Source organism: Hyperolius riggenbachi, chromosome 3 (assembly GCF_040937935.1).
Source record: "Hyperolius riggenbachi isolate aHypRig1 chromosome 3, aHypRig1.pri, whole genome shotgun sequence".
In the NCBI taxonomy this organism is placed as follows: Eukaryota; Metazoa; Chordata; class Amphibia; order Anura; family Hyperoliidae; genus Hyperolius; species Hyperolius riggenbachi.
Window position 1 is genome coordinate 256344564 of NC_090648.1, and position 288358 is coordinate 256632921.

At 43.0% G+C, this 288358-nt stretch overlaps 1 protein-coding gene across 2 annotated transcripts; it reads left to right on the forward strand.

Moving 5' to 3' along the window:
* The first annotated feature begins 9235 nt into the window (after positions 1–9235).
* On the forward strand, positions 9236–220264 carry SEMA3C (semaphorin 3C). Of its 2 annotated transcripts, XM_068276189.1 has the most exons (18): positions 9236–9661; positions 16865–17015; positions 126680–126840; positions 139056–139118; positions 153992–154111; positions 157099–157189; positions 163566–163685; positions 165078–165220; positions 165678–165792; positions 168123–168192; positions 178296–178440; positions 180855–181077; positions 196563–196651; positions 199081–199122; positions 202480–202637; positions 203977–204044; positions 206703–206833; positions 215871–220264. In XM_068276189.1, exons 2-18 carry the CDS (start codon positions 16913–16915, stop codon positions 216279–216281), a joined length of 2253 nt encoding a protein of 750 aa, XP_068132290.1. In that variant the 5' UTR covers positions 9236–9661; positions 16865–16912; the 3' UTR covers positions 216282–220264. The 2 variants fall into 2 exon arrangements, with proteins under 2 accessions (XP_068132290.1, XP_068132291.1); XM_068276190.1 differs by lacking the exons at positions 9236–9661; positions 16865–17015 and adding an exon at positions 114019–114103.
* The last annotated feature ends 68094 nt before the right edge of the window (positions 220265–288358 follow it).

Below are 288358 nucleotides of genomic sequence, written 5' to 3' on the forward strand. Positions count from 1 at the left end.
AAAGGCTCTGGTCCTTAAAGAGAACCCGAGGTGTGTTTAAAGAATGTTATCTGTATACAGAGGCTGGATCTGCCTATACAGCCCAGCCTCTGTTGCTATCCCAAACCCCACTAAGGTCCCCCTGCACTCTGCAATCCCTCATAAATCACAGCTGTGCTGTGAGGCTGTGTTTACATCTGTAGTGTCAGTCTCAGCTGCTCCCCCGCCTCCTGCATAGCTCCGGTCCCTGCCCCCGTCCCTTCCCTCCAATCAGCAGGGAGGAAAGGGTGCAGGCGGGGACTGGAGTTCTGTAGGAGGCGGGGAGAGCAGCAGACTGACACTATAGAGATAAACACAGCCATCTCTGACAAGCTGTTTGTCAGCAGCGTGGCTGTGATTTATGAGGGATTGCAGAGTGCAGGGGGACCTTAGGGGGGTTTGGGATAGCAACAGAGGCTGGGCTGTATAGGCAGATTCAGCCTCTGTATGCAGATAACATTCTTCAAACCCACCTCGGGTTCTCTTTAAGGAGCGAAAAGACTGTGGTCCTCAAGTGGTTAACAAAATTCCAGGTCCTATACAGGAAATAATAACTATTTAGTGGTCACATCTGGTATACACAAAATTATAAGGATGGATATGAAGCCCGAGGGGTAAAAAAAAGCCTGTTTTATGGTGGCCATACACGGTACAATAAAAACATTCGATTTTCCCGTTTATTCGATCTAAATGATCGAATTGAATGAAAGTTGAATTTTTTTTTTTTCGATCAAGAAATTCGAACGATTATCCCGTTTTTTCGGGAAAAATGATCGGACATGCTGGAAAAATCTTTATATTCGATCTAACGGAATAATCGAACTAAATTAAAATTGTATCATGTATGGTTTGTTTGATTGGGTACAAATGTCTTATAGATTTTTATTTCTATCTTGAGTTCTATTCGTAAGAGTTTCCATAACTTTTTGTTCAGACTAGAGATGGTCAAATTTGCCACAGTTCAACTTTGAATAAATTCATTAAATTAACCCACACAATCTGCCAAAAATTCATTTCATGCTGAATTTCCAACTTTTCCTATAAAGTCTATGGAACCAACTTCCAAGTTATTTGCAAAGTCCCCACACAGGCTTTTGCCATCAAATGAACAGGGATGAGCAGAAACTACGCCAGTGCAAATGTATGCATCGTAGTTCGCATCTATGCATCGTAGTTCGTAGGTGAAATTTCAAAGCTTACGAATTTACGCGTAGCAAAGTACCGCTACGCGTAGCTTACGCCCACTATGCGTAGTTAACATGTGTATTGCATAGTGAACTATGAATGCGTTACTCGCGTCTAATTTTCCGTGTGCGATTGTATGCTTACCAATTTACGCATTGGAAAGGGGAATGTACGCATAGAAGAGTTCCCTGTAAAGCATTTAAAGAGCAATTAATGCGTAAAATTTTCTGCATACGGGCATAAGCATCCGCATACACTACGCTTACCACTATGCGTAATTGCGTATTTTAACGCGTAGTCTACGAAATGCATGCGAAGCGAATATTTGATTTCGAAGGCCGTGAAAACTTTGCGCGCGTTAAGTCCGGTGCGCGCGAAACGTCGCAGATGTGAATGGGCACTTCGCGCGCGATCTTAGTTTAACACGCCCAAACTGAGTTTAGGCGTGATAATGGCCTTTTCAGAAGCGTGCTAACAGTTAGCACTGCTTAAAGGAATAGTATCAAACTTCATCAATTTCTGGCAGTAGCATAAATCAAAATTTAATCAACAGTCTGATGGAACACAGCATATCTTTTTGCTGTGCAGTGTCTTATTTTATTTATTTTACCTTATAGATTGCGTCCCCTGAGAAACTGACTGCGACGGGGAATGGGGCAGCTCATTATATGAGAGGGGATTCCTCTATGACAGTGTAGCAGTGCCTATCCTACTTTCCCCACATCATAGCGCATTATTCAGCGCATGACCCGCCTAAGTAGCCTGCTATGAGGAGCGAGAGACAAGACAACCTCTCTCGCTCCTACTCTGCCCAGCCAATCTGCCCCAGGAGGCTTCTGTGTGTCGGGCTCGGGCTGCCGCCGCCACATCGTCATTGCTGTTTGCTACGGAACGGCTAACACATTAGCTGGAGGAGGGCGTGTGATTGCTCCTGAAAGCATTGGAAGCAGGAGCGGAAGGGGAGGAAGGCTCATGACACGCCCTCCTCCAGCTAATGTGTTAGCCGCTCCGTAGCAAACAGCAATGACGATGCGGCGGCGGCAGCCCGAGCCCGACACACAGAAGCCTCCTGGGGCAGATTGGCTGGGCAGAGTAGGAGCGAGAGAGGTTGTCTTGTCTCTCGCTCCTCATAGCAGGCTACTTAGGCGGGTCATGCGCTGAATAATGCACTATGATGTGTTCCATCAGACTGTTGATTGAATTTTGATTTATGCTACTTCCAGAAATTGATGAAGTTTGATACTATTCCTTTAATCAAGCCCAGTGAATTGAGGCCATTATCATTTGCCTCAGATGAGTTTGATCATGCGTGTGTACGTACTTTTAGGCCCTGTTCATACTGTCAGCGTTTACAGAACACATAGAAATTCAAAGAAATGCAAGTTGAAAAACGCATGCGTTTGTATGCATTTTTCTTGCGTACAAATGCGTTTTCTATTGCGCTTTGCACACACGTCACACAAAAGAATTATGGGAAATGTAGAGGGAAACGTACGCTAAAAACGCAATAGTACCTGTTTTTGATATGCATCTAAAGACTTTCATTGCGTCCGTCTCTATGCGTGACGCACAGAACTGCGTGCAGCAATGCGGATGAGAAACGTATTCTTCTCATACGCATACATGTGAAAGAGGCTATTAGAAAATATTAGTAGCTGTTTCTATGCGCAAAGTCTGCCTGTATGCGTTCTGTAAAAACGGCTAGGAACGCACATAGTCTGAATGGGGCCTTATGCAGCAGTTTACAGAGAACATCAAACTATTCATCAACCCTGATGAAATAGAATCTGTCAGTCTAATGATCCAACCAGTCCAGTACCAAAATGGATTTGCAACAAATAGCATTGGATAGTATTGTTGCCGTGCATACCGACATTTCTAAATAGGAACAAGGCAGATCATGGTCACATGTAAAATTCATCCTTTCATGAACTTCAGCCCTTTTTACCCAGATGAAAGCTTAACAGTTACTTCATTGATACAGACAATTCTTTCTAGTCCCACTTACCTTCCTCCCCCCACAAAAAATAAACTAAACAAAACAAAAACTATTTGCATAGCTATTGAAAAAAAAAACTAAGTCATAATTTCCACAACATGCTCGTCCGGTCTCCTTTCACACACATTATGTAGCAGTTAACACGCAAATGTATTTTCCAGCAGTCTTTGGAAAGAGACACGTGGGAAGTTCATAAGCACCATATGAGTCTGGGCTCCTCCACATTGTTTTTATAGAGGGAGTTCAGCACTTCAATTGCTGCTTGTGTTGTGTATGCAAAGAAAATGCATTTCCCAAAGTGAGAGGCATGTCAGTGCATTTCCTAGTGTGAGAGGGGTGTCAGTGCATCTCCCAGTGTGAGTGTGGTGTCAGTGCATCTCCCAGTGTGATAGGGGTGTCAGTGCATCTTGCAGTGTGAGAGGGGTGTCAGTGCATCTCCCAGTGTGAGAGGGGTGTCAGTAACATTTCTCAGTGTTAGTGGGGTGTCAGTGCATTTCTTAGTGTGAGTGGGGTGTCAGTAACATTTCCCAGTGTGAGTGTGGTGTCAGTGCATCTCCCAGTGTGTGTGGGGGGTGTCAGTGCATCTCCCAGTGTGAGAGGGGTGTCATTGCATCTCCCAGTGTGCGTGTGGTGTCAGTGCATCTCCCAGTGTGCGTGTAGTATCAGTGCATCTCCCAGTGTGCGTGTGGTGTCAGTGCATCTCCCAGTGTGAGTGTGGTGTCAGTGCATCTCCCAGTGTGCGTGTGGTGTCAGTGCATCTCCCAGTGTGAGTGTGGTGTCAGTGCATCTCCCAGTGTGAGTGTGGTGTCAGTGCATCTCCCAGTGTGAGTGTGGTGTCAGTGCATCTCCCAGTGTGAGTGTGGTGTCAGTGCATCTCCCAGTGTGAGAGGGGTGTCAGTGCATCTCCCAGTGTGCGTGTGGTGTCAGTGCATCTCCCAGTGTGCGTGTGGTGTCAGTGCATCTCCCAGTGTGCGTGTGGTGTCAGTGCATCTCCCAGTGTGCGTGTGGTGTCAGTGCATCTCCCAATGTGCGTGTGGTGTCAGTGCATCTCCCAGTGTGAGTGTGGTGTCAGTGCATCTCACAGTGTGAGTGTGGTGTCAGTGCATCTCACAGTGTGAGTGTGGTGTCAGTGCATCTCACAGTGTGAGTGTGGTGTCAGTGCATCTCCCAGTGTGCGTGTAGTGTCAGTGCATCTCCCAGTGTGAGTGTGGTGTCAGTGCATCTCCCAGTGTGAGTGTGGTGTCAGTGCATCTCCCAGTGTGAGTGTGGTGTCAGTGCATCTCCCAGTGTGTGTGTGGTGTCAGTGCATCTCCCAGTGTGAGAGGTGTGTCAGTGCATCTCCCAGTGTGCGTGTGGGGTGTCAGTGCATCTCCCAGTGTGCGTGTGGTGTCAGTGCATCTCCCAGTGTGCGTGTGGGGTGTCAGTGCATCTCCCAGTGTGCGTGTGGGGTGTCAGTGCATCTCCCAGTGTGAATCTGGTGTCAGTGCATCTCCCAGTGTGAATGTGGTGTCAGTGCATCTCCCAGTGTGAGTGTGGTGTCAGTGCATTTTCCCAGTGCCAGTGTCAGTGGGGTGTCAGTACCATTTCCCAGTGTCAGTGGGGTGTCAGTACCATTTCCAGTGTTAGTGGGGTGTCAGTACCATTTCCCAGTGTCAGTGGGGTGTCAGTAACATTTCCCAGTGTTAGTGGGGTGTCAGTACATTTCCCAGTGTCAGTGGGGTGTCAGTACATTTCCCAGTGTCAGTGGGGTGTCAGTAACATTTCCCAGTGTTAGTGGGGTGTCAGTAACATTTCCCAGTGTTAGTGGGGTGTCAGTAACATTTCCCAGTGTCAATGGGGTGTCAGTACCATTTCCCAGTGTCAGTGGGGTGTCAGTACCATTTCCCAGTGTCAATGGGGTGTCAGTACCATTTCCCAGTGTCAATGGGGTGTCAGTAACATTTCCCAGTGTCAGTGGGGTGTGTCAGTAACATTTCCCAGTGTCAGTGGGGTGTGTCAGTAACATTTCCCAGTGTGAGAGTTGTGTCAGCGCATTTCCAAATGTGAATGGGGTTTCAAAACATCTCAGTGTGAGTTTGGTGTCAGTGCATTTTTCATTGTGAGTGGGGTGTCATTTACATTTGCCAGTGTGAGTGGGGTGTCAGTGACATTTGCCAGTGTGAGTGGGGTGTCAGTGACATTTGCCAGAGTAAATGGGGTGTCTGTGCATTCAGGGACGGATCAAGACCAAGTCGCGCCTGGGGCAAGGTCAGGTTTTGGCGCCTAAAGGTCAGGTTTTGGCGCCTAAACTGCTATTCATTTTGCCGCCCTTTTAAGAATTCAACAAACTGCGCCTGGGGCAAGATACCCGCTTGCACCCCCCCCCCCCCCCTAGATCCGTCCCTGTGTGCATCTCCCAGTGTGAGAGGGGTGTCAGTGCATCTCCCAGTGTGAGAGGGGTGTCAGTGCATCTCCCAGTGTGAGAGGGGTGTCAGTGCATCTCCCAGTGTGAGTGTGGTATCAGTGCATCTCCCAGTGTGAGAGGAGTTTTAGTGCATCTCCCAGTGTGAGAGGGGTGTCAGTGCATCTCCCAGTGTGAGAGGGGTGTCAGTGCATCTCCCAGTGTGAGTGGGGTGTCAGTGCATCTCCCAGTGTGAGTGGGGTGTCAGTGCATCTCCCAGTGTGAGTGTGGGGTGTCAATGCATCTCCCAGTGTGAGTGTGGGGTGTCAGTGCATCTCCCAGTGTGAGTGTGGGGTGTCAGTGCATCTCCCAGTGTGAGTGTGGGGTGTCAGTGCATCTCCCAGTGTGAGTGGGGTGTCAGTGCATCTCCCAGTGTGAGTGGGGTGTCAGTGCATCTCCCAGTGTGAGAGGGGTGTCAGCGCATCTCCCAGTGTGAGTGGGGTGTCAGTGCATCTCCCAGTGTGAGTGTGGGGAGTCAGTGCATCTCCCAGTGTGAGAGGGGTGTCAGTGCATCTCCCAGTGTGAGTGTGGGGAGTCAGTGCACCTCCCAGTGTGAGTGTGGGGTGTCAATGCACCTCCCAGTGTGAGTGTGGGGTGTCAATGCACCTCCCAGCGTGAGTGTGGGGTGTCAGTGCATCTCCCAGTGTGTGAGGGTTGTCAGTGCATCTCCCAGTGTGTGAGGATTGTCAGTGCATCTCCCAGTGTGAATGGGTTGTCCAGTGTATTTCCTATCATGAGAGTGGTGCCGGTGCATTTCCCAGTGTGATTGGGGTGTCAGTGCATTATGCAAGTTTGAGTGGTGTGTCAGTAACATTATGTGTGAGAGTTGTATCAGTGCATTTCCCATTGTAAGTGGGGGGTCAGTAAATTTTCCAGTGTTGAGTTAGGGGAAGCCAGTGTATTTATAGTGTGGTATAAGTGTATTTCCCAGTGTGAGAGTTGTGTCACTGCATTTGCCAGTGTGAGTGGGGTGTCAGTGTATTTCCTACCGAGTGTGGGGTGTCAGTGACATTTCCCAGGTAAGTAGGTATCAGTGCATTGTCCAAAGTAAGTGCGGTGTCAGTCTATTTCCCAGTGTGAGTGGGGTGTCAGTGCATTGTCCAGCGTGAGTGGGGTGTCAGTAACATTTCCCAGTATGAGTGTGGGGTGTCAGTGACATTTCCGAGGTAAGTAGGTATCAGTGCATTGTCTAAAGTAAGTGCGGTGTCAGTCTATTTCCCAGTGTGAGTGGGGTGTCAGTGCATTGTCCAGCGTGAGTGGGGTGTCAGTAACATTTCCCAGTATGAGTGTGGGGTGTCAGTGCATTGTCCAGTGTGAGTGGGGTGTCAGTGCATTGTTCAGCGTGAGTGGGGTGTCAGTAACATTTCCCAGTATGAGTGTGGGGTGTCAGTGTATTGTCCAGTGTGAGTGGGGTGTCAGTGCATTGTCCAGTGTGAGTGGGGTGTCAGTGCATTTCCCAGTATGAGTGGGGTGTCAGTGCATTTCCCAGTATGAGTGGGGTGTCAGTGCATTTCCCAGTATAAGTGGGGTGTCAGTGCATTTCCCAGTATGAGTGGGGTGTCAGTGCATTTCCCAGTATGAGTGGGGTGTCAGTGCATTTCCCAGTATGAGTGGGGTGTCAGTGCATTTCCCAGTATGAGTGTGGGGTGTCAGTGCATTTCCCCAGTGTGAGAGGGGTGTCAGTGCATTTCCCCAGTGTGGATGGGGTGTCAGTGCATTTCCCCAGTATGAGAGGGTTGCAGGGGAGGACTGGGACCTTTTGGCCTGGAAGGACAACACAAACTAGAGGCCCGTTTCACGGCATCCCCAGCCCAAAGCCATATCTTTCTTGTGTACAAATCTTCAAATTGTGATGACTAACAGCCCCAGACACACACGCACGCACGCACGCACACACACACACACACACCCTCCCTGATGCCTAACCCCATTTCTCCGCACAATCTACCTGTCTGTGTCTGATGCCTAACCTTAAAGGAGTTATCAGGCTTTTTTTTTTAATTGAAATTAAGTGCTACTTACCCAGGGCTCGTCCAGCCCCAAGCTCCCAGCATGTCCCTCGCCGCAGCTCTGCAGTCAGCTGTTCACTGCCGCTGCCTCCCAGCCCCCGGCGATGACGTCAGGCCGACTGCGCCTGTGCGAGCGGCGCTGTCAATCACCGCCACATGGACCAGAGCGTACTGTGCAGACGCAGAACTACTGCGCCTGCGCAGTACACTCCGGTCCACGTGGCGGTGATTGACAGTGCTGCTCGCACAGGCGCAGTACAGGCCGACATCCAGGTCGGACTGGTGCCATCGCCGGGGACTGGGAGGCAACGGCAGCGAATGGCTGACTGCAGAGCTGCGGCGAGGGACATGCTGGGAGCGTGGGGCTGGAGGAAACCCCGGGTAAGTAGCACTTATTTCATTAAAAATGCCTGATAACTCCTTTAAAACAACCCCCCCCCCCACACACACACACACAAACCTACCTACCTGGTGATGCCTAACCCCACTCCTGCCCGCCCACCATACAAACTACTTGTCTGACACCTACCCCCCCCCCCTTTCCAACTACCTGTTTGACAGTGCCTAACTGCCTGCCTCCCCCCTCCCCTGCCGCCAATCACACCACAAGAAGAAAAAACGTTCCCCCTCAGGCCAGGGTCAGAATGGGGATGATTATCACACACAAAAAAACTCAGAGGGCACTGGCCTGGGCAGAGAATTGAATTTGACAGCAGTAGCAGGCAGGCAGCAAAGTGTGAGTAACTCAGTGACAAGAAGGGAGAAGACGTACAGAAACAAAATTTATAAAAACCACCTTCTCCTCTGGCGACCTGGACCCGACCTCCTCTATCCTCCTGTCTCCTCAGTCCTACACCTCCTCCTCCTCCACAGCAGCAAGCAGCTATAGGTGGCATTTCCGACTCCCAGCCCCCCCGAGTGTCCGACTCCTCCAGCCAGGACAGCCAGCCACTCGTAGCCGCAAGCTCCAAGCCCCCAGCACAGAAAGCTGAAGAGTGAGACAGCTCACTCCGACGACACCTCAGGCACAGCAGCACAGGGGAGGACTGTGTCTGACTCCTCCAGCCAATCCAGCCACCCACTCGTAGCCACAGCTCCAGGCCCCCAGCCCCCCCAGCACAGAAAGCTGAAGAGTGAGACAGCTCACTCCGATGACACCGCAGGCACAGCAGCACGTTGCGGGCGGCAATAGCTCCAGGCAGAGTCAAGCAGGGTCAACCCACCGGGCCGGAGAGGACCTAAGCTATTTGTTTTCTTGTGCCGCTCACATCCGCCGCAGCCACACACAAGGGCACACCACGGCCGGCTGCCTCAGCCCCTTCTCTGATTGGATACTTCAACTTGCCGGGAAATATCGCGCGAGGTTGCGATCCCCACAGCGAACCTGTCACCTGTGGTATGTCTGCGGCTGCTGCGTATAGCAGCAGCTGGCCCTAATTACTTAAGATTCAGGCGGCCCGGGGGGCAATTGCCCCCCGTCCCCCTGGGCCAGTCCTCCCCTGGAGGGTTGCCAGTGCATTTCCCAGTATGAGAGGGTTGCCAGTGCATTTCCCAGTATGAGAGGGTTGCCAGTGCTCCGCGCGTGGCTGAGGGTGTGGTTGATCCATGTGAGCAGAGAAGCTGATCGCTGCTTGGCTCACATCACAGTCTGTGTGAGGCTCATGCTTGCAGGCGGAGGGCAGCAGCTCCAGCACGGCTAGAGCTATGTAATTGGAAACCAAGGTCTCCCTCTCCCTGACTGTCAAAGACTCGGCTACTTTCCATTCACTGTGAGCTTCAGGACGGATTCCGGACTGAAAGGAGAAGCTCCCAGGCGTAATAGGAGTTCAGCAGCCAGGGATTATTATACAAAGTCTTCCTACGGATCAGCAGGCAACCCAGATCAGAGATTTACCAAGAAACTGACAGTTTGGGATTTTAAAAGGCTCTGAAGGAAATATCACAGCACCTTAATCCAGGACATGTGGAGCCGGATTGATGGCTGAGCACTTCTGATTTTTCCAAAGTTGGGTAAGCTATTAAATCCTGTTGTAGAAAGAACAGCCTGTCCATTGAACTTCTCTGAGTAGGCAGCTTGTGTATTGCTGAGTTGCTGCAGCGTGGACTGCTTTGGTTACTGCTGGTAGGACACAGCTGAAATAGATGGAAATGATGTCTGTGGAATCAGACAGGCACCTGCATCTCCCAGCAGACAAAGATAAAACAGCCCAGACTGCTGGGGTAGGATAGGCACATGGTTGACAGAAGGAGAAGAATGCTTAGCTTGCACAAAACTGCACATGGCAATTATCTAGAAGAGATCTTGTGGAAGATAGATCTGCTGATCATTTCTCCAGGCGTGCAAGGCAGCAGAGTAAAAGGAAATAAATATGGCAGCCTCCATATACCTTTAAACAATAACCGGTTGCCTGGCAGTCCTGCTGATCATTCTGGCAACAGTATTGTCTGAATCACACACCTGAAACAAGCATGTGGGTAATGTTGTCAAAAACCTGATCTGCATGCTTGTTTAGGGTCTGTGGGTAAAGGTATATGATTCAGTGGATCAGCAGGACAGCCAGGCAACTGGTATTGTTTAAAATTAAATATGGCAGCCTCCATACGCCTCTCACTTCAGGTTCCCTTTAAGACCATCAGTGTACACCAGTCATACAAACGTTTTCTGATCAAGTAAATAATCAATATTTCCCTTATCCAAAACCAGGGACTCTGGATAGTTTAGTACCTTGCATAGCCTTCAGCAATCATTTTTTTTCGAAAGTTGAGTGAAATGCTGTCAGAGTTCAGTGACCCACAGCTACCATTTGCGCTCGATGGATAACAAACAGGATTGGTAATGCAGAAAAGATTTTCCTCATCAATTTGCAGTCAATATTTTGATCAGATCTATTAAAACATTGCATGATGTACAGAAAATCTGTTTAAAGACATTGCATTGTGTATATCTATCTTCAAGACAGCATGTGGCAAATCATCAAAGTTATCAGTAATATACAAGGTGTAGCGAATCAGCCAACAACTGTGTGTCTTGAGCATGACTGTTGGCAATTGTAGTTGACACATGTCCGGTGTGTATGATCAGGTCGTATTCACTCTTAAAGATAATATCCAGGCAGCCCAAAAAAATGACATTTACTTACCTTGGGCTTCCTCCAGCCCCTAGCAGCCGCAGCTCCGCTCTCTGCCGCTGACTCTCGGTCCCTGCCGGTGCAGAGGCTAACCTGGCCAGGTTGTCCTCTCCTGCGCCCGCACTGATGTCAATCACTCACATGTGGTGTGGAATGGGTACTTATCCGTTAGCCGGGCGCATCCGGCAGGTGGCGACAAAACTCCACCAGAGTTGTACATCTTTCCCTACTATCCATGTCGGCCTGGAGGGGGAATAGTAATTAGCGCCACCTGCCGGATGCGCCCGGCTAACGGATAAGTACCGTGGAATGTACTGCGCAGGTGCAGTAGTTATGCGCACAGGTGCAGTAGAGGATGACCTAGGGAGGTCGGCCTCTGCACCGTCGGGGACTGGGAGCCAGCGGCTGATAGCAGAGCTGCGGCGAAGGAACATTGCAGCTGCTAGGGGCAGGAGGAAGCCCCGGGTAAGTAAATGTCATTTGGCTGCCTGGACATGGTTCATGCAACGAAGCAGGTGGTTACGGCGCACGGCACCAAAACTTAAGCGCCCCACAGCAGCAATGTAATGCTGCACAGGACGCGTAAGGCTAATTCGGGGCTCTGGCGGCTGCCAGACCACGACTTACATCTCCCTCCGAGTTGCGACAACTCGGTGGGGGAATAGTGTAGATTTAGAGATGAACTAATGTAAAGCTTTGATACTTACCCAGGGCTTCCTCCTGTCCCATAAACATGTCTAAGTCACGCCGCCTTCCCGCTGTTTGCCATTCAGCCGTGGTGAGCCCCGATAACAGGCTCAGTCGATGCCAGTCTTGGTCTACTGCGCACGCGCAGACCTCCTGTGTATGCGCAGTAGTCCCGGACTGACGTAACTAAGCCTATTGCCAGGGTTCACCGTGGCTGAACGGCCAACCGCGGGAGGACAGCGTGGGACTTAGACGTGTTTATGGGGTGGGAGGAAGCCCCGGGTAAGTATCAGAGCTTTACTTTAGTTCATCTCTGGGTCACTTTAAGACTGCCAGGGAGTTTTGCGGCAGCAGGGAGAGCTGCCATTTGGCTCTCCTGGCACCCAACTCACTGCGAAGCGTACATACGTTCGCACACACAAGGTGGAGTAAAGTTGGCCATGCGCTTTGCAACACTTTTAATAGATTAAACATTCATACTTTTATTAGAATAAACATTTCATACAAACATTGAATGAAACTAAAATGATTAGAAAGTAGCACACTCTTGATCAATGTGTGATTGATGTATTGACTGAACGTTGATCAAGAATGTCCATTCTTTGTTGTTGTTCCTGTTATGGATCATACATGAAGAGGAGCAGCAGGAAATTGATGGTTGCATAGCTTTGTACTCTGCATAAATTGGTACAAAGTTAGCGGTGGTGCCATTTCAATCAATATTTTACCAGATTTTGAAATCTGTATGACAGCAATTGGTCCAAAGTTGTTAGATTGGCCAATGACAGGCCAATTTTGTCACATCTATGTGCTAGGGCCAACAGATTTTAAGTACTACGAACAGATTGTGTAGGTAAGCTCCCATTGTACGTGGTACAATTGGCCAACCATCGGCCAATAAAAAAAAATTTGATGTGATTGCCCTGGCTGTTGATAGATGAAATCTGATTGGTTATTAGAAACTATGTATATTCGCACATTATAATTACTTTTTATAATGTCTCATTGAATTAGCTTTACTGCTTTTTATATCTACTGTAATTACAAAGTATAGAAGTACACACATACTGCTTTAATAATGTATAGAGCGAGTGTAGTGCACATGTGGCTATTCCTCTTAATCAGTTGCTTTGACGTTTACTGTTAGTGTTTAGTTTTATGATGTTATTAGAGTTCTAAAACGGACTAGTTATTTGAATCCCTCTGTCTGTCTATGTGATTTAAACTGTAGTTGACACTAGTCCATTCACATGCCTTTTTCTACTAAGCTGCAGTGGAGATTACCATGCTGTGATGCTAGGTGAATGTTAATCCCTTTGAGTCAAAATCATAATTGAATAGAGCTCATACTCAGTTTGCTTTAGCTTATCGTGTCTAAAGAGGATGAGCTTATGTGTGTGTTGGGTTTGAAGAAAAGTTCACATGATGTTATCACAGCTGGTAAAATTTCGTACAAGCATTTTGTGTTTGTTTCTCTGAATAAGTTTATTATACAGTAATTGGCCACTCACAGTAGGCATAAGCATCGTAGGCAGGTAGTGTTTTTATATTTGTTTGTTTGGACATCCTGTAATAGTACTTGCTATGAGCTAATGGAACATGGCACATGGAACTTACTCATGAAGTTTAACGTTTTGGCTTGCCGCTGTTTATCTTCCTCTGGATCTAGTTTCCAGCAGGTGGAGTTATTTTCACATAATGCAACTGCTCTGTTATAGTGTTATCTTTACGCTAGGGGTCCTTTTATTTATAAAATCCAAAGAGGAAAAAAATAAACACCTTTTCTCTGCTTCACTTATTAAAATATGCTCATCCTTTCATGTTGGTGTAGATACAGTAGTAAACAAGAAACCAGGCAAAGTTGTTTACAATATCAGATGTTTACTATAACATTGTCATACTCAAGCACATAAAGTATACTATAGTACTGTATCTTAATTCAGGCAATAATTGGGAGATATTTTTTCTTTCAAATGCTTCAGCAAGCGAGCACATACAGCATCTAAGCTACATCAAAATGCACAATGCTCAGTATTTAGGGATTTGCATGCAATAATCACGCAACAGCTTGGTCAGCTTGCTCACCAGTTAACCTCCTTGGCGGTAACCCCGTGTGTGACACGGGGTAAGCCGCCGGAGGGTGCCGCTCAGGCCCTGCTGGGCCGATTTACATAATTTTCTTTTTCAAACGCGCAGCTAGCACTTTGCTAGCTGCGTGTTTGGTCTGATCGCCGCCGCCGATGCGCCGCTACCCGCCGCGGATACAGCCCCCCCTCCCCCCCCCGCATACCCCTTGCGCAGCCTGGCCAATCGCCGCCAGGCTGCACTATGGGGTGGATCGGGACTCCCTGTGACATCACGACGTCGATGACGTCACTCCGTTCGTCGCCATGGCGACGGGGGAAGCCCTCAAGGAAATCCCATTCAGAACAGGATTTCCTTATGGGCAAGCGGCGCCGGCGGCGATCGGAGGGGACGGGCGGACGCCGCGGGGAGGGGGCAAGCATGTAGCTAGCGTTAGGCTAGCTACATGCTAAAAAAAAAAAATGGTAAAAAAAACCCTCCCGCGGCTGCGCAGCCGCGGGAATTATACCGCCAGGGGGGTTAATGGAGGTACAGTACTAATGGTGTGATCCGCTGTCAACCTTTCTGTGCAGCCTGGATGATACTGTAGCATTGCAGTCATGCACAAGCAAGTCACAGTTGACAGACAGTTCCCTCAGTAATCAGGCAGCAGCGTACACAAGACGCATAGGTCTTAATAGTAGTTGCAGCTTGCGGTCTATAGCCCATGCACTGGCTGGTGCTTTTGAGGTAATACTCATGGGCCCAAAGTAGCGTGCAGATAGCGAGCAGGCTGTAAGTGGCTGCCAGCCCACCCACTGACCACGGCTCATGGGTCTCTGACTGATGCATGCGCTCTTCCACTTTTCACTATATACAGAATATCGCAGGGGTCATAAAAGCAGGTTCACTATAACCAAAGTTCTATTATACCCGAGCTTACTGTACCAGGCGTTAATCCCATGTACTTATAATGGTGCGTGGTCTGGACCTGGATACTGTCTATTATACCCAAAGTTATACTATATCAGAGTTTAGTAGAACAAGATTTTGTTGTATCAAGATAATTGTGTATTGATCACTGGTGAGCAGTGCTTGATCTACTGTGTTGCTCTATACTGGTGATCCACAGCTTTATTCATTTGGATGGAGTAATGGATTTTCAGCTGCTATCATTACTTCTCACCAGGAAAAGTACCAGTATGGAACCCATGGTCCAGCACTAAAGTACCATCAAAAGCACTAAAGTGGTGATCAGGCTGGAAAGGTGTGGTGTTCTTATTTTTATTTTATTTTTTTATTTGCTGATTGTCACAAAAAATGAATGATCCGGCAAACCTAGACTGAATTCATTAAATGTTGTCTCCTGCTAGGTGGCAAACATGTTTCACCCTTTACTTGAGTCATATCAGAATGAAATGGTATTTGCTTAAGATTAAAAAACTAATGAGAGAGAACATTTATGCATGCTGGTGACTGCAACACTACAGACTCAAACACACTAATCTTTATCTTTACTATCTTTACTAAGCTCTGATATGACCCAGCTGAGATTTGCAAACAGCAGGCAACTTTTAATAAACCCAGTCCAGGTTTGCTAGGTCAATGATTCGCTCAGCGGATCGTTCAGAAACAGCCTTATCAGTCTGCCGACAGCGCGTACACACGTGCTTCTGTGGGCAGAATGTCCGGCCAGCTGGAGGGTCTGGCGGACCCGTCGTTGGCTGAAGTATGGCGTGTGTATGTGCCTTTAACCTTTAAAAAAATGGTATTTAGGTATTAGGACTATGGATACAGTTGTTTATCTCATTGGCGTTAAGATAATATGTTGCCCAGACAATATGCAGCTTTGATTCTCCCTGTCTGCTGCCTGGCTTTTGTTACAATGAGGTGGAGGGGGCTGTCAGAGCAGGTGGCATTTGAGTGCCTTTACATGCACTAGGTCCTAGGCACCGGCAACTTGCCTAAAAGGTCTTGGCCCAAGTGCAATTCACTTTTTCTCCATAGTTTTCTTCTAGGTGATATTTTTAAACTTGTCAATAAAATGCCTTTTAAGCCACCAGAAAGCAAGAAAATGCTCACAATAATGTTGATAATACTTATTCATCTACTTTTTTGGTACTTTTTTTTTTAGTTGAAACGTGCTGGAAAGTTTGTGTGACATACACAACTATGTATGTAGTCTAATCTTAAGGGCTCATTCACACTGTGCAGGTTGTGTTGCGATCCTAATCTAATGCTGCTGAAATGTCTCGCCACATACCTGGGACCATATGCAATTCACTTTGTCTCCCAAGTTATCTCTAGGTGACATTTTCACAACTTATCATACAATGTCTTTTAAGCCACCAGCAAGCAAGAAAATGCTCAAAATAAATTTGATAGTACTTTTTACCAACTTTTGGGTACGTTTTTTTCATTTGTAAAATGCTGAAAATTTAGTTTAAAGAGAAAATGATCTCCTAGGTGATAAGTCAAGTGAAAAAGTTAATTGCATGTGGGCCCTAGTGTGGTGGGACTATAGAGTGATCAATACAGTACAATGAAAGTATGCTTCACTGCCACTGTAAATGCATGCATCCCTCGGTTAACACACAGTATGCTGTGCATTACTCGGTTGGGACCCTCTGCACCACATGCAATGTGAATGTCCCCTAATGGAATATCATTTGATATTGGGCTTTATTCACTAAGACAAATAGCACGCCATACCAAAGTTAATACGCCCTATCAGAGTAGCATAGCGAGCGCTACAAACCCGCAGGGGCTCAGGGCAGGACGAGTGGAGCTTGTGTCAGAGCCAATTAGCAGGCATAAGTTCGCTATGCTACTCTGTGGAGGCGTGTTAACTTTGATAAGGCATGCTATTTGTCTTAGTGAATCAAGACCATTGTCTATTGCAATGTAACACAACAGACACAGGCCCTTATTCAATTCATTTTTTTCTCTGTAGTTTTGGCCTAGGAGATCATTTTTTATCTTCTGTTTAAAATAACTTTTCAGCACTTTGCAATTGAAAAAGTACCAAGAATTAAATGAAAAAGGATTGTCAAAATGATAGTATTTTCTTGCTTGTTGGCTTAAAAGGTATTTTATTGATACAGTGTGAAAATATCACCTAGGCGAAAAGGTGAATTGAATAAGGGCCACAGTGTGAACGGGCCCTAACCCTGCTAAGAACATTATGCTTACAAGAACACTATTCTGTGATTTGAATGTAGTTATTATGGTTATTGTTGGTAATCAGTGCTTCATTTCTTTTGATGAGACTGGAAGATATAGTTGGTTTAATTTGTAATATTTAACCTTATTGTCTACTATATTTCTTTTACAGTTGCCTTGGCCAGATTATAAACAAAAGGAAACCTAACGTTTACCCGAAATGGCGTCGGTGGGAATCCAGATTTTGATTGGACTAGCTGTTTACACTATTACTGTCATTGGATCTCCACAGCCACAAGCAAGAGTTTTCCTGACATTTGCTGGTAAGATACATACACCTTATCTAGAAAACTTAAAAGCCTTGGTTATCATTCCAGTGTTTTAAAGGGTGTCAGCTTTGACTAATTAGGGCGTTGGTGAAAAATGGTGTGAAGGCAGCCATTATGAAATGAAAGCCATACATTAATGTATAAATCAGAGTCAGGCTAAAAGTGCAGGGCAGATAGTCATGGCAGCGAAACAGGCTTAGTCATTGCATTGTCTGCTCCTAATTGATTTTTCTGCTACTGCTTGCTGGATTCAATTCAAGGTTATAACAAGGCGTATAGTGTATACATCATTAGAGTAGGTAGCCCAGACTTGGCAGTGTTTCACTGCTTTATAGTAAATCCGGTTTTATGCCATGAAAGTATTAGATTCCTAAAAGCTGACTACTCATACATTGGGGAAATCTACATTTTTATAGGAAAGCCCTTGGTCAGCTATGTAGTACAAACACAATGAGATTGAATTCCTCTGCATTGTAAACTATGAAACAGTCATTTCTCCAATATGTAGGTTATGTGTGTATTACTAAAAGGTTTTGGAAGGACTTGGAAGTGATCCAAGCTGATATGAAGAGATTTATGGATAGAAAGGGCTACAGGATATGAAGATCACTCTTTAAAGTGTTTTGGTGTATTTGTACTATGTTTTCATAATGGCTTTTGAAACAGGCTGTTCTCATGAATATAGCATGTATGCATTATATGACAGTGTAGTGACCATGTGGGTATGTTTGTCATTCAACATGCAAATTGTTAGTCATTTTAAACCCCTTAAAGGAAATAGAGCTTTAGCCTTCTATGTCTGTTTAGTTAAAGGGAACCCCCGAGGTGAGAGGGATATGGAGGCTGCCATACTTATTTCCTTGTAAATAATGGCAGTTTCCTGGCTGCCCTGTTAATCTTCTGGCATAAGTAGTGTCTGAGACCTAACCCCGGAACAAGCATATGGCTAATCCAGTAAAACCTAAGTCAGCTGAGTCAGAGTACCTGATCCACTGCATGCTTGTTCAGGGTCTATGGTTAAAAGACACAGGATCAGGATGATTGCCAGGCAACTGGTATTGTTTAAAAGGAAATAAATATGTCAGCCTCCATATCGCTCTCACCTTGGGTTCCCTTTAAAGAGAGTGAAGAGGAAGCAGGCAGGGACATAACTACAAATCATGGGGCCCCCAGCAAAACTTTTAATGTTCACAACTCTCCCCTTGCCTCTCCTTGGCGACTCACTGCCTGGAAGACCACCTTACAAGGGTCATAAAACTAGTGTGAGTGACCATCAGGATATTCATACCCGTAACATGTACCTATGAAACCACCTGGCCTGGAATATTGGAGGGAGAGGATAACCAAGTTTATGTTTAATATCCTGGTTTCAACGTCAGAAGCACTTCCTCTATCTATATATTGCTGTATATTGGTATGTATACCCTCCCTCCCAGTGATGCTTGGCCTAGGCTATGATGTCACACAGTATTCTGCCCCAGTGCACTCTGGGAGACCACATATTATTCCTGCTTACTCCACATCAATCATCACCCGCAGTGATGCACCTTGACAGCAGTGAATATGCTGCCATCTGTGAGAAATTCTAAGAATGTACATCAGCGAGAGAAAAGATTTTGCAATGGGCTAATACTGACTGACTGAAATCATTTATAAAGCTGTATTCAGTTAAGTTCCTCTATAATGGGGGAACTGACACAAAGAAGCAGACCAGCAGCAGAGCAAGAGGCGAGGTGGATGAGCTAAGCAGCAGAATTCAGAATAATTTGAAGTGACGGGGTCAGTTGGCTAATTTGTAGGCCACATTGAAGGGTGTTACTATAGTGAAGTCAGGAAATTATAAGGGTATGCACCGGCATTTTAATTGTCTTCAGTGGTGAAGGGGCACAGGCACATTATGTCTTTCAGTTTGGAGATGACAGGAGGTAATTGTGTGGATATAAGTTTCCAATGAAATAGCTGAGTCATATATGAATTCTAAGCTTGGGAGCTGCAGTTGCTGGGGTTGATATTGGCGGTATTGTTGTAGCAAGCAGGGGTCCTTTTCAGAGGGTTAAAAAAGGCAAATTTAGTTGTATCCATATAACATATGTAAGCTAGAAGACCTTTACACAGGGCAATTAGGCAGCCCAGGACCATGAAATAGTAATACAGTGAGTTCAAAAGCCGAGGGATAACTATTATTCGCATACAAGATATATTGGAACTGAATGTGCTTACAAGCTGGCCAAAATCATGCTTGCAGACATTAAAGAGAAGGGGCTTGAGCCAATTCACTTTTCTCCTAAGTTTCCTTTTTGGAGATATTTTTTTTTTATCTTCTGTTTAAAATAACAATCTGCAATTGAAAAAGTACCAAAAAGTAGGGTAAAAAGTACAGTAAACCTTCGAACATTGGGTGAGAGCAGGATAAGGAAGTTTAAGACACTGAGATCGTTGGTCTTTTCAGTGGAGATATTCTGAAAGGAATAGCTAAAAGTTATGAATAGTGGTGGAGAATAAGAACCGGTCAAGAGGAATTAAAATTGTACATTGAACTATAAAATCATTGTTTTATCTGTTGCAAAGAATCTGATTGTTGGAATAGAAGGACTTTGTTTACCCTAAAATGACTCTTTTGCCTTCATTTAGATTAAAATAGTTAAAGGTTGTAACAGGATGAACTTGATAATTAGGTTTCTTATTTTAACTTGGTTAACGTTCATCTAAGCTATCCAGATGGTTCAGGTTTCAAGGTTGCAAGGTGGAAATTAAGACATTTTTTAGAGACAAAAGCTGCATAGTGAATCTGTTCCTGAAAGTCTTAATTTAATTATTAAAGAATCTGGCAGATTTGATTTGTTCAGATATTCAAAAGGAAAACAGGTAGTGACTGGAATAGGAAGGCGAAGTTACAAAAGTTTGAAAAAGGTATTTTGGGTTTGGGCACCACAATGAATATGACAACAGAAACAAGCTGCTTAGTCAGTGAAAGCATTTCTGAGCCTATACAGAGCTAAGGAACACAGGAAGAGAAATTGCTGTACCATTACTAGTCAGGCACAGGGACAAAGAAAGCAGTATCGGGGTACTAAATGAGAACTTTAAGTGACTTCAAATGAATAAAAATTCTCCTGAATAAACAACAAGTGATTGAACTTCCCAATACTACTAATATCACTCAAACTAGTAAGAATTATTTCTAGAGGTTTTTATCCAAGGCAACTCAAGGTTCTGTATACATGTAAAAATAGAACTAGAAAGACATTGAGCTAATGGACATGGAGGCGTTCAATATATTTCCTTATTAGTTGAGCCTCTTGGGGTCCACCTGTAAAGGCTGATGGAGATAACTGTGCTTTGCTGAGCCACTCACAGTAACCACTCCATAGCCTCCGCTTTACAAAACGTGTGTGAGCTAAATGGCTCCACCTCCCCAAACCTCTGTCCAATCACTCAAGAATAGACAAGGCTGAGATTGTAACATTCTTGGAGAAGTGGCTTTGCTGAGAAGCCACTACATGGAAGTGATGGCCATGTAAGAGGAATAATGCAGAGTGTGCTGGCAATCTTTTTCACCAGTTCCAAATTGTCCTCCAGTCTGCTAGCCCTCAAATGTGGTTTAAAATTTGTACACTACTTAAAAACTATCCAAATTTGTGGTTTGATAGTCTCAGCCAGCTGTCACAAGCAGTCATCTAATCTTCTAGTAGTTACAGGTGACTCTCCAAACTTGGCTAGGACTCACAGGTTGCCTCTCAATCTCCCAGCACTCACAGATTGATGAATGTTTAGTTGCATTAAGGCTGCTTTCACAGTGGGACGTTAAAGTCCCACGTTACAGCAGCCTGTAACGCAGCCTAACTCACAGCAATGATAAATCAATGGGCTGTTCACAGTGCCCACGTTGCGTTGGAGTATAACGCAGCACGTTAAATGAAAGTGCAGCGTGCTGTGCGTTATACTCGTATTTGGCTTCGTTAGACTGTTTGCATATGCTCAGTAATGTTTGTTTGGTTTTTTTTTTTAAATGTGCCGCATGCGCCGTTTTCGTTCGATCCGTATGCGTTAAAAAGTATGCACCACGTACGCATCAAGAGACGCATAACGCAGTTCAATGTAACATCCAACTTCAAAGCTAACATGCGTTGCGTTAGGGTCACGTTATGCGACCTTAACGTCGCATCAAACGCAACGTCTTAGTGTGAAAGAGCCCTTAAACCACACTTGCCTAGTCTGGTCATCCTCAAAACCTTTGGATCCAGAGCTGCTGTCATTCTGCCTCTACTCTATGGAACTTCATAACAACCTCAGTCAGATCAACTCTTTCCTTCCTGGAGGTATTCAATTACCAATGAACATTTACAGACATGTACTGTAGCTCTTTCCGCTGACAAAATTCATCTTGTCACGAAGCGCTGAAATGAGGTGTTGTGATTTTCAATCTTATGGGAGAAAAGTGTTTTGTAAATGTTTTTGTTATTCGTTCCTCACTATAGCAATTTCTGTAAACAATCCCAGGTGGCTTACCATCCAAACTCAGCACTCCTAGGCAACTCACTTGGTGACACACGCACTTTTACATTATACATGTAGTGTGCATTTATGTCCCTGCCTACCAGACAGAGCTCACAATCAAATGTCTCTACTACACATGAAGTAGTAGCAAGAAATACAGCAATAATTAGCGTTATATTTATTGGTTGTGGCGTGACCTAGGAATACCTGGAGAAAACCTATGCAAACCAAGCGAGAACATTTAGACCCAGTGCTAATAATGCTATGGTGTACACCAAACTCTGGAATCATGTGTTGTAAAGCAAGAATCCTATTCACTTAGCCACCACACTGCCAAATATGTAAAACTCTGTGGACAAAATTTTGCTTGCTTAGGCATTTTTGTATGGTTGGAAACCAAGTATATGGTAACCCGAAAATCTGTTCTGAGGATAACGAATGCTGTGATTGATTTTAAGAAAAACTGTCCGCAATGCATAATTTATATAACACTGGTTAGAAACCATTCTTAGAAATTAACATCTTATGAATGCAATTCTACTACAGTCCAAGAAATACCTTTTTCACAGCTTGCTGCATCTTAATCTGACTTTGCATTACTAATAATTTATGCTTTGAAGCCAGTTTGAAGGCTTGTAATTAAGCAAGTGCGCCATTTATAATAAGCTTTAATATCTGTCAAATCCTATTTTTATTTTTAATGCCTACATTTATCCATTCATCCAATTAGTAACTTAAAGAGCTTCAGAACTGCTTGAAAAATTGCTAGCAAATTGAGTGTGCTTTGCATAAAAATCAGCTCAGTGGTTTCCCTCTGGTAAATATATTTATGAGCTGCTATGTCTGCTGCCACGTAAGGTGAAGTGAGAATAGTAACACTGATTATTATCCAAGTCACTTGATTAATTCCACAATTTAGTCTTTGTCTAACCTGCAACTGCGTTCTATAAAGGCTGATCTTTGGAACAAAGGCATCTAGCTACAAAGACTGTATGTACTTTAAGAGAAAGAAAAAAAAGTTACACAATAATAGTTTGCTTTTTTTTTTTTTTAGTTTTCTTTTAATTCACAACAGATGCACGTACTGTGTTAAGTGTATGCCTGTATGTGGTGTTTGATATTATTTAAAGGGGAATTTGGGCTTCACATCTACTATTATTATTATTTAGTATTTATATAGCACAGAAATCTTCTGCAGCGCTGTACAGAGTACATATTGTGTTGTCACTTAAAGTGAACCAGAGATGAAGCACCCTCATGTATTTTACCATATATATCAGTGGGAACGTGACAGTAAACACCTACTCTGCTCTATGTTTCATTTTTAACTGCTCAGCTTGCTTCTTATCAGCCCTGATAAAATCCCTAACTGAGCATTCAGTCTGGCTTTGCTCAGGAATCATTGTAGCTGAATCATTATACCAGAGCCACAAGGGGGCAGGCTTGGGCTTGAAAAGACATCAGAGAAGACATACTCAGCTATAATGATTCCTGAGCAAAGCCAGACTGAATGCTCAGTCGGGGATTTTATCACGGCTGGTAAGAAGCAAGCTGAACAGTGAAGAATGAAACAGAGAGCAGGGTAGGTGTTTTCTCTAATTTTCCCACTGATATATATGGTAAAATACATGAGGGTGCTTCGTCTCTGGTTCACTTAAACTGTCCCTCAGAGAGGCTCACAATCTAATCCCTTCTACAGTCATCTGTCTATCATGTAGTGTATGTATCATAGTCTAGGGCCAATTTAGGGGGAAACCAATTTACTTATCTGTATGTTTTTGGGATGTAGTAGGAAACTGGAGTGCCTGGAGAAAACCCACACAGATTTGGGTAGAACATACAAATTCTGTGCAGATAGTGCCCTGGCTGGGATTCGAACCAGGGACCCAGCGCTGCAAGGCAAGAGCACTAACCACTATGCCATCGTGCTGTTGCTTTTTTCTGAAATGTTTTTAATGCTTCATAGGGTTCCATTGTTGTATAGATGTGCTGATTACCGGCAATCACCAGTGATTTGCGTTGCTAGTGGGTCCCAATCCTTAGGCTGGATTCACGGTGGTCAGTTGCATAACGCGTGCGTTAAAATATGTGCAAACTGTGATGGAGACTGGATATAGACTTAAATGCAAAGCCTGCATGCAGCGAGTTAGAATAACACAATGCGTTACAATGCAGTACTGTGGCCCATAGAACTGTATGGGCAGTGAGTTGACATACAGAATTATTCTGCAATGCAACTGACCACTGTGAACTAGGCCTTTGTGTTGATTCACAAAAGGCTGGATAATATGGAAAACAATAAAAACCTTAACCACTTTCGGACGACGCTATTTGAAATCTACACCCTTTTATGATGCTGTAGGGCATAGATTTCAACTTGCCACCACTGTGCGCATCCGCTGTGTTTGTCGCTCCCACCGTTCTCGCCGCTGTCTCCACCGTCTCCCATCGTAGCTCACTGGCTCTGCCAGTCTCTGACTGCAGAGCCCTGTGAGCCGGTCAGGAACCAATTTCATTGGCTCCAGGCCGTGTCTATCAATAAAAGCAATTCCCATTGGCTTACATTGATGGACACGGTCAGGAGCTAATGAAAATGATTCCTGACCAGCTCACAGTAACTCTGCTGTCAAGAGATGGCAGAGTGGGTTGCCCAGGTTCCCGACTTGCGGCGGCTATGTGCGGCAGTTCGTTGGTATTCTGCATTTTCTGTCTCTAGTCCTTAAAGAGAGCCTGAACTGAAAATAAAAAGTCAAAATAACCATACACAGGTCATAATTGCCTCCTGTGTAATCTACTCCTCGACCTCTTTCTCCTCTCCTGCGTCCGATTTGTCCAGTGTTATCAATGGAATTCTCCGTCCTCCATTTTAAAAATGGCCATTGCCCTATAACAGCTTCCTGGTCAGCACACTGTTAAACTGTAATATCAGCTGCTGGTATATACGTAACTTACAGCAACTGATATATTTCAGTTCTGACAAAATATTGTCAGAACTGGAAGGGATCACTGTAAGAAGAAAATGGTGAGCTTCTGAGAGGAACTGACAGTGAGGTTAGCATGTAATATTCATTTGCAGCTACGTCGTGTTTATTTTAAATAATTTTAGTCACTTCAGGTTTCCTTTAAGGGGGCAGAGACCGCTGGTACTTAAAGAGACTCCGTAACAAAAATTGCATCCTGTTTTTTATCATCCTACAAGTTCCAAAAGCTATTCTAATGTGTTCTGGCTTACTACAGCACTTTCTACTATAACAGTCTCTGTAATAAATCAATGCATCTTTCCCCTGTCAGACTTGTCGGCCTGTGTCTGGAAGGCTGCCAAGTTCTTCAGTGTTGTGGTTCTGTGATGAATCTCCCCCCTCCAGGCACCTCTCTGCACACTGCCTGTGTGTTATTTAGATTATGGCAGATTCTCTCTTCTCACTTATCTTTTACAAGCTGGATAAATCGTCCTCTGAGCTAGCTGGGCTTTCACATACTGAGGATTACAGTCAAGGGCAAAGCTGTTTGCAAGAAGAAAAGAGCAGCCTGAAACCTCAGTGCATGAGAGCAGAAGGGGGAAAGAAACACACAATGATCTCTTGAGATACAAAAGGAAGGGTGTATACAGCCTGCTTGTGTATGGATGTATTTTCTATGTATTTTCTATAACCTACTTCCTGTTTTGGTGGCCATTTTGTTTGTTTATAAACAAACTTTTTAAAACTGTTTTTAACCACTTTTAATGCGGCGGGGAGCGGCGAAATTGTGAGGGTAATAGGAGATGTCCCCTAACGCACTGGTATGTTTACTTTTGTGCGATTTTAACAATACAGATTCTCTTTAAGTTGTTAAATAGTGCAGCAAACCTGAATTTGTTTTTTATTAAACCTGTTGCAATTGGGTGGCAAAAAGTTATTAAAGTCCATTTCCAGATAGATAAAAAAAATACAATTTAATAGCTTTGAAGTCAGTGCTGCTTTGTGCATAAAGTAGGATTTCTGCAGCTAAATGTCATGTGACTGATCATATGACAAGAATCAGCTGAGTTGAGGAAGGGAATTTCAGAATCTGATCTGTAGGAGGGGCTTCTGCATAGATGGCATCCTCCCTTTGTTCATACTGCAGCAGGCAGGTATAGAATGAATCCCTCTGAGAAGACTGTAGTCTGTAGTGAAGACAGTCTGCGGTGCAGAAAGTGGCCAGTGACTGCATCTTATCGGGTGGATTAAAATTGATTTATTTGAGAACTAATCAAATGGCCTATGCAGAGACAAAAGGGGTCTAGTCCTGGGAAAAGAAGTGAGTGGACTCACTTGGAGAACCTCTGCGTGCCAAAAAATGGGCGTGGCCAAGCAAACCGTGGGCGTGGTCATGGGTGGGGCCAAATATACATGACCTTAGCAGTGATGTAAAAGGTCTGCCGAGGAAGTTTGAGCTCTGCCGTGTATCCCCCAAAAATAGATGTAATCTGACAGCATTTCACCAAAAAGACACATAATCTGGTAGAAATTCCTCCAAAATACAGATAATATGGAAGTGGTTCCCCCAAAATAGACAATGTGGCAGCAGCAGTTCCACCAACATACACATAATTTGAAAGCAGTTCCCCAAAATACGCGAAACATGGCCCAAAATACATGTAACACCCAAAGGACATATAATCTGGCAGTAGTGGTCCCCCAAACATACACAATCTGGCAGCAGTTCCCCAAAATACACGTAATCTGGCAGCAGCCGTTCCCCTAACATACACATAATTTGGCAGCTGTTCCCCAAAATACATAACAGCGGTTCCACAAAAATGCAGATAATCTGACAGCAGTTCCCCCAAAATAGGTACCCCCAGGTAGCCAGGTCTATAGGTGTCCCCAGTATAAGTAGCCATGAGTATAGTAGTCCCCAGTATATGTAGCCAGAGGTATAGTTGCCCAGTATATGTAGCCAGAGGTATAGTTACTTAGTATATGTAGCCAGGGGTATATGTGCCCAGTATATATAGCCAGGGGTATATGTGCCCAGTATATATAGCCAGGGGTATATGTGCCCAGTATATATAGCCAGGGGTATATGTGCCCAGTTTATATAGCATGGGGTATATGTGCCCAGTATATATAGCCAGGGGTATATGTGCCCAGTATATATAGCCAGGGGTATATGTGCCCAGTATATGTAGGCAGGGGTATATGTGCCCAGTATATGTAGCCAGGGGTATATATGCCCAGTATATGTAGCCAGGGGTATATGTGACCAGTATATGTAGGCAGGGGAATATGTCCCCAGTATATGTAGCCAGGGGTGTATGTCCCCAGTATATGTAGTCAGGGGTATATAAGCCCAGTATATGTAGTCAGGGGTATATATGCCCAGTATATGTAGGCAGAGGTTTATATGCCCAGTATATGTAGCCAGGGGTATATATGCCCAGTATATGTAGGCAGAGGTATATATGCCCAGTATATGTAGGCAGAGGTTTATATGCCCAGTATATGTAGCCAGGGGTATATATGCCTAGTATATGAAGGCAGAGGTATATATGCCCAATATATGTAGCCAGCGATATATATGCCCAGTATATGTAGCCAGCGGTATATATGCCCAGTATATGTAGTCAGGGGTATATATGCCCAGTATATGTAGTCAGGGGTATATATGCCCAGTATATGTAGTCAGGGGTATATATGCCCAGTATATGTAGTCAGGGGCATATATGCCCAGTATATGTAGCCAGGGGTATATATGCCCAGTATATGTAGGCAGGGGTATATGTGCCCAGTATATGTAGGCAGAGGTATATGTGCCCAGTATATGTAGTCAGGGCTATAGTAGTCCCCAGTATATGTAGCCAGGTGTATATGTGCCCAGTATATGTAGCCAGGTGTATATGTCCCCAGTATATGTAGCCAGGTGTATATGTCCCCAGTATATATAGCCAGGGGTATATGTGCCCAGTATATGTAGGCAGGGGGATATGTGCCCAGGTAGCCAGCAGGAGGGGAGCAGCGCAGAGAAGGAGAGCTATGGGGACAGCGGGGATGGGCGGACATCCCCCCCCCCTCCCCCCGCCATTCCTCACCTTCGTGCTCCCCTTCCTGCCTCTCCCCTCCGGTGTTTTGAAGTGTCGGGCCCGGTGGCGAAAGTGGGCGGAGACTTGCCTCGTTCCAGCAGCAAGGGACGCTCCGCTCCGTGTGCGGCTAGTCTGGTCTTCTAGCCGCACACAGAGCGGAGCGTCCCTTGCGACTGGAACGCGGAAAGTCTCCGCCCACTTTCGCCGCCGGGCCCGACATTTCACAACACTGGAGGGGAGAGGCAGGAAGGGGAGCACGAAGGTGAGGGATGGGGGGGGGGGGGAGATGTCTGCCCATCCCTGCTGTCCCCATAGCTCGCCTTCTCTGCTCTGCTCCCCTCCACACATGCCAGGGTGAACGGCGTTAACTCTGAAGAATAAGTGGGTGGATGCCGTTCACCCGCGTCCACACAGGACTCAACCCCTGCCCTGCCCCCTCTCTGTGTTCTTGTTTCCTCTGTGTCACACTGCCCCCTTGAGCTCCCGGAAGGCTTCTGGAGCACTTGTGTCCTCAGGTGCTCCCAGAGACAAGCATGTCAATACTGCGCATGCGCGCGTGCTCTCATATGTAATATGGAGCCGCCCATTTCTGGGAGCACTCGGGGCGCAAAAGTGCTTTGGAAACCTATCCAGGGCTCATAGAGGTGTGTATTCAATCAGTTAAATAGCTGTAACTGAGACCAAGAGGGGACAGGGAAGGCTCAAAGAGAGCCTTTCCTCTCCAAAAGTACCATTAAGTTTCTGACTCTGAGCTGAGTGGGCATTAGAAAGATCTCATAGACTATGCTGGTAGCATCACACCATGATTTGGAGTACGTTTTTATGTTACTATCTTTGATTTCTTCTGTTGAATGTTATTGTGTTGGACACAGATGGTTTTTGGTAACTTGAATGTGTATACAATACCAATCATAAATTAGTGAGGACAAGTACACTTGTAAAAATAAACAGAAATGGCAGTGTGGAAAGATTAAGAATTTTGGGAAGTGAAACCTAAACTACCAGACAGCCTCAAGAAATCTTCTACAAATTGGATTATGGGCTTCAACAGTTCCCTGGCTTTCCCTCTGTTGAGAATGATTGAAAAGAAGATCCGGATGAAACGCCTTTTAAAACGAGAGGTGTTAGATATGAAAGGGAGCTGAAGGGCTTTGAGATGGGAAGAATTTGTAGCCTCAAAATGGTAGCATTAATTATATTTTAGTGAGACAAGAAGCATCTTTATTCTATTTTTTTATGGTTATCAGCTTTCACAGCCCTTAACACGTTGTACATTAAATATCTTCAGTGGGAATGGATGCAACAGTATAAATTATGTTGACAGCAGAAACTGATTGTTTACAATAGGAGTTAAAAGCCCTCATAAATGACCTGCATGTTCAATAGCTTTAGAGAACAAGAGAGAAGACAAAGGTCAGCTATATCTGACACAGCTTATTATGCCGGATAAGTTGGGCAGCACTAATTCGGCCATGGACGGTCTTTCTTGCACCAAGACAGTGTTTTTGTGAACAGAGGGCTGTCTAAAGGCCCATTCATCTTTGTTATCTGTGCTTAACATTGCTTATAAGTGTTCTGGAAGGATGTGGTTAACTGCTTTTGTTTAATTAGTACACAAGATATCGTCTGTTGACCACTCATTTTCTAATCCAAGATAAACCTGGTAGTTTGGGTTTTTTTTTTCTGAATATCCTGTAAAATATCAGACCTTCATATAGTTCTCAACTGTATTTTATATATACTTTTATGAATGTAGACTTTTAAAGACATCAAATCAAATAATTTGATCTGATGTCAACAGAACAAGATTTACCACAATGTTTATTCAAGGCATTATTCAATGTTTATTCAAGAGTGCACTGATCTGATCTGTTCATGATTCGTTTCGGACTTTACAGACTTTTTTTTAGTATTTTTCTCTTCAAGCATCTCTGAAGCGTGATAACACTGATAAACTAAGTGCGGGCTCATTCATGCTGTCACATTTTTCAAGTGGGACTTCCGTGTTGTACACAAAGCAGTGTGGAAGAGCACCACAATAAGAGGATGAATATGGTATGCCAAGACCTCACCTCTGTGTCTTAAGGGGTATGCGAACTTTAAATGCTGAAGATGGTGGGCAACACTTAACTTAGTAAATAATGCCACTTGCAGTTTGTCAGCCCGAAACAGCAGTCTGTCACTGCTGCCTCTCTACTTCATGTAATACAAGAGCTTTATATACTAAGTTGAGTGGTGTCAACCATCTTCAGTGTTTTGACTTCAGTTTTGTGACAAGGTCTTGTAGGACACAAGTTCCTGTATTTGTCCTTTTCAAGGCAAACACAAACTGTGGTACATAGGAGTGCAAATCTCAGCAGTAAAGCCTAGAGGGTGTATTCACAAAAGGTTGGTAACATTTACATGTGCAGACCACACACAAAAATGTGCCAGGTGTTCTAGTTTGCAGAAATTGCGATATACACACAAGGCATATGTTGCTTGTATAGCAGGTTATGCTAATAGCATAATTACATTATATACTGTATGCAATGTGCACATTGAGTGTAACATGGACACAAAATGCATAATGCAAAGTGTATGTAACGCCTTTTCTACACACGTCAAGTTTACCAACCTTTTGTGAATTCACCCCAAAGTGTGAACATTGGTACTGCCACTTCATAGGTTGGGGCTTGTGAATATGCAAATTGCAGTATTGCATAGCGTGCACGCTTTGCCATGCCACAATTTGTATATCAGCCAGCCTCAGTGCCAGTTATTCTGGCACTTATTATCAGGCGACTCCATGTGCTAAAATTTAGCTTGTTTGCTGCTAATCGCAGCTTTTCGGCAGCACCTTGGGGTTAGGGTCTTGGGGTTAGGCGCCATGAGGGGGATCTTAGAGTTGGACATCGGTAGAGGGAGGGTTCTATGTGAGAGTAGGGCTAGGTTTAGCCATAGTAAAATATCGGTTAACATTACTGATATTTTACTATTGGAAAAAAAAATTTCATGTATGCCTGTTGCACTTCCTGATATTGGTATCCAGCCATGATGCAAAATCTCATCGAAGAGTACCAATGGTATGAAGTTTGATTATTCATCTCTTTAGTTTATTGCTGTTATAACATATAGCAGCTACACAAGAGTCCTACTAACACTCACAAAGTCCCATGTCACACCAGAGTGAGCTTTCAAAGGTCTCCATTTGGACGGTGTACAAGGTGTTATTAATATGAGAAAAACCTGTGCTTTGGGGTATGAGCTCACTCATATGAAAGGAGGCACATTCATTTCATTTATGCAAAAAGTCATCTATTAGGGGTATATCAGCAGAACAAAGCCTGAATTATTTGTTCATTTTAAAGATGGGTAAACAAATTTTGTTTTTGGTTTTTTTACTATTCCTGTAGAGGGAAAAAAAAAGATTAATTAAATCAATACTGAGAATTAAAATAGATTCATACTGTGTTGATTTTTCCCACATCAACATAATTAAAGGAATTAGTTGCTTGCATATTTTCACACTGCAAAATTTCATTAAAACCTGGTGTACAAAGGCAGAATACACTTAACCTGTGGCCTCTTCTTAGCTTGGGTGTGAGCGGTGTGCGTAATCAGCAATGCCATGGCTTTTCAGGCACAGGAGTCTCTCAGTGGTATTTGCTTTCTATATTAACTGTCATGAATTTGGCTATGTGCCATAACGTTCCTGCATTTATACATATCTATGAGGTCACACGCTATAGAGCAGAGCTGCCATACAAAGCTGTTGTCACTTGTAAATCCTTTGCAGTGCCTTGATAAAGTTATACTAATGCTAAGAAATAATCATTTACTTCATAGGCCATTGCTGCAGTACAGTGAGAAACAAATTAGACAAATGGAACAGTTTTATTGATGAATCTGGGAGGTGGAAAATGTATGGCATACTAACATACATGTAGAATGAAAACTGCCTTTTGCCATTATGTTATGTCAAGTGTTTTGATGTGAGTGTATGTATGTATGTATGTATGTATGTTAGCTTTGCACAACAGACTTCAAGAAGTCAACCTATCGTATCACCTGATCTTCCTTCGCTTGCCTCATATAAATTTTGTTATAGTAACATTGTATAGTTCAGTCATTCAGCTACAGCCTGCAACACACAGATACTACCCTTCTTATTCAATTTCCAGAAATTCTTGCTGATTGTGTAACAGACTGGGAAGTAATAAATGTTTTGTCTCTTGAGGCCGGTAGCCACAAAACAGTTTTCACATTTTGTGGTCACTATTACTCTGGGGAGGAGTTATACTTTCTTTTGATTTGTTTCCCTGCTAATTCATCAGAATGTTATGTAGCATGAATGGAATTTTAGTTTGGTGGTAGAGCGTTTTTAAGATTAAACTTTCTCTAAAGGGGCCAATACACCTAACAATTTTCCCGCCGATATACAGCAGATTCAATCACTGTAATCAAATCTGCTGTGAAATCGGTGTGCAAACGCTGACAGTTCCGTCCCAAATCAATCGTTCCCATCGATCCATCCATGCGTGAGATGTTGCTTGATCGCCGGCGGTTCGGGAGTGCGTCGATAGCGGCGTTCGAATGCCCGACAACCGACGCTAGCGGCAATACATTACCTGCTCCGGCCGGCGCAACTCCCCCGGTCTCTGCTGTCTTCTTCTCCGCGCTGGGCTCCTGGTTCGGCTGGCTTAGCTTCACTGAACTTTCTGTCACAGCAGGAAGTTTAAACAGTAGAGCGCCCTCCACTGTTTAAACTTCCCCCGGCAGGAAGTTCAGTGAAGCCAGCCGGACCCGGAGTCCACCGCGGGGAAGAAGACAGCAGAGACCGGGGGAGTCGCGCCGGCCGGATCAGGTAATGTATGGGGGGGGGGGGGCAGCAGCTTCACAGATCGTGATCGGATTCATGCTGAAATCGATTCACAATCTAGTTGCAGTAAACGCAGCCATACGATCCCTCTCTGATCAGATTCGATCAGAGAGGGATCTATCTGTTGGTCGATCTGATGGCAAATCGACCAGTGTATGGCTACCTTAACTTTATTAATCTGCAAACATATAAATAAGATCAGTGTGTAATTATATGAAAGATATCTCAAATCAAAGGAATCATAAGGCAAAACCTAAAATAGTCCTTACTTTACAGCTAGTATTCTTTGGAACTATGTTCTCACAGTATTGGTTTATTTCCTTTCTTTGTACCAGTTTCTGTGAAAAATGCATTATGGGTGTTAAACCTACAACTAGCATTCAAAGGAAACCTGAAGTATTCTGAGAGATATGGAGGGTGACATATTGATTTCCTTTGAAACACCACTAGTTACCTGGCAGTCCTGCTGATCATTGCAGCATCAGTAGTGTCTGAATCACACACCTGAAACAAGCATGCAGCTAATCCAGTCAGAAACATCTGATCTCTGTTTTTGGCAGGGTTAATGGCTAAATATATTATGCCTGGTACACACCATGCAATTTCCCATCAGATCGACGGGTCGATTCAATAATTGCCGACAGGTCCGATCTGATTCCCGATTGATTTTTCTGTTTTCTAGAAGTGATTAGAAAAATGATCAGAAATCAGACCTGATGGAAATTATCGATTAGACCCATCAGCGTGGTGAGAAATTGCATGGTGTGTACCAGGCATTAGAGGCAGGAGATCAGAAGGCAACTGGTGTTGTTTAATATTAAATAAATGTCTGCCTCCATATTCATGTCAGTTTAGGAGTGCTTTAAAACATGTTTTCTAAAACTTCACAGTGGGACTGCTTGTTAATGCCATATTTAATTATCGATGTTGCTCATCCAGACTTCATAAACGCTCAAGAATTGATCTACTACAAGTCCATAGATTGTATAGAAAGGAGAAAAGCATGGATTTGGAGTAGAAAAGATAATTTTCACCTTCAAGTCCATACATTGAATGAGTACAGTGTGATCAATATTCCCCAATTGGAATATTAATAGGGGAATATCCATATGCTGTAGCAGGCATCATTGTGGGTCCTGCCATTACTTTGGCAATGTACTGCCTGATGAAATATGAAATCTCTACCATGCCACTCATCTCTCCTGACAATGTATTGCAGGTTCTGCTCCATCAGATCGCTTCTCCAATCATTTCTCCTTGCATTTGATTGAACATTGTACATTGTTTTCACGGCTTGGGCAGACTTTTATTAGATAATGCAATAAGAATTCTTACTATTTGGAAGTGTCATGCACTATTTGCCCTTCATAAAGTATCTGTACATTGGAGGGATCAAAATTGGTCCTGCTAGCGTGATTGGTGTCATGTTGGACCACTACGAGATTTGCTGAAAAAAAATTACCGGTTCTGCAATGTTAAGTACATTGTCCAGAAATAGAACATTTTATTTTCCTGGCTTTATGAAAAACAAATTCTTCCTTTTGGGTATGTGCACAATCATTGCTATGACCAATTTGAGGGTTTGCCTGTTGGAAGCTGACATTTATTTAATAAATCCAGACCTCATTATGACCTCATATGGTCTTTGACAATCTCTGGACTGGAGATGTGTTAGTAAATCAAAACGTCTAAGTGTCCCAGTCTGCTTTTACAAGGAAATGTCAAAAGTATTACAATGTTTGCACTGTAAAACCACATTTGTGCTAATTTATTTAGGTTAACTCTCTGGCTGTCATTATCAAGATGGATCTCCTCAAAACTGTACCTGTCATTGGTTTTTGTTAATGATACATTTTGTCAAGGTGGTGAAAGGGTTAAAAAAAACAAAAAAAAAAACCCTTATGAGCACTCCCTCTGCCGCTCACCTTTTTTTCACTTTCTCTTCTGGCAGCTTATGTGTCAGGATAGTGGAAGACCAGAGTTGGTGGAAATGAGTGTGTGCTCTTATGTTTGTTCATCTCAGTGATCTGCAGACATGTAACCTCTGAAGTCCTCCTTTTCAGCACTTCCTGTTTTGCATCAGTGGCCTAGCAGCTGTAGCATGTAATGGTAGTCAGTTGTGCTCTGCTCCTGATCCCTATTACTGAGATGAGGCACTGGACTGATCAGACTCTCTGGGAGCTCTAAAGATGACTTGTAATCCCCTTTTCCCCATACACCTCTACCATACATGCATTTCTATATGCTGATGCTGGCAGGCAACAAGGGAGCCTTCCTGCTGTACAGCAGGATGGAGTGACAGCAAGGGAGCCCTCAAAGTACAATGGGACAGAGAGGCAGCCTGTGTTCTCTCTCCCAGAGCAGGCCAACCCAGGCTGAGCTGATTAGGCTTTTATATTCTTGCTCATCAGTCCTCTCAGGGTAAGCGGAAATCCTTGTGTGGATCTCTTTCCTCACCTGTTCACCTGAGCACATACCTGTAATAGATAGCGGAGATGCCGCCGCAGCGGTGAGCGGCATGGTGGCTGTCTCCGCGTCTCAGCCTACATGTTGGAGTTTTGCCTAGTCCCTCTGTTGCACATAGACTGAGGGCTACGCGTGCGTGCGCGCGCCAGGCGACAGGACCTTTATGCGAGTAGAAGGGGAGTCAGCTGATCAGCCGGTCAGCTGACTCCAGCAGTGCTCCGGATTGGCTGAGTGACTGGGACGGCGCTGTGGAGCGCTCTTATTATATATAGGACCTGCCTGTCAGTTGCTCTTCATCTGCTGTTGCAAATGCTACGTATTAGCACTCAGACCTTAGTCAGATCCCAAAGTGTGCTAGAACCAGCAGGAGCTGGGGATCCACACTTAGCCAGATTCTGTTGATAGCTTAAAGTACTAATTTAATTGTATTATTTGTTATGACCCTCTGCTAGCCTCGACTACTCTTCTGCCTACTGATTCTGTGCCTATGCCTATCTGATCTTGTTGCTGACTCAGCTTGTACCTTACTCTGATTCAGTCTTCTGTCTTTGTACCGTATCTGTCCGTGTGATGCCGAATCTGCTTGTCTGACTCTCCTGCCCTCACCAGTGAGCTTAGTTCTGGTGAGGGATTCTCAGTATAGTAATCACTTGCTCCTCAGGTTGATAGCTGCAGTACAGTCTTAATCACCTGCTCCTCAGGTTGATAGTTGCAGTACAGTCTTAATCACCTACTCCTCGGGTTAATAGCTACAGAATCACCCGCTCCTCGAGTGATAAGTACCTTCTGTTCTACTGTGCATCACCCGCTCCTCGGGTGAACCGATCACTAATTCATCTGTGTCTCCAGCCTGCTGGAGTACTGATTCCAGTGTTCTATAGAGATACCTCCCTCTACAGCACCTCTGGGAAAGTGGGTATCTCTATCTATATTTACTGTTGCACCAAACACTTATCTTACACCTGGTTATCCTGTGTCTTGCTATACTTGCATTATTGGTGATTCTGCAGATCACCACATAATCAGGTATAGCATCTGTATTATTGGTGATACTGCAGATCACCAATGATCAGAAAATCTGACCTTGCTGACACCAATCGTTACAATATCTCAGGGATGACACAAAATCCTGGCGCGTCCTATGGGACATAAAAACAGTCACCTTTTCCTGACTCTTTCTATGTGGAAAAAAAACTACCATAACTCCCATTAATTCTTCATTGTGAGCCACCTACCATCTCCATTAATTAAATCCAATGAATGTGACTCTAGTAAATATGACCATGCAAATCTGATTGTGTCTGACCAGTCTTTGTGGACTGCTACATTTACTAATACAACCAATCTAAATACAGGAATGTGTATTGGGCCAGCATTAAAAACGTGCTATTGATTTGAGATTAGGAAAATTGGTGTTTCCTCCAGAATATGGAACCAGCTGGTAGCCTGATCAATAGATCCATACATCATTAATAACCTGTATTGGAAGAGCATTCAGCCAAGAGCAGGTACATGTCTTTATTGAATTGAGTAGTTGCAGATGTGCATCCTGTCTTGGAACGGCCAGACTGGAATTAGTCCAATGTAAGATCATTAGTGATCCGGCAGCAGAAATGATAAAACTGCAGTCTCCGTCTTCATGTTAGTGCTGTAATTGTGTATCCAAGCTTGGACTGGCTATTTTTGTATAAAATCAAGAGTAATCTTGTTTGTACCAAACAGTAATGTATAATATCATTTTCCATGAAAAAAAAACCCATCAGACTTGCCACTGCATTGACAGATATGAAGATTCATAAGTATTCCCATTTCCTTGGCTTTTCATATTTCTGTGAATGTTTATTTGGCAATAGAATGGACCTGTAGCTAGTCACATAGCAATATGTTACGGTAAATATATCAGCCTCCAGAGTAAATATTGCCAGTGTAACATGACACATAGAACACTCTTCTTTCTTCTTGAAATCTTAGGAATTCAATGCCAGTTGCGTGACTAATGCTGAGGTATCGGGAATGAATGGGAGGGAGTCTCCCCAGCTGAAACAGACGTGACACTCATTGGACAGAGCTTTCACTACTTCTCTGTAACATTAAACAGACATACTTTATGGCTATCCCTGTCACAGTTGGGAAGGTTTTTATACAGTTTAATTCCCACTGTAGTTTGTCAGGGAGAATTTGGAGGAAAAATTTCCAACTGTGAGTGACACAAAAGTAGAATTATTGTGATCGGTTTCAAAGTTGTTTTCTTTTTTCAAGTTTAAAAAAAGCAAATAAAAACTGGTGCTTTTGCTAGTCCTGGCTAGTTCAGCACTGCCCTATACTACTTAGGGCTTTTTTCCACTGCAAAACGGAAATGTTTGCGTTTGTGATCTATTTTGATGTGTGTTTTTTTGTGCGTTTTTCATGCGTTTTTTTCTGATTGGCACGTGTTGTCTTGATTTTTGAAAATAGATACTAGTGGTTAGATCAAAACTAAACGCAAACACATTTCTATGCGTTTTTCATGCTTTTTTTATGCGTTCCTATACTTTACATTAAAACGCATCATAATTGCACAGACATGCGTTTGCATTTTTTTTTTTTAAATCGGAACACAGCAGGGGAAAAGGCCACCCAAAATTCTTATTTTAAACAGGCTGCACTTAAGAATCAGCAAACACATGTGTTTTGCATTTTTGGCAAAAACGCAGCTAGTGTACCACACTACATATTAATTTCACCTGCTCTGCTTTCCTCACCTTACTCAGCTTCTCATGAACTGTTAGCTCTCCTGAAATCTCTCTCTCCCCCCAGCAGCTCAAAAACCTTACAAACATTTAAATCCCATTCACATTTGCTTACTCTCTCCATCCTACTCTTACTTGCAGCTGGTGATATATCACCTAACCCTGGGCCACAGCTTGCTGCCAGACAAGCATCCCCTGCTCGCCTGCTTCACACACTTTTACAGCCCTCTGTCCACAAATAAAGTAAACATCCATCCTTGCCTCAACCTTATTTCCATCCTTGCCCCAACCTTATTTCCATCCATCCCACCCACAAACACATGCTCCCCCTACCCTGCTGTCTCTTGAATGCCAGATCCGTCCGCAATAAACTTACATCGGTCCACAACCTCATCCTCTCAAAATTCCTCACCATCCTTGCACTCACTGAGACATGGCTCACCCACTCTGACTCTGCCGGGGAGGCTGCCCTCTCCTATGCTGGGCTTCACCTCAGTCACACCCCCAGTCCAGACAACAGGACCGGGGAAGGGGTGGGTCTGCTCATCTCCCCATCCTGCACTTTCCGTGTCCTCACCCCACCTACCTCCCTACAATTCACATCATTCAAGGCCCACACCATACGCCTCTACCACCCTCTCCCTGCCATTGTTGCGGTCTTATACTGCCCTCCGGGCTCCACACCACAATTTCTCGATGACCTTGCCTCCTGGCTCCCTCACATCCTCTCCTCTGACCTCCTCATCATCATCTTCGCGGATTTCAATATTCCCATTGTTGAACCCAAGAACTCCGTTGTTACCCGGCTACTCACCATAGCCAACTCGCTTGCCCTAGTACAACACCCCAACACCCACACTGCATGTCACACTCTCGACCTTATATTCACTAAATCCACCACCATTGCAGACCTTGACATCACACCCTTTCCACCCTCAGACCATCACCTTCTCACCTTCAGCCTCCTCACGGAAGGCACCTCCAAACTACCCGCCCTCCCACCTGATCGATGGCAGCGAGACCTATGCAAGCTCAACCCTAGCGTCCTTGCTGACCCCCTCCATGCCCTATCCTTCACTCTCCCCACCTTAACCTGTCCTAATCTTGCTGCAGCTCATTATCGCCAAACTCTCATCAGCTCATCTTCAATCTTCACCTCCCACCCCCTCCCAACAGCTCCTCCTCTATCCTCACCTCCTTCACTCCTACTACCACTGAGGAAGTCATCCACGTACTGCAGACTTCCCATACCACTACTCCCCCCCCCCCCCCCCACCTTGAACCCATCCCTTCTGATTTACTCCAGCCTCACTTAATGGAATTGGCCCCAGTCCTCACTACCCTGTTTAACCTCTCCCTATCTACAGGCACCTTCCCCTCAGACTTCAAGCAGGCCACTGTACTACTAAAATGTTGAAGAAAACATGAAAAAGTCTGGCACTATAGTTTTAAAGTCGGCAATGATAAAAACAGTGCAAAAAAAGTATCAAAAAAAATGCATGGAAATGGCAACATGCAATAAAATTCAATCATGCAGCGTGATGGTGATACAAAGTATTGCTTTCAGATGCTTTAAAGTGCAAGCAATACTTTGTATCACCATCACGCTGCATGATTGATTTTTATTGCATGTTGCCATTTCCATGCATTTTTTTGATACTTTTTTGCACTGTTTTTATCATTGCTGACATTAAAACTATAGTGCCAGACTTTTTCGTGTTTTCTTCAACATTTTTGCATAGACTTTGCCTTTCAGTCTTGAGCACATAGTGAACCTGGTTGTCTTTCACTTGTCTGCCATTATACAGCATACCCGAGTGCCTGCCAGCTCTTCCATTAACCAGGCCACTGTACTACCCCTGCTCAAGAAACCCTCTCTCAACCCCTCGCTACCCTCCAACTACCGCCCTATCTCCCTCCTCCCCTTTGCCTCAAAACTCCTTGAGCGTCTGGTTCACAAACGCCTGACCCAGTACCTCAATGCCAACTCACTGCTAGACCCACTGCAATCTGGATTTTGGCTTGCCCACTCAACCGAAACTGCTCTCACCAAAGTGGTCAATGACTTTGCCTTAGCTAAAGCTGAATGTAAATACTCCATTCTCCTCCTCCTTGACCTTTCAGCAGCTTTTGACACAGTAGATCATCGCCTACTCCTCCAGCCCTCCAGTCCATGGGCATTCACGATCTCGCCCTGACCTGGCTTTCATCCTACCTCTCCAACCGCTCCTTCACGACCTCCTTCAATGAGTCCTCGTCTCCCAACCACCTCTCAGTTGGAGTCCCCCAAAGCTCGGTCCTTGGCCCCCTACTGTTCTCCCTATACACATCCTCCATTGGCAAGGTTATCTCCTTCATGGGTTTTAACTATCTGTATGCAGATGACACCCAGATCTACCTCCACACCCCTGACATATCCATCAGCCATCTCCACCTGGATGTCCGCTAGGTTCCTGAAACTAAATCTAGACAAAACAGAATTTATGATCTTCCCACCCTGGCCATCTATGAGCCTCCCAGATGTACATGTCGCTGTTTACCACACTAACATTTGCCCTACCTCTCAAGCCCGCTGTCTAGGTGTCACCCTGGACTCCACACTCTCCTTCACTCCTCACATCCAAAACCTCACAATGTCCTGCAACTTCCACCTTTGCAACATCTGTAAGATTCGCCCTTTCCTGTCCTCTGCCACCACCAAACTCTTCATCCATGCCCTCATAATTTTCCGCCTTGACTACTGCAACGCCCTTCTGTCTGGTCTCCCTATGACCCGAATAGCCCCACTGCAGTCCATCATGAATGCAGCAGCCAGAATTATCCACTACTCCCATCACTCCATCACGACGGATCCCCTCCTTGAATCCCTCCAATGGCTTCCTATCCAGTCCAGAATCAGATTTAAGATACTGTATCTGACCTACAAATCTGTCCACAAAACCTGTCCAACCTACATTTCCGATCTAACTCAGAGGTGTACACACCTAGCCGCTCACTTCGCTCTTCCAATGAACTTCGCCTGACCGCCCCCCGCATCACCCAGTCCCATGCACGCCTCCAGGACTTATCAAGAGCTGCTCCAACACTATGGAACTCCCTACCTCCACCCATTAAGGCAGCCCCCTCCTTCAACATCTTCAAAAAGGCCATCAAAACTCACCTTTTCACTCTGGCCTACTACTCGTCACAAGTGCTCTAAACCCACAGCTGAACTCTGGTCCCCTACCTTTCGTGTCCCTACCTCTCCCTCTAGATTTTAAGCCTTTGGGCAGGGTCCTCCTCCCTTTGCGTCCTACCTGATCATGCACCTCCATTACTGTGAACCCATGCTATGCATTTATGTGAACTCAACTTGCCTAATCTCCATGCTCCATCCAGTGACTAAGCATTACCTTGTACCCATACTGTACTGCTTGATCTGTTTTTTCTTGTATTCCTGTATTTTCATATTGCTGTATGTCACCCCTAAATATTGTCTGTAACCTAAACTAATGTCCAGCACTGCATAATATGTTGGCGCTATATAAATACAATAAATAAATAAATAGTGGAAAATGGCCCTGAGGCCCCGTTTCCACTTGTGAGCAGCATGCGTCTTGCGAGACATGATGCCGGCATAGCTGCTCGTGCCTCGCAGCTGAATCCCTCTAGCCGCTCTATGAACGGCTGTGGGATTTGGATAAGTTACGCAATATTATGCTGCAGGGCCTCAGATTTTTCCTTGGCCACGAATTTGAATTCTCTGCATAGACTTCTATAGGCTGCCAAATTCAATCCGAATTCGTGGCCGAGGAATCGGCCCGTTTTCACACAAGCGGAAACTTAGCCTTACTCATAGCACCTCTTCTTTGTAAGAGAACAAAGGTGACACATTTTCATTAATGCACCAAGGACTGTCATCTCTAAGGATTTTGTGGCTTTTCTTTTCCCATTATAATTGGTACCCGAAGGCCCTATCTTCCCCCCCCCCCCCCCCCCCCCCCCGTATCGCCATTGGCATTGGGAGTGTATGTTGCTTCCTGCTATCTCCCCATTTCCAACACACGCAAACCTGCAGATCAGTGGAGAACCAAAGCGAAAAGAGCAGCGCGCACAGTAACTGTGTGGAGACTTCAAATGCGGGAAGTAAGCCATGACCTCACTTCCGCATTTAAAGTGTACTCTGTGGTAACTGCGCCACTCTACCCTCTGTTCACATTGCATATGATCTGAGGTCTGTGTGTGAGTGACGTGGAGGCAATGGCAGCCATACAAGACAATGACAGGACAACTCTGGCAGCATGGGAGACCCCTGTTGTGTATGAGGCCCCAAGTGGCCGCTTGGTTTGCCTAAGCTAAGCAGCACCCCTTTCTCTAGAACCAGGAATGCAACTCCTTTTTCTATTTTTTGTGTTTCTTGCTGTGCTTCGTTGACTAACATGATGTTTCAGTGCTAACACATCCTGGTGCAGTGAAGATGCTTTTCCTACCTCTGGAAGGGAGATGCCATAGGTGGTAAGCAATATAGAACAGTACTGAACTATTCATCAGCAATAGCGCTGTACAGCACTGCTCCGCAAGTAACACTGGACCATACGTCACTCGCTGTACGGGTTTTAGTTATTCTTTTCAGAGATACAGTAATATCATAGGTGCCTCTCCACCCAACATTCTGCAGGTAGTATGCAGACAGAGTTTGGATACTCAAGTATTAGTATATATGTATAGGATTCTGCCTTTAACTTCTGAAGAGAGCAAAGTTGTATGGTGTGGACATTAGGTGGGAAAGCAGATATGAAGGTCATTCTGTAACTTCATAAAATGATTTGTAGTAGTTGTTCTTTTATTCATTTTCAAACAGCTACTTAATGCAGTGAAACAAAGAAAATCATGTTATACATTCAGCACACATCCAGGATTCTGAGGCAGGGCATCTAGAGATTTACAGTAGCAGTGAGCTGTTCCTAGTAAATGCTGCATCAGAGCTGGGGATTTGTCACATCTGAATGCTAATGCCTTTGGCCTACATTTAATATTTCCTTTGGCGTCGTACAGCCAGCTCATTGTTGCTTATCAATCTAGATAAGGGTACAAGCAGTGTTATTGTTCCTCACCCACAAGTAAAATCAGACACAGTAAAAAGTAATGTTTTCCCAAGTCACAATTATTTCTACACAGTGATAAGAGACGGTTAATTATGTCCTTCGGAGCCAATTCCTATATATATCTTTTGTTGAATTAGAATTCCCTTTCCATTTTATGTAAAGTATGTAAGATATCCTAGAACAGATTTTATCTCATTCTTTGATTGATTTCCTTTTTGCGTGTAAATGTATTGAGCTATATTCACACTTCATATTTTCTTTGATTGAAACTGTCAGTGCAGATTGTTTCAGCCAAAATCATATTTTGCACAATGTTGGCTGAGTTTTGACCAGAACTTATGCCTGGAACACACCATACAATTTTACAGGTCAAATCGATAATTTCCAGCAGGTCCAATCAGGTTTTCCATCGATTTTGTGATCACTTCTACAAAAAAAAAAATCTATCAGAAAATCAGTTGGAAATCTGATCGAACCTGTTGGACATCATCGATTCGACCTGTTGATCTGATGGGACATTGCATGGTGTGTACATTATGGTCACATGTCCCATTGCTATTGAGATGTAAGTTATGAGTTTAAATTTTAGCTACACTGACATCGTGGCGCTCAAGTATTCTTAAATGTTTGCTTTTGGAGCTCCAAAGTATACAGCTAGTAAGCCATTTAACAAAGGTTTACTTGCGACAACTGCACAACTGCAAGAACTTGTGTAGAGAACCTTGAAGGACAACTAAAGTGAGGAGAATATGGAGGTGGCCATATTTATTTCCTTTTTACATAATCCCAGGTGCCTGGCAGCCCTGCTGGTCTATTTGGCTGCAGTAGTGTCTGAAGCACACCAGAAACAAGCATGCAGCTAATCTTGCCAGATTAGACAGTAATGTCAGAAACACCTGGGCTGATGCATGCTTGCTCAGGGTCTATAGCTAAAGGTATTAGAGACAGAGGATCAGCAGGATAGCCAGGCAACTGGTATTACTTTAAGCAGTAGGGTCAGCCATACTATGCCAGGGAAAAAACACATATATAAGTAGATAGATACTTGATCTACTTACGTAACACATGTATTGTACTGTCCACGTTTTGATTTCAGCGAATTTTATATAGTAAATGAAGAGAATTCTGTTCCTGGTGGGGGCCATGTCTTTTGCCCACAGCTGAGGCTAAATACTGATGTCATTCTTCCCTTAACTTTTTTTCTTTTCTCCTCCAATCGCTGAGTCACCTCAGCCTTGCTTGTAAACACAAGTGAGCAGGGGATCAGATTTCAGCTAGTCAGCTAGGTAGGGAAATAAAGGGAAGAGGAGGAATATATTATAGATTAAAAAAAAAAAACAGCATGCAACTGTTTGGCACTGACTACTAAAGGGCCAGTGCTCCTAAAGTATGTGATAACTCCAAATCATAACAGCAGAAAAAGTTTTGAATGCTGGATTAGCATCTTTATCACTTAACACTCAGACCAGTTGTTGTTGAAATTTGATTTTTATGGTGACAATCCCGCTTTAAATAAAAGGAAATGAATATGGCAGCCTCCTCCTCTTGCTTCAGATGTCCGTTAAAACCTGGCAATCTCTTGTTTTCCTGCTGTGCATGCAAACATTTGTCTAACAAGCAGAATTGTTGCTATACTGTGGGGCCTGCAGTCCTTGTGCTGTTGGACCGGTCCTACAAATTTGCCACTTTGCATTCTGTGAATGAGTGTCTAAGCCTGGATAACTTCTTCTTGTTTAGTCATCTACCACCTGTGGGTTTCAAGTAGCACTGGAAGAATTGTTTTGAAAGTCTTCAGTTACTGTCTACAGTAATTTGTCAGCACTCCCTGCTGTTTGACTGGCTCCATGTCAGTTACTTTGGTGGCCAATCACTCATGGAGAGAGATTTTTAAATAACTGCCAGAACAAACTCTGAACTTGTTCCATGATCTTTACTATCTCAGCTCTTGCTGTTCAGTAAGCCAACACCTATTCAGTAAGAAGACCTTGGGCTAGACTTCCTAACCCTGCTACTGCCTATAGAGCGTGCCCCAGTGGCTGCAGCTTTGGCGCTTTGAGCCTGCCAGGAGAAAAGCACAAAATAATGTTATTTGACTTGTCTTGTACAGTTGGCTAACCTTTACTGCATGGAAATACCAGCAGGAAGATTAACCCTAAAGCAGGGCTGCCCCACCTATGACGCCAAGTAAGGCATCTTCCTCAGGCGGCAGAAGTCTGGGGGCTGTGCTAGACAGGACCGGAAAGGTGTGCCTGCCCTGCCGCCACCCAGCTTACAGCCATCCACTTGGCCGTGGGGGGGCCTGCCGTGAAGTGAGCTGGAGGGGGTAGCCGCCAGGAAGGGGGGGGGGAAGGGCACAGAGGTGGGGAAGGGGGTTGGATCCCCCCTTCCTCACCTGGGTCCTTCTTGTCTGCTTTCCACCTCCAGCTGTGAGCTCAGCGTGTGTGTCCGCAGCAGGTGGGGAAATAATTACTCATGTCTTCCTTCTGCGTCCCAAGCGATGCGTACCACAGCTCGTCTATTCTTTAGTGTCGCCTGCTGCACCTGTGCAAGTACAGTGGGCGGCCTTGAGGAGGAGACAAGCTGTGGTACGCATCGCTTGGAACGCAGAAGGAAGACGTGAATAATTATTTCCCCGCCCGCTGCTGACACGCTGCACTTATAGCGGGAGGGGAGAATGGATGGGGGGACCCAGCCGCTGTGCCAGCTGCCCCCCCCTTCCTGGCTGCTACCCCCTCCAGATTAACTATACTGGGGCAATTATACTACCTATACGGGGAGAAATTATACAACCTATATGGGGGCAACTATACTAGCTTCCTATACAGGGGTGCAATTATACTACCTACATGGGGACAATTATACTAACTCTATGGCAGTGCTTTTCAACCCTGTCCTCAAGTACCACCAACAGTGCATGTTTTGTGGAAATCAACACAGGCAGTTAAAGAGGAACTCCAAGAATTTAACTTTATCCCAATCAGTAGCTGATACCCCTTTTACATGAGAAATATATTGCTTTTCACAAACAGACCATCAGGGGACACTGTATGACTGATATTGTGGTGAAACCCCTCCCACAACAAGCTCTGAGGACCGCGGTGCTCCTGGCAAAGTGCCACAATGTACCAATGTTAAGAGACAGGAAATGGCTGCTTACAGCTGTCTCTTAAGGTGGCCACTAATGATCCAATTTCTAGCGAAAAATCGTTAGAGCGATCAGAAATTCTGATCGGAAGTGAAATATTGTAATACATCGTTCACTACACCATCAACAAACCAATCTTTGCTTCCTATCTATCACAACCAACAAGAAAATCCAAATTTTGGTTCGACGAAAATTCATTCGGACGACATTTTTTTCACTCGTTCATAATCGATTGTGTCCATCAATGGAGGTTATTTACAACCAATCCGATCAGAATTTCTGATCGCTCAAACGATTTTTCGCTAGAAATTGGACAGTTAGTGGCCACCTTAACGGCGAAAACAGCTAGCAGCAGCTACATAACATACCTACAGTAAAAATGTCACCATGTGATACATGTCAGAATGTAAATCGGGGAGAGGAAATATTTTACAATGGGCAAACACTAAATCATTTAAACATAATTATTGTAAAAAAGAAGCACTTTTTGATTACATTATGTTCACTGGAGTTCCTCTTTAATCAGCTCTGCTGAGACACTAATTACCCCACCTGTGCATGTTTGTGGTTTTCTGCAAAACATGTACTGTTGGTGGTACTTGAGGACAGGGTTGAAAAGCCTTGCTCTATGGGGTCAACTATACTACCTGTACTGGGGCAACTATACTTGCTACCTATATGGGGGATGGGCAATTATACTACATATCTGTAAAGGTAGTATAATTGCCCTCCCACGTGCTGTACTGGGGCAACTATACTAGCTACCTATACGGGGGCAATTATACTACCTATACTGGGGCAACTATACTGGAGGCAAATACTCTGGGGGCAACTGAACTAGCTACCTATAATGGGGCAACTATACCTGGCTACCCTATACAGGTGGTACCTATACCTGGCTACCGGCATTAGTGAGGGCGAAACATTTTGGGTGCTGTGCAATCGTTCCAAATTGGGGGGGAGGGGGAGGGTTGCATATCCTTAAAAGTTTGCCTCAGGCAGCAAAAAGTCTAGAACCAGCCCTGCCCTAAAGCACTTCCTTTCTGCTCACCAGAACCAGGCACCTTCTTGCATTCTCAAGCAAAACTTTTAGGCCTGGAACCCACTGAAATCAGCAAACGCAAAACGCTACCGCTAGCGTTTTGTCTGAGCGGTTTGCAACATTGTATTTTTTTGCTCAGCGGTTGCATAGCGTTTTGCGTTTCGCCTTTTTATCCTGATTGGTCCTGTGAATTATTTTTCATTTTGTTACAGTGTGCTGAACCGCAAAACGCTAGCAAAACCGTTCAGTTTAGGTTTTGCTGAGCGTTTCCGCTAGCGTTTCAATACTTTACATTGAAGCGCTAACGCTCCCAAAATGCTGCAGGTCCTGCGTTTGCGTTTCTGGGAAACGCAAACGCTCCTGTGGAAGTTGCCCCATCTATTAACATTAGCCCAGCGTTTTGGCAAAGTGCTAGCGTATCGCAGCGCTGCCAAAAGCGCTCCTGTGGGTTCCAGCCCTTTACCATTGCCCTTTCTACCCTTTAACTCAGTCAGACAAAAAGTGTAAGCATGCAGCGTTGTGACTTGGCTACACAGGATAACTTCCAGGTTTGGCTTTAGGTCTGCTATCTGTTTCATAAAGGTATTTTGTGACTCACTTTAGCAACAGTGAATTGAGAAATGTTTTTCCAGCAAACATCTAAATACAAGTGTTCAGCAGAGTAGATTTACTGATTTAAAGGAGAAACCCTACATGTATGGTCTTGTAACTTGCAGGTCATTCCATTAGAAGGGACTTTAGCTGCTACAAGTCTTATTTTTTGATTACAACTATTAGCTGGTGAAATAGCTGGTAGTGTAGTTATTTGTAGAAAGAAATATGGAGCTAAAGTGCTGAAAACTGTCAGTCACTCAGTAGCTCTGTTTAGCTGTGTGGTTGCCTCAGTGACAAATTACTGCGGCAAACATGTTGCTGTGATAAAGTAGCCTATGTGGCATGGGCCTTTGTATTCACAGTACGTCTGACTATATTGTTTTTATGTCCATGCTTATTATTCTGACAGTTTTATCTTTGCAATTCATTATAATGTTATGGGAAATGTTTACAGGAAGATGTCAGGAACAGTGTCAAGAATGTAGCATATTTACTTTTAAATCTGTTTAAATCTGCCTAAACATTTACTATATATTCAGATGTGATTTACAAGGTGTTGTTCTAGTGTTTGTGTTTTCTTTTTAGCAAAACAAATTGTTACATTCCTAATGATGCACATTCCATGGTTTTGGATCCCATGTAACTCGTCCTCACAACTGGCGTCCCTCTGTTCTTTCCAAACAGTTTATTGTGTTTCATGGGGTGTTTGGCTGTTTTTAGAGAGGAGCACATCCAGCTTAACAGATAATGACATCTGTGCAGATCCATAGCTCAGCTGCAAAGAAATTAAACACATCACTAGAGGTCAAAGGTGAACAGCTATGGTCCTTGTATCCATAGAAACGCCAAATATAATTTATACCTGTTTGATTATGTGTATGAGTAATAGCCTTTTCTGTCTTTATGGTAATGAGGCACTTAAAGGACATCATAAATGTCTGTGAGCAAAATACAATCCTGTGGCAGCAAATATGTTATGAGAAGAGCTAATTTGACTGTCTTGGATTTTGTATGGAACTTCCGGAATAAAAAAGTTCAATAAAGTTTTGGGCTTCTAGAAGGAAATAATGCCTGGTCCAGACAGTGTACAGACAATTCTGTAACTTCTAGAGTGTATGTTGTAACTGGTAATGTGCCCATTAAAGATACAATCTTGATTGTGTAATCTTACTGCTTCTATGTAATGCTAGGTAAACACCATACAATTTTCTGGCAGATTTACCTGCCAGATCGATTTATTTCCAACATGTCCGACAATTGAAAGACTATTAACCTCCTGCGGCGCAGCACTTTTTTTTTTTTTAATCATGTAGCTAGCCTAGCGCTAGCTACATGATAGCCGCTGTGCAGCGGCATCCCCCCACCCCCTCCGATCACCTCCAGCGATCAGAGCAAACAGGAAATCCCGTTCAGAACGGGATTTCCTGTTTTGCTTCCCCCGTCGCCATGGCGACGATCGGGATGACGTCAATGACGTCGGGACATCAGAGGGAGTCCCGATCCACCCCTTAGCGCTGCCTGGCACTGATTGGCCAGGCTGCGCACGGGGTCTGGGGGGGGGGCGGCACGGCGGGTAGTGGCGAATCAGCGCAGAGCGGCGGCGATCGGTATATACACGCAGTTAGCAAAGTGCTAGCTGCGTGTAACAAAAAGAAATTATGCAAATCGGCCCACCAGGGCCTGAGAAATCCTCTGCGGCGGCTTACCCCGAGCTCAGCTCGTGATTTTCACCCAGAGGGTTAAAAAAAATTAGGAGATCGAATTCAAATTAATTGAAATTCAGATCCGACATGTTGGAAATAATCAGTCTGGCAGGTAAATCTGCCAGAAAATTGTATGGTGTGTACCTAGCAGAATATGAGGGACTACAATGTCAACATACAAATACTCATCAAAGGACCCTTTCTCTGCCTGCCCTCCAAAGAATCAATTACAAATTAACACCTCACTAGCTCTCCTATTAAAATCCTTTGGGATACTCAGGAAAAGCAGAAGGGGGCGGAGAGGTAGTGGATCCAAAAATAAACACCAGGGAAGCAAAACCAGGTAAAGGATAAGAAGTTTGACAGTGAAGCCTAAAAAACATCCCCAGCAAAGCTCAATCACAGCCACACTCTGCAACGCCAGATCGATAAATAATAAGACTGCAACTATACATGACCTAATAGAGCTCTCTGATTTGACCTTTTTGACAGAGACCTGGCTTGGGAAGCATGCAGGCCCAACTCTTGAAGCAACCGTGCCGACCAATTATTCAGTTTTGCACTGTGAGAGACAAGTCTGCAAGGGTGGGGGGGTTGCCATATGCTTCAGATCCTCTTTGAACATAAGGCCCCTGCCCATAGGCCCCACTGAAACCTTTGAATGTATTGCAGCCCAACTGTCAGCAGAAGTAAACATCAACATATTGCTCATATACCGCCCCCCAAAAAATGGTCCAGCCTTTCTTAAGGAAATATCTGAACTCTTATCCTGCCTAACAGTGGAACACCCTAGATGGATCATCCTGGGAGACTTCAATGCATGGGTGGATGATCACGACTCCCACCTAGGAAGTGAACTACTTCTCATAATGAATGAACTGGTTCTCTCTCAGGCTGTCAACCTCCCCACCCACAAGAAAGGGCACACCCTGGATCTTATATTTCATTCCGGACTTTTAATATCACACATGGATATAAACCCAGTGGTATGGTCAGACCACCACACCATCCACTTCTCTCTGACAGCACCAGCGATAAAACACAGAGGGAAAGAACTCATAAAATACCGTTCACTGAAAGATGTCTCACCCCAGCACGTTCAGAATATCCTCAACTTCGACGCATTAACCAATCATTGCGCAGACCCAGACTCCATGGCCCTGATGTACAACCATGCAGTGTCATCTGCCTATGACGCCCTTGCTCCAGTTCGCATTAAACGGTCTACACCACTTCACCTTGCACGGTGGTTTGACAGCTCACTAAAGGACATGAAGAAAGAAGTGCGCAGACTAGAAAGGAAGTGGCGAAAATCCCAGAATTCAAAAGATAAACACACCCTTGTCTCTCACCTGGAAAACTACCAAAATGCGATCACCAAGAAAAAATCCTTCTACCTATCACAGGAGATCGCAAAGGCCGCCAACAGGCCAGCCCAACTATTCCGCACAGTTGATAGACTATGTAATCCATCCTGTCTAAAACCTACTATAACTCCCTCAAAGGAGCTATGTGAGAAATTTGCTTGCTACTTTGCTGACAAAGTATCCTCTATTCGGGCTCTCATTCAATCCACAGCACCCAAGACTCATGCAACTCCTGGAAATAGCTGCAAAAACAACCTAACACCCTGGACTGACTTCAAAAGTATTAGTGAGGAAGAGATCTCAGACATCCTCCGTCGCCTCCGCCAGACAACCTGCGACCTGGACCCTGGACCAACTAAACATATGCTGATATGCCCTGACCTGCTTGGTCCAGCATTTCACAAAATAGTAAATTGCTCTCTGCAAGCAGGGAGGTTTCCTACCTCTCTAAAAGAAGGAATCATCAAGCCCCTTCTTAAAAAACCTCCCATGGATCCAGATGCTATGAGCAGCTACAGACCTGTCTCCAACCTCCCCTTCTTAGGTAAAGTTATTGAAAAGGCTGTCTATCTGCAACTTGAAACCAGGCTGTCAGTAAACAACATCCTGGACCCTCTACAATCTGGCTTTAAGAAACACCACAGCTGTCAAACAGCCCTCATCCAAGTCTGCAACGATCTGCTCATGGCAAGGGACAGAGGGGAATGCTCCATCCTAATCCTGTTGGATCTCTCAGCGGCTTTTGATACAGTTGACCATGAAATCCTGCTTAACAGACTGCAGGAGTACTGTGGCATCAGTGGATCAGTCCTCCAGTGGTTCAGATCATTCCTGACTGACAGAACACAGAGAGTATCCCTAGGACCTATAATGTCCAAACCTGCACCTCTACAATTCGGAGTGGCACAAGGATCAATCCTATCCCCTCTGCTGTTTGCAATCTACATGTTGCCACTCGGCACACTTATCCAACGACATGGCCTGACGTACCACTGCTACGCCGATGACACACAGCTATACCTGTCCTTCAAACCTGGTGGAACAGACCCTACCCCAAAAATAAACTCTTGCTTAGCTGAGCTACAGGCATGGATGAATGATAACTGGTTGAAACTGAATGCTGACAAAACTGAGGTCCTGTTTGTCCAAGGCCAGTGCCCGCCATCAAAACAGCTCTATCCTAAAGCAACACCAATCAGGATTGGGAATTCAGACATAAACAGCTCCAACCTTGTGCGCAGCCTTGGCGTACTAATCGATGGGGAATTGAGTTTCAGAAACCAAATTTCATCTGTAGTTAAATCCTCCTTCTTTCATCTGAAGAACATTGCAAAGATTAAACATCTGATTCCCCCAGAGGATCTTCCAATCCTAGTCCACACCTTCATCACATCACGACTGGACTACTGCAATGCCCTTTATGTTGGCCTCCCCAAAAAGGACCTGCGTCGCCTGCAATTAGTGCAGAAGTCTGCTGCCAGATTGCTAACAAACCAGCCTCGCCACTGTCACATTACACAGATCCTTCGCTCACTGCACTGGCTACCAGTAGAATGGAGAATACTCTTCAAGATTGGACTGCTGACATTCAAATCCCTGCACAGTCTGGGCCCTGGATACATGAAGGACTTGCTAAAGCTGCACCACACCTCTCACAACCTCAGATCAGCAAGTTCTGTAAACTTGGTCACTCCCAGAGTGCACCTCAAAATGTCTGGAGATAGAGCCTTCTGCCATGCTGCCCCTACTCTCTGGAACTCCCTACCACACCCAGTAAAGACAGCACCATCCCTGGAGCTATTCAAATCCAGACTGAAAAGCTACCTGTTTAGCCTGGCATTTCCAGACTTATAAAATTTCTTCCTCTGTACCACGATGGTCTGAGCCATGCTTATGCGCTTTGAGTCCCACGGGAGAAAAGCGCTTTACAAATGTTATTTGTTGTTGTACATTAAAGGATAACAGAGTTGAAGATAAGCCCCTGTAATCTTCTTTCAGCCCCTGTAGTCTTGTAGGTCCCTTGCTGTCCTCCCAGTCGCCTTCTTTGATCCGCTGTGCAGCCTAGTAAAGTGTACTACTTCGTTAAGTCGCGTACAACTGTGCTGGCCTGGCAGCACGCCTCCTTGATTGCGATCTGGTGGCCGGAAGCATTCTGCGCATGCATGTTACAAGCCTTAAGGAACTGCACATGCACCGAACACTCCTGGCCAGCGCATGAGCAGTAGAGTGCTGCTTAGCTAAGTCACGCACTTTACCGGCCCGTACAGCAGATCAAGGAAACAGACCAGGAGGATGGCAAGGAACCTGCTAGACTATGAGGGCTTGAAAAAGTCCCAGGTAAGTATCTTCAGCTTGTGAATACTTTTAAAGAGACTCTGTAACAAATTGTTTATCTTTATTTCTTCTATGCTATAAGTTCCTATGCCTTTTCTAATGTGGTCTGGCTTACTGCAGCTTTTCCTAATTGCACAGTAGCTGTGTTATCTCTGTTATATGATCTAATCTTCTCTCTATAGTCGGCACAGTCAGGCTGAGGCAGTCAGACTGGAATGTGCAGGGCTGCTTGTGATTAGCTAGAAGCTGTACACACCCCCTGCAGGCTCTGTGTGACTAACACACTCTGCTTAGCTGAGCCTATTAGAAGCTGGTTAGTTTGTTTGTAAACACTGCCTAAAACTGGCAATTACAAGCCAGGTTTGCAGCAGAGAATGGCAGAAACAGCACAGAGGGGACCAGGAGCACATAATGAATAGAATGGTATGCTTTTTATTGTAAGAATTTCAGAGTACAGATTCTCTTTAAAGGGCAACTGAAGTGAGAGGGATAGGGAGGCTGCATATTTATTTCCTTTTAAGCAATCCCAGTTGCCTGGCAGTCCTGCTTCGAATACTTTTAGCCATAGACGTGGAACAAGCATGCAGCAGATCAGGTGTTTCTGACATTGTCAGATCTGACAAGATTAGTTGTATGCTTAAGCAGGCCATACACTGGCTCGATTCGCGGCCGTTTCGACAGCAGATTCGATCCTGGGATCGAATCTGCTGCCAATCGTTTGCGGTAAACGCAGCCGCCGATCCGATTTCCTCCCGAAATCGGATCGGTCCGTTGATCGCGCCGTGCGGGAAATTACCCTCTATCGCCCGCGGGTAAAGTGCGCGTCGCTAGCGGCGGCCGATCCAATCAAGTATACATTACCTGAGGCTGGCTCCCGGGCGTCTTCTCCGCGCTGCACGGCTCTGTTCCGGCTCTATCCATCCCGGCGCTTCCTGTGTCACTGCAGTGACCAGGAAGTTCAAATAGAGGGCGCTCTATTTGAACTTCCTGGTCACGGAGTAACACAGGAAGCGCTGGGATGGAGCCGGAACAGAGCCGTGCAATGCGGAGAAGACGCCCGGGAGCCAGCTTCAGGTAATGTATACGGGGGGGGGGGGGGGGGCAGGCGGCAGGAGCAGCTCAGCAGATGGTGAATCGGTTTCAGGCTGAAATCGATTCACAATCTGTTTGCAGTAAAGGCAGCCATACGATCCCTCTCTGATCAGATTCGATCAGATAGGGATCTGTCAGCTGGTCGATCTAATGGCACATCGACCAGTGTATGGCCACCTTTATACTTCTGGTATGATTCAGACAATTCTGCAGCCAAATAAGTCAGCAGGGCTGCCAGGCAACTAGTATTGTTTAAAAGGAAAAAAAATGTCAGCCTCCATAGTCTTCTCACTTCAGTTGTCCTTTAACCACCCTGGCGTTCTGATTAAATCGCCAGGGTGGCTGCGGGTGGGTTTTTTTTAAATAAAAAAAAAACTATTTCATGCAGCCAACTGAAAGTTGGCTGCATGAAAGCCCACTAGAGGGCGCTCCGGAGGCGATCTTCCGATCGCCTCCGGCGCCCAGAATAAACAAGGAAGGCCGCAATGAGCGGCCTTCCTTGTTTTGCTTATATCGTCGCCATAGCGACGAGCGGAGTGACGTCATCGACGTCAGCCGACGTCCTGACGTCAGCCGCCTCCGATCCAGCCCTTAGCGCTGGCCGGAACTTTTTGTTCCGGCTACGCTGGGCTCAGGCGGCTGGAGGGACCCTCTTTCGCCGCTGCTCGCGGCGAATCGCCGCAGAGCGGCGGCGATCAGGCAGCACACGCGGCTGGCAAAGTGCCGGCTGCGTGTGCTGCTTTTTATTTCATTAAAATCGGCCCAGCAGGGCCTGAGCGGCAGCCGCTGGCGGTGTTGGACGAGCTGAGCTCGTCCAGACCGCTCAGCTGGTTAAGTATTCATCCAAATCTAATTCACTCAATTTATCCTTCTACTAGATTTGGTAAAACTGTACAATCATTGATGGGCACCTTTAAGTACTAGAGATCTATATAGTCGTCCTGAATACTACTGATTTGAACCCCAGCGGTTAAAGCAAACCTACACAGGGCAGTCGTGGTGCAGGAGCGTGGCTAGGCATGGGACTGGGATGTATATTGGAGGGATAGCAAAAAATCAAGGCTCTTCTGAGGAAAGTGTCTTCAAATAAGTACTGGAAAAGATTATATCGTGAAATGGGAGAAAGGAGGGTTGAAATGGGCACTGCAGCAAGGTATGTGTCTCTAAAAGAGATCACAAGATACTTGTACTTTTGCATAGTCAGGTTTAAATCATGTACACATAGAAGACATTCATGGATAAACAGCCCCACAGATTTTGGAAAGCAAAATTTTTCTTTCTTCATGTCACTACTTTTGCAGGTATGAGTTGTCAAATTTGAAATATAAAAAATTCTCTGTAAGCTGTAATTGTCTACAAATTAAGGTTTATTAAATTGCCAATAAATACAAAATGGTATGCACACTGCAGTGTAGTGAACTTAAAAGCAAGCAGGTGTAATTTTCTGGATTCACGAGCTATGGTAAGGGGAGAAAATGGCTGACACAGCCAGCTGTAGTCACAACACTCACCACCATGTACACTGATACATCTGTTCATATACTGTAGACATATCTATAGATATAACTGTCCCTATTATAACCCCAACACAGCTGACAAATGTCCTATGGCCAATGATATAGCAAATGTTCCATGTACCAGGGCCAGTTCAATGTTGCGGTCCTGCATGTTTGTTACAGGTATGTTATACAGCCATTGCTGAAGTCTACAGATAAAAATGGCAGCCTTATATTTTCAAAAGGAAATGACAATGGTAGCCCACATATTTCTATTACTATATGTTTCTTTTAAAGGACACCTGAAGTGAGAGGGATATGGAGGCTGCCCTATTACTTTTTAAACAATACCAGTTGCCTGTCATCTTGTTGATCTTTCATGCCTCAATAGTGTCTGAATCACAAACTTGAAACATGCATGCAGGCAATGCAGTCAAATTTATAGTCAAACTGACTGGCATGATTGTTCAGGGTCTATGATCAAAAGTATTAGTGGTAGAGGATCAACAGGACACCCAGGCAAAACAGGACACCCAGGAGAAAAAACATATAGCAGTCTCCATATCTCTCTCAGGTCAGTTGTTCTTTATAGCGCAGCGTTTACTGTTGAAAATACGTTATGCAGGGCTGCTTACATTAGGCACGGACCTTCAGACACATCTGTGTTTTTCTATACTTCTGAATATATCAAAACACCTAAACTCAAAGGTTTAGGGAACCTGCATTCCTAGTTTTCAAAAAATCTAGTTGCCTGGCTTTTATGCTCATCTTTTGAGCTGTAGTATTGTCTGAATGGCCCACCTGCGGCAAGCAAGCAGTCAGAAGGTCACAACATCTGATTCTCATGCACATTCTGGGCAAGGAATTCAGAAAGTTTTATAGGCAGAAAATCAGCACAACAGCCAGACATGAACCTTTTTTTTCACTTTTATAAGGGTGTCAGAAATGGCATCTTTCATGTCGTGCTCACACCAGGGTTCCTTTGATAACTGATTCTCTATGGTTCTCCTTGTTGATCCTGCTCTGCTACTATGTGCCCTATTTTGCCCTTTGCTCAAAGTCTCAGAAGACATGAAGCATTAAATCTAAGTTCATACTGATGGTTTGGCAAACCCCTGGAATACTGCATGAAAAGGTTTTCCAGACAATTCCAAGCCAGCTGTCAGTGCTTATGAGGAAGCTAAACTAGGCATTTAAGTGCCCTCACTCTCCACAGTTCACTGTGGAAAATTATGTACATATGTCCATGTTTGAAGGCAGTTGTTGAAACCCTAAGGCTGCAAGTTGTGGGTTTTGATTGCCCTCAATCAATTGTGCCAACTCTTAACCATGTACGTGTGTATGTACCCTGTGATTGACACACTGGCAGTTTTTGAGAGCAGACAAAAACTTCAGTTTATGGTCCTCAAAAGTGTGAACTTAGTTAGACTCCAGTCTCTTGGGAACTGGCTACAAGACAGAGGAGGTGGTCTGACGTTAGAAACACCAGGATCGAGAACATGAATTAGGCCTAGAACCCACTACAAAATGCTATCACTAATCGCAATCGCTATTGTTTTTAATGAGCGGTTTGTAAGCGATTACATGAGCAATTGCTGGCGATTTTGGTAGCTTTTTTTTTTTTTAAAGTGTCAGCTTTTTGGCAGCGATTGATTAGCGATTAGCATTTTTAATTCTGATTGGTCCTTCCAATTTTTAATTATTTTTTACAGTGTGCAGTAATGTAAAAATGCTAACAAAATCACTTTCTGTAGCTTTTGACGAGCGATTGATTTGAAAGGACATCTAAAAATGACAGGGATATAAAGGCTACCATATTTATTTCCTTTTAACCAATACCAGATGCCTGACATCCGGCTGATCTCTTTGGCTACAATAGTGTCTGAATCGCACACCTTAAAGGAAACCAGAGATCGAGCGGTAGTAAGATTTGATACTTACCAGGCGCTTCCTCACTCCCCATAAACACCTGCGAGTCCCATGCCATCTTCCCGCAGTCTTCCGTTCAGCCGCGATCAGCCCCGGTAACTTGCTCAGTGACATCAGTCCAGGTCTACTGCGTATGCGCAGAAGACCTAGACTGGACGTGTCTGAGCAAGTTACCGGGGCTTATCACGGCTGAACAGCAGACCACGGGAGGATGACGTGGGACTCACATGTTTATGGGGCAGGAGGAAGCCCCGAGTAAGTATCAAATCTTACTACCGCTTGATCTCTGGTACACTTTAAACAAGCATGGGACTAATCCAGTCAGACACCATATCCCCCTTAGTTCAGGTGTTATTTGTTAGAAGTACTAGTGATATGATTTGGAAGCACAAACTAATATTAGTTCAATGGAAAATGTAAAACTTAGTATGAGCTCTGATTTGCATCCCAGTTCAGTCCTAGTACATCCAGTAACATCCTGTTTTCTATGGAAATTATCAATTCATAACACTCTACTGTACTCAGATATGCTTTGTGACTTTACAGATTGGACTGAGATATTTAATGGTGCTCATGTAAAATACATTTTATTGTTGTAATACAGCTCAGAGTTTATACCTGAGGTTTGTGAACATGTGGGTTAGACCTTTGTCTTCAGAATAGTTGCTATAAAAGTGCTCAGTAAAACCGAGGGACTGAGAAGCCTTACATTGCTGGAACAGGGAATTATTTTCACATCCTGCGACGCGTGACAACAAAACCAGCCTTCCACCATAAACAGATAACCAGAACAATAATATCACAGAGCACTGCAAGCACTTTCCCATGGAAAGCTGACTGTGTAGAGACAAGGCTCTGTCAACTGCTTTTCATGACTATGGAGATAACAGATTGCCTGCAGCAGACATTTTATGGAACATAGATTGTTTTATTGTTTCAAACAATGGAATAAAATGTAAGACCAGATCCGTAATCACGAAATATATTATTCAATAATCCGTCTCAATTTTTTTTTTTTTTGTGGTTTTCAAAAGGAACTTAGCAGTTTTCAGTATGAACAATAGCCACTTCCTTGCAGAAAATGTGCACACATGTAACTGTTTATGATATACATGTTTGTACTGGAATGGGCTGGGAACATGTTCAAAAGTGAAGATTGTTTGAAGGTAATCTATGCTTTCTAATGTTGCATTCCAGTCGGATATATCCAATGTGTTCTGCAGATTTCTGCACAACCTAACAAAGAATTAATTTGTACTTGCTGGTTATTATTTGGAGGCATTATGGTATTGATAACCACATTGCTTACTTATAAAGCATACCCAACCTGAAAGCTTCAAAAGAAGCAACGTACCAGACCCTTTTTCTACCTGACTTTCAGGCAGGACTTGAGCAGTTAGTAACCATTTCATCCAGCCAAGGTTTCCACACATTGTGGACAATAATGATTGATGCATGTTAACTTTACCTACTTTAACTGCACCATTGATTTTAAACTTAGGCCAAACTTTTTTAGCTGCTAAAAATGTGATGGGGCCCCCAATAATCACACCCTTCCCTTGCTGCCCTTGGTGCCCTTCACAGCCTTTGGGCCCATCTCACATAGGTCATAAAACAAGTGTGGCCATCTTGATCTTCACCCTCATAACATAAATGTAGCCACAAAACACCTGATCTGAAGTATAGTCCCCTGTATCAGAGGAAGGGAAGGGTAGTGGCTGAATGGAGTAAGGGTTAAGGGCTCTGCCGCTGACACAGGAGACCAGGGTTCGAATTTCGACTCTGCCTGTTCAGTAAGCCAGCACCTATTCAGTAGGAGACCTTTGGCAAGTCTCCCTAATACTGCTACTGCCTATACAGCGCGTCCTAGTGGCTGCAGCTCTGGCGCTTTGAGTCCGCCAGGAGAAAAGCGAGAAAAGTGTTCTGTGTTTGTTTGTGTAGTAGTCAGGGCTCGAAAACCGCTCAGGACCCCCCTTGTGATCGCAGGGGCTGCGCCCCTCTAATTAAGCCCCCTGCTCCTACATATGATTAGGCTTGAAAAACCTCCATATCTGATATGCTAATCTGAAAACCTAGGGCTCCAATATTTGTCTGTCTAGTACCTATCCTATACCTCCATGTAACCATAACCTGTGCTCAATGATTGGTTGCTCAGACAGCATGCATCTTACTTGCTTGGAGAAGCACTCCGTACACAACCAGGTAGCATTCAGAGTCCACAGAGGTTCAATATTGGAGTGGCGAAGGTGAGTATCTTTCAAAACTAGTACTTAATGGTGCAACCACGCCCACACATGTTTCTATCAAATGCACTTTTTTTTTTACTTAAATAGGCAAAGAACTGTTATTTTCATTATAGTTGTTATTATTGATTTATAAAACGTAGTTATAATCTTAAGAAAAATGCAATGCCTTATTTTTAGACAAACCAATAGAAAAACAAATACGGTAATATTTTAGTTTCAAACAAAGAATCCAGAGGCCATGTGATTGCTGACTGTAAGAGAAAATCTTCACCCACATTTGGTAAGCTGGATGGTGCACTATGCCAGTATCCTATCCCCACCTCCGCATCCCTCTTAATGTTTTCTGTGGAAGATTGCAGTGGCATGGACTGTCACTTGCCTTTTTCCTGCAATGACTACAACGCCTTCTGGGGACGCCGAGAGATCGGCAAAACATGTAAAGGCAGTGCGCCCTATGAGTTGCCGTCCCGTCCCGCGGACCATCCACCCTGTCATCGCCACCCTGCATACCGACTGCTTAGTGGAACTTGCTGCTGTATTACCCACGGACGTGCACTGCTTGACCTGTAGGTCATGTACTGGATTGCACCATTGCCACAAGCGTGAGGCATAGGACTATCAGCGACAGCGATCTTCTGGCTATTGGGCAGTGACAGTTGTACACAACACCCAGCTTCTTGCCTTGGATTTATATCACCATGGACTTTCTCAAGCTCCCCTACAGTTGTGGTGTGTATATATATATATATATGTGTGTCTGGCCCAATTGCTTTTCTGGATTTCCTTTTGCTTGTCAGTGATTGAACTTTGCGGATATTCATGCATGCTGATACCCATTACTTGTGATGGACTTACATGCTGCTGCTGCCAATATCCTAGTGAACTAACATCATCCTGCCACACTTGCTCACTTTGCTTATGCTTGTGCTTTCCAGTCCACATGCTATTGCGGATTATCGTGTTTTGGAACAGCAGAACTATCCCACTATCTTTATGGTCTTACCAACTAGTGTGAAGCCACATTTGTGGAAAGGTTTACTGGCCAGTTGTTTGGTTGTGTGGTGTCAGTTTGCGTGAGGGGATGGCCATCTCATAGCATTTTAGTTGTTTGTAGGTATATTTCTAGATTCAATAAATTTTGTATTTTTCGTTATTTACTTTTTTTCTCTAGTTTTCGGTTTTAATTGGGATACCTGTAGTTTGATTACCTCTCCACCCCTTTGTGCATAAGAGAGAATCTTCACCCACATTTGGTAAGCTGGATGGTGTACTATGCCAGTATCCTATCCCCACCTCTGCATCCCTCTTGATGTTTTCTGTGGAAGATTGCAGTGGCATGGACTGTCACTTGCCTTTCTCCTGTAGTGACTCTTGCGTGGGAGCTTGGCTAAGCTCACATACTGTACATTGATTTTCTTTTCAACCATTTTTCTTTTATTTGCAGAAATCTCTGGGTCTCAGAAATCAGCATAAATTTATATAGCATATAGACATCTGCAGATAAGGTATAACTTTTTCTGTTTTGTGTGTGCATTTACACAGAATATAGAAATTATCTGCAGAGAATATCCAAAGTTTTATTTTCTGTACAATCCTGTACATTTCAGCTATGTTAGTGGTGTGGATCAAACTTTCATTTTACTTGTCATTCATTTACCAGTCCCAGAAATCCCATCTGTACTTCATCATGAAACCTGTTTTCTGCATTCTTTGTAGCGTAGACAATCGAGCCAAGAATTTCAAACATTGCTATACTGTTTCTAACATTTCCGATTAGGGGAGAAAAGAAATTTACTGACTGAATCATGTGGTGTCCACTCCACGAGATTTATCCTGTTTTATTTCCCAAAATGATCCAGCTCTGTGTGCTGCTTACTTTAACAAACCAAAGGTGTATTGATATTTTGTAAACCTACACCTTGCCTACCTAACTCATCACTGTCTTACTTTACAAGACTATCTTGGGATTTTTTATTTTTTTTTTACATCAAACTTCATTTTTACTAGAATAATTTTATTTTTTTAAGACCTGTAATCCAAATTTTAATTTTTTTTTTTTTTTATAATTTTTTTTTTTTTAATAAAGAACTTTGCACACTGTTTGGTGTAGATTGCATACTGAAAGACTGCCCATACAATTTAAAAGCTTCATTATAGGACCAGGAAGGCCAGAAAATACCTCATTCAATTATATGCGTCTTAATACATTGGTCTGCATCATTTACGCCTATATTATAAAGTCTTCACCAGATGGGCCTTCTCTTTATAATCCAAAGTATACATTTGCTGATGTTTATAATCAATCCAGCAGGAAACGAGTTAGTTTTTTTTATCTTGTTTCCTGTCTATCTCATCTGCATGCCTTGTGCTATACGTGCTAGACTTTTCTCTGCTAAATACAGGGCAATCGTGTGTGTGTGTGTGTGTGTGTGTGTGTGTGTGTGTGCATGCCCCAGGTCTGCCAAGGTCACTTAAGGTCACTTGTTGGGGCTTGACAATTGCAGCACAAGCTCCAGCCTGCGTTAAGTTATTTTGTTGTGTACTGCTCATTGTACCTCAAGAGCTGCCCTCACCATATGGAACTCCCTTCCGTTCCCCCTCAGACTCGCTCCTTCCTTGAACACCTTCAAGCAAGCCCTCAAAATACATTTCTTTATAATGGCCTACCCCACATCTACCACACTCGAACTCTCTGTCAACCACCTTTTCCACAGTCCTACCTTATGTGTCCCTCCCCCACCCTTTAGATTGTAAGCCTTTGGCAGGGCCTCCCCCCTCCCTTAGTGTGTCCTTCTTAATTTTACTACCCCAGCAATGACACCCTTCTCATGAACTAACTCGGACTTGTTTTGCCAGGTCTCTGTAAAACGCATTTTATACCCTGATTGCATGTATAACCTTGTGCTGTGTTGTATAACCGTTTGCTACCTCTCTGTCTGTGTCACCCCTTGTTGCAATGTATGTATCCCTATTTATTGTCCAGCGCTGCGTAATATGTTGGCGCTTTATAAATACAATTAATAATAGTAATTGTACCTACTTAACCTACCACACAAACAGGCGTGCCACTCTGCTATAGCAGGTTGAGGTGTCTATACAGGACTCAGCCTCTGAACTGTTGCCTGAGGTATCAAGTTCGGATCCCTTTGGGTATTAGCAATTTTTATGTGCGTATTAATGTATACTTTACATTTTCTATAGAAAGACTGTCTGCAAATGAATTACGTTTGCCTAGAAATAGGCTTTAAATAGGTGAGCTATAGCCACTTGGCCAACAAGGTTATTAAACCTTTAAGTTCATGGGTCAGCTTACATTCCTGGACTGGAGAATTATGGTCTTGCTTTTTAAACAAGCTACAATTACCTTTTCTGTAAAACCCAATTTTAAGTATTAAAACAAAAAAAAAAAAAACAGAAAAGTTGGCTACTACGATTGACAACCTGTGCATCAGTAGTATTTTTTTGTTTAAAGGAAACCAGAGACAAACCAAGTTTAAAAATGAAAAAAAGATGTTATACATACCTGAGGCTTCCTCCAGCCCCATAAGCCTGGATCGCTCCCACGCCGCCGTCCTCCGCTGCCTCTATCGCCGGTACCGGGTCCCGTCACTTCGGCCAGACAAGACCAGTTGTACGCATGCACAGGGGCTCCCTTCAGCTCTGTACGCATGCGCCTGCGCAGTGCGGAGGGAGCGCACTGCGCTTGCATCGACTGGCCGAAATGACGGGACACGGTACCGGCGGACAGAGGCAGCAGAGAAAGGCGGTGTGGGAGCGATCCAGGCTGATGGGGCTGGAGGAAGCCCCAGGTATGTATAAATATTATTTTATTCATATCTGGTTCTCTTTAACAATAAGGTTAAAAATGTCTGCTTTGCAATAAACATTGAGTGCTTTGCATGATATCTGTCCAGTAGGACAGTCATGTACTGCTGGTTGAGTAAAGCTTACTAAAGTATGTTTCCACTCAGGGTCGGACTGGGACACTAAGGGCCCACCAAGGAAGTTTCAGCCTGGGGCCCCCCCCCCCCCCGATCCCCTCCTCCTCGCCACCCCCCCCCCCCCCCCATTTTGGGCTCACATACACATGTACTCTAGAAATTTTGCATGAGTTTATGGTAGGGAAAAGATTGTGAGCACTTCTGAGGACAGTCTCCAATAGGGATATGTCCACATGCGGCGCGCACAGCGCGCCGCAGCGAAAGTAAATGGGTGTCACCACGCACTGGAACATCGGCGTGGTCACGATGAGTCATGGGCAGACTTTAAAAAAAAAAAAAAACACAACATAAGTAGCGGTGTTATTCACAGAGATTAGGTCCGACCAGATACATTTTAGATAAAATATTCAAGTAGTTACATGCCTCATGATAATTCATCAAGTAGTCAAATCGCAGCAGATTTTCCGACAAAATGCAATCAGGTTGGCGGCTGATACCCCCACAAAATGCAATCAGATTGGTGGCAGATACCCCCCAAAATGCAATCAGGTTGGTGCCAGATACCCCCCCCAAAAGTGGGCAGCAGTGACCAGAAAATCGTAATGTGGGCAGCAGACACCTGAAAATCGCAATGTGGGCAGCAGTGACCAGAAAATCGTACTGTGGGCAGCAGACACCAGAAAATCGTAATGTGGGCAGCAGACACCTGAAAATCGCAATGTGGGCAGCAGTCACCAGAAAAGCGTAATGTGGGCAGCAGACACCTGAAAATCGTAATGTGGGCAGCAGACACCAGAAAATCGCAATGTAGGCAGCAGTGACCAGAAAATCGTAATGTGGGCAGCAGTCACCAGAAAATCATAATGTGGGCAGCAGACACCTGAAAATCGTAATGTGGGCAGCAGACACCTGAAAATCACAATGTGGGCAGCAGACACCTGAAAATCGTAATGTGGGCAGCAGACACCTGAAAATCGTAATGTGGGCAGCAGACACCTGAAAATCGTAATGTGGGCAGCAGACACCTGAAAATCACAATGTGGGCAGCAGACACCTGAAAATCGTAATGTGGGCAGCAGTCACCAGAAAATCATAATGTGGGCAGCAGACACCTGAAAATCGTAATGTGGGCAGCAGACACCTGAAAATCGTAATGTGGGCAGCAGACACCTGAAAATCGCAATGTGGGCAGCAGACACCTGAAAATCGCAATGTGGGCAGCAGTGACCAGAAAATCGTAATGTGGGGAGCAGACACCTGAAAATCGTAATGTGGGCAGCAGTGACCAGAAAATCGTAATGTGGGCAGCAGACACCTGAAAATCGTAATGTGGGCAGCAGACACCTGAAAATCACAATGTGGGCAGCAGTGACCAGAAAATCGTAATGTGGGGAGCAGACACCTGAAAATCGTAATGTGGGCAGCAGTGACCAGAAAATCGTAATGTGGGGAGCAGACACCTGAAAATCGTAATGTGGGCAGCAGTGACCAGAAAATCGTAATGTGGGGAGCAGACACCTGAAAATCGTAATGTGGGCAGCAGGCACCTGAAAATCGTAATGTGGGCAGCAGGCACCTGAAAATCGTAATGTGGGCAGCAGACACCTGAAAATCGCAATGTGGGCAGCAGACACCTGAAAATCGCAATGTGGGCAGCAGTGACCAGAAAATCGTAATGTGGGGAGCAGGCACCAGAAAATCGTAATGTGGGCAGCAGTGACCAGAAAATCGTAATGTGGGCAGCAGACACCTGAAAATCGTAATGTGGGCAGCAGACACCTGAAAATCGTAATGTGGGCAGCAGACACCTGAAAATCGCAATGTGGGCAGCAGTGACCAGAAAATCGTACTGTGGGCAGCAGACACCAGAAAATCGTAATGTGGGCAGCAGACACCTGAAAATCGCAATGTGGGCAGCAGTCACCAGAAAAGCGTAATGTGGGCAGCAGACACCTGAAAATCGTAATGTGGGCAGCAGACACCAGAAAATCGCAATGTAGGCAGCAGTGACCAGAAAATCGTAATGTGGGCAGCAGTCACCAGAAAATCATAATGTGGGCAGCAGACACCTGAAAATCACAATGTGGGCAGCAGACACCTGAAAATCGTAATGTGGGCAGCAGTCACCAGAAAATCATAATGTGGGCAGCAGACACCTGAAAATCGTAATGTGGGCAGCAGACACCTGAAAATCGTAATGTGGGCAGCAGACACCTGAAAATCGCAATGTGGGCAGCAGACACCTGAAAATCGCAATGTGGGCAGCAGTGACCAGAAAATCGTAATGTGGGGAGCAGACACCTGAAAATCGTAATGTGGGCAGCAGTGACCAGAAAATCGTAATGTGGGCAGCAGACACCTGAAAATCGTAATGTGGGCAGCAGACACCTGAAAATCACAATGTGGGCAGCAGTGACCAGAAAATCGTAATGTGGGGAGCAGACACCTGAAAATCGTAATGTGGGCAGCAGTGACCAGAAAATCGTAATGTGGGGAGCAGACACCTGAAAATCGTAATGTGGGCAGCAGTGACCAGAAAATCGTAATGTGGGGAGCAGACACCTGAAAATCGTAATGTGGGCAGCAGGCACCTGAAAATCGTAATGTGGGCAGCAGACACCTGAAAATCGCAATGTGGGCAGCAGACACCTGAAAATCGCAATGTGGGCAGCAGTGACCAGAAAATCGTAATGTGGGGAGCAGGCACCAGAAAATCGTAATGTGGGCAGCAGTGACCAGAAAATCGTAATGTGGGCAGCAGACACCTGAAAATCGTAATGTGGGCAGCAGACACCTGAAAATCGTAATGTGGGCAGCAGACACCTGAAAATCGTAATGTGGGCAGCAGACACCTGAAAATCGTAATGTGGGCAGCAGACACCTGAAAATCGTAATGTGGGCAGCAGTCACCAGAAAATCATAATGTGGGCAGCAGACACCTGAAAATCGTAATGTGGGCAGCAGACACCTGAAAATCACAATGTGGGCAGCAGACACCTGAAAATCGTAATGTGGGCAGCAGTCACCAGAAAATCATAATGTGGGCAGCAGACACCTGAAAATCGTAATGTGGGCAGCAGACACCTGAAAATCGTAATGTGGGCAGCAGACACCTGAAAATCGCAATGTGGGCAGCAGACACCTGAAAATCGCAATGTGGGCAGCAGTGACCAGAAAATCGTAATGTGGGGAGCAGACACCTGAAAATCGTAATGTGGGCAGCAGTGACCAGAAAATAGTAATGTGGGCAGCAGACACCTGAAAATCGTAATGTGGGCAGCAGACACCTGAAAATCACAATGTGGGCAGCAGTGACCAGAAAATCGTAATGTGGGGAGCAGACACCTGAAAATCGTAATGTGGGCAGCAGTGACCAGAAAATCGTAATGTGGGGAGCAGACACCTGAAAATCGTAATGTGGGCAGCAGTGACCAGAAAATCGTAATGTGGGGAGCAGACACCTGAAAATCGTAATGTGGGCAGCAGGCACCTGAAAATCGTAATGTGGGCAGCAGACACCTGAAAATCGCAATGTGGGCAGCAGACACCTGAAAATCGCAATGTGGGCAGCAGTGACCAGAAAATCGTAATGTGGGGAGCAGACACCTGAAAATCGTAATGTGGGCAGCAGTGACCAGAAAATCGCAATGTGGGCAGCAGACACCAGAAAATCGTAATGTGGGCAGCAGACACCAGAAAATCACAATGTGGGCAGCAGACACCAGAAAATCGTAATGTGGGGAGCAGACACCTGAAAATCGTAATGTGGGCAGCAGTGACCAGAAAATCGTAATGTGGGCAGCAGACACCTGAAAATCGTAATGTGGGCAGCAGACACCTGAAAATCACAATGTGGGCAGCAGTGACCAGAAAATCGTAATGTAGGCAGCAGACACCTGAAAATCGTAATGTGGGCAGCAGTGACCAGAAAATCGTAATGTGGGCAGCAGTGACCAGAAACCCCCCTCCCTCACCTAGGGGCCCCCCCTCCAGAATTGCAGCCAGTGGCAAATAATCACTTACCAGCATGACGGAGATGAGATCCGTAGCTCTGCGTGCCGCTGGCTGGTCTGCTCTCTGCTTCCTGAACTGACTGTCCAATCACGCTCTCGCAGTACTTCCTGCGAGAGCGTGATTGGACAGTCAGTTCAGGAACCAGAGCAGACCAGCCAGCGGCACGCAGAGCTACGGATCTCATCTCCGTAACTCATGCCGTTAAGTGATTCTTCCCCGCTGGCTGCAATTCTGGAGAGGGGGGGGAGCGCGGAAGGGGGGCCCCTAGGTGAGGGAGGGGGGGAGGCTTCCGCCCCTCCCCGCCGATCTGTGCACAATGTCCCCCCTTCCTGCGCTTAGCCCCCCTCCTTTTTAGCACTGGGGCCCCCAGGAGGCGAGACGGCCGGGGCCCACCGATGGGACCATCGGTGGTTCGGTGGGCCTGTCCGAGGCTGTTTCCACTGATAATTCTTCCCCCAAACTGATTTATGCCGCACTTTTGCATTTCTATACAAGAGAACTGCTATCTTGAACAGAAAGAATTCACTGTATTTTTAGCTTGCTCTGCACTGCAGTCACTTCAGCCTGTCAACTGAAAAAGTTAAATGTCAAAATAATCTGTTATCAGTTCTCTGCTTGTATGAGACAAGCTTAAATGTCTTCAGACAATGTTATATAGAAGTTGGCCCAAAAAAAATGTTTGCAGTGTATCCAGAACCTGAGCTAATTTATTTATTTTAAGAAATGTGTTTTTAACCACTTCCGCCAACCCACTAGCAGCAACAAATGGACACACACACACACACACACACACACACACACACACACACACACACACACACACACACACACACACACTCACACACACACACACACACACACACACACACACACACACACACACACACACACACACACACACACACACACACACACACACACACACCTCTCCAGCGTGTGTACTCTGATCACCTACACTACAAAACTGGTTGTTTTAAAATGTCTGTTTGGCATTCAAAAGTGCAAAAAAAAAAGGACTTTTTCAAATGTCCATTTTGCAGCAACTAGATAAAATGAGGATTCCGAACCAAATAAACAAAGGCATACTGGCAGTCAGGATGTTAGCCGATGCTCAGTATCTGCATCTCATGTCGTGGACCATTCAGTGTAATCTAGAGTGGAGTAGTGTCCAGAAATAGAAATTGCAGCCTCAATTTCTGCACTGTTAGCAGCACTGGCTCAGTCAGTGGGTAGAGTGCCAGCAGTCAGGGAAGGTGGTGAACATGCACAATCCTCTCCCTTATTTTTCTTTCCTACCTATTGAGTTACCGTACACATGTTGGTTGGTTACTCCAAACAGGTTTCTCTGAAAATAGTGCAAATACCTGCATATATTTTCTGTAGTTTACAGTACATTAGTGGCCAAATAAGTCTAAGTGATTAAGATTTTTTTTAAATATACTTTATTTTAAAGATAACATTAGAAAGAAAGCAGTTTAACAAAAGGCATCAAGTCTTCATACACGATACAGGACATGAGGGATCAGGGTTACACAGTAAATTATGCAAACTCCCCTTAAATGCAACCATTATAGAGTTCTCAACAAGTGTCATCTGACCTAGAGAAGACACACAGGCCTAAACTGAACAAAAATAATTAAAGGCCTGAAGTTCAAAGAGAAAGGAGGTAAGAAAAGACAAGAGAAAAATGTATTCAGACCGAAGAGCAACCCCAAACCACATACAGCAATAAGAGCAAAGACGTCCAGGGGTTTCCAAGTAAATGCCCAGCGGCGACCGGCATTAGATATTCAAGGGGGGGTCTAGGATGTTAGTGCTTTGTGGTCATCTGATTCTAAGAATTCAAGCCATGGCATCAAAGTATGAGAGCACTGCTCCTCACCCAGGTGCAAAGAGGCTGTCAGGGATTCCATGTCATAGTTGCATTTATGCTTCTCTCTCCATTCCAGAATTGTAGGGGTATGAGTGCCTGGCAATGAGAATGCGAGCTTCCTGAATAAGTTATTCTATAAGAGAGAGAACTTAAATCTTAGTATGATGGAGGAGATAAAATGTCAGATTTGTAACAGGGTCAGGATCTGTAAGGAGTTTAATGTACTTCAGTGTTTCTTCTAAGAAGCCTGCAATCCCAGGGCAACCCCAAAACATGTGTTAGAGAGTGCCCACCTGTTGCTTGCACCTCCAGCACAAGGGATCAGAAGTGGATGGCAAACACCACCTCGAACTAGAGGAAGGCCAAGCAGGGGCTATTCTTCCTCCGCCAACTGAAGAAGTTTGGCATGGCCCAAGAGCTGCTGACCAGTTTTTACATCGCCGTCATTGAGTCTGTCCTCTGCTTTTCCACCAGAGACAAACTCCAGAGAGTCATTAGATAAGCAGAGTGGATTATCAGTAGACCTTTCCCCTCACTCGACCTACTTCACAACTCTAGACTGCGCCACAGAGCACCGAGGATTGCCGGCGACCCTTCACCCCCTGATCACCGCTTTTTCAGTCGGCTCTCTTCAGGCCGTAGGTTTCGGGCCATCTCCACCAAAACTTTGAGGCAAAGAAACTCATTTGTCTCCTGTGCTGTCAACCTCCTGAATTCCCTTCAGACCATTCCACCTCCAGTGCCCAACCCCCCTTCACTACCCCCCCCCCCCCAAACTGCAGCAGTCAAATCAATTGATCTACTCAGCGTATCACTGTGCTGGAAACTGTACCCTGTCTATTGTTCACTAGATTTTCAACTGGCACTCCTACTCATTGCTAACTGACCTATCCAGCGCAACACTGTTCTGGGAACCCTGTTCAATTATTTTATTTTAATTTGCAATCCTGTTTATGTAATTATTGTTTTGCACTCCTGTTTATGCTTATTCTGTTATCTACATTTTCTGTCCCTACTCTGAGCAATTGTATGTGCCATACCCAATTCCGGGCACGACCCAGTCCTGCTTGGTGATTAACATTTTTCTTATTCTGATGACAGGGAGGAACAGGGCATTGTCCAGTACCTGTGGCATGGCACAGAATTTGATAAGTGCTTTTAAAGTGGTGTTAATTGAGACAAAGGGGGAGAAAGGGGCCAAAGCAGACCAGGGTAGAAGATTTAGGTTACCAGAGCAAAGATCACTTTCTACATCAACCTATAGAGAGGTACTCCTGACTCTTTGGCTTGTTTAAAGTAGCACAGTCACTGGCCTGTGGAAGTAAGTACACACGAAAATGCATTGCCTGTGCAAAATAAAAATCTTTGTTTATAAATTTGTTGTTTGTTAGTGCCAGTGGAGATGTAAGCCACCCCCCCCCCTTTTTGTTTGTTTTTTCTCTTCATTTTGTGTTAATAAAGTTGTATTTATCCTGGGCACTTCTTTAAACTTGTTTGAGATGATTAGCAGGATGGGCAGGCAACTTAAAACGAAATAAATATACTAGCCCCCATATCCATCTCAGTTTAGGTGTACTTTAAATTGGGTAGGGAGATATGGGTATTTGTAGGCCACCACCTTGTGCTCAGATGAAATATCCACATTTCTGCAGATAGAGCAGAGGTACGGTTCAACAGGACAAATATCCGAGAGGAAGGGGCCACCCTGCCTTGTGCTATTTGAGAGAGGGCCCGAGACAACAGCATTTGCTTTTACCAGTGTCATGGAATTGGCATACAGGGCAAGAATATGCACAAACATTATACACTTCATAAGCAGTAAGAAGGGCTAACTCGGGTAGCTACGGTACTTTGCAGCCTCATTAGATAAAAAGTATATGTTTCATTAAAGAGGACCATGTACAATTTATGTGCATTACCAGCCCTGTACACTGTATTATACTACACATGTGATATTCCTAAGTAGAGAACTAAATATTGTTTATCAAAAAACAATGAAGACTTTTGTCCTATGCACTAAAATGCTATCTGTGCCTATGAAGAATTAATGCTGATTTTTAACTGTTCTGATTATGCTTACTATTTTAATTGAACTATGTAGCAAATAGTATCTTGGTCACTGCATATAATGTGTATATATAATGAGCTCTCTTGTTGTTTGTGCTGAAGCCATCTGCTAAATTGTCTCAGTGCCAGCAAAAGAGGATGCCAGCAGAGTGGCACAGAAACTAATTGCATCACATACACAAGTCATTATTTGACCAGTCTCTGATATCATCACTAAGGCTTGTTACTAGACATGATCAAAGAATTCCAACTACCGATAAGTTCACCTGAGATGAAATCTGTTAAAAATCTACGTGGAGTGTGTGGAAGGATTCAATCAGATTGATTCCTCTCAGATCAGCTTCTGATCTGCTAGGGTTCTATCTTTTGACCACGAGTGGCCTTTTTTCAGTTGTGTGATTTTTATTATTAGTGATTTATAAAGCACCAACATATTCCATGACGCTGTACAAAGTAAGAAACAAACATGGGGTACATAATAATACAGACAATGGTGTACACCAATATACAAGATACATCATTAGTGACAAAATACAAAAATGATACAAAATACAGAATACAAAATATAGAATTGGTAATGACAGTGATAAAAGTATCATGATGAGTAAAATGTATAATGATTTCCAAGACACAAAAGGGGGAGAGAACCCTGCCCTTGTGAGCTTACAATCTAAAGGGAATGGGGGGGGGGATGAGGAGGGGTTGTATACAACAAACATATAGAGGCAGTGTGTTTTAGGATACCTAGTAGGAGTGCAATTTGGTCTTAGGACAAAGGGAAGTGGCCTAAGGTAGCGCATATGCCTGTCGGAACAAATTCGTTTTTAGAGAGCGTTTAAAGGTGATAAAGGTTGGCGAGTGACGGATGTGTTGTAGGAGGGCATTGCAGAGGAGTGAAGCTCATGCAAAATCTTGTAAACATGAATGTGAGGCGGTAATTCCAGGGCTGTGGAGTCAGGGTCGGAGCAATTTTGGGTGCCTGGAGTCGGGAAAAAATGCACCGACTCCTAATGAATTTGTAACTGTAATTAAAATAGAAAATATGATAAAATGTTCTATTTCTCAGATAATAGTCATTAAAAATAATGTATATATACAGTATATATACAGTAATAGCTGTGCTCAGTCCACAAAAATGAAATAAACCAATCAAAATTAGTTACTTGTGCTGCTTCAATAAAGCAGTCCCCGTATTTTAAAGTCAGATACACATATCTGATTGTGACTGTATATATGATGTGTACACAGGAATCTCTTATATATACTAAATAACGTCTATGCTGTAAGAATAAAGCCTGATGTGTAGCCGTGTCACTAATAGAGATGGTTAATGAGATGAAAATAATTCTGCGTTGATGCTGGTTTATGCAAATGTATGCACTCTTTGCTCATGAAATCAAATAATTTGATATGTTGTTAAAATTTGGTTTGGTGACTACAAATTAAAGGGTACCTGAGACGGATGAAAAGAAAAGTGTTATACCTGGGGCTTCTTCCAGCCCCCTTCAGGATAATCAGTCCCTCGCTGTCCACCTCCACCAACTGGATCTTCTGCTATGAGTCTTGGTAATTCAGCCAGTCAGCACAGTCTGGCTACGTGCCGCTTCCACAGCCAGGAACATTCTGCACCTGTGCAATAGTGCTGTGCAGGTGTAGTACGCTCCCGGCGGCAGAGTGTGTGCATGCACACTACACCAGACTGGCTCAAGTACCTGGACTCATAGCAGAAGATCCAGGTGGCGGAGGAGAACCGCGAGGGACTGATTAGCCTGAAGGGGGCTGGAGGAAGCCCCAGGTATGTATAAAACTTTAATTTCATCTGTCTCAGGTTTACTTTGTTACACAGTAGTACTCTACATATGCACTCCCCACAGAGCTGCAGGGAATCCACTGAGAATGTTGTGCACATTGAACAGAGGTGTTGTCTATCACCCATAAACCTGGTTCAGATTGTGCATGAAGAATGTGTAATAGAGGAAGAATCTCCTCATTCCCCTGCAGAGTACCTGCACATCATTCTTACATGTACCCACGGTTACATTGCCTAGGGCCTGATAGATGTTCTTTGTTCCGGTTTGTACCTTTTACAAGTACTCTTACCAAGAACTAGTTTTAGTCTAAAGGGAATAAATATAGTAGTCTACATATCCTTCTCACTCCAGTTGTCTTGTAAAATTCCTAAGCGTTGGCACTTAAGAGACGAATTTCACGTTACATACTGTTAATCAACAAAATTGTAATATGCAAATTAGAGGAGTCGGAGTCGAGTCGTCGGAGTCTGAGTCGGTGGAATCCTAAACTGAGGAGTCTGAGTCGGTGGAATCCTAAACTGAGGAGTCTGAGTCGGTGGAATCCTAAACTGAGGAGTCTGAGTCGGTGGAATCCTAAACTGAGGAGTCGGAGTCGGTGGATTTTTGGACCGACTCCCTAGCCCTGGGTAATTCTAGAGGAGGACAACAGAAGATAATGTGCAGATCTGAGATTGCGGTTGAGTTGGTATCTGGAAATTAGTTAGGATATGTACTGGGGAGAGAGATTGTGGAGAGCTTTTAAGGGTTAGGGTTAAGAATTTAATGTAATGGAAGGGGGAGTCAGCCGCGGGGAGGGCAGCCCGACCTCTCCCTCCCTTCCTCTCCGCAGGCCGCCCTCCGTGCTCCCCACTCTGAGTCTGACTGCAGAGTTAGCGCAGGGAAGCGTATATAGTCAGTAACTCACCTCCCTGGTTCCAATCGCCGCTCACTCGCTGCTGGTCTCCTCCTCTGCCCAGCCGCTGATACACACGCTGCTTCCTGCTAAACAGGAAGCAGCGTGTGTATCACAGTCTATGCAGAGCAGGAGTCCAGCGGCGAGTGAGCGGCGATTGGAAGTGAGGTGAGTTACTGACTACGCTTCCCTGCGCTAACTCTGCAGTCAGACTCGGAGGGGGGAGAGCGGCCTGCGGAGAGGAAAGGAGGGAGAGGTCGAGCTGCCCTCCCCGCGGCTGACTCCCCCTTCCATTATGGGGGGACCTATCTAACCTATACTGGGGGGCAGCTACCTATCTAACCTATACTGGGGGGCAGCTACCTATCTAACCTATACTGGGGTCAGCTACCTATCTAACCTATACTGGGGGGCAGCTACCTATCTAACCTATACTGGGGGGCGGCCACCTAATCTAACCACACTGGGGGGCAGCTACCTAATCTAACCTATACTGGGGGGCACCTACCTAATCTAACCTATACTGGGGGGCACCTACCTAATCTAACCTATACTGGGGGGCACCTACCTATCTAACCTATACTGGGGGGCAGCTACCTAATCTAACCTATACTGGGGGGGGGGCACCTACCTAATCTAACCTATACTGGGGGACACCTACCTATTCTAACCTATACTGGAGGGCAGCTACCTATCTAACCTACACTGGGGGGCAGCTACCTATCTAACCTACACTGGGGGGCAGCTACCTATCTAACCTATACTGGGGGCACCTACCTAATCTAACCTATACTGGGGGCACCTACCTAATCTAACCTATACTGGGGGGCATCTACCTAATCTAACCTATACTGGGGGGCATCTACCTAATCTAACCTATACTGGGGGGCAGCTACCTATCTAACCTATACTGGGGGGCAGCTAACTAACCTATACTGGGGGGCACCTACCTATCTAACCTATACTGGGGGGCACCTACCTATCTAACCTATACTGGGGGCACCTACCTATCTAACCTATACTGGGGGCAACTATACGGGGCACCTATGCCTGGCTACCTATACTGGGGCACCTATGCCTGGCTACCTTTACTGGGGGGACCTATAGCTGGCTACCTATACTGAGTGCAACTATACCTGGCTAACCTATACTGCAGGCACGTATACCTGGCTCCGCGGAGGGTGCAATTTTTACACCCTCGCCCTGGGTGCATTTTAGCCTAGAAACTGCCCTGAGGTAGTCCACAAAGTAGTATGTTACAGTGGTCCAGACGAGATATTATAAGAGTATTTATTAACATTTTAGCTGTGTCTTGAGTGAGAAAAGGTCGGATGCGAGATATGTTTTTGAGTTGAAGATGGCAGGAGCTGGTTAGGGAGTGAACATGAGGAATAAAAGAGAGAGAGGAGTCGAATATTACCCCCAAGCACTGTGCTTTGGGAACTGAAGTTATGGGAGTGTTATTAACATTTTATGTTATTTCAGGCAAAGTAGTGGACAGAGACGGTGGAAAAATGATTCAGACACTACTGAAGCCAGAATGATCAGTATGACTGCAAGACGACTGGTATTGTTTAAAAGAAATAAATATGGCAGCCTCCATAGCCCACTCACTTCCTGTGTCCTTTAAGAAGTGATTTTAGAATAATAGATACTGAAGTGACCATCCGCTAAAGATCCCAAGCAGCTCTTTTCTATTCTACTGACTCATTTGACTGCTACAGAATCTTTCCAAAATGTTTGCCAATACTTTAAACTACCTTGAGATTCAAAGAAATTAGACTCAGATCATATAGATGCATATAGACATAAAAGGATTGTTAAGTTGATTTGTGTGACCTGACGCCTATTTGAGGTTGAGGAATGACATTTTCAGCATGACCTCTGAACTATCACCTGGCCTTTTTACCAGACTGTATGCAAATTTTGATATGAAATAGATATTTGTCATTCTAACAGACAGATTGGTGTGATTTGACAAGTCATTTAAACAAAGAGAAATCTTTATAAAATTAGAAGACAGAAGGTATGACTTGTATAGTATAACCTTTTTATGGTAGGTTTTATTATATATTGCCTGGTAATCACAGTGAGCAGACTTTAACCATCTGTTTTTATTTTATCTGTGGTGACTGTATTGTGTATAATACACACACCAGTCTGTCCTTGTTTGACCTTAACACGGGTTTAGGTTTATAAAACATTTGATTACTTTTACCAGATCTGCCAGGGATCTTCTGATCCTAACATATACATTCAATAACCATTCACTTAATTTCAATCCTGTTAAGTTTATTTTTCAAAAGACAAGCTGGTAAGAGGGGAGGACATTGATGGCCACATAGGCCTCAATTTACTAAGCTTTATCAAACACTTTATCAAACGTTTGATAATTTACCTCATGGGTAAAATCTAATTTTGAATTCACTAAGGTGTTATAGATTTATCTAATGTTTTATTGATAAAACGTTCAATAAATCTATACCAACTTATTGCATTCAAAATTAGATTTTACCCATGAGGTATATTATCAAACGTTTGATAAAGTGTTTGATAAAGCTTAGTGAATTGAGGCCATAGTGTTGTACTTAATTGAGGGACACAGCTCTAGCTAGTGCAATGCAATTTATTTTCTGGTGAAGGCTGGTTAAGTGAGGTAAGGTGGCATAAGGGCCGGTTCAGGGCTCTCTTCCACTATTGCGGTGCGGAATCACCTGGATTCCACCGCGGACGAAATCGCATGCGGATGCGTTTCTGCATGCAGTTTTCCTTGTGATTTCGCGTGCGATTTCGCATGGCTAAGAAGCAGGGGAATTTAACCATGTCACTGCCTGTGTAAATTTCCATAACATTACGTGCGAAATCGCACGCGAAATCGCGGGGAAAACCGCATGACAAAGCTGCATGCGATTTCCCTATTAAAAGCATTTTGGGCGATTTGCCCGCATTCCAACCGCACGCGAAATCTGACGGCTCTGCCGTGCAGATTTCCCCCGCACACCAAAACGCACCTGCACGACGCACAAGTGGAAACAATCCCATCCACTTGTTATGCCTATGCGAATCCGCATGCGGTGCCCGCATGCAGATTCGCTATAGTGGAAATGAGCCCTCACACTGCAGGATAAAAAAAAACTGATCCCTACAAACGGATCAGCTTTTAAAAGGCAGTTTTTTCATCCGTGACCCTCAGTTCTGTAGGTATGTGTTCAATGTAACGTGTCTGTTGTTCTGGAAAAATTGCTCCCACTTGGCAAAATGGGCTGAAAGATCCGTTCTAATGGAGCAGTGTGAACAGATCGTATTGATTAATATAGGATCCATTCACCTCCGTTTTTTTGTATGCCCATGTGAACCGTGCCTTACTGTAACAACTACCTGATTTCAAATCAGGATGTGACTGATTGCTTGCTGAAGTAGGCCGTTGTGGATCCATGGATATCTAGCTTTATTAACTACTATCGGAAGGAAGTCGGTTTTGAAACCGTTCTTTTTAAATAAATTTTATTTAGGAAGTACCGATAAAATATTGGTTTATGATTTGCCCCGTGTAGTGATGCAAAGCAAAAGGGACATCACTGGAGTGCTTGGCATTGTTTTCTCAGTTTATATTGAAATTTTAAGATTATTAAGAAATGAAGAAACTTTTAAGGGAACATTTTGAATTTATATTATCTAAACTAAGACTAGCCTGCTGCCTGTACTGTTTTTTAAGATTCCATCCAGGGGTTGTGCGCAGCGCATGTGTTAATGTGTCACTGCTGTCACTCCCAGTAGAGCTTGGCTGGTACAGGAGCTCAGCTTGGACCAGCTTGTGCACCCATTCTTCACTTTTTACGCTAATTTAAGTAATAATCCTGTATATTTTAAATTTTGGCCTCTTTTTAGTAGATTCAGTTTTAGTGAAAGTCACTGCACTACAGTACATTTCCTGTGAGGCCTTATTTCATTGGCAGTATAATCACTGCCTGTAAAGGTAGCCATACACTGGTCGATTTGCCATTAGATCGACCAGCTGACAGATCCCTATCTGATCGAATCTGATCAGAGAGGGATCGTATGGCTGCCTTTACTGCAAACAGATTGTGAATCGATTTCAGCCTGAAATCGATCACCATCTGCTGAGCTACTCCTGCCGCCTGTCCCCCCCCCCCCCCCCACACCGTATACATTACCTGAGGCTGGCTCCGGGTCCTCTTCTCCCCGCTGCACGGCTCTGTTCCGGCTCCATCCCGGCGCTTCCTGTGTCACTCCGTGACCAGGAAGTTCAAATAGAGCGCCCTCTATTTGAACTTCCTGGTCACTGCAGTGACACAGGAAGCGCCGGGATGGAGCCGGAACAGAGCCGTGCAGCGCTGAGAAGATGCCCGGGAGCCAGCATCAGGTAATGTATACCTGATCGGATCGGCCGCCGCTAGCGACGCACACTTTACCCGCGGGCGATCGAGGGTAATTTTCCGCACGGCGCGATCGACGGACCGATCCGATTTCGGGAGGAAATTGGATCGGCGGGTGCGTTTACCGCGAACGATTGGCAGCAGATTCGATCCCAGGATCGAATCTGCTGTCGAAACGGCCGCGAATCGGGCCAGTATATGGCCACCTTTATTATTTTTCAGCTTTGCTTGTAAATTTCTCACATTTTTATTACCTCAAGAATCTATTTAAGTGAGATATTGAAGGATAGTTACAATGAGAATAATGCTTCGTTTACCAGCACATGATTTATATAATAGCACATATTAAACGTCAAAGCATGTTGAGTGTATTTAGGTATGTGAAGTGGGTGTCCAGAGAATGGTTGCTCAGATTTTTTTCTCATTGTTTTCTCTAGCTGAGAATCTTGTGAGATCCTGACCTAGAAGCACATATATTATACTTGTGAAGTGAGCAGAACAGTGGGCATTATTGTCTGTGTACACTGGGACATTATTAATGAGCTTGTAAAGAAATTCTATCTGAAGTAGTGTTGTTCTGACACATCTGGAAAAACACAAGCGACAGTCTGACGTTCATTGCATTGTGTAGCGCCAAAGATTTTCTCTTCATATGGCCACCTGCAGACTCGACTTGTGTTCTTTGGGACAGATGGTGGTTTAGCGTTAAAATAATTTTAAAAAGTGTCATGAATGAAGTATTTTATTGCAGCTTTTGATGTCTTTATGCCTGAAACTACTGTTGAACTACTGTGAAACTTAAGAGCAAAGTTTTTTTTCCTTACTGCTGAAAGATTCTTTTGTCAGCCATTTGTGATGAGATGTGTTGCCTTGCAATAGCACTAACCTGGTCTCTGGCTGAGTTCACACTACAATAGCACTAACCTGGTCTCTGGCTGAGTTCACACTACAATAGCACTAACCTGGTCTCTGGCTGAGTTCACACTACAATAGCACTAACCTGGTCTCTGGCTGAGTTCACACTACAATAGCAATAACCAGGTCTCTGGCTGACTTCACACTACAATAGCACTAACCAGGTCTCTGGCTGACTTCACACTATAATGGACACAGCTTTAGCATTACTGTATCCATATTGTATGGATACGTTGTATTGCTTCGTGCATGTGCTGTGCTCTGCTGTGATTCCAGAGTGGAGGTGTGCTATTCAGCTGATGAATAGTAGCATGGACTGCTGTTCATAAATGATCATGCCCATAGAGATTGTCCATTGTAGATGTGCAACAGACAGAAACAGAATTGTGTGAACTGGGACATAGAATATCCTTGCCTGCCCCATCTCATCCATTTTTTGTTTGCTACCCATTGTGTCAAAAATGCATGGCACCAATTGATAGTGTGAACAGTCACAAAGGGGTGTATGCTCTAAACGCCATTAAGCAGAATTGCATGCGTAAGGTCTTACCGCACAATAGGTAGAGCGTTATACGTTGCATGTAATGTATTGCATCCTGCCCTGCTCATCTCCTCTAAGACTTGTGCATGTTGTTCTGCTTAGAGGGAGTGTTAAAGTAAACCAGAGCTGAAATAATACTAAGAATTGATACTTACCTGGGGCTTCCTCCAGCCCCATAAGTACGTCTGACTCCCTCGCCATCCTCCCGCGGTCTGCCGTTTAGTCGCGTCAGTCAATGCCTTCTGCTCATGCACGGACCTCCTGGTGTCCCCCTCTGTAAGCTGGGCTACTCTTGTGATTGGGAGCATCATGCACAGTAGCATTTTTTACCTACTGCCCACAACATTCCTAGCCAATGGAGCACAATGGAGGAGTCACACATGCAGTGAGGACCAGTAGAGTAACGGAGCGAGCAGCGCAGAATGTTGGTGAAAGACCAGCTAAACAAGGGGCCTGGAAGAAACCCAGGGTAAGTAACTGAGGAATCATAACAAGACACAGCAGTGGCAGGTGAAAAGTTTGAGAGTCACATGGGCACACACATAGGTTTGTGTGTATTTTAATTTTTTTGAGTGCTTTTGTTTTCAACCAAAAGCATTGGGTTGGGTCAGTCAACACCTCACCAAAATGGGCATAGTGTCTGTATCAAAAAGTAAAGAGAGGAAGTAACTCACTGCACCAGTCTTTCTTAAGTAATAACAACTTCAAGCAACTTTAAATATTTTAAAGTGTTCTGCTGTCATGATCAGAGCATACTTCAGACACAAATGTTATTTGTTTTAGTTTATGCCAAATTATGATACATGAGACTTGGAACATTTAAAGCAGTATAATCAAGTTTCACTATCTACTAAGGAGTCACCGGATACCTCAGTGAAGAGTTCTGCATGAGATCACTGAATTCTACATGTCTGCAACAAGAGTCAGGGCTGCCGAGTGTGACAGACAGTCTCTGACAACAAAGCAAAGTTTCCAGACAAAGTTATTTAAGACATAAAATCTTCAGGCACGCTGTAGTTGTTAAAGGTGAAGACAAGCCAATATTTAACCTATTTAAGGTGTCCATACACATCCATTTCTCCCATCCATGTACGGCTGATTCAGTCACTCTGATGAAATTGGCTAGAAATTGAAGCAGCAGCTTTTTGACGATCAAATCTGGTGGAAATCTGTGTATGGCCACCTTTAGTCTCTGGGTAGATAAAGAGGTGGAACAGAAATACATTTCTCAGCTGTACTTTACACAGTTGTCACTAAATTGAGTCATCCTAGGAGAAAGGCTATAAAAGGTCTTGCTAAACTTTTTAAAGATGTACATGCTTTCTCATAAGGTGATCTAAGCATCCATGGGAACATGGAGAATTGGTGGGAGAGCTTCACCTCAGGAAGCAGAAACGGATTTGTCATTTTTGGAAAAGGATGTTGACGTACAGATGACATGGAATATAGATTATTCCTTTTTATCCAAGTAAAGTGGAGATAACCCTTTACATTCTGCAGGTGAGGCTACTGGCAGGTGAGCTTACTGTATAGGTGAGCTTACTGTATAGACGACCAGGCATGGGCAAACTCGGCCCTCTAGCTGTTACGAAACTACAAGTCCCACAATGCATTTGCCTTTAAGAGTCATGATTGTGGCTGTCAGACTCCTGCAATGCATTGTGGGACTTGTAGTTCCTTAACAGCTGGAGGGCCAAGTTTGACCATGCCTGGTATAGACTCATTCCTGAGAAGGTTGAGGAGGAAAATGTATCTTAATCTTTTGTGGATACAGTCCCCAAAGAATTGAGTCCATACACCAGGAGGATATTTGATAATAAATAAGAATGCTACGTGCTGGAAGTCTCTGATCGGGCCAGCTTCACTGTAGGAAAATGAAACAGTCATTTACTATTTGTCACTTATCCAGAAGCACATTCGTGACATGACATTCACTTTACATGCCACACAGAAGGATTTGGAAAGGACACTCTTGAGCTCTGGAACATTCTTTTGCCAGAAGTTATTTATCCTTACAGATACATATCTTAGTAGGTTATAGTGCACCGGTCATCTTTTCAGACAAACACAACTCAGCAACACACCTCAAAGGTATAAAAAGGGATTTAGCAATATCCTATTACTTTCAAGGTGGATGCAGAGAGTCCAGCAATAGAAATATTGTTCTGAGGCATAAAGATTTATAGAATACTTTATCTGTATCTAATAAGGATTTAGTCAGGAATTTGGGATAATACTGAAAGCTCATATGCGTTTCAATGTCATAGACAAAAGTGTGGAAATTAAGTAATAAGCTGTCTTTTTTTTAAGATTTGGAAAATTAAATTGGGACAGAGGCCATGATTGGCTTCATTCCGATGTGTAATACACTAATTGTATTTATTCATTTCCGGATCAAAGAGTTCACTTCCTAACTTGCCCTAGGAAGTGAAAAAAGACGAATCGCTCTGCAAAAAAGCGCTTAGAAAGGCGCTTTAAAAAACATTAGCGCCCACCCCGAGCGGCGGGAGGGGGAAAAAAAACGCAAATCAGCAATTTTGATTTTAGATGTGAACAAAGCCTTACTCCCCCCTGCTTCCCCAGCACCTCAAGATGTATGAGCCCATGAAAAAGCACCATAAAATAAGTCAACAGAAAACTATTCACATAGTATACAGTATTTCCATATGTACTGCAATCCTGTGTGAGATTGCAGTCATTCCATTCTATACTACTTGAATAAAGCACTGCAATAAGTCAAAACCCCTTAAACCACTGCATCTGTTTAGCAAGAGATGATTTTTCTATGATTGAATACACATAACTGTGTTTTGTATGCAACAGATAAGCCCAGTTATATATTAGGAGTTCCACCTTTGCACATGCACGTGTTGTACATACTTTTGACTAGGCTTCAATAAATTAGAGAAAAATTACAGAAGTTCTTCTTCTCCAGTGAGTCTTCTGTGATTCATGAGTGAAAACAGGACTGCCAGATGCATGACTATAAATGGGATTTCTTATTAGTCCTTTGTACAGTAGCCAACAACATCGGCACACTAAACCACCACACCACACTCCCAACTGGGAAATAGTTATACTGTTTTGTTTTTTGTAAAGGATGATGCCAAAGTATGCATCAGTTATTATTTTTGACAAGTGCAAAATGCCAACATATTTACAGTTTCGTTAGTCAGAGCTTTGTAAACAGGGAATTGTACTCTTAACTTTGACAAATAAAGTTTGGAAAAAAACTGGGAAATCCATGCAGCACACGCTGTCGTGTGACTGGGTGTAACCTTGGAACTTAGCTAGTAGGAACATTCTTTTGGCCTCTTCAGAGACTCTCAGGACGCGTTGAATAACCCAGTGCTCTGTTTTGTTGGTATTGTAAGGAATTCATCTTCCAACTGCTGTGCTTTCTGAATGTTTTTTCATACATAAAAGAGTGGCATGGAAATAGCTCGGTGTCGCTGCTGCTTTTGTATTACTACAAACTACTTTGAAGCCTTTGTGTGTGAACTAGTTGGGAACTTTTTAATAGAAAATAAACTGCATTGGTGAGCATTGTAAGGACTATAGAGGTCATGTCTAAATGAGCCCTGTGTTCTTGTTGTGCTGTCCAAGAGCCACTTAAGTATCCAGCTGTGAAGGAAATCCTTAACTGTCCACACATTTGTCTTTTCACAGTTTATTTGCAGCTGTCACTAGAACATAACCCCATTCGAGAAGGCAGATTTTCAGCTTAATACATGAGGGTCTTGCACCATGTATGTGAAATTACAGTAATCAAGATATCCCCATGGCCCATAATCAACAGTCACAAAGTATATTTACTTTAGAAAATCCTTTTGTAACTGTCTAATGTAATTTCTATTTGTTGGCAAAACCTTGATAGGGAGTAAGTGTGATAAGCTAAGCCTATTGCACAAGACTTTCACTTTTCAAGCCAGAGTTCAAAGGCTCAACCGAATGCCAAGTGCAATGAGTCTGATGGTATCAAGCTGGCTTTAATTAAATGTTCAGACATCATAGGGCAAAAAGATGGCAAATCTTCACAGAATAGGAAACCGTCACAAGGCAAGTTTATGACCGTAATCTAATCGCCAAGTGTAGTTGTTTTCAAAATGCAATCCTTTCTTGTTTTGCTGTATGTGTCACAATAGCATTAGCTTACAATGATGTGAATGTTCAACAAGTGTTTAAATGACTGATCTACATTTTGATGTGTATCATGTTTGATTATTTCTGGAAAAATGTTATAAACATGTTTGTATTGACATGATAAAATACAAATATTTCATATGCTTAAAGGATACCTGAGGCAAATGTAATGTGTCCCCTTTTACTTACCTAGGACTTCTTTTGGCCGCCGTAGTCTTGTAGGTAGCTTACTGTCCTACCCTTGATATGCTATAGGCACTGGTAAAGTCCGCAGGTTGGCCAAGTCGCCCCCTACTGCTTTGGCATGGTGCGCCCCATAGCCAGGAGCATTCTGCACATGTGCAGTTTATTCATTCATCATGACTTGTAAATGCGCATGCGCAGAACAATCCTGTCCAGGCGAGCACGATCACATGTATGAGCCGTTGGCCCAGCCCAAAAGCAGTAGTGGCTGACCTGTGCTGGTTTATCGGGGCCAACAGCGGATTACATGGGTATCCTGAATAATTTACTACATTCTACTATATGTTTTTACAGTTCTTCTTTAAGGGCCTTTAGGCATTTTATGACTGGTTCATTTTGTACTGGCTCAGATAATACTCTGTCTGTGAGCCCTGCAGGCAACTGCAGGGCAATCACTGTTGGAAAGTACATACCTTTAAACTATGGCAGACTGCAGTTAATCCCACAGATAAATTATGCCATCAGCACATACTCCTAACTTGCTTCTCATCTTCCTTCAAACTACTGCCCATTTACTGCTCATCTCCGTTCCACCTACTCCCTTCTTACCACTCATGTCCATTTCACATTCTTACCACTCATTTCACATCAACCTAAGCACTATTCTATTCATCTCCCTTCCCCCTACTTCCCATGCACAAATCCTATCCCTTCCACCTCCTCACCACTCATCTCCCTTCCATGTACTTATGACCCATCTCCCTTCTGACTACTCTCCAATAATCTCCCTTCACCTCCTCCACACTTGACCACTGTCTCCTTTTTGCGATCTCCTCACTCACCACCCACTTCCTTTACACCTACTCCCCTTCCATCTATTCAATATTCAACACTACTATCCCTTCCACCTACTTACACACCACTCATTCCCCTTCCCCCTACTCATCTCACTTCCACTGCACCCCACTCATCTCCCTTGAGTCCCTTTATCCTGCTCCTTATTCATCTCTCCACACATCTCCCTTCAAATTACTCCTCATTTACCACTCATCTCCTTTCCACTTACTCCTCATTCACCACTCCTCTCCCTTCCACTGACTCCTCATTCACCACTCCAATTGGCTGGTGGTGTAATGGTTAAGGGCTCTGCCTCTGACACAGGAGACCAGGGTTCGAATCTCAGCTCTGCCTGTTCAGTAAGCCAGCACTAATTCAGTAGGAGACCTTTGGCAAGTCTCCCTTACACTGCTACTGCCAATAGAGCGCGCCCTAGTGGCTGCTGCTCTGCTCTGGCGCTTTGAGTCCGCAAGGAGAAAAGCGCAATATAAATGTTATTTGTCTTGTCTTGTCTTGTCACTCCTCTCCCTTCCACTTACTCCCCATTCGTTACTCATCTCCCTTCCACTTACTCCTCATTCACCACTCATCTCTCTTCCACTTACGCCTCATTAACCACTCCTCTTTCTTTCACTTACTCATCATTCACCACTCATCTCAACTCCTATTTTTATAGACCTTAGCAAAAAAAAAATGTTTTTTTTTACGTAGAATCAGCTAGTGGAATGCCCAGAGGGTAGGAAAATTGTGTTTCCACTTTTAACCCCTGATGCATACTTTGTTTGGTGGACTTAACTCTAGATATTTTGCTTGAATTAAATGTAACATGAAGATTGTGCAGCATTGTGTTTTGCTTTCCACTAGCTAACCTTTGTAAGGTCACTTTCAGACCTACATCACTGCTTCCACTGAAAAAATGAAATACTTTCTCTTTCTTGTTTAAAAACAGATTCTGCATTGTTACAAAGCCAATGCTCTACAAATATATTCCCAAGAAACATATGTGTTTTCAGTTTCTCAAAGAGAATTTGTTGTTTTGGCTTTAGATGTCTTAATTAAAATGTGTTGAAAATGATCTCTTTATTAATAAAAAATATCTGATACAGTGCCTGGTGTCTGCCAAAAGTTACATTATGTTGGAAAGCCCTTAACCGGCAAAGAGCACATTTACATTCATTTAGACTGTCTATAATGAAGGACAGATATATGGGATCAAGAAGGACATGAAAATGCTTTACTTTCATCTTGTCACTTAAATAAGGAAAACGGAAAAAACGCATTTAAAATGTACTCAATATTCAGTTAGTGAAGCTGCATATATATGCAGCCTTATCACACTCCATAGCAGTTATTGTAACAAATAAGAAAGCACAGACATGTAACATTTCTATTTGAGCCTGACCACAGTAACCATTAGAGATGGCCCGAACTGTTCACCCACTAACTTATTCACGCAAACTTAGGTGGTTCGCGTTCGCGGGGACCGTGAACTATATGCAAGTTCGACCCGCCCCCTGTACCACATCATTAAGGTCAACTATGACCCTTTACATCACAGTCAGCAGACACAGGGTAGCTAATCAGGCTACACTCCCGCCTGGAGTCCCCCCCCCCCCCCCCCCCCTTATGGGCCTGTTTCCACTACACGCAGATTCTGCATGCAGAAAACGGACTCCAATGAATGCCTATGGGAAATCTGCATCAGAAAAATCGCGTTCAGTGGAAACAGGCCCATAGACATTCATTGGAGTCAGTTTTCTGCATGCAGAATCTGCGTGTAGTGGAAACAGGCCCTATAAAATGCAGGCAGCATCAGCCATTTTACTCACTTGTGTGGCTGAAGTAATTAGAGAAGGGAGAGAACCTTGCTGCTGACATAGGGAAAGCTTAGTTAGGCTCTTGTGTTAGGCTTGTTAGGTTGCTCCTTCATGCTGATCTTATTGCTAAAAAGCACTCCTCATCCTCAACAGCTCTTTTGAGAGCTAATGTTGTTCTTGTAATCTATTTTTTTTGTGTGTGTCCCACAGACACTTGTGTTGCATATGCAGCCCTGTCAGTCAGTTGCAGTGGCTGGTGGGACCTTGGCCCCTTGGTAATTCCTACTGTGCCACTGCCAGGCCCAGCACATTCAGTGACTACCTGTGTGTGTGTGTGTGACAGCTGCACATTTGTAATACCAATCACTGCACACCCACCTGTTCAGTGCACCTACCTACGTGAGTGCACGCAGTGTCACTGCACCTGTTGACGGTACCTGTGTATGTGACAGCTGCACATTTGTAATACCAATCACTGCATATCCACCTGTTCAGTACTCCTACCTACGTGAGCACACTCACTATTTTATACCAGTCAGTCGCTGCACCTGTTCACGGTACCTGTGTGTGTGACAGCTGCACATTGTATTGATACCAGTCATTGCATACCTGTTCACTGCACCTGTGTGACTGCACATTGTATTAGTCAAGTCAGTGCACATACCTTTCACTTCATCCCCCCCAATATGGGCAAAACAGGCAGAGGCAGGCCACCCGGCAGGTCTGTTCGAGGTCATGCTGTTGTGATTTCGTGCGGCCCTGGACCAAAGTACAGTGTTCAAAAGGCGTGTGCCATCAACCCAATATTGTCAGGTCGTAGTTGACTATTTAACACAGAACACCTCATCTTCTTTAGCTTCCACAAGGAAGCGTGACCTATCTTCCTCCTCCTGCTCTGATTCTGGCACCCCACTTAACACTCATTCGGCTGCCACCACCAAAGTGCCATCACCCCAGGGCTACGCGGTGTGGAAATTCTTTTGTGTGTCTGCCTCAGATGAGAGCAATGCCAGCTGTACTCTCTGCCACCAAAAATTGAGCCGTGCAAAGACCAACACCCGTGTAGGGACAACTTCCTTACGAAGGCGCATGATGACAAAGCACAAACTTCAATGGGATGACCACCTGAGGAAAAGCAGCACACAAAAGCAAAGCCACACACCGCAGTGGAAAATACCAGGCCGCAATTATTTCTCAAAAAAGGTGATACCCAAACTGTACCATGATGTTGTAAGGTAAGTGGTCTCCTCTCTGGCACACAGCGTTGGGTCAAGGGTCCATCTGACTGCGTGGTCTGCAAAACACGGTCAGGCCTGCCCGAAGACTAAGTCAGTCCCCACACACAGCATCTCTGCCTGCACGCCTTGTGACTGCCTGCCCCAAGACTAAGTCACTCTCCACACAGCATCTCTGCCTGCTGGCCGCTTGACTGCCTTCTCCGCCACCACCAACAGGGTCTAGGACTCCAGGCAGATTCCTGAATTTTTAAGGCCGCTGGTAGCAGCGGCCTCTATAATAATTTTTCTGGTGCGTGTACATGCCTGCCTCATTTTATTGACTGCACTGCAGCTGCAACAACAAAACAAAAGGCATATACATGTGTCCATTCCCCTTCATGATCGTTACCTTGCCGTGGTGAAGGGGCTTGCGTATCACAATGAAGCAATGACCACCGGCTGTATGAGTGTCTTGGGGTGGGGGCGGGTACACCCAAGATAATAAGGTCCTTGCTTCATTGTGGACAGACTAAATTCGATCAGCTGGACAGTCACTGTTCTGTCATTGAGCTATCTCAGCCCGGCGACCATATGGGCTGGAAAGCCGCCATCACCTGCACTCTCGTTGCAGTGCGCACCAGTACAGCACGGCCGTCACTACACAAACTGCTGTGTGCAGTGCGTTACACAGTGAGTTTGGTCTGTCAGTGTGAAGCAGTACACTAATTACACTACCTGATTGATGTATACACATGCAAGATGTTTTAAAGCACTTTACGCCTCCAATTTAGCATGCAATGTGATTTCTGCCCTTAGAAACGCTGCTGTGCATCAAATCCAGATTTTTCCCCGGGACTTTTGGTGTGTATCTCGCTCCCCCATGCAAAAACTCAGATGTTAGACCCCTTGAAACATCTTTTCCATCACTTTTGTGGCCAGCATAAATGTTTCTAATTTTCGAAGTTCGCCTCCCATTGAAGTCTATTGTGGTTCGAAAAGTTTGCACAAACCGAAATTTTTGCAGAGGTTTGCGTTCAAGGTTTGCGAACCGAAAATCCGAGGTTCAAGCCATCTCTAGTAACTATAGCCTGCAGTCTGACTATGAACTGGCTTATTGGAGGATCTGATTTCAGTAAACAAAAGTCCGTGCTTACCTACAATTATCTAACCCATCTTCTGAGTGAATTGGTGCCAGAAGTGGCCAATGATGTGCCACTTGGCATTGCCCACGATCTCCATGCACCTTGTCCTTTGCATATCTCCAACCCATACATGACAGTGAGTAGATAATGGATGGCAAATGCTCAGTAGCTGGTAATTCCAAGACCTTGTATGTGTTGCACGAATAACAAGCTGGCACATGTAGGGTGCTCCTGAGCAGAGCGGTATCTCAGAGCCTGAGAGTGGGGATGGCAGTAATGCTACTCATCAGGAAAGCTATAGCAAAAGCAAACCTGTACATAATGGGCTTGATTCACTAAGACAAATAGCATGCCTTATCAAAGTTAAAACGCCTTATCAGAGTAGCACAGTGGGCGCTACGAACCCGCATGGGCTCAGGGCAGGGCGAGTGGAGTTGCCAATTAGCAGGCATAAGTTTGTAGCACTCGCTATGCTACTCTGATAAGGCGTGATAACTTTGATAAGGCGGGTTATCTCTTGCTATCATCTCATGCTATTTGTCAACAAATGTGACACAGTCTTTATCTTATCAATATTGACCATGATATATTTTCACTGTCACCTCTATCCTACAGGTTATTTCTGCCTTCCTGTGGTGTAATGTCTGTACTGTGTGCAGTCGTTTGGCCCTGCTCTTTGTTTCTATCGTAAGTGATAATGTCCTTGTTATCTGGAGTAGCTGTTAAGGTGTCCACTAGTGATACAACCTTGATTGTACAATATTATGAGATCTATATAGTAGAAGGGTAAACTGAATGGATACTTTATGTAGTCCCTTTTATTGCATAGTATTGGTAAGACTGTACAATCAAAATGGTATCATTAGTACCTTAAAGTGAACCTCCAGACTAAAAATCTACTCGGCAGCACTGAAAAGGCTTGATGTTTCTTTAATGGTTTCACAGCATCTGAACTTTGTTTTTCTTACCCAAGCCTCATTTTTAGCTTCACAGAAGCTAAGCTTCGCTCATCAAAGAAATCTGCCTGGACATTTTCCCCTTATGCTGTGCAAGGCATGATGGAATTTCTGATGATGTTCTCCTTCTGCTGTTTTGGCACAAATTTGTTTTTGTTTTTTAATTTTTAATTTGAGATTTGAAGCCTAGTGCGCACAGCTGGGAGGGGTGATCAGGACACAGGACACTTGGAACTGTCTCATACTCCCTATCACCTCCTTTCAACCAAAAAGATGGCTTCCCCCATGAAATCACAAGCATTTGCGTGTTCTTTTAAAACAGGATAGGTAAGAGATTATATTACCTACATATTTTAATTAGCATAACTAATGTAACTTAATGACAGTGGTTTTTTAGGCTGAAGTTACCCTTCAAAAAGGGATTTAAACTATTGTCTGTATCTCCATATAGCCAATCCCTTATGCATGGCATTTTCAGCTGTGGTGACCTTGACATCCACACATTTTAGTCTGCTGTCTAAAATGTTATTCTTGAGAAAGGTTTAGTTTAAGTGTTACAAACCTCTTGCCGATCTACTCAAAAGTAAGTAAATGAGACCATACCATTTAATGTAGGTGTAAATTAAAAATGAATCCTACAATAAGAAAGGCCACCCCCCCCCCCCCCCCTTTACAGGTCATGGTTAGAGATGAACAGTTTTGTAAATGTTACCATAAGTTTGGTATACTGTACTCCATATACCGTATGTGTAGCATAGTGTGTAGTTTGGAGTCTATAGAGTAATGCTGGGAATACACGTTAAGTTTTTACTTTAGATAGATGGGTTCGAAAGATAAATTCCAACCTGTCGGATCTGGTCGATTCTACTTTCGTTTCGATTCTCCTCATTCAAGTGAATGTAATTGATAAGAAAAGATAAGTAATCGAGAGGGGAATCGAGCAGTGAATCGAGAGTAGAATCTATCGAAAGCGAAAACGACAGCAAAAACGAACGCAAAAACGCATCGTGTATTCCCGGCATAAGATCCTTACTTTACTGAGTCAGCTTCTTCCTAACATTCCAGCCTTGAACTTTCCCCTGAGCATTGTTTGGTGGTCTCTGGTTGAGTGGACTTAACTTGAATAAGAATACTTTGTTTTAGATTATCCGCACAGTTGCCACACATCAGACAGAACGTAGATGGAGGTCTGGGGCTCTTTCATAGTTTTAGGTACATACTTAATAAGGCTTCTTTTATTGTAAGACTTCCTCTCTCTACATGGGGTAACATGGGAACACTTCAACTGAATTGGTTCCTGCAGCTCATGTCACTGCTTGTCTGACATGCACATGTTTATAGTAACTGTTAATGGTATAGTTTTACTTTAATTCATTGCAAGGCGTGCCGATATTATTTTTCTTTTAAATAACAATAATAAATGTTGCACTGACATGATCCATCATTCATAGATGTGAATATACATTTGTGTATCTTCCTTCCCCTTATATGGAGATCAAGAGGAGCAAAAGTAAGTGCAGAGTAGATTATTACGACAATTCTAACTTACCGTTGCTGCGTGTATGGTGCAGTCAAAATTGGAAGAGGCTTTTATAGTTATTTCCAAATTTAAGACACAGTTTTGTAATTCTGAAAGATAGTTGGGGATTCAAGAATATTTGCCCCCAAAGTTGTATCCATTAATTTAATTGCAGCTTTCCCCTTTGCATGCATCATGCTTTGAAAGATCACAAAAACTGCCTTTTTGGCCATGTTATGGATGTTTATGAATGATTTTGAACAGGGCTAGAACAGGCTTATCCTGCCCCTTTCTGCTGTGTGACAGTCATGCTACCAGTGGGATCTTGCCCATCCATGTTGCCTTGGGACTACTTTTATTGTCTGTGAAGTTGTAAATCAAGTCTTTGTATAAAACTGTAAAACTCATTAGCATTAAGGTTAGTGATAGCTCTTTTTGTTACTTTTGGCTATTCAATAAAACCTCTGTAAAATACCATCTGCTATTGGGTACACTTCTGAGTCATGGCATAAAACCCTGCTTCACGCTCAGGGTTCTGCATCTCCCAGTATCCTTATGTAAAGCACAGTCTAGCTGACAAACATAGTGTCGGCTAGACTGTGCTTTACATAAGGATACTGGGAGATGCAGAACCCCGAGTGTGAAGCAGTGTTTTATGCCATGACTCAGAAATGTACCCAAAGCAATTACAGGGACCCTCTGCTATGGCTTTAGGTCAGTATTATGCTGGGAATACACGTTTCGTTTTTGCCTTCGTTTAAACCTTCGTTTCGATTGTGCCTTTTGTCCTTTTCGATCCCGAAATAATCGACCGTACGGTTAATATCACCACCCACGGTTTCGTTTTTTTTCCGATTCTGATGGTTTCGTTTTTCCAATGATCGAAGGCTGCAAAGAAACGAAACGTAGTACAGGGACGGACGGCATAAACGAATATATAATCGATCTGAACAGCCATCAAGCCTACCAATGGCTCGATTAGATGGATAAAGAGAGATAATATCAAACATGTTCGATCACTAGTCGTTCGTTTTTGGGGTCTATTAATTGAAACTATAATGAGATTATGACTATTTTCACATACGTTTTCAACACTCGATTCGTTTACCGAACGAATCGAAGGCTAAAACGAAGGCTAAAACGAAACATGTATTCCCAGCATTACAATCGGTTTAAGGTTAGGTTAGGATTAGCACTTGGGTTAGGTGAAAGTATCCAGTTAGGTTAGTTTTAATGACTGGGAGAAAAGTAGTTATAAGAAATTAATTTAAGGTTGAACTTTAGGGTAAGACTTTAGCAAAAAAATGAAACATTTTGGGAGGTAGAAAATGATTAGGCCTGTCAAGGGGTGCTGCTAGGGAGGATTCATAGTGATGAGACAGGGATAAGGCTTTGGTTAAACTAAGTGTGGAGAAGCTCATAGTCGGGACAAGTGGGAAGCAGCAGAAATCCATATATATTCACTCTGACAGCTTGCTCTCTCTTTAATGGCTCCAGAATTTAAACACTAAAAATAAATGCAAACCCCTGAGGGTGGTCACATTTTGTCTACAAATCCTAGCACACTGACAGATTCAGTTAAAGTTATTAAACACATAAAAAAATACTTCTGCTTACCCTTGACTCACAAATGTAGAAAAAAAAAGTTAATTTAATCAACAATCTGGTTATTCCATTACATTGCCCTGTCGACCGGCTGCCAAAGGATTTACTTGACTCTTCCAATTACACATACTGGTTTTGTTTTCTGAGAAACCGTAATCGCTTAACATTTACTGTGTTCTGCAAACAATGGTGAAGCCTAATTTAATGCCAGGAAAAATATTTAGCATTAACTAGCATCTTTACAGGATATGTATGGTGGATTGACAGGATTGTGAGTAGCAAACATTTTTGGCACGGACCTGATTAGAAGGGTCTGTGAGCTTACCACAATGAATGCCAGGACATATAACCTACGCCAAAACCGGTTTTCTTTTAACAGAAATATAGCATAGAAAGTTTTATTAATGATATACTGTATTGTAATTTTCCCCAAAATTGTTAATTATGATGGCAGCACATTTATCTAGGTTACTGAATAGAGTATACAGTTTTCAATAAATTCTTAGTTTAATCTACTACCTACCACATTTTACTTATGGCCTCGGTAGACAAATTTTGTATGCATCTCACAGAACATTATTCTAAACTCATTACGCATAATAGTCTTATAAAACATCGTAGTTTTTGCAACAACAAAAAAGGGAAACTACTTATTCCACCAGTTCAGAGTTTCTCAGGATCAGATACTTGCCTGTTATATTAAAAGAACGTAAAAAAAAATCTGAACCAAGAATTTAAGTTCCTTATTATGCAAATACTACATGTATTGTATTTCTGGTATATTTATGTCAACTGATGCAGATCAGCTACAACAGAGAAACCATTGACATGGGGACAGCAATAACACTCAGGGCCCTTTTCCACTAGGGCGTTTGCGACTGCTTAATCGCAAAACCGCAAACCGCTAGTGATTTTAAAATCGCTACGGTTTGCTTTTTAACATAGGAATCGCGGTAGGTAATTTCCACTACCGCGATTCATTTTTTACTTGATCGCGCCGCGGAGCGACTTTTGCCGCGATTTTGCTATGCAGTGCATAGCATAGCAAAATCGCGGCCGCAAACGTCGGGAAATCGCCGGTAAATTTTTAGCTTTTTCGATTCAGCAATCGCTAGCGTTCAGCGTGAACGCTAGCGATTGCTAGTGGAAAAGGGCCCTAAGGACTTTTTTCCTTGGGCGGTTGAACTGCTCGCTTGTCAGGGGAGTTCATTATGCTGGCCATAATGACCTTTTGGCTGCATTTACATGCAGCCCAATGGTAGTATTTGGTAACACCATGCACGTAATGTTTGACACACATTAGGGATACCCAGCAGCCCAAAAAATCTCATGTCGAGTATCAGGATGGCAACCGTTGTGCTCAGATGCTGGTGTATAGGGATTTTGCCTGTCCACCACCTGGGCTGAGTGCTAGCAAGTGCCCGGACGGTGAATGGGTGCAGCTAACAGACGTAGAGCTGCCCATAGAAAAGGACTTTAGAAGTTTCATGAAAACGCAGTAAGGACCATTTTTGTGATTTGTTGTTGCAGGGTAGGTTTATCTTTTTTAAAACATGAAAAACATTGATTATTTCATTACAGTGGCATCTGTCACGGGCTGGGGATATGTAAGTCAGCAAGTAAATAGTTGGTTCACAAAGGTGATATGTTGAAAATAGAAAAAATAGACAAGAGTTAGGGCCTGTTCACACTGCTGCGCTTGTGCTGCGTTTTGAAAATTGCATGCGATTTTTAAATTGCAAAGCTTTCATGAAAACAGAAAAATCGCATTGCACCAGTATGTACAAGTCTTCATGATTTTCACGATTTTTCAAAAAAACCTTGCGATTAAGAAACGCATGCGATTTTAAAGCGCAGCCGTGTGTACAGGCCCCTCATTTGTAATGGCTAAATGACTGGGTCAGAGCATCTTCAAAATATGTCTTGAGAGTTGTTTCTAGCTTTTTTTTGTAGTCGTTAGTACCCACCAAAAGAGGTCCAAGGAAGAACAGCACCTGGCCAGGGTTGCTGGGGAGTGAAGGCCATTCCATCTGGTTCAGGCGCACAGAAGAATTACTGTAGCACAAATTGCTGAAAAATTGAATGGTGGCCATGACAGATAGGTGCCAGATATCACAGTGCCTTGGACCCTGCATATGGTAGTTGCCATAGTCAAAGTGCTGACGTTGACCCCTGTCCGTTTGAAAGAGCCTAAAGTGAGCACATGAGCATTAGAACGCATTGTCCAGAGGATTGGACAAAAGGGTTATGGTTTGATAAATTGTTTTCTGTGGCCTCCAAACTGTCCACATCTGTCTGAGGGATGTGCAGGAAAAACAAGTCCAATCTATGAGGCCTCCGTTTGCAGCTTACAAGAATGAAAGGACTTGCTGGTGGTATCTTGGTCAGGTATTACAGGTCAGCATCAGTCTTAGCCATTATAGTCCTTAGTCAGTAGGGTCCAAACAGGTGGTTTTAAGGTCTTGACTAATCAATAAATTTAGAAGCGGGTAATTGTTCATCTGAAAATTTCTCCTGTATGTGTTAAGCACGCAGAATATTCAAACCTGTTTCACCCAAAAATATATACAATTACGAAGTTCACTGTTAAAGACAGTGATTCCAGATATACAGATTCCAAGTAATTTCAAGTAACTTGAACACTCCTAATGGTTAATGCAGCTACTTTTCATATGAAAAGACCAGGGGGCTGGCAAAAGGAAGGTGTATAGTAAAACTCTATAATGCGAAGAACTCCTCTTTCAGAATTTACTTCTGTTTTGGAATATGTTTTTGCTGACTGCGATTACGGTTCTTTTTTTCTGTCCTAAGTATTCAAATCATGTTCACCAGGCTAACTACAAGTGTAAGTTACAGTTAAATAGACTTCCATTGCTCGCTGGCTGTTTGGCCACACCCAGGAGACACCATTTAGGATAAGCAAATTACCGCTTTTTGCTGCTTATACAGTGTTCAGTGTTTTGAGAACTTCATTTTCTCCTCCCTGATGCCATTTTGGATTTTAGAAGAATTGTGTCTCATCAATACTCGACACCTGATACAGTAGTAGCTGTCTGGCAGCCCTGCTGGTCTATTTCTCTGCAGTAGTATCTGATTAAAACCAGAAACAAGCATGCAGCTAGTCTTGTCAGATCAGACTTATAGGTCTGAACCACTGAAACACCTGATCTGCTGCATGCTTGTTCAGGGGCTATGGCTAATAGGATTAGAGGCAGAGGATCAGCAGGGCTGCCAGGCAACTGGTATTGTCTAAAAGGAAATACACATGACAGTCTCCATATACCTCTCTCTTCAGTTCCCCTTTAAGGTGTATTTGCTACATCAGTCTCTGGCAGATTTGATCATGGTAATTGAATCCGCTATAGATTGATGCCACAACATGGCCACATGATCATAGTTTTTATCCATTTCCGACACTATCAATCTGGCATGCTGGAAAGATCTTACTTGAAAGGGGGTGGTCGGGTGTACGGTGTGGACACCTTTGATAATAGGCAATATACCATTGTATGGGCATTTTTTAGTTTCTTTAATAGTCCAGCATTTTCTAAATGAGTGATCAATACCATAGTGCTAGTATATCCTTCATATGACCAAGATAGTTTTACTGTTAATGCAACCAGTTTAAATGATTATACAAACAGTGATTACAAAAAATGATCTATTATCTACCCATTTGCTGCTCTGGCAGAGCTTCTAACTCTTTCTACAACACTAAAACATCAGAAAGATGTATTCACTTTTTAGCTACTGATGCAAGGGTAATGTTTTTGAAATAGAGGGATTTTTGTTTTCTTTTGACCCTTTAATCCTTCCAGGTCGTTCTGGGTCACAATGACCTATCTGGGTATTCCTTAGTACTGACCCAGGCCCTATCTCATAGAGCCGTATCAATCCATACCATGCACTGATGAGAACCTATAAGTCCGCTAGAGGCTGTATGCATTATAGATTGGTGTAGCTCTGTAAAATATATTAGCTACCGGTTCACTATACACCAGCGGCTCTAGATGTGCAGCGTTGCTTTCAATAAAAGAGAGGGTTTGCATTCTTGGGAGTGATGCATTATGGGAAACTACAGTTACTCACTTACAGCTAGGGATGATCAATGAGATTCAGATTATTCTGAAACTATGCAAATGTATGCAGTTTTAAAATGGACTAATCAATTTAAACCCAGGTTTAAATTGATTGGTCCATTTTCAAGCTGCATATATTTGCATAAGAATTTGCATACATTTGCATCAACTCAGAATAGTTTGCATATCTGTGACCATCCCTACTTACAGCTGAACAAAATTTTAAGAGGACAGAATTACATTTTACACCAAGTAAGCATGTTTGTGTAGCACTTGTAGCACAAACTGAAAGCTGGTATCTTCTGACAGGATTTATCTTTTTACAATCAGAACTTCCAGCATCTTTTATCGTGCAGATGTCCATACAGTATTCTTCAGTTCACCTGTGAAAACTAAGGCCCGGTTCACACTTGCGGTGGCCCTCCGGAATCGCCGTGCCGGAGCCGCACCGCTTGCAGAACGGACGGAACGGACGCACGGCATAGCAATGAAAGCCTATGCGTCCGTTCACATGCGTCCGTTCTGCCGAACCGGAGCCGGACCGGATCCGGACTCCGGCCTCCGTTCCAACATGCGCTATTTTTTCATCCGGCTCCTCCGGCAGCCGTATCCGGGGCGGAGCCGGACTGCACCATCCGGCCAATACAAACCAATGGGAACCGGAGAGCGCACAACACACTGGCTGAGAAATCCGGATGTTCTACCCCACTTCCTATGGGGATTGTTGCGGCGATATTGGATGGGGACACATGGGCAAGCATTTTGGAGTGGAGCAGCACAGCTGGATCCGGATCCGGAGATGTTGGCAGCATGTCGGAGGTGGAGGTGAGTGCTAAACAGCAGAGGGCCTGATTCCACAGGTCCCCCTTCTGCTGACCTCCCAGACCCCAACATTTTTTTTGTTTTTAACGAACTTTTGCCAAACGGATCCGGATCGCATCCTGATGGACACCTGATGCAACCTGACCGGATCCGGATCAGAACCGTACGGTTCCGATCCGGATCAGAACCGTACGGTTCCGATCCGGATCAGAACCGTACGGTTCCGATCCGGATCCGGTCCGGATCCGGTCAGGTCATCCGGTCCGTTTGGCAAACAACCGCTAATGTGAACCAGGCCTTACTTGTACATAACATTCCGTAAAATTAAGCACACACTGAACTATCTTCTTCTAAACACAAGAGAACTTTTATTGGCTCACTTTGTGTTGCTCTGCATCAGATGAATGAGAAACAAGGGCGAGTCTTCAAAGGCTAGCTAGAGTCTTGAACTTAAATGCCTTCGGGACCACAGCTGTTGGGAGGTCTTCTGTATTCACAGAGAAATCTCATTTATTTAAGAGCTTAATTATCTGACAGTGAAAACAAAATATACAAGCAAAGGATAATTTTTGTATTGTTTAAAAGCTTGTTTCTCAATGTGTGTTACGCATACCCCACTGGGCCATTTAGTTGGGCTCAGAGGGTACCTGATCTTGTCTGTCAATCCATATGTTTTTGAGATTAAATAAGATAATCATTTGTAAACAACTTTGAATAGGTATAGCATAAAGGAAAGTTAAAAATCATTTCTATACAAATATGAAGGATTCCTATTATCTATATGTTGTGTATGTGTCAGGGGGTACTTGAGGAAAACACTTCCTACACTTCCCATAGTCTTTTTACAATTATTTCACCAAATAAAAGCCACACAAAACCTCAAAACTGTAAATATTATTGGCATTTGATATGGGTACCAGCCGAGGCGGGCTTTTTAATAAGCTAGTCAAAACTGTTATGTTAATGTTCATCATGCAGAGACCCACAGTAGTCTTCCAAACTTTATGCTGGGCATACATGGTAAGTTTTATATTATCAATCGACCCGCTGATGGCTCGATTGATAATATTCAACCTGTCCAATACCACGCCGGATTAGGGATGAGCGTAATGACCTAATTACGAATTTCCGAAATTTCGCGAAATTACTACAATTACGATTTTAGCAGTAATCGAAATTTCGTAATTTTCGTAATTACGATTTTTAGTATTTTAAAGTTTGCAAAGGTTTCTATCCCTCTAGATGCAACCAACCAACCATCCTCCTCCTCCTCTCTCTCTCTCTCTCTCTCTCTCTCTCTCTCTCTCTCTCTCTCTCTCTCTCTCTCTCTCTCTCTCTCTCTCTCTCTCTCTCTCTCTCTCTCTCTCTCTCTCTCTCTCTCTCCAGAGATTTGTAGTATTTCAAAACCATACTCACATTCATGACATGTCCAGGGATCAAACCCAGGCCAACCACATGGAAGACAGCTATGCTCACCACCATACCACCAAACACACACTAAATAGACTGCTAACCTAAATCTTACTTGTAGACAGTCATATGAGACACATGCTGGGTGCAGGGCTTTGTGATTGGACCATGCGATAGAGTGAGGTGCAAAAATGAAATCATGCCTAGCAGAGGATGGTTTCACAGTGCTAAATGCTAGGCTGGCTGTGGTGCAATTGGTTAGTGTGTCTGGCTGGTAACAGCAAGGTTACAGGTTCAATTCCATCCAGGCATGTCTTTTCCTTTTGCGTTCAACAGTTGTCCAAACAGAGCCAACAGAGCCCCAGATAGCCATGTAGAGTTAGGTCACAGCTAGCCTGGCTGTGGTGCAATTGGTTAGTGTGTCTGGCTGGTAACAGCAAGGTTACAGGTTTGATTCCATCCAGGCATGTCTTTTCCTTTTGCGTGCGCGCGCTGCGCCATTGAACCCCATGGGGTATTTTGCGTGCGTAAAACTTTACGCATGCAAAACTTTGTGCTCGGTGTTTGGACAACTGTTGAACTCAAAAGGAAAAGACATGCCTGGATGGAATCGAACCTGTAACCTTGCTGTTACCAGCCAGACACACTAACCAATTGCACCACAGCCAGGCTAGCTGTGACCTAACTCTACATGGCTATCTGGGGCTCTGTTTGGACAACTGTTGAACGCAAAAGGAAAAGACATGCCTGGATGGAATCGAACCTGTAACCTTGCTGTTACCAGCCAGACGCACTAACCAATTGCACCACAGCCAGCCTAGCATTTAGCATTGTGAAACCATCCTCTGCTAGGCATGATTTCATTTTTGCACCTCACTCTATCGCATGGTCCATGGTCCAATCACAAAGCCCTGCACCCAGCATGTGTCTCATATGACTGTCTACAAGTAAGATTTAGGTTAGCAGTCTATTTAGTGTGTGTTTGGTGGTATGGTGGTGAGCATAGCTGTCTTCCATGTGGTTGGCCTGGGTTTGATCCCTGGACATGTCATGAATGTGAGTATGGTTTTGAAATACTACAGATCTCGAGAGAGAGAGAGAGAGAGAGAGAGAGAGAGAGAGAGAGAGAGAGAGAGAGAGAGAGAGAGAGAGAGAGAGAGAGAGAGCGCTGGCTGTGCTATTCATTTTAGGCATCTAGAGGGATAGAAACCCTTACAAACCTGAAAAAGTAAAATTTCGGTTGGAGACACGAAATTCGTCATTACGGGAGTGAAATTTCGATTACGAAATTGTAAATTACGATTTGAAAATTAATTACGAAATTACGAATTTGGGTCGTAATGTTAAATTTCGCATTCGTAATAAAAGCAGTTCGAAATTTCGAAAATTTCGGCTCATCTCTACGCCGGATCGATACTGCGCACGATACCGGCAGGGAGAACAATGGGAAGAAACGAGCGGCTGATTAGCAGCGCTTGCGGGGACGTGCGGGAATCGATCCGTGCCGGCATCGAGCCACTGGCTCGATGCCGGCACAAAAACTTACCGTGTATGCCCAGCAATTACGATTGACTGTTGTTGATTACCTCTCACTAGAGTTGGGCCGAACGGTTCGCCGGCGAACCTGGTTCGCGCGAACCTAGGTGGTTCGCGTGCGGGTACCGCACGCGAACTTTATTGCGGAAAAGTTCGCCCCATTGCGGTTCGCCCCATAATGCACTGAGGGTCAACTTTGACCCTCTACATCACAGTCAGCAGGCCCAGTGTAGCCAATTAGGCTACACTAGCCCCTGGAGCCCCACCCCCCCTTATATAGGCAGGCAGCGGCGGCCGTGGCCACTCGTGTGCCTGCATTAGTTAGAGTAGGGCGAGCTACTGCAGTCTCTCATAGGGAAAGATTAGTTAGCCTTAGCTTGTCCCTGGCTGCATACCTGTTCATTGATCCTGCCACTGCATACCTGTTCATTGATCCTGCCACTGCATACCTGTTCATTGATCCTGCCACTGCATACCTGTTCATTGATCCTGCCACTGCATACCTGTTCATTGATCCTGCCACTGCATACCTGTTCAGTGATCCTGCCACTGCATACCTGTTCATTGATCCTGCCACTGCATACCTGTTCTGTGAACCCACCACTGCATACCTGTTCTGTTCAGTGGACCCGCCACTGTATACCTGTTTAGTGAACCCGCCACTGCATACCTGTTCTGTTCAGTGGACCCGCCACTGTATACCTGTTCAGTGGACCCGCCACTGCATACCTGTTCTGTTCAGTGAACCCGCCACTGCATACCTGTTCTGTTCAGTGGAGTTTGGTGTGTCAGTGTGAAGCAGTACCTTAATTACACTCCCTGATTGATGTATACACATGCAAGATGTTTTAAAGCACTTTAGGCCTGTCATTTAGCATTCAATGTGATTTCTGCCCTTAAAACGCTGCTTTGCGTCAAATCCAGATTTTTCCCGGTGACTTTTGGCGTGTATCCCACTCCGCCATGCCCCCCTCCAGGTGTTAGACCCCTTGAAACATCTTTTCCATCACTTTTGTGGCCAGCATAATTTTTTTTTTTTTCAAAGTTCGCATCCCCATTGAAGTCTATTGCGGTTCGCGAACTTTAACGCGAACCGAACCTTCCGCGAAAGTTCGCGAACCCGGTTCGCGAACCTAAAATCGGAGGTTCGGCCCAACTCTACCTCTCACCATACACTATTACAAAAAAGCAATACTAAAAAAAACACTTGGTTATAAATGCTTTGCAGACAAGACTGTGAACTGGTAACTAACAATGATTCAATTTACTTGCTCAACCAATGAGAATATTAAGGTTTAATTCCTGATCCTCCAGCCCTATGAAAGGTGCCTTTCCATACGCTTTCCTCTCATGAATATCTTTGGAATACGAACAAGGAGTTGACTGACTGCTAACTGACCCATCAAGACTTGCTTACTGGGGCTTCTTAGTTCTGACAGCCCTCATGTTTAAACAGGGAACATGGGTAGTGATATGACGTATAGAACATAGGGGTGCATTTACTAAAAACTGTGAAATGAATATGCATAGACAGTGCACATACATTTTTGCTAGGTTAAATACAGAATGCATGTTACGTGGTTTGCATAACTCATGATATGCACACAATACTTATGTTGCTTGCATAATGTGTTACGCTATTTGGCTTTAAACTAGCTTCAACATGCGTTTTCAATAGCAGTGGAGTCTTTGTTTTCTTTAAAATAACCATTTCTTACGTTCAAATGGTCTGTCAAAATACAGCATAAAGATCTTCTTATCCTCGAGATTGAGGATAAACCTGGTATTATTATTATTATTTAGTATTTATATAGCGCCGACATATTACGCAGCGCTGTACAGTGTATATATATATATATATATATATATATAAATATATATATATATATATATATATATATATATATATATATATTGTCTTGTCACTAACTGTCCCTCAAAGGAGCTCACAATCTAATCCCTACCATTGCCATATGTCTATATTATGTATTGTAAGTACTGTAGTCTAGGGCCAATTTTTAGGGGGAGCCAATTGACTTATCCGTATGTTTTTGGAATGTGGGAGGAAACCGGAGTGCCCGGAGGAAACCCACGCAGACACGGAGAGAACATACAAACTCTTTGCAGATAGTGCCCTGGCTAGGATTCGAACCAGGGACCCAGCGCTGCAAGGCGAGAGAGCTAACCACTACGCCACCGTGCTGTTGGTATAAAGACCAAGTTTTAAGTTCCATACATTTTGAAAGAAATAAGATCAAGCAATAACATAGAAACAGAGAAAGGCGTTGTTTAATATAGTTTGAGGTATATAAAACTTTTTAGAAATAAATATATACATATCAAGGAATTGTTTAATAGGGTGTAGGGGTACGCAAACCTAGCAGAAAAAAATGAAATCTCAGAGTCAATCGAAGATGATGTTCTTTCCAAAAATAATTTAGTATAGTCTTTTGAAAGTTTTAATTCTTCCTTGCAGGACTTGATGACATTTTCCTACTGCCATTAATTAAGAGCAAGGATAATTCATTAGTTTATGAAATGTAAAATATTAGATCATCAGTGAGAATCTAATTCCCTATGAAACTGTTACCTTATCTGTAATGGGAGGGGCGGTTGAAAATGCATCTGAAGGATAGCCAGGGATCCCATAATTTGTAAAAGCCCTCCAAGGTGTCTTGGATAATATGCGTAAGGTCGCCATTGATAGGAATATATATATATATATATATATATATATATATATATATATATATATATATATATATATATATATAATTTATTTATTTTTTTTTGAGCGTAAATGTGGTGCTATGTGTAGTCTAACTGCCGTGAGTAGTTTTAAGAATATAGTAGTTTCGGAGTTTTTTTTGCACAGAAGACAAGCTAGTAATAGGTAGGCTTAATAAGGTGTTCGGGGATTAGGGTATGATTTGACACTGGAATAGGATCCTTCCTAAGTCCTATACTTCACCCCAGATATTTCTCACCTTAGGACAAGTCCACCATGTGTGCCATATGTTCCCTACTGTGTCACAACCCCTGAAACTATTGGGAACTCTTTGAAAGAGTATATTTTTTGCTATCCTGTCAGGGAAGAGATGGGTGTGATCAAAAAGGTCCAGTGAAGTTTCTATCAGGGAACCATTCATGGAGTGTTGAATGGTGAATTCATGTTCTTTTTCACTTCTAGATTATGGTTCCAACAGTGCTCACTAGAACATTCAGAAGCTTAGAAATATGTACTCTATTTAATCACTTATGTACCGGCAGTCTCTGGCCCCTTAAGGACCATAGACTGCTGGTACCAAAGAACAGCGCCTCCTAACGAATCGCCACACATACCGGCCGTTCACACCCCTCCTCCATCCCCGCAGGCCCGTCTCTCTGTTGTCGCTACGACGGCAGAGGTATGTGAGCAGGTCAGGAGCTGCTTTCATTGGCTTCTGATGCTGTCCATCAATGTAAGCCAATGGGATTGGTTTACAGGGATGACAGGGTCAGGAGCCAATTAAATTGGCTCCTGATCAGCTCACACAGCTCTGCATTCATACCAACAGCAGGAAGAGGGATCTGCGGCTGGGAGAGAGTAAAGCAATCTGTGGGAGTGTGCGGTGGGATCATTTAAATCTATGCACTGGTAGGTATAACAATCAAAACAGAGGGCATAGATTTCAATCATCAAGGTCCTGAAGCGGTTAACCAATGCCATCAGTATGTTTTGCAACAATAAGGTTGCAAAGGTCTTGAGAGAACTTTTCCCGTCATGACATGCTGCTTGTGTGATACCTTGGTAACACTTTAATAAGACCAAACCAGATGTTATTTGGCATGGATAAGGGGCAGTCTAAATACTGACAGATTTCAGCTGGTATATTGGCTTTCTATGCCTTTTTGCACCTTCTTCACGTGTGCCATGCTATATCCTTTGTCATTCCTGTTTACTGTACAACGTGTATAATGCACCCACACCCTTGTGTGGGTAGATTACTTGGGCTGTTACTGACATCCATGTCAATAGCCCCATTACAAATATGTTTACTGGGGAAAATGTTGATGTATTCCTATTCAGTAAGCCAGTAGCTATTCAGTGAAGAGACCTTGAAAAAGACACCCTCAGGCCTCTTGCACACTGCAAGCAATTCAGATTCAGATTCCGCTTTTTAATCAGTTTTTACCTCCGATTCAGATTCAGATTTGCAGTGTGCAAGGAGCAAACTGCAAATCTGAATCTGAATCGGAAGTAAAAACAGATTAAAAAGCGGAATCTGAATCTGAATTGCTTGCAGTGTGCAAGAGGCCTCACACTGCTACTGCCTACTAAGGACACCCTAGTGCCTGCAGCTAAAGCACTTTGAGTCCGACAGGAGAAAAGCGCAATATAAATGTTTTGTCTTGTCTATTTTGTTGCTGCTTACTATGGAACTCATAAAAAGTAATGTTTAAAGTAGTGGATCCGTTGCAGTGATTTGGACATTCATTTTATTGCCTGTTTTACAAGAATATTTAATTGGTTGCTAGACAACTCTAGCTTTGATTAATCAGGACCATACTATGAACACAACACTAGTCCTATAAAAATAAATGAAGGAATTCATAATTGGAATGACCTATTACTTGCCTTGAGTTGCATGACCTCATGTTTAGCTTGCAGCTCATATTATGCTCTTCTAATACTTTCCTATTGTTCAAATTATTTCCTTATTTAAAGGTGTGAGAAAAATGTTCAGCATTCAGTAAGTTTAGCTTCAGTTAGAGAGGATATATTCTCTTTAGTGTGATCTCAGCAAGGCCCAACTTGGTGTGACTGTCACTGGACATCATCTTAAGCAGACTGTAGACTGTCATCGCTGCAACAGCTGCATGCGTATTGCCCATCATATCATGATGTAATCACTGCCAATAAAGGGAAACAGACAGTGGCCTTAGGACACTGGTAAATGAGCAGCTGTGAACACATTTCTTCAGAAAGTAATGGAATATTATATCTCATTTGCAGCATATAGTCAGCAGCCGTAATTGCATTAATCAGTCACATTGATGTAATATAAACCATGCTGACGCAGTGGGTGTTAGTGATGGGAACCCTGGAGTCATTTACAGAAGAATAATGGTGCATAACATGTGATATGCAATTCAGTATTCTTCTTCACATGATGCCGGGATTCTTAAAGACTAAAAATATGACTCTCAGGAATGCAGAACTTTTTTTTTTACTGTTAAAAACAACTGGCAACACGCTTGAACTATGTACCCACCGGCAGATGCGGCCAGATGGATCGGGGATCTTCGCTGATGAACGATCCTTTCAACGATCCGTCTGGCCGGTTTGTGGGGTCAGAAATGAACGATCGCGTAAACAATACGGCTTACACGATTGCAGCAAAACCCTATGCAAGTCAGTGAGGATTGTTCTGACCTTCAATGGCATAATAGAACATGTCGGTCGCTAAAAAACGAACGATCGCCGTGGGTGGTGTGCATCATTAAACGTTGCTTAGTGATTTCTTTTTTTTGTTAAATGATGTTGCATGGTATTGGTAAAAAAAAAAACAGTTTGTCACGCAGAATCGCCTTGAAAATAGCATACTTTGGTCATTTAAATGTTTATCCCTTCAGGACTTCATTTTTTTGTATAAATGATAAGGTAAACCACAAAACATGACCCTTTATACCTCACGAATGTTAATGGTAAGATCTCCATGCAATTTTATTTTTAGCACTTTGTTATATTATACTGTACAGTTCTTGTTGTTATGCATTTGCATAGCACTGACGGTTTGTACAGCTCTTAGTACATATCACATTGTGTTGCTCAGAAGAGCTTACAATCTAATTCCTACTACAGTCATATGTCCCTATCATAGTCAACACCAACTTTGTGGGGGGAACTAATCAACCTCTCAGTTGGTTTTGGGGATGTGGGATGAAACTAAAGCTAATAAAATATGTGTTCATACAGTTTATAAGCTGACCAAGTTGTCTAGCATAGCAACTAGAATACTGTAATGCCTTGCTTCAGGAACTGTCTAAAGTGGCTTGTTCTGTAAAGAGAAGGGAAAATTAAAAAAAGAAATATATTTCATTGAGAAATGGGCAGTCACTTTAAAGCACTGTAAACTCTTATGAGGGAGACTATTTTTATTACCTCACGATGGTGTAATTGGTAATAGTGCTTTCTGCCTCCATAATCTTGCTTTTGGCTATTTGGAGACTGGAGCTGTGAAACCAAGTATGGCAAAACTAAAGGTGCATTCAGATCAATTTTTATAGGCCAATCACTGATCAATTGTGCCACCTCCATGTAGTATGAGGACCAACAGACTCTGAATACTCTGAACAGATTGTATAGATAAGCTCTCATACTACATGGAAGTAAAATTGGACAGTCATTGGCCAGTCAAACTTGGATGTGTGTGTGAAGCTTAAGAATATGTCCAAGCACCTCTAGAAGGCTATGCTCCTCCTTCAGGCCTGAAACTCTCTATAAGATATTAAGGTCACCCATCCAAAATGGTTGACCGGTAGTATGGCTGCTTAGATTATGGCCACCTTTCTGAAGGTAGATCAGTTTTCATGTTGGGCTTAGCTTGTACACACACGCACGCGCACGCACGCACGCACACACACACACACACTTTCTGATAAAATTATGCAGACAAAGAGCAGTTAAAGAACAGCAAAGTATGACATTGTACCATTGTACTCTAATTACAGAGCATGATGATGGTGTTGGTCAACCAATGTGTTGCATAAGCTTTTGGATGAAAGGTATTTTTTCAGTTTATGTGGGGTAATGTTTGCTGTGTGTCACAGTGATCTGAGGTCTAGCCATCACCACATCCTCAGACAGAGACTAAATAAATGACTGCCTTTCCTCTGATGTTAGATGTCCATTGTAAAGTTATTCTCTGCTAACTAGCAATTGGAGTGCAAAATTCGTTATTTAAAACCTTCTTGATATAGATTTGTAAAAGCTATTTATGTACAGGAGGTTGACACATCATCACTGACTTCTGTGCATCTAATAGTACTTTAATGTTTGGGGTGGTTGCTGACATTCAGGACTTAAACCTACTATTATTAAACTCTTACACAAGTATATTCCATATTAACTGTTAACACAAAGAAAATCTGTGTTAAATTTGCGCTAATATCATGAGAGGGGCAGCCAATGTATTGTGGGTCACATATAGGAAGAAATCTGAGAATCCCCTTATGCCAGATTGACTGGTGAAATGAGTTCTACATATAACATGGAAAAACGAAGTTCCTTTTTATTTCTGAAAATAGTCTTTTTGAGCTCTTTTGAGAAAGCATGGCAACTCTGGGTCGATTTTTCTAACACATTTTCCATCTCTAATTAAGGCCTTGAGCACTGTCCATATGTTAGAAAAGCGTTTCTCCACGTTATTGCTGCATGTGCCCCTTTATGAATGGCGGTTCTTGCCAAGCCGCCCCAGCTGAGCTTACATCATCTCAAGTACCCCTTGTTAATACATATATACGGTATAAATTAATTTGTAAGTCTTGTCAATTGCTCTACATGGTGAAACGTGGATAAAAGATGAACTTTCAGACAACTCTGGATTTGGACATAGAGCATACAGAATGTTTTTTGGTTGTTGTCACTGTGTTTTTGCACATTGCAACATGTAACAACAAAATATGTAATTACTAAATATACAGAACAGTTTTTTATTCATGGGGACAGCCTTGTAAGTATGACATATGGTAAGTAGGGAACTGTTTGTATTTGTATGTGTAACATTCCCTTATACAGTACACTCTATTAACTAGAAATACGCACTGTAGCTTGTTTGATATATTATGTCAAACCTATCCCCCCCTTCCTTCCTTTTATCTCAAAAGTATGGTCATTTATTAACTGTGACAAGTTCAAAATCAAGCATTTTTTGGAGAATTTTGGGATTGAGACATTTGACTCAAGGTGAATTTTTGACTAAATGTTTATGATTTATTGGTATGACAGGTACACACTGTTCCTGTCCTAAAGAATGAGTTTTATTGGTTTATGCATTACTAAGCTGCTGTTGCGTGCACCAACCAGTTATGCACCTTGTTGTAGGTTCTGTATGCTTCATTTTTACATTGGCTGGGATTAAAGAGAATCTGTATTGTTAAAATCGCACAAAAGTAAACATACCAGTGCGTTAGGGGACATCTCCTATTACCCTCTGTCACAATTTTGCCGCTCCCCGCCGCATTAAAAGTGGTTAAAAACAGTTTTAAAACGTTTGTTTATAAACAAACAAAATGGCCACCAAAACAGGAAGTAGGTTGATGTACAGTATGTCCACACATAGAAAATACATCCATACACAAGCAGGCTGTATACACCCTTCCTTTCGAATCTCAAGAGATCATTTGTGTGTTTCTTTCCCCCTGCATCTCTCATGCACTGAAGTTTCAGGCTGCTCTTTTTTCATGCAAACAGCTTTGCCTTTGTCTGAATTTCCTCAGTATGTGAAAGCCCAGCCAGCTCAGAGGACGATTTATCCAGCTTGTAAAAGATATGAGAGCAGAGAGAAGCTGCACTAATCTAAATATCACACAGGCAGTGTGCAGAGAGGGGCCTGAAAGGGGGAGTTCATAGCAGAACCACAACACTGAAGAACTTGGCAGCCTTCCAGACACAGGCTGACAAGTCTGACAGGGGAAAGATACATTGATTTATTACAGAGACTGTGATAGCAGAAAGTGTTGCAGTAAGCTAGAACACATTAGAATAGCTTTTGGAACTTGTAGGATGATAAAAAACAGGATGCAATTTTTGTTACGGAGTCTCTTTAAAGCAGTAAAAATCAATACAAATTAATGTAGAAAAGGCACTAAAGCATGGCATACACTGTTAGATTCTTACAGGAAGAGGTATTACCTTTTACATACAGTATATGTGAAAGTTAGTTGGAAAATATTTCTATTGATGCTTGGTAGTTGCAATGTGATACTTTATATATCATAGCCATCACCCTTCAGAAATTCCAGAATCCTTGCAAAAGGCAGCATACCGGTCATGACTTCTCAGTGATTCCTGTCGGAGAAACATTTATGAAATAGCTGTCGTAATAGGTATCCTTCCAGGGGTAGTTGTGGTACTAATTTATGCTGGCAGTGACAGTAAAAAAAAAAAAGACCTTTGCTTCTACGATACTGAAGCTGATTTGACAGTTGACAAGAAAACCAGATTTATTGAATTAAACAAGGATTTTGATTCAATGGTCTGGGCTCCATTTTTTTTCTCCAACTTCTGCTGCTCCTGCTTTCATAAACCATTCTAGTTAATTTCCTATTTTCTTCACAATAAAAAAAAAAAAAAAAAAAGAACTGAGCATTGCTTTCCTTAATCAGCCTGCCAGAAGGAAATATGGAGATGTGAAGCAGTCAAAAGAAGTGTCTTCCTATCCAGCTAGTGCATGCCTCATATCAATTTTATGTAAACAGTTATTATGATTTCTTTTTTGTGGATCACTGAACAGAAACCCTGTTTTGGGCAGTATGCTCATAGTTTCATAGTTCCAATTCCTATAACTGTCCTCCTACTAATAGCAACTATGAAAATACAGCGAAACTGTACAGGGGGAATAGACGTGCAACACAAAGTTCTACTGGACAGGCCCTATCTGTACACAGGTAAAATAAAACTTTATTGAAATGGCTTATAATAGGAAGGCATAGTCAAAAACAATATTAACCTCAAACGGACTGCATCTTGGCTAGGTGGACTGGAATAGAAAAGGGGAGGTGTAAGAACACTATCCCCCAAACTCGCTATTAGTCCAGCCACCAATAGCTGTAAATGAGTTGTGCTTTAGGGGAAACTTGTCTTCTTTCCCTACAGTTCAGACTAATCACATCTCAGCATCAGTAAAATAAGTATTTAATGCTGAGGTAACATATATCACAGAGTGCTCATATATACAATGCCACTTAAATGCTACGTTTCATCCCAAAGGGCTTTGTCAGGAGTGCTAAAAAGTAGTGCAGTGATAATTAAATTATATACAACCACCACCACATGAAATCACAATGCCCCACATCAGCATAATAGTCGAAGTCAGAGCTGAGATGCCCATGTCTAGCTCACCTTTAAATATAGTGGAAGTAGGTCAAGACCTCCCCCTAGAGTACTATAGGTCTGCCCCATACCTGCTAGCTTATACATGGTACCCTCTCAATCTGTCCATTCTGTAGCTGAGCCAAATGGCATGACCCACCACCCTCCATTATAGCAACTATGGCAAGATTTCTGCTTGCCTTCACTGCAAGTTTTCTATGCTGTCTTAATTCTTGTACACACATTCAGTAGATGTCACCCTTAATGATTGTGGGGTGATATTTGGGGGAAGTACGCACTGTACAGACATGTTCTCTGGCTATAGCTGAATGAGAAGGAATGATGGGTGGTACATGAGCAAGTGGCATCCTGTGGTGCAAGAAAGGAAGAGAACTATGCTCTCTTTTTTCATTTGTCATGAAGAATCGCTAAACTGCATCATGGAAAAGCTGTACACACAATGGATTTCTGACTCACAGAGTGGTTGTCTGAGATGACTTTTTTCTATCTTATGTATGAGATTTTAGAGGAACTGAAGGGCAGTATGTTAATGTCATAGCTGGCATTAGTAGCGGGCAGTGTTAACTGTGTCAGCTCTGGGTGTAGTGAGCAGTGCCTTGTGTCAGACAGGAAGCCTAATGATCCTTGTGGAAGGGTGGGGGCTGTGCTGGAACCCTTTATTAAGACATTTGTGTAAAAGGTTTTAATTTTTTTTAAAAATGAGCAGAGAAAATAGAAAACCAGTAAAGGAAAATTGTCCCTGGTTTACAACTCCATAATTTCATCTGACAAGATAAGTAAAACAGCAAAATGACTCTGCTCATCTGTAACTGGGTAGTAAATTCAATAACAGGAAAGGGTAGGGAAGAAAACAAATCGTTAGACAGGAAACTTGTAATGAGAAGAATATAAAGGCTGACATCTTTATATCCCTTGTAACAAAACAAAACAAAAAAAAAACTCAGCGGCTTGGGAGTCAAGCTGATCTTTTAGCTTCAGTAGTTTGAGTCACGTCATGCAGAATGTGTCAAGGGCAGAGGATCCGCGCTAAACATGAGCCTCAAATTTAACTAAGCATGCAAATATCCATGTTTTTTTAAACTGAGCTAATAAAATCCAGCAGCTGCTAATCGGTTAACTTACAACTGGGTTTCATTGGGACAGTTTCACATCCGTGGAAACTTGCATGCAAAGTCCAGTTTCAAGGTAATCTCTAAACAGTATAATAGCCAGTCAGCTAGAGCAGGGGTCCCCAACCCCCGGTCCACGGCCCAATAACGGTCCGCAGGCTGTTTTCAGTCGGTCCGTGAGCCCCTGGCCTCTCATCTCACCCTTTCTTTCATTCAGATCCACGTGCAGCAGAGCACCACCAGGTGGCGCTGTCCTACTTACATAGCTATCTGCTGTACTGCTTTAGCTTCCGTACGTTGAATCAGGAGACGTAAAAGGTACGTGAAGCACAGTGGACAGCTGTGAAAGGAGGGCAGCACAACTTGGTGACGCTTGGTGCACGCTGATCTGGATAAGGACCTGTTTCCACTACACGCAGAATCTGGATGCATAGGCATTCGTGTTTAGTGGAAACAGGCCCATAGGCTTCCATTGGAATCAGTTTTTCTGCATCCAGAATCTGCGTGTAGTGGAAACGGGCCCTTAGAGTGTGAGGTGAGAAGCTTGGCCCGCGGACCCCAGCAATTTAAGAAAAAAAACTGCAATCTCATTTGGACTAAATTCAATGCTCAGGTGCTGTTCCTTAACCTCCTGAGCGATAATCCCGAGCCGAGCTCGGGGTATGTCGAGCAGGAGGAGTTCTCAGGCCCTAGTGGGCCAATTTGCATAATTTTTTTTTGTTACACGCAGCTAGCACTTTGCTAGCTGCGTGTAACTTCCGATCGCCGCCGATCCGCCGCTACCCGCCGTGCCGCGCAGCCCCCCCCCCTCCCCGACCCCTTGCGCAGCCCGGCCAATCAGTGCCAGGCAGCGCTGAGGGGTGGATCGGAACTCCCTCTGACGTCATGACGTCGGTGACGTCATCCCGCCCCGTCGCCATGGTGACCGGGGAAGCCCAGCAGGAAATCCCGTTCTGAACGGGATTTCCTGCTTACTCTGATCGCCGAAGGCGATCTGAGTGGGTGGGGGATGCCGCTGCACTGCGGCTATCATGTAGCGAGCCCTGGGCTCGCTACATGATTTAAAAAATAAAAAATTTAAAAAAATAGTGCTTCGCCACCTCCTGGGGCGATATAATTGTATCCCCCAGAGGGTTAAAGAAAACCTGAAATGAAAATTAAGTCAAAATAAGCATACACAAGTCATACTTACCTTCCATGTAGTCTACTCCTCAGTGTCTTTCTCCTGTCCCGCGTCCTGTTTGTCCACTGTGATCAAGGGAATTTTCCCTACTCCATTTTGAAAATGGCCATTACCCCATAACGGCTTTCTGGTCAGCACACAGTTAAACTGTAACATCGCCCACTTGAGCCATAGGGAAACATGGACATTACTGGGCACATCAGTTTTCCTCTCAGCTATAACTGACAGCAACTGATATTTTACTTACAGCAACTGATATATTTCAGATCTGACAAAATAGTGTCAGAACTGGAAGGGATTATTGTCAGAAGAAAATGGTGAGTTTCTGAGAGGAACTGGTGGCAAGGTAACTATGTAATGTTCATTTGAAGTTACCTCATGTGTTTATTTTAAATATTTGTACTCAGTACAGGTTCTCTTTAAAGCACCATTGGGGCGCTCCTGTTCTTTCTGTACTAGAGCCCTGACAACTTGCAGTTTAAACTTTTATTGAACTAATCGCATATGGGCTCCTCTTTCTCTGCGAGAAAGTCTTTATGTGATTTTTAACTCTACAATTTGTAAGTGCATATGTTTTTTTTCTTGATCTGTTCAATAAATGTTAGTGCACCATTGCAGCGCTCCTGTTTCTTTCCGGTCCACTCCCCAGGAAAAATTCACACTGGAAATTGTTCCTGGGGCCAAAAAAGGTTGGGGAGCTAGAGGACTCATTCATTTTATGCGAGCTGCCAGGCAACAGCATGAAGCAAGCTGTATCCATGCAATGCCATGCCATCCATTCCTGATCCTGTAAGGACTGCAGTGCTTCTTTGGAGTGGTATAGTGTATGCATACAATGCGGATATGGTACTGTGCTGGGTCCATTGTAGACTTTTAGGAACATCCCTCCCTATCCTGCTGGCCAGTTTTTTCTTCTTGGAATTTGGAATTTTACTGGAACAAAGGATAATGGGAAAATGTTCATCATGGTAGAAAATTCAGTCAAGCCAGTTTCCAAGTGTACAAATTGGGAGTGTCTGTATTATTTACATTATTATTATTATTATTATTATTGTTAGCATTACAAAATATTTGATGTCTACAAAGATATGAGAATCTTCAAGACATCCAGTGAAAATTGATATATAAATTATTTATTCCAGTTAGACTTCTATGGATTTCTGTTTAGATGTGTTTTCAAGTGACACTCTGCAGATTGGGTGTATGAAGTGTCTGAATTTCCATACCAGCGGTGACAGTCCCTGGAAATGATTACAGATATGCAAAGTGTTACACATAGCAACAAAATAAGCATAGCTCGGTTTACATTTGAGATGCTTTATTTATAGCATCCAGACGCTTGTATTTAGGTAACACACTTCACATGCTAAATTGCATGAGTCAGTCCTCAGACTTAGTTGATTTAAGTTTTGTTCTATTCTAAAATTCTTTAAAAATGTTTCTAAATTGCATCTGTAGCTTAACACGTAGCTGTGATATAAAGGAACCAGTGGTTTTGAAACAAGGTGACAACCTTGTGATCTTCAGCTCTGTTTTGCAGAACAAGTGTTAGCGACTGCTACATACTATATAATAGGACTGGCTAGTAGAGAGCAGGAATTAGGGAACCCACGGTGAGAGACATATGGAGGCTGTCATATTTATTTCCCTTTTAAACAATGTACATTGCCTGGCTGTTATGCTGATCCACTTCCCAACAAGCATGCAGATCAGATGGTTCTAGCTCACGAGACCGGTTATCTTGGCATGCTCGCACCCGGGTAGTGCCTGACTGGGTGCCGCCATAAATGTAATTTTATGATGCCTAAAGCAGGATTTTCAGTGTAATTTGAATAGCCAGACCCCAAATTATGTGTCCCTCCAAGTTGCTACAATTCAGGTGGGAATAGTATTTGATGCCACCTGGAATTTCAGCCGCAGCATGGTGAACAGTCATTCGGCTCACCCTGCTCCCAACTGACCAAGCAATGTTATAATATATATGTCTAGCTCAAGTCTGACTGCTTTAACTGCATGCTTGTGTAAGTATGTGATTCAGACACTACTGACCAGAAAGATAAACGGGGCTGCCAGGCAACTGGTATTATTTAAAATAAATAAATATGGCAACCTCCATATGGCTCTCACCTCAGGTTTGCTTCAAGGCTTAGAAGAGTTACAATATACTCGGTTTGTGTGCCAGAATCCCACACTCGCACCTGCGTAATCTCCATGGAAAATTTGTAGCCTCTAGTCATTCTCTAAGGGCTAGGACACACTAGGAATCACAAATCACAATTTCCTAGTGATTTTCAGAGATGTTTGTAGGAATGTGATTTTGCCTCTGCATTCCCTCAAGCAGAATTGCGCTGAAAATGTTGTAGCCCAATTGTTGACTATAAGTACCGCGAATTAGCATAGTGGAATCACCTTCATAGTGTAACGTGCAGTGCACGCAGATTTGCACTGAATGCAGAATGTCACTTAATGTAGAAATACTGAAGACCAAACCAGGGATAAGGTGAAATAAAGTAATGGTTTATTTACAAGAACAGGATATATACACACACAAGTGATGCTGCAATTGGTGCATGAACGTAAATACAAGTGAACTGTACAAGTAGCAATATGATTGCAAACTGGCAATACAGTTGCAGGCAAATGTCTTACGATCAGACATACACAAACCAAATATAATATATACAGTGTGCACACAGTGAACCCCAGACCCTGTCTAACTAAGCTAACTAACTAATATATATATATATACAGGATAATATACAATCAAGCGCAGGACATATGCAGCAGGCAATAGGTTAGTCAACAAGCCAAGATCAGATACCAGGACATCAAGCAATACAAACAGTGAGCAGAAGAATAGTCAGACAAAGCCAATATCATACACCAGGGAGTCAAACAATCAAGTAACAGGCAGACAGGTAACAGGTAACAGGACAAGTGACCAGAACACAGGCTCTAGGGCTATCCACATCAATGAACTAGCAACAGTGTTCTGTTGTAGCTGGACTTTTATACTCTGCAGGATGGTCATGTGACCTCTTCCAAGGCTGCAGAGACACAGTTCTTGAATACAGAGACCTCTGCTGGTGGGCAGAGGGAACTTCAGGAGGAATGTACAATGTTCTTGAAATGAGAGGGGACATCTGCTGGTGAACAGAGGAAGTCCATACAGTTCACAAACGTCACCAGCAGGAACAGATCGTGATAGTACCCCCCCCTTGAGGAGCGGCCTCAGGACGCTCCACCAGACTACCAATTCACATCCACCTGGGTCCCAAGAAACATTGAGCGAAAAGGCAGACAGCAGACTGGAGACCGTCAGGCAACAAGGCAAGATACACAGCAGGCTGAAGAACATCAGGAAGGACCAGGAATCAGATGTCAGCAGGAAAGGCAGCAGGCAGAACCAGGAACTGGATGTCATCAGGAAGGGCAGCAGGTAAAACCAGGAAGCAGATATCATCAGAAAGGGCAGCAGGCAGAACCAGGAACTGGATGTCATCAGGAAAGACAGCAGGTAGGACCAAGAACTGGATGTCATCAGGAAAGACAGCAGGCAGGGCCAGGAACTGGATGTCATCAGGAAGGGCAGCAGGCAGAACCAGGAAGCAGATGTCATCAGGAAGGACAGCAGGCAGGGCCAGGAACTGGATGTCATCAGGAAGGGCAGCAGGCAGAACCAGGAACTGGATGTCATCAGGAAAGACAGCAGGCAGGACCAGGAACCAGATATCAGGAAAGGCAGTGGACTAGACACCAGCAGGAAGGACAGCATGTAAACAAGTCTCCAGCAAAACAACTCAATAGTATACTCCAACCAGGACAATCGATTCGGCTTTAGCAGAGGTCTGCAAAACTGGGCTTTGTTGTCAGAAGTCTGTAGGAGCTGAGGAACAACAAAAGTCTGAGGGTGGGCATCAACAAAAGTCTTTAGAGGGTGGGCATCAGACAGGGTTGCAGCAGGCTGGGTAGTTTCAGAGAGGGTAGCAACAGGTTGGCTAGCTCCAGGCAGGGTGGCAACAGGTTGGCTAGCTCCAAGCAGGGTGGCAACAGGTTGGCTAGCTCCAAGCAGGGTGGCAACAGGCTGGCTAGCTCCAGGCAGGGTGGCAACAGGCTGGCTAGCTCCAGGCAGGGTGGCAACAGGCTGGCTAGCTTCAGGCAGGGTGGCAACAGGCTTGCTAGCTTCAGGCAGGGTGGCAACAGGCTTGCTAGCTTCAGGCAGGGTGGCAACAGGCTGGCTGGCTTCAGGCAGGGGGGCAACAGGCTGGCTGGCTTCAGGCAGGGGGGCAACAGGCTGGCTGGCTTCAGGCAGGGGGGCAACAGGCTGGCTGGCTTCAGGCAGGGGGGCAACAGGCTGGCTAGTTTCAGGGGTCTGGACCATTAGCTGAGCGCTTGGCTGGGCCGTTGGCTGAGCACCTTGCTGGGCCGTTGGCTGAGCACCTGGCTGGACCGTTGGTAGACACCCCAATACAGTCTGTGCAAGCTGAAACATATCCTGTGCGGGCTGAAGCAAAACCTGTGCGGGCTGAAGCAAAGTCTGTGCGGGCTGAAGCAAAGTCTGTGCGGGCTGAAGCAAAGTCTGTGCGGGCTGAAGCAAAACCTGTGCGGGCTGAAGCAAAACCTGTGCGGGCTGAAGCAAAACCTGTGCGGGCTGAAGCAAAACCTGTGCGGGCTGAAGCAAAACCTGTGCGGGCTGAAGCAGACCTACCGCTGTACCTGTTGGCAGAGATGCAGCTGGACAGGATGGCAGAGATGCAACTGGATGGGCTGGCAAACTTACTGCTGGACTGGTTGGCAAGGATGCAGCTGCACAAGATGGTAAAGATGTAGCTGAGCAGGATAGCAAACTTTCTGCTAGACCTGGTGACAGAGATGCAGCTGGACAGGCTGGCAAGCTAGTTGACAGTGGCTGGAGCGAAGTGCTGTCCCTTGCAGACTTGGCAGGAGCTGTAGGCTGTGTAGACATGTCAGAAGTTGTAGTTTGCAAAGATCTGGCAGGAAGAGATGATGTTAACCACTGCTGTGCCGAAAGTAAAAAGACTGTGAGCTGAATACCGGTTTCTGCAAGCTGGATGCAAAGTTCTGCTGGCAGGATGCAAGAGTCTGCAGGCGGCTGGGTGCAAGAGTCTGCAGGCGGCTGGAGACAAGGTTCTGTAGACAGCTGTATGCAAAGTTTTGCAGGAGGCTGGGTGCAAGGTTCTGCAGGAGGCTGGGTGAGAGGTTCTGCAGCAGGCTGGATGCAAAGTTCTGCTGGCAGGATGCAAGAGTCTGCAGGAGGCTGGATGAAAGGTTCTGTAGGAGGCTGTATGAAAGGTTCTGCAGGAGGCTGTATGAAAGGTTCTGCAGGAGGCTGTATGAAAGGTTCTGCAGGAGGCTGGATGAGAGGTTCTGCAGGAGGCTGGATGAGAGGTTCTGCAGGAGGCTGGATGAGAGGCTGGATGAGAGGTTCTGCAGCAGGCTGGATGAGAGGTTCTGCAGCAGGCTGGATGAGAGGTTCTGCAGCAGGCTGGATGAGAGGTTCTGCAGCAGGCTGGATGAGAGGTTCTGCAGCAGGCTGGATGAGAGGTTCTGCAGCAGGCTGGATGAGAGGTTCTGCAGCAGGCTGGATGAGAGGTTCTGCAGCAGGCTGGATGAGAGGTTCTGCAGCAGGCTGGATGAGAGGTTCTGCAGCAGGCTGCATGAGAGGTTCTGCAGCAGGCTGCATGAGAGGTTCTGCAGCAGGCTGCATGAGAGGTTCTGCAGCAGGCTGCATGAGAGGTTCTGCAGCAGGCTGGATGAGAGGTTCTGCAGCAGGCTGGATGAGAGGTTCTGCAGCAGGCTGGATGAGAGGTTCTGCAGCAGGCTGGATGAGAGGTTCTGCAGCAGGCTGGATGCGAGGTTCCGCAGCAGGCTGGATGAGAGGTTCTGCAGCAGGCTGGATGCAATGTTCTGCAGGTGGCTGGATGCGAGGTTCCGCAGGAGGCTGGAGGCAAAAGTCTGCAGGAAGCTGGGTGCAAGAGTCTGCAGGAAGCTGGGTGCAAGAGTCTGCAGGAAGCTGGGTGCAAAAGTCTGCAGGAAGCTGGGTGCAAAAGTCTGCAGGAAGCTGGGTGCAAGAGTCTGCAGGAAGCTGGGTGCAAGAGTCTGCAGGCTTTTGTGTCAAAGTCTGTAAAGTGATTCCACCTGGATCTGGTGCAACAGGTAGTGAATGGTGAATAGATGAGGTTGGAAAGTATTTCCGTTTATGCTTTGCTTTCTTGACAGTTTTCAAAGCGAGAACAGGCTCTTGGTATGTAACTGGATACTGCTTTAACCAAGGTGTAGATCTTTTTGCAGTCTGAAGAGAAATTGATTTATGACTAGAACTAGACTTAACTTTAGCCACTGAGCACTGTGTGAACTGGTCATTAGAAAGATCAGCAGAAGGAAAGTAGGTAGACAGAACTTTTTCCCATGCATCAATTAATGGGGAAACATACCTTTGCATGCAAGCATCCAAGTTAACCAACATTTGTGCAGATCTTATACATGCAAGTACAAATGATTCATCTTTTTGAGCATAATACTGAGTAAATGACCTCCAATCATCCACCAATTCATTAAACAGACACTCAATCTCCCATCTTCCAAAAGAAGGGTCCCAGTCACTCTTAATGGGAACTGATAGATTATCCTGAGCACAACTTGAGGATTGCACTGTCAGTGTGGAGGTAACCGGAACATAATTTGATTTAATTGGTTCAGACTGATTTATTGCTGTGGAGGATTTATTACAATAAATGGAAACTGGCAAGGTTCTGGTTTGAGTCCAGGATGCGGAAGGATCTCTTACAGTGACAAGAGTTTGCAGGATTTGCACTAAAGATTGTACCTCATATTCTGCAAACTTGCCCTGTTGCACAAGGGATTTAACATGCCTAATAATTTGCATTAATTCCTCACGGGAATACACTGACAATTTATTATAACAATCATGTTTGTCTTTATCTGCTAACAAGGAATAATATTTATTATGCTGAATAGTCCAGTCAACGTCCATAGCTGAAACAAATGTGTTTCCAGTGTTAATGGAGGTAGCAGGACCATGATTGGATTTAATTGGCTCAATCTGTTGATTAGGCTGATAATAGGTTGTTGTAGCTGGATTTTTAGCTACCAAAAGACTTTGCAGAATCTGCAGCAGGGCTTGTACATCAGACACTGAAAAAATATTTTGCTGCACAAAATAATTAATTTGTGAAATTAATTGCTGCAATTCTTCATAAGAGTAATCTAAAAACTCTTTATAACAGTGTTTTCTATCCTCCTCTGCAAATATGGCAAAATAATCTATATCCTGCGGAGTCCAGTTTAACCCCATGGCTGGAGCAAAATGAACCTTCAGTATTTCCAAGTGACTGTTTTGGGCTAGTTCATTCTGTAACGTGCAGTGCACGCAGATTTGCACTGAATGCAGAATGTCACTTAATGTAGAAATACTGAAGACCAAACCAGGGATAAGGTGAAATAAAGTAATGGTTTATTTACAAGAACAGGATATATACACACACAAGTGATGCTGCAATTGGTGCATGAACGTAAATACAAGTGAACTGTACAAGTAGCAATATGATTGCAAACTGGCAATACAGTTGCAGGCAAATGTCTTACGATCAGACATACACAAACCAAATATAATATATACAGTGTGCACACAGTGAACCCCAGACCCTGTCTAACTAAGCTAACTAACTAATATATATATATATACAGGATAATATACAATCAAGCGCAGGACATATGCAGCAGGCAATAGGTTAGTCAACAAGCCAAGATCAGATACCAGGACATCAAGCAATACAAACAGTGAGCAGAAGAATAGTCAGACAAAGCCAATATCATACACCAGGGAGTCAAACAATCAAGTAACAGGCAGACAGGTAACAGGTAACAGGACAAGTGACCAGAACACAGGCTCTAGGGCTATCCACATCAATGAACTAGCAACAGTGTTCTGTTGTAGCTGGACTTTTATACTCTGCAGGATGGTCATGTGACCTCTTCCAAGGCTGCAGAGACACAGTTCTTGAATACAGAGACCTCTGCTGGTGGGCAGAGGGAACTTCAGGAGGAATGTACAATGTTCTTGAAATGAGAGGGGACATCTGCTGGTGAACAGAGGAAGTCCATACAGTTCACAAACGTCACCAGCAGGAACAGATCGTGATACATAGGCAATAACAGGAAAGGTGCTCCTAGTGGGCCCTGTGCCTAACACCTACCAGCTTTAGTAGTCAGCCAGTCTCTCTGGGCCATAAGTGGTCACTTGTACTGAGCTCTAATGTGCTCTCTGCTACTCTCTTTCTAGGTCACTCCTGGAGCTACAGTCTTGGGGCCTAACTTTTCTTATGGTGGCCACCAATGATCCAATCTTTTTTTTATCCATTCTTACCAAACCTATGTAGTAGAAGAGTAAATTGAGAGAATATATTCAATGGATACCTTAGGCAGTCCCTTATATTACATAGAAATGGTAAGATTGGACAAAAATATTGGGTCATTAGTGGGCACCTTTAGACCTACATCAGCCTTTCTGACACACAGCCAGGTGCCTCCTGGAGAACGCAACCCTTTTTGAGAGTCAGCAATGTGATTTGATTACAGTCCTTTTCAAAAACTGGCCTGGGTTTGAAGGAACAGTGTGCAGCAGTGCCAACCCTTCTCCCAACACAAGCCAGTTCCACATCCCAAAGCAGTTGAATTGTGCAGCCTGTAATATGGAGCACGGTGAAGTGTGTATGAGGCTTCATGCTGGGAACACATGTTGCAATTTCCCGCCCAATCAGCAGGAATTGGGCAATTTATTTCCGACATGTCCAATCAGTTTAAGATCGAGAAAGGGATCGATTTTGTAAAGTGATCATTGGAAAATAGATCCCTTTATTAATCGAAAGCAGTTTGTAGCGTGTGTACATGTCCCATTGCCTGTCTGATCACCCGTCCATTGAATGGGAAAATGTATCGTGTTCCCCGCATAAGACTTGTATATCTAAATCAAAAGGGCAAGATCCGTTCTCTTATGTAGACTATCTGTGCTGGGAATTCACCTTACATAACTTGGAAAAGGTGGATGTTATCCCACTGGCAGGTCTGTTAGATGTTGGGGGTTCCTCCTTGCTGTTTGTATTGTTTTGATTTCCACTTAACGGAACAAGCTCCATACAAATGTGCTTATTGCAAATTACTTTTTTTCAGTACAGCTTGATTTGACTTCAGGAAAACCAAGGTATCTTTTGTATGGGCACAGATATTTTTTTCTTTGTTTTTGCACAACAGGAACACTCTGAGTAAATTTGTTTCCTTAGGAAACCACATTTTTGTGCAGTATACAGTGCCATTTTTCTGCAAACTCTGCATGCAAAGTTTTTTTTTGCAACACATCTATGCTCTTCTTTTCATGAGAAGCTGCTCTTAGATTTTATGGGGGAAGCAAGTGTATAATTAATAAATGTGTGGTGTATACTTAATACATTTGTGTGAATACTGTCATTTGCATGAATACTCATTTTTTTATGGAAAATTGTTGTTTGCATACAGATTAGCACACTTTGCTGTGATCTTGTATACACTCATTTTAAAAATACCACAATTGTATTGTACATTGCAAACATTTTTTTAAATTAATATAGAAGCAATGAAACACAAACTTTTATACTGGTGTATGTGCTTTATTTTATATGGTTTTGTTGCTTTTGCAAAGATAGATGAGATGAGTCCTAGGCAAGGTAGAAGCTTTGGCTCCTCCTTATACTTTTTGTAATCTGAGGTGGGAGAGGGTTCAGAAAAAGTGGCAGTTGGGCCCTTTTACACCCACTAGGCCCCAGGCACATGTATAGGTTTCCTGCTCAGCCCTATTGTGGCACTGCACCCATTATGTTGGTCTTTTCATTTTATATAACAAAAAATTGGGTGTGCATCACCACTTGTATGTCTTGACTATCAGTGCTTTGCCATGTATAAGTATGTCTGTTCCTGACCTGAGCAATAATTGGTTGTCTAATGCAAGGAAAGTATTCTTGTATATCTAAAATATCACTGACTTCCATTTTACACTGCGTCTCCTGGCAGAACCAAAGTAGGAAAGACTTAATCCTCTGCAGCTGCTGAAAGACTTCGCCTTAACATTGTGGTTGCTGAAGATCTGCTAATGCGTAAAAAGGAACACCTCACTGTGCTAAAGGAAAATGTAACCTTGGAAGTTCAAGATAAAGAATTCCTGTCCTTTTTCTGACTCATTGCTTTGCTTCAAAGTGACTTGTATAAATAGTGTGCACAAATGCTTGCCTTTCCAGGTTTGTCTTAAATATTCACCTGATAATTGAAAACAGAAGCCAATGCTAAAACAAAATGTTTTTTATTGACGATTTGGCTATAAGTCAGCAACACAGTCAATCACACAGCAGTCTTCCCAGTCCGGAAGCAGCCTGCAGTTTCACACATTGGCTTACAGCCTCTAAAGATCCAGAGCCTGACTTCAAAGCATCTTTGCTGTGCTCCCACATAATCTGTACAACAAAGTGATTTATGAGCCGATATGGACATATCTCACACAACTACAGGAGTCACCAGCATACTATTTTTCCTGCAATGAAGTAGATTTGTAATGACTTCATTAAAGGCCTTTATGTTGCTGCCTATCTCAAGCAGTTTTTGTTTTCTGTGAGAATGTTTATAAATTAAAATCCAGGGTCCTACAATTAATAAATACTTTTATTTAGAAAATTACACTTTTGCAAATTCCTCTTTTTCATTAAGCCTATAATAGCACATTAGACATACCTGTCCAACCCAGAGATGATCAATGACATGCAAATATTTCTGAGTTTATAAAAATGTATGTAAGTGATGCAAGGATTCCAGTGAGGCTGGTGAGGGAAGCTGGGAGGCTTTGCTGGGGGGGGGGGGGGGGGGGGCATGGTCCTCAGTCTAGATGTGGGGAAGAGTACCAGCAATGGCAGGGGTGACCCAATGATCCTCTTTGCATTGTTGATTACTCTTTGAAATTGGTGCCTACGGCAATTGCACCTGTGGGTTTTAGTGTTTGTTTGTTTTTCACCCCATCTCTCAAGTTGTTAGTGATGGAAGTGCCTAGGAACCGAATTCTTAGTACCCTGAAGACCTCAATGTTCTCAACAGAGACCGGGTTGATGGGTGGATGTCTTCTAAAGTCCACTGTCAATTTAACAGTTTTTGTCGCATTTGGTATGACCTTGTTGTCACTTGATCTTGTTGCGGTTTGTAGATGAAGTACAGCTGTGCACAGGAAGAACCAAATCAGGGACCGTACACACCGGTGTACCCGTGTTGGTGGTTCTCACACAGGTGCCCTGCAAGGGTGTGTACTGGTCTCAATCCTGTTCCAGCTGATACTACTGTTCCTAGCTTTCACGTCAATGCTGTAGCCATGTCCCCTCCAGGACAAAACCCAGAACCATGCATCAAGTGCGCACTTCTCTTATGGAGAATATTTTTTTCCTCTCAGACTCTACATTTATGTGGACACAGTATTCATCTCCTCTTGTATCATGGATTGTGCTTGTTATTTATGACTTTGGGCAAAATCTTAAACAATTTGGAGGAGGTTAGAGTCCTTTACATGGATTCTAGCTTTCGTGTACGACTTTAAAAACAGCAAATCCTCCCCTTGCACAGAGCTTATGGACAGTGTCTATCGTGCTTAATTGGTGTACCATTCATCTGCAATAGATTATCTAAGGATCACAATGATGATGGTTTTTGTGCAGTTCCTGTGTCTGCAAAGCACAGCACATGAACATTAAGAGAACATGCACAATGCCAGCATCTTTATGACACATTTTGTAAATTCCTTCAGGTCCTCAGGAAATAATGTGTCCCATTTTCTGACCATGCTTTAGTACCTTTAGTGCCTTCTTTTTTACTAATGATGCTTTGATTCTCTTCTCTTGTGCCTTGGCACCAAATCTTGTAACCACTTATAAGCAATAAGCATAGAGATGGCTTCCTAGGCTTCCAACCTACTTCTGCCAACCTGCTTTTGATAAAGGAGATATGTTTTGTTTTAGCAATCCATGCTGCCCAAGCTGCTAATTATAAGACTCGGGGGGGGGGGGGGGGGGGGAGTTTTGAAAAGTTGGTGCAGATTTATAAACTGACAACTGATGCATGATATTGTTAATTCTGTAGAAAGGTATAAATTGTTTATACTGTAGAAAAGTATTGAGTGTCTGTAATACTGGGATATTTGTACTTTTAAGTGTGTGTTTTATGAGACTGCACGAAGATCAAGAAACTTTTTAAGGCTCATATCTACCTCGCGATTTTGTGAGACTCTTCTGATGCCTGCATTTTTTTTCTGTGCGGCGAGTGATTGTTTACGTGATCTCTCGACATGGGTAGAAGTACGCAATTAGGCAGACGACGCTTAGCGACGCGCAGTGACAACAACCATCACGGTGGATCAGATCTTTAAGATCCCCAACAACTCCTGTGCAAGTTGCTGCAATCGCTTGAACTCTTGTTCACACCATCGTTAGATGTCGCGTCAGGTGAGTATTAAGCTTTAGAATTTTTCTATTAGCAACAATAGGATATTAGAGATTCATCTGTTTGTTTGTTTTTGTTTGTTTTTGTAATCCTCAGACACCTAACCTCAAAGAGAGGCTTTGTTACTATTGTAGACCTAATTTGGACTGTAATAGAACATTTTGTGAAACAGTGTATACACACAAAAATAGATACAACATAACAAATGATATAATCATGCCTTTCTTTTAGCATCAAGCCTTGACTGGGGCTCGCTTTGAATACAGACACCTCATTCATTTTCCTCTGAAGTGTTTCTTGTGCTTTTGTTTCCCAATGTAAACGTTCCTACAGCTACCAATGTGGGATATTTATGAATTTTTGTTTTGATTCTGTGTTTCAGAACTTAAGGACACAAAGACCTCTGAGTATTACAGTATATCACAAAGCCCCCTGGACTATAGGATACTGTTGATGGATGAAGACCAAGACAGAATCTATGTTGGCAGTAAAGATCATATCTTGACACTGAACATTAACAACATTAGTCATGATCCACTAAGCGTAAGTCAATGAGATCCATTTTGGGTATGAAATTGAGCAGGGCATGTTACTATATCAGGATATACCACACAGAATGTAAAACCCAGCAGCACAAAAGACTATGACCCTTCATGTAATTTACTACTGGAAAATGTGTGAAAGTTGAAGCAGTAGCCTAGATGATTTAGGACATCCTATAATAGAAAGAAACAGTATGGCTCAAGTTTAAATATGGAACATAAATGAATGCAATTAATATATTATTAAAGCAAAACTCCAGACAAAAGAACATTAACCCTGTAAAGAAAATGTTTTTTACTCTCACCACAGTTCCTCCTCACTGATCTTCCTCACTCCACTGTTCTGCTTGTTACCTCAGGGGTGGCTATTTGATGGAATTCCAATATGGTGGCCAGCACCTTTTGTTTCCATGCTAGGTTCTATAGAAAGGCAATAGGAGTGGCTTTTACTAGCAGATTGACTACTCTCACCCCTCCCAGAGCTGTTTTGAAGAAGGGACACAGCAGCAATTTTTGAAAGGCGTCCCTCCCAAGGTTCCAGCAGTATTGTGATAACTGCCTTTGTGGTGTCAGAAAAACAGACTTAGGGCTGGTGCACACCAAAACCCGCTAGCAGATCCGCAAAATGCTAGCAGATTTTTAAACGCTTTTTTTTTATTTTTATGAGGCGTTTTGCTAGCGTTTTGCGGATTGCTGCAGCGGATTTCAGTATAGTAGATTTCATATATTGTTACAGTAAAGTTGTTACTGAACAGCTTCTGTAACAAAAACGCCTGCAAAACCGCTCTGAACAGGCGTTTTTCAGAGCGGTTTGCGTTTTTCCTATACTTAACATTGAGGCAGAAACGCACCCGCAATCCAAAAAATGCCTCACCCAGGCATTTTTCGTTTCTGCAAAACGCCTGCCGCTCTGGTGTGCACCACCCCATTGAGATACATTGACCAAGCAGATCCGCAGCCGCAAGCGGATCTGAAAACGCCCAAAAAGCCGCTCGGTGTGCACCAGCCCTAAGTGAGAAGGGAAACTGCAATGACGCACATAAATGTAATCTGTTCTCTTTCCATGGCTTTCCCATTTTTGTCCGGAGTGCTACTTCAGAGGCAGAAAATTAGTCCAGGGCACCCTTATATTTATCCCGCTATGCTTTTGCTACAGCTCAGAGTTGCACAGAAACAGTGATAACTTCCCTCTGTTAGCAAATAGAGCATTTCCTCAGCCCAAACCCAGAGGCATGACAGTTTAGCCAAAGAGGTGTTTTCATTTCTTAGAGGAAAGTTATATATATAATATATTTACGTTTGTCTTAATTAAAATAGGCAAATGCTTCCTTCTTCCTTAATTCCCACAGCCTATAAACAATTTGTGCTGTGGAAACTTTACCACAATCAAGAAAACAAATTATGGTAACTTTAAAGAGCAACATGTAAAAACAGAATGTTGGTTTGTATGCTAACTTGATTGCCTTAAAAAGGCTGAATTGTTAACATATAATGACCCCCTCCCCCATGACATCATGAAGATGGCAGTGTACTTGCAGGAAATGCTCAACCTGGTTTGTTCTAAAGAATATGTGAACAAAGCACTATTTATTTTAGGGAAATAATTGGTATACTGTTTTAGAAGTATATTCGTACTGTTTTTTTTTGTCACTTATCCCGTTAATAAGACTTATGCTATAAACGTCTTAGATTTAGTGTACTAGAGCATTTTATAGTCAACAGGGGTGGTATACTAATGTAGCATGGTGCAGCTATCCCCAGATCAGGAAAAAGTCCTGATATTGTAGATCCACTCATGTAAACTACTTCAAATCAGTACTATATCATGATGCTTCTTTTTATGTTTTTTTTTTTTTTTTTTAATTGTTCTACTTTCTTTCCTTATCCAGCCCATAGTACACCATGTGGGTTGACTTCACTGGAAGTTAGAGCCAGAAAGCACAGGTTTCCACCCCCTCGCCAAGATATACCCATAAAAATCTTTAACATTAAAGAGAGCCTGAGGTAGGCACAAAATTAAAAAATATATATGCTATTAGATCCAGGAGGCTGGGCGGATCAGGCATCCGCCATCTCTGCCCCTCCGTTGGCCTGCTTTTCCCTAGTTTCATTCTTGTGACCTCTCGGGTCACGACGCTGGAAAGAGAGAGTGATTCTATCTCAGCATGCAGGGAGGCAGGGGAGCAGCAGGGGGCCATACCAGGGAGAGACAGCTGCCCAATGGCAGCTCTGGAAAGCCTGTAAGAACGCCCCCTAGTGAGCGTTTTGAGCAGGGAATTACTCTCCTCCCTTCCCTTCAAGATTAGCAACAATTATTGTTGCCAGTTTCGGGGGGTTATAGCGTTAGGGGGGGCAGAAAGCAGTGTGGGGAACACAGAGGCACGTCATGAGGCAGGGAACAAGTCTCTGTGTCCCATCCCCCCCCCCCCCCAACCGCACCGACATCAGGTTATCTTTAAGAGAAGGAAGTGCAGTTGTTTCATAGACTAGGCATACTATACTAATAAGAGGCTAATTGCTATGGGTAGCATTAAAGCTCTTCTCTCACCACCCTTTGTCAAGGGGATGTCCAGTGATGTCTTGTTGACAACGGTCGTTAGCTACGCCTCTCCTTGCCGGCGGTTATGCACGTTGCATGTTGGGAGCGAATGAGACTTCAAGTGGTCACGGTACTTTATGCAGGAGTCGTCAGGGATCTTAACGATCCGATCCGCAGTGATGGTTGTTATGATGCTAAGCGACATTCGTGGAAACGACCGCTTGGTGCTCAAAACAATCACAGATCTTTGGGAGAATCAACACGTGGGTGCATAGCTTAAGAGGGATACCTTGCAAGAGACGACAGCAAATGCTCTGCCACTCTTCCCAGCAAAGCACTGTTTTCATAATGTTAAAAACAACAAGCTTCTCCGTTCCTCCATGAACCAAGAAAAGGTGGAAGCAATAATGTAGGGGGGATGTGGTGCTATTTCTCTACCTCATTGATAAGATGGTGATTAAATTGCCTCCATTACATAGGTTAATAGGTAAAAGCATTTTACCTAAGTAAAGTAATCTATAACCCCTAACCATATTGAAATCTAAATAGTATTTCTTGAAATCCAGCACTGTAATCCAGATCTTTCTGTATTTCTTCTATCTTGATTGCAGAAAAATCTCCTTACCATTCACACTCATTGCTTGCCACCAACTGACTGGGATCCCCGGCATCAGCATAGTTTAATTTGCTGCCAAGGCTTCTCTTTGGTCTGTTTATCTACACCAATGGAAATCATCAACTTTAAATTCATATAAGCACTTGTTGAAAAGCTGAATTAGAATTTCCCATGGGCTTTTTTTTATTTGCAGCCAAATACTCCAATGGCTGCAAAGAAAAAAAAAAGTCTGATTTTGCCAGTGTTTTGTGTAAGGTATGTACCTATAATGTACTTTTTTTTTTTCTTTTATACAGGTGGGAATTTCATGGTCTTTAGAATCTGCAGAATTGTCCCCAATATATGCACTGAATTCAAATGCTTTTAAATGATGTGCCTCATGTATGACTCTAGCCCCCAAATGCAGGATGTTTTGTTTATGTACAGTGTATCTCCTCCTTTGTGATGTAGTTACATAGTTACATAGTTATTTTGGTTGAAAAAAGACATACGTCCATCGAGTTCAACCAGTACAAAGTACAACTCCAGCCTGCTCCCTCACATATCCCTGTTGATCCAGAGGAAGGCGAAAAAACCCTTACAAGGCATGGTCCAATTAGCCCCAAAAGGGAAAATTCCTTCCCGACTCCAGATGGCAATCAGATAAAATCCCTGGATCAACATCATTAGGCATTAGCTAGTAATTGTAGCAATGGATGTCTTTCAACGCAAGGAAAGCATCTAAGCCCCCTTTAAATGCAGGTATAGAGTTTGCCATAACGACTTCCTGTGGCAATGCATTCCACATCTTAATCTCTTACTGTAAAGAACCCTTTCCTAAATAAATGGCTAAAACGTTTTTCCTCCATGCGCAGATCATGTCCTCTAGTCCTTTGAGAAGGCCTAGGGACAAAAAGCTCATCCGCCAAGCTATTATATTGCCCTCTGATGTATTTATACATGTTAATTAGATCTCCTCTAAGGCGTCTTTTCTCTAGACTAAATAAACCCAGTTTATCTAACCTTTGTTGGTAAGTGAGACCTTCCATCCCACGTATCAACTTTGTTGCTCATCTCTGCACCTGCTCTAAAACTGCAATATCTTTTTTGTAATGTGGTGCCCAGAACTGAATTCCATATTCCAGATGTGGCCTTACTAGAGCTAGCATCTCGAGTTTTTATTTCCCTTTTAATGCATCCCAAAATTTTGTTAGCTTTAGCTGCAGCGGCTTGGCATTGAGTACGATTGCTTAACTTGTTGTCGATGAGTACTCCTAAGTTCTTCTCCAAGTTTGATGTCCCCAACTGTATCCCATTTATTTTGTATGGTGCTAGACCATTGGTACGACCAAAATGCATGACTTTACATTTTTCAACATTAAATTTCATCTGCCATGTATGTGCCCATATAGCCATCCTATCCAGATCTGGTTGCAATATGGCACTATCTTCCTGAGAGTTGATGATTCTGCACAATTTTGTATCATCTGCAAAAATAGCAACATTGCTCACTCCTGCATCTACTAGGTCATTAATAAATTAATTGAAGAGCACTGGACCCAGTACAGACCCCTGTGGGACCCCACTGCTAACAGTCTACCATTTTGAGTACTATCCATTGACCACAACTCTTTGTTTTCTGTGCATTAGCCAGTTCCCTATCCATGCACACAGACTCTTCCCCAGTCTTTGCATCCTCAACTTTTGCACCAGACTTTTGTGGGGAACAGTGTCGAAGGCCTTTGCAAAGTCCAAGTATATCACATCTACAGCATTCCCAATATCCATATTAGCATTCACTACCTCATAAAAGCTGAGCATGCTAGTCAAACGGGACCTTTCTTTAGTAAACCCATGTTGATGCTGAGAAATAAGATTATTTTCTACTATGAAGTCATGTATAGTATCTCTTAGTAACCCCTCAAATAGTTTGCATACAACTGATGTTAAGCTTACAGGTCTATAATTTCCTGGATCTGATTTTTTGCCCTTCTTAAATAATGGGAAAACGTGGGCTGTACGCCAATCCGCTGGGACTCTGCCAGTTGAAAGAGAGTCACAAAAGATAAGATAAAGGGGTTTATCTATAACTGAACTTAATTCCCTTAGGACCCGAGGATGCATGCCATCCGGGCCAGGTGCCATGTCTATTTTTAATTTATTTAGTCTTGCCTTCACTTCTTCCTGCGTTAAGTATTTAATATTACAGTTAGAAGATTAAGACTCTTCTGCCTCTGTAATTTGCAACAGTGCTATTTCCTTTGTGAAGACAGAAGCAAAGAAAGCATTTAATATTTCTGCCTTACCTTGGTTATCCACCATTGAGTTCCCACCCTTATCCTTTAGGAGTCCTATACAGTCAACCTTTCTTTTTTTAGAGTTGATCTACTTGTAAAACTTTTTTGGGTTAGATTTGATATCCCTAGCGATTTGATTTTCAGCTTCGATCTTTGCCAGCCTAATTTCTTTTTTACAATTTTTATTGCACTCCTTATAATTGCTTAGTGCAGCCTCGGTCCCCTCCTGTTTTGGGACCTTATAGGCATTCTTTTTCCTCTTCATTTTATCCCTAACCTTTCTATTCATCCATAGAGGCCTTTTTTTATTCCTAGACATTTTGTTTCCATATAGGATATACATACTACAATATTGATTGAGAATAAGTTTAAAAGCTTGCCATTTCCCTTCAGTGTCCTCCCCTTGTAGTACATTATCCCAGTTCACCAAACTTAGTGCCTGCCTAACTTGATTGAACTTTGCTTTTCTAAAATTCATAGTTTTAGTGGTCCCGCTGCCCCGTGGTCTATCAGTCACCAGATCAAACGTTATCATGTTGTGATCACCATTTCCCAAATGTTCTTGAACCTGCACATTTGATACATTATCTGGTCTATTAGAAATGATCAGATCCAGTAACTCATTCCCCTTAGTTGGTTCCATTACCATTTGAGTCAAGTAATTGTCCTGTAGTGCTGCCAGAAATCTGCTGCTTTTACCAGAATGGGTAGCCTCAATACCCCAGTCAATGTCTGGAAAGTTGAAGTCGCCCATAACTATGACCTCATTTTTACTTGCAGCTTTTTTAATTTGCTGTAGTAATCGCAGTTCTGCAGCTTCATTAATATGAGGTGGCCTGTAGCATACCCCAATAAGCAATTTGGCAACTTTTATTCCCACAATGAATATTTACCCAAACGGACTCCACATCTTCGCAATCTTCCTCCATCTCATCGTTGAGGACAGCTGTAAAAGAATTCTTAACAAAGAGACAAACCCCTCCACCTTTTTTCCCTGTTCTATCCCTCCTAAACACATTGTATCCTTTTAAATTCGCTATCCAGTCATAGCTTTCATCCATCCATGTCTCGTGTTATTCCCACAATGTCATAGCCTTTGTCATTCAGAATGAACTCTAGTTCGTCTATTTTATTTGCAAGGCTCTGAGCATTGGTTACCATGCACTTTATATTTTTACCACCACATTTACCAATTGTGTTTACATGAAATGGGCTACTTGAAGTTTTACCAACCTCCTTAATCTTTACACTGTCCCCACCCCCCTCTCCACCCCCCATAATGTTAGGCTCCCACTGTCTTTTTACCTTATCTTGTCTACATATTGAGACTTTATCCTCCCGCCTCCCCCCCAGATCCTAGTTTAAAATCTCCTCCAACCGTTTAGCCATCTTCTCCCCCAATGCAGCTGCACCCTCCCCATTAAGGTGCAGCCCATCCCTGCTGTAGAACCTGTAGCCAACTGCAAAGTCTGCCCAGTTCTCCAGGAACCCAAACCCTTCCTTCCTACACCAATTTCTCAGCCACTTATTTAACTCCTTAAAGGGAACCTTAAGTGAGAAAAAAAAATTGAGTTTTACTCACCTGGGGCTTACCTCAGCCCCCTGCAGCTGATCGGTGCCCACGACGAGTCGCTCTGATGCTCCGGGTCCCGCTGGCGGCCACTTCCGGTTTCGCCGTCAGGACCCGTCAGGCTGGGGAACGCGGCTGATACTACGCGTTCCCAGCCAAAATAGCACCCCTATGCGGCCATATGTCCGCATACGGGTGCCTATGCGGACATATGGCCGCATAGGGGTGCTATTTTGGCTGGGAACGCGTAGTATCAGCCGCGTTCCCCAGCCTGACGGGTCCTGACGGCGAAACCGGAAGTGGCCGCCAGCGGGACCCGGAGCATCAGAGCGACTCGTCGTGGGCACCGATCAGCTGCAGGGGGCTGAGGTAAGCCCCAGGTGAGTAAAACTCAATTTTTTTTTCTCACTTAAGGTTCACTTTAAGCTCCCTCTGTCTCTCAGATGTAGCACGTGGCACTGGCAGTATTTCAGAGAACACCACCTTGGAGGTCCTTGCTTTAAGTAGTCACTCAGTCATTTATTAATGTCGCCTTGTATACTGAAGGTGTCTTCCTGGAGTTGTTATGTACAAACACAGACAGTACTTTTACACTGGGTCTCTATTTCATTTAACTCTAAACAAGTTAAATAGTAATAGTCCAAAAATGTCATACGTAAACCACAGACTGTGAGAGTCTACAACTAAATATAAATATTATAGCTTTTGTCTGGTAGCTTTATATATATCGTAGAGGCCGTGTCAAAACTATGAGCATTGCCTGTGAGGTACAGACTATGTAGGTGTGAGCTGGAGACCTATAGCAAACCTTTATGGGCATTTATGCTTTTCACTGCTTTAAAATATCCCTGAAGCAAACTTTGAAAGCAAACTTAAAAATGTAAACAGTAAAAAAGGTTTTTTTGCAGCGGCTTCATTCCCTTATAAACAATGCCAGTTGCCTGGCTGTCATGCTGAGCATTTGGCTTTTGTTGTTTTGAAGTCACACACCTGTAACAAGCCTGCAGCCAGTGGAGTCAGTCCAGAGTCAAAACCTCTGATCCGCATGCTTATTCAGGGCCAGGGACTTAAAGCACACTTGCAGTGAGAGGGATATAGAGTCTGACTTGCCTATTTATTTCCTTTAAAACAATGCAGTTTTTCTGGCTGATCTCCTGCCGCTAATCCTTTTGCCTCAGACCATGAACAAGCATGCAGATCAGGTGCTCTGACTGAATTCTTACTGGATTAGCTGCATGCTTGTTTCAGGTGCGTTATTCAGACACTACTGAAGCCAAGACCATCAGCAGGATGCCAGGCAACCTTAATTGTTTGTGGCAGGGGTTACATTTGAGTCTGCAGAAAATGTTTCTTTTTTTCCAGAGCCAAATCTGCAGTGTTTCCCGACAGCCAGCTGAGAGTAGCTAACTGTCGACAACAGGAAATTACACGATTTGTGTAATAAACAGCACTGCCGGTATTCCCACAGTGGGAAAATTAACATTGCTCCCATTGCACTGCGATTGTGCATTGTAAAGCATGGGTGTTTTCACGGCACTGGAAAATGGATGAGATTTTTCTAAATGTGACTTCTGCCTAAAAGGAAATAAATATGGTAGCCCCCATATGTCTCTTCTGGGGTACTCTAAAGTATTAGAGGCAGGGCAATAAGCACAGATGTCAGGCAACAGACATTGTTTTTTGGAAAATGAAGAGGACAGCCTTGCTCCCTATTCCTCTCACTTCATGCCCCCTTTAATTTGGTCAACAGATACTGAATACTATTAGCAGATTGTGTAGGTAAACCTTCATACTACATGGCGGTGGTAAAATTGGTTAGTGAAATAATGTGGCAGCAAATCTGCCAGAAAATATTATGGTGGCATTAGGCTTATGATTGGTTAGAAATAATGTGGCAGCAAATCTGCCAGAAAATATTATGGTGGCATTAGGCTTATGAGCCTAATAAGCCTAATGCCACCATAATATTTTCTGGCAGATTTGCTGCCACATTATTTCTAACGTGTTCAATCTGATTCCCGATTGATTTTCTATAGAAGTGAATGGAAAATCGATAGGAAATAAGATCGGACATGAAGGAAATCATCGATCTGGCAGTAAATTCACCAGAAATCTCATTGTGTGTACCAGGCATTGAGCCTGGTACCCACTTTCAATTGTTTTTTTTTCCTGTACACGCTGTTTTGTTTTGTTTTGTGATCCACATATGGGCACAGGGATTATCTTTGAAATCGCAGTGCTCCATTTAAAGGACAACTGAAGTGAGAGGGATTCGGAGGCTGCCATATTTATTTCCATTTAAACAATACCGGTTGCCTGGCAGCCCTGCTGATATATTTGGCTGTAGCAGTGTCTGAATCACACCAGAAACAAGCATACAGATAATGTTGCCAGATCTAACAATAATGTCAGAAACACCTGATCTGCTGCATGCTTGTTCAGGGTCTATGGCTAAAAGTATTAGAGGCAGAGGATCAGCAGGATACTAGGTAACTGGTATTGCTTAAAAGAAAATATATATGGCAGCCTCCATATAGCTCTCACTTTAGTTGTCCTTTAAAGTGATGCAATTCAATTTTACCCCAAATGCAAAGCATTGCCTTTTTTCATTTTCCTGGATTTGTATTTTTGTTAAAGTCAAAAGGAACTCAAGATAGTCACATACCAAATGTGGTGCTATGCGATTCTCTTGCCGTTTTTTTAAAGGACATCATTCACAAATACAGTAGTTAAAAAAATAACTAAATAAATCTGATAATGTGAACAGAACAGAAATAAAGTTAGAAAGAAACCTGTGATTCATGAAAAAAAAAAAGTTTTAATCACATTTCATTAAAACGTCAATATATGGTAAAATTGATGTATGACGGGAGTGTTGGAAGAACCAAGTGCTGGACCAACTGCTGCCTACCTTTATCGTATGCTATATTCCTGTTTGCTGCCCATCTGCCTTATTGCTAATATCTGACAAAAGCACAGCAAGTAATCTGCGGGAGATTAAACCCCGCAGATTGTTGCAGGCACATTCTGGGCAGCTGCACGAAGAGAACCGCGCACATATGCAAGTTTTTCTTTTTACTTCTACTTTTGCATTAAATATGATGATTGCATGATTCTTTGTCATGGGAATAATGCTGCACACTATTATGTAGGTTATAAGTAAAGGGAGAGCATTGACAGATTGTGTCTGCAAATAAGATTACAGTATTTGCTAAAAGCTTTACAAATCCCTCATTCACTGACATATAACAATCAGTCAGATGGTTTGTTTGTACAGTACAGTTGCTCTAGCTCTGCACGTGTCTGCTGACGAATCACTTATTTTAGTCATAGAAAAATCTCCATGGTGCAGTACATACAAATATTCCCTGCGTAATATTAGTTGCTGCAGTTAATTTTGAATATATTTTACCTTTCTTGTAATATGCCATGAAAATAAATACACATACATTTTATTTCAGCACTCCAGGGGTGTAGATATTATTCCAGGCAAGTTGAAGTGTAACGGTCGGGCATAAAATCAATGTTTTATTTTTATCTGCTAAACAAGTAATAAGGATGCTAACCAGGCTATCCAAAAGTTAAAATCACTATTACTTTTCTTGTTGATAAATGATCATTCCCCAGTTTACCTGACTTATTTGGTACACAGAAAGGAAGTTGCTGGGCATGCTGGGTTGTCCTTTTTTGCTTCTCTACTTTTCCTCTTTCTTAAGTAATGCAGCTTGATTGGCTGAAGCCTCTTTCCCTCCTGTTTTCTCCTCCGACACCTCTGTTCTTTTCTGATTGGCCAATATTTCTCATGCTGAGACAATGCACTGTCTATGCATACTGAGGCAATGCATACACAATCAGGCAGGGGAGAGTAAGGGAGGAAATTACATCAGGATTGGCTTCAAAATAGCCACAGTTAAAATGGGAAATGCTAATAAGGAATTTCTCTTTTTCTTTACTGTACAAAAATCACAAAAATCAAAATGTGGACAGTGCAATACATATGTTGTGTAAGTAGAGCAAATATTTATCTACTTATACTGTATATGTGTTTTTTTTCTGAGATTGTATGGCTGACAGCTCCTCTTTAATGAGAAGCGAATCAGAGGTGAAAATTGCTCTGGTCCTGAAAATAATGTGGACCTAGAGAGAAATGATTGTGTATAGGTTTGAAATGCCTTGTTAAAGCACACCTAAACTGAAAAGGGATATGGAGACTGATATTTGTACTTCCTTGTAAACAATGCAAATACCGGCAATCCTGTGCCTCCAATACTTTTATCCAAACACCCTGAAAAAGCCTGCAGATCAGACATTTGACTGAAGCCTGACTGGATTAACCACGTTCTTGTTTTCAGGTGTGTGATATGGACACTACTGCAGCCAAAGTTACAAGGGGAACAGCGCTTTCGGGCATCTATATGCTATTCTTTGTAATGATTCTTGCTCTCCCGCTCAGAACTTGCTGCTTTGGCACAAGAGAGGTTGTGCAAGTGTTTATGTGAGAGCATGGGAGTGTGTTCCTGCCAGCCCTCACTAATCATCATTGTATGTGTGTCACTGAGGGGGAGGAGTGGAGGCAGGAAGGAGTATGAATCACATGATGCTCCCACATGTGCTCTGTCTGACAGCCGCATATTGCCTGATGTCAGTGTTTACAAGTCGCAAAATTGCCAACTTTTAGTTGTTGGGGGGGGGTCACATTCAGCACCTTCCATAGAGTCCACTAGGCAACTTCCCAGGGCCCACCCTGTCAGTATAGTAAGTACAGTATGGAAATGTTTGGGGCCCCTTATTCATTTTTGCCCAGGGTTCCATTTGACCTTAAACTGTCCCTGACTATATTTATAAAGTGCAGTTATGCTTATCTCTACAGATCACAGGAAAGCTTTGCATTTCCATGGTGGGAATCGTTAATGTCTGAAGACTTTAATATTCCCATCTCTACGTGTCCGTTCTTGAAGTTATTAGACTTCTGTTAACACTAAAGTTCATATTCACACAGAGCATATTAAATTTCATTCCAGTCACAATTTACTGCATTTGGAGGTGTCTTCTACATCAATATAAAGCATACAGTGAATTGTGCATTGAGGATTTTTTTGCATATTCAGTCAGCTGTATGAATAATGTAACACCAGCTATAGTAAAAGTTCAGTAATACGCCTAAGTTGTTGTTTTGTATTATTCCTTAATATCTTTTTATTTCATTTGCAACCAGGTTTTCTGGCCGGCTACACCACACAAAGTTGAAGAGTGCAAGATGGCTGGCAAGGATCCCACAGTAAGTTACTGAGGAGAATGCTTGCTCTATGACTCAGAATGAGGCATCTGCAGCCAGGAAAGGAGAATGGAAGAGAGGATGTGACTCCCAGATATCTCCAGTAGTGAAGGCATTACTGCATGCCTTAGCAAATCAACCTGTTTGTGCTGCAATCCTAGCTCGTAAACATCATTTTAGAAATAACCTCTGTATCTTATTCTACCTAAACAGATGGTGTTTAACTCCTAAGCAAAAATCATGCCTAGAAACTGCTTCTTTGTCCTTATAAATATTAATGTATAAGCTCATTGGCGCATATTACGCTGCCTGCTTTACATGTGAAGTTTTTCTTTACAGAGAAACAGTTACTTCAGGTAATGTTTTTGTAGGAGTTAAAATATTTTCCCTCCTCTGGTGTTCTTATTTATGAAGTTGGCTCAGGATGTCTCCCCATGGAGATAAAATATTTTCTCAAGGATGGAAGCAAGATAAACTACCATACGTCTTTTATGTTCATTCTTGCAGAAAAACTTGCAAACACTACTTGTTTAGGCGTACGTACAAAAAGGGCGCCTGGACAAAAAGGGCGCGGGGTGTAAACTCTAAATAATAATTAATCATTAATAGGGTTTATAAATGTAGTGTGCTATATTTCGTTTACAAATAATGTTTAACAAAATTATAAATCATTAAATAATGTTTATGAAATCGGAAATTGTGAAAACGTTAATCTTCCCTGTTTCAAAAGTTAAACTTATAATTACGTTTATAAAAAAACCAATAATATATGTTTAATTGTTATAATTGTATATTATTGTGAATAACAGTCATTTATGGTTTGTTCTTATAATAAAATCTGAAAATATTGTTTATAAAGATGATATAAATATAACTACGTTCGTAATAAGTGTTGTAATACATTAGTAATTATTACTAAAATTTTACTAAAACTATACCTAAGCCTACTCTTACACAGAACCCTACCTGTACCTATCCCTAACCCCTAGACTCCCCTGTTGGTGCCTAAACCTAAGACCCCCCTGTTGGTGCCTAAACCTAAGACCCCCCCTGTTGGTGCCTAAGTAACCCTCCCTGTACCTACCCCTAACCCCTAGACCCCCCTGTTGGTGCCTAAACCTAAGACCCCCCTGTTGGTGCCTAAACCTAAGACCCCCCTGTTGGTGCCTAAACCTAAGACCCCCCTGTTGGTGCCTAAACCTAAGACCCCCCTGTTGGTGCCTAAACCTAAGACCCCCCTGTTGGTGCCTAAACCTAAGACCCCCCTGTTGGTGCCTAAACCTAAGACCCCCCTGTTGGTGCCTAAACCTAAGACCCCCCTGTTGGTGCCTAAGTAACCCTCCCTGTACCTACCCCTAACCCCTAGACCCCCCTCTTGGTGCCTAAACCTAAGACCCCCCTGTTAATGCCTAAACCTAAGACCCCCCTGTTAATGCCTAAACCTAAGACCCCCCTGTTGGTGCCTAAACCTAAGACCCCCCTGTTAATGCCTAAACCTAAGACCCCCCTGTTGGTGCCTAAACCTAAGACCCCCCTGTTGGTGCCTAAACCTAAGACCCCCCTTTATTATGTGGATAATTATGTTTTACTAATTGTGGATTAAAAAAATATTTTGCAATTTACGTTACGTACTGATCGCTTTATTTTGTGAATAATAATGTTTTACAAACAGTAAGGGATAAAACTTTAAATAATGTTTTAATTATTTAAATAAGATAAATATGTTTAGTATTTTCATAAACGTTATTCGGCACGGGTGCATTTTATAAACGTAAATCACCACAAGTTCAGTTATAAATCATTAAACAGCTCCGGGCGCCGTTTGTAAACTTTATTTAGCTCCTGGCGCCGTTTATAAACTTTATTTAGCTCCGGCGCCCTTTTTTCCTACCCGGCGCCCATTAAACGCTATTTATTATGGGAGTGAATGGCGGCGCCCTTTTTGTCCACTAGCGGCATGCGCCCTTTTTTCCCAGCTCCCTTGTTTAGAATCACACAGTGCTCTGTGTAGGTTATGCTGCAGGGTAAGCATTTGCAATTATCACAGCTTTATGTAGTTCAATCAGGAAGATTATTATTTTTTTTAAACGATGATCTGAGATTTCATTCACGTTGCCCCACTGGATGTGTTTAAAAAGTACCTGTAGTGAGAGGGATATGAAGACTGACCTATTTATTTCCTTTTAAACAATGCACATTGCCTGGCTGACCTGTACTTAAAGAGGATCTCCATCCTGAAAAACAAATTCCTGCAGCGCTGCTGACATGAAAAGTTATATTTACCTGCGGTGTCTTGTCCCATGAAGCCACCCTGAAGACCCTGCATCACTCCACTTCCACTGCTTGGCCCCGCCTCCACTCTCTCCTCTGAGAAAGAACGCCCGGCAATTTAATGCAGTAAATAGCTTGGATTTTTTCTCAGAGGAGAGGGGGAGGCGGGGCCAAGCTGCACAAGTGGAGTGATGCAGGGTCTTCGGGACGACTTCGTGGGACAAGACACCGCAGGTAAATATAACTTTTCATTTCAGCAGTGCTGCAGGATTTTGTTTTTCAGGATGGAGGTCCTGAATAAGCATGTACAAAAAAAAAAGCTAACAAGATTAGCTGCATGCTTGTTTCAGGTGTGTGATCCAGACATTCCTGATGCCAGAATGAATAGTAGAACTGCCAGGTAACTGGTATTTTATAAAAGGAAATAAATATGGCAGCCTCCATATGCCTCCCACTTCAGGTTCCCTACAAAGATGAATGCAAGGCAGTGACATTTTCAAACAAAGATGATAAAGAAAGATTTTTAGAAGCATTGTTGAAATGCCTATAGGTATATTGCAGGAGATGCTTTTTTTTCTCTTTTTTTTCCTTTTTAGCCTTTTTAATTGATGGGTTTTAAAGCATTTTGCATGGGAAGGTATGCAAGTGGGTGACACCTCTATATTACATGGATGTAGACCGCGAGATAGAGGTGTCACCTTCCCTTCCAGCTGTATGACTTGCAGAGCTGTATGTGTGTACTGTCATAGTTCACAGTTAGAAGATGAAGATATGACTCCCTCCTCTCCAGCATCTTTCAGGCTGGTAGAGTTGCTCCTGGATAAGTCAGAGAAGCTGGAAACCCATCAACTTCATAACTGTGCTGTGTAAACGCATATAGGCAAGATCTCTGTATAAGAGGGTCATTTCTCTGGCCTTCTATCTGTCCCTGCTATATTTAGAAGCAGTATTTAAGGTTTGACAACATAACACAGAATGTGGTGGTTTAAGCAAAAGAAGGTAATTCAGGGCTCCAGGGATCTGAATGACCTCTCCCTCGAAGTTGCGATGACTCTGAGGAGGAATAGTGTTTTGCGCCACCAGGGATTTGAGTGGCAGTAGGGTGAGCCATCATTCGGCTCTCCCTGCACCCAGCTGAATGGCGGCTTATAAGTATGCAAATTTTAGCCTACCCTCACTGAAAGCTGTACTGTTCCAGTTCTCATTTTACATCAAAAGTGTATTGGAAGTATTTGGAAATGGTGTTATATTAGATGTGGTGTTTAGCTTGGGTGCCTGCAGCCAGTGATCCATGGCATATGGTGGGTAGTAGATCATTCTGTGAACATCTGTTTTAACGGTGTTCAAACATTGCCTTACTGTTAGTTTTTTTTAGAGTGAAATGTAGCGTGGGCTCTGTGTACATTTGCTTGTAGCCGAGTTTATTTCTATACAGTAAAACTAAAAATAATAGACACAGGATTGATTTGAAAGTTTCTTGAGCTTGTTACACTGGAACGTCAGACCCAAGCCATAAATCCTGTCTGTTATTGCTCCTGCTCACTCAGCATCCTCCTGGAAATCCCCAGCAATTCCATCCTTCTGGTTTCTACAATATCACCTGTTATTTATTTTAGGAACTACGTTTTGAAAGTCATAAACTGACGGGACACTGTGTACGTTTACGCTAAATGAATAATCCAGAGGTTTTCTTACTAAGCCACTGTTAGTTGTTTTTTTAAATTTTTGTCGCAGCTTATCATATGTCTGGAGGTTACAAAAATAAATGTAAAAAAAAAAAAAAAATACCTGCAGACGGCTTCATCAATGAAAATGTGGTCTAAATTAGTAAGTGGCATGTGAGTTTTACTCCAAACACATGCAACTAGACCCGAGAAACCACCATGGTGGGGACATATGGTGGCCAGTAGGAACCACATATTCAGGCAATGATAAACGCATATCTTAACGCGGCTTGTCACCCAATAAAATGGAGCAAGGTCTCAATCAGATTCAAAAAAGAAATGTAAAGCCAGAAATAAAACATAAAATAGTTACAGATCAGCCAATTTGTTAAAAGTTAATGAAAATATGCTTTACAGATTTATTATATTCATCCTGTAAATACCAAATGAATTGCTCTCCTAATCCTGTCATGCAGATCAGATCACTAAACTTTTGTTTTTCTTAACATCTTAGTAAGGGGGCTTTTAGGACCATTGTAGTCCCTTACACACTCCAATGAGTTCTGGGTCACCATGAGCTTGCTGGTTAGTCTGTACCTCTCGGTGTTACAAGACCTACTGCATAGAGCCAAATTAATCCATGCCATGCACTGATGAGGATCAAACAATCCAAAACAGTCTGTATGCATGTTGGATTATTATGGCTCTGTACAAATTAACAAGCTGACACATCATTGCATTCCAGCGGTTCTGGAGGTGTGTTTAGCTTCTAAGGGTACAATGGTTAATTTGCATATATTCAGCAGTGTTGCTCTGGGAGACATCTCAAGCTCACTCCAACCTGAATTATCGCAAATTCTTTCTGTTTTAAGAAAGCAAACTTTTGTTTTTATTAAATATATAGGTGATGGAATTCTTCCATTATAGAAATTACACAACAATTTATATCAAAATTATCCATTACCAAATGTACATACAATTAAAAACAACAAGCAGGAGTAGGCTTTATAAGCCAACCTATTGTGTTCAGCGATATATATGCAAGAATATTATGCAGTACTCTCTGGCCAAATAATACACCACACAATTTCATGCGTCTGCGAATTCATACGCTAAAGTCCTCTGTATCGTGCTATAAGGTAAGTTGGGGGCCCCCTTAAGTTCAACTTTTAAGGCAACAAACAGTACTTGTATGGGATCCAAGCAGCAATAAGATTCCAGCTAATCACAGCATGAGATGTCTCTCAGACTCCAATGTTGTGCCATGTAAAAGGGGTTGATCTCACCCAATTTATCACACTGATCGCTCAGTCTTTCAACGGGATCCTGTCTCATGTCTGTCCTGTAGCAGTTCGTCAGTAGATGCAGACACCGCAGGGAATTACCACCCGGAATTGAGGCAATCGATTCAGCAGCACAGCTAATGTGAATGCTGTTGAACACTTGGCTGGTTGAAGCTCCACCCAACTACGCGTTTCGAGCTGCCCACTGGTTCTTCGTCAGGGTGTACCACACCCTGTGAATGTTTGTGGTTTTCTGCAAAACATGTACTGTTGGTGGGCCTTGAGGAAAAGGTTGGGGAACACTGAGAAAGTGACATTTCAATGTTGTTGAACAGTTACTGGTGTTCTACAGTCACATGACAAGCCGTGCAATAAGAGAAAAGATTAACCTGACAGATGCAAGTTATATTACACAGAGAGAGAATACCTTGCATGCGTATCTGTGTGTTGGTGTATATGTGAGTATATATGGTAATTTGTTCAGGTATCTCTATCAGTCTGGCGCTACTAGATATATTCTTATTTGCCTAGAGTTACACTTGATGATGCCTTAATGACATATCACTTATTTCCCTGATGTTCACTATATGAATTGACAGTGAGAGTGCACATTGTTTGGCACCGGACCATTCTCTTCAGACATGTTATTCCAATTTTCTTGCAGTGCCTTCGATGTGGAATCAGAACCAGACTTCCTGTTTTCCTGCTTACATGCTCACTGTGTTGCATGTGGATTCCACTCTTATGAGTTTTGAATTCTTTTAGGTCAAACTTCAAACAAACTTCGTCAGTTAGAAAGCACAGTGATTCAATTACTGAATGGATTTGTTTTCTGAAAATGAAACCGAGAAGAAGTGTGTTTAATCTCTGTGATAATTGTCCATAAACACATAATACATTTGGAGCTTAGTATACAGTTTTATGGTAGTTGCATTATTTTATGCCAGTTTGCCTCAATTTAATTCCTGAAAGTGGTTTCACATATTTAGCAAAGATTGTGTTCAGGTCACTTCCATAGTAACATGGTGCTCTGGCTTCTTGAGGACCAGAGCCTGGTTTTGTTTTGTTTTTTCCCTTGACTTTGTTCTCGCTATGTGATCACTGTAATTGCCTCACAGTCTTCACAGGAATTGGCTCTTAATCAGCGCAGGGAACTCAGCAGCATGTGCAAGCAAGAACAGCGGGAGCCTTTAGGTGTGTTTTCAAATAAAGGCATGGGCAAATTTGGGCACAGGGTGAACCTGAAAGCCTGTGCACCCTGCTGTAGCCAAATTCCTACCCATTCTAAATACTATTCCCACTCCAAGATGTGGTAACTTGGGGGGAGGGTCCTGGGCAACAGTGGTGGTCTTGAGGAGGACGTGGGAACCAGCCGGAGGTTCCAGAGGCTTCCCTTTTCATAGGTAAGTATCTAAGTTTTTTTTGTTTCCGTCCACCTAGGGTTTGCTTTAACTATGTGCTGTCCGGAAGTAACAGGTGTATGTGTGTTATAACTTTACCCTCTGAGTGCTTCCTCATTCCTCTTTCCCGAATAATGATTAATGGGTGTTTGCAGCACCTTGCTGTTTTCTGATGTAGAACAGCAGCCACTGTATCTAAATCTCACCTTCAGTGTATTTGAGGATGATCGGATATACTCAACTAACACTAACCTCAGGGACGTAGCAATAGGGGGTGCAGAAGTTGTGTGACTGCATTGGGGCCCTTGGGTCAGAGGGGCCCTCCCTCAACTTCAGTATTAGCTTTCTATTGGTCCTGTGCTCATAATAATCACTTCTATAGATACTTTGAATAGTGGTAATTATTAATAAACTGTTCCCCATCCCTCAGACACTGTAGTCGCCATTGGCAGGTTTTGGTGCACTGTATCAATTGTTATGTATAGAGTGCTTGGGGGGCCCCAATGTAAAACTTGCATCAGGGCTCACAGCTCCTTAGCTACGCCACTAACTAACCTATAAGAGGGAGATTTGAGTGGGTTGAATCATAAAACATGAACATGTTTTTCCTATATATCACTATTTTTGGTTTGCATGAACTCACCAACTCTCCACATGTAATTATCATTATTTAATTATACAGCACTGACATTTTTGAATGATTTATATAGTTCAGGAAAATGCCTTCTTTACACAGACATGAAATGGTAGGAAAGGGTAAAACAGTTCATCTGGAAAACAGTCATCATTTATATATATATCTTGTGGGGTTGGTTAGTCAATGTATTGTAATGTTTGCTCCTGACATGCACAGTTTTAATTACTTTCATCTTTCACAAGAGAAATAACTGTATTAGGCTGGTTTCAGCAGTGCTTACGGGAATATTTAGTGACATTAGAGGAATGCTGTTTGTTTGTTGTCTTTTGCAAATTACACATTTTTATTAAAAGGATTGCTGTCTACATGCAGTGTTCATTTAAAAGCACCAATAAGAGATCTCAATACAAAAGTGCAGGACTGCAGGAATCTGCTGCATAGTCTTGCATAGAGTAATTTCTTGGATTTCACTTTATCCCATACTTAGCCTGGATATCATCTCTAATATACCCTAGACATGAGGACAGGAAGCACAAGGGACTGCAGAAGTAAGCTGAGAGCAGGTTATGTAGTTTTATATGACTGGCTTAAAAGTGCTACTTTTAAATTATTTTAATAATTAAAGCAACATTAACTATCCTGTAAAATGAGAAAAACAGTGGCCTGGCTTGATAGTGACAACTGAAGGATTGCAATGCATTGATCTACAGGTCCATTCTGGGAATTAAGCTTAATTCATTAAGGTTTCATATTCTTATGTTTATGTGAAGGGGCGATGGCTGTGTGTAACGTGAGCCCAAGTGAGTAAGATTTTCCTTTCCTTAGCTAATTCACAAATTACGTGTGAAATTAGGCGGAGTGGCTCAGCAGATGCACTGTCATTTATCACGCACTAATAGCAAAATGATGAGAAAAACAAGCCAATGGATCATGGAGACAGCGAGAGAAACATGTAAATTTACGAGATGCACAACTAGACTGTGTAATACATCCACTTTAATTGCTAGTCACAAGGAGGTTCAGCCCAACACAAAAACTACAGCATATACTAAGGCTTCATCAATCCAAACAAAAGTAAAAGGTTATTTAATTGGACGTATGTGCATGTGAGACATACATGACCAAATCTACTTGTTCATTGCAGATCAGGATGAAATTTGCTTCCACTATCTGAGTTCTGGTCAAGCGTCTGCAGCAACACACTATTAAATAAACTTTTTTTTTAACCATTTCAGCCCGCAGGGATTTTTTACCTTATGCATCAGAGCAATTTTTACCTCCCAATCATTTGCTAATAACTTTATCACTACTTATCACAATTTATTGATCTATATCTTGTTTTTTCCGCCACTAATTAGGCTTTCTTTGGGTGGTACATTTTGCTAAGAATTTTTTTATAAATGCATTTTAACAGGATTAATAAGAAAAAAATGGTAAAAATTTATTATTTCTCAGTTTTCGGCCATTATAGCTTTAACCATTTAAAGAGAGTCTGAAGCGAGAATAGATCTCGCTTCAGACCTCATATATAGCAGGGGCACGTGTGCCCCTGCTAAAACGCCGCTATCCCGCGGCTTAACGGGGGTCCCTGTCCCCCCAAACCCCCTCCGTAATGCGGGGGAGCGCTTCCTGGTTGGGGCAGGGCTAACCGCCGCAGCCCTGCCCCACGTGCGTCTGTCAGCGCGTATCTCCGCCTCTCCCCTGCCCCTCTCAGTCTTCCTTCACTGAGAGGGGCGGGGGAGAGGCGGCGATGCGCGTCTGATAGACGCGACTGGAGGCAGGGCTGCAGCCATTAGCCCTGCCTCCAGGAAGAATATTACCAGCGACCATTTTCCGACCAACTTTTGCGGGGGGTGGGTTGGGGGTGAAGGGACCCCCGTTTAGCCGCGGGATAGCGGCGTTTTAGCAGGGGCACACGAAACGCGTAATGACGCAGCAAGCACGTTCGGACTAAGCCACGCCCACCCCCCGAGAGACGAGCTACCGATTACACCAGGACCGCGCTGCTGGCCACAGCGTGAGCACCATAGCTGCCGGGGATCTAAGCGGAAGGGCTTACCGCTGATAAGCGAATTTTATAATAGCACATTGTGAGTATAACTTTTAATGCGTAATAAACAAGTTTTTATGTTAATGCACTATGGAGCGCTCCCTGTTTTTGTTTTGAAGTTGCACACACCCCAGAGCTGTTTGGAGCTGAGCCAGGCATTGTGAACATAAAGACCGCAGAGGTTGTTTTGGATGACTGTTTGAGACCAGGATTGAAGCGCAGGGGTTATTTGGATTTCTAGGGGCACACGTGCCCCTGCTATATTTGAGAGCTGAAGCGAGATTTAGTCTCGCTTCAGTGTCTCTTTAACGGCATCCTATCGTATTAAAACGTCATGCTTATGTGAGAAAACGCGGAAAAGCCGTCGCGTGTACTAAGAACAAGGCGGCTGATTCCGCGTCCAACGCGGCGGTTGGCACGCATAGGCCTACATCTAGTAGTATGGCCGAACGCGGAGAAACCGCCGCATGCCTTGATAGCGGTGCGGCTGTTTCCGCGTCCAGCGCGGCGGGTGCTTTACATCACATGTCTGGTGTGGCTGAGACTGATAGCCCACACAGGTTCAGAAGACGCGCGCGCTGAGAGGCAGAACTTATATGACAGCCAGAAGGGAGTCAGCTGACGGCAGTACCACTTCCCATTGGTCCAGCACTTAGGGGAGGCGCTGGAGAGCGCTTTGTTATATATACTGGGTGCTGGTCATTCTCTGGTTGTCTGCCGTTGCGATCACTACGTGGTAGCACTCAGACCTTATTGTTAGAATCTGTGTTATCTCTGTTATACTTCAGACTAGTTCCAGGGTGTTGATGATCAAGGACCTCACACCCAAGATTAGGAATCTGTGTCATCATTCTGTGTTATACTTCAGACTAGTTCCAGGATGTTGATGATCAAAGACCTCACACCCAAGATTAGGAATCTGTGTTATCATTCTGTTATACTTCAGACTAGTTCCAGGGTGTTGATGACTACGGAGCTCACACCCAAGATTAGGAATTAGCATTACCATCCTGTTATTCTTCAGACTAGTTCCAGGGTGTTGATGATCTAGGAGCTCACAACTATACACTAGACATTGTTAATTATTTGTTATGACCTTATGCTTTCCTGACCTCTCTTCTGATCTCTGATTTGGTACTTCGCTATATCTGATACTCCGTTGCCAAACCTTGCTTGCCTTAGGACTCTGTATTGTCTCTTCCTCTGTATCTTATCTGTTTGTCTGTTGCCGACCTGGCTTGTCCGACCTCGAGAACTATCTCCTCTGTTTAGAGATATTCACAGATCTGTCAGTGACACTCCACCATTGGTGTCACTCACACTCTGGTCCTTCCCACTTTCAGTCTGACTCCTCTCCTTGGGGAGCCTCAGGCCATTGGAAGGAGCTTGTTCTTGGGCAGTATCTCTTACTGCCTTGCACCCTCGATACGGGTGCTCTCCTCAAAGTATTACTGTTGCACCAAACACTCATCTTACTCAGGTGTCCAGAGGTTAGAGATATATCTGATTATTGGTGATACTGCAGATCATCAATAATCGGGTATATATCTGTATTCTCGGTGATACTGCAGATCACCGATAATCAGATCCTCTCTGTGTTACACCAATCGTTACAGCTTACCGCTATTAACTGCAACATGACGTTTTAATACGTCGCGCATTCCCGCCGCTGCTACTGCCGTGTGCGCGCCGCTACCGCCACTGCTTCCGTCGGGATCCCGTGCTGGGTGATTGGGGAAGAAGACCGAACAAAAACAGGAAATGTAACAATTAAATAAAGTGTAGTAAAAAAAAAAGTGAACACTTCCTATAACGTGTTCACTAGCGCCATCTTGTGGCCAAAAAGTATATTACACCTACAAAATACATATATTTTCAGGTATATACACATCATTAATAAGATTACACTTCCAACCCCCCCCCCCCCCAAAAAAAAAACACTTGTAAAAAAAAAAATCAGCTTAAAAAAAATAAATAGTTGCCTTAGGAACTTTGTTATTCTATATTTTATGGGGGGAAATTAATTTTAATTTATTACATAGGGGGTTGTTATTATGGCCAGGATAAAAAAAAACAGAACAGAAAAATAACACTTATATTTCAAAATAATATACTGTCGCCATATATTGTGATAGGGACATAATTTAAACAGTTTAATCGGGACAACTGGGCAAATAAAACATGTTTGTTTTATCCACAGGAGAATGTTTAATTTTAAAACTATAATGGTTGAAAACTGAGACATGATTTTTTTTTCTTTTTTTTCTGTTTTTCTCATTAAAATGCATTTAGAATAAAAAAATTCTTAGCAAAATGTACTATCCACAGAAAGCCTAATTGGTGGCGGAAAAAAACGAGGTATAGATCATTTTATTGTGATAAGTAGTAATAAAGTTATTAGGGAATAAAAGGGAGGAGCACTGACAACTGAAAATTGCTCTGGTCCGTTAGGATAAAAACCCTTGGGGGTGAACTGGTTAAAATAATCCACGCTACTATAATTAAAACCTATGTTTTTTGTTTGCCCGTTTGTCTTGGTTATGACACCATTTAAACTTTGTCCATATCACAATGTATGGCGCCAATATTTTATTTGGAAATAAAGGTGCATTTTTCCGTTTTGGGTCCATCACTATTTACAAGCTTATAATTTAATAAATGTTCGTAGTATACCCCCTTCAAATGCATATTTAAAAAGTTCAGACCCTTAGGTAACTGTCTTTTTTTTTTCTTTTTTTTTTAATTGTAATTTTTTTTCCCATTAAAAATTTTATTTGGGTAATGTTTTGGTGTGGAAAATAAACAGTTAATTTTTCATGTTATTATATGTGTAAATTGTAATGTAAAAAATATGTAGATGTAGTTTTACTATTTGGCCACAAGAGTTTTTTTTCCTGCTTCTCAATAACCGGAAGCACAAGGGGGACGCTGAAAATGTTACGTGCAGAAAGACTGAAGCCTCTTGTAAGAGCGCTTCGGTTTTTCTGCTGGGGACACTGATCGGTGATCAGGAACCATGCTCCCGCTCACTGATCCCAGGGCTACCGGGGGACAGCACGGGGCGCACCCGCAATCGTGCACGGGAGCGCAGCAGAGCAGCCGCCCGGACATGAACACTAAAAAGCATTGAGATGTTGGTCGACTAGACTTAAAGGGCCAAAATACAGTATTTAGGTTTGTCCGTTACTGGTCACAGGCTCTAAGCAAACCTAAATTTGAAAATAAACGGATTAGATAAAGAATTGTATCTGTATTATTTTTTAAGAGGGCACTATGTTTAAAAAAAAAAAAAAAAAAAAAAAAAAAAGCTCTGAACCACCTACCAACATGTTTTGGACTACTACATATCCTGAGGTAGGCTTATGAAGGTTTTCTTTATTTTCAAAAGTTCCTCCTAAAAGCTAGTGGTGCAGTCCAGCTGCTATATTCTGGCACACAAGTAGGCAGGCTGGCCGGCATATTTGTGTATTTCCTTACAAGGGAGTGCTTGCACACAAGTAGGCAGGCTGGCTGGCGTCTTTGTGTATTTCCTTACTAGGGAGTGCTTTTGAAGAGCACAACGGAAACCTTGAGAATCTCTCATGAGAGATGTACTAGTCCAAAACCTCTGGTAAGAGGTTTACAGGCATCAGATTTATAATACCTACTTTAAGTGACAGCTAGATTGGAAGTAAGTTGTTCACAGTACAATTTAAGCCCCATACACTCGCTAGATGAAACTCGGCCGAGGCAGTTGGTAACAATCCATTTGAGTTATGGAGACTCCAAATGACCAAGATATTATGTAAAGTACTTTGCAGCTACTTTTTACCATGAATAGTTGCCACAAGAATCATCATTTGTTTGGTTTTCACAAAAAGAGTTTAGACTGGAGTTTAGGAGTTCCTTCTGTAGTTGTGACATTGTTTGAAGATGTAGGAACAGTTTAGGAGATCAGAGCTTTGCTGTTGAAAGGAAAGAGTTGGGGTGGGTGTAAAGGCAGAAGCTTTGCTCGCGTGCCAAGCGACCGGGAGAAAGATGCTATCGCATTCTGCGCATCCGGGTGCATCCATTTCTTCTTTGAACTCCAAAGAAGTACTTAAAAATACAAAAAAAGTTTGAGCGTATTGCAAAATAATACTTAATGGTCTATTGGATCAAGTTAGTCTTATATGCTCATATTATAAAGTACAGTTCATTGCATGCTCCATTCCAGTTACATCATTAGGAGGTCATTTACAGATTGTTTCTGATTATGTCCAGTCAAATTATGTTAGTTCTTCGATGCAGATGGCTCAGCTAGCGCTTCCTGCCTTTGATGAAACAGGCCTATTCTCCTTTGAAGTATTAAATTTACAGTAGTAACAATACAGGAAGCTGGCAGGTAATATAAAGAGTGGAAAAACTAATATTATTGCTGGTCATGCAGAGGCAGAGAAGTAATATTATTGCTGGACATAAGCCATATCCATGATAACATTAACTGTATTTGTATCTAGAGAACCTCTTTAAAAGTGCTAAATTGTATGTGCAAGACAGTATATGGAATTGTGCTGCAAACATGGCCTTATTCTTCATGAATCAATTTTAGCCAATAACGAATCCTACAAGAAAAATCTTCATAAAAGTAAAAAAATCTGAACTCTGCACTCCCCAAGACCAATAACTTTACAGTATAGAGGTTCGGAACGTGGAAATAATGCAGTAGTATACATTACTCTCTGAAGGAAAGTCAAGAACTGCATATCAGATGTTTCAGAAAGTCCTGATGGACAACATGTACTGATAGTATGAAGTGTCATAAGAGTGTTCAAGTTAGCAGTTTGTTTGTTTCACTTTATTACTAGAAATAAATTTAATTTACACCACAGTGAGAAAATCTGCAGAACGCTAGCCAACTTTTCCAGGAGATTTTCTTCTAATCTTCTAAGTAGACTTTGTTTGAATTGGACAGACAGATAACAGCTGTGTGATGCAGTTTTGTCAATTTTATGAGATGTTCAAGCACAAACAAATGGACCTGGTGTTATAAATCTCAGGAACATGTATAAAAAAAAGAAGCAACACGTATGAAGTAGCAAGCTTTTATTACATGTAACACAACACATATGAGTATATTGAGATGAAATGGGGGAGGGATTGGGGAGCCACGCTTGGTGAAATATTTCTTGGCACTGATCAATTTGTATAAAGGATGATGCTCAAAAGTTTGGTTGTCACACAAACACCAGTGGCACTTCAGGGGTTTTCTGCTTTGGAACCACTCACTTACTTGCAACATTAATTCTTTCTGGTCGCCTTCTTTCTCACCTCTTAGACACTACACTATGGTGGGGAGTCTTCAGAAGCTCAGATGTATACTACCTCTATTTGGCAATTTTCAGTGAAAAACACTGACTAGAAAAAGAAACACCCTAGGGTGTGGTGTGTTAGGTAGCCAGACTTACCTTCTCAAACAACGCCATATTATTTCAAAAGATACCTTTAATTCATTCATCAGGTAAAGTCTAGGTGTGGATAATACAGAACTTGTGTCTCCTTTGTAAGACCTATTGAGTATATTGATTCTGTTTCTTCTTCCTTTTTTACCAGCATGGATGTGGCAATTTTGTACGTGTTATTCAGAGCTTTAACAGAACACATTTGTATGTGTGTGGAAGTGGAGCCTTCAGTCCTATATGCACATATGTAAACCGAGGCCGAAGATCTGAGGTACCATACTTTGTTTTGATATTACCTGACTTATAACTGAGTATTTTTGTCTGTGTTATGAATTTTAATAGTCAATGAGATAGATCATATAGGAATCAAGGTATACATATTTCATAATGTATTAAAGATTAATTTATGTTTGTTTAATTTATGTAGAGTTGACTGTTTTCCTGCAGGGTTTTAGAAAAGACATTGAACCATTCACATCAGCCTCAGGCTCAAAGGGACTTAGTCTTATATTCTCATCATAGCCATACACACACTGTAGGGACAATGTTGGTTGAAAGCCAAAGCAGCTTCTTTCTATAGCTAGTTTAAAGACTAATTTATAGATTATAGATTTATAGATTATTTAGTCAGTGTTTACCCATTGTAACATTTTTCTTCTCCCTGATTTGCCTTCAGAAATTTATCACTGGTGGTGATCTCATTAGTTATGCCAGGTGGTCTGTACTGAATGTTCATTACTGAGTGTTCTATGCACAAAGGGAGGTATTGCTTGCTTGGCAATTGGAAAATGTTATTTCCCACAATGCAACAAAGTTCACAGACCGCAAACTTTCAAGACCATGACATCACACTTTGGAAGTGGTTTCACCACAATATCGGCCACACAGACCACAACACTCCCCCCCCCCCCCCCCCCCCAATCTATTAGAGAAAAGTTAAACATTTCTTGTGGGATGAGGATATCAGCTAGTGATTGGAATGAAGTTTAATCCTTTCTCTAGTTCCTCTTTAAGAGCTGGTCCACACTAGGTCCGGAAACGTATCCGTGGCTGCGTTTTTCAAACCTGATGAAAAACGGAGTCCCGGATACTAATGTTTAAAATAGCAGCCAGCCTCACCCAAGTAAAAAACGGATCCGTCTGCGTTTGCGGGGATCCGTTTTCAAAACCTGAACGGAAGGTCCGGACCTGCTGCATTTTCACGCAACGGATCAGGACCACGGATACACGCAGGGGTAGTGAAAAGCAATGAGAAAACGCATCTCCAGCTCCACAGGCAAAAAACGGATGTGAAAACGGATAGCCTGAGCTTTATGATTGGCCCAAAAAATCCTCCCACTCCTTCCTAATGATAGAGACGTTTTCTGTCAGGGAAAAACCTGAACGGAAACTGATACAAAACTGATGCAAAACTGATGCACTTTCATCAGTTTGCAGTACGGTGGGTACTTCCCCTGATCCGGACTGCAGTGTCCGTCCTGCAACCGGGTCTAGTGTGGCCCCAGCCTAAGGCAGGGGTCACACTTGACTGTTTTCATGCACATTTTCTGCACAGGGAAACTGATTTAAACTGAGAACTCATGTTAATCAATGGGCTAGTTCACATTAATGTGTTTTTGGCACTCCAAAAAAATGACATTCTGCAGTATAATTCTGCATATTTTGTCATTTTTCTCTGTTTATTATGTTATCTTCTGTGAAAATAAAACTCATGCAGAAAAACACACACAGAAAACTGAAAGACAAGTGGGTCCCCTGCCTTAATGTCCATGTGGGAAATGATGAGCTAGCAGAGTTTCCCAAGATGCCAAACTGTACCCACTCATGTCTGAGAAGGGTGCCATGGCAATCAAAGTTTACTTGCTCTGTCCTCCTCTTCCTGATACTTCCTGTTTCATGCTGGAAGTTGTGGCAGAACAGTGCTTGCACATCCTTTCTCGTGAGACCTCAGACTCTTTCATTAGGGCCCCTATGTAGCCTAATGCTGGGAATACACGGTTCGTTTTTGCCTTCGTTTAAACCTTCGTTTCGATTGTGCCTTTTGTCCTTTTCGATCCCGAAATAATCGGTCATACGGTTAATATCACCACCCACGGCTTCGGTTTTTTTTTCGATTCTGATGGTTTCGTTTTTCCAATGATCGAAGGCTGCAAAGAAACGAAACGAAAATCCCTTTTTACAGGGACGGACTAGCATAAACAAATATATAATCGATCTGAACAGCCATCAAGCCTACCAATGGCTCGATTAGATGGATAAAGAGAGATAATATCAAACATGTTCGATCACTAGTCGTTCGTTTTTGGGGTCTATTAATCGAAACTATAATGAGATTATGACTATTTTCACATACGTTTTCAACACTCGATTCGTTTACCGAACGAATCGAAGGTTTAAACGAAGGCAAAAACGAACCGTGTATTCCCAGCATAACACTAGTATCTAGGTACACATAGTGTATATTACCCCACCTTTTAATAAATTACTATAACCTAACTCCATGCCTAACACTAATCTTCCTTTTTTATATACCGGATGCTCTCATTAGCTCTTTACTTACTGCGCTTACCATCCTTTCCATAATGTGGCTTAACAACTATCCTTAACCTTTTCTCTGCCTGTACACACTGACTACTTTTAACCTTTGCTTTACCATAACCTCCACATTATAGCATATGTGAAATATAAGAGAAGGAACTAGCATTATATATTTCATGCTTAGGAGAGTGCATATCATTTTAATGTGACATGGCCCTGTTTGCCCCAAATATGTTGACACAAATTTTAGCTATATATTTTAGTTTTAGCCATTGTAGCATAAATGTGTCTCTCTAGAACCTATGAAATTGTTTGTTTTCAATGTTGTGATCTAGGTTTCCACTTAGTATGTACACTTGGTATACTGCTGGACATTTGCTAGTCAGCCGTCTGCACTAGGTCATGTCTGACACCACAAGAATGTACTTTACTAAAGGTCACAGGAAACATTCTTTCTGCACAGTCACGCTAAAACTCAAAGACGCTATTCATAATTTAAACAACAAAAGGCTATTTAAAAGCATGCACTGCAGATTTGAAGGCTAGAAGCTATTATACGTTGTAGCTAGTCAGTGACGTTAAATCGATAGGTAATTCCACATCTACTGGGTCATTAGGAAGCAACAGACAGCTTGGCAAAAGGTTGTTTCTGTTTTATCCAGCTATGTCACAAAATATCATTTTATTTATGTTTTCTTATTTTCTTTTATTAAATTGTAGGATCGTGCCTTTTTTATTGATTACAAGAATGAATCTGGAAAAGGACGATGTTCTTTCAATCCAAAAGTAAACACAGTTTCTGTTATGATCAGTGAGTATCAAATTATGTTGTATAAAATGTTCTTTATGCAGCACACTTATCAATGACTGTGTGTGTGTGTGTCTGTGTGTGTCTGTGTCTGTGTCTGTGTGTGTGTCTGTGTCTGTGTGTGTCTGTGTCTGTGTGTGTCTGTGTGTGTGCGTGCGGGCGCGCATGTACTGTAGCTTCTCCCACTGTTCTCCGACCCTGATACCCATTCACTGGGGAAGGTGGAGACTAGGAAATGGTGAGCAGCAGTCCAAGTTCCTCCCTCCCCCATCTATTCAGCAGTCACAGCCCGCCCCTCGCTAGCCAGGCTGCAGTCAGTGTCTACCCACCCACTAGTCAAGTAGCAATTGTATAGCAGGGGATGAGAACAAAGTATCTGAAAGTTAATTTATAAACACTTAATGATGGACAAATTATCTTCAATAGCATGTATTCAGCAATATTTCAAAGTATTTTGCAAGCAAGAAAAAATATCATACAAAGAAGAACTACAGCAACTGATGCTTTTATTTCACATACTTACTGAGCAATGTAGTGTACACTGCTAAGTTTACAAGTTAGCTTTTATGGTACAGGGCAGTAAATTAGCCCAGAGCTTAGAGCTGCTGAACTGATATTCTTTTCTGAAACTTCCCCTATGAAATTTCCAAACTGAAAGTTCAGAAGTTAAAATGTGCTTTCCTTTCATTCGTTTGCGTAGTACTATGCAGTGTACTCAGAATTTTCACATCTGTCCTAGAGCAGTCAGTGGGAGCAATCATAAACATACACAGGCCAGTTTGGGTGAAGGCCAGTTACCCTACCACTGTTATTGTTTCCTTAGAGAAACTAGAACAACCTTACAGAAAAAAAAACCTCCACAAAGATGGAACAATATGCTCTCCAAAATGAAGTCCTAATTTAGACTCCTTTTTAATGCATATAATAGTAAAATTTTACATCTGTACTTTCTGTAATAAATATATTTAAAATACTTAGCGTTTGGCACCTATTATTCTATTTCCTTTTGTGATGCCAATTTTATTGGATAGACAGTTGTCCAAACTCCTCCCCCATTGCATTCTCAACCACATGAGGTAATCTTGGAGGGAGCAGCTGCCAGTCGTTTGTGTGCACAGATCATCTGACTCCACCTTCCTCCTACATGTTCTGACATACATTGTGGCTAGCACTGCAACTGTAGCTGAGAAGAGTCTTACCTCCCTGTTATTATTGATCTGTATTTATATAGAGCTGAGTCCAAAGTCATATCGCTCTCTGACCCCACATTTGATTACAATCTAATCCCTACCATAACCAGTCCAATGTCACTAGCATAGCCTAAGACCAAATTCGGGGAGGGGGAGGAACCAATTAACTTAAAAGTATGTTTTTTTGGATGTGGGTGGTAACTGGAGTGCCAGTGGGAAAGCTTCTCAAACACAGGGAGAACATGTATTTATGTCTCTGCCTGATAGAGTTAAACATCAGGTATGCAAGTGACAGTTTCTTTTCAGGTCGGCACTTGGTTGGACTATAGCATAACCCTCACTGATAAGGAATTACAACCACAAAACACTTTCCTTGAAGAAAATGGCTTCTAAGAGCAGGAAAGAGCTAAAACGTTTCAATAGTTCATAGATATTCACTCTGGCATGCTTCAATTAATGCATTGAGCAGACAATATAAAACAGTAAAAAGTAGATTTATATATAATAAAACTCTGATATTTAAAGGGATACTGTAAGGGGGTCAGTGGAAAATTACTTGAACTTACCCGGGGCTTTTAACGGTCCCCCGCAGACATCCTGTGCCCGCACAGCCACTCACCGATGCTCCGGCCCCGCCTCCGGTTCACTTCTAGAATTTTAGACTTTAAAGTCTGAAAACCACTGCGCCTGCGTTGCCATGTCCTTGATCCCGCTAATGTCACCAGGAGCATACTGCGCAGGCACAGACCATACTGGGCTTGGGCAGTATGCTCCTGGTGACATTAGCGGGATCGACGAGGACACAGCAACGCAGGCGCATTGGTTTTCAGACTTTAAAATCTGAAATTCCAGAAGTGAACCGGAGGAGGGGCCGGAGCATCGGTGAGTGGCTGTGTGGGCACAGGATGTCTGCGGGGGACCATTAGAAGCCCCAGGTAAGGTCAACTCATTTTCCCCCGACCCCCCCCCCCCCTACAGTGTCCCTTTAAAAAATATATATATATTTTTTAAGTAGGGGAGGAGGATAGATACAATTGTTCATCTCATTAGTTTATTTCTACCTTGTGTTTCCTTAAGTACAGACGTGCAACGCACACACTTTGTAATTTTACCATCCTGTACATGAAAGGCTGAACTACAGCTTTAAGCCCACAGGTTCTTTTCAGCTGAAAGTCAGGATTGCCAGGATTAGCCATCACGCTTCAACTTCAATCTGCAAATACAATATTTGCACACAGAATTTGCATAAACCTGCATTAACTCAAATTTTTTTTGCATCTCCTTGATCACTTCTCGTAACTACAGCTCACAATTTTAAACAGAAAGGTATAGCTTTTCATTGCATAACCTGCAGAGCTTTGATGAATAGGCACATTTGTGTCAAGAGCTCTCAGGGTTGGACATAACTCTGACAGAAAGCTCTCTTGATAAAGGGCCTATAAGAGATAAATGACCATCATTAATGTGGTCAGTAGTCTGTGGAATGCTCTTTTTTTTCAGCTGCTGTCCAACTTTTGGTCTGGCCACTTTTATTACTTAGGGATCATAAAGAACATATTGACACTTTTACTGTGGTAAGCTTAAACATTTACAGCCATGGTCAGTCCATGTACAAAAGAACAATTGTTTCTTAATGAAACTATACTCGGGCTGACAAACTGACACTAGTATCCGCTGTGTTCTTCACATTCTTCATTAAAATCAACTTTTGGAACCAAACCGTACATTTTAGTGGAACAAAATTATGAAGTCATGTCTCTACCTACTTCTGCCCTGAAGGTGTGCTTAAAGACATAAAAGAGCAGCTAGATACGCAAACAAAATGCCAAGGCTCTAGGCACCCTTGTCTCAGCTGGCACTCAAACATTTATTCTCTTAGTTCATGTATACTCTTACATTGAGTGTAGAAAAGCACTGCATGTTATATCATTGTTGGTTCCAGCACCTGAAAAGTTCATCATACGCAGGTCTTCAGAATACTGGAGTGTTCAAATGAACTGGGAGCTCACAGCATATCAGGACAAGTTTTACTAAACAAACATGAACATACTGACTACAGTGTCCTCAGGAGAAGACTCAAAAAAGACAATTCAAAAGATTTTTGTATGCCAAAGACCAAAACTGGGCTTTCCATAAGACACTTTATATGCAACAGAAACCTAGATAACCAGTAAACAAAGTGTTACTGTGATTTGTAATAGAGTAGATGTGAAATGAAATAAAATGCATGTGGAAACAGCAGATAAAATTGTGTTTGGAACAAATAACAAATATATTCACAGACGTGGAATATTATGCTAAGATTTAGAGCCTGATTGATATATTATTTCTGGATTGAAGACTGGTGCATAAGTTCAGACAGCCCATTTAAAAACTAATTGCTCAAGAAAACTGCCAGATGTCTTTAGTTTCACACACAATTAATAAACTATTAACAATGATACCTTTATGGCATAGTGTGAATAAAATGTTAAGTGTTATGACATATGGGTGGTTCCTGCAACATTTCGCCTGAGGTCATAAAAGACTGTTTAGCCTAAGTGAACCATTCCATTCAGGGGTCTAATTGGCTCTAAGTAAAATCCACAAGTGACTATAGCTCAGTACCTGACAAACTAATTTTATGTCCTGGGAAATGCAAACTATGCACATGAAAAATGATGTGCCTTCCTAATAAAGTGAACCTTCAAGGTCACAAAACATAATTTTGCAATGCTGCGTAATGCTGGGACATTTTGTAAGTTGTTGCAAGGCCCAAACTGATTTCTGAGCATGCAAAGGGCCCATAATACCAATACCCAGATGACAAAATGGCCTCAACTTCTGGTGATACCTTCTACTCCCATATGTAGCTTTGACCTATAGCAGTGCAATAGGTGAGGTGGGCCTCAGCTCCAAATTGAGACTTTCTAGGTTCGTTAAATTGGAATTGGAGACTAAAATGTTTACAGTGTGAGTATTTTTGCAAATATTTAACAGTATAACTACTTTTCAAAGTAGTTCAAATATAGTTACATTTTCAATACTACTTTTTAACTTTAAACAAACCATTGGAATTTGGGTTCTGTCCAGTGGCATAGCTACAGACTATGGGGCCCCATAGAAACATTTTCATGGCGCCTTTATATCTAGGCACTCTTGAGCAATGCCACCTGCAACTACCCTATGGATATGAGTTCACTGGGCGATTTACGGTTTTATGCAGTGTACACTGTGTGCATAGTCCACCTCTATGCTGATGACACCCAAATTTATTGTTCTGCCCCAGACCTCTCCACACTACTATCAAAAGTCCCCAAATGTCTATCCGCTGTATCTACATTTATGTCATCCCGCTTCCTTAAACTCAATATGAGCAAAACGGAGATTGTGATATTTCCACCTTCACTCTCTGTTCCACCTCCCATTGTCACAATCAATGTAGAGAACACCCCAATAGCATCAACCCCCAAAGCTCGTTGCCTAGGGGTAATTTTGGACTCTGAGCTCTCCTTTAAACCACATATAACACTTTAACTACCTCCTGCTACTTCCATCTCAAAAACATATCCAGAATCCGTCCCTTCCTTTCACAAGAAGCAACTAAAATGCTTGTGCATGCCCTAATCATCTCCTGTCTTGACTACTGCAACACCCTACTCTGTGGTCTACCAAAAAGCAGACTGGCACCTCTCCAATCCCTACTAAACTCTGCGGCCCGTCTCATCCACCTCTCTTCTAGATCCTCTGAGGCAGCCCCTCTCTGCCAATCCCTCCATTGGTTACCAGTTGCCCAAAGGATCCAGTTTAAACTTCTCGCACTTGCATACAAACCTCTACACAAGCTGTCGCCTCCATACATTTCCTCTTTAATCTCCAGATACCTCCCCGCTCGGACCCTCCGTTCCTCACAGGAGACCCTTTTGTCCTCCAGCCTAGTCACCTCCGCTCACTCTTGCATCCAAGACTTCTCACGGGCGGTCCCTCTCCTTTGGAACTCTCTCCCTCAGCCGGTTCGTCATGCCACGAGTCTGGAAACCTTCAAACGTACTCTGAAAACACACCTGTTCAGAAAAGCCTATAATTTGCTATAGGCAGCACTGAAGGCACACTGGCTCACCCACTAATCCTGGTGTTTCCTTCCCCTTTGTTTCCTCCCCACTACCCTCTAGATTGTAAGCTCGCAAGGGCAGGGACCTCCTCGTAGTGTTTCTCATACTGCTGTAACTTTAACATATGTATATGTACCAACTACATATCAACTATGTATGTATCTGTATTTATTCTATTCAATGTCATGACTGTACAGTGTCTTGTATTTCTTATGTATATTTGTTCCCCATTATTTGTTTGTACTATGTACAGCGCTACGGAAAATGTTGGCGCTATATAAATAAAAAATAATAATAATAATAATAGTCCATGGGCACTGAGTCAAAGACAGAGGGTAGAGAAACAAAGGTGAGTTAATAATGAACACATCAATTACCACCTTGGCCACCTCATCTCCAAGGCCCCATAGCAGTGCTATGGCTGCTATAGGTATTGCTATGGCCCTGGCTCTGTCTACTCGAGTAGAGAAACTCTTTACCACTTGTTGCATTTAGCCACCACTATTTTTCAGATTTACCAGAACCCAGCCGGGACTTTCATTACAGAGGTCAAGTGGCAATCTGTGGCAAGAGTGAATCAGGGGTTTGATCAACAGAACCCTTCTCCACTATTCTCCCACTATTTCCCATGAAAATGCCATGAAAGGGGCCCTCTGTAACCTTGTGACGTACCATAAAGTAAACTAGCAGCGAAAGTAAAATGGTGATCACGCTTAAGAGTTGATCTTTTGGTCACTTTAATATTTGTGAAGAACAGAAAAGGGCCATAATTTAGAAAGAGCAGTATTTTCCCTGGTGAGCATCTTGTTTGCCCAAAAATCAGTTTGCTGAGAATTTACTCACCTTTCGTTGTCTACAGAATACACAGATAGCTCTTGGTGACTCTGAAAGACTAGGAAAGTATTCAGGGCTAAAAGACTAAAAAGCCATCTTACTAAAAAGCACTCGGTTAAAACCCAGACCAGCGATTTATTTTATATCTTTTCAAGTACCGGTATATATTAGCAAATCGTGTTGCAAGACCTTATTCACTACATACAATACATACAGTGTTTTTATGAATAATATTTAGAATTGCTGTACTACTTTATTTCCTAGATGAAGAGCTGTTCTCTGGAATGTATATTGATTTTATGGGCACAGACTCGGCTATTTTCCGCAGCCTCACAAAACGTAATGCAGTAAGAACAGATCAACACAATTCAAAATGGCTAAGTGGTAAGTTTCTTTAATACTTACATTTACTATTCGTACTACTCCACCTGCACTTCTGCACAAGGACTATGTTACGTTTTGATTGATTTTTTTTATTTCTTTAGAATGTAAAGTGTATAACTGCCTCACAACGTAGAAGACATTCTAAAGTATACCGGCACCATATGTATGTACCATGTATGCTCAAATATAAGTTGACCCAGCCTAAAAGTTGACTACAATATTTGAACATCTTAAGCTGGAATTTTTTATTGATTTAAGAATAAGTCTACTCAGCAAAGTTAATGGCTGCACTTGGGGACCAGGAGGAATTGACAGCTGCACTTGGGGACCAGGAGGGGTTAATGATTGCACTGCACAAAGTATTGCAGCCATTAACCCCTCCTGACTTGTAAGTGCAGCCAGTACCTACTCTAGGTCCCCAAGTGCAGCAATTATCCACTCCTTCTCCAATAAGCACTGCTGCCCAGGATCTTTTCCCCTGCCCTTTCAGGTTAATTGTTGTAGCCGGAACTTTCAGACCTGCGTTTTCTTGGCATTTTCTTTATCAAAGTGTCGCCTGCAACTGGGTAAATTAGTGCAAATGGTAATGTCAGTAACGGTACACACATTACTCAAGGTGATCAGTGTTACAGCCATTGGTTTGGTTATTGATGCCTCTAAAACCTTCTAATATCAAAAGTAAACTATACAAAGTAGTGATTTTCCAAGCTTAAGGTGACAGTGGTAGAAGGATTAGAAAGCATGCTGGCCTCTGCGGCTTGCTCTACAAAGGTTGAGAGAGAGAGGAGCACCCCACCCACTCAGCTATGAGGCAGAAATTTAGGTTTGACTCGTGTATAAGTCGACCCCTATACTTTTATTTAGTGAGTCAGACCTATATTTCTAGACTTGTTGTTAAGTATATATGGTACATAACTAAAAGGGAAGCAAAACATTCATCAACTACAAGATTTTCCTGTAACATATCATCTCTATCATCATCATATTCATTTGAAGATTTGAAATCCTAGGAAACTGCAAAATGAATAGACTGAGTAGGACATTTCATATCTCCTTCAGACCTTCTTTCCAATTCACAATATTGCACCCCATTGTGCAATCACCCCATTGTGCAATGACAATGATCTCATGTCCTACAAAGTGTTGACAGTTGTGGATCTCTACATGATTTTTCCAGTAGATCAAAGCACATATCTGTGTTTGCTACACAAACAAAAGGCTACCTTGCTTGGATTTGTTCTGCTATTCATAAGAATATTGTTTTCATTTACGTCAGTACAAAGACAGTAATTGTTGTTTGTGTTTTTGTGTTCCTGGTTGAAAAAAACAGAAGTTATGTGTATTGGTCCTACTTTACGAAAACATTTTAAAGTGAAGTATTTTCTTTTCTAGAACCAATTTTTGTGGATGCACAGCTCCTTCCAGATGGAACAGATCCAAATGATGCAAAGGTTTATTTCTTCCTAAAAGAAAGACTGACGGACAACAGTGGGAGCACCAAGCAAATTCATTCCATGATAGCGAGAGTTTGCCCAGTAAGACATGTTGTGTTCACCTCTGGCAGACCCACACAATATAATAAAATCCGCTAATGACATCTGCTTTGGACAGCTTGTCTGTTTCCTGTTCTTGATGAGTGCTGGAGTGAGGGCATGCACTTTTAAACTTGTTCCTTCATCTATTAAGTTCAAAGCTCCTTAGCAGAGTCCAGCTCCCGCAGTTTAAAGTATGGTATTAATAGCATGTTCACTGATACATATTTTGAATAATGAAGCAGTCACAATTGGAAACTTTGTATACAGTAACTGCATAGTACAAATCAGTGTTCACTACATCATTAAAATGCACTATTCCCGAGAGAAATTTTGAGAAATTAAGAAACCATGGATTTTTTTGTTTTGCATAACTATGTAACATTAATTTTCCGTAAAAGAACTGGGCAGTGCTTGTATTCCACTAATTAAGTCAAATTTTTCTTCTTTTTTTCCCTAGAATGACATTGGTGGACAAAGAAGTCTTGTCAACAAGTGGACAACATTCTTAAAGGCACGGCTTGTGTGCTCAGTGATGGATGATGATGGAACTGAAACCCATTTTGATGAATTGGGTAGGAGCCATGTGAATAATACAAACTTTGTTCTGCTTCACATGTTCAATGAATTGCAAATTGTAATGTGATCATGCATTTTCTGATACATAGGGCACAGCAGTCATTGCCTTGTTAGAGGTTTGTGCGTTTGATATAAGAAAACCATATTTGAAAACACAGCTGTCATTTGACTACAAGGCAGTGGATAGCTGTATATAATTTAAATCTTCCATATTTTTACACAATATTTTGTTTTCAAAGAAGCCCCTCACACTGAGATTAGTAAGATCTCGCAATCCAACAACCTTTGACATTGTGCCTAGGGCAGTGTTAGCTTTATGAGTTTAATGCATGTAGGTGTAATTGGTAAAATTGTCCCTTATACAGGGATTTTCCCTGGGCACAACTAATTAGAGTTGGGTAGTAGTTGAAGTTTATCCAGAGGATATGACTATTAAAGTAGCAAACCCAGGGTAAGTGGTGATGTTTGGTGTTATGGAATAGTCCCAGCAGCAGAATTTATGAAAATATTCTCAAGCCGCTGGTCCTTTACCTGTGATGCTACATCATGGGTTCAGAACCTGCTTGCCAGCTATCACTATGAGGTTTTATGCTCCGGGCGATGGCTGCAGTTTTCTACAGCAAATAGCAGGCAATGCTGGCATTAATGATGCTTTAACATGGATTTCATTGAAAATTATTATAGTGTCTAAAGGTATTTCATAAAAAAAAATCAGATAGGCATTAACCTCTTAGCTAGCCAAGTAGGTTGTAATACCAGGAAGGAAAAAGCCAATGAGCTGGTGAACATATATTCCCTTTCGCCAATTAGTGCTGCAGCAGATAGTGCCGGAAGTGTGCAAAGGAGCAATGTCCAACTGTGCACAGCTGTGCTTCAGCTACATGACTTATATCTACATCCTCGTGGTTTATATGAAGTTACAGAGGACGTAGATATACTGTAGTGGTGGAAAAAATGGCTATAATAATGGAATAGGGACACAATGGGCCTATGTTAATATGGCAAAGCATTGCAAATTAAAAGCTTTCAGCTTAGTATGTTGGTGCTGCTGGGTTTGATGGGTGAGATTCAATTGCAACCTGCCCAAATAGCTGTGCACTTTGATATGCAAAGCCCAAGGACACCCACAGCATGTGGCACATCAGAAGTCACAATCAACTCCATTGCAATGAATAGCAAAAAGTGTATGCAGGTTTACCTGTTCACCAATGGGTGTCACAATGCTCCAAGTAAACTATATGACATGCAACTGTGCATGGCAACTCCAGCAATCCTTTAACTTTAATACTCTGTACATGCACAGGCGTAGTGTATGCAAAGTAGGACTTGAACAATATGGGAGAAAATGTTTTTAAAAGAACACCGACCCCTTCTCCCCTTACTACTCCACCCCCCTTCCTTGGCCCAAAAATTATAACATTCATTAAGTGCCTTCCTACCATATGACTCAAAACACTCAGCATAATGAGACAGGAAAGCTTTAGCAAGGAGGAGTAAGGTTTTGTAAAATACCCCAATGTTGAAAGTAATGTGGCTTAGCAATGAAAATCTTTTTAGAGATCCCCTAGAGCAGTGTTTCTCAACATTGTTATAGCATGTATCCCTTTATTATTGACTGTTTTACCCAAGCACCCTTGCGGTGGGTAAAATCATCTCAAGTAACCCCTGACATATAGATTTTTTTAGGAGGACTCCGAAATTGTGTATAAATGTTTTAAAACACTCCTTGATACTTTTAAATTAATTTTGCATGGTTATTCAGGTATGTTTAGAATTTTTACAATGAAAATCTTTCAATCGCTAAACTTACTACAACAGGAGGATTATGACAAGCTCTTGTACCTCCTGAGCTTAACTAATGTACCTCATGGGTTATACATACCGTATGTTGATAACCTAGGCCAGTGATCTACAAACTTGGCTCTTCAGCTTTTAAGGAACTACAAGTCCCACAATGCATTTGCCTTTATGAATCATGAATGTGGCTTTCAGACTCCCGCAATGCATTGTAGTTCCTTAACAGCTGGATAGCCAAGTTTGCAGATCACTGACATAGGCCCTAGAGCTTAAACTTTCATAACATTGGCTGGGAATCGCACAATAAATTTCTGATGTGAGTACTTTTTTCTTTCACTAGTTCTGGGACTGTCCTTGCTATATTCCTACATTCTGTAGTAATAGTAAATCATTCCCAGTGCATTGCATGACAACACACTGCCACACTGTGCTGTAAATATATACTAAACAATTTGTAAATCTAACGGTACATAACATTATGAAATTCTAAAGGTTAGAAACATCATCTTTATCTGTTTATTTTTTGTAGAGGATGTTTTTCTAATGGAAACAGACAATCCTCGAACAACTTTGGTATATGGCATTTTCACAACATCGAGGTAAGTAGCTGGTTCTGGAAATTACATATTTGAAAATAGAGGCTTAATGGAATGTGGTATATAAAATGGTTGTAGTTGTAGCAAATGATGAATAGCAAATTTAAAAAACAGTTCCAATGCTTAATATGAGCATGCAGTATGTATTTTGATGGTTTATAATGATAAACCATCAAAAATAGGAATTCACGAATGTGATATTAAAAGACTCTAATATCGGGGAAGGTGGCAATAAAGATGTCTGCTAGGAGCCTAACAAACTTGGAGTCATTAATACTTGGTGTTAGCTAAAGTTATCCTCTACTGTGCATTTTAAAAATCCCCCATCAAAACGCCCCATAATAGTCAGGTTTTCATTTGAAGATTCTGAGGGTGAGATTATGGCTTTCACAAGGTCAAGAATTCAGTTCTTTGTGTTCTTTTACATTGTAGAGTCATGCTCTTATTCAGTTTCTGTAAGTTTTCTCCAGTGTAATGTTCCGTTGTAAGAGATATACCCCATTACATTCTGAACTAAGAGTAAGCAAGCAAGCTTTCTGCTGCGCAGCCTTCATCAGACTCAATCCTGTTTGCTTACAAGCTGATGGAACAGACAGCTATATACTGTACATGCAACATCAAAAGGGGATAATAGATTATCATTAGGTAATAGAACGGTCTATGAACAGTCAAGTTTTGCTGCTGCGTAAAATGTAAATTATGGCACAATGCAATGATTTTCAAATTATGTAACCATATGTTAAATTAAAAATAGTACAACGTTAATATAGCTATTGTCAATACTGAGAAATATTATTTAAAAATATAATTTAAATGTGATGTCAATAACACTTTTTAAATGAGTCAGGATAGGCGCAGCCGGTTTACTGCTGCGGTGCTTCACTTAGTCTTTTAAAAACACCGTCTAAACATCTTAAATTTGGAAGTGCGAAAACTAGTCCCTCTAATTTTGAAAGTGAAAAGTTTTCCTTGTTTTGCCTTATGTAGGATTTCATCTGCTCAGCTATTTGGGTGTCCTTTGTGATAATCATTTAATAGTGCACCAAATGGTTTTGGTACATGACAGTTCTGTATTGCAGAATGGCCAGTTTAACAACCAGACTTTTTTTCCCAGTATCTTTTTATTGCAGTATGTGGAGCATGTAGTTTTACATTGTCTTGCTGAAATATCCTTGCAAATAACATTTTCTGGATGGTAGCGTATGTTGCTCATACCAAAACCTGTGAATACCTTAAAAATATGCCGCCTTCCCAGTGAGCGAGCTGTACAATGCGCCCTTATACCATCATGGGTGCTTGCTTTTGAACTGTGTGCTAATAACATGCCATTTGGACCATCTACTTCTTAGTATGAAGGATGTGATGTCCAATATTTTCAAAAAGATTTTCAGATTTTGATTCATTAAATCACAGGACATTTCCACTTCACCTCAGGCCAGATCATGCTTATAGATGAGTTCATCTTTGCATGATAGAACTTAAGTTTCTGTTTGTGGATGCAATGATTTGTGTTAACGGACAATGGCTTTTGGAAATGTAGCTGAGCCCATTTAGTGATGTCCGCTACTGATATGTTGCTGTTTTTAGTGCAGTATCGGCTGAGGTATTTCAGTCTGGTCCCATTTTTATCGAAATTTCTCCTAGTCTTTGGATAATGTTATGTGTGCCCAAGGAAAAAATGTAGAATCAGCCTTTGCTTCAAAATCACCATAAAGCTTTATTCAAAAATTATACCACACACTGAATAATCACTGTAGTGTCATATTAAAACCATAAAACACACTGCGGGATGTAAAAAGCACAGCCAGCTGGGCTCACACAAACAGCACTTCAACAACTCCAGACACACCTGGGATCCCACCAACCATAAGCTAAGTCTACACTAAGAACTACAGTAGAAGACTGGTGTAGTAAACTAGAGTTCCCCTATGAGGTCAGAGATTTCATAGTACATGCTCTTATTAAATCTCAATTGGACTATTGCAGTATATTGCTTGATGGACTTCCAACTAACCGACTAGCACCGCTCAATTCTGTACTGAACTCTGCTGCTCGACTCATTCATCTCTCCTCTGCTGCTCCTCTCTGTCAAGCTCTTCACTGGCTAGGAATTAACCAGAGGATTCAGTTCAAACTCTTAACCCTAACCTACAAAGCTCTCCACAATCTCTCTCCCCTGTACATCTCCTCACTAGTCTCCAGATACCAACCCAACCGCAATCTCAGATCTGCACACAAGCTTCTTTTATCCTCTTCTACAATTACCTCCTCACATTCACGTGTACAAGACTTCTCACATGCCTCACCCCTCCTCTGGAATGCCTTTCCACAGCACATCCGCCACTCTCCCACCTTTGAAATCTTGAAACGCTCTCTCAAAACCCACCTTTTCCGACAAGCATATTCTCTAGCGTAGGCCATGCATCCACGAAATAACCTAATTATGCACTGCCTGTACATATACTGTATACTTCCCCAACCTCTTGTTTCCACCTCATTCCTTTAGATTGTAAGCTCGCAAGGGCAGGGCTCTCACCCTTTTGTGTCATGGAATGTTATTAATTTAATTGCTTGCACTCTGTTAGACATTTATACATTTTAGTCATCATGTTAAGTTTGCTATTGTAATCAGCAGTTCTGTATTTTGTATCGGTGTTCATATTTGATGTATATCATTGTCTGTATCATTATGTATCCCTTGTTTGTTTTCTTACATTGTACAGCGCCACGGAATATGTTGGCGCTTTATAAATAATAATAATAATTATGTGTTAGGGATGAAGAAACCTCCATATTCTTTGTAATCAGTCTGAGGAATATTCTCCTCAAAGTGTTGCACTATCTGCCCACACAGGGGGCATATACTCTAACTAGGGGTTAAATTGCCATGTGCAGGCAGCATACAGCCATTTTATTGGTACTTATGCCACTGACATGGTACTTGTGCAATTAGCCCAACGTGCATTACCTGTAGGATGCTCTTTAATACAGTCATATTACTGACCTGTTGTCATTTAGCATTGTCAGCTGCCTTTGTTGCTTCCATTTTTTTTTATATTTTGCTCTAATCAGTCAACAAGGGCATATTTTGTTCACAAAACAATAAGATTGAGTATAGGCTTTGCGTTTGAAAAGAACAATAGTTAGCTCCAATACATTCCTGTATTTCCTTTCTTTTTTGTGCACATTTGAGTAAATTAAAGAGCTATATTAAGACGTAATGATGTTGGCTTATATTCTTCCAATAATCATGTTCACCATGAATCATGCACACCAATGAATGTCCTCTAAAAATAAAATCTTTTCAAACTCTATGATTCACTTATTTTTAGAACACCATAGTTCAAATATTTACCTTTCACTTTTTAATTATGGTTATATTATATATTTTAGTATGCACATCACTTCAAGAATCTCTATTAACCTTATTTTCTATACAAGTGCAGTGCTGAATATTTGAAGTATGACGGTGCTTCACATTCAGGGCCATTTGTAAAAGATGTCCAGTAGCACTCAAGACAAAACATAAACATTTAGCCACCTCAACCACACTTTAATACCCATTGTTTTCTCAAAGAATACAAGCCAAAAGCACAAAATCACAATGCTAGGAAATGTAGGCGTGGGGAAGGGCATTCTTTTTTTAAAGGAAAGCCGTCTTGTAAAAGCAGCATGCATACAAAAAGAAAGCTTTTTATCTACTTGTTTGTTATAGAAACTCATTGGAACTCCCTAAATTCCTAAATGCCTGGTACACACTGTGCAATTTCCTGTCCAATTAACGGGCCGAATCAATAATTCCCAACAAGAATGATCTGATTTCCGATCGTTTTTCTGATCCATTTTCCAATCACTTCTGTACAAAATTAATCACAAAACAAAACTATCCAGAAGTCATAGTGGACCCGTCAGAAATTATCGCTTTGATTCGTCAATCTGACGCGAAATTGCACGGTGTGTACCGGGTATTACTGCAGTGAATAGTACTTTTTTTGTATTTTTTTGTTTAAGAAAGGAAAACTGGAGAACCACAGCTGATATGTAACACAAGAAGGGTGGGAAAAGAGGAATAAAAATGCAAATTAAAAAATGTCTCAGCATTTGAGCTTATGAGCTACAGCCACTGCAAATGCAGTAATGTAGAGGGAAATGGACTTCATGGATGGCTCCACTGGCCAGTGCTGGTTCTGTAGGTGGTCCTGTTCATATTACTGTCATACCATTTATCATGAGCAATACATTTATCTATGATTCTCTGAAGACACACTTCGCGCTAACACGGATGGTTATTATGGCTAAAAAGTGCCCACACACCACTAGTTCGCCTCCTCTGTTCTTTAAAAGACAAAATTATACATACAGAGGTTGGCACTCTTAGTGTGGTCCTGCACTTATGGGCAATGCTTTTACTGCCCCCTTTGACACAAATGGATGTCCCCACAATTCACCATCCAATATGTAAAGCCTCATCTACACGCGTAGATGAGGCTGCGATCCGGCGGCTCGATTAGCCGCCGGATCGCCTCTTCCGCGTACCCGCACGTGCCTGCTGCGTCCCCCGCATTCGATTCCCCGCTCGTCCCCGCCGGCACCACTTATCTTCCGCTCGATTCCCTGCCATTGTCCCCTCGCGGGGAGCGAGCAGGGGAGCGAGCAGGGAATCGGCGGAAGCAAGATCCGTCCTGTTGGATCTTATCAATCGAGCCGCATCAGCGGCTCGATTGATAAGGAGCATTGCGGCCGCATCTACGTGTGTAGATGCGGCTTAAAAACAGCCCACTGCAGAACCATTCAATACATGTGCAATCTAATATAAGACAGTTAAGCAACCCCCAACGTTCAGATCATGTGATATTTTAAACCACCCCGCACGCTGTCAACATGTGGGTGTACAATTCATGAGTCCTTTAAGTTTTTTTTTTTTTAAAGAAAGCACAAAGCATACAGTTCAGACAGTTCATAGGTCCTCTAGTCCCTGGATATTACAAGTACACTCCTCCTTCACAGTTCTCACTATTCCTTATATCACTTCCCAAGAGTGGGCTATTTGGACAGTAAAGCCTTCACCACACACCAGTGAGATACACTCACCGTGTGCTATGACCTGCTGACAGGTCAGCTGAGCCTTCCCGACCCGGGAACTGTCCCAAGGCCTTATCTGACCTATCAGCAGGTCATAGCACACGGTGAGTGTATCTCACTGGTGAAGGCGTTACTGTCCAAATAGCCCACTCTTGGGAAGTGATATAAGGAATAGTGAGAACTGTGAAGGAGGAGTGTACTTGTAATATCCAGGGACGAGAGGACCTATGAACTGTCTGAACTGTTTGCTTTGTGCTTCCTTAAAAAAAAAAAAAAACTTAAAGGACTCATGAATTGTACACCCACATGTTGACAGCGTGTGGGGTGGTTTAAAATATCACAATATGGTGAATTGTGGGGACATCCATTTGTGTCAAAGGGGGCAGTAAAAGCATTGCCTATAAGTGCAGGACCACACTAAGAGCGCCAACCTCTGTATGTATAACATTTATCTATGACAATCCATCTTCTTTTCCTAAAGAAGAGGGATTATTGTGTTCTCCAAGGATTAGCTGGTTTCATTCCCCATGGTGCCACAAGATTAACATTGCTTAGGATAGGCTCACTGGGTAGGAAGTGAAGTAGAATAGCTGATACAGAGACAGCAGTTAGAATTTAACAAAGGCTCTAATATTTTCCTGCTCTATCTAAAACAACAAATAAAAAAGGCTAATTATTGTGCTAACTTAATTAACCACTTAATGAGATATTAATTGATGGCAGGTGCAGTGCTAGAGCTTTTACTTGCTTATGCCACAGCCATCTAATCAGAGACCATCACTATAAGTTATATGATAGGCTTCCCTGAAAGGTGTGCACGCACGCTCGTACGCACGCACGCTCGTACGCACGCACGCACGCACACACACACACACACACACACACACACACACACACACACACACACACACACACACACACACACACACTACCTGTCACCCCTAATGATTGTGCATTGATTGCTAGGGCAACAAGTAACGTGGGTAGGAAAAACGAAGGGCCAGAGCATGAGCAAGCAGGTTCCAGTGTGCCGATAAGGACAATGCACTCGTCAGTTGTCACCTAGCTATCTAAACAACTATCTTAGTCAAAGAAAGTTTTGCAGATTGTCTAGTACAGGCATGGGCAAACTTGGCCCTCCAGCTGTTAAGGAACTACAAGTCCCACAATGCACTGCAGGAGTCTTACAGCCACAGCCATGACTCATAAAGGCAAATGCATTGTGGGACTTGTAGTTCCTTAACAACTGGAGGGCCAAGTTTGCCCATGCCTGGTCTAGTATGTCTACCAAGCTTAAAAGACTCCAGCTGTACATTAGACATGATCTCAAGGATTCACAACCATAGATGCACGGAGGACCATAGATCTTCTGATAGCTGTCAGGGAGATAAATAAAAATGCAAACACTACATGTATGCCTCCCAGCCATCAATGAACACTGCTGGAGTTGTCAGTTGTAGCCCCAGGCACAGTCGGTAGTCTGTGGCAGGGCTGTTGAGCTTTTCCTCCAGATGTGAGGCTATATTGCAGCCTGGCTGGATCTGATGCAGAATGAGGGAAGACCACCACAATAGAGGCCTGCTTTTTGAAGCAATCTTCAGGTACTACATTCAGGGATTTACATGAGTAAATCTTTCAGAAAGAGTTGCAGGAAGTAAAACCAGAAAATAATTCGATTATACTCATAATTGATTTACTATATATAGCGCCACCATCATCAGTGATTCTGGAATTTCCCAAGTAAATCATATATCTTAATTTAAAGGCAAAACAATTAAAGCTTGCAGTGTATGCAGTTTGCTCATCAGTTAGGCTGGTTTCACAGTAGGACGTTGCGTTTTAGGGGACGTTATGGTCGCATAACGTGCCCCTAACGCAACACCTGGTGCTCTCTGATGTGGACGTCAGAGTAAGCCGCGTTGTGCAGCTCACTCTGGCGTCCGTGATGCGTACTCTTGGACGCATGCGGCATCACGTGGTCCCGCCCAGCCAATCGCCGCACAGAGCGGACGCTCCAGGAAGTAAACACTGCACACGTCACAAAGTGCAGTGAATATTAATTAGCCATGTGCCTGGCCGCTCTCCCCTCCTCCCCAACATTACTGAGCATGTGCAAGCAGTCTAACGCGGCTCTGCCGCTTATAAAGTACTGCATGCAGTATGTTGTCTTATGGCGCAGCCTTACTAAGTAACGCAACATGGGCACTGTGAACAGCCCATTGATTTTTCATTGCTGTGCGGTGGGGTGCGTTACAGGCTGCTCTAACGTGCGCCTGTAACGTCCCACTGTGAAACCAGCCTTAGAGTATGTGTGACTATAGGACCTCCATCCCTCTGCAGAGATTGTTACTTGCGCAAGAAACATGCTATCATAGCCAGAAATTGAGTGTATCTTCTGTGTTTATTCCAGTGGTTGGTTAATAAACCCGGAAAGTCATAAATCATGTGTCCACTATAATTAAGATGTTTTTGGAGGGATACTTGTGCATTCCAAAAGCTGCTAACATCCAGCTTTTATTTGGCAGCTGCAACAGAAGTCTGTTGATACCGTAATCAGTTTCGAAGAGATAAACAGACATGAAACTACTAAAGGGTTATTGAACTGGAACACTTATTGAGATGTATAATGGCCTTGTAGGCAAATGCCCTCCTTATTACCAGCATGGTTGTCTGAACGGCCCTTTGAAAAGACACTTTCAGGAAAAGAATAACGTAAATGCATGCATCTTCTAAGTGAACCACTTAAAAGCCATACGGAGGCTGTATAATAACATCAGTCATTAGATATAGAACATTTCAGACATTAAAAAGGCTGCCTGGCAACCCGCCAGTGATGTTATGGAAAATAGTTCATATTTTCTTATTATTTTATCTCTTATCCTCCCAAGTTTCAAGTGTATATAAAAGTTTGCAAAGGAAGCTTATCAAGTAGGCAAATGACGGGAATTCTGAAATCCATTTCAAGCTGTGTGTGGGCTTTCTAAAAAGATTATATACAGAGCGTTCATTTTTACTATTGCTAAGCGATGTCTGCTTGGACAAAAGGCAGTACTTTCCTGTATCTGTTTGAAATGGGGAACAGACCTCCAAAGTTTAACAAAAGTAAATAGAAGTTGTCGAACTGCAGGAAGGATGGAATTGTAAAGAAAGAGGACTGCTAGCCAGCCAGCAGATAGGATTTCAGGTCTTCCTATAAAAAACGTTCAGACATGTGGACCTAATCCTACTGGGAATTAACCTGTGAATGAAACAACTGAAAAGAAAAAGTGAAGTAAGCTACAGTGAAGTAAGCTACTGTGTCCAAACACAAGGTTTGTGGCACACACTTACAGAAAGACTTGGCAAGCTAAACAGCTCTTTATATTAAATTAAGAATTTAATGCATTTTCCTTTTGAGTATAGATTATACAGCATGGGCAGGACATTAAAGGGCGTCTGGAAGCACTAATTTATAAAGAGAAATTTGTGAAACCTGGGGCAAAATTTAAAACTGGCAATAGAAAATAAAGGAATCAGATCCTGCAGGAGTTGTGGATTTATGAGAAGCAGAAGAAAGCAGCCAATTAGCGATGTAGATGAGAGCGGCCAGTCATATGTTGCCATTTTAACTGCCAGACAAAAGGCAATCACAATGTAAATCTATATTTTTCATTTTGATTTATGTTCAAATTGGTTCCATTGCTTCTTATGGGTTAAAGCATATATTTTTTTTATAGTTTGCTATCCGACTTATTCCTAATTAATTAGTGCTGAATGTTCCACCCAAAACTGGATTTGCATTGGAATTCGATTAGTTCAAGGTGACAGGAAAATGACTTCAATTGACTGATGTTTGGCAAAGTAGGGATTCCACTCAGTGAATAAGGTAATAGTCCTTTGAACTTCTTACCATCCCACTAAAATTCTCCCCAATCGGAAGTCATTGCAGCACCCTGAAGTACAGACTCCTCCCACCATGAGAAAATGTACGGTACCTATCACCCAACTAAGGACAGCTCTTTACCAGACAGAGGTGGGGAATCAGTTGTGCAATAATGACACGGGATTCAGTAGGCTTGAATGTGTATGTCACATAACTTACCGTATGTGTCATTATCGCAGGCAGAATGAGAAATTCCCAGACCAAAATAAGGACCATCATTGGCCCTGATGTGTACCCTAGAAACAGGAATTTTCCAGTGAAAGTGGAAGTAGCCTGTGCTCCAGGATGACAACACTTCCAGCAGCTTGGTGACTTTTAGGGCCTGTTTCCATTACACGCAGATTGGATGCAGAATGAATGCAGAAAAACTGACTCCAATAATTGCCTATGGGCCTGTTTCTACTAAACACAATTTTTCTGATGCAGATTTTTCCATAGGCATGCATTGGAGTTTTTCTGCTTCCATTCTGCATCCAATCTGTGTGTAGTAGAAACAGGCCTTTAGGCAGGGAACACATTTGACAGATTTCATACGAGTTTTCTGCACAGAAAAACTGACCTTCTGCATCTTATCCAAACTCTCAGGCAGGGAACACACTTGTCTTTCAGTTTTCTGCACACCAAGTGATTTTCTGTGCAGAAAAACGCACATTTTTTTTTCACAGCAGCTAATGTAATCGATATAGAAAACTGACAAAATGTGCAGAATCATGGATGATTCTGCACATTTTGTCAGTTTTTTGTATCGATTACATTAGCTGCTGTGAAAAAAAAATGTGCGTTTTTCTGCATAGAAAATCACTTGGTGTGCAGAAAACTGAAAGACAAGTGTGTTCCCTGCCTGAGAGTTTGGATAAGGAATTCAAAGAGAAGGGCATATACATAGTGATCATTAACTTAAACCTGCAGATCACAAAATATTTGCCCAATTATGCAGATGATGTCATAAAGGTTTTTTTTTTTATTTCTTTGTTCATTATTCGTTGTTATACAGCGAAGACACGTTGATTGTAATGGTGTTCAGGTTGAAAACTTTATGCATCATACTCTATATGTTTTCTGTTATAGGTTAAATGATATTCATGGTCTTATTTTGTTACAGCTCAGTATTTAAAGGATCAGCAGTATGTGTTTACCAGATGTCTGACATTCAAACAGTGTTCAATGGACCATTCGCTCATAGAGAGGGGCCCAACCACCAGCTGATCCCTTATCAGGGAAGAATTCCATATCCAAGGCCTGGCACAGTAAGTGGTATGAAGCTAGGCAGTCTTATGATGTGAATTGGAACTCTGAGATTGTAGCTGTACATCCTGTCCGCAATCCCTGAAGACGTTGTGATTGAAGAATAAATAGATAACTGTTCATATAAAATCCCTTTTTTTTTCTTTGTGTTGGATCTTGTAAGTGATATGAAGTGCTGTTTTGTCAATGAAATTAGCTCTTCAGGATTATTAGATATCGCTGCAGCTGCTTCCTATATAACCTGGACCTTTACTAAGCAATGCTCCTATAGGGATCCTCAGGACAATAGGACTATGCTATTAATAAATAAAAGTATACACTTGTATTAATTGAAAAAGAAGTAAAACTATAAACAGCTGTGCAATCATTCTAAAGTGCATACAATTCAATTCAGATCTGGATAAAAGAAAATCATATGAAAGCAGAAAAGGAAACTGAGTGGTATAGGTAACGTAACATTTGTCTATATCGGCATTTTATCTTACAAAAGAATAACTGTGGATAGTAAATTATCAAGTTTACATTACATTAAGATTACTATACCACTTATTAACTGTAAATCAATAAACAGGGGTGTTTGTTTCAAAATTGTTAATGTAGGTGTTAAATATTGAGCCTCATCGCAGAGAGAGATATGGATTTTTACTTTTTAAATAATACCAGTTGCCTGACTCTCCTGCTGATTCTGTGTCTCTAATACTTTTAGCCACCGCCCCTGAAGAAGCATGCAGATCAGGTGCTCTGACTGAAGTCAGACTGGATTAGCTGCATGCTTGTTTCAGGTGTGATTCAGCCACTACTGCAGCCAAGGAGCTCAGCAGGATTGCCAGGCAACTGGTATTGTTTAAAAGACAAGACAAGACAAATAACATTTATATTGCGCTTTTCTCCTTGCGGACTCAAAGCGCCAGAGCAGAGCAGCAGCCACTAGGGCGCGCTCTATTGGCAGTAGCAGTGTAAGGGAGACTTGCCAAAGGTCTACTGAATTAGTGCTGGCTTACTGAACAGGCAGAGCCGAGATTCGAACCCTGGTCTCCTGTGTCAGAGGCAGAGCCCTTAACCATTACACCATCAGCCAACTGCAAAGAAAACATTCATACCCCTCTCAGTTTAGGTTCCCTTTAATCTGACCGTACAACCTGGGTCTTACTTCACACCTGGTAAGCCTACACTTCTACTGGGTGTTGGTGGTGGACCTACACATATGATTCGCACTGAAGCTCAATATTTGATTCATGAAAAGGTCCCATCTGAGGACTTGTGTTTTGGCAGCTTCTTGATTTTGCAAGCAGTTCTCCAGCGCATATGTTTATCCCATTGACTATAATTAGGTCTGCCAAAAATTAAAATTAGGCCTTGATAAATAATGAAGTTAAACTTGTATGGTTTATTTTATACTTTTTTGAGATGTTGATCACTTTAATAAAGCTCTTCCCATGGTGCATTGCACACAAAGATGAAGTCAAATGATGCTGCCCCAAGAGATATTTTTATCTTTCTGTTTCCTCCTCTTCAGTTTGCACTGTCAAAACTTACCCCAAATTGTTTTGAAGCACCTAAAGGACAGATACAAACAGTGTAACTCAAATCACCTACAGAAAATAGGTGATGGATTAGGGGTCGGTGTTACTATTCAGAAGTAGGGATGGCACTGATTAAGAGAACTCATTGAGAAGCATGTGATCAGTGTGATCAGCTGATAGATTTGAAAGGTCCTGATTTGCTTTGATGACTTCCTGGTTTAACACATAATCAGGACCAGCAAATCAGAACCGTACACATCTATCAGCTGATCGAACTGATCACATGCTTCTCCATGAGTTCTCCTAAGCAGGGCCATCCCTATTCAGAATATGTAGGACTAATCCCGCATGTTAGCATCTGTTCCACAAGAAAAAGGATTTTTCTCATGGATTTTTTTCCTCTCTCCTACACATTTTTTTAGGTAATCTGCCTGGAGGGAGTGGGTATAGTGGTGAAGAAGCTACTGGGTAGTATTCAGCTCACTCTTCATTAAGTCATACCTTGAGCACTGCATCATAATGTCCCCATTACATTGTGCTGGATAGGGGGTTAGAAGAAAGGAAACTATACACTCACCTAAAGGATTATTAGGAACACCATACTAATATGGTGTTTGACCCCCTTTTGCCTTCAGAACTGCCTTAATTCTACGTGGCATTGATTCAACAAGGTGCTGAAAGCATTCTTTAGAAATGTTAGCCCATATTGATAGGATAGCATCTTGCAGTTGATGGAGAGTTGTGAGATGCACATCCAGGGCACAAATCTCCCGTTCCATCACATCCTAAAGATGCTCTATTGGGTTAACTACACTGAACATGTGTGTAGGCTTTTACTTCTTGCAGTAAAAAGCTTGCAATAACATTCGAGTATATGTTCCATTTTTCTGCAGTGTCCTGGAGGCGCATTTACTCCAACTGTGCTGACAACAAAAGAATTCCCTGATGATGTTGTCACCTTTATAAGAAATCATCCACTTATGTTCAACTCCATCTATCCAGAACATAGAAGGCCACTTCTAATAAGGACAGGAACTGACTACAAGTATACAAAGATAGTGGTGGACAGAGTGAATGCCGCAGATGGAAAGTACCATGTGCTGTTTCTTGGAACGGGTAAGAGAAAGAGAAAATAAAACAGTAGTCAATAATTTAAAGACTATAAGATAAAATTGGTAACTAAGACACCTCTAGAGATGTCCAAGCATCTCATATTAGTGATCTAACAATCATAGACTGGATTTGTTAATTGTTGTTTTAAAGAGACTCTGAAGCCTCTTAAAATGCATCTTTTTATTTAACAATTCCCTTCTACACTATCACTTCATCTAAAACGCAGCTATTCCGCGGCAGAACGCTGTGTTTAACCCCCCCAAACACCGGGGCAAAAATCCACTACTTTCCTAGTCGTGGATTTTGCTGCCCGGGGAGCAGAGCTTTGAGCTGTAGCTCTGCCTCCATTCGTATCAATCAGTGCTAATCGCCGCCTCTCCCCTGCCCCTCTCAGTGAAGGAAGACTGAGAGGGGTGGGGAGAGGTGGCAATCAGCACCGATTGACGGGAGTAGTGGCAGAGCTACAGCCCAAAGCTTTGCCTCTACTAGGAAGTGCTTCTCCAACATTGTCCCGGGGATTTGGAGGGGTTTAACACCGTGTTCTGCCGTGGGATAGCGGCGTTTTAGATGGGGTGATAGTGTAGAAGGGGATTGTTAAATATAGGAATTTTAAGAGGCTTCATACTCTTTAAAGGATTTGTCACTCTCACCTGGGCTACATCAGGTCACAATCTGGAATGATGAATTGGTGGTAGTGTGGGTTTCTCTTGCATATAGCATACACTACAAGGTATTATTTCTTATTTGGGACTGTGTGTGTGTGTCTTTGTACCCCACTATTTTGCAGTATTCCCCAGGTGAGAGCTGAATTATTTTAACTAAATTTAACACAGTTTTTAAAATTCCAGTCCAGGATTGTCATATCACTTATGATATTCTTACTGAAGATGCTTTGTAATTATGAACTGGATCTGCAGTGTTTTTGAGGGAAGCCCAATAACCCACCAGCATGACTTTGGGTTGTAGGAGAAAACCCATGAGGACGCAAAAAACTGCACAAACTCTATGAGCATTAGCATTGCATTTGCACTATTCATTGTAATGCTCTGCTTTTATCAGTGGCTGTTGTGGTACATATTATTATATTATAAACTAGTCCAGTGAAACCTGGAGCTCTTCCTTTACAAATACTATAATTTGAGTTTCAGTGAAGCCACGTGCTGTGATCTTGTTCCACCTACCCCTTGCTGCCAGTATTTATTGTGTAGACAGTTTATATATTGCATTACACGTCTGCACCATTGTTTACTTTAGGTAATATTTTTTTTTTCTTAAAAATAAAAAAATCAGAGCACTAGCTGTTGCTGGCTTCCCTGAGCACATGTGCTCACAATATGTGAACGTGAAGTTTATTTAAGGATATCATTGTATGAGGATGAATTTTTATCAGCGAATGGATGATTTTTCATGTTAACTAAATGTAATCTAATGACATTGCTGCACTATAATTTGACAGAACATTCCCTGCTAATGTCATACTAGCAAAGGTGTGTCCATTTGTTATACAGGTGATGAGTAAATTATTAACTGTAGGCTTATGAGTTGTGTAGGGAGAAGGTCCGGAGAATGATAGAATCAGGCAAAAAGCAGTGCGAAGGAATGACTGAAAGGGTGGTGTCTGCTTATGGCAGATAGAGGGCAACAGGAGAATGAAGGTGGATAGAGAGAGGCGGCAGTGGACAGTGAGCATTGGTGGCAGGACTACTGGAGAATGGTGGTTAATAGATGGTGGGCAGCAGAAGATAAGTAAACAGTGAAGGAGAGGTTTGCTCTTCAAATGCATTTTCAGACAGACAAGAAGTAGTGGATAGAGAGCAATGTTATTACCATAGTCTAATTTTTATGGTTATGGCATCTTTAGGGATGTACAGCTCCAGTGAGGGTTTCTGTTGGGTCCACGCTTAGCTTTTCTCCTACCAGAACAGCACTTTGACCGCTCTCCATACAATATCACAATGCAACATCATATTACCCTCGCAGCACTTCTCATCTCCACCAACTTTAACACAGCACTTTATCTGCAACTGTCCCCTCAACATTACTCTGATGGCATCCCCTCTTTAACTCAGCACTGCCCTACAACTGCCCCATCTCTTCCCCAGCCTATTTGTAGAATGCTTACTGGGCCTCCTTTGAGAGTGAGCCTGTCTGTAATATAAGTTTATCTCTTCTCCCAATACAGTCCATTGAGCTAGCTGCCTGTACCAGGGACGGATCTAGGGGGGGGCAAGGGGGGTATCTTGCCCCAGGCGCAGTTTGTTGAATTCTTAAAAAGGCGGCAAAATGAATGGCAGTTTAGGCGCCAAAACCTGACCTTTAGGCGCCAAAACCTGACCTTGCCCCAGGCGCAACTTGGTCTTGATCCGTCCCTGGCCTGTACATATTGCACATATTACTTTGTATGCACTTGCACCTTGGTTATTTGTTTTTCCAGATGAAGCCCCTATGAGGGGCAGGAAATGTTGGATGGTAGTAAGGTGTCTGTTGTATGTGTGGGGGTTTTGGAGGTTGACCGACTGTACCATATATAGGGCTGTATTAGGCTAGGCAATGAACTATCCTTATAACCTTTAGTTTAGAAATTGCTAGTGGTGCATCATCCTTGATATTTATCCTACTTTGCAAAGTGTGTTTAGGGAGCTTAGCCTCTATTTCAATGGAAACCATAAACGTTATATTTTATAGGCTTATGATTATAGTAGATTGATCCAATGTTTGTTTAGAGACTATGTGCCAACAGTGGTGAGTCAGTGGAAAAAAACCTAAGTTTATTTCAGTTGAACCAGTTCCCCTTTAGGGCTCGTTTCCACTGTTGCGACGTGATTTCGCGGGCATTCCGACGCTTGTAAAAACGCATGCGGATGCGTTTCCGCATGCGTTTTTACCCGCGATTTCGCGTGCGATTTTAACCATGACACTGCCAGGGCAAAATAACATTGAAAAAGGTGCGAAATCGCGGGTAAAAACGCATGTAACAAACGCATGCGTTTTTACTATTAAATACATTAGCGGCGATTCGCACGGATTCCCGACGCAGGCGAATTCTGTGGGTCCCATCGTGCAGATTTGGCCCGCCGCCAAATCGCTCCCGCACGCCGCACATGTGGAAACAGCCCCGGCCACTTCAGTGTAACAAGCGAATCCGCATCTCGTCGCCGCATGCGGATTCGCTATGGTGGAAACGAGCCCTGAATGTACACCTCTCGCAATAAAAACAGTGAAGTTAGTTTAATTAAGATCTAATCAGTATGGATACTTCCTGTTTACACAAGAACAGATTGGATTGATTCATGAGAACCTTGCACAAACACTGCAGTGATTAGAAACTGGTATTTACTGATAATTCACTTTACTTCGGTGCTGCAAAGCAACTCAGGCTGAAAATTGCTGTGAATTATCCCTGTGCAGTGCTTTGTTGGCAGCTCTAGTGCAGGCAAGGGGAAAGCAACAGATACCAGAAATCAGCAATGGAGAAAGTTTACAATAGAAACATACCATGGCGAGCATCTCTGTAGTTCAACATGCACATTTCTTTGAGATAGACAAGACAAGACAAATAACATTTATATTGCGCTTTTCTCCTGGCGGACTCAAAGCGCCAGAGCAGCAGCCACTAGGGCGCGCTCTATAGGCAGTAGCAGTGTTAGGGAGACTTGCCTCAGGTCTCCTGCTGAATAGGTGCTGGCTTACTGAACAGGCAGAGCTGAGATTCGAACCCTGGTCTCCTGCGTCAGAGGCAGAGCCCTTAACCATTACACCATCCAGCCAGATGGTTTGCTTTATTGATGAAACATAAGTTTATACACAATTGAGGATTAAATGTGGCACAAAAGTGGCTTATTTAGTCTTATTTTGAAGGGCAAACCAAAACTGATAGGTTTGACCACCTCCTCACTTCTCATTTCTGATGATAGCTACAGCAACCAAATCATTGTGCTGGCACTGATGACAGGTCTTTATCAATGCATAGTATGGATTGATATAGATCTGTAGGAGGCCTTAACCCTTCAGAAGCCACATTTTTTTTTACTTATACTTATATTTTCTTGCTTCTAATTGGTTCTGCTTTAATGTGTATTTATGACCACTTGTCACTAGGGGGCAGTGTGAGACAATAAGAAGACTTCTGCTTTCAGTTTCTATATTTTTCTGCTAGCAGAGAGAGAGAGAGATCAAAGCATTCCAAGAATTTACAGCATGGCGAGCTCTGCCAATTTGAGTTCAAAAACAGTGCACTTATCTCAAATAATTGAACTTTATTGAAGCTGCAAATGGGTTAATAGAAGAGGTAGTACAGCTTGCCCAGTTAAGCTATGGAGAACCTGAACCACTATGATTCTGTTTTAGGAAAGCACAACTGTACTTGGCATAGAGTAATGCAGCTCCAGGTAATTTCCAGGTTTGGTGTTATGATAAAAACACTATTTGCTTTAGTATTAACTACTTATTTTATGTGTTGAAGTGAATCACAGGAGCACTAAACTTATTTCAGCTGTAGTTTGCATGATTTATAGTTCTATTGAACTGATGTATTTCCCATCTTTCGCTTTACAGGTAGTGACGCATATATATTGCTGTGGCTGTGCCAAATCATTACAGCACAGCTAGTCTTAACATTCCTATTGGGTAACTTTACAGCCTTGGACCAGACTGTGTCATACTGTTTAAATTTTATGGAAGTGCTATCACAAAGAGGTTTTGTGGAAAGCGCTTCATGTAAACTTAGTATATGCTTACTTTATATACATTTATCAAGTGACGACAAGCTATCTGTCTTGCAAAAACTTTCCTAATCCCTTCCTACGATAGAAGCTGCTTGCATAGCCTGCTTTTCACACAATCCCTGAGCAGTGATGAATGCTTTTTAATGCTCAGAGGCAGTAGCAGCAATGTAATATTTTACCAAATGGCGCTGCCTCAAAATATAATCATGAGTAATGGAAAAACTGAACAATATGTTTTACTGTCCATAGAAAAAGAAAAGCTATACCATTTCATTTTAGAACCCATCCTCCTATTGTTCTAGTGGGCAGACGTTGTTTTTTTTCTTTCTATCTATAAGCACAAATGCTTAGTTTGTCGGTACAGTTATGTCTAAAACTGGGTACACACACATTGTCATTTTTACTTCAGATTCTATTTGAGCGATTGATCAGATCTGCTATCGGTCAGCTATAAAATTAAGCTAGCATTCACACACATGCGATTTTTCTAAATTCCAATCAGATTTCTGATTGCCATAATTTTCCAAATGGATATCTATCTAAAGGACACACACTGAACTATAGCCAGTATTTTAATCGATATGGCTAGTAAAACAAACAGTATTTTCCAGCCTGTCCTATCTGCTTCTGGTTGAGAAAGAGATCGATCTCAAGTGGCAATCGGTCGCTGCCAATTAGTATGCTGTACAATTTTTATCAGGTCTTTTTCTCGATCTGAAGTATAATGTTAAGTACAAATGCACGGTGTGTACCCACCATTTTAGAGAAGGGGGGAGCCTCTGGGTGTTTCACATCTTGTATAGTGAGGCAGCAGTAACAGTCTGAACAAGTTTAACCTGTCTGATAGATCATCCCATTGAGAATAGTCATCTGGTGGAACTTTGGCAGACACATAGGTAACTCAATACTATACCAACATCTGCAGCAATAAAAACTGCAAAAGAAAGACGAAACCCCTTATTTTTTATGTGACTATTGAACTAGGGAAAAGTACAGTATCATCCCATAAAACAGCCATTGTTTACATGACATTACCTCTCAGCACATGTACAAAAAAAACACAAGTATGTTAATGCCCAGCACACGCATGTTATGACCAGATTCATGCAAATGTTTCCTTTATAACCCAATGGCTAAATGTGGTATTCAGAGCTGCTGTTGTATATCCCAGATAAAGTCTTGTACATAAATGGTAGAATAATGGATGGAATTCCAGCCTTGCTGCACTTGAATCCTAGGGTTGGACAGGTTAGGCACATGCCTAGACGTGCTCTGAAAAAAGCGCTGAGCGTTTGCGATTACGTTAGTGCTTTTAGGTGTGCATTCTCCCTTTCAAACTGTTCCAAAGCTCCTCTAGCTGTAGAGAAGAGTTCCTGAGCTGCTTTAGTGACACCTTGGACTCAGTTCACAAGCAGAGAATAGGGAGATCAGACAGAGAGTTTCTTCATTAATCATTACCTTTTTAGTAGATTACATTTGATTTTGTAATTTCATTTTTTCTTGAGTTTAACATCACCAGAGAGTTCTCAGTATCATTGATGTATTCTTATACTGGGTATACTGGGTACACACTATGAGATTTTCTGGCTGATTTACTGTCAGATCGATTATTTCCAACATGTTCAATTTGCTTTCCGATCGATTTCCAAGCATTTTCGATCGACTTCCTATTAAAGTGAACGGAAATCAATCTGAAAATGCTCTCCATATGAATTTTGACCCCTTTAATATCCTAAGAGTGAATGAAAGAGAAATGAGTTCTTTATTTAGGCTAGGATTGTGCTCTAGAAATAGGTGTCTAATTCAAACACATTATTTAAACAATACATTTCTATTTGAGTAAATTAGAACCAGAGCCGGGACAAGGTCCTCCAGCACCCTAGACACCAAAGTGCACCCCTCCATCCCTCCCACCCCAGCCGTTACACATTCATTGCTATTAGACTTAAGGCCCATACACACGTCGGATTTCCGCGAACGACGGGTTGTTTAAACGTCCCGTCGTTCCGCCGTTCGCCCGCTAAATCGGGCGTGTGTACAGACTATCGTTCGTTTGATAAGAGTGAGTTTGAGCGATCCGCCGGGCCACGTTTCTCCTAATTATTTTAGCTCTGGAATCCTTTAGATATTACTGCATCTATATTTAAATGTGATGCAAGTATATTGCATCAATTGTGCAATATACTTGCACTAATGATTTTAACTCTAAACTTTAAAATACGATGTGTCTTTTTTTCTTTTCTTCCATTTTTACTCCCCACGCAAGGTAACCAATATCCCCATAACACTATTCATGACACAAAAAATGGAAGTTTAAAAATCCCACCACACATGCCCACTGCTGATAAAATACATGTAATCCAATCAGAAGTGTTACAGCACCAATGGTCACAGTATGATGTGCAGGGATCCACTCTGGAGCATCGAGTGTCAGCAATAATTCCTCTAGATCCGCACCATCAAAAAGTCCATCTTTATTAAAGTATCAAAATCATAAACGCATGATAAAACAGCGTGGAAATATGGCAGATGACGCACAGGCGTTTCGGACCATCACAGTCCTTTCTCAAATCATCATAGACCCACACAGTGTGAGTCTATGATGATTTGAGAAAGGACTGTGATGGTCCGAAACGCCTGTGCGTCATCTGCCATATTTCCACGCTGTTTTATCATGCGTTTATGATTTTGATACTTTAATAAAGATGGACTTTTTGATGGTGCGGATCTTGAGGAATTACTGATAAAAATACATTTAGACATTTTAAGACATTGTAATTGATGAGGAATGATGGTTAGACTTCAAGTTCACTTTAAAACAAAACTGCCAAACATAGATTTTACTCTTTAATTTCTAGGGTGACACAAACCCCCTGAAACACGTGCCTTGTGATAATTGCTTGGATGCTTCAGTCTAGGATTATTACATAGCATGTGGAGTGCAGAATGGATTTTCACTCATGGATGTGTCAGGATGAACTTGTTATGCGGAAAGCTGCGATATTGCTGTGATCTCACCAAGCTGGTCTGTCACTCTCATTGTCCTGCATAGGAATGAAAAGCTACATTTCATGAAGCAAACAGAAAATATAATTTAAGTGCATTCATTTTTCCTTTTTTTTTTCTCTGAAAAATCTGAAAGTCATAATGATGGTTTACTGTGTATTTTTTATGTCATGACAATTCTGAAAGACATCACAAACTCAGTAGTTGTGTAAGGAATTTGGGTATTCCTGCATCTGCTAAGTCTTGGGTAACTGTCAAAAGACTCGTCTTCAAGTGATAAGATCAATAATCAAAACTTTATAATTAGAGTGGTTGCTGTGAATGGCTTAAAGTGACTAGTTTCTTAAAATGTGACACCAGTCACAGAAATGGGGGTGTACTACTTATGATTTGGTGATATTACCATTACTGTATTATGATCAGGAATTTATTTTCCTAGATCCCACAATTTTAGAATACCTCTGTACCGATAATCTATTTTAAAGTGGTCTGAAAGCCAGCATTTCTACTTTGCTCTAAAAGATTCCTTGCAGGTTGAAAGATACTATCCCAGATTTTTTTCTTTAGCAGAACATCACTGAAATGGTTAAACAAAAACACTTTGTCCTGCTATTCAACTTCAATCTGCATCCAAACTGTAGATAACAGTATCTTTGTTTACATTCCAATGTTGTTACATTGTGTGTAAACACAGTTTAACTAGTGGAAATGAGCTCTCTGTGCTTCAGACACATGCACACTGTTCAGCTCTTTAGAAGATGTTAATATATAATAAAAAGCAGTTTGAATAAAATGCAATGCCAACTTTCAGGGTACGATAAACTACACGTTGGAAACATGTAATTTGTAAACAGACAATATTACTTATGCACAAAAGCAAATATGATAACTGTATGAGTAATAAAAAGTAGGAAAACAAATTTTTATTGAATGTTATGTTGGAGTTTCAGACCACTTTAAGCTGTCTGACCATGATTCTTCTGTAAATACACTTTGAAACATTTTAAGAAAATACACTTTAGTTTTTCCTATTATCTCCTCTATGTATGCTTGAAACATATGCTTTTTAAAGGGAACCTGAAGTGAAAGGAATATGGAGGCTGCCATCTTTATTCCCTTATAAACAATGCCAGTTGCCTGGCTGTCATTCTGAGCGTTTAGAAGTTAGTTGAATTTCAGTCATACACACACCTGCATGAAGCTAGTGGAGTCAGACTAGAGCAGCACTGGGCAGATACGGCCCACATGCACTGTAAATTGGGATGGCTGGATTCCTCTTCTCCCTCCCTCCCTGCAGAGTTGCGAGCTGGTGAAAGGGAATGGTTAACTCCCCTAATTGCTGCTTCCAGCGTCAAGTCTCCATGGCCACAGCAGCGTCATGTGACACGCCATCAGGACGTGGCATGAAACATAAAGTTTGCCCAGCCCTGGACTAGAGTCAAAGTATCTGATCTGCATTCTAATTCTGGGCCAGTGACTTATAGTATAAGAGGCAGAGCATCAGCACACAAGTGAGGCAACTGGCATTGTATGTTAGAGAATTAGCCTCCATACTCCTCTCCCTTCAGGTTCCCTTGAAGATGGTTTTCTGTTGCTGCACAAATCAATTCTATTTGAAAAGGATTATGAAGCACTGGAGTAGTAAGGACATTTCCTAATGCTGGGTACACACCATGCGTTTTCCCGCTCGATCCGCAGGTCGATCAGAATCGATTCGACTATTTCCGACACGCTCGATTCGGGCTTCGATTGTTCCTGCCGTTGATTTGGCATACTTAGCATGCAAATCGACGGCAGGAACGATCGAAGCCCGAATCGAGCATGTCGGAAATAGTCGAATCGATCCCGATCAACCCGCGGATCGAGCGGGAAAACGCATGCTGTGTACCCAGCATGAAAGATGGATTGCTGAGATCTGCTGATATCATATAATGGTATTTGTGGACCACAGGCTATGGATTTTGACTGATTTATATACAGGATCTTCTCAAAAAATTAGCATATTGTGATAAAGTTCATTATTTTCTGTAATCTACTGATAAACATTAGACTTTCATATATTTTAGATTCATTACACACAACTGAAGTAGTTCAAGCCTTTTATTGTTTTAATATTGATGATTTTGGCATACAGCTCATGAAAACCCAAATTTCCTATCTCAAAAAATTAGCATATTTCATCCGACCAATAAAAGAAAGGTGTTTTTAAAACAAAAAAAGTCAACCTTCAAATAATTATGTTTAGTTATGCACTCAATACTTGGTCGGGAATCCTTTTGCAGAAATGACTGCTTCAATGCGGCGTGGCTTGGAGGCAATCAGCCTGTGGCACTGCTCAGATGTTATGGAGGCCCAGGATGCTTCAATAGCGGCCTTAAGCTCATCCAGAGTGTTGGGTCTTGCGTCTCTCAACTTTCTCTTCACAATATCCCACAGATTCTCTATGGGGTTCAGGTCAGGGGAGTTGGCAGGCCAATTGAGCACAGTAATATCATGGTCAGTAAACCATTTACCAGTGGTTTTGGCACTGTAAGCAAGTGCCAGGTCGTGCTGAAAAATGAAATCTTCATCTCCATAAAGCTTTTCAGCAGATGGAAGCATGAAGCCACTTTTGAACCAGAAACAGCGTCAGAAGCGCCTGACCTGGGCTACAGAGAAGCAGCACTGGACTGTTGCTCAGTGGTCCAAAGTACTTTTTTCGGATGAAAGCAACTTTTACATGTCATTTGGAAATCAAGGTGCCAGAGTCTGGAGGAAGACTGGGGAGAGGGAAATGCCAAAATGCCTGAAGTCCAGTGTCAAGTACCCACAGTCAGTGATGGTCTGGGGTGCCATGTCAGCTGCTGGTGTTGGTCCACTGTGTTTTATCAAGGGCAGGGTCAATGCAGCTAGCTATCAGGAGATTTTGGAGCACTTCATGCTTCCATCTGCTGAAAAGCTTTATGAAGATGAAGATTTCATTTTTCAGCACGACCTAGCACCTGCTCACGGTGCCAAAACCACTGGTAAATGGTTTACTGACCATGCTACTACTGTGCTCAATTGGCCTGCCAACTCTCCTGACCTGAACCCCATAGAGAATCTGTGGGATATTGTGAAGAGACAGTTGAGAGACGCAAGACCCAACGCTCTGGATGAGCTTAAGACCGCTATCGAAGCATCTTGGGCCTCCACAACACCTGAGCAGTGCCACAGGCTGATTGCCTCCATGCCACGCCGCATTGAAGCAGTCATTTCTGCAGAAGGATTCTTGACCAAGTATTGAGTGCATAACGGAACATAATTATTTGAAGGTTGACTTTTTTTGTTTTAAAAACTCTTTTCTTTTATTGGTCGGATGAAATATGCTAATTTTTTGAGATAGGAAATTTGGGTTTTCATGAACTGTATGCCAAAATCATCAATATTAAAACAATAAAAGGCTAGAATTACTTCAGTTGTGTGTATTTGAATCTAAAATATATGAAAGTCTAATGTTTATTAGTACATTACAGAAAATAATGAACTTTATCACAATATGCTAATTTTTTGAGAAGATCCTGTACCTTATGGTGTGGGGTTGGGTGGGGGTGGAAGTACTCTACAAAAACATTCAGGTATTTTAAAAGGACAACACTGACACTGATTCTAAGCAAGAAGGGCAAAACTAAAGTTACTCCTACATATACTGGCAAAGTCTCTTGAAGGGTCAGGGCAGGTCACCTGTTCTTTTAACTGTTGGTAAACTTTTATTCCTAGGTGTGTCTGCAATTCATAAAGCATGCAGGCTTAAAGGGTGCTTAGCGTATAAACCCTGTTGCCACACTTGTCATAGAAAATACAGTAAAACTGGACTAAAACATGCAGCCAACCCTGCGACTCTGTACTCTGGAATGTATGGAGTCTTAAATGCAATATTTACTATAAACCAAGCAGTCTGTCATGCTTTTGCATTGCTATAAATGCTCGCTCTTAGGGAGCCTTTGAAGGTCGACAGTAAAAGAGTCGTGTAATAGGATTATGGCCACTGCCACCCAGGATGCACATCTATCCAGTTCCAATCACGGAAATATATCAATAACATACTAGGCAGCAAAATCTCACAAGTGCGGGTTAGCCAAGATAAATGTACTCGTCTGAATTACACAGCTGGAGACAGGCACTGGTTGAAAGTATCCCCCTATAGTTTTCCTTTTGTGGCAGTCGCCTTGCTACGATTAAATAGCATACCAAAAAATAAAACTCAATATGCATTTAAAATGCTCTGTTCATGGCTCACAATTGTAGCAGATAGAACAAATCTGTCTCTCTTGGGTTTAGAATAATGCTGATTTTTACACGTGCAAGCAAGGATAATTCGCTTTATACATTTTTTTTTTAATGTTTTGAAATGTTTGGAAGTTGTACAAATATGGTGAAAACATTAAAGATGGAGCCTAGCCAGAATTACAAGTGGAATAGCTTCAACAATGTACAAAAGAGTAGTCTGGTGCCAAATAAGGACATGTGTAACATGTTGCTCTAAGGTAGATGCGTGTAGATTGAGTAATTAAAATATGCTGAAAACTATTTTGTGTCCTTAAAGCAAACCTCAAGTTTGAAGAAAGTGTCATTGCTGACTTCCTTTTTTAAAAAGCTACTTATTTGGCTGTTGCACCGATCCCCTGATTCTGATGCTTTCTGACTCCACTGACTGCATGCTTGTTGCAGATATGACAGCCAGGCAATTACATTTTTAAAGGGAATAAACATGTCTCTGTAGGCTGCTGAACTTCCATGCAGCTGTCACAGCTTGCTCAGCCCAGCCAGAAGCTTTTTCCTATAATTTTTTGTTTTGTTTTAAATAAAGTGGGACACCTCCTGAGCTCTACAAATCTCAGACAAGCATGTCATCTGTTTGGCCTTCTGCTTGGTTCAATGGGAATTGCCAGTAATAAAGTGTTAGGCCTCATTCACATCTAGCTAGCGCAGATGGCCGTGCGATCCAAACGCAACGCATACGATCGCACGCCATCTGCGCCGCTGATCCCATCCATTGACAGTGATGGAATCAGCTCTGCGCTTCCGGGCAAAATGCAGGCAGCAGTACGCAAGCGTTTCCTAGTGCATCGTACTGCTGCGCAGTGCAGTAGATGTGAACGGTAGAAGGGCAGTCCAATCATACGCGCTTCCAAATGCACACGGAAGCGAGTATGATGTGAACAAGGCCTTAGGAGACCAAGACTCTGTCTATGCTGTCTGATTCTTCCAGCAGTGGCTGAATAGTGTAATGGTTAAGCGCTCTGCCTCTGACTCAGGAGACCTGGGTTCAAATCTCTGCTCTTCCTGTTCAGTAAGCCAGCACCTATTCAGTAAGGAGCTCTTTAGGCAAAACTCCCTATCACGAATACTGCTTACTGAGTGCGCTCTAGTGGATGCCTCAAAAGCGCTTTGAGTCCAACAGGAGAAAAGCGCTATACAAAAAAAGGAATTATTATTGGAGCAACTGAATAATAACCACTGTCCTAGTAAATGGGTAGTGGGGTTGTTCTAAAACCACTAGCATGTTTACACAAGTGTACAAATTATTAATCTCTCCCATAGCAAATGTGTTATTTGTTTAATGAAGTAAAATAGTCATGTCAGCTTTAAAGTCACTTTCCATGGCTATTTTTGACATTAAAGCGGAATATAACCCTGCATTTCAACTTTGCTCTAAAACATTATTTACAGTATATTATATGCAACCAGCATTTTTTTTTACTAGACCAGCATTGGAAGGGTTACACAGGGCTTTAAAGAGACTCCGTAACAAAAATTGCATCCTGTTTTTTATCATCCTACAAGTTCCAAAAGCTATTCTAATGTGTTCTGGCTTACTGCAGCACTTTCTGCTATCACAGTCTCTGTAATAAATCAATGTATCGTTCCCCTGTCAGACTTGTCGGCCTGTGTCTGGAAGGCTGCCAAGTTCTTCAGTGTTGTGGTTCTGCTATGAACTTACCCTTCCAGGCCCCTCTCTGCACACTGCCTGTGTGTTATTTAGATTAGAGCAGCTTCTCTCTTCTCTCATCTTTTACAAGCTGGATAAATCGTCCTCTGAGCTGGCTGGGCTTTCACATACTGAGGAATTACAAACAAGGGCAAAGCTGTTTGCAGGAAGAAAAAAACAGCCTGAAACTTCAGTGCATGGGGGAAAGAAACACACAAATGATCTCTTGAGATTCAAAAGGAATGCTGTATACAGCCTGCTTGTGTATGGATGTATTTTTCTATGTGTGGACATACTGTACCTCAACCTACTTCCTGTTTTGGTGGCCATTTTGTTTGTTTACAAACAAACTTTTTAAAACTGTTTTTAACCACTTTTAATGCGGCGAGGAGCGGCGAAATTGTGACAGAGGGTAATAGGAGATTTCCCCTAACGCACTGGTATGTTTACTTTTGAGCGATTTTAACAATACAGATTCTCTTTAAAGTCCCTGGAGATTTCTGCAGACGCATCCGAACTTGAGTTAGATACTTTTTGTTTACATAAATGTATCTAAGTGTTTATTGTTACTCATCTCTCTCACTGAGAAGGAGTTGGAGGACAGCCAAAGAGTGTGTAACATTTCTAAATATATACATATAACTAAATAGAATGTAACTATCTGAACGTCTGCACGGAACTTAAAACCTCTGTGTTTAACCCTTCCAATGCTGGTCTAGTAAAAAAAAATGCTTTTTGCATATAATATGCTGTAAATAATGTTTTAGAGCAAAGTTGAAATGCAGGGTTATATTCTGCTTTAACTAACCTAACTGTCTCCAAAATCCCCAAGTACTCACCTCTGAGGGTTTTCAGTTTTGGTGTCACATCACTATTTGGCCAGATAACCATGGAGACCAGGCAATCAAAGCACTTTCAGCTGCAATTAGGGCTCCCCAATTCTTCCCACTCTTCACATCTCTCAGTATCACATCCTAGAAGCTGCTGCATGCTCACACGTTACCAGCCCCGGTCTGTGCCAGACGCTTACCTAAATTGGCTGGGCAGAGTGCCTAGCTAAAACACACTTAGGAGAACATCGGGTTTCTGCCTTTACCTCTGTGCCCAAAACGAACATAAACATGATTGCTGTATTTTCACCATAAATGCATAATTTGTAAATAGATTACAGTTCTAACCTGTATCAAATAAACAGTTAATGCACTCATCTTATCTGATCCAAGAAGCTTTTTATAGCATCAGGGAACACATACCTCTGATAACGACAGTAAAATTTAATTAGAAAAAATAGATGCAAGCTGTAAATACATTGGTGTTTTGGTGAGCTAAAATGTACTGTAGATGCTGGTTCTGTACTTTGAAAAGTCCTTAAAGGGAACCTAAAGTGAATTTAAAGAAAAGAGTTTCACTTACCTGGGGCTTCTACTAGTCCCCTGCAGCCGCCCTGCGCCCACTCTGTCACGGAACGATCCTCCGGTCTGCACGGCCAGGGCCACCCAGACATAGAGGCCATTGACTGGCCCAGTCACGGAAAATGAAACTTGGCCGCTGCGGGGACTGGAGGATCATTCTGTGACGGAGCAGGCACAGGGCGGCTGCAGGGGGCTGATAGAAGCTCCAGGTAAGTGAAACTCTTTTGTTTTTTAGTTTACTTTTGGTTCCCTTTAAGGACTAACTATAGGTAAATGCAGGTGACTGCATGGCTCCCTCTCACCTGTGTGACTTTTTAAACAAGCACGTCATTTAAAATGCAAATTTTGGTATTTTGTAGTTTGAACGTTTCTCTTTTATTATTTGCTCATATCTAGACAAAGGAACCGTTCAGAAAGTGGTTGTTCTTCCTGGTAACACATCTACAAGTGGGGAGCTTATTCTGGAAGAGTTGGAGGTTTTCAAGGTTTGGCACCACTTTTTGTTTCTAAAAATGGACATGTTTATATGCAGCTTTAATCTGACAGACTTGGCAATGAATGCCAGACTATGGATATATGGAAATTAACTTCTAATGTGTATTTGCTGAGGCGAAACTAGCCTTGAAATAACGTAATGTTTAGTGAATTGTATCTATGATCTCAGTGAGTATTTCCGAATAATGTCACACAAAATAAATTTCACTACAGCTATATATATTCCAGCAGCCATCTCTTCACTAGAAAAAGGCAGCGTGGTCATAGCCGAACTATAACAAATAGAAGTATTGTGGTCACTGGAATATGCTGATTTTCTTCCGTTTTTATTGTCTGATATCTTTCTGTACATCAGCCAGTTGTAGTATATATTCCAAAATTATATTTTTACAACGTATTTTCCATTGTGAATAAAAAAACATCCCGAAAACTAAAGCATTCATCCATTGTCTTCCTTGGGCAGTGAGTTACAATGAGTATTACAGTGATCGTTTCCCCTATATTGCAGTACACTGTAAAACGATCCTTTGATTTTGACGTGTAGCAAAATGGAATTATACAATTGCTTATCTGCATACTAGAAGGTCTTTATGAATGACCACAGGACCACAGTTTCTGTGCTGTTCCATCCATCACTTCTTTTTTTTTCTTTACTTATCCTTCTTTGATCTGATTATTGCTAATTATCTTTACCACCGTGCCTGAAGCTTTCTGGGAACATTCCAGGAATGATCCTGAAAGAACAATAGAGGTTGATTATTAGTGATCCACATTACATAGCACTAAAGCCTCATCTACACGCATAGATAAGGCTCCGATCCGGTGGATCGATTAGCCACCATATCGCCTCTTCCGCATCCCCGCGCGTACCCGCTGCGTCCCCGATCGATCGCTCGCTCGCGTCGGATACGATTCCCCGCTCGTCCCCGTCGGCGCCGCTTACCTTCCGCTCGATTCCCTGCCATTGTACCCTCGCGGGGAACGAGCAGGGAATCGGCGGTGGGGAGATTCGTCCTGTCGGATCTTATCAATCGAGCCGCATCAGCGGCTCGATTGATAAAGAACATCGGAGCCTCATCTACGCGACCATGAATATCCACATACTGTATGTGTCATATCTCATTTCCATGTTTTGTAAAAGCAAAACATACTAACGATGGGGTGGGTATAGGCAGGAACCTGAGGGAGGGAGCAAATTACAGCCATCCTGTCTGAATATGGAGATATTTCTGTAAATGGAACAGGTCTCAGCAGGGCATAGGTCTCAGCAGGGCTGCCAGGCAACTGGTTTTGTTTAAAAGGAAATAAATATGGCAGCCTCCATATTCTTCGTACTACAATTGTCCTTTAAGCCTTTGAGAAAGATGTTTTGACAAAACTGTATTAGGAGCATTTGGCTAAAAATCTTTTGTGGAAATTGCCGCATCACATAAACAAATGTAAGCCGCTTGTATCCTGGTCCCACCTGCTCCATTGTTCTTGTACTGTTGTGCCATGTCATCAGATCTTCCGATGTGACAAGTAGTTACACAATACTCTGTTCCTGAACTTTTCTAAACTCTGCTAGATTACGTCTCCTGGCCTTTAATTGAACTAGGGATGATCAATGGGATGCAAATATTTTCTCTTAAGAATTACATTCCATGTAAAGTGTATGCAGCTTGAACTTGGCTTAATAACAATTCACAGGAAGTTATTCTGATCCAATTTCAAGCTGCATATACTTTACATTAAGTTTGAATGTTAGGAGAAATTATTTGCAACCAGAGCCAGATCCATCCACAGGGCAATTCTAGACAGCAGCTTAGGGGCCTGGAGAGAGTCTAAGGGCCTGGTGGATGCTAGTCCAAACTAAATTTAACTGAAAAAGCCAGGTGACCATCAGCGGTGGGCAAGAAATGCTATCTTGCTTAGGGCTCCATTTTATCATAATACTTTTCTGTTTGCATCTCATTAATCATCCCCAAATTAAACCCTTTAAGAAGTTTGTTTTTTGCACAGGGGATTTTACTCAGAAAGTAGTATGTGGAAAGCAGAATATTATGCACCTACTGCTGAGGGTAGTGCTGGGAGGGTGTGTACTCGCTTGACTGTGGCCTACAGGAGTTAGTGTCATCATTTAAACTAACTGCCATGTTACAGAGACGGAGCGACTTAGTAGTTTGCAGAACAAGTAGAGTTTTTAAGTAAAACATTACATCCTCTTTCAGCTGTTAAAGCTTTCCTGCTGAACCACATGCTAAGCTTATATAAGGAATTTCCTACCAACATGAGGTTTTCACTCTAGTGATTTAGGAAAATTACACTGTAATATGTCTGCTGTCACTCTAAAGCTGTAAGTCTAGGAACACAACCTCAGTGTATTTAGCGAGATGTTCAATTGATGGCTTAACAAGATTTTTTTGTTTCCCTAATCTAGAGTGGTGCTGCCGTAACCTCAATGAAGATTTCTTCAAAAAAGGTAATGTACCTTGCCTGAAGTCAGAGCGAAGCATTGTTACAAGACCATTTTATTTTTACAAGGTCTGCAGCACTTGCAGCTGAACAGCCTAGCATGAGAGTCACATTTATCTTATCGATGGTGAAGGTTTCTGTTTCCCATGTATGGTTGTTTCACAGCAGAGTGTAATTTCATTGAATGTGCTTGCAGTTCCAGCTACAGCCTCAGTCTCAGCATTACACAACTCCACCATTCACTATTTATGTAATAAAGACTGATGACAGATTAACTCATTTTGCCTGCAATTGTGATGAATATAATTGCAGTTTAAGCTTGGAAAAATCAATTCCCCAAGCTATATTAAACAGGAAAAAAAATGTTCAGCTGTATTAAAGGGAAAAAAAAATCTCATGCCAGGCATGTAATTACAGTTTTGTGAAGTGACATTTGAAAGTTTGTTTGCTGCTGACAGAATCTTACATATAAATAATATTATAGTGCGGTCTATACTGTTAGTTTGGAAAATGTAGGTTCAGTAGGTGATACTTTTGGCTGTATGAGGCTGACCTGTGTGAATTCTTTATTATGCCCAGTGCAAGTTGTCTAACTATAATGCGTGAATAATACACACAGATGTGGAGATTGGAAATAAGGCTTTTGCCTGATCTATGGAAAACCTCTGAGAACATTTTCTGCAGTATGTGTTCTATTACATGGCTATGACAGAACGATAAGCACATTCGGCCAACTGTTCTGACGTAATTCATTATTATATTTGTCTCTTTTTGCTCATGTGTACTGAAGCTTGCAAATACCTTCTGTTTTAAGTCAGAAAATGGCACTTTGCACAACAATCTTTATACTACCAGACATGGAGTATCTTATGCTGTTCTAGTGTACAGTGCCTTGGTTCTCCTGTTTAATGTAAAGAGGAGAGTTGGGAGGCACTCGGGGTACACTGTAGAAAGCCAGTGACAAACACCCAGGCAAACTATGTGCTCAAGATCAAAAGTAGAGTCTATACAAAAATGTGTATACATGTGTATCTATACAACAATCTTTATACTACCAGACATGGAGTATCTTATGCTGGTCTAGTGTACAGTGCCTTGGTTCTCCTGTTTAAAGCTAGCCACACCTGGCTCATACGTGGCCCAGTGTAACAAGTGATTCAGGGGTAGGGAACCTATGGCTCGGGAGCCAGATGTGGCTCTTTTGATGGCTACATCTGGCTCACAGACAAATCAGTAGGGGTTGATTCACTCACTATGCTACACTGCTCAAGCAGCGCAGCTTAGTGTGGCAGCGCAAGTAAAATTAGGGAAGCTACTGCTGTAGTGTGCACTACTAACTTACTCACGCTCCCCCAAAAAGGAACAGCTGCTTCAATTGCCCCCCTCTGGACCCTGTCAGGTCCAGTGACTTTGTAGTAAGAGATCCCCACACTTTGATTGGCCCAATAGGCTCCCTGTCACTTGACAGGCAGCCTATTGGGTCAAAGTGCGGGGTTCTCGTCCTACAAAGTGAATCAGTCAGCTAGCTAATTGTACAAGCTGTTAGTCTCTATTTCTCCTGTTTGGCTCTCTGGGAAATTGCGGATGTTGCTGAATCCCAAGTGAAGCTGAAGACGTGTCTGACACTTCTGCTGCCCGGAGGATCAACTGTATACACATCACCATGGCAACAGGGACGTGAGCCCTCTACTGCACATGCGCACTGTCCCAGTTTAAAACGTATTATATGGCTCTCACGGAAATACATTTTAAAATATGTGGCGTTTATGGCTCTCTCAGCCAAAAAGGTTCCTAACCCGTGGATTAGTCCATTGCTTAAAGAGGTTGTAGCAATCAACTTACTACCTTTCTTCACTAGCGGAGGTTTTAGCAAAAAACTGATTGAGAATTCATTGCATCACTGTCGTTAGTTACTGCTTAATCTAGTTCACCACTAGCTCTAACAATGGTTATTGTGTTGCGCCATCACATTTTCAACCAGTTAATAGTTTGAAATTAATCAGAAGTTGATCAGTTAGATATGTTGGGGTTAATAGATCACTAGCAGATATGTTGGGGTTAATAGATCACTATCATATTCAGTCAAAAACTAAAGAAGCGTTGAAACCACTTGTATTGATTTTTTTCTGTATGTTCTGTTTGTGATGGGGACTGCAATAAAAACCTAGATTTCCAACCCTTTTGCAAACTTACAGTGAGTGTGTCAGTGGCTGTCTGACTCTGCTTCTGTGGAAGATATTTCACCTGACCTTTTTTCATGGGGCTGTCACTGGAAAGTCACCCCAAACCAACTGCCAGTGTTCTACGGACCCCTATTTATCTAATTTGATAAACCCTGATTTTGGAGAGTTGATTGCTAAAATGTGTATAGGGCATGGGCAACACTGGTAAGGTTCACAGAATTCTTCATTAGGTTTCTTCTGAAAATATGGCTGAGCAAAGTGGTTCATCTATTGTTATTCTTTAATTGACTTCCCATCAGAGAGTGATCAATTGCTTGCCCGATTAGTCTTATATTTAGCAGTTCTGTGCCACCCCAGTGTTCATTGTGTACCCCAGTGTTCCAGTGCCTGTGTAGTGTGTTGCAGATTGTCACGGTTCTGTGCAATGTATTCCAGTTTCCCAATGCCCCCTGTACTGTATTCCAGCTAACCCTTACAGTGCATTGTGGTTTTCACATGTTCCCCGTAATGTATTACAGCTTACCAGTGTCCTCTTTGGTGTATTCAAGTTTTGGGGGGTATCAGGATTTTGTCCCAGCTTTACAGGATCCCCTGGAGTGTTTTCCTGCAATACAGTGTACCCGGCAGTGTAGCCCAGCATTCCAGTGTCCCTTGCAATTTATTCTGGTCCTCCATTGATCTTTGCACCCCCCCCATTATACAGTGTCCCTGTATGACATTCCAGCACACCAGTGTTCTCCTGCATTTATTCCAGCATTCTAATGTCCCCTGTAAAGTAGTCTGGACTTTAATTAGCCCCTGCAGTGTATTTCAGCTTTCCAGTGCCCCATTCCTGCAGTGTATTAAAGGATTAGCTTTATCTTGCCCCTTGTAGTGTCCCTGCAGTATATTCCAGATTACCAGTGCCCCCTTCCTGCAGTGTATTCATGCATTACAGTGTTCCCTGCAGTGTATTCCAGGATTAGCTTCATCCTGTCCCCTGTAGTGCCCTTGCAGTATATTCCAGCTTTCCATTGTAATTCTTTGCCAGTGCTATTACAGTATCTGCTATGGGGAGCCTCCTACTTGGGTAAAAGTGATGGGCACAGGTCATCTTGTCTGGGGTCCCCAAACGATCAGAAATAGCCCTGACTGTATGTTATCTAGAATAGTTGGTTTAATAATGTTTTTCCTTTGCACAGCAACAACTGTATGTCAGCTCAGAAGAAGGCGTAACTCAAGTATCGTTACATCGCTGTCATATTTATGGAACGGCATGTGCAGACTGCTGTCTAGCTAGAGATCCATACTGCGCCTGGGATGGAAAGTATTGCTCCAGATTTTATCCATCAGGGAAGAGGTGAGAATTTGGAAGCTTTAAGTTCGTGATTTATAATGATGATACATTTAAATACCAAAACAGCATTACAGCCATCCTGTATCGTTCCTTGTGAGCTCTTGAATACGTAATCGATGTATTAAAGTCAGCAGATTGATGCAGAGTGCTGTCATGGCTCTTTGCCAATAGCCAAATGTGTTACAGTAGAGAAACCACCTGCAGTAAATGGTTAACTAAAACAATACCTTTGCTTGAGTTTAGTAAGGTGCTGTGTGAAATAGTTAAGCTATCAGAGGGTAGAGCTGGGTTCTTGGAAAAGCCGCAGTCATTAAAAGCTTACATCTACTTTTTTCTTTCATAAATTCATAATACTTCAGTTAAGGATTTCATGCAAGCATACCATCATCTAAAAGCAGGTAATGACAGAGCAGAAATATCATTACTGGAAACCCAAATTATATTTATATCACATATACTCTTGCATTGAGCCAGTTGTCTGCTTGTACGGCAGGTGCTTTATGTGTGCCTGGGGGTAACCTCATAAAGAAGATCATCAGATAATGAAGTATCTGTAATGGATTCTAATGTGTTTGACTGTGCGTGATTCATCATGTGGTACTGAGTTATATAGTAATAGTTATGCTGTGTCAAAGCATTGTACTCTACCCAAGTCTGAATGACGTGTGCCTAAGTTTTAATATGTAGACTAAAGATGGCCGCACACCATATTGTTTTTAAAATTTTGTTTCAATCCAAGGATTGCAATCATTTTTTCTGACTAATTGTTACATTTAAAATATCTGACCATTGTACCACACGTGTGTTATATTTTTCCACAATTATGGAAAAAAAGATTGAAAACTCTCAAAAAAGTTGCGTGGGTCTATACCTGAACCGATTGACATTCTACCCCACACCATTCAATTTTCATAGAAATTGATCAGAAAAATCCACCACTCCAGATTAACTTCTATCAGGAAAAAGCAGGAAATCAGATTTCTCGCTCAAATGAAGAAAAAAAAAAAAAAGAAAAACTTTCAATTGTTCAGGACAGCCAATTGTTTTTGTCAAATTGCAACTAAATCTGATCATTTTATTTTAGACTGTGTGGCCACAATAACACTTAGCTGGGCAGATAGCTCTCTCCAGTGGTTATACATTATTAAACTCCAATAGAAGTTTTAGCAATTCTCCATCCTAGTACCCCAAAAAATGTCTTGACCAAAAGTACAGGTCAAGCCGACATAAATATTTAAAAAATATATATACTTATAGAATTCTTAAAGTCTAAGTAATATAAGTCTGATCTGAATGAGTATGTGGTCCTCCTCACATTTTTTATTTATTTATTTTTTTATAGGAGAAGTAGAAGACAGGATGTAAAACATGGAAATCCAGTGACTCAGTGCCGTGGATTTAACCTGAAAGGTACATAATGGTCCAAATATACTAAGGCAAGGTATTGCACGTTCCAGTCCCTCTCCTTGGTATTGCCACATTTGCCTAAGCACTAGGCAAACTGCAGCATACAGTCCAAAGTGTGAGCTATTGCACTTTTACAATGTACACTGCCTAGTGCCTCAGTGTTGCCTCAGTGTACTTTGTCTACTTGAACGGATTTACATTTTTAGATATATAGTCTTTTTTTTTATAACTTTGCAAAATTCTGTCATATTTGCAGTTACAAGCCACACTCTATATTTTAAACTATAAAACAAGCAGAGCTAATGACTCTTTCAACTTCCCTGAAGTAAAAATATTATCTAAAGCTGTCTCTGTTTATTTGATGTATAAGTGCTCCAGCAAACAGCCACGAAGAGGCTCTTTTGCATAGATAACTAAAGTTTCTTAACTCTTCCTGTACTGGAAACAATATATCTGTGCTACTAATGTTCTATTTCTTAGCTGTACTACACATACAATTCATTATATCATAAGTTTATTTTCACGTCAGATTCTCTTTAAAGGGGGTGGAGCTTACTACCATTATAATTGAATTGGTGCTTCATAAAAGATCTCACAAAAGCCTCAGCGTTCATATTGTTCATAGAGGAGAGAAAATATGATTTAAGCCCCATCTACACGATACAATTCTTTGTACGATTCGATTACGATTCTGTTAACGGTCCGATTAAATCCAACATGTCCGATCGGGATTCGATTTAATTCGATTTGCCATTGTTTTGCAATGGCAAATTAAATCGAATCGAATCCCAATCGGACACGGCGGATTTAATCAGATTGTAAATAGAATCGTAATCGAATCGTATAAAGAATCGTATCGTGTAGATTGGGCTTAAGATTTTTAAGTTTATTGATTTATTTAAAAGGGAAAGCCTCTTGCCAGCTTTACTAGGAACAGTATACTGTTCAACAGGAGTAAGACTTCCAATTAAAGAGAAACCTGTGCTGCCTGGCTTTAAAGAAACCGCATCAGTCACATCACCCAACTGATCAGACTTGGTATTTGATTAGACTTCTGCTGAAATCCAGGTAATTTAACAGTATTTCCTGATTGATTTTCAATCAGGGTTGTAGCCATAATTTTCCACTTCAGGCATACATCTAATAGTGTATACCTAGCATACGTTTACCCGACTTCCTTTCTGATCACAAAATGGTTATTACCCACAATACACCGCTACTGAATATGCAAATTATCTCTGTATGCCCCTGTAGCCAGGCCTGCATTCAGAACTGGTAAGCCCTGTTTGAAACATTACCGTAAGAACACTGCGAGACACGGGCTGCAAGTTGAATTCTTTCAATGGCAGTCAGTACCTAATGACAACATGCTTAGTTTCCATCCTAGTAATGCCAGAGAAGCAAGATGCGCAATTACTGGTTATTTTTAGTGTTCTAATTTAAGATGTAGCTGAGATGTCACTTGCACCGTATGCCTTTTTTTTCTCACACACCAAGCCTTGCAGCAACACTCGATAACATATAAAGGTGAAGCTGCAACCTTCTGTTAGGAATTACCAAATAACCCAAAGCTATTTCCAGGAATATGATGTTGATGATGACTAATTTATATACCACCCACATATATTCTGCAGCACAGAGTGTATCAAACACTCCTTCAGGATCTGACTCTCTGGTCAGCCTGGGTTTCTTCCCTATGTATTCTTTCTAATATAGCCAATCAAATTGCACATAAACCTCTATTTCCCACACCTCTCCATTGCGCACCATTCTGTGTCAGACTGGTATTCTGAGAAGTATTTTTTGACACAGAATGCCAACTGCACAGTATGATGGGATATTGCGGGTACCATTCTTTTACTGAAAAAAAGAAAGGTTTGAAAAATAATTGACCAGATTTAATAGGGTGGCCGCATTCACAGATGACCACTATCCACACTGAAGCCACATTGAGACAGGATATAAGACCGTTTCTAAACTTACTAAATTGAATCTCCAGTGATGTTAGATAAAACATTTGTAACTCATTATACAGGACCAGGTCCTATTCATGGTTTCAACAGATGTAACACTTGTAAATGGTACACTTGTCCGTATTCTATTTAGTTGAAGTGAATGCTAAAGTAATAAATTGTACTATTAACTACTGTATGCCAAATAGTAGCCATACAAGTATATTCTTCACAACCACCACAAAATATTCAGCAATTAACAGACAACAATAAGTCTTTAAAGAGGTTTTTAGATGCAAAAGACGGTTTCTGGAGTTACATATTTCTAGATAGTGTTTCAAATTAAAAGCAAATTATTACATGTTGTTTGCCACAAAATCTGAACATAGAGCATAGTTTCCGATTTGCAATGTCTCTGGCGTGACCGTTCACATTTCATTGATTCCACAATAAAGCCATGGTTCAGCAGTAATTGATATTGTATGTCTTTAGACTAATGGGCCGTCCAGCTCATGAGGTATTGTGCCCGTGTGATGTGGCTGCAATGTATATGCATTATTTTTTTGGCTCTGCTTTAGGTAGCTAAATATATTTAGCAGTTGTGGGGGAGGTGGGGGGGGGGAGTTAATGTTTCAGTTCTGGGGGGAAGTGAGTGTTTCTGGCACAGTCTAAAGTGTTTTGCCTTTTTTCTCCCTTTCACTTTTTCCAGGCTATAGGAACACTGAAGAGATTGTTCAGTATGGAGTCAGAAATAACACTACTTTCTTGGAATGCAATGCAAAATCTCCACAGGCCTCTGTCAAATGGCTGCTACAAAAAGATAATGACCGAAGGAAAGAGGTGAATTATAGTTCTGATACACAAGCCAAGTTAACATAGATTATTCACTAAGTTCAACAGGGTTTCTTCCAGAAGACTGCACCCCACAGGTTCTAGTTCAAACAATAATTCACAGTTCTGAAAGCAAACCCAAGGCAGAATAAAATAAAAATATATTTATATACTTACGCGAGAAAAAAGTATCCTAGAGACTACTGCTGCTGCTCCGGGAGCCTCTCTTAAATCATAACTGCACTTCTCTTCATGCCTGAGCACAGCCATACTGTGCCTGCTTAAGTATGGTCACACCTGCGAAGTAGCACGGCACTGGCCGTGTACAAGCAGCTTAGGCTTCCTGCACAGGCGTGGCTGTACTTGCACAGATGCAGTACAGCCGCACTCGTCCACGGCAGGCATGTGGCCACAATAAGATATCTCACCATTTCTTCTCGAATTTGTTCCAGGGGTCTGTATGGCAACTGTGGTCTCCAGGAGGACATAGGAAGCTTCTGGGCTTCCCTCTTAAGTAATTGGGTTTTTTTGTTATCTTTTTTATCTTATTCCGCCTCGGATACATTTTAATTGTGCGTGCCCAGAAGAGCAGCGCATGCAACTGTAAACTAACTGTAAATAAAAGACCTATACTATTGGCATTACAATTTTTATTAATTAGAAACGGGTAAACATGCTGCACCTAGTCGGAGTGCGCCACTGTAGCTGGTCTCTGGTAAGCTAATTTGAGCAGCTTTACAGCTGCAGTAATTAGTGGCTTTACAGCTGCTCAGGTAAATTTCAGCTTTACAGCTACTCAGCTAAATTGCGGCTTTACAGCTGCTGTAATAAGAGTGACTTTAGTTCCCGGGCTATTGTTGTAGGGAAGGGGAGTTAAAGAGACTCTGAAGCGAGAATAAATCTCGCTTCAGAGCTTATAGTTAGCAGGGGCATGTGTGCCCCTGCTAAACCGCCGCTATAGCGCGGCTTAACAGGGGTCCCTTCACCCCCAAAGCGACCACTGCAACACTTGGTCGCAGATTTGGTCGTGATTTATGGCTTCCTGGAGGCAGGGCTAACGGCTGCAGCCCTGCCTCCAGTCGCGTCTGTCAGCGGCGCATCGCCGCCTCTCCCCCGCCCCTCTCAGTGAAGGAAGACTGAGAGGGGCGGGGGAGAGGCGGAGATACGCACTGACAGACGCGCGTGGGGCAGGGCTGCAGCGGTTAGCCCTGCCCCAACCAGGAAGCGCTCCCCCGCTGTACGGAGTGGATTTGGGGGTTTTAGGGACCCCTGTTAAGCCGCAGGATAGCGGCGTTTTAGCAGGGGCACACGTGCCCCTGCTATCTATGAGGTCTGAAGCGAGATTTATTCTCGCTTCAGACTCTCTTTAAAAGAATACTGTAGGGGTCGGAGGGAAATTAGTTGAACTTACCCGGGCTTCTAATGGTCCCCCGCAGACATCCTGTGCCCGCGCAGCCACTTACCGATGCTCCGGCCCCGCCTCCGGTTCACTTCTGGAATTTCAGACTTTAAAGTCTGAAAGCCACTGCGCCTGCACACGGCTGTGTCCTCGTTCCTGCTGATGTCACCAGGAGTGTACTGCCCAGGCCCAGTATAGTCTGTGCCTGCGCAGTATGCTCCTGGTGACATCAGCGGGAGCGAGGACACGGCAACGCAGGCGCAGTGGTTTTCAGACTTTAAAGTCTGAAATTCCAGAAGTGAACCGGAGGCGGGACCGGAGCATTGGTGAGTGGCTGCACGGGCACAGGATGTCTGCAGGGGACCATTAGATGCCCCGGGTAAATTAAACTCATTTTCCCCTGACCCCCCTACAGTGTTCCTTTAATGTTAGCTATTGTCGTAGGGAAGGGGAGTTGATGTTAGGCATATATATAGGGGGAGGTTTAGCGTTTTGTGAAATTGACATGGGCACATAATACCAAGTAACATACTGTGTATTACAAGTATTTAAAAAAACATACAGCAATTACAAATTGACAATCAATAGGGGAAACCATTATTTCTTTACAAATGTACAGTCTAAAAATAAAGGGAAAATCAGGCAAATGTGAGTTTTATTGTCAGAATCTACGGAAAGCAAGGCTTGGGTAGCAGTTACAGGGTATATACTAGTATACAGTTGCGTAGAAGCTGGAGTCACCCCGGTTGCATATGTGACTATGGCCATGCTGCTACAGGGCCCCGCCCCATTCCCTGCACTGCATGGTCATTTGCTCTAAGTTGCCAATGGCTGTATGCTTAATTCCTATTTGTGGTCTCCCCCTCATTCTTGTGGGCCCCGCCCCCAACCTTTATGCTGGCCAGTTCAGAACTTCTCACCTGCTTTTGATCAGGGTGTCGTGTTCTATACAACACTGGAAGTAAAGGTAGCCATACATCAGTCAATATTGCGACACCAATCGAGCTTACGATTCATTAATTTCATCAAATTGAAAGAGAATCGGTGCTGCAGCATGGCCGTCTGATCGATCTTTCAATTAATCTCCATCCAAAATTGGTCAAGGGGATCAATTGGACATGCTGGAAATTTTCAGTCTCCAGTGCTCTATCGTTTGTGCGGTGGTAACAGCGTTTGATATCATGATGACCGACAAACCATTGGACGGTGTCCCCCTAAGTATAAAGTGTCCACCCCTTTGCAGTGTTTTAAAAGAGTCACTTGTTTCACAATTTACAGGCAGAGGACAGCACTAAGCCAATTTCAGATAGATTTCATGCTGAAATCTATTGGAAATCGGTCTGTGGTGTATGGCAGGCAGCAGATCCCTATATGATCAGGTTCAATCAGAGAGGGATGTCTTTTATGGTCAATCTGCCCGTACATCGACTGATGTATGGCTAATTTAAGTGGAGTCATATGGTAGAAGAATGAAAGCAGCACAGTTCATTCTTACCTGTTAAAAAGCTACACTTTGTGAATTTGACCCAGGGTGGCTGGAAAGTGTGAGAAATTAAACAAGGTGTCTAGTATCATGAGTTCCCAGACCTTATTTGCTGCCCATAGCAGCAAATAATAAAGTAGAAAATCTATACATATATTTAATTTAAAGAAATGTAAAAAATAAAAATGTATTGCACACATGCTTGCGGACAGCTTATAAGACCGCAACTTGCAAACGATCTGCAAAAATGTTTACATTATAAAGAAATGCTTTACAAAATTGTACCACTTTTGGGATAAAATTGCAGGGAAATTAAATGCCGGAGAGGTTAATGTATGCTGCCTTTCTGTCGAATTTGATATATAAAGGCAGTTCAGAAGAGTAAAAATCTTTATCAATGAAATGTTTTTTTGTTGTTTTTTTCTTACAGCTTTAGGGCCTATTTCCACTAGCGTGTTGCATTCTGTATCTGTTTTTCTGGATCCAGACTTCCGCATTGTGTCCAGGAATGTTAATACGGAAATCTGGATGTGGCTATCAATCACTGTATGGGAAACAAATGCATGCTGCAGAAATCTGTAACATGCCATCCATAATTGTTCTACATTGCTTCGGAAAAATCATGTTTACTGGAAACGGGCCCATAAACATTCATTGGAGACAGTTTAGATCCAGAAATTCGCATTCCAGAATCTGCGTGTAGTGCAAAGGGGCCCTTATGGATAAAGTGGACTTTTAGATGTTCCATTTTGCTCTAATCAAAAAGATCAAATGTTGACCTGTGAGCCGAGAGCAATAGAGGAAAGTTGACTACCTTAAAATATTCTATAGTCATATCTACTGTATTTAAAAGATTAGGCTGTCTTGGGATGATAATACAGTTTAAACTACTATATAAAACAAAATAGATTCAACATACAGGACCTGACTTACTGAGACATCCCCAAGCCTCTCCATTTGGGATGTCACAAAGGATTCAGCAAACGTAGACTGGATTTAACAAAAACGAAAATCTGTTGCTAAGTAATGAAAGCGTGCAACCCTCATCCCTCATATTGACACATCAAGGATTTGTGGATAAGCTTAGTAAATTAATACTTGTGTGGATTCTGTGAATAAAGGTGCCCACCGTGAGACTTTATTTTTCTAATATATTCCAGGCATCCTGGAGTTATGTAAAATAGGGACTCTTAAATGCTGATTTACTACGGCATTTCCAGAGGATCTTCAGTGGGGATGTCATAAGTGAGTCAGCAAACCTGAATTCAAGGCTAACAACTGTCTGCTATGATGTGGTTAGGGTTTGACACTCTCATCAGGATTATATTGCTGCACAGTAAGGTTTTTTGACAATTATAAAGTAGTGGTAGACCTGAACAATTTTCGGAAAAGATTGAATTGCACAATTTTTGTCAGAAATTGCGATTTCGATTCACGATTTGCAATACACAACGATGGACCAGCACACTGATGGTGAGTATGAGTTCCCCCAGTATAGGTAGACACATATAGGTGCCCCCAGTATAGTTTAGCCAGCTGTAGGTGCCACAGAACAGGTTAGGCAGTGTACAGGTGCTACAGGACAGGTTAGGCAGTGTATATCTACAGGACAGGTTAGGCAGTGTGTAGGGGCCACAGGACAGGTTAGGCAGTGTGTAGGGGCCATAGGACAGGTTAGGCAGTATGTAGGGGCCATAGGACAGGTTAGGCAGTATGTAGGGGACACAGGACAGGTTAGGCATTGTGTAGGGGGCATAGGACAGGTTAGGCAGTGTGTAGGGGCCACAGGACAGTGTAGGCAGTGTGTAGGGGCCACAGGATAGGTTAGGCAGTGTATAGGGGCCGCAGTATAGGCAGTGTGTAGGGGCCACAGGACAGTATAGGAAGTGTGTAGGGGCCTTAGGACAGGTTAGGCAGTGTGTAGTGGCCACAGGACAGGTTAGGCATTGTGTAGGGGGCATAGGACAGGTTAGGCAGTGTGTAGGGGCCACAGGACAGTGTGTAGGGGCCACAGGATAGGTTAGGCAGTGTATAGGGGCCGCAGTATAGGCAGTGTGTAGGGGCCACAGGACAGTATAGGAAGTGTGTAGGGGCCTTAGGACAGGCTAGGAAGTGTGTAGGGGCCTTAGGACAGGCTAGGCAGTGTGTAGGGGCCTTAGGACAGGTTAGGCAGTGTGTAGTGGCCACAGGACAGGTTAGACAGTGTGTAGGGGCCACAGGACAGGTTAGGCAATGTGTAGGGGCCATAGGACAGGTTAGGCAGTGTGTAGGGGCCACAGGACAGGTTAGGCAGTGTGTAGGGGCCACAGGACAGGTTAGGCAGTGTGGGGGCCACAGGACAGGTTAGGCAGTGTGTAGGTGCTGCAGCCTCCAGATCCCCCTCTCTCCTCTGACTTTACCTGCTTCGTTCCCATTACAGTCGGGTCACCACATTGCACGGTGTATTGCCTAGTAACGGTGGCCGCCAGGAAGTGACGCCACACTTTCTGGTACAGGCAGAGAACGCTCGCCGGCTCTTTCCTGCGGCTCACCGTGCGGTAGTGCAATGCGGTGAGCCTGACTGTAATGGGAAATTACTGGAGGAGGCGGCAGCGGCAAGCTGGGGAAGGGAGCAGAGCAGGCCAGGCGGCAGCGGCAAAAACCGTCGCAAATTGCCCCTTTGACGATCCCAAGATCATCATTGCCCTGATCGCGATTTTTGGTTTTAAACTGAAAATCGTTCAGCCCTAGGTAGTGGGACTGCGGTTCTATGTTGCATGCAATTCTATAGTCTTTAATAAATCTAGGACAGACTGAGTTTATCGGAGAAACAAAAACTTTGCATTATGGGTGCCTGCATGATACTTAAATCACACAACTGTTAATCACCTTACGACCACCTAACGCCAATTGGAGGTTGCAAGGTGCCCCCCCGGACTGCCTAATGCCAGTTGGCGTCAAGTCCTGAGGGAGTGTTTTGCAGGTGATCGCGCGCGCTGATGCGTGTGCATCCTGATTGAGTGACGAAGCTGTGCTCCATCAACAGTCTGCCAGCACAAAAGCAAACGGCTGTTTGTTTTCATTGTACAGAGCTGCTAGCTACCGCAGCACTGTACTGGCAACAGCCTTGTCATTCGGCTGTCCCATGGAGTGGCCGACAGAGCGATTGCTCTCATAGGCTGATGCCTATGAGAGACGATTGCTGGGATTCGGCTATCGGGGGCTGCGAAGAAGGGGTTGGGAATAAGAATTAATATAAAAAAAAATCCTGCAGCAGCGATCAGAGCCCACCAACAGAAAGCTCTGTTGGTGAGCAGAAAAGGGGGAGGTCCATTTGGCTCAGTGTTATGGCTCTGCAGCAAGCTTTTAAAGCTATGGAGCACTGAAATGTAAAAAATAGCCTTGTCACGGGAAGGGGGGGGGGGGGGGGTAATCTATTGAAAATCTGTGTACAGTGTGTGTTGAGATCCAATCAGATATATTCATCTCTCAGATTGTGGGAGGGATTTATCTGTTGGACACATTGACCAGTGTACGGCCAACTTAAGACTGCAAAGTGTAAGTAGACAGACTCTTTCTTCCATGCTTCCAGAAACCATCTTCCGTGCCCTGTTGCTGTCACTTTCAGACCATCAGAAAATTCTCCTCGCTGTGAAGCTCTGAATTGGTCTATTGCTAGACCATCACTGTTACTGTAACCTAATTGTAAATATGTATAGATGTAATGTTTTTTTATGCACATGGAACCTATCAGAAAGTATAGCTTCTGCTCCCCCTAAAAAAAATCCACCTTCAAGTGAGTAAAATTAGAAAATTTGTTTTTGGAGCTTTTCCACTTTTAGGGCCCTTTTCCACTTGCAATCGCTAGCGTTCACGCTGAACGCTAGCGATTGCTGAATCGCAATTACCGGCGATTCCCCGACGTTCGCCGCCGCGATTTTGCTATGCTATGCACTGCATAGCAAAATCGCGGCAATTATCACTCCGCCGCGCGTTCGCGTTCCCGACAAAAACGAATCGCGGTAGTGGAAATGACCTACCGTGATTCCTATGTTAAAAAGCAAACCGTAGCGATTGTAAAATCGCTAGCGGTTTGCGGTTTTGCGATTCAGTCAGCGCAAACGCGCTGGTGGAAAAGGGCCCTTAGGGTTTACATTATTTTATATTGGTCTTAAGTTTCTATTTTACACTATTTCTTTACTCTATAATGAGTTTTATGGATTAATATATACAGTTTAGACGTTTTCTTACAGTGCTGTTAATATTTACTTCCCATTGAAGTAGTCTTTTGTGTTCATTTACAATTTGGAACTGCTAACCTAATAGCATGACCCAAATCACCAGCTGTGCTTTCCTTCTAGACAATATCAGCATCATTGTCTGGAAATTAGTCTTTGGATTGCCAAGAAACAAATGTTACTGGGCTTACTTTACAGGGGAAAATACTTCCAAGTATGCTGCGATCTTCTCATGGAGCATTAAGATTGAGAATTATTTAGAACCAGATGGAATATGTGAGGAAACTAAGCATGTCAGTCCTTTTTTTTTTTTTTTTTTTTACCATACAACAAGGCTTTTGTATAGAGAAGCTCTACACACATAAAATGTGCATATATACAGTTTGAACTAGTTGATGTAAGGCACAACACTTATGTCAGCAATCACTTGCTTTGCTGTATTTTCCATTCAGAAACAAATACAATTGCTTATGGTTTTTCTTTCTATTGATAAGAAGTGTCACTGCATCCATACTAAATCCACTAAAGCTCATTAGAAATTAAGGAAAATGAAAATTTCATTTCACATTTCCTATTTTACTACAACATTGGAAAATAATGTAAAATCAAAGTTTAGATATTTTTCTGAAATGGAAATGTGGATATACATTTTTGGGGGGTCTAAGCGAAGGTTTTAAGACCCTCGTTGGTGCTTTCCTAATAGGTCCATTCCTTTAGTCTGGAAATTTGTACCCTCTGTTCAATGTCACCTTTGAGCTACTTTCACACGTACAGCGTATCCTTGCATCTCGATACTTCCCCCAACAGCAGCTCGTCCCGAGGGAGATGCAAGTCTTTGGGGAAGCGCATTGAGTCCGAGGAGAAAGGCGCTATACAAATACTGCAATTATTATACTGCAATTATTACATACTATGGCGAGGCGGCGCGACAGAAGTAGCAAAATCAATGCAAGGCCGCCGCCAACTTTGCAGTGCAATGCTGCATGATCTGCGTGTAAAGCGGAGCAAACAGAATAAAAAGAAGTCAATAGTTCAAGATGAGGTTGTAAGAACAATAATAAGACTGTCGTTATTCAGCTGGGACAATAAAAATGTATCTTATGTTTTTAGCTTTTAAACACACAATAAGCTTGTCCGTATGCAATGTGGGTAGACATATCCACAAATACGCACTCGCCAGAGTTATATATTGAAGCAGGTAAATTAAACACAGCCCAGAAAATTGGGCACCACATAGGTGCCCATGTTGAATTCTAGAATTACCAGCTACAGCTGGTAATTTGGACACCAGAGACAGTGGAGTTTTGCTACTTTGTAGTGGAACTCTGTAGCGACGATGCCAGAACACCATAACGGTGGCTGTTACTGCAAAGTGCCCAGGAGAGGAGTGAAAAGAGCGCTGGGGCCATTACGAATGATGCTGGTATTGAGAAGTGTGGTACAAAGGGAGTGAGTAATTTGTTCAAAGCTCTTCCAATTGGGGAGGTGAGAGCCAGGCTGCCAGTCTGAAAGATTCTGTATGAATCATTTGAAGATATTGTTAGGGACAACAATGGAGTTTGGCTACTGGTGTAGCTGAACTCTCTAGCAGCAGGGATAGCAAAGATTGTAGTGGTGGGGACACTAGTTAGCAGTGTTAGTGTTAGGTGTAGGTAGCGGGAGGTTAATGTTAGGCATAGATTGAGGGAGGTTAGTGTTCATCATAGGTGTGGGGTAGGTAAGTGTTGGGCATAGATGCAGGGAAATTTAGTGTGAGCATAGGTGAAGGTAGGCTTGTAGTGGAATATCAGTACTACCAATATTCTACTACTGATAACAGGTGATAGCAGAATATCGATACATTTACCTTGTAGTGCTCTTAATTGTATGCGTTTTATATATGTATTATGCGTGTGGAGAGTGGGTTACTTTTTTATCAGAATGTCAACAATTATGTTTATTTCACAGGTGAAGTTAAATGAAAGAATAATTTCAACAAGCCAGGGACTTCTTATTCGATCTGTCCAAGATTCTGATGTGGGGCTATATCACTGTATTGCCACTGAGAACACCTTTAAGCAAACCATAGCAAAGATCAGCTTGAAGATCTTGGAGCCTGAGCTTGTGACTTTCATGACCGACAAGTCTCAGTGGATCTGGGCCAGCACACTGAGCGGACTGCAGTTTCATCCTAAAGACCTTACTGGATCATTCAGTCACTCAGAGATGCAGATGATTAACCAATATTGCAAAGAAAGTAGGCAGAAAAAAACTCCGGCATCTGAAATTCCAAAACTTAAAGGGGATTATGGGAAGTTGAAAGTCCTAATGAACACCAGGAAAAGCAGAAACCGGAGAAATCAGTTGCCTGGGTCTTAAGCATTGTTTAATGATGACTTCCAGTGAATTTAAACTTTGTTAGATATCACTTAAGCATAAAAGTATGAAAACGATGAACGCAATTCAATATGCTATCTACCACATCAAATGAACATTTGGTATTGAACGCTCCTCTCTTCCTGAGAGCCTAAAAGATTATTTTGCATGTCCCCCAGTAGTGAAATTCCTGGTGGCAAATGCTTATTAGCATCCTTGCTGTTTTCTGATATTTTAGCTTTCATAAATTGAAGTTATTATTAAACCTTATTTATTAGATTTTTATTAACATAAAAATTAAATTGAAGTTATAGACTATTTGCAGTCTGTAAAAATGATAGCTCTCAATGAGTTTGTTTATATTTTTTAATTATCTAAGGGACTTATGAATTGTTGCACAGAATATTACTGTGAAGCAGTCCATAGCAAGCTGTTAGCATTTCATTTTATTTGTCCGACTACTAGTAGCTGAAAAGTGCTGAATTAAGGTTGTTGCGGGTTGCCACATATAATCTGTCATCGCAGCATCCTATATTGGATTGCCCCTTGATCTACAATCTACATTGAAGTTGTCATGGAAACTCACATACACGGCAGTAGTCTAGAATCAGAGTCTGCTTGGGGTGTAATGATAATGAATTTTAACACCTGCAAAAAAGGAGCATACATGTAATTTGTCATTGTAGGAGTTCCATTAATACATATTTATATATTGTGCTCCGAGGACAACAAGCTGATTATCTGAAGAAAGGCCTGGTTCTTGGAAGAAAGGACAGTTAAGAATGTGCTTCCATTGCAGACCAGATTCTCTTCAATATTTAGTGATTTGTCATCTGGAAGAAGCTAACAAGTGGAGCACAATGAGGCCAGCAATAATTTAGAAGACACTGTGGCAAGGTATGAAGAGACTGTATAGACCTCCAAAATGATGTCCTCGCACTAAGAAGGCTTTGGAGTCTTGCTGTTGTGGTAGAGCGATTCAACCAAGAGTTTTACTGCCATAATGTAAAAGCTCTTTGGCAAACAAAAGAAAAATGTAGGTAAAAGAAGGATTAGGGAATGTGGTGTAATTATTAGATGAATGGCACTATGGAAAAAGAAAAAAAATAATGAAAATCAGCAGCAATTTTTTTTTTTTTTTTTTTTTTACACTTTACAAAGGGACAAGAATGGTGTAACGAAAGTAGTAAAGTCTGCTTAGTGAAACCCTCATCATTGTACAAGATGTGTTCTTGTATTAGGGTTTTCTTCTATTCACTTGGGCGAGAGCTCATTCATCCTGATCTGCATTATTTGGTTGAATAGGCAAGAGCTGTGGAGATAAGTCCACTAGATATTCTTTTAAGCTGCAAACAAACAGGAAGGGCCGTGTTGGTAAGGAGGATGATGGTTTGTCCTCATGTATGTTTATTTTCTTGATACTTAATATTGTAAAGGTAATTTTTTATTTTAACATAGCAACTTTACAAAAAAATGGACTTTATTAGATTCCAGGAGCGCTGACAGAGGAACACTTTCTTTGTGTGGAAAAGTTTCCATCACACTACTACGGCATTCATCCCTGTCTGAAAGTAAAGAAAGCTCTCCTTTGTACAGCATTTCAGTGGCGGACAATAATCCTGCTGTTCATTTTCCCGGTGATTGAAACATAAGGAAAAGGATTGCTTTTAGCTTGCTGAGGCTGCTACGTACTGGTCCAATAAATTTTAATGTGCCATTTGCTGATATCACTGCTGTCAACTGTTGGCAGATATGTCTTGTATGTTGCTAAGCCTGTGTGAAGGCTCCTTTTGTTGAACAATCTTTATTGTAATCGTTTACAGTAATCGCAATTCACCATAGCTCTGCATGTCCGCAGCAATATTTGTTTTCTGAAAATTTAGGAGACTTTTTACAGTAATAAAGGGTTTTGTTGTCAGTAGCAACATTGCTGAAAAAGTAGTCATATTTATTTTTGCTTTTTTTTTTGCTGAATAGGATGTACAAATAACACTATGCTGTCTCTTGAATTCTTAAATGGCATAACGAAAGGCTTTAATGCAATTGTCTGAATTTCTATTATCTTATCATGTTATAGATATTCTGAACCCCAGCTTATCTTACACATGAAGATGTACTTTCAGAAAATAAGAACATACTAATTAGGTGTGTTTATTTTTGTCTACTTATTTACAGTCCCCCAAAATTAATTACACTATTGTAGTGTAGATATCACAGTTTGAATTGCCCACCTTAAAGTGGACCTGAACTTTTGCACAGGAGAGATGGAAAAGACAGAGAAATCAACCCTGTGTGTGTGTGTTTATAGAGAACAGCCTGTCTGATTCTCCCTTCTCAGCATGTAATGAACTAGTGTAATTTGAGCTGTCAACTGTCTGATGAATTCTGAGCTCATATATAAACACAGGAGGTTAACCCTTTCTGTGCACCCAGCAAACAAAGATGTAACTGCACTGCAGCATATCTGCAGGAGCTCTATAAGCTGTAACAAGGAAATGTTTTTCTTTAAAGGTTATTATGCTGTTACTTATCATTTAAAGCAGAGAGGGAGTTCTGAGTTCAAGTCCACTGTAAGAATTTCACTTTAGCAGTGGGGCTTCTAAGGTACCCAGAAGCTAAATGGCAGGAGCCCACTTAGCCAGTGTTACTCTTCTGCACTGCAGACTAGTGTTGCTAGGCCTGGAAATTGGTTTAGGGCCACGACTGCCATGCAGATTTTTTTATGTTGCATGAAAAGTGGAATGCTGATTTCTCATTAGCTGTTTTGCTCTAATTTTGTGCAGATGGATTGAAATTGTAAGGCTGCTTGCCCTCCTTCTCTATTATTTGCTTTATACTGTGGCCTATCTGCTAAGTCCTACAACAAAACCATGTACAGTATTTCTCCCCACATTGTTACTAAACTATGGACTCATATCGGAATTTATTGTGCTCCTCAATGTGCTGAATAGTCCGTATAGATGCAGGTCTGTGGAAAACATTCAAGATGGTTGTATAAGGGTAGATTTTATGGGACAAGACCGGTTCAAGCTTAGAGTTTAAATTGGGCTATTTAGACTGAGTGCTGCAACTTCATCTGGAAAGCTCTCCCCTCACAGTCTGCTGTTCCTGCCTCTTATGTGTCATTTCCAGTCGTCTTAGGGGTAGTCCACTGATATCCAGTAGGGGAAAATGGCAATTAAAAGAGACGAAATTATATCTACACCTGTTAGTGGCTTGCATTAAATATTTTGAATTTTTTTTTTTTTTACTTTGGCATTAATATATTTGTGCTGTGCACATTTTGTAAGCTCAAATATTGTAAGCCAGTGCTTTTGATACACTTTATCAAAGGACTGAAACAAGAAAAGGTCTTCTAGTAATTATTTTCTTAATGTGTAAGTTCACCCAATACAAATGTTTCCAGAAATGGAACCAGATTGAAGGGCCAACTGGTTTCACCCAGGACAACTCTCTGGTACATGTTTAGAGCCTGCCTCTGCTTATCTACTGCAGAGGAGGTTTCATTCTCACCACTGAAACCGCCTCTTATTTCTCCATACAGAGGAAGGAGGAGTGCCCTTGTCTGACTTTATAACAGCTGCTGCAGTGCACACCTTCCAGCAAACCTTACCCTTTAAGTGCCCTTTATTTTTGTAAAATATTTGTTAGACTGTGTTTTTGTGCTATTTAATGTGTCCGTTGTTAAACCCTTTCAGAAATGATGTATATAGATTTGTATTTCATATCTTCCACATATACACTACCAACTACACAGTAAATGTTTTATTTCTGCAATCGGTACTACTTACTCAATTGTTCTGTGTAGTTCACAAAGTTTGTCTGCACTGTGCCCTCATACTGTATATAGCTTACCTAGAATATAGGAATGTATAGCAGTCAGCATGATGAAACTGTTAATACAGTGAATATGAATGTGTTTACAAGTAGAAAACAAAGATGTATCCTCTGGTTGTTTAAACCAAATAAACTTAACTTTACATGTATGTTTCTCCTTTAGAATTATTTTGCACAATGTATTTCCCTCTGGATGAAACCGTTTTATGCGTTGATTGGACTGGGCATTCTCAGAATAATTGTGATATGGGAGTTGACTGCTCAGTCACTGACAGTGACAAAAAAGATTTATCTCCTCCTACCTCTTAGTGCTACAACCCTTAAGCAAATCCATAAATGATACCTGATATTACTCTTACTGTTTAATCCATACTGACCATTAACTTCTTATGGGCCAAAGAGTTTTTTCCACTAGGAATTGCAATCAAGCTGCAAATGCTATTGCAATACCTAGTGCAGCTACTGCCCCCCCCCCCCCCCGCCCCCCGATTATTGTTGTTAAATTAACCACTTTACCCCCGCGCGTACGTATTTCTCCGCCCCTTTTTCCATCCTTTAAAAACCAGGGACGGAGAAACACGTACTTTCCGCGTTCCCGACGCTGCCCGCGCTCCCGCTCGTAAACACGCCGCCCGCCGCTAGTAAAACCGCCGCCGCCCGCTCGCCCAGAGATCAATGAACGGGAAAATCCATTCCCGTTCGTTGATCTAAGCCCCGCAATGATCAGCTGCTCTCCTATGGGCTGCGCGATCATTGTGAGAAAAAACTCACGTGTCCATGCTCATTATACTTCCTCCAAGCTTCCGGAAGGAAGCTTGGAGGTCGCATTAAAACAAAAAGTTACTGTGGCCATCTTGCGGCCAAATAGTAAACTACACCCTACACATTTTTCACATACAAATAAATGACTTTTACACATAAAATTAACTCATTACCTCCCACACTCCCCATTTTTTTTTTTTTTGTAATTAAAAAAAAAATAAAAAATTTACAATTAAAAAAAATACATAAATAGTTACCTTAGGGACTGAACTTTTTAAATATTTATGTCAAGAGGGTATAACACTGTTAGTTTATAAACTATGGGCTTGTAATTAGGGATGGACGCAAAACTGAAAAAAATGCACCTTTATTTCCAAATAAAATATTGGCGCCAAACATTGTGATAGGGACATAATTTAAATGGTTTTATAACCGGGACAAAAGGGCAAATACGTTTCATGGGTTTTAATTACAGTAGCATGCATTATTTAAAAACTATAATGGCCGAAAACTGAAAAATAATTATTTTTTTCCCCACATTTTTCCTATTTTCCCATTAAAACACATTTAGAAAAAAATAATTCTTGGCATAATGTCCCACCTAAAGAAAGCCTAATTGGTGGCGAAAAAAACAAGATATAGTTCATTTCATTGCGATAAGTAATAATAAAGTTATAGACTAATGAATGGAAGGAGCGCTGAAAGGTGAAAATTGCTCTGGTGCTCAGGGGGTAAAACCCCTCAGTGGTGAAGTGGTTAAGTCACAAACACACAAAAAATGCAGTATGACAGATGTTTGCAATCGGGTAAATTGTGTTGGGTATGCATCGCTCTAATGGAAATGTATGTTCATCATTTTCATCAGGTTAAGTGCTACTAGATCCGCAAGCAATTTGAAACAATTCACAAAACACAGATTCACAAAACACAGATAGTGGAGAACAGCATAACTGTTGCCTACCATGAAGGCTAACACCACCATAAGCACATCAATTACTCTATTATACATACGCAATTCAGGATTTAAACTGACCTTAGATTTTAAAGTATAATCTCTTTTTTTTTTAACAATTAAAAAGTATAATCTTTAAGTATGAACAGGTGCCCCTCTATGTTGCTGCCCTCCCCTCTAGTGCTCCAACATGACCGACTCCTGATCCTAGATTTTAAAGAAAGACTCTACTCTTCCAAAAAGTTTGCTATAAACTTTCAGTTCTTCACAAATATTTCTATGTTTTTATAAAGAGGACCTTTCCATTTCAATTTGAGGATGGCAAGTTATTTCCCAGAGTGAAAGTTAGTTCCAGTTTTATTACCTTTCTAGTTTGGAATCTGTACTCTGTGTTGCAACAGTTTTCAGTACAAATAGTCCAATTACATTCCCTTTCTTGTATCAGTAATTATCTGCACAGACTAGGAATAATGGTGGCTTGTTTTCCACATCTTCACTAACTGAGTGACTGGCAGAAAGCTCCAACACTCCTAGTTTTGACATACTCTACCCTAGTCTGTGTGAAGCACTCAGCATTCGAACTCAAATAATCATGGTAAACAATCTGAAATGATGTGGCATTAATTTTAGGAATTTGTAGAGCTTAACTGGGGGGAAAACTTTTTTCCTAACAAAGATGGAATTTCACTTTAAAGCAGAATATAACCCAGCATTTCTTCTTTGCTCTAAAAAAAATTATTTACAGCATATTAAATGCAACCAGCATTTTTTTTTTTTACTAGACCAACAATCGAAGGGTTACACACACAGCTTGAAAGTTCAGTGCATTGAAATCTGGATGCATCCGAAGTTGAAGATAATGTTATCTTGTGTTTGCTTAAATATGTTAAGTGAGGAATGTGACACATTCTCTGACTGTGCAGAAGCAGCTGGAGACAGAGAGACACTGAAAGCATGTCTGCCTTCAACACATAATGAATAAAACAAGTTATTAATACAATGCAAAGTCAGCTCACAAAGCAAAAAACTGTACTTTTGGCAACCTATAATTTCTAAATAAATAATAATACGTATGCACAAATGCAAATATGATAACCGTGTGGCATATAAAAAGTATAAAAAGTAAGAAAACCTGCTTTTATTGAATATTATGTCAGGGTTTTAAACCGCTTTAAGTAGAGCATGCATAGTATTTGTACAGTATTCATTATGTAAACAAGTATCAGGGCCATTTATTTTGATGGGGATAGCGATCTATTTCTCCATATTTAAATGCATCACAGCTAGATGGCACATACACTAGCCCATATCACACTACTACATTTGGGGGGTTCAAGGTAGGAAACAGCCTTTTGTCCTTGTTGTTAGGATAAGGGTACCTTGCACGATCAAAAGCCAGGTGGGCCCAGTTGGCTAGACACAGGGCCTGACCTTTACTGGTTGGACAGCAGGTTGGTCGGCATCTTTGAAAGGTAACCACTCTGCTCTTTTTTACTTCTGTTCTAGTTTCATCACCATGCACAAATGTACATGACAGCTATAACACTACATTGTCAGAGCACATTTTTAATACTGGTACCATGGCCATATCTTTTCTTACTTGGCAGTTGTGACCACTTAGGGATACATGCTAAAGGTTTTCAAACTGCAATACTGAGGCTTAGTAAATTAGACACGAAGCACAATTGTCTATAACTATAACTAAAAACTGAAATTTTATTTGAATATACTTTTATTTATATATATCAAATGCATGGGAAGCTGTGGGGCCAAGCTGTAACATTTCCTTATCTCCTTGAAGAACTGGCAGGACTCTGCTGACCATTCCAGCTGCACAGACGTGAGTCTCATGTCGGTGGCTGCTGCTGCTACAGCCGCAGGGACACGAGACTCACGTCTGTGCACATTGGGGGCTGTGCGCAGAAGCCAGTTATTGCGATGGTCACATAGATGGGGGGATTGGTGGTTGGGGACAGAAGTCCCCTGAGTCAATCCACGCTTGTGCGGGCGAGAATGATCACTGTCTTTGTTCATAAACCGTGATCATTCTCAGATGTAGGAGCGATCGTGCCACCGCACTTCTTCCCGATCACTCGCCCCCAGCCCTGACCGCTAGATTAATGAATGAGAACTTCATTCCCATTCACTCATCTCCCCTCTAAGTCCCTGTGATCGCCGGCATCCGTGAGATGCCTGCGTCCCTTCCGAAATAACACAAACACGCATTACTTACTTCCTGTTTGCCTACACATAGTACGTGAATAGGAAATAATGTGCAAGGACATCTTGTGGCCAAACAGTAAAATTACACCTACATGCATTAGGGACTGACATTTTTTTAATATGTTGGTCAAGAGGATTTAATTATGAGCTTGTAATTAGTGATGGACGTAAAACTGAAAAAATTACCCTTTATTTCCAAATAAAATATTGTCACCATACATTGTACTAGGGATATAATTTAAACGTTGAAATAACCAGGACAAATGAGCAAATAAAATGTGTGGCTTTTATTCACAGTAGAACCTTTTTTTTAAACTATAGTGATCGGAAAACTGAAATAATGCATTTTTTTTTCTTATGTTTCCTATTAAAATGCATTTCGGATAAAATAATTATTAGCAGAAAGTACCACCCAAAGAAAGCCTAATTGATGGCGAAAAAAACAAAGGTATAGATCATTTTGATGTGATAAATAGTGATAAAGTTATTAGGGGATGAAAGGGAGAAGCGCTGAAATGTGAAAATTCCTCTCGTCCATTTGGAGAAAACAACCCGTGGGCTGAAATGGTTAAAGCACACCTGAATTATAGCAAAAAAAAGTAGATTTTTACTTATCTGGGGCTTTTTCCAATCGCCCTGTAGCCTTTTAAGTCCCTCAGTATCCTCCAGGTTCCCTCCGATGTGCTACACCCCCCTCCAAAATTTCTGCAACTGGAACTCCAGTTGTGGCCATTACGCATGCGCAATCTTGACTGCGATCCGCCTTAATCGCACTTCCAGTGCTGGGAGCATTCTGTGCATGCACAGTTCAAGAGAATTGTACTGTACATGCACAGAACACTCTGGGTAAGTAAAAATCTATTTCTTTTGTTCCAATTCAAGTGTGCTTTAAATGGATTTTGAGCCTCTGAGATGCACAGAAGCTGTAAGAACTCAATGCAACTAAAGTAATGCAACTGAAGTGAGTTCAGAGATAGCAGGCCCAGAAACAATGCTGCTAAAAGGTATCAGGTGTTTCAGCAGTGCTTGTGGCTCACCAGCAGTGCATGCTGAGGCAGAAACACAGAGTCCTGGGTTTAATTCCAGGGAGAAACCCGACAGAATGAATTCAGTTATTGTGAGTAAGAAACCTGCACAAATTTTATGCCAATAGTGTCTGGGCTGAGATTAGAACCTAAGATTTAATGCTGCAAGTGGAGAATACATGATGGTGCTGCTCTGGGAAGCAGCTCGGTTATTTAAAGAGAATCTGTACTGTGAAAATCTTACATAAATAAGCATACCGGCCTGTTTGTTGTCTTCTCATAGCCCCCTGCTTTATTGGTGATAAAATCACTGTTTTATTCATTGTTTTTGTAAACAATGAAGATGGCTGCCAAACAGGAAATACTGCCAAACAGGAAATACATCATCAGAGCAGGTGCCTGTTTGCAGAGGCTCCTCTCAAACGTGATTTGATTACTGGAATGTTACACCACTTGTTGCCTTAGCTGCTTGTCTGAGCTCTGAACTGATCTTTCTGCACTCACAGCTGTTCACAAGGTCACAATTCCTGTGCCTGCAGACGCTGGCTGTGAGCAGAGACCTTGTCTGACTCATACACACAGCACACACACAGAGCCTACAGGAGGCGTGGAGGAGGTGTGTATAACTTCTCCCTATCACAGCAGAGCAGTGCATTCCTCTCTGCCTCGCCAAGGCTTGACAAAGGAAATATTAGATTTATTACAGAGACAGTGCAACTAGAAAAGGCTGCAGCAAGCCAGACCACATTAGAACAGGTGTAGAAACTTATAGGATAGAAGAAATAAGGCTGAAAATTTTGTTAGTCTCTTTAAATTCTAAAAATCATGGAGCACAGAACATAGTTACTGTCTTTTGAAAACAAGCTGTATGGCATAAGTTGAGTTTAATCCAGATGGTTATTATATAGGGCACATCACCTCTTCTTTCTCGAGTTTGTCGACATATCAGTGGATTTTATGACAATTCAGTAAAGCATTTTTTTTTATTATGACTCATGGTAGTCCAGTTACAATTTATACATAAGAACCCCTCCTTGTGTCAAGAGCCACTCACTAAACCAAACTCTCATCATTCTCATACCACGCTCCGCAATGCACCTATTGCAGAAATTCACCCAGTGGACCATACCAGCACATTTATTGATGGTGGTTACCACAGCGTTAATCCTGCATGTCATGGTTTTTACAAAAGTGCAAGCGCTCTACCACAAACATATGGTTAGCTCCCTTGGTAGCTGCACGGTCATCGGTTTGGAGGGTAGAAACACATGTTAAGTTTCCCTCCTTCAGAGCCATCAATGTGAACTAAACTTTAATTCTCCATCTCTAAGAAGGAAATATATATTGCATTACTTAAGTGCAGGTTTTAATTTTCTGTTAAAAGACAATTTTCCATCAGGGATAAACTTTGGCAGACCTGGAGAGGTGTATGTGAATTAATTTTTGGCAAGCTTTTCAGGAAAGTATTATATGTGCTCTGAGCCTTTGCCATGAATACGACTGTGAGTTTTTGAGCACAATCGCACTTATGTTACTTAACTGAGCTTTTTAAGTGGCGAGTAAGGTCACAGCAAATCATTAGAATACCAATAAATTCAATTAAAAAAATACTGATAATAAATACTGAGAATAGTGGGTACAAAAAAATAATTTTTCAAAAAGACCTTATAGATTTTGAGAAAATCAATTTTAAACATACAAAGAAAAATGGTTTTTAAACTGTAATTTTTCTGAGTTTAAAAACCATTTTCTTTGCATTTTTAAAATCTATTTACTCAAAAATAAGGTCTTTTTGAAGAATTTTTTTTTACTTGTACCCACTATTTTCCTTGACATGTGTAGCAATTTTGGTAGCAATAGCATGTATGTGGGCTTTGCAATTCACCGCCAAAGTCTGCATGAAATTATGCGTAATTTACACATGAATTTATGTGTAATTACAAATGGTTATACAAAATCAATTGAATTAACAATTTGTAATTACGTATAGGTGTAATTGCGAAAAATTGTGCGTAATCATAATTAGTTGATTACGATAATCACTGCTCTGGACATATCATGTACTCTTTATAGGGATGACTAGAACACGATTAGAGTGGCGAAAGCCATGTTTCCTAATTGCATAATAGAGAGGGCCCGAACGGTTCAACCGTGGACCGATTCACGCGAACTTCGGTGGTTCGCGTTCGCGGCGAACTATATGCGAGTTCTACATCATTAGGGTCAACTTTGACCCTCTACATCACAGTCAGCAGACACATGGTAGCCAATCAGGCTACACTCCCTCCTGGAGCTCCCCCCCCCCCCTTATAAAAGGCAGACCACGTCGGCCATTTAACTCACTCGTGTTGCTGCAGTAATTAGAGAAGGGAGAGGAACCTGCTGTAGAAATAGGGAAAGCTTAGTTAGGCTCTTGTTAGGCTTGTTAGCTTGCTCCTTGCTGATATGTATTGCTAAAAAGCACCCCTCAACAGCTCTTTTGAGAGCTAATGTTGTTCTTGTGATCTATTTTTTTTGTGTGTGTGTCTCACTGACACTTGCATATACAGCCCAGTCAGTCAGTCGCAGCTGGCCCTTGGCCCCTTGCTAATTCCTACTGTGCCACTGCCAGGCTCAGCACATTCAGTGCCTACCTTTTCACTGCATGTGTGTGACAGGCAGCTGCACATTTGTAATACCAATCGCTGCATACCTGTTCATGTTTACTGCACCTGCGTGACAGAAGCACGCAGTGTTGTATACCAGTCACTGCACCTGTTCACGGTACCTGTGTGTGTGACAGCTGCACATTGTATTGATACCAGTCACTGCATACCTGTTCAGTGCACCTACGTGACCGCACGCAGTGTTATGTTATATTATATACCAGTCACTGCACCTGTTCACGGTACCTGTGTGTGTGACAGCTGCACATTGTATTGATACCAGTCACTGCATACCTGTTCAGTGCACCTACGTGACCGCACGCAGTGTTATGTTATATTATATACCAGTCACTGCATACCTGTTCACGGTACCTGTGTGCGTGACCGCTGCACATTTGTAATGCTAGTCACTGCATACCTGTTCAAGGTACCTGTGTGTGTGACAGCTGCACATTTGTAATACCAGTCACTGCATACCTGTTCACTGCACCTGTGTGACCGCACGCTGTTTTATATACCAGTCCGTGCATACCTGTTAACGGCACCTTTGTAACCACACATTGTTGTACCAGTAGTCACTGCAACCTTTTCACTGCACCTGTGTAATGGCACATTACACAGACTTAGTCAAGTCAGTGCATAACTTTCACTTCATCTCCCCCATCCACCCCACCCCCAATATGGACAAAAACAAGGCAGGCCACCTGGCAGGTCTGTTCGAGGTCACGCTGTCTTGATTTCATGCGGCCCTCAACCAAAGTACAGTGTTCAGAAGAAGGCACGTGCCATCAACCCCCAATATTGTCAGGACGTAGTTGACTATTTAACACAGAACACCTCATCTTCCTCAGCTTCCACACAGAAGCGTGACATATCTTCCTCCTCCAGCTCTGATTCTGGCACCCCACTTAACACTCCGGCAGCCATCACCAAAGTGCCATCATCACAGGGCTCAGCGGTGTTGAAATTTTTAGTGTGTGTCTGCCTCAGATGAGAGCAATGCTATCTGTACTCTCTGCCACCGAAAATTGAGCCATGGAAAGGCCAAGACCCGCGGAGGGACAACTACCTTACGAAGGCACATGATGACAAAGCACAAACTGCAATGGGATGACCACCTGAAGAAAAGCAGCAAACAAAAGCAAAGCCACACACCGCAGTGTAAGATACCATCACGAAATTATTTCTAAAAAAAAAAAGGCGATGCCCAAACTGTACCGTGATGTTTAAAAGCAAGTGGTGTCATCTCACAGTACAAGGCATGTACATGTGTCAATTCCCCTTCGTGATGTTACCTTGCCACGGTGAAGGGGCTTGCATATCACAATGAAGAAATGACCGGCTAAATGAGTGTGTTGGGGGGCACACCTGACCCAAGAAGATAGATAATAAGGCCGTTGCTTCATTGTGGACAGACCAAATTCAATTAGCCGGACACTCGGTCACTGTTGTTCTGTCATACAGCTACCTCAACCTGACCATATGGGCTTGAAAAACCACCATCGCCTGCAATCTCGCCATGGTGCGCACCAGTCCAGCACGGCTGTCACTACACAAACAGCTGTTTGCGGTGCGTTACACAGTGAGTTTAGTCTGTCAGTGGTAAGCAGTACACTAATTAGACTCCCTGATTGATGTATACACATGAAAGATGTTTTAAAGCACTTTAGGCCTCCAATTTAGCAATAAAATGTGATTTCTGCCCTTAAACCCTGATGTGCGTAAAATCCGGATTTTTCCCGGGGTCTTTTGGTGTGTATCCCACTCTGCCATGCCCCCCTCCAGGCGTTAGACCCCTTGAAACATCTTTTCCATCACTTTTATGGCCAGCAGAAATGTTTCTAATTTTCAAAGTTCACCACTCCATTGAAGTCTATTGCAGTTCGCGCAAACCCGAACTTTTGTGGAAGTTCGCGTTCGAGGTTCGCGAACCTAAAATCGGAAGTTTGAGCCATCTCTATTGCATAAGGTGACTTGTAACAGTAGTTCTTTGGAGCCAGGGGCATAACTGCAAACCATGGGACCCCATAGAGAACATTTCAAGGGGCCCCCCTCCCTGACACCACCTCACAGCAAGTGCAGCCAGCTATTCCACCTATAACAAGTGTGGCCAATAATACTCTCCCCCACAGCAACACACAGCAAGTGTAGCTACCCCCCTAAGTGTAGGCTGTGTGACCATTGCCCCATCCCCCATAGAAATTGTAGCTTGTATAATCACCCCCTATCTTCCCCTCCACACACCCCAAAAAATGGCCATCGTAGTATGCCTGCCACATACAAGTGTGGGCAGTATGTCATCCTCCCCCATACAGGTATGTCTAGTATGCATACCCATCCCCCCTTAGAATAATGGTACGCACATGATGATACGTTTTATCGATAAATAAAATGAATGACTTTGTTGTAATGACTAGCTTCTGCTATGTATCATGATGTCCTGCAACTAGTATATGTAACTAATCTGTAGAAGCTGTATATTAGCTGTGTTTGAATCACAGTTTCATATTTCAAATTCACATGTGACTGTAGAAATCAGTTAACCACATATAGCATCAATTGACATGTTTGATACAACAGCTCTACAAAGTAGTGAAAGCTGAATCCTCCGCAGCACCACTGAAATACAGTGTATTGATTTATGTTACTGCTACTAGTTGTGCCAACAAAGTCCCCTGTGTGAGATGGCCTTTAATGTTTATATCATCAATCACGGGGGCAGTGTTTGTATAATTAAAATTGATTGGCATCATCATGTGATTAGAAACCTAGCAAGGAAATGCTTAACTTTATTACCACAGAAGACAACATATAGAGTAGAAAAAAAGTATACTGAACTAAAAAGGGATCTCTGGCATCTTGCACCTAAAAAACGGTAACAATCCAAACTGAGATAACTATAGTCCTTAATTGTTAAAAAATAACAATGTAAAATTATATTCTGAAATGTTGTCAAATGGACTGTCCAAGACCCTTCCTCTTTTCATAAACTTAGACCAGGTAGGCTTAATCCTTACAAAACAAGCCTCAGAAAATGTATAAAGCGTTTTGAATATATAGTTATTTTGGGATACAATTAAAAAGGAAACAATACTGCCCTTTGACCAGTTTAATATGGAAATTCAAATTTTTATGTTTGAGGCACCTTGAACTCCCTGAAAAGATTGTTCAAGCAGTTTTTCCCATTTTTTAGAGGACCAACTTTTAAAATGATATCAATCAGTGGTCTGCCCCCTTTAACCCAAATCATCTGCAATCTTCATTGAATCCTCCACAATGGTGCGACATTCAAGTGCTATCAAAGAACATCACATTATGCTCTTTGCAGATGGTAATAGCAATATAAGCTTAGGAGTTTCTTTTCAAATCTGCAGAGCACATAAGATTCTTTGAGCAGATTCTCTTAACAAGCTATAAACACTTCTAAGGTGGATGTATTAAACATAATTTTAGATTCCAAGGCAAAACAAGCAAATAACACAGCCTTTTCTATGTAGATGTAATACTTCGGGATTAAATTAAGTTTGTAATTTCTGGACTTGTATAAAAGCAACCGTACCCCATCACTAAAATTTAAATAAAGTCCTGGTCAGTTGGGACAAAATGCAAATAAACTGGATTATGGTGCATGCACTATCCAATTTTGAATAGCCAATTTTAGAACCTCTATGTATTATGAGGGCCATCAGATATTAAGTACTATAAACTGAATTGAATATGTGTCCTTAAGGAGATTTATTTATTAAAGATGACCTTACTACCAAGGTTGGGCTACCTCTTCAGATCTTTTTTTTTAATATAATTTTCTAAACAGGATTCAGGGTGATTATGAAGGAAAATAATGACATTTATATGGAAAGGGAAAAGAGCAGGTGTGAATACAGTGGTTCTCCACTTGACAACATCTGAGGTGAGTCCTAATTATTCAGAATTATCTGACCTCTCAGTGGTCTTAGATATCCTAGATACTAAGCATTCATTTATTACGGTCACATCCTACATGGGCGCTCCCAGAACCAAAAATGAGTAGAGTGATGCATCTGAGTTCACTTCCATGGCTTAACCTCCCTGGCGGTAAGCCCATGCTGAGAACGGGCTAAGCCGCCGCAGAGGATTGCTCAGGCCCTGGTGGGCCGATTTGCACAATTTTTTTTTGTTGCACGCAGCTAGCACTTTGCTAGCTGCGTGCATAACTCGATCGCCGCCGATTCGTCGCTACCCGCCACGTTAGAGGCCCCCCCCAGACCCTGTGCGCAGCCTGGCCAATCAGTGCCAGGCAGCACTGAGGGGGGGATCTGAACGGGATTTCCTGTTTGCTCGGAAGGGGTGGGGGGATGCAGCTGCACAGCGGCTATCTTGTAGCTAGCGCTAGGCTAGCTACATGATTTAAAAAGAAAAAAAATGTAAGTGCTGCGCTGCCCCCTGGCGATTTTAATAGACCGCCAGGGAGGTTAATAAATGGCAAAAATCACTGCGGGAGTTAATGTATGCCACTAAAATGCAAAGTCAAGTGTGCTAATCATGCACAATATAAGCAGGTATTAGATGAAAATGAATCCTTTCATGCATTAATGGTCACGTGTTGTTTCCACAAGTCCAGGGACAAGTAAGACTGAACAATGAATGCAAAGCAGGCCTTAACACAATATGGGGTGTACTATTAGTAGAGAAAAATAAGTAATTGGACATAAATAAAAACTCACTAAGAACATCAGATGTTCACTTGCTACAACCTAGTTCTATTTTGTCAGAACACAGCTAAAAGGAAGTGATGTTATAGATATGTGATACACGTATGAGTTTTCTTATTATAAATAAGGGAAAGTGCTCACTCCCAGGCAACACCTGGCTATTTAAATGTTCTAGAGTATAGGCTTGTCTGCAAATGTACAGGGGTTGGACAAAATAATGGAAACACCTAACATTTTGGGATCATAATCTTTGAACATGTTTTAAGCAATCAAAACGTGACATAGTTTTATTTTTTTTTTGTTTATTATTTTTGTTATTTGATATGTTTAATTAACCACTTCACCACTGAGGGGTTTTACCCCTGAAACACCAGAGCAATTTTCACCTTTCAGCACTCCTTCCATTCATTCGTCTATAACTTTATTATTACTTATTGCAGTGAAATGAACTATATCTTGTTTTTTTCGCCACCAATTAGGCTTTCTTTAGTTGGGACATTATGCCAAGAATTATTTTATTCTAAATATGTTTTAATGGGAAAATAGGAAAAATGTGGGAAAAAAATCATTATTTTTCAGTTTTCAGCCATTATAGTTTTTAAATAATGCATGCTACTGTAATTAAAACCCATGAAATGTATTTGCCCATTTTTTCCGGTTATAAAACCATTTAACCTCCTGGGCGATAATCCCGAGCTGAGCTCGGGGTGTGTCACGCAGGAGGAGTTCTCAGGCCCTGGTGGGCCGATTTGCATAATTTTTTTTTGTTACACACAGCTAGCACTTTGCTAGCTGCGTGTAACTTACGATCGCCGCCGATCCGCCGCTCGCCGCCGTGCTGCGCAGGCTCCCCCCCCCGACCCCTTGCGCAGCCTGGCCAATGAGTGCCAGGCAGCGCTGAGGGGTGGATCGGGACTCCCTCTGACGTCATGACGTCGGTGACGTCATCCCGCCCGGTTGCCATGGCGACCGGGGAAGCCCAGCAGGAAATCCCGTTCTCAACGGGATTTCCTGCTTACTCTGATCGCCGAAGGCGATCGGAGTGGGTGGGGGGATGCCGCTGCGCAGCCCTGGGCTCGCAGACCTGGGCTCGCTACATGATTTAAAAAATTTTAAAAAAGTGCTGCACCCCCTCCTGGGCGATCTAATTGTATCGCCCAGAGGGTTAAATTATGTCCCTATCACAATGTTTGGCGCCAATATTTTATTTGGAAATAAAGGTGCATTTTTTTCAGTTTTGCATCCATCCCTAATTACAAGCCCATAGTTTATAAAGTAACTGTGTTATACCCTCTTGGGATAAATATTTAAAAAGTCCCTAAGGTAACTATTTGGTTTTTTTTTATTATTGTATTTTATTTTTAATTAAAAAAAAAAATATTGGGGAGTGTGGGAGGTAATGAGTTAATTTAATGTGTAAAACTAATGTATTTGTATATGTAAAATGCTTTAGGGTGTAGTTTTACTATTTGGCCACAAGATGGCCACAGTGAGTTTGTGTTCATGCGACCTGTAAGCGTCCTTCCGGAAGCTTACAGGAAGCAATATGAGGCTGGGAAAATCACAATGATCGCGCTGTTTCTCATAGAAGCAGCAGATCATTGCGGGGGCTTAGATCAACGAACGGGAATGGATTTTCCCGTTCATTGATCTCCGGACGAGCGGGCGCCGGCGTGCAGGAGCGCACACACGAGCGGCAGGAGCGCGGACAGCGGCGGTAGCACGGAAGGTACGGATTTCTCCGTCCCTTGGTTTTATAAGGGTGGAAAAAGGGACAGAGAAATCCGTACCGCGGGGGGTAAAGTGGTTAAAGTAATTGTTTTTTACATATATTTAAACCAAAGTTGGTTACACTTTATAAAAATGGCACATATCTAAGACTTTCAAAGTCGTATGGCAGGCGCTACTGTAACAGAAACTGCCCGAATGCTTGGCATTTCAAGAGGCTCTGTCTCAAAAGTAATGACTGCCTTTGAAAGAGAAGGAAAAACGTCCTCAGCAAAGCACAATTGTGGCCGAAAGTCGAAGTTGTCTGAGAGAGACTGTCGGACTCTAATTGTTAGATAAGCTTCCAAGACCACGGCTCCTAAAATCGCTGCAGAGCTGAATGAACCTACAGAACCCAGTTTCCACAAAAACTGTTCGTTGGGAGCTGCACAAATCTGGATTCCACGGAAGAACTGCAATTAGAAAACCTCTGCTCTCAAAGACAAATGTTTCAAAGCATTTAGAGTGGTGTTGAAATCACCAGAATTGGTCCCTCTGCCTTCTCCAAACCAGAAAACATGGCAGGGGATCTGGGGTGCTATTTCTTGGAAGTCCGCCGGGCCAATGATTTCCCTTCATAGAAGAATTAACAGTCGAGGCTATTCAGGAATTTTGGATGACCAATTTCATCCTATGGTTCAAGAACTATTTCCAGAGGGGAATGCCATCTTTCAAGATGATAATGCCCCAAACCATACAGCTAGAATTGTTAAAGAATGGCACGATGCACATTCTAATGGAGTTGAGCATCTCACCTGGCCACCACAATCCCCAGACCTCAACATTATTGAGCATTTATGGTCGTTATTAGAGATCCAAGTAAAAAGTCGATTTCCGCCTCCATCGTCTCTAAAAGAACTAGAGGGTGTTTTAACTGGAGAATGCACTAAAATTCATTTGGTAACAATTCACAATTTGTATGACTCGATACCTCGGAGAATTGAGGCTGTAATTGCCGCAAAAGGTGGGCCTACACCATATTAAAATATATTTTGTTGATTTTCAAGGTGTTTTCATTATTTTGTCCAACCCCTGTAAATGCACAACAAGAGCACCTACACCTGCAGTATCAAATCTAGCAAGGGTAAACCAATTAAACGATCTTGTCTGTCCTGAAAGAGACAACAGTTACACATATTAATGCAATTGCATGGTAGATGTGGTGCATGCATCTAGACTGTATGCCCCCTCCTAACCTCTGCTATGTGACTTGAGAGCTACTTCCACGTGTAAGTTGCTCTAAGCTTTCAAATAGTGGTGACAAGTACAGGCGGATCCCAAACTCTCACACCACCTGGGACCACCGCAGTGTATCTTGCAGGTTGTGGTCTCAGGTGGCGTGAGGGCTTGGGCGCCCCCCCTCACACTGCTCACCTCTATTTGAAAGCTCCTGAGTTCTCTGAGGAGATATTTTCAAACCTTATCAGTAAGATCTGTATAATATTACTTTTTAAAACTTTTTCAATTGCTAAGCTCTAAAAAAAATATATATAATGAAAAATTTTCTCCTGGGAGAAAACTCAGCAAACCAGTTAACCAAACAATTTTTGTAATGCAGTTTTTGTGTACCTTCGTTATTTGCCCCAATGTAAAATTTTGATGAACCCTAGTTTTTTGCACCAATGTTTGAAGTAATGTAGCAACCAGACACCTTTGAATGCTTTAAGTGGGAATGCAAGGTAACCAAAAAATATTGGTCAGGTTTTATATTTGATGCAGAAGTAACTATGTCTGCCAAAAGCAGATTTTACGAATAAAAAACAAACAAACCTCAAAACCATTACCGGTAAATACACTATTGGTTGCTGGTACGATACTGTGGACTTCTTACTGGAAAGAGCATTTGTCTACAAGTACATTGCAGCTAATCAATAAAACTGAATCCATACGTAAAATAAAACTACTACATGCAGAAATCCACGAAAAATACAGCAAAAATTTGTGAATTACAGGTATTTTTTTTTATTACTAAAAGAACAAAAAGATGTGAGAAATGTGTGGATCACTGCAACAAGGTTGGGGAGTTGTGCTTGAATAGTTGTTTCTCAGTAGTATCTGAGTAATACCCCATGAACAAGAAAGTAGATTAAAAAAAGTTGTAATGAACAGTAAAGAAAAAAAAATGTACATCCTTTTTTGTATCTATGACTCAGAAAGATAGGGATAGATGTGTGCGTGCGTGCGTTTACAACATCCACCATCCTGCATAGTCGGCTCCTGAACTAATGAGCTACACCTGGATATTTTGGGCTACTGCTCTGCAAACCTTACAAAAGTTTGGCAGCAGCAGTTTTTCAAACAATATCCTCCTATGGCATGATTGTGAACTGTCAAGATATATTCTATGGGAGTCATGTGAGCCAAACCACTAACCCAGGGCAGCATAGGGATGATGTTTTGCCAAGCATGGCTAGTACAATGTACCACTATGGCAAGGAACGGCCTGTCCCATAAACAGAATGGATATTTTTGTGAAGCAAATAGCTGGAACAAATTGCCAGCAGACCATGCAGTAAGATGCTAACATTGATGTAGTCACACACGTTCAAGTAAGTTTAAGTCTGTGCTGCAAGTGGCACCTCAGACCATCACATAAAAAGCCAGCAGCGTAAGTGATACTGGTGGAACTCAACTATGTGGTTTTCACTACAATAGTTGAACAGTTGAGTTATGGTGGATCTCAACTTCGTCTTGTTGTGTTGGGTGCTTGAAAACTTGGCGACTGTGGAGCTGAGGAAAGCGTGTACCCATGAAAGTTTCTGAGATTGTGGTGTTTGCCTTTTCCTTTCTGTGAGCAGTTGTAAGAAAGGTAGACACTTCTCCATTTTAGTTGTGCAGCTTGCAACTTCTGTTGGCATCCAGCAGGTTTCTGCCCAAGAAGATGACTGCAGGTGGAAAAGAGGTTGATGCGCATGGAATGGTAAGCTGCACCTAAAATTAGTCACGGTGGGGGGTGGTAGGGCATAAAAGTGCTCATTTGGCTTGAAATAACTCTTACCTGTGCAAGTTGAAAAACATTCCCTAATACTAGCATAGTTTAAAAATTGGAGACTCCTGCAAATTAATATGTGTATGAAAGTATATGTAAAATGTAGTGTTGACTGATACCTGTTTTGGCTAAGTAGCTTGCACAAAATATCTTTTAAAAAACCTCTAGTCTCTTTTCTGCTTTTCTGCTTCTATCAACATGTAATACAGTTCAACATACTACTCCAATGGCAATCCAGGAAATACAAAAACCCTCACAGACTATAAAAGGTCAATATAGTTCCATATATATCCATATAGTTAGTCTGGTCTTGTGGATTTTTTTTTATCTATTCATTTCTTTTGTCTTTTTACTACAATAACTGATCAGTTAAATTATTTTCTGATGCACTGCATAATGTAAGGGTGATTAATTTGCTATAAAGGCAAAGATGTTCTTTTTTTTTTTTCTTTAACTCCATGTATGTTACTCACTGTTTCTAAATTATATTACACTATGATTCATGTTGTTTATCCCTCAAACTTGGCTTCTTACCAGACTTTTAACACTGTAGTGTAACTGTGCTTTCAAAGCAACAAAAAAGCAGAGCTCAGACCAGACACCAGAAGTAGCTCAAACACCAAAATAGGTTTGAGACAACTTCCGAAAACTGACGTTCACAATACGGAAGTTTACAAGACAATATATGTCACTAGGAAAATAAAGAGTAGGCGACAACCTGCAGATCCAAGGAAGAACACCACTAACCACATTTGAGCACGCATTCCATTCCAACTGTTGTTATCACTGGGAAGATTTTCCTTTTACCTCATCTTCTTTCATCTTCTCTCTGGAGTTCTCTCCAGCTGTGTTTATTGACCTGGAGGAAAGACAAACAAACCTCTAGAGGATGTGCATTTGACAGTGAGATAATGACAGGCACTGTACATTGCAGAACTTTGAAGATTAGTTTTGGAAATCCTGTGTACTCAAACAACCAATATCTGTCATCTGAAGCCAGAATGATGTCACCAAGTTTTGCTATGGACAATCCTAATGCTAATTTGTCACTTGCATTGCATCCAAGAAGAACATGCAATGTTTGACCTTAAATTGCCCAAATACATAATGTGTCCTCTAACCATATTCTCTGAACAAGTTATGTGATTTGGATGACTGAGAAGGAGGAGCACAATTTATTTTCTTAAAAAAAAAAGAAAAAAAAGCTGTCAAACTTTTCATATGATATCTACTTATAAAAAATGTATTGTATATTATTGAGAGGCAGCACAAAGCACCCAAGTTACAATAACAATAAGTAATAATGTATGGGAGGACCTGTGGATGGGAATGCCTGCAAACTCTGATGTCACAATGCAGATTTATAATCTACTACTTAGCCATCTAAATATTTTAATTTTTTGTTTATCCCCTTCACAAAGACAGTTAGTAGAGGACAATTGAAGTGAGAGGGAAATGGAGCCTGCCATATTTATTTCCTTTTACACAATATCAGTTACCTAGCAGTCCTGCTGCTCTATTAGGCTGTAGTAGTATCTGAATTACATCAGAAACAAGCATGCAGCTAATCTTGTCAGACCAGACAATAATGTCAGAAACACTTGATCTGCTCCATGCTTGTTCACAGTCTATGGGTAAAAGTCTTAGAGGCAGCGGATCAACAGGACTGCCAGGCAACTGTTTTTTTTTTTTTTTTAAAGGATATAAATATGGCAGCCTCCATATCCCTCTCACTTTGGTTGTCCTTTAACCCTATGTTCAGCCATGCAGTTGAGGTGCAAACCAGGAGTCTAAATATTTGAATCTTCTACTCAGGCTTCCCATTATTCAAATAGACCAATTTCATCCATGGCAGCATATTTAAATACAGCACCAATAATCCCTAGTAATCATTTGGTCTGGACCAGAAGGAAGCCTTGGGAAATTTAATTATACCGGATCCTGGGTACCTATTCAATACTTAAGGCTCATACACACATCAGACTATAGTCTTTGGAAAATGAAAGATCACAGACCAATCTTACCACCCTTCATGTATTATGAGAGCCATACCTTCACAATCTTTTCTATGGAGCTGAACTCCACATCAGAAAAAAATCTTTGCAAGATGCTGCTCACAAAGATGCTGTACAGACACAAAAGATCAGTATCTGCAAAAGATCTGTTCCTGCCAAAAATCCATTCCTGCAAATTGCAATGATAGTCTATGAGATCTGCAGATCCTCATACAGGCCTGGTGCACACCAAAACCCGCTAGCAGATCCGCAAAATGCTAGCAGATTTTGAAACGCTTTTTCTTATTTTTCTATGGCGCTTTGCTAGCGTTTTGCGGATTGCTGCAGCGGATTTCAGTATAGTATATTTCATATATTGTTACAGTAAAGCTGTTACTGAACAGCTTCTGTAACAAAAACGCCGGCAAAACCGCTCTGAACAGGCGTTTTTCAGAGCGGTTTGCGTTTTTCCTATACTTAACATTGAGGCAGAAACGCATCCGAAATCCAAAAAATGCCTCACCCCGGCATTTTTCGTTTCTGCAAAACGCCTCCCGCTCTGGTGTGCACCACCCCATTGAGATACATTGACCAAGCGGATCCGCAGCCGCAAGCGGCTGCAGAAACGCTGAAGAAGCCGCTCGGTGTGCACCAGCCCACACACATGATTTAACTGACATTCATCTGCAGATCAAGCAATCATCTGCAGATCTGAAAATCCATCCTGGTGCATCTGATCTGCAGATGAATGTCAGTTAAATCATGTGTGTATGATGATCTGCAGATCTCCTAGACTATCATTGCAATTTGCAGGAATGGATTTTTGGCAGGAACAGATCTTTTGCAGATACTGATCTTTTGTGTCTGTACAGCATCTTTGTGTGCAGCATCTTGCAAAGATTTTTTTCTGATGTGGAGTTCAGCTCCATAGAAAAGACTGTGTAGAGTATGGCTCTCATACTACATGAAGGGTGGTAAGATTGGTCTGTGATCTTTCATTTTCAAAAGACTATGGTCTGATGTGTGTATGTGGCCTTAGTCAATAGCATAGATTGCATCAATATTAAATAATGGATAGCCTGTTCTCTAGTCAACGAAAAACAAATACAGAAGAAGAATAGAAAAACCCAGGAGAAGAAAAAAAAAGATGCAGATTTAAAAATTAAATCTGAATTATGTTTCTAAGGTTTGAAAAAACTCTTTGAGGTAAAAAAAAAGGGGTGGGGGGGAGGTTTACCTATGTTATATATAATTAATTTTTTTCACATTAATGTTGCAGCAGCACCACCACCACCACAACAGATTGTGAACGGTTTCAGGCTGAAATCGGTTCACAATCTGTTTGCAGTAAAGGTAGCCATACGATCCCTCTCTGATCAGATTCGATCAGAGAGGGATCTATCTGTTGGTCGAATCTGATGGCAAATCGACCAGTGTATGGCTACCTTTACTATGAATAAGAGATCAGAAATATTTATGTAGTCATGACATAGATACAGGTATCATTTTTGTGGTAATTATCCTAAAAAAATCAATAAAAAAAAATTCTGCCGCGTTTCACAGCTAAACATGCGTTGTTTTTCATCAGAGGAAAAATGTATACATCTTCAAGCCATTTGCCATTTTTTAGGCTTGAGACAATTTATCCTGTTGTTCAAATGACATTGGTGGCCATACATGGTACAATTTTTCATTTTTTCGATTAGATAATTTAGTTTGATTAGTCCGTTAGATCTAATATAAAGACTTTTCCAGCATGTCCGATCAGATTTTTCTCGGAAAAACGGGATAATCGTTCGAATTTCTTGATCGACATTTTTTTTTTTTTAACTTTCATTTGATTCAATCATTTAGATCGAATAAACGAGAAAATCAAATTAATTAATTGTATTGTGTATGGGCACCATAAGCCACAAATGTCTGCGTAATGCTGTTAAAGTTTGACGCTCCCTCCACTTCTACCGGTTTATTAATCTTGTGTTCTCTGTGTCCTGCACGGCAGATGCAGAGAGAGACTCGCACACTAAGACGCAGACATTTGGCCTTGTGTAAATCTGTAAACTAAATGTGAACCCCCCCCCCCCAGCAGTAGTATTAAAGTATCTACCCCAACCAGAGGCGTATCTAGAGGGGTTTAGGCCTAGCTCTGAGCTGCGCCCCCATGCCTGCTCATGTACTGCACCATGTCTCCCCCATGCCTCCCCATCACTCAGACCTCAGATCAGATTAATTCTGTTATCTAGGGAACATGGCTTCTTAATCTATGCATGCAGAGATACTTCCAAAAATGTAACTTCAGTAATATCCTGAACTAAAAAACACAGGCAACTATAACACATGTACACAAGAAAGGATGCTGATTTTAGAGGGGAAGGAGGCTCTGATGGGAAGGGGGGGGGGGGCACAACTTCAGTGTTTGCCATAGGCTCTGTATTACCCAGATATGCCACTGCCCCAACATTATTGTGCTATCTTAGTTTCAAATTTGTTTATTGCAATTTTCAGTGAAAAAACTTACAAACGAAAATGCCCTAAAAAGAGGGCAATGCATATTTACATTACACAGTATAATAATAAAAAGAAACATAAGAACAAAACAACAATGTCACGTTTAAAGAGTGTAGTCACAGATTATCATTAATGCGAAAACATTAGAGGACTAGAGGGAGTACAGTACAGATGGCTATAGGAAGTGTGACTTAAAGAGAAACCGTAACCAAAAATTGAATTTCATCCCAATCAGTAGCTGATGACCCCTTTCCCATGAGAAATATATTCCTTTTCTCAAACGGATCATCAGGGGGTCTGTATGGCTAATATTTTGGTAAAACCCCTCCCACAGTGTGATGTCAGGACCATGGTCCTGGCAGTTTCCGGTCTGTGAACCTCATTGCATTGTGGGAAATAACAGCTGTTTACAGCTGTTTACAAATGTCCAAAAAAGCAAGCAGTATCTCCTTCCACTGACATCACCTGCCAGCAGTAAAAATGTCACCATGTGATAAATGTCAGAATGTAAGTCAGCAAACACTGACTAATTCATTTATACATAATTATTGTAAAAATGAAGCACTTTTTTTATTACATTATTTTCACTGGAGTTCCTCTTTCATAGTGAGCAAATGAACAGAGGCCCTGGGAGGTGGAGCAACATAACCAAGGCTGCACGGTTTTTGCAAAAATTTCCAATGTGTCATTAACGACCGCTAATAATTGTCCTGACATAAGTAGATCCATAATGATACGGTCCATGAGATTAGAGTTGGGCCGAACCTCCGATTTTAGGTTCGCGAACCCTGTTCGCGAACTTCCTTAAAAGGTTCGGTTCGCGAAAAAGTTCGCGAACCGCAATAGACTTCAATGGGGAGGCGAACTTTCAAAGTTTTAAAACATTCTATCAGCTGGAAAAATGATAGAAAACATGTTTTAAAAGCTCTAATACCTGGAGCCACACCTAATTGAGTGAAATACACATCACTGCTGGAGGACCCGCCCACCCTCCCTCCCTCCCTCCCTCCCTCCTCCTCCTCCTCCTCCTCCTCCTCCTCCTCCTCCTCCCTCCCTCCTCCTCCTCCTCCAAGCAAGGTCCTTTATACCATTTGCCTACCTACACTAATTAGTTATGGGACAGCTGCTACACACTCTGCTAGGGAGATTTTATCCTCCCTTCTCCCTCCTCCCTCCTCCCTCCTCCCCTTCTACCCTTCTACCGGAGGGAGGAGGGTCTCTTCTGCCAGGGAATTATACTATTTTAAAAACCAGTATACATCATGCCATAGCTGGGAATACATACATGAGTATACATCATACCATAGCTGGGGATACATACATGAGTATACATCATACCATAGCTGGGGATACATACATGAGTATACATCATACCATAGCTGGAAATCGAACCCAGATCTCACTGTGTGGTGGGCACGTCACCCTAAGCACTGTACCACTACAGAAGTAAGTGAAGCTTGCCTAAAATTTAACATTTATGCTCAATGCAATAGAACCATTAGGTTGCTTAAAGGAGAACTGTAGTGAGAGGTATATGGAGGCTGCCATATTGATTTCCTTTTAAGCTATACCAGTTGCCTGGCAGCCCTGCTGATCTATTTGGCTGCAGTAGTGTGAATCACACCAGAAACAAGCATGCAGCTAATCTTGTCAGATCTTACAAAAATGTCAAACACCAGATCATACCATAGCTGGGAATCGAACCCAGATCTCACTGTGTGGTGGGCACATCACCCTAAGCACTGTACCACTACAGAAGTAAGTGAAGCTTGCCTAAAATGTAACATTTATGCTCAATGCAATAGAACCATTAGGTTGCTTAAAGGAGAACTGTAGTGAGAGGTATATGGAGGCTGCCATATTGATTTCCTTTTAAGCTATACCAGTTGCCTGGCAGCCCTGCTGATCTATTTGGCTGCAGTAGTGTGAATCACACCAGAAACAAGCATGCAACTAATCTTGTCAGATCTTACAAAAATGTCAAACACCAGATCATACCATAGCTGGGAATCGAACCCAGATCTCACTGTGTGGTGGGCACGTCACCCTAAGCACTGTACCACTACAGAAGTAAGTGAAGCTTGCCTAAAATTTAACATTTATGCTCAATGCAATAGAACCATTAGGTTGCTTAAAGGAGAACTGTAGTGAGAGGTATATGGAGGCTGCCATATTGATTTCCTTTTAAGCTATACCAGTTGCCTGGCAGCCCTGCTGATCTATTTGGCTGCAGTAGTGTGAATCACACCAGAAACAAGCATGCAGCTAATCTTGTCAGATCTTACAAAAATGTCAAACACCAGATCATACCATAGCTGGGAATCGAACCCAGATCTCACTGTGTGGTGGGCACGTCACCCTAAGCACTGCACCACTACAGAAGTAAGTGAAGCTTGCCTAAAATTTAACATTTTTGCTCAATGCAATAGAACCATTAGGTTGCTTAAAGGAGAACTGTAGTGAAAGGTATATGGAGGCTACCATATTGATTTCCTTTTAACCACTTGAGGACCCACCCTTTACCCCCCCTTAAGGACCAGCGCTGTCTTAGCTGATCTGTGCTGGGTGGGCTCTGCAGCCCCCAGCACAGATCAGCGTGCAGGCAGAGCGACCAGATCGCCCCCCCTTTTTTCCCCACTAGGGGGATGATGTGCTGGGGGGGTCTGATCGCTCCTGCCTGCCGGGTGTTGCGGGGGGGGGGGGGGGCACCTCAAAGCCCCCCTCCGCGGCGAAATCCTCCCCCTCCCTCTCCTACCTGGCCCCCCCTGGAGATCCGGGCTGCACAGGACGCTATCCGTCCTGTGCAGCCAGTGACAGGCTGTCTCCTGTCACATGGCGGCGATCCCCGGCCGCTGATTGGCCGGGGATCGCCGATCTGCCTTACGTCGCTGCTGGATTATTTCCGCTTGTGTTTACATTTAGCCTGCGAGCCGCCTTCGGCGGCCCGCAGGCTATTCACGGAGCCCCCCGCCGTGAATTGACAGGAAGCAGCCGCTCGCACGAGCGGCTGCTTCCTGATTAATCAGCCTGCAGCTGGCGACGCAATACTGCGTCGCTGGTCCTGCAGCTGCCACTTTGCCGACGCACGGTATAAGCGTGCGGTCGGCAAGTGGTTAAGCAATACCAGTTACCTGGCTATCCTGCAGATCCTCTGCCTCCAATACTTTTAGCCCTAGACCCTGAACAAGCATGCAGCAGATCTGGTGTTTGACATTTTTGTAAGATCTGACAAGATTAGCTGCATGCTTGTTTCTGGTGTGATTCACACTACAGTGGCTGGATAGTGTACTGGTTAAGGGCTCTGCCTTTGACATGGGAGACCAGGTTTTGAATCCTGGCTAGGTCAAGTACCTATTCAGTAAGGAGTTCAAGGCAAGACTCCCTAACACTGCAGGGTGGCCTCTTGAGCGCGTCCCTGTGGCTGCAGCTCTTGAGCGCTTTGAGTCTGACAGGAGAAAAGCGCTATACAAATGTTTGGATTATTATTACTGCAGCCAAATAGATCAGCAGGGCTGCCAGGCAACTGGTATAGCTTAAAAGGAAATCAATATGGCAGCCTCCATATACCTCTCACTACAGTTCTGCTTTAAGCAACCTAATGGTTCTATTGCATTGAGCATAAATGTTAAATTTTAGGCAAGCTTCACTTACTTCTGTAGTGGTACAGTGCTTAGGGTGACGTGCCCACCACACAGTGAGATCTGGGTTCAATTCCCAGCTATGGTATGATCTGGTGTTTGACATTTTTGTAAGATCTGACAAGATTAGCTGCATGCTTGTTTCTGGTGTGATTCACACTACTGCAGCCAAATAGATCAGCAGGGCTGCCAGGCAACTGGTATAGCTTAAAAGGAAATCAATATGGCAGCCTCCATATACCTCTCACTACAGTTCTCCTTTAAGCAACCTAATGGTTCTATTGCGTTGAGCATAAATGTTAAATTTTAGGCAAGCTTCACTTACTACTGTAGTGGTACAGTGCTTAGGGTGACGTGCCCACCACACAGTGAGATCTGGGTTCGATTCCCGGCTATGGTATGATGTATACTGGTTTTTAAAATAGTATAATTCCCTGGCAGAAGAGACCCTCCTCCCTCCGGTAGGAGGGAGGTGGGAGGCCAATTAAAATCTCCCTAGCAGAGTGTGTAGCAGCTGTCCCATAACTAATTAGTGTAGGCAGACAACTGAGTCAAATGGTATAAAAGGACCTAGCTTGAAGGGAGGAAGGGTGGATGGGGTCTTAAGCAGTGTGTTTCACAATAACATGTCTGCTGACAGTAAAATGGAGGCGAAAAATTTTGCTCAATACAGCTTTATGGGGCGAATCGAACTTCCGCAAAAGTTCGCCTGATGCAGGCGAACGCGAACCCCCAAAGTTCGCCTGGAACCGTTCGCCGGCGAACCGTTCGGCCCATCTCTACATGAGATCGATTGACTATTGTGCTATCTTAAGTATCCTCTCAGCACAGCTCTGACTAGCCAGATCACCAAACACCAAGTGTTGGTAGCTAGAAAGTAACTAGTAATTAACCTCTTAAGGACCATGGGCTTAAACCCCCTAAAGACCAGGCTATTTTTGTCAGAAAAGGCCACTGCAGCTTTAAGGTCAAGCTGCAGGGTAGCACAACACAGCACACAAGTGATTCCCCCCCTCCCCCCTTTTCTCCCCACCAACAGAACTCCCTGTGTTCATTTTTTATTGTTTTTGTCAATATTTTTCTATTTTTTTTTTTTATAATAAATACCACTATTTTTGTTTCATTTTCAATCCTTCCCTCCCCGCAGCCGGCCAATCATGGCAATCGGCTGTCATAGGCTTCTGCCTATGAGAGCCGATCGCTCTTTAGTGTCCCAGGGGGACAGCTGTGTCACACAGCTGCCTCTAGTACAGTGCTGCTGCAAATGTAATCGCAGCGCTGTACAATGTAATTAGACGGAGGTTTCGCCGTCTAACAGTCTCTCGAGCAGCGATCGCCACTCGGAGACTGAAGCTGGAGCTCCGCTCCGCCCACTAACAGGAGATGCGCGCAATCTCCTGCACTGCGAGCCCCAAGGACCTTACGACGATCAGGGTTAGGAGGTCCTGGGGCTGCCGCCGTGGCCACGCCCCTCGGGCTGGCATATTTATTTCCTTTTAAGCAATGCAAATTGCCTGTTGATCACCATTAAAAAACCTCTCATAGAAGGGCCCTTCAAAAATTGATTAAAAGAAATAAAAAATAGGTATAATTATGTATATAAAAAATGTATTAATATACAACATAGGCACATCAAAGTTTGTTAGCAGTCATAGTTGAAGTATTAAAACTGTAGCTACTGTAATTACATCTGCAGCGAGATGACAATTTCTAGACTGTTTTATGGTACTATAGAAATCCACCTTAATATTATTTTTGCTACTGTTACTAAGCTTGAGCAGTTGGAGCTTAAGGGGCGTAGCAATAGGGGTTGCAGAGGTTGCGACCGCATCGGGGCCCCAAAGGGTCCTCCCTCAAATACGGTATTAGCTCTCTATTGGTCCTGTGCTCATAATAATCACTTCTATAGATACTTTGAATAGTGGTAATCATTAACAAACTGTTCCCAATCCCCTTCTTGCACCTCTCACACTGTAGTTGCCATTGGCAGGTTTTGGTGCACCGTATCAATTGTTATGTATAGAGTGCTTGGGGGGCCCCAATGTAAAACTTGCATCGGGGCCCACAGCTCCCTAGCTACGCCACTGTGGAGCTTATAATCAGTTTAGGAAATTGTTTGCTGGCTGTAGAGTGAAATGAACAGAAAATTTAAATGACTTTTTGTGCAAAAGGATTTTTAGAGACCCATGTATTTTTATGACAGTTCTATAACAAAACCGGAATTTCAACTTAAAATTTAAGTGATTCAACTACAACTCTGTCTGTGACAAAATTTTGTGTTACACTGCCATCTGCTGCTGATTCAAAACATTAGTCTCCTCTATAAACAGCACAGATTCTTTAAACATCCTGATTTATATAGCACCAACATGTGCCATGACCATGTACAATAGACAGTACATACAGTTTCATGAAAAATGAGGAAATACAACAAATACTCAGCTAAACAGCTTAGCTTGTAAATTGTACATAAGCAGAGGATGTATATACATGTTACACAGCAACCTTAGAACACACTAAGGCCCCATTCACACTTAGAAATGCAAAACGCCGGCGATTTTTGCCGGCGTTTTGCAGGAGTGATTTTTCCACGATTTCACATGGAAAAATCCCTGAACACTGCGGCGATTTTGCCACAATCGCGCTAAGCACTTCTATAGCACAGAAACGTGATCGTCGGGAAATTCGCCTGAAAATGGTGCAGGTGACGCATTTGTGTTTAGCGTTTTTGGGCGATTTGCGGCGATTAGCGCAAATCGCCCAAGTAAGAACGGGCCCATAGGGTTTCATTACACTAGCGCTTTTAAAAAGCGCTAGCGTTTCAGCGTTTTGCTGAAATCGCGGCAAAACGCTCTAGTGTGAATGGGCCCTAAAAGCCTGATTCAATGACCATGCCAGCATAAGGCCTCTTTTTCATGGATGGTTGAAATGCTAGTTTGTCAAACAGTTTAGCCAACCGGCTGCTGCCACAAGCGCCATTTGGCTGCAGTTACATGCAGCTGAATGGCAGCATTTGGTAACTGCGTGTGTCACATTTGACATATGCTGACATTATCAGGTAGCAAAAAAAAAAAGTCTCATGTCGCATCTGAGGACAGAAAACTATGCTCAGATGCAACTACATGATGAAGTCCACCTGTCCACTGCAAATGCCCAGCCGGTGAACAGAAGCAGCTGACAGGCAGTAAATTCACCGCCTTCAGCTGGTCATGGAAAAGAGACCTTTAGGGCTAGCAATTATTTAACTCATGCAAATATTAATTCCCATGATTCAATTAATAAAATAATACACAGATAATTAGGCATATTTCATATCTGAGAATAATGATTTTTATGGACAGTTTTCTACTTTTAACATTAGACATAGAACATTAGTTTTACTAAAGGCTCTGTTCAGTTTTGTTTTTTTAATTGGCACAGCCTACCCCCAGCCCCCTTTAACACATTGTCTCACATACAAGCTGATATTGGAAGAATGTCCACAAGGTTCAGGTCATTGAGGAAGGGCTCTGCAAGGGAGCGAAGGGTAAGACGAATCTCCCCTCCCTGGCAAAGCTCCCTTGTCCTCATCAAGGATAAGGCCCTAGCCCCACCTCAGAGCTCTGGTCGGTGGGGGTAACAACCCCTACACATGTGGAGGAAGATCCTGGGATTGAAATATAGTGGTCTCTTAAGAATAAAAGAACCGCCAGATATCCGACTCCCAGTTAAATGGGTACAGCAGGTTATTTCTGACCCACCACCTATCTGTATTAAAAGATTACATTTAAAACTTTGAAATAAAAGTTAAAATATTTATCAAAAATGAGAAAGAATATTATTTTCTTCTGTCTCCTTTTCTTGCATCTGTATATTTCTATCTTTCTGTTGCAACTTCCCAACTTCTTCCATACACTTCTATCCACAGCATCTTCTGTATACTCCTGTCATCTTCCATCCTTCCGGAACGAGGACATGCAGGTAGTAAGTGGTGGAACGCGTCCCCTAAGTCACGTATGACATCAATGAGACGCATAGGATCCATGGACTCAGGGGCGTCTCTAGCCATTTTGTCACTCCAGACGAGAAAACCAGTGGCGCCGCCTCCCCCCCGGCAATCTTTCACCAGAAAATAATCATAACACAGCAATGATTCACTTAAAATAATCGTAATGCGGCAATCTTTCACCAGAAAATAATCATAACGCAGCAATGATTCGCCATAAAATAATCCTAATGTGGCCAGCATTCACCAGAAAATAATCGTAATGTGGCAGCGTTCACCAGAAAATTATCGTAATGTGGCCAGCGTTCCCCAGGAAATAATCATAATGTGGCCAGCGTTCACCAGGAAATAATCATAATGCGGCAGCGTTCACCAGAAAATAATCGTAATGTGGCTAGCGTTCACCAGGAAATAATCATAATGCCGCAGCGTTCACCTGGAAATAATCATAATGTGGCCAGCGTTCACCAGAAAATAATCGTGATGTGGACAGCATTCACCTGAAAATAATTGTAATGTGGCCAGCGTTCCCCAGGAAATAAATCATAATGTGGCCAGCGTTCCCCAGGAAATAATCATAATGTGGCCAGCTTTCACCAGGAAATAATCGTAAAGGGCCAGCATTCCCCAGGAAATAATCATAATGCGGCGGCGTTCACCAGGAAATAATCATAATGTGGACAGCGTTCACCAGAAAATAATCGTAATGTGGCCAGCGTTCCGCAGAAAATAATCGTATGTGGCCAGCGTTCCCCAGGAAATAATCGTAATGTTGCCAGCGTTCCCCAGGAAAAAATCGTATGTGGCCAGCGTTCCCCAGGAAATAATCGTAATGTGGCCAACGTTCACCAGAAAATAATTGTAATGTGGCCAGCGTTCCCCAGAAAATAAATCATAATGCGGCAGCGTTTCCCAGGAAATAATCGTAATGCAGCAGCGTTCCCCAGGAAATAATCGTAATGTGGCCAGCGTTCCCCAGGAAATAATCGTAATGTGGCCAGCCTTCCCCAGGAAATAATCGTAATGAGGCCAGCCTTCCCCAGGAAATAATCGTATGTGGCCAGCGTTCCCCAGGAAATAATCGTAATGTTGCCAGCGTTCCCCAGGAAAAAATCTTAATGTGGCAGCGTTCCCCAGAAAATAATCGTATGTGGCCAGCGTTCCCCAGGAAATAATCGTAATGTGGCCAACGTTCACCAGAAAATAATTGTAATGTGGCCAGCGTTCCCCAGAAAATAAATCATAATGTGGCCAGCGTTCCCCAGGAAATAATCGTAATGCGGCAGCGTTTCCCAGGAAATAATCGTAATGCGGCAGCGTTCCCCAGGAAATAATCGTAATGTTGCCAGCGTTCCCCAGGAAATAATCGTAATGTGGCCAGCGTTCCCCAGGAAATAATCGTAATGTGGCCAGCCTTCCCCAGGAAATAATCGTAATGAGGCCAGCCTTCCCCAGGAAATATTCGTATGTGGCCAGCGTTCCCCAGGAAATAATCGTAATGTTGCCAGCGTTCCCCAGGAAATAATCGTAATGTGGCCAGCGTTTCCCAGAAAATAATTGTATGTGGCCAGCGTTCCCCAGGAAATAATCGTAATGTTGCCAGCGTTCCCCAGGAAATAATCTTAATGTGGCAGCGTTCCCCAGAAAATAATCGTATGTGGCCAGCGTTCCCCAGGAAATAATCGTAATGTGGCCAGCGTTCCTCAGGAAATAATCGTATGTGGCCAGCGTTCCCCAGGAAATATTCGTAATGTGGCCAGCGTTCCCCAGGAAATAATCGTAATGTGGCCAGCCTTCCCCAGGAAATCGTAATGTGGCCAGCGTTCCCCAGGAAATAATCGTAATGTGGCCAGCGTTCCCCAGAAAATAATCGTATGTGGCCAGCGTTCCCCAGGAAATAATCGTAATGTTGCCAGCGTTCCCCAGGAAATAATCGTAATGTGGCCAGCGTTCCCCAGAAAATAATCGTATGTGGCCAGCGTTCCCCAGGAAATAATCGTAATGAGGCCAGCGTTCCCCAGGAAATAATCTTAATGTGGCAGCGTTCCCCCGAAAATAATCGTATGTGGCCAGCGTTCCCCAGGAAATAATCGTAATGTTGCCAGCGTTCCCCAGGAAATAATCGTATGTGGCCAGCGTTCCCCAGGAAATAATCGTAATGTTGCCAGCGTTCCCCAGAAAATTATCCTAATGCGGGCAGTGTTTCACTAAACCTGTAAAAAGAAAAGTATTTACTCACCTGCAGAAGACTCCTCTCCCTGGGCGCAGATTCCCCGACCGACGATCTATCTGCAGCGGCGGCGAGCATGTGTGACAGGCAGGGGGCGGCGCCGACGTGTCAACAAACTAGAGTGCGACGATTGCACGCTCTGCACAGAGAGGGAGAGGGGGCGGGTGGAGGGGGTGGACCAGTAGGCGGCGGCATCGCACATATAAACTAATGTGCATGCTGCTCGCTCTAAGGAGGAGAGGAAGGGGGCGGACCAGTAGGCGGCGCCCGGCACAGGCTGAGCTGCCTGTCACAGCCGGCGCCGACCTGGCTGAAAGGGAAAAAAAAAAAAAACACACACAGAGCGGCGAGAGAGCGCCCACTTCCACCAACGGCGCCATAGGCAAAAATGTATAGTTGCCTAATGACACAGACGCCCCTGCATTGACTTCTGGATATGTTAACCCCCCACGTGAAGTAATTAAACTTCATTATAATTCGAATTCGAGTAGTTCACTACTCTGAAGCCCTTCCCTGCAGACGAGTGTGCTCCCAGCCTCTGCTTATTACACTCGCTTTGTCTATCTCTGATGGAGCAGAAGTGGCTCTGCAGACTTCTTCAGAAAAACAAAAGTTTGCAAACTTTTGTTTTTCTTAGCATTTTAGTAAGGGGGCTTTTAGGACCACTGTAGTCCCTTACACACTCCAATGAGTTCTGGTTCACCATGAGCTTGCTGGTTAGTCAGACTTCTTCAGCATCCCTACAGTACACAGTACTTGGGGAGGGGTAGAGAGGTTGGGGGCCGGGCATTGTACACAAGACCCTGCTGAGAACTGAATAGGGACTGTCTACAACCCTTTGTCTGCAAAAGTTTGTATGATTCCTTATCCGTGGCAGAGCTGATGCAGTCATTAGAACAATTGTGCAGAGAGCAGATAGTTTTTTTTTTCTCTCCCTGCCCTTAGTTGACAATCTCTCAGGACGGGGAATCCTGTGGCAACATCCCTTGCAGGGTCTATAGTTACACCCCTAGAATCATTAATAGGATTATAGGCCCCCCTGCGGCCGCATCCCTTGCAGGGTCTATTGTTACGCCCCTGGAATCATTAAAGGATTAGAAGGTCGCTACTTGAAGCCTACAGCTATATCATTTGAATGTCTAGATCTCAGAGTCAGAAGGATCTACCAGACCCTAAGCCCTATGTTATGTTATTCAATCCCAGAAACCACCCATGAAAACTACTGTTTACCACTAGAGATGGCCTGAACCTCCGATTTTCGGTTCGCGAACTTCCACCAAAAGTTCGGTTTGCGCAAACTTCCGCGAACTGCAATAGACTCCAATGGGGAGGCGAACTTTAAAAAATAGAAACACTTATGCTGGCCACAAAAGTGATGGAAAAGATCAAGGGGTCTAACACCTGGAGGGGGGCATGGCGGAGTGGAATAGACACCAAAAGTCCCGGGGAAAAATCTGGATTTGACGCAAAGCAGCGTTTTAAGGGCAGAAATCGCATTGAATGCTAAATTGCAGGCCTAAAGTGCTTTAAAACATCTTGCATGTGTATACATCAATCAGGGAGTGTAATTAGAGTACTGCTTCACACTGACACACCAAACTCACTGTGTAACGCACCGCAAACAGCTGTTTGCGTAGTGACGGCCGTGCTGGACTGGTGCGCACCATGGTGGGATTGCTCTTCCTCCCTCAGTGATGTCAGGTAATGTCTGACTGCCTTATAAACTTTCAATGGTTCTTTCTCTACCATTGTTAAAGCTTACATCTATTTTTTTAAATACTTGTTCTGCTTGCTGTTCAGTACCTGCAACGAGAATCTTTTATGGAGGGCAAGTCTGCCATTGTGAGTGACCACTGGTAATGGCCGGGGAATCCTGGTTCGATTCCGGTCCGGAGTGGGATCCTAAGAAATGGCTACCACCACCACACATCCAAGGAAGGCAGCATGCACGTTGTGGGCAAAGGAGCAGGAATGGCTACCACACATCCAAGGAAGGCAGCAGGCATGGCATGCACGTCCAGAGGTAGTGACCAAAAGGAGGACTTTCGAGGCCCTGCTGTTATGGAGGGCTAGTCTGCCATCCATTCAAGTGAAAGGTATGTACTGACTGCCAGGTATAATACAATGTGCAGTCACACAGGTGCAATTAACAGGTATACACGGAGTGGTATATCACACTGCGTGCACTCACATAGGTATGTGGGAGCACTGAACGCAACAGGTAGGTGTATGCAGTGATGAGGTGGGTGCACTGAACATAACAGGTAGGTATATGCAGTGATGGGTATTACAATGTACACCTGTCACACACATACAGGTAGCGGACAGGCACAGTGACACTGCGTGTGCTCAACTCACGTAGGTAGGTGGGTGCACTGTGAACAACAGGTAGGTAGGTATATGCAGTAATGGGTATTACAATGTGCACCTATCACACACACAGGTAGCAGACAGGCACAGTGACACTGCGTGCGCTCAGGTGGGTGGGTGCACAGTGAACAACAGGTATATGCAGTGATGGGTAATGTGCACCTGTCACACACACAGGTAGTCACTGAATGTGCTGGGCCTGACAGTGGCACACACAGTATGAATTATCAAGGCCGTCTATGCAACACAAGTGTCAGTGGGACACACAGAAAAACAAATAGATCACAAAAACAAGATTAGCTCTCAAAAGAGCTGTTGTGGGGTGCTATTTTAGCAATAAGAATCAGCAAGGAGCAAGCTAAGAAGCCTACAAGAGCCTAACTAAACTTTCCCTATGAGAGAGTCTGCAGCAGCTGTCCCTTCTCTATTTACTGCAGACACACGAGTAAAATGGCCGGCGATGCTTGCCTTTTATAAGAGGGGGGGGGGGGAGTGGCTCCAGGAGGGAGTGTAGCTTGATTGGCTACAATGTGCCTGCTGATTGTGATGTAGAGGGTAAAAGTTGACCCTAATGGTGCACTATGGGGGTGAATCGAACTTCCGGTAAAGTTTGTGGTTCTCCGTGATCGCGAACCCCCGGAAGTAAGCCTGGAACCGTTTGCCAGCGAACCGTTCGGGCCATCTCTATTGACCACCCGATCCCTAAAAACACTGGTGCAGGTAGAATAACAGGAAGAGTACATGCTCAGAACCTAAGTGGTTAAAGAAGCAAAATCTGCTGTGTCTTATAATCCACCCATTGTGCCCAGGTAATAGTAAATGTTGTGTGCTCTATTCCGTTTCACTGCTCTTAACTCTTCTATCACATAAGTAAAGTCCATTTTTGCAAGCCATTCCTTCAATCTTCTTTTCTTCTTTACAGCAAGGCACGATTGCAGGAAGATTACGCTATTCTACAACCGTGGAGGGGAGAAAAACCGCCCAGAGCTGCTATTTCAACTGCTCTCCCCACATATGAATGTCCTGCTCCATAGCTGCGTCGGGATTACGGACGCCCTGCATAACCATTTATGTGTAATGTATTTCTCTTGTTTACTGCAAATAGCCCTTTTACATTTTTTTTAATTATCAGAGCTGTCATTTAGTCATACTGCCCCTTTAAATGACTGCTGCCTGTAGCCATCGGTTGCGATCGCTAGGGTGTCAGTTTGGGGACCCAATGCTCTAAAGTTGCACTATTCTGCCGTGGCCTAGCGATGCATCTGTACAGCACTAGGGCCCCCAAACTGCCACCCTAACAGTAACATCCCATCATTATAGACACGCAGGCTGGGGATGTTAGCCTGCTACATGCTCTGCTAGTAGTAAAATAAGGCATATGTGGTATCATTTTAATTGGTAAAGGGCCTTATTAAGGTTTTAAAACTGTGAGACTTTTCATGTAAAAAATACGAATGAGGAAATCTGAAAAAAGTGCATTTTTTTGCATTTACATCCATTTACCTCTAAAAATCCCTATAAAATATTGAAAAAAATATTACCAATAGAAAGCCTATATTGTTCTGAATAAGTGATAAGTTATGACACAGCTGAATTGTCAAATGGAGGAAGGGATTGTGCCCACCCCGCCCCCCATGTTATTAACTGTGGCTGGTTGTTGAGGGACAAGGGCTTAAAGGGACACTTAAGTCAAACAAAAAAATGAGTTTTACTCACCTAGGGCTTCCAATAGCCCCCTGCAGCGGTCCGGTGCTCTCCCCGCCTCCCTCCGATCCTCCTGGCCCCGCCGGCAGCCACTTCCTGTTTTGGTGACAGGAGCTGACAGGCTGGGGATGCGAGTGATTCTTCGCGTTCCTGGCCACAATAGCGCCATCTATGCTACTATAGCATATATCATATACCATATAGCAGCATAGAGGGTGCTAATGTGTCTGGGAACGCGAAGAATCACTCGCGTCCCCAGCCTGTCAGCTCCTGTCACCGAAACAGGAAGTGGCTGCCGGTGGGGCCAGGAGGAGCGTAGGGAGGCGGGGAGAGCACCGGACAGCTGCAGGGGGCTATTGGAAGCCCTAGGTGAGTAAAACTCATTTTTTTTGTTTGACTTAAGTGTCCCTTTAAAGATGTGTATTTGGTGAAGCTATACTAATTTTGTGTTTTAGATGTAACAAACGTTTCAGAAGATACAATAATCTAAAAGCAAAAGCAGTAAAGCACTGAGGCAGTACGATTTGTGGTGTACTAAAATGGATGAGTTTAATGTGCCAGGTGAGTAAAGGTGGCAATACATGGTAAGACTAAGTAAAAAATAGTCAAACCAGCTGCTCTAGGGTTTCCCACTTCATTTATATGCCTTTATTGAGTACAATCTCCAAAAATGCAAAAAGATCCCTGAACACATTAAAACCACTTAAAAACAGCCTGTGGAGCGCTCCTCACCCATGACCCAGCAAACTGTCACCCATTCACATCCACACTGGTACCGGTATCACAGAATCCGGAGTTTCTTCAGAGTGGTGGAGAGGGGTTTAAACAATTGCTGTAGTCAGTTAGATGGTATGCCGACATGACAATGCTGTTAGTCCCAGTTCAAGCACAGACACAAGCAGCCAAAGCAAGCCTTGTAAGCATGGTTGGCAGCGCTGCCAGTCCCTGGGCGCCCAGTGCCGTTCTTCCAGCTCTTGATCACGGCTGAGTCTTCAGACTGCTGTTTCTTCTCGCAGCGCTCAACCACGCTGTATCAGGCAGCGGGGAGCGGCGATTCAGCGTCCACTCGGTCCTCCCAGCACTTGTCAGCTTGGTGGTGAGGTGCTCAGTACACAGAAAGGGACGTGACCCCACCCATTGACGCGTTGCGCCCGCCCACTGCGAGCTTCGTCAGGATGAGTGACAGGGGGGGCCAGGAAATCCTTTATACACATGCAGTGTGCTTAAGCTTGCCTCTGGTCCCACCCCAATCGTCATGCCAACCAACACAACTTCCTCTTGGTCTCAGACCCTCCTCCTTCCCTTCTAAGAGATATCCCGAGGTTAACTCAGTGGCAGCTCCCATTCCATCACGTTTACAGCACTTCCGGGTGAGTCCCCTCAGGCACTTTTCATTGTAGTAGCAATGTATGGCCATTTAATTTATATGCACAGCATACATAGATACATCAGGTCGCAGTTTCAACTCTTTATTGCGCTGTCCCATGCTTCTCTATTTCTCAAATACCTAAAAAGAATACTTCATCCTTCTCTCCCACAACTCCTTGTCATCATCACACTTCTCTTCTTAAAGGAACGCTGAGTACTCAATCTCTTGATTTAACCCATTGGGTGTCACTGAGTCCAGCAGATATATCCATCTGCATTCATGTTGCAGCAAAACCTTTTCCCTATCTCCACCTCTCCTATTTCCACTCAGTCTGAAGAAACCCTTAAAGGTCAGACCCCTTGTTGACCCACTATGCTTCGTGCAGAAGTGTTCCGCAATCGCACTCCGATATTCGCCATTCGGTTTTGCGCCACAGTTTATGTTGCTTAAGTGTTCGCCAATGCGAGTTTTTAGCTTTCTAGTCGTCATTCCCACGTATACTAGTGGGCATGGACATTGGATAACATACACTGTCCATTCTGAGTTACAGTTTATAAAACTGCGAATTTCCCATTCTTTGGTACGTTGTGGGGTACTGAAAGATTTACACACATCCACATGGCAACACACAGAGCAATTACCACACTTATGCATCCCATTAGGGATCCTGCTTTGTAGCCAGGTTTCTTTTGGGGCCATGTCGGAATGTACCAGCCGATCCCGCAGATTGGGCGCCCGTCGCGCAACCATCCGTGGGGTTTTACCCACTATGGGTCCAATCCGCGGGTCAACTGATAGCACCGACCAGTGTCGAAGTAACACTTCATAGATTTTATGCCAATTTGCATTGAAAGGGGACACATATCTCGTTTGACCACTCCCACGTTTTTGTTCTTTCTTCCTACTTCTCTGTCCTAAACTCAACAGATCCTTGCGAGTAGTCTGTAATGCTCTCTCAGCACTCGAGCACAATGTCTCATGTCGGTATCCGCGATCGTGAAACCTATCATACATCGACAAAGCCTCGTTCACAAAATCCATCTCCCTGGAGCAATTCCTGCGAATTCGCAAGAACTGCCCTGTTGGGATTCCATTTTTTAGATGCTGTGGGTGATGGCTGGTGGCGTGGAGGAGGGTGTTCCCAGCGGTTGGCTTGCGGAAAGTAGACGTCCGCAATCCTTCATCACCCTTAGCTATACGCAAATCGAGAAATGAAATCTCGGTCATACTATGCGTATATGTAAGGCGAATATTCCGCTGGTTCATATTTAGCTGATCAATGAATATTTCCAACTCCGCTTCACTCCCCCTCCACACCACCAGCACATTGTCAATAAAACGCAGCCACAGTCCAACATACTTTTCGAAGTCGCGCCTCGGGTACACATCGCATCTTTCCCATCTGCCTAGATGCAGACAGGCATAGGCAGGTGCGCACGCCGCGCCCATCGACGTGCCGCGAACCTGCCTATAATGGGTATCTCCGAACAGGAAACAATTGTGCTCAAGGATAAATTTCATTGCCCTCACCACAAAATCATTGTGTACCGGGGTGTCTGGGCTGGTATCGCACAGAAAAAACTCCATTGCCTCCAGTCCTACCCCATGGGGAATCGACGTGTAGAGACTCTCCACGTCGATTCCCACAAGGAGATCATCAGGGCCGACCGACAGACCATCCAAGAGGCGCAAAACATCGCGCGAGTCTTGTACAAAAGAGGGTAATGAGGCCACCAGGCTCTTGGCCTTCTCGTCCACCCATTTAGATAATCTCTCAGTTGGCCCATCAATGGCACTGACGATCGGCCTTCATTGTAAGACTGCCATACAATGTGGCTAACAGATCAATTTCTCTCTCATCAGAATCTGATTGGATTGGAATCGAATCCCCCTATACACTACACACAAATTTCTATTGAACATTTATTGGACCACAGCATTGCACTGTTCGATGCAATACAACGCTATTCACAGTCAATTTAAAACCGCTCCCTCGATGTGTCCAATCAATTAAAACTTACTTTCCAGCCAAGTCATTACTTACATTCTTCCTGTGAATCGATAGAAATTAAGATCAATGTTGCTAGTTGCATCACAGATAACTGGCAGCATGACCAAATCAGCTGGAAAAAATTGATGCGTGTATTGTTTGTTATTGCCTGCTTTACAATTCACATGGATATTGAGAACATTCGTTTTACAATTTAATTGGCCAGCAACTTGTCTATGATGCAACAAGATAGCTGAATCACATGCCATTTGCTATCACTTGGAATTGCATTGTTTACTAGAAGTAAGATCCTTGTCTTTTCAAGCTTACACTCTATGGGACTATAAATACCAAACAATAAAATGTGTGCCAGTTTTTACTGATACCAAATCTGATTGATGTAGCATGTATTAGTTTATTTACATGGCAGTGCAAAGAGCAAGTAATCTACAGTGATCACAGATGTCAGGTGTTCTGAGTTTAACCACTTCACCACTGAGGGGTTTTACCCCTTGAACACCAGAGCAATTTTCACCTTTCAGCGCTCCTTACATTCATTCGTCTACAACTTTATTATTACTTATCGCAATGAAATGAACTATATCTTGTTTTTTTTTCGCCACCAATTAAGCTTTCTTTAGGTGGGAAATTATGCCAAGAATTATTTTATTCTAAATGTGTTTTAATAGGAAAATAGGAAAAAAATGTGGGGAACAATTATTATTTTTCAGTTTTCGGCCATTATAGTTTTTAAATAATGCATGCTACTGTAATTAAAACCCATGAAATATATTTGCCCATTTGTCTCGGTTATAAAACCGTTTAAATTATGTCCCTATCACAATGTTTGGCGACAATATTTTATTTGGAAATAAAGGTGCATTTTTTTCAGTTTTGCATCCATCCCTAATTACAAGCCCGTAGTTTATAAAGTAACAGTGTTATACCCTCTTGACATAAATATTTAAAAAGTTCATATAGAATTACTGGATATGGTGGCCGGTGTATGATAAGGACCCAAAATAAATTCGCAGTATAGTAATACATGCAAATTTAATGCATATGACAAGAGAGTGCCAAACTGAAAAAGAAAATAATTTTACTTCACATGCCCCATGTCAACAAACTAAATAGACAATTTTACAAATAAAGAATTGACTATTGGGTGCATGTGAAAAAATGAGAAAACCTTTATTTAATCTAATAACATGATTTATAATGACATAAATATGTAAATTTTAAAAACCAATACAAAGATGCATAGTAGAATGTAAATAGGATGAAAATGACCCAACTGACTCCAGAGACAGATCAAGGCAAAAGGGGCTGCAGTCCCCTATGCCCGGATACACTGTTCACTCCTAGGCCTCTATCGAGATTGCTGATAGCTCAACTGTAGCAAGGAGTTCCAAACTTGTAACCATATAACCTTCAATCAATTGTAAGCTGTTTGTAGGTGGATAAAGATCAAGCCAACACAAACACAGAGTCCACCGATAATCCCAATCGCAGATGTCGGCAGTTGGAGTAATAGTTCAATTTATCATGTACCCTTCAGGGACACCATTTGATTCCAGCTTGATATATATGCATATGATGGAATTCCACGAAGAGACCAGCAAAACAGATAAGCTGTACAAGCAAGCAAGATTGAAGCATATGTAGGATAGTAATATTGCAAGCGTGACAGAAGCTTGTGTTTGAAAAAGGCCTCTATGTCAATTGCTGTAGAGTTCAATGCATATTGCAGGTAGCTGCGGGGTTCCCAGACACCTGTAAATGAGTCAAGAGCCCAAAGCCGTAATGCTGAACATATAGTCCACTGAGTCCCAAAAGCAAAGCGATATTGTTGATGGTGCTAATGGCAAGCTTGAAAGCAGCGTGTAGCATATGCAGCGGGCAACAGTTCATATACATATGAAAAGACAGGTGTCAATATTACCCCTTCAAGCAGCATCCTTGCCAGTGATGGATGAATCCAGGCCAATGCGGAGGAGTCCCCGGTAGTCAGTGGTGTGCGGATGCCTAATTGCTCGACATGTTTCGCTAAATTACTTTAGCCTCATCAGGAACTAGCATCCTAAAACTTGTTGTGCATTTCTGCCATTGCGTCCTAAGGACGCCATTCAAATACGTGCTATGGCCGCTGGCCGCCTCTTCCACTCCGCCCACCCACGCCCAGACTCCCCGCCTCCGGCCACCTCCAACACGCAGCTGAATGCCGTCATGTGGAGGCACGCCTAGCGTGCCGGACCCCAGCCCGCAGACCGGAGATCCGCGTTCCAACGGGCGGAAGTGCGTCACCCACAAGCGTACCAACGGTGTCATGCCAGGAGAAGGGGAACCAGGCGCGCATGCGCAGGAACGAGGGGGCGGAGAGACAGCCCGCCCGTTCCCCTACATTAACAGTCAATACAACTTCGTATGTAGATAAAGCAAAATAAGTTAGTAGTATGTGTTTACATGTGGATGCATTGATTAAGCTGCACTAATTTCTGTGCAGTTTGGTATTATATCCCCATCTTTCTCCACAGGTAGACTCACAGGTGTCCCAGAATGGTGGTTCGCTTCTAGGTTTATTTGCTTTATCTACATACTAAGTTGTATTGACTGTTAATGTAGGGGAATGGGTGCGGGCTGTCTCTCCGCCCCCTCGTTCCTGCGCATGCGCGCCTGGTTCCCCTTCTCCTGGCATGACACCATTGGTACGCTTGTGGGTGACGCACTTCCGCCCGTTGGAACGCGGATTTCTGGTCTGCGGGCTGGGGTCCGGCACGCTAGGCGTGCCTCCACATGACGGCATTCAGCTGCGTGTTGGAGGTGGCCGGAGGCGGGGAGTCTGGGCGTGGGTGGGCGGAGTGGAAGAGGCGGCCAGCGGCCATAGCACGTATTTGAATGGCGTCCTTAGGACACAATGGCAGAAATGCACTACAAGTTTTAGGATGCTAGTTCCTGATGAGGCTAAAGTAATTTAGCGAAACATGTCGAGCAATTAGGCATCCGCACACCACTGACTACCGGAGACTACTCCGCATTGGCCTGGATTCATCCATCACTGGCAAGGACGCTGCTTGAATGGGTAATATTGACACCTGTCTTTTCATATGTATATGAACTGTTGCCCGCTGCATATGCTACACGCTGCTTTCAAGCTTGCCATTAGCACCATCAACAATATCGCTTTGCTTTTGGGACTCAGTGGACTATATGTTCAGCATTACGGCTTTGGGCTCTTGACTCATTTACAGGTGTCTGGGAACCCCGCAGCTACCTGCAATATGCATTGAACTCTACAGCAATTGACATAGAGGCCTTTTTCAAACACAAGCTTCTGTCACGCTTGCAATATTACTATCCTACATATGCTTCAATCTTGCTTGCTTGTACAGCTTATCTGTTTTGCTGGTCTCTTCGTGGAATTCCATCATATGCATATATATCAAGCTGGAATCAAATGGTGTCCCTGAAGGGTACATGATAAATTGAACTATTACTCCAACTGCTGACATCTGCGATTGGGATTATCGGTGGACTCTGTGTTTGTGTTGGCTTGATCTTTATCCACCTACAAACAGCTTACAATTGATTAAATGGTTATATGTTTACAAGTTTGGAACTCCTTGCTACAGTTGAGCTATCAGCAATCTCGATAGAGGCCTAGGAGTGAACAGTGTATCCGGGCATAGGGGACTGCAGCCACTTTTGCCTTGATCTGTCTCTGGAGTCAGTTGGGTCATTTTCATCCTATTTACATTCTACTATGCATCTTTGTATTGGTTTTTAAAATTTACATATTTATGTCATTATCAATCATGTTATTAGATTAAATAAAGGTTTTTTCATCTTTTCACATGCACCCAATAGTCAATTCTTTATTTGTAAAATTGTCTATTTAAAAAGTTCAGTCCATAAGGTAACTATTTATGTTTTTTTTTTATTGTATTTTTTTTTAATTACAAAAAATAAATAAATTGGGCAGTGTGGGAGGTAATGAGTTAATTTATTGTGTAAAACTAATGTATTTGTATATGTAAAATGCTTTCGGGTGTAGTTTTACTATTTGGCCACAAGATGGCCACAGTGAGTTTGTGTTCATGTGACCTGTAAGCGTCCGGAAGGACGCTTACAGGAAGCACTACGAGGCTGGGCAAATCGCAATGATCGCGCTGTTTCTCATAGAAGCAGCAGATCATTGCGGGGGCTTAGATCAACGAACGGGAATGGATTTTCTCATTCATTGATCTCCAGGGCGAGCAGGCGGAGGCGTGCACGAGCGGCGGGAGCACGGACAGCGGCAGTAGCGCGGGAGGTACAGATTTCTCCGTCCCTTGGTTTTTTAGGGGGAGGGGGGAAGGGACGGAGAAATTCATACCGCGGGGGGTAAAGTGGTTAATCGAGTCTTATGGATAGTTGGCTGCTATGCATACAAGCATTAGGTTGTTTCAGTAATCATTTGGTTTATAAGAAACCCTAGGTGAGAACCATATGGAAGCTGCCATATTTATTTCCATTAAAGCAATACCAGATTGCCTGGCAGTCCTGATCTTTCTGGTCAGTTGTGTCTGAATCACACTCCTGAAACAAGCATGCAGCTTGTGCACGCTCGTGCAGGCGCAGTAGATGCCGACCTGCCGAGGTCATCATCTTGCACCAGAGGCAGACCCGGGACAAGGGCCTCCAACACCCAAGGCTGAGAAACCAACCCTCCCACCCCAGCCGTCACACACTGATTTCTATTAGACTAAGAGGCGCCCCAGTGTCTCCAACACCTAAATCTCTAGTTATCTGGCTTGCAGTCACTGCCATGTGTCCCCTTTTCTTATTTCTCTCTGCTCCAAACACAATAGGGGAATGATAGCTGAATGAGCTGTGTACCCCCTTCTACAGTGCACCCTGAGGATGGAGCCTCTCTCACCTTGGCCCAGCCCTGACCGGAGAGGACCTGAGCGGAGGTGTGGTGAGGGCACAGGATGGCTGATAGGGTTTGGAGGAAGCCCCAGGTAAGTAGATCTTTTTTTTAAAAACTCCTCGGACATTGCCTTTAAGGGGAAATAAATATGTCCACCTTCATATGTCTCTCACCTCTGGTTTCCATTAAGGTGTGCAGGTTATTAGCCTTTAGGGTCAAATCCTGCTGGTGTGGCTACCACCTAAAGCTTTATTAGTACAAAACATGGACACATAGACTTCAGTATGCTAAAATGTAATGAGAACTAACAAATCCTTGCTGTAAGGGTTAAAAACAAATGAAAGGCTGAGTTGCATCAAGAACATGGCCGTACACATCAATTGCTTTTGACTATATAATGATACTTTACATTTATTACTTCAGCACTTAATACCTGTGCTTCTCTACACACACGTCCGCACAAGCACCCACCAATCACCCGTGCCAATGCTTATAGTTGGGGGCCGGCATGTTGATATAGCAAGAAGCTGCAGTAATCCAAATTTCAGGGTATAGCCAGCTAGATTATGCATAGTGTCCAACAGTTCCTACGTGCCAGTAAATTAAATGTATCTCACCCCTTCTTTAAGCCATTCGTGCTGCTCAGTGATCAGTAAAAGTGTCTCAGACCTGTTACTACCAAAGGGCAAAATCTGACTGTTTCCAGCGCGATGCTTAGATACCGCTGTAATTCACCAGAGATGCGGTTTGCCTGGAGCAGAACGCCAATGCACATGGTGGGGAGAAGGGTGTTTGTTCTAGGATTTTTCACACTGATTTTGTGTCTGGGTTCCTTCCCCTTCACCTTAGAATTTGACTTCCATTGCAGAGTAGGGGTGTTAGCATTTGGTTGACCCCAGGTTATCCAAGTACTTGCTATATCTACCATGCGTTCCTCGATTCGCCACCCAAGGAGGCTTCTAATAGGAGACCAACTACTTCAGTCTTTGCTTCTATTTAGCCATAGTGTTTGAGGTTCCCATCAGACCTTTATGGCTGCCCTAGTGGCTCAATACCCATAAAGTTCCCAGCATATTTTACCACAACAGGCAAACCCTTAATTATATTACCCAGGTCTCACCACAAGGAGTTAACAAGTTTGGAACCCATAAGTGCATTGAGAACATTATTATTATTATTATTTGTTTTAGAGCTTTGAGTTTTTTTACATTGCGGTTTACTTCCGTTCATTCAATTTATACCACAATGCAGTGGGGCGCAGTGTGACAGGAAAATATATTTCAATTTTTAATTATAAAAAAGTGTACCTAGAATACAAAACTTGCTTGCGCGAAGATAAAATAAGGACAATATTGTCACAGGACCCCTAGTGGCCAGACCGCACAATGCCTTCCAATCGGTTTCAGCACACAGACCATGCAAGCTGTGGTCGCAATCGGTGCGCAGAAACCGCTGGAATTTTGGCAGCAGACTGACTAGAAGGGATCCTGTGAGTTACGGTAATTACAAATTACACACTATTTCAGGGTATAACTGCCACCACCTCTGTTATCATGGGACAGAGGCACCCACTGACTGGCTGAGTCTAGACCTGCAAATAAAAATGGTTAAACACACTCTATACTGTCTAGCTAGCAACAATAGTAGCGACTCTTCAGAAGTCAGGGTTTGGTTTGTGCGGCTGAATAGCAGGGTAGTTGAATAAGCAAATGACGTTAGCGTCGCTTATTAAAACGCAATATAAATAATTAATATATACAGAAGATCATTAAAATCAACAATTATAGAAACATTAATAGCCAGTATGAAAATAAAAGGGAGAAAATACTTAGAGTTTGTGGAAATCTGTCCTTCTGAGAAAACTCACAAAGTTCTTGGTTTCAGTTCTGTAGCAAAGTCCAAACAAGCCAGATGCTAGCATGTCCTCAAGCTGGCAAGGATGTAATCTGGATGATGTTTCAAAATGGAGGACATTAATTTTGGGTCCTCTGCCATTCTTATACCCCTGATCCAGTAGGAGGGAGTGAGGGCAGGAACCACACACCCCCTTAGAACATGAGATGAGTCCTCCCCCTTCCCCTGGGGACCAAAAATCATATCTAACCATAAATGGGCTCTATCTCACAGAACCGTACAGGTCAGGGCAGATTTACTAACATTTTCAGGTCTGTCCCGATTTACCCAGCACCCTGATACCAAACATTAGGGGTAGGAACCCTGTGGTATCATCAGGGCACTTTCGTGCTGCCTAACTGGAAGCCCTTTCCTCAGAATGTTCTGAAACGTTCTCAGTACCAGCGCCAGGCAAAGCCCGCCATGCTCTGTGAGTTTGGAGGGCCTGCCAGCCTGGCAACACAGGAAATATGACACATATAGCAGTTTATGGAATATTATATACATCTAGGAGTTACAGCAGGTCAGTTCTAGGTGAAGGCTCTTTGAAGCTAGGACAGCAGGCTACGTGTCGGCTTCCCTGCTGTGATCGGGGCTGGAGAGTCTCACTCTCCCTCCTCTAAATTGGTTCTGTCAGGCTACTTATCTGACTTCATCTGATGGATGGGCCCTTAGCACAGCTGGGTGCCTGGGAGACACTGCTGAAGGCTTCTTTCCATTTGGTGAAAGGAAAAAAAACTGTCTTTTAAAAGAAGGAATGTCATTCTGTTTGCTGCAATGACTGCACAAATCTAGAGAAAAGACGCCTTAGAGGGGATCTAATTAACATGTATAAATACATCAGAGGGCAATATAATAGCTTGGCGGAGGAGCTTTTTGTCCCTAGGCCTTCTCAAAGGACTAGAGGACATGATCTGCGCATGGAGGAAAAACGTTTTAGCCATTTATTTAGGAAAGGGTTCTTTACAGTAACAGTGATTAAGATGTGGAATGCATTGCCACAGGAAGTCGTTATGGCAAACTCTATACCTGCATTTAAAGGGGGCTTAGATGCTTTCCTTGCGTTGAAAGACATCCATGGCTACAATTACTAGGTACTGCCTAATGATGTTGATCCAGGGATTTTTTCGCCTTCTTCTGGATCAACAGGGATATGTGAGGGAGCAGGCTGGTGTTGTACTTTGTTCTCTGGTTGAACTCGATGGTATGTCTTTTTTCAACCAAAATAACTATGTAACTATGTAACCAGGAAGCGATCAGAAAATGGACTGCGCGAATCTTCCCGATTCGCCTGCGTTTCTCACGGCTGTTCCGTGACACCTCCCTCCAAGAGAAAAGGCCTCAGCCAGGCATCAATAAGATGTGTGGCGTTGCCGATGATCTGGCAGCCGGGTCTCGAGCTGCTGGCACGGCGGGATAACCCATTGGAGCCTGCGGCTCGGTTCACCTGGACAGGTCGCTGTCCGCTACCCTCAGGTTTGACCCAACATGGACCGTTCTGGACAGGGCGTTTGCACTACTGCGTTCGGATGTGGCATCTGCCAGGACTGCTGACAACGGGCAGTAGGTTGGGTAGGTCAACAGCCAGCCCACGCAGGGGTTCCCTGCTAAGTGGCTGTGGACCTAAGGGAACCCCGTGGGAATCCCTGGACCTTCCCAGTTCCTGACAGACGGCACACGCCGTGCAGTATTTTGCTACATCCCTGTTCATCCTGGGCCAATAAAACTGTTTTTGAATACAGTCAAGTGTCTTGCGGACCCCCAAGTGTCTGGTCAGAGGGCTGTCATGTGCGGAGTGCAGCACATGGCCCCTGAATGCACTTGGTACCACAAGCCACTTGGTATTCGCCTGCGGCTTACCGGTAGTGGGCTGCACAGCCTTACTGTACAGTCTCCCACCTTCCCAGTACACCTTGAAAGCAGCCCCGTCTGCGAGGGGCTCAGAGGCTTGCTGCCTGAGCGCCTCCAGGCTTGGGTCACTTTGTAGCGCTGCTGTGAATACAGCACTGTCAGTTTCAACCAGCTGGCTCATGTCACATGAAGTCAGCGGCTGAAAGTCCACACTTCTGGGGTCAGCACTGGACGAAGAGTTCAGCACTGAGCCCACAACCCTTGCAGCACCCTGGGTGACTGCTAGTACAGGCACAGCATTAGCATTACAATAATTGACATTCTTCACATCATTGACACATGCATTAATGACAGTGACAGGTACAGAAACATTTTCATTACAGACAGTTTGTACATCAAACACAGGTACCTTTGACTCAGATACTATTGAATCCAGTACCCTTGAACTGGGCACATTCAACCCACCTCCCCCTGGTGCTCCCCCAAATGTGTAAAGTACCTGGTGGTGGGCGGAGAGTCTGTCTCCTTCCGTGAGCGACAAGACGGTTGAGGCAGGTTCGTAATAGGACACAAGCTTGCCCAAATCAGTCCCCAACAACACAGGGACCGGGAGTTCATCCACAACCCCAACAACTCTTTCTTGAACCTCCACCCCCCAGTCGAGCTTCACTCTTGCTTGGGCTATGTGTAAAAGGTTGCCCTCTACTCCAGTAAGGGCAAGGGATCGCCTGGAGCTGATGTTCTCCTTTGGCACAAGGTGTGAGTGAACTAAAGTGACGTCGGCTCTGGTGTCTCAGAATCCAGTGACAATCTTGTCATTCACTCTAACAGGCTGCTGCTGGTCGGTTCGGTCGTGGATTTCCTTTCCGCGGGCAAACAGAACAAAATCTGATGATCCAGGCTGTGGTTCGCTGGCTAGTTGCATCTGCCGTGGGTGAGGTACAGGTGATCCAGGTGCTGGTGGTGTCTGCCTCCGCTCCGGAGAGTTGAATTTCATGTGTCCGGGCTGGCGGCAGTAGTGAAAGGTGACCCCCTCAGGTGCTCCAGGCCTGGATGCAGCAGCTGCGCTGGGTGGCCTCTGTGGCGGACGGCTCACAGGGACAGGAGAGTCTGCTAGAGTATTGGGCTGACCTCCTCTCCAGCTAGATGGTAAAGTTCTGCGTGTGTCAGGCACCTGGGTAGACGCAAAGGTTTCAGCGAGGTCTGCAGCGACAGTCGCTGACGCAGGCTTTCGCTCCAGCACAAACTGTCGTACATCAGCAGGGCAAATGTTCAGAAACTGTTCTAGGACTATAAAGTCCTCCAGGACATCATAAGCCCCTTTGGTGAGGCCTAGAGTCCACTGGCGGAGTGTGGTGAGTAGACTGCTGACCACATCTCGATAAGAGTCCGTAGATTTTTTCTGCCAGGACCTGAACTTTTTGCAATGGGCTTCTGGCGTCTGCTGATATTTAGTGATTATAGCATCTTTTATAGCGGTATAATCATTATCCTTTTCCGCAGGTAACTCTGCGAAAGCATCAAGCGCTTTGTAGCGCAGCAAAGGCTTCAGATGTCTGGCCCACTGGTCTTGGGAGAGACGATACTGACGGCATGCTTTTTCAAAAGACCGCAAAAACAAGTCAATGTCAGTGTCTTTTTCAATAGTAGCAAATTTAAATTTTGTACTTACAGGTGATGCGGCTCCTTCAGCAGGGAGGCCAGGCGATGAACTCTGGCTGGCCTGTTGCACTTTTGCCATGTTCAGCTCATGCTGTCGTTGGCGCTCCCGTTCTGTAGCAGCAGCAGCAGCTCGCCGTTCCTCATGCGCTTGCATGTACTGCAGGTCCTTTTCCAGGTCAGTGTCCATCGGCTTTTGCAATGCTGCTGCATTAGCGGATCAGCACAAATGGACAGTCCAGTACTGGCTGGTTCCAGGCGAGTACTCGGAGAAACTCTGAGACCGGGGTCCACACTGACCGTCTCTTGCGTAATTGTTGCAGCAGAGGCCCGCAGGATGCTCAACCTCTGTACGCATAGGATCTTCAGTCTCTGGTTCCCCTCGACTTGGGTCAGATGGGCTGGCGTCCACCTCAGCGGAAACATCCAGCTCCCGCAGTTGCTGGCCATCCCATCTGTACAAGTCTGTTATCAGGTCCTGTTGCTTCTTGCGGCGGATGTCAATGCCTCTCGCTTCGCAAAGATTTTGCAGGTCTGCCATGCACATGAGCTTGTAGTTCCCGGACATTTCCATGCCAAATAAAATAAAACTTTTGGGGAGGGGTACTGGCTACACAGTCTCTCTGTATATATAAAAAATATCAAACACTGTGAGATATATATGGGTGGGTATGGTCCAAATCAAACAAAAACTGCTCAGACTCTTTTTAAGAAAATATCTACAAAAACTTTTATTAATCACTGTATCAAGACAAAACAGTTTAAAAATGTGAGCCTCCCGAGCCTCCCCAAAGAAGCACCCGCCCCACCTGACAAGCCCCTCCCCTACAGCCTTCAATTACCCTCATCCAATAGCTAGCCCCTACTTGACCTGTAATCAAAAAGATGAAGTGAAGCATGTGCACCTGCCCCACTGCAAAAATTCAAACACCAGTGTACCTGTCTGGGCTCAGACTCCTAATGTCCGGTCATTGGATAATCTCATCTGGTCCTCACATTAATATTAAATCGTGATACCAAAAAAGGGGGACCAAATCCTCTCGGAAAATATATGAAAGTTCCAATTATGGGACAAGCGGACAGTTCAATAATGATGCAATATCTTCAAATGATGGTAGGTTGATTCATATATTCCTAGTGTATAAGCCACAGATAGGGACATTAAGTCAGCAGATGTATAGGCCAGGGTCATCTTATCCAATAGAGAAAGGTAAGGCAAGGAAATCCAACAAGAGTAGTAAGCCACAATAGCATAAGCCTCTGGTTCAAGCAGCAGAGATAGACATCCATGCGTACAGATTCTCCCTCATAGGGTAATGCATGTAATTCTCATTGCCTCAGCACAGTTCAATCAAGTTAATGCAGCACAAGCAATACAGCAAGCAGGCCACCAGCACAGTAGAACCCGTTTGGCAGCAGCAGCAGCACAAAAAGAAGAGAGCAAGCAAGCCTTAAGCAACATGGATTGTTCTTACATATACTGTAGTTCCTCTCTGGGATCAACCAGAAGTTGCCCGCCGGATGGCCTCAATACTCTGTGGCTGGATAATCATTGCAGGCTGGTCTTCGGCTGGGGCTAGTGGATGCTGGATGAGGCTGCCGGGTGAACTAGATGCCCAGGTGTACGGCCAATGGCCAGGCAAATCACAGGTGCGTGGTGCGGGGAGGCCGGGACGCAGCACATGCGTCCTCGACCGGTTTCGCCGGACTTCCGGCTTCCTCTGGAGGTATGACACTTCCTGTGTCGCCTCCTATTTATTCCCCCCGAGGTCCCGGCAAGGGCAGAGAGGCCAAGCTACGCCCGCCCCCACCGGCGGCCAATGCCGGGCGGGAGGGCGGAGCCGGCCGACACCACGGGCAGGCACCAATCATCTACCCGAAGCGTCAGCACGGCACCGCCCACCCGCCCGAACACCCGCCGGGCGACGGGGCGGGGCAGGCAGACACCACGCGAAAGTCGCTAAGCAACCAACATGGCGCGTCCGCCAAGCCCCGCCCCCACGCCCAGACATGCCGCCGGAGGGGGCGGGCGAGGACGAGCGCAACACCAGCCCACGCCAGACCAGGAAGGGAAACAGCACAGGGGCGGCACCAGGTAAACAAATCTCAGATCCTCCCAAATGCAGCATATAGAACATTGAATCTCAGGTTTTACAATAACATAGTAACTAAACCCATTACATAGTGACAATGGAAAGCGTCCTGTCTATATTGATTCAAATACCCAGGAGCTCAACATAAATCGCGGCTCATATTAACATAAGTCGCGTATTTAAACATTCCTGGTATAAGGGCAAACATCAGCCCATAATATGGCAAATACCTATACAGCGATCACACATCTAGATGTCTGGCGATGTGCGGTAGGAAAACCCCCCATCCACGGGGTCGGCCAAGCATGCCACAGATACCAGATCAGCTATAGATCCCACAAGCCCATCAGAGTGGTAAAAACGAAGCATAACTAGTATGCTCGTTCAGACCAGGGGGCCTGGTAGCCTCCAGTTCGAAAATCCAGCGTGACTCCTTTTGCAGTAATAGGCGATCCATGTCCCCACCTCTGATGGAGGCATGGATCCGATCAAGGCCTACAAACCGCATTGCGGTAGGGCTACCCGCATGCATAGTTTTAAAGTGTCTGGCTACCGGAGTGAAACTGGAAAGGCTTTTACTTTTAACATTGGTCACATGTTCAGAAATCCGTGAACACAGTTCACGTTTGGTTTTACCTATATAAAATGCACCGCAAGGGCACAGAAGAAGATACACTACCAAAGTGGTATTGCAATTAACATAATGTGCCAATTCCCAGTTTCTACCATCCGGCAGCCTGACACTTTTTCCCACCTGTATATACCTGCACATGGTGCAGCCACCACAGGTGTAAGTGCCTGTCACTTTACAATGTTTAGATCCAATAAAAGGATCCGAAAAGTGGCTACCAACCACCCTATCTCTCAAAGAAGATAAAGGTTTGGTAGGAATGATTTTGTTCAATCTGGAATCATTGGTCAAAATATGCCAATGTTTCTCAATTATGTGGGCAATCTTGGAGTGTTGAGCTGAATATCTGGTGCAAAAGCGCACAGTTTGTCCACCACTGTCCCTCACACGGGAGCCAGTCGCGAGCAAAGAAGCCCGCGCACTGGCATCCGCTCTTCTAAAAGCTTTCTTCAGGGTGCCCTCCGGATATCCCCTTTCCCTGAATCTCCTCCTTAGGGTGTTGGCCTCTTCCCTAAAAGCCGCATCTTCAGAACAGTTGCGTCTTATTCGCAAATATTGGCCAGTAGGAATACCCCTTAAAGTGTGCGAGGGGTGAAAACTGTCCGCCCTAAGAAGTGAGTTAGTTGCGGTTTCTTTTCTGTACAGGCGTGTTGCCAACTGGCCATCCCCATCTATCCGGATGGAGATATCAAGGAAGGGGACCTCCGAGGTGCTAAACTCCATAGTAAATCTCAGATTGCTGGAATTTTCATTCAACGTCCCTACAAACTTCTCCAATAGGGGACCACCCCCTGTCCAAAACATGATGATGTCATCAATGTACCTGTGCCACGCCAGAATGTGGCACAGGTACATCGAGAGACCATCATTGGCAAAAAGCCACCGTTCCCACTCCCCCAGGTACAGGTTTGCATACGATGGGGCACAGGTCGTCCCCATCGCTGCCCCCTGCACCTGGAGGTAGTGGGAGAGCCCTCAAAAATAAAGATATTATTAGTCAACAAAAACTCCAGCAGAGTCAGTAGGAACTCACTGTGCGCAGTGCACTGTATACCCAGCTCGCTCAAAAATACGCCCACCGCCCGTATTCCGAGTTCATGCGGAATGCTTGAATAGAGGGCCGCCACGTCCAAGGTCACCAATAGCGTCCCTATGGGCAGCTGCAATCCATCTAAGACGCGCAAGAGATGAGATGTGTCCCGGATATATGAAGGTAATGCCTGCACATGCGGCTGTAAAAAACGATCTATATAAACACTAATCTTTTCAGTCAACGAACCCCGTCCCGAGACAATTGGACGACCAGGAGGTTTATCCAATCTCTTATGCACCTTTGGTAGCGCATAAAAGGTGGGACATATGGGACTCACAACCTTCAAAAACTGCGCCGTATTGTCATCTATTACATTCCTGATAAAAAATATATTGCATTCAGCTACTACCAACAAATTAGTTCATTTCTCGATAGGGCTAATTTGATAGCGCTATCTTAGATGCTTTCAGCACAACACAGATCCCAAACGCTGCCAAACGCTGTCACAGGACCCCTAGTGGCCGGACCGCACAATGCCTTCCAATCGGTTTCAGCACACAGACCATGCAAGCTGTGGTCGCAATCGATGTGCAGAAACTGCTGGAATTTTACCGACTAGAAGGGAGCCTGTGAGTTACGGTAATTACAAATTACACACTATTTCAGGGTATAACTGCCACCACCTCTGTTATCATGGGACAGAGGCACCCACTGACTGGCTGAGTATAGACCTGCAAATAAAAACGGTTAAACACACTCTATACTGTCTAGCTAGCAACAATAGTAGCGACTCTTCAGAAGTCAGGGTTCAGTTTGTGCAGCTAAATAGCAGGGCAGCAGAATAAACAAATGACGTTAGCGTCGTTTATTAAAACGCAATATAAATAACTAATATATACAAAAAATCATTAAAATCAACAATTATAGAAACATTAATAGCCAGTATGAAAATAAAAGGGAGAAAATACTTAGAGTTCGTGGAAATATGTCCTTCTAGGAAAACTCACAAAGTTCTTGGTTTCAGTTCAGTTCTGTAGCAAAGTCCAAACAAGCCAGATGCCAGCATGTCCTCAAGCTGGCAAGGATGTAATCCAGATGATGTTTTAAAATGTAGGACATTGATTTTGGGTCCTCTGCCATTCTTATACCACTGATCCAGTAGGAGGGAGTGATGGCGGGAACCGCACACCCCCTTAAAACATGAGACGAGTCCTCCCCTTCCCCTGGGGACTAAAAATCAAATCTAACCATATGTGGGCTCTATCTCACAGAACTGTACAGGTCAGGGCAGATTTACTAACATTTTCAGGTCTGTCCCGAATTTACCCAGTACCCTGATACCAAACATTAGGGGTAGGACCCATGTGGTATCATCAGGGCACTTTCGTACTGCCTAACTGGCAGCCCTTTCCTCAGAATGTTCTGAAACGTTCTCAGTACCAGCGCCAGGCAAAGCCCGGCATGCTCTGTGAGTTTGGAGGGCCTGCCAGCCTGGCAACACAGGAAATATGACACATATAGCAGTTTATGGAATATTATATACATCTAGGAGTTACAGCAGGTCAGTTCTAGGTGAAGGCTCTTTGAAGCTAGGACAGCAGGCTACGTGTCGGCTTACCTGCTGTGATCGGGGCCGGGGAGTCTCACTCTCCCTCCTCTAAATTGGTTCTGTCAGGCTACATATCTGACTTCATCTGATGGATGGGCCCTTAGCACAGCTGGGTGCCTGGGAGACACTGCTGAAGGCTTCCTGCCATTTGGTGAAAGGAAAAAAAAACCTGTCTTTTAAAAGAAGGAATGTCATTCTGTTTTCTGCAATGACTGCACAAATCTAACCAGGAAGCGATCAGAAAATGGACTGCGCAAATCTTCCCGATTTGCCTGCGTTTCTCACGGCTGTTCCGTGACAAATACATTTTTAGAAATCCCCTGTTTGGAAAAGTGACTGTACCCACAGTGTAAGTTGCATATACTTTTTTGGGGGGCATGATATAATTAATTGTATGTGTACTACAGCTAAGAAATAGAGCATTAATAGAAAATAAATGATTCCCATATTGTTTCCAGTACAGGAAGAGTTAAAAGTGTACCAAATATGGTACAGTACACTGGTTTTTTTTTACTTGCCCGGTTCTTCCTCCAGCCCAATAAGTATGGATGCGTCTCTTGCTGTCCTCCCACGGTCCTACATTTACCGACAATCAGCCCCGGTATCTGGCTCAGTGACATCAGTCGGGGTCTTCTACGCATGGGCAGAAGACTGGAACCAACTGAGCCAGATACCGGGGAAGATTATGGCTAAACGGAGGACCGCGGGAGGACAGCGAGGGACACAGCAATGCTTATGGGGCTAGAGGGAGCACCGGGTAAATAAAGAAACTGACACTTTAAGAAACTTCAGTGTTATCTATGCAAAAGAGCTTCTCTGAGCTCTCTTACCCAACGTGGGTCAGCTACAGTGCTGTTTACTGGAGCACTTATATTTCAAAGAAATCGTCAGAAACAGGTTTAAATGAGATTTGAGGCTTTGTTCACTTCTAAAAGCAAAATCGCTGATGGCAATGATTTTTTTTTTTTGCACGTTTTTTTTTTCTTAATGACGCTTAGCTGCATGCTGTGATTTTGTATAAAGCGCTTTTCAAATTTGTTTTTTCACTTCCTGATGCCCCCCCAATTAGGTATGCAAGTGACAGTTTCTGTCTGGGTCGGGACTTGGTGGGACTACAGCGTAACCCTCACTGATAAGGAATTGCAGCCATAAAACACTTTCCTGGCAGTAAATAGCTTCTGAACGCAGGAAAGAAATAAGAATGATCAGTTGTTCATAGATTTTAGTTCTGGCATATTTCAATGAATGTGCCATTGACAAGAGGCCATGAAACAGTAAAAACTTAACAAGTAGATTTAAGAATAAAATAAAACTTTGGGATAGCTAAAAAAGTCATTTTTAGAAGGATGACTTTGATGAACAGAGGCGCCAGCAAAAAAAAACAGTAATTAAAAGTTTTAAAAAATGCTGGTGGATTTACCTCCGAAAGCAGACTAGACTACTTGTCTGACATATACACTTTATTAGTACCCCAATAGATGCAACGCGTTTCGCAGGACCAAGCCCGCTTCATCAGGCAATAAAACAGGGGACAAACAGTAGCTCTCAGGTAGCATGTATAGCGCCTCCCCAGCTTTCCATTCCAAGGGTTTATCATGTTTTCCACCTGTGTATGCTGGCTGTTTTTGTCGTGTTAATCAGAGTCACTTATCCAGAGTGTGAAGTGAGAAGTGACATCATTAATGGGTTGCTGGAAGCTTGCCTAGTTAGATATGGAAATTGGTACGTATGCTCTTTTACTGATGCCTGTTGTTCTCTGATGTCAACCATTTGTATTGTTAAATTATAAATCTTTACAGGGGCATAACTAGAAATCACGGGGGGGCCCCCTGCAAAAGTTTGGATGGGGCCCTCCAGCTGTCGTTGGGGAGAGCACTGATGGTAGCCTGAGGTGAGGGAGGGGGTGAATCGAACCACCCTCCCTAATACTGTTTGTGTCTGCTGCTCCCTCTTCCTGTGCTGCACCCCCTCCTGCCCCTAAACATGGCCCTGGAGGGCCCCAGAGCCAGGGCCCCCCTCAGGCTTCTCCCCCTAAGGGCCCCCCTACAGATGCATCCCTTGCAGGGGCTATTGTTACGCCCCTGAATCTTTACAGGGCTGTTCAACAATTTATTAACAAACTGACATGTGAATAAAAATAGCATGTGATAAGACAAGGATTAAAACAGTTTGAGACTTCTCATCTGGCCACAAAGAGTTAAAGGTAACATAAAAACACTTTTACCATTTATAGAAAATACAAACATTGTTTTTACAGTAAATTTTATTTATAAACCATGGTGTTACAAACTTGCCCGACGCTGCTGCCGGCGGCTTCTCTGGCGGTTCCGGGCAGCGGCAAAAGCCGCTTACTGCATCCTCCTCTGACGGCATCGCTGGCTCCCCTGTGGGCGTGAGTTGGCACGGCAGTTCTGGCTGTGTCCCCAGGCGGGCGCGAACGATTCATAACAGCCTTTATAGGCTGAGGAGGCGGGTGTGAGGTGTGCCAGCTGACGTAGAGTCAGCTGACACTGGCTCATGCAGGAGCATTGCTGAATGGCTGGAAGTTCCAGGGGGCATGGTTTACTACTTCACCTCAGTACTTAAGTCCTGACTTGTCAGTTGTCCAGTGTCGGTAAGAGTTGGGCCGAACCTCCGATTTTAGGTTCGCGAACCGGGTTCGCGAACTTTCGCGGAACGTTCGGTTCGCGTTAAAGTTCGCGAACCGCAATAGACTTCAATGGGGATGCGAACTTTGAAAAAAAAAAAATTATGCTGGCCACAAAAGTGATGGAAAAGATGTTTCAAGGGGTCTAACACCTGGAGGGGGGCATGGCGGAGTGGGATACACGCCAAAAGTCCCCGGGAAAAATCTGGATTTGACGCAAAGCAGCGTTTTAAGGGCAGAAATCACACTGAATGCTAAATGACAGGCCTAAAGTGCTTTAAAACATCTTGCATGTGTATACATCAATCAGGTAGTGTAATTAAGGTACTGCTTCACACTGACACACCAAACTCACCGTGTAACGCAGCGCAAACAGCTGTTTGTGTAGTGACGGCCGTGCTGGACTGGTGCGCACCATGGCGAGAGTGCAGGTTTTGGTGGCTTTACAGCCCATATGGTCGCCTGGCTGATGTAGCTGAATGACAGAACAGGTATACAGTGGCGGGTTCACTGAACACAACAGGTATGCAGTGGCGGGTTCACTGAACAGGAATACAGTGGCGGGTTCACTGAACAGAACAGGTATACAGTGGCAGGTTCACTGAACAGAACAGGTATGCAGTGGCGGGTTCACTGAACAGAACAGGTATACAGTAGCGGGTCCACTGAACAGAACAGGTATGCAGTGATGGGTTCACTGAACAGTACAGGTATACAGTGGCGGGTTCACTGAACAGAACAGGTATACAGTAGCGGGTCCACTGAACAGAACAGGTATGCAGTGGCGGGTTCACTGAACAGTACAGGTATACAGTGGCGGGTTCACAGAACAGGTATGCAGTGGCAGGTTCACTGAACAGAACAGGTATGCAGTGCCGGGTTCACTGAACAGGTATACAGTGGCGGGTTCACTGAACAGAACAGGGATACAGTGGCGGTTCCACTGAACAGAACAGGTATGCAGTGGCGGGTTCACAGAACAGGTATGCAGTGGCGGGTTCACAGAACAGGTATGCAGTGGCGGGTTCACTGAACAGAACAGGTATACAGTGGCAGGTTCACTGAACAGAACAGGTATACAGTGGCAGGTTCACTGAACAGAACAGGTATGCAGAGGCGGGTTCACTGAACAGTACAGGTATACAGTGGCGGGTTCACTGAACACAACAGGTATGCAGTGGTGGGTTCACTGAACAGAACAGGTATACAGTGGCAGGTTCACTGAACACAACAGGTATGCAGTGGCGGGTTCACTGAACAGGTATACAGTGGCGGGTTCACTGAACAGAACAGGTATACAGTGGCGGGTCCACTGAGCAGAACGTGTATGCAGTGGCGGGTTCACAGAACAGGTATGCAGTGGCAGGTTCACTGAACACAACAGGTATGCAGTGGCGGGTTCACTGAACAGGTATACAGTGGCGGGTCCACTGAACAGAACAGGTATGCAGTGGCAGGTTCACTGAACACAACAGGTATGCAGTGGTGGGTTCACTGAACAGCTATGCAGTGGTGGGTTCACAGAACAGGTATGCAGTGGTGGGTTCACAGAACAGGTATGCAGTGGCAGGTTCACTGAACAGGTATGCAGTGGTGGGTTCACTGAACAGGTATGCAGTGGTGGGTTCACTGAACAGGTATGCAGTGGTGGGTTCACAGTACAGGTATGCAGTGGTGGGTTCACAGAACAGGTATGCAGTGGTGGGTTCACTGAACAGGTATGCAGTGGTGGGTTCACAGTACAGGTATGCAGTGGTGGGTTCACAGAACAGGTATGCAGCCAGGAACAAGCTAAGCCTAACTAATCTTTCCCTATGAGAGACAGTCTGCAGCAGCTCGCCCTACTCTCACTAATGCAGGCACACTAATTGGCTACACTGGGCCTGCTGACTGTGATGTAGAGGGTCAAAGTTGACCCTCCATGTGCATTATGGGGCGAACCGAACTTCCGCAAAGGTTCGCCTGCGGGACGCGAACGCGAACCACGGAAGTTCGCATGGAACCGTTCGCAGGCGAACCGTTCGGCCCAACTCTAGTGTCCGTTAGGCCTCTTGCACACTGCACGCAATTCCGATTCAGATTCCGCTTTTTAATCAGTTTTTACATCTGATTCAGATTCCAATTTGCAGTGTGCAGGGAGCAAACTGCAAATCAGAATCTGAATCGGATGTAAAAACTGATTAAAAAGCGGAATCGTAATCAGAATTGCGTGCAGTGTGCAAGAGGCCTTATAGCTATCAGTATGCTGAGCGCTGGACCTTGCCTTGCTATTGTGCCTAAGTCAGCTAGTTTTCAGAGATATATATGTATATATGTATATATATATATATATATATATATATATATATATATACTGTATATATATATATATATATATATATATATATATATATATATATATATATATACAGACACTACTGATATATATGTACTCTAGTTAGATCAGTCTTGTATATGGTATATTGTATATTCTCCTGATTGTTATCCTGTGTAGGACCCGGCGTGACCCTCACTTTGATTTGTCTCATCCTTCCTGTACTACAGACATCTGATACTTACCCAGTGGCCAAAGACCATCTCATGCTGGTGCTGCTGTTCTCAAATGCAACTTCATGGGGGCCCATGACAAGTGCAGGGAAGTCCCCCTATTATTTTCGGTCTTGGCTGCACTGGTTCTACCAAAATATATATCTGTGTTATTGGTTGTTTGTATTGTTCTGTGCATCTGTGATGTATTGTTTGATGTCCCTGTTGTAATAGGTATGCCTTTTGGAACTCATTTTACTCACTATTGTTTGTGTTGTCCTCTACACAGCACTGCAAAAGATGTCAGCTCTATACAGAAAAATACAAATAATAATAATAACAGCATTACCCCTTTATTTGTGCTTAGAGCTGCCCCGGATCTCTGGTATTCTAGCAACACCTCTGGATGGCAGCTTCTCTCACTAGTTTCATGCTCACAGGTTTTCTGGAAGTGCAGTAAGAGGAGATTACTTCCTCATTACAGAGAGCCCACAGTTATTCTGAGTCAGCAAAGCTTAGAGAGTCGACCCTATGAGGTGCTTGTTTGCCACTACCAAATTAGTTGGAAGAATTAGACAGGAGATAAGGGAGCTAGGGAGTCAAACTGTAACGTTTGCAGGATTTTATTTCCGTGGTCAGCGCACAGAACGCGCGCCGACACTACGGAAATCCTCCACAAACGTGTATTAAAGTATAACCCAGCTATGGTGCTATGCACCTGTAGAGGGAGATTCCCACCGGCAGATGGAGCTGTGGAGTACAGACGGACTCAGCCTCTGTACTGCCACAGATGCCAGATGGAAATTGCATGAGTTGAAGCAATGTAAGGCTGGATAGCCCTAAAAGAGAAAGAGCACAGAGACAGAATAAATGTGTGTCCACCAATCTAGTCGCCACCCAGCGATGGTGAACACACATCAGCAGAAACGAAGTATGAACGCAATCGCAAGAGAGGCGATTGCCAAAAGTGACACAAGACTGAGCAGGACAGAGCACGCGAGTAGCAAAGGCACAGCAAACAAGAACAATAAGGAAAATAACAAATGCTAACTAAATGCGAACACCGCACTCATTCGCAACAGCGAACGCATTTAAGCGTGATCACCGCGCGTTAGGCGCCCAGTGATAAGCGTGCCACCCTAACTAACCAATGACACACACACAAAATAGAGAACGCGAACGCTTGCTAAACGGTTACCTCACCGAGCCTACAGCAAGCGTTCGTACAAGACAAGACAGATAGGAGGAGCAGCCAGCAGCAACCGCAGCTCTGGCCTACACTCCCAGACAGAGTTCAGAAGAAACCACCGCTGCTACCGCTAGAGCGAATGCGATCCATACAGACAAACAGATGGGGCTACCAGTAGCAACCGCTGCTCTGGTTAACACCCCTAAGGCAGAATACAGAAGGAAGCACTGCCACTACCACTAGGGCAAATGCAATCCAGACAGATGGAGCAGGCCAGTAGCAACCGCAGCTCTGGCCTACACTCCCAGACAGACAGAACGATTCCCTGTCGACAACCGCTGGCGACAAGGCAATCGAGTCAGAAAGGGAGAACAAGGCAATACAAATAATACAATCTGACTGCACTAGAAGGGATGCCTAGTGCAGTCCCCAGGAATTACTCTAAGATAATCTTAGCAAACGACAGCAAGGCTGACACTCTAGGAGTGTTTGCAGGAACAAACCTTCATGACCAGCAAGGGATTCTGGGAGCACATGGTATTTATACTGAAAATTGCGCAAAAGGTGCATCAGCGCAACACCAGGCCACCTCCGAATGGCCTCCATCAGAGATGCGCTGAGCCCCCTCAGGAACTACAAACGCACCTTGAACCCAAACAGAAGCTCTGCATATACACCAAAAGCATGGCTGTTAAGTGGGAGCAGCTGACCAAAAACGAATTACATTAGTACATAGCAAGGAAATGAGCAGCGCTACTTAAAAACAGACTAGTGCCTACCTGCAAAAGAGTGCAAGCCCCACTTGTAGGGTCGAATACACACCGAGCATACACATGACCTGTCTTCCACTAGAGGAGGATGTTGGTTTCCATTAACAGCTTGCATGCAACCTATTAAGTACTCGTCCCTCCCACTGCAAAGAAGTCAATCCTCCATGGGAGGGGCCTAACACTAACTAAATCCTAACCTATGTATATGCATAGCCTGGGTGCGGCTAATCAAATAAAATTGAAAATTGCGCAAAAGGTGGATCAGCGCAACACCAGGCCGCCTCCGAATGGCCTCCATCAGAGATGCGCTGAGCCCCCCCCCAGGAACTACAAACGCACCTTGAACCCAAACAGAAGCTCTGCATATACACCAAAAGCATGGCTGTTAAGTGGGAGCAGCTGACCAAAAACGAATTACGCTATGCATATACATAGGTTAGGATTTAGTTAGTGTTAGGCCCCTCCCATGGAGGATTGACTTCTTCGCAGTGGGAGGGATGAGTACTTAATAGGTTGCATGCAAGCTGTTAATGGAAACCAACATCCTCCTCTAGTGGAAGACAGGTCATGTGTATGCTCGGTGTGTATTCGACTCCACAAGTGGGGCTTGCACTCTTTTGCAGGTAGGCACTAGTCTATTTTTAAGTAGCGCTGCTCATTTCCTTGCTATGGTATTTATACTGCAAGGCTTCAAAGGAGGCAGCTAACCAATCTGCATGACAATTATATGCAAATTCCTCAGCAGCAGAGCAGGTCTGAAACTTGCAAAGCAAAGACAGGTCTCTTTTCCAGAGACCTGCAGCCCTCAAACTTAAGGAATGGACAAACAGCTGTCTGCCCGTGCAGACAGCTGAGCAGATCGTTACACAAACACAGGGTCAGGCATGGCGCCCACGGTGCTGTTGCGCCCATGTCACGAGCCATGCCTGAACCCCTCTATATAGTGTCTGTTACATGGAAACCACCTAGTGTAGACATTAACCCACCTATGCATAGGTGAGGTTGCCTGCAAAACATGCACCGTTGGGGAGTCACAAGGACAGGTTTGAGAAACACTCGACCAGTCGGTAGAAGAGGTGTGTCAGAGGAGCAACCAATCCCAGATTTCCACAAGAAAACCTAGAAAATATGAATATGACTCATGACTGATAAAACTTACAGGAAACCTAATGTGGAAAAAAAACGTTAAGACTACAACTGCTATTGTTTTTAGTGATGATCATATCAACTAATTACGATTATGTGAAATTGCAGTAAATTTTTGCTAGTACGCCTATACGTACCGTAATTACGATTTCTAAATTCAATTGATTTCGTATAGTCACTCGTAATTTTGCATAACATTTTGCATAATTTCAAACCGACTTCAGCAGTGAGTAGCTCCCATACATGCTATTGATACTAAATTTGGTACATATGTTAGGGAGAACAGTGGGTAAAAGACACAAAAATACCTTGTAGTTTTTGAGCAAAACGATTTTAACTATGCAAAGAACAATGGTTTTTAAACTCAGAAAAATGACAGGGTAAAGACTACAAGATCTTTTTAATAATTTTTTTTTTGCTGGTAGAAATAGCATATATGGGGACTTTGCTATTAACTAGTGTTGGGCGAACATCTAGATGTTCGGGTTCGGGCCGAACAGGCCGAACATGGCCGCGATGTTCGGGTGTTCGACCCGAACTCCGAACATAATGGAAGTCAATGGGGACCCGAACTTTTTTGAGAAAATCGATTTTAAAGTTTCAAAGGGAAAACTGTCTTTTAAATGCGGGAAATGTCTGTTTTCTTTGCACAGGTAACATGCTTTTTGTCGGCATGCAGTCATAAATGTAATACATATAAGAGGTTCCAGGAAAAGGGACCGGTAATGCTAACCCAGCAGCAGCACACGTGATGGAACAGGAGGAGGGTGGCGCAGGAGGAGAAGGCCACGCTTTGAGACACAACAACCCAGGCCTTGCATGAGGACAAGAAGCGTGCGGATAGCATGCTTTGTACCACCATGCAGTCATAAATGTAATAAAGATAAGTGGTTCAATAAACAGGGACCACGCGGCAACGCTAACCCAGCAGCAGCACACGTGATGGAACAGGAGGAGGCGCAGGAGGAGAAGGCCACGCTTTGTGAGACACAACAACCCAGGCCTTGCATAAGGACAAAAAGCGTGCGGATAGCATGCTTTGTACCGCCATGTAGTCATAAATGTAATAAAGATAAGAGGTTCAATAAACAGGGACCACGCGGCAACGGTAACCCAGCAGCAGCAGCAGCACACGTGATGGAACAGGAGGAGGCGCAGGAGGAGAAGGCCACGCTTTGTGAGACACAACAACCCAGGCCTTGCATGAGGACAAAAAGCGTGCGGATATAGCAGCAATGCTTTTTGCCGCCATGCAGTCATAAATGTAATACAGATGAGAGGTTCAATAAACAGGGACCGGAAACGCTAAACCATCCCAGATGTTCATCGGTCATGTTACTTGGTTGGGGTCCAGGAGTGTTGCGTAGTCGTTTCCAATCCAGGATTGATTCATTTTAATTTGAGTCAGACGGTCTGCATTTTCTGTGGAGAGGCGGATACGCCGATCTGTGATGATGCCTCCGGCAGCACTGAAACAGCGTTCCGACATAACGCTGGCTGCCGGGCAAGCCAGCACCTCTATTGCGTACATTGCCAGTTCGTGCCAGGTGTCTAGCTTCATGCCCGGTTTCAGGTCCAGCGGTGCCAGCCACAAATCCGTCTGTTCCTTTATTCCCCTCCAAATTTCCTCCCCTGTGTGCTGCTTATCCCCAAGGCAGATCAGCTTCAGCAACGCTTGCTGACGCATGCCAACAGCTGTGCTGCACTGCTTCCACGATCCTACTGCTGCTGGTGCTGGGTTAGCATTTCCGGATGAGGTACAGCTTTGAGATGCGTTGGAGGAGAAGGAGTCAGAGAGGTAGGTGCTGCTGTTGTTATCCAGCTGTTTGCGGCGTGGGCAACACCCGCGCCGTAGCAGGTGAGGAATCGCTGCCAGGCTCCACAAGGTTCACCCAGTGCGCGGTAAGGGAGATGTATCGACCCTGGCCGAACGCACTCGTCCAGGTGTCAGTGGTGAGGTGAACCTTGCAGGCAACGGCATTCTTCAAGCTTCGGGTTATTTAGCTGACCACGTGCTCATGCAACTCAGGCACTGCAGAGCGCGCAAAGTGGTAGCGGCTGGGAACCACGTAACGTGGGATGGCCACTGACATCATGCCCTTGAAGCTGTTTGTCTCCACCACTCGATATGGCAGCATTTCGCAGGCCAGAAGCTTGGCTATGCTGGCTGGCTGTTACTGCCACGGCCCGGGGGTCATTTGCTGGCAATTTCCTCTTGTGCTCAAACATCTCAGAAACAGACAACTCAACCGTAGCGCTGCACACCGAAGGGCTGTTGGTTGTTGTGTTTGATGAACACTGGGAGACCTCAAGAGCACTAGTCCGGAAAGTGACAGTGTCAGCATCGTCTGATGTTTGTGAATGTTGTGAACCACGCAATGGCTGGGCTACTGCTGCTGCTGAGGCGGGTCTGGTGGTGAGTCTGGTGAACCCAAGGGAGGCAGTGTTGCTGGTGGTACCCTGTCCTGCCGCGTTTGCCCACAGAGTGGGATGTTTGGATAGAATGTGGCGGCTCATGCTGGTGGTGGAGAGGTTGTTAATACTTTTCCCCCTGCTCAGGCGGGTCTTGCACACCTTGCAAATCGCCATGGTAACATCCTCAGTGCAGTCTTCAAAGAAAGCCCAGACTTTAACTGGCTGAGGACTCGGACCTCGTGCGTGATGTGCTGGTGCTGCTTAACCCACTGCTGGACGCTTGAGAGGTCATCCAAGTAATTATCTGGTCCTGTTCTTTTGGATCTGTGAGGGTTGTTGTCCTGGACAACATGGGCAGTATTGAGTGGGTTTTCTTGGGTGCTCCCCTGTGGCCTGTACGTGAACCGTCAGGGGAAACACCTCTTCCCTTGCCCCTCCCTCTTTCACCGGATTTCTTCCTCATTTCACTTATCCTTAAAGTACACGCTGACTGGCAGCAGTACAGTGGCAGTACAGAAATGCTATACAGTGGTGGGTGAGCGGTGTACCACTATTGTCAGCAGTGACACAGAGCACAATGCTATACAGTGGCGGGTGAGCGGTGTACTACTGTTCCCAGCAGACACAGAGTGGAAGTAAACACAATGCTATATAGTGTGGCTGAGCCGTGTACACAGAGTGGCATTAAACACAATGCTATATAGTCTGCTATATAGTCACCCCGAACAGGGTGATGTTCTGCAGAACCCAAACAGTGGCAAACACTGTTCGCCCAACACTACTGGGAGGGAACGCAGATTTTAGTACCTAAACACACGATACAACATGTTTTCCGGGGTCGGACTCTGAGGCACATACAGATGGTCCCGATCATCATCCTCATCATACAACTCTTCTCCTGAGTCTGACCCACCCACCACCTCTGCCACCCCAACATCCCCAGACACAGACCCCTCATCGTCCTCAACATTAACTTGGGATGCTGGCCTGAGCCAGACCTCCTCCTCCACATCAGGCCCCATCATCTCCTCAATGGCAGCCCTCATTAATCGCTCTGGCGACGGACTGATGGACACAACGTTCTCCTCCGGGGAGGGCTGCTGCTGACCACTGGCTGCTGGGGTGGATGTTATAGCTTGCGTGGGGCGTTGGCTGTTGCTGTTGTTGGGAGTGCTGCTCACAGCGGAGGTCTCTGGGGAACTCATGTTGAGCTCATATAGTGGTTGACGGTGAGTGGAGTATTACTGATCCCAGCAATATACACACTGACTGGCAGAGTACGCAATGCTATATAGTGTGGCTGAGCGGTGTACACAGAGTGGCAGTAAACACAATGCTATATAGTCTGGCTGAGCGAGCGGTGTACTACTGTTCCCAGCAGAATCAGAGTGGCAGTAAACAATGGTATATAGTCTGGCTGAGCGGTGTACACAGAGTGTCAGTAAACAATGGTATATAGTGTGGCTGAGTGGTGTACACAGAGTGTCAGTAAACAATGGTATATAGTCTGGCTGAGCGGTGTACACAGAGTGGCAGTAAACACAATGCTATATACTCTGGCTGAGCGAGCGGTGTACTACTGTTCCCAGCAGACACAGAACAGTAAACAGAATGCTATATAGTGTGGCTGAGCGAGCGGTGTACCACTATTCCCAGCAGACACAGAACAGTGAACAGAATGCTATATAGTGTGGCTGAGCGAGCGGTGTACCACTATTCCCAGCAGACACAGAACAGTGAACAGAATGCTATATAGTGTGGCTGAGCGAGCGGTGTACCACTATTCCCAGCAGACACAGAACAGTGAACAGAATGCTATATAGTGTGGATGAGCGAGCGGTGTACCACTATTCCCAGCAGACACAGAACAGTAAACAGAATGCTATATAGTGTGGCTGAGCGAGCGGTGTACCACTATTCCCAGCAGACACAGAACAGTGAACAGAATGCTATATAGTGTGGCTGAGCGAGCGGTGTACCACTATTCCCAGCAGACACAGAACAGTGAACAGAATGCTATATAGTGTGGCTGAGCGAGCGGTGTACTACTGTTCCCAGCAGACACAGAACAGTACACAGAATGCTATATAGTGTGGCTGAACGAGCGGTGTACTACTGTTCCCAGCAGACACAGAACAGTACACAGAATGCTATATAGTGTGGCTGAACGAGCGGTGTACCACTATTCCAAGCAGACACAGAACAGTGAACAGAATGCTATATAGTGTGGCTGAGCGAGCGGTGTACCACTATTCCCAGCAGACACAGAGTGGCAGTAAACAGAATGCTATATAGTGTGGCTGAGCGAGGTACACAGAGTGGCAGTAAACAGAATGCTATATAGTGTGGCTGAGCAAGCGGTGTACTACTATTCCCAGCAGACACAGAGTGGCAGTAAACAGAATGCTATATAGTGTGGCTGAGCGAGGTACACAGAGTGGCAGTAAACAGAATGCTGAGCGAGCGGTGTACTACTATTCCCAGCAGCGACACACAATGACTTGGGGGGACCCTGGCTAGCGTGGCTGGAGCGCGAACTACCCTGCCTGCCTACCCAAAGCTAAACCCACAGACAAATGGCGGAGATATGACGTGGTTCGGGTATTTATTTACCCGAACCACGTGACAGTTCGGCCAATCAGAGCGCGTTCGGGTCCGAACCACGTGACCCGTTCGGCCAATCACAGCGCTAGCCGAACGTTCGGGGAACGTTCGGCCATGCGCTCTTAGTTCGGCCATATGGCCGAACGGTTTGGCCGAGCACCGTCAGGTGTTCGGCCGAACTCGAACATCACCCGAACAGGGTGATGTTCTGCAGAACCCGAACAGTGGCGAACACTGTTCGCCCAACACTACTATTAACTGCTAAAGTCGGCACAAAATTACTTGAAAAATGACAAAATAGTACATTTACATATGAAATCAATTACAAGTTTCCCTGAAATTTCTCATTACGGTGCACAATTGGGAATTTCAATGCATAATTACGCATAGGGGTAATTTCAGCTCATCACAAACTGTTTTTTTTTA

Bases quoted from the DNA above. Each gene is read 5' to 3' on its own strand.
- SEMA3C (XM_068276189.1), top strand. From the start codon at position 16,913: ATGGCGTCGGTGGGAATCCAGATTTTGATTGGACTAGCTGTTTACACT. The intron at 165,221-165,677 runs GTAAGACATGTT...TTTTTTCCCTAG, and splicing joins TGATAGCGAGAGTTTGCCCA to AATGACATTGGTGGACAAAG. The intron at 202,638-203,976 runs GTGAGAATTTGG...ATTTTTTTATAG, and splicing joins TTTTATCCATCAGGGAAGAG to GAGAAGTAGAAGACAGGATG.